The sequence below is a fragment of the Lampetra fluviatilis genome, chromosome 1 (assembly GCF_964198595.1).
Source record: "Lampetra fluviatilis chromosome 1, kcLamFluv1.1, whole genome shotgun sequence".
Lineage (NCBI taxonomy): Eukaryota > Metazoa > Chordata > Hyperoartia > Petromyzontiformes > Petromyzontidae > Lampetra > Lampetra fluviatilis.
The window spans coordinates 38355146-38642007 of NC_136275.1; the positions used below are offsets into that span (position 1 = coordinate 38355146).

Here is a 286862-nt window from a genome sequence, read left to right on the forward strand (position 1 = left end):
GTCACTCACCCCGCAGAGGCAGCGTCGGCGGAGTGCGCGGAGGTGGTCAGCGGCGGCGAGAACATGCACTGCTCCTAAGTACACGTTTCCTACTCCGTCACCACCCCCCCGCCGCCCCCAATGTTAGTCCCATTATCCTGCGAGCATGAAGCCAAGAGATGAATCCATTCGTAAATGTTGCAGAGCAGTGTGCGCGCTGCGTGCTACGAGAACAGCCAGAGGACCCCCCCTGCCACCTCCTTCCCCCCCTCCCTTTCCCAGCCCCCCTTTACCCCATTAGGTTAGTTATCTTTCCTCCCATTCTTCCCTCCCCGAATAAGCTTTCTTGTTCTCGCATGAGGTCCCCACCTGGGTGGGGCACAGAGCCCCAATGTCCCCTTTCGCTTTGCACTGGGCTCGTGCTGATTCCCAACACAACATAAAATACAAACAGAGAACAGCCAGAGATCCCTCTAAGCGACCTGGGCGCTGCGGTGGCGAGATGTTAACTCCCTCGCTTGGTATACAGGAGGTCGTGGGGTCGATTCTCTACCATACCGTCTGCATATTTGGCGTGTTCTCCCCGTGGTCGCGTCGATTTTTCTCCGGGCCCTCCAGTTTTTCCCTCCACATTTAGAAGCAACGGCACACGTTTAGAGTATTTGGCTGCTGTACGTTTCCACGTGGACAGCAGGTTGCTAATGAAAAAGAGCTACAAAGCTCAGTGAGCCGTACCTGATAATACAAATTAAAAGTCATCAACAAATGTATTGAGCTTTAATTAATTGTTTTGGGGGGGGGGGGGGCACTGCCGAGGCAGTAAAAAAACCCAGCGTTTAATTCGAGTCATCCCGACTCGGCAGGCTTCTTCGCTCCCCCTGAAGCGTTCGCCAGAAGAGGCGCAGCGCCGCCGTGGTGCCGAGTGCACGCGGCGCGAATCGTTCTCGGTGTGGCTTCTCGCCTCTCGGCTTGGCCACCGGGCACGGCCTCCGTCCCGTCGCCGCCGCCGTCATCGCCGTCCACGGAGCTCTCAGCCGACGACTCGTCCTCGCTGTCCTCGATGGTCTTCGCGCGCGACCTGCGGCTGCACGAAGCGCACGCAAGGGCGCGATCGGATCGTGCGGGATGACACGGGAGGGGGGGGGAGGACACCGTTCACAGAGGCACGTGTGCTGGACAAACACACACAAATGTACAACTTGTTTCGCATCGTACGTAGCCATCCGTGCATACATGCAAACACCCAGGCTGCGAACAGCAAACACAAGTCACACACGCAAACAGCACACACGCACACGTGCACTGCACTCAGCACGAGCAAAGACTCCCCCTTGTGACCATGTTGCTGTCCGTCAGCACGGCACACGAGGGGATGGTGTGGCCACAACCATGGCCGGCACGCAGCCTTCCGCCCCCGCCGCTGATGCGTACACACCGCACCAGGTGCCCATTTAGGGCTGAGTCCACCTGGGGGAGTTCTAGGGACCACTTCTGGCGGTGGTCGGCTTCGCAGTTGCAGCGCCCTCGCCACTATGCCGCCGCTCGCCAGCAGACAAACACTCGGCCACACGCAGCACGTGGACGACGCGCGTCACACGTCACGTGACCGAGGGGAGGACAATGGTGCTCAGAGTGGCGACGTACCGGCGATCCAAATCCTGCGCTGCTCTTCCGCGCTCGCACTCCTCCTTGCCGAGCTTCGACAAGTTCAGCTTTGTCTCCAGAGTCATCTCGAAGGAGCCACTGTAGCTCACGTCCAGCTCCACCCACAGTCCTGGGCGACGGTGAAAGAAAAAGTTATATTTAAAAAAAGTTTTTTTAAACACGCTTTTATGAAATGTACCGTACTCGTAATGGCAGAACTCCACGACTCCAGGAAGTGGCCCCGAAGCTTGCAATAACGTAAGGAACCGTGGCCAATTACAGCCAACGTCAGTTGACCGTGGACAATTAGACCCAAGCCGAAACATAACATAAAAAAAAGAATGTAAAAAAATATATTTTTTTATGATAGAATATAGTATTGTCATCAGCATAACATAAGTATACCGAGTTTGCAGTCGATACCACATTGGGAAGTGGGTTAAAATTGAGTTACAAGATTTGAGGATGCAACAACGACAACAACGACAACAACAACAGCCAGAGTGAGTTAAATGAAAACGTGTAATAATACAAAGAGGGCAGAGCCGTGTTCGTTTTTGGAGGAGAGGGTTGGGGCGTCGCACATCCGACTGTTCACCATGGTAATCATTTCGACCGGTCACGTGCCGCAGAGAGAGAGAGAACGACTTGGAGGCACGAGGAACTGGGGAGGCAGCAGAGGTCGCAACCGAGTACCCGATACCCGTGCCCTACCCGATACCACCCGTACCCGACCGGGTACGGGTAGCCGTTTGCTACCCTGGTGCGGCCGGGTACGGGTACGGGTAGGCCGTGAGTCACTGGTGAGTAACTGTTTGTCACTCATTTCCCAACATCTTGTCTCTTCTCACAATTCAAGTTCCTAGAATCAACCCACCCACGCCTGCAACATGGCTTCATCCCAGAGGTCGCAATCAGGTACCCGATACCCGTACCCTACCCGTACCCGGCCGGGTACGGGTAGGGTACGGGTACGGCCGGGTACGGGTACCCGTTTGCGACCCTGGTGCGGCCGGGTACGGGTAAGGAATCAAAACCCGTTTGCGACCTCTGGGAGGCAGCAGCCAGGCGGTGAGCTGGCGCCAAACTCCCACCTCAAAGCTCTGCGATCCTCTATATATGAAGGTGTTATTCGGAAATTTACGAGTGTTTACACGTGAGAGGAAACCGGATCACCAAAATGAAACCCACACGTGCAAGGGGGAAACACTGTATCCCTTACAGATGAAAGCAGTGGAGTTGCACATTTGCTGGACCCCATTCTCCTGGAAAGCCAGGGTATGGCACCCTGACGTCCATTGTGATGGGAGATTGCTCCCTTCCATGGGAAGGGAAGGGAGCGATCCACCGGCCCTCACTGCCTCCACAGTGCTGGATTATAGGCATACGTAGCCACCAGCTGGTGTTGTTGCTGCTGCTGTTGCTGCTGCTGCTTTTGCCACCTTGCGAGTCGAGTGTGGGTGGGAAGGCGCGCAGGATCCGCAGCGCGTCCTTGCCCATGTCCAGCTCCGTGAGCTCCAGCGCGTCCAGAAACGGCGGTAGCTGCAGACGCGCACACGTTCAGAATCACAATCTTCATTTAAACTGCAGGAGGAAGCCGGTGAGCTATGAAGCTCTTGCTTTTTTTTTTTTACAGATATCCAGCACGGGGTGGGTGGCGGGTGTAGGTGCTCTCTCCACACCCGGATTTTGCCGAGTTTCTGCTGGATCTTGGAGGAGATGAGCTGTGCCCATTGCTCGCTGGTCAGCGCGTCCCACAGGATCCTCCCGATGAGCGCGTTGATACATGCCACCTCGCTGCCCACCTGGTGGTGGTGGGTGGTGGGGGGGGGGAGACGACAGCAGGTAAAAATGAACAGGGTGACCGGGAGCAAAGCTCGCGTTATGCTCAACTAAACTTTTGTTTGACTATATTTTAACAGGTATGACGGTTTAAAGCTTTCGTGACTGCAGGGATTCATCTTCTTGGTTCTTTCGGTAAAGTCACGTAGAAGGGAAATAATAAAATAATAAAAATAAATAAAAATAAAACATAATAAAATAATTATCACGACGTTTCGGCCACAACGCAAGCAGCCGTCTTCAGGTGGAGAACAGGTCTGTCGAGGACTATGTGACTTTACCGAAAGAACCAAGAAGAGGTATGACGGTGACGATGACGCGGCGTGCGATCGCACCTGGCTCGCGCAGGCCGGGCTGCCGCACGCTGCGTGGGGGATACTGGGGCCGTTCACGGGGATGAAGCTCTTCATGTATCGCTCGTAGTTGAGTGGGGCACGTGGCCCAGCGGCGTCTTTGCCGTGGTCGTTGCTCCAACAAGGCCCTGTCAACGCCACTGCCATGTCATTGTTTACACCCGTGTCGAATTTTCAGTCTTACGTACAATACAGTTATGTTTAATCATAATAAAGTTTTTTTTTTGGCGGGGGGTTAGATCGCATGAGTGCAAATGTGTCGTTAAACCCGCCACCGCCCAACAGCCAATTAGCAAGGTTTGTCACGTAAACATAACGTGCCGATTAGTTACTGCTCCAGCACGCCGGTCGGTTGGAGAGATCTAACTCCCCCTGGATAGTATTGGTCGCAAAAGAACGCAATGATAAAATGCATTATAAGATGTCATTAGCACAGGAAAACAGGAAGGTCTCGACCCAGTAAACGTTGGACCAACGTTGGGTCAACATTGGTCCAACGGTTCCAACCACGTCCCAACGTCGCCCCAACGTTAGCATGTTTACTGGGGATCCTGGACTTGAACAGGGGCAAGGAGGCTGGGAGAATATAATTCCAGACTGCAGCAGAGGATAAGGAGCGACCTTATGTCGTCTCATCCCATCATCTCATTATCTCGCCATCTAATCTGTGGTAAAGTGCGCCACGGATTGTCGACCCACTTTGATAACACCATTGTAAGCGGCGGGGTCGGGGAAGGATTTCAATTTGCGGTGATAACTGCCAACGGGCGAAAATGTTAAATTGATTTTCTCCTCCGAATGCAGCATCAAATGGTCAACCCCCTGACCTCCCAATCTCTTTGTATGTACAGTATGTTGAACTTCGTAGCCAACCGTGCTAATAGGTAGCCAACCTGTGCTCTTTGCTCCTCTCTGCAGAAGTGATACCTAAGATAACTATTTGTTTTCCCCCCTCTCAGGAATGTAGAGGCCGTAGCTCTTCTGACCGTGTGACTCCACGTGATCCCCATCCGCTCCTTGCGACGCGTGGAGGAACCTCTGGAACCACTCCTCCTTCTCGCGCCCGGTACGTCCAAACAGAAAGAATGCCGCGCCTCCCTCCGACCCCGCGACCCGGACAGCGCCGCTCCGCACGCCCTCAGCACCGGCGCTCGCTGCGCCTCTCAGCGCCAGCACGATGGGGTACTTCTTGCTCCACGTTCGTTTCTCAGCCAGGCGGGTGGGCGCCAGCGACAGCTGCGGAGAAACGAGCATCCGAAATCGCTACTCGGAAGAAAATAAAACACGTTTCCATTCAAAACCACACCTGCGGCGTGCACTCTCTACATATATGCGTTGAACTTCTATTGCACCTTACGTAGCCAACCGTGCTAATCGGAGGTGCGGGGGAAGGAAAGCAAACTAAACACAAAAAAGCAGTTCTAAAGAAATTCGTTTTCAATCTAGATTATTTAAAAGTGCATAGCGCCAGTGGCTTCCTAATATCGGAAGGAAGAGCGTTCCAGAGGGCTGCAGAAGTGAGGATGACCGGAGTTCGCGTGATGGTTTATGCTCCTTGACGAGATCGGCAAGGTATTGTGGTTCATTTGTGGAAAGCACTTTGTGTGTAAATGAATGCGACCTTTTAACGTATTCGTTCGGCAACCAGAAGCCAACGCAGCTGAGCGAGCACCGAACGAGCACGGCCGGATCGTGCAGTACCCGTCTCGACACGTGCCAAAGAATGTTGTACACGCTGCAGCTCGGTAACGTTTCTTGGCAGACGTCCCGTAGAGTAGCGAGTTGCAATAAACCTCAGAGGCATAGTAAGCTCTCCAGTGTGCAGGTGGCGCAGCCACTGGGCCACGAAGCGAAGGGTAGGCGGACAGGGGGCCCCATTTCATTGCTGGCACCAGGGGGACCCCACGCCAACCCAGATGACGCCAAAATTTCGAGCGTACGAGGCGGCAATACTTTCGAACGTAACGCACCGTATACCCGGCGATGTCGAGCAGCCTCGTTCTGCTGCTCGAGCCACCGGAGCCACAGGGCTCTTGGTCCTTGGTGCCAGGCGCGGTGCGCGACAGGCACAGCGTGGCTCCGCGCAGCTCCACACGCACCCCGCGCAGCGCCGAGCTGTGGAACGTCTCCGGGTCGTAGGCGTCCACCTCGTTCATCCAGCCCTGGCACCGCACACGTGGGGTCGTCATCGTCATCACCATGGCTGTATCGACATTCTTACCATCATCGTCATGACCATCAGCATGTCATTCTTTTATCAACTTAGTCGTCGTCACTGACTTCATTTAAAAAAAAATCCATCATCGTGATCATCCTTATGACCATCATCACAGTATCAATTTTATCAACATACCATCAATATTACCACCGTCTTCATCACTGTGATCGCCATCGTGTCATCTACTATATATTTATTCTTACCATAGCCTATATCATAAATCTTACCACCATCATCATCAACATTCATACCAATAACCACATCATTATTGTTCTTACCATCATTACGATACTTACTTGCACTATTCTTACCACCGTCATTACATGACCATCCACTCTACCATAATTTATACCATCATCCCTGCTAATAATAACAGCATAATATTTACCGTCATCATCATCATCACCACCATAACCATCAAACCATCCACTATAGCGTAAATATTCCATCATCACTCTTGCCAATTATCGTCACCATCATTACCCTTATCATCAGCATCATGGCATCACACTCACACGTGTCGGCAGATTTGACCTCCCACAGTGGGCTGCACAAGGTCAACGCTTTGTAAGCGTAGCATCCGTAATGGGATCGTGTTAATCCAGGCAAGGCTTATCCCGTCTGAGTGAAGGCTGTAGGTTTTCTGTGTCACGCCTGCTACCCCGGGTCACTGCCAACCCGCTAAGAGCGCAGCGGCACTCGCCAGGTACCGGCACTCACGACATGCCGGTACTTATGGGGACATTGGTATTTAACGAATACTGGTACTCGGAGGGGAGACCGGTACGGAGGCATGCGTGTGTGTAGGTTGAACTTATTCCGCACCCCAAGTATCCAAGCGTGCTAATCCGAGGTGCGGGGAAGGACAATAAACTAAACACGAAAAGCAGTTTTCAATCTAGATTATAAATATGTATGTACAGGCAACAGCTGTACTTAAAGAAATACGATTGATGAAGGACAATATAAATAAGCAACGTCTCCTTCACATATCCGTCTGTCCACATACAATAACATAAGTATTTACACATCCCGTCAGCCGCCACGGCCTTCTGGTGGTGCATAATTTCAGCAGCATTCATTGAAGATGAGCAAAAAACTCTGGGCCGGTTTCGACACACAGTGTCTCATCAGCAGAATCAGGCTTGGCTTGAATCAACGCTGGTCCTTGCCTGTAAGATTGGCAGTTCACCAGCAATGCTTCAAGCCAGCCTGACTCTGCTGCTGGTGAGACACTGTACTGAATCAACGCTGCTGCAATTATACACTCCCAGAAGGCATTGCGGTTGATGGGTTGTGGAGAGACAGATATGTGAAAATTAATTGTCTGCTGATTTATTAGTTGTTCATATTCTCCACAACGACGCTAATTATTAACATGAGTTATGTGTTCATGAAGAAGCACTCGTGCCTAAGAATTACCAGAATGCTACTGACAGCACACTCATAGCTAAGAGATGCCTATCATGCGGGGACTCTAGTACTCGACGTATTGAGTGGACCCCAGTACTTAATAGATACTGCTCAAGAGAGGACACTGGCACCTGTGATATTCCAGAATTGAAGAGACAACAATACTTCGGGGGACCGCTGGCAATGAAGGGGTTGAGAGCCAAGACCTTGAGACATAAACATCACGGCTCCTACAGCTATACCATCATGCCTGGTGGACCCATATTGTGTTCTGTTGAGCGAGGCCACAGTGGTACCTCTGGCGAACCGTCTACATGGTTGGCCTCATTTTACGTGGCCCACACATTCTGCCCGTGACCCTCTAAGCCAGCTAAGGGGCCAATGCTGCTGGGTGACGCACCTGGTGCACGGGAGGTCCTGCCGGGGTCTTTACATTCCCCCGTCCTCGAAGCCCGTGCCCCATGCGGCTGGAGGCTCTGCCAGGAGCCCTGGGGCCCCCCGCTGTCCCTGCCTGGAGCCACATGGAGCCCATCGCTGCTGCGAAGCCCCAGGCAGCCCCGAGGAGGAGACCCGAAGGTAGCGGGGGAAGAGGGAAGATGAGCCACGTGTAGGCCAGCAGGGACAGGAGGCACAGGGCCTCCAAGGGGACTCGGTCTCCACGCCTGGTCCCGGGGCCTGGGGTGGTGGTGGGGTCCTCTTCCTCCTTTTCGGAGGGCCCGGGATCAGTGTCGACCCTGCGTGGATGATGATGACGAGGTGGCGGTGTGGAGGGTCCGCGCTGCGGGGTGCATTCGTGCGCGAAGGTCGAGGACTTTTTGAGGAGAGGTCCTCCTCCTGGGAGGTCCTGAAGCTCCAGGTGGAGACCCTGTCTCGTGTCTCTCCTCCCCGTGGACGCCTTGAAGATGCAGTCGAGAGAGTCGCTCTTGGCCGCGTCCTCCGTGGCACGTTTCCTCACCGTGCCACCACTGCCGCCGCCCATCACCTCCACCATCGCCTCCTCCACTTCACTCTCCCCTCCGTCACTGTCGTGGCCGCTCATGATCTTCGTGAGCTCCGTGAGGCTGATGGACAGCTTCCTCGCGCCGCGCCCACTCTCCTCCCCAGCCACGAATTTGCTGAGCGCCACTGAGAGGCGGCGCCGCGCGCCCTCCACGCGCATCTCCACCTCCTCGGGGACACGCAAGTACGACGAGCCCCGGGGCGCGTCTCCCGAATTTTGGCGCACCGGCGACCCCGGAGCCGTGGTGGCGGCGGCCTTCCTCACCTTGCCCGGACACCTCCCACTGGGGAGCTCGGCATCGACGAAACTCGACTCGGCTGCCGGAAACCGACTGAGGGAGCCGAGCAGCAGCGTGCACGGCGGGGAGACGGGGCGCGCCTTGGCATCGCGCAAGCCCAGCTCGGGGAAGCGCATGGAGCCATGGAGAGGAGTCGGGGAGCAGGGCAGCTGGGACCAGGTGGAGCCCAGGGGGACACCCTGCTCTAAGCCCTGTGCCTGGGGCAGCGAGGGCAGAGACGAGTAGGGGTGCTCCAGGCGGGTGCGCGGCGGAAGGTCCTCGTAGAAGACGGCTTCGTCAAAGCAAGGGTTGCTCTCGTCCAGATCCTGCGCGTCCATCAGGAGCAGATCGGACCCATCTCTCGAGCTGCGCTGCAGGTGGAGGGACGGACCTTCCTGGGACCCCATGGGATCCGAGCTCCCATATCTCGGTTCTCCGTGCTCCGGCTCCATGGAGGCCGTCTTGGCTGGAGTCCCCGGCTCCAGGCGGCCACGCGAGATCGGACGTTCCAGGTCTGCGAGACGCGGACAGCACGCGGCGAGACCCGGCGGCGTCTCCTGCTAAGGGGTCCGTTTCTAACGGCTTAGCGTGCGCTGAAAACAAAAATGAAACAAACAAAAAACTCTCCGTGGAAGAGACGATTTTTGCTTTTAAATAAAAAACAACAATAATCCGATGCGCAATTGCCCTCTCGCGGAAAGGAGCAGGGTAATCCGCTCACGAATGTTCATGAAGTCCTCTTAGGGAGACCATGCCGTCAGCCCAATGCGTATTCTTCCCTAGCCATGGAAGTGAAATAATCAATCACTCGTCTCTTTTTTTATATCTACGAATTTTTCTTCTTCACTGGAATTGCTTCCACTCAGGGCCGCGGCAGGGCGTCTCGATGCATGGAAATGCGCGGCGTCTTCACGCAGCCTCATGACCAGGAGACTGCGCATCGGCAGCTACGCACACCTTCAGGATGGACACCACCACCACTCACCCGACCCCCTCACCCCGACTCCACCTCACTCGCCCACAGCCGGAGACCGCTCACCCGGGCCGGCATGGCACCGGGCTGTCGGCACTCGCAGCGTGCGCCCCTCCTCCACCACCAACTCCCATCCGATCCGTTGACCTGCGTGTGCCTCCTCAAGACAAGGATGTTGAGGGGACGTCTCCCCACGGATCGCATCAACTCCGCGCGGATCACCTTTTCATCTAGAGCGTGGGGTTAGTTAATCGATTGATTCCTTCGATTGATCTAGGGACGTCAGTGGTAGCTATCCGCCAATCTCCACCGGCTCAAGTGACCGGAAGGGGTGACCCTGCGTTCACTTTGCCATCACCGAGCTTGGGAGGCGGCAGGAGGCTCGTTGCAGGTGGCTCGCGGGGTCTCCTGGAAGAGTCTGGATGAGCCCCCCCCCCCCATCGCGTGTCGCATTAAGGAGCCCGTGTGGGATTAGGCGCCGCGTCACGGCTTAGCTCGGGGTCGTAAGCTCGGGGCTGTGGCCGCTTCCCCGCCGGGCTGTGCCCACGCCGCCGACTCTCGCTCGCTGGCCTGGAGGAGCGGGCACGATGATGACCGGGCGCTTTCCCGCAGTCCCGCGCGTTCACGCGAATCGCTTTGAGGGTTCACGCCGATGAACGAAATCACGGCGGAGCGCGCCCGATCTCGTCAGATCTCGGAAGCTAAGCGGGGTTGAGCCTGGATAGCGCGTGGATGGGTGATCACCATGCATGACAGGTGCTATCGGCTGCTGCCGGTCTACGTCGTCAGCAGAGGACAATGAAGCAAAATACATTGTAATGGACGTTGCTCCAAAGGCTATGATGCGCACATTCACCAACCCGCATTCCATAAATATTGGAACGTTGGGCCAATGTTGGTCCAACAACATGACAACTTTGTGTCAACTTTGCATGTTTACTGGGATCTGACCAACGTGACGAAGTATGGTCAAACGATCTTTATGACCCGCACGGAGTGCAGTTAAAAAATCGCCGTCTAAATGTAAGGTGTGAGCTTAACCACCCAGCTTAGGCTGGCTCTTAAGGAAGACGATGGGTCTGTTATCAGGGAACGCTTGATAGTCTCAATATAACTTGCAATTCCACCTAAAAGTAAGCCAGTGGACGGATAGACAGGTGAGCCAGTGGACAGGTAGAGAGGTGAGTCAGTAGACGCGCGAGCTCGTGGGCAGGTAGGCAAATTAGCCAGTGGACAGAGAGGAGAGGTAGTGGAAAGGTGTGTGACCATTTGGACAGGTAAGCCCGTGAATATGTATTTATACTGGAGGAATCCGATTAGCTATAAAGCTCTTTTTCACAGATGTCCAGGAGCTCAGTTGTGCATCTGAGTGTGTGGACAGTGACCTGTGAAATTGATACACACACTTGTTTATTGTTTTACCAGTTAAGGCCCACTGAGCCACATATATATTTTTCAGAAGCGATCTGGCCACAACTGACAGCTCAACGAAGTCGCTTATCGTTTGGAAATGTATAGCAGCCAAATACTCTAAACGCACGTTGATTCTAAATGTGGAGGGGAAAACCCAGGAAGAAGATGCAAACTCCAAATATACTGCAGGCGTCAGGGTCTGGATCGAACCCACGCACTCCTGTATACATGGCGAGGTAGTTAACATCTCGCCACCCGAGAGACTTCATATGCCAGGCCTCTCGCGGTTTGTCACCCAGAGCTACATGACCCGGGGTCAAACCCAGCACCATTACAAGCTCAGCTGACCATATTATCGCTCACTGACAAAAGCCGCGCAAGCAGAAGCCGTTGTGTTCAGGTACAACAACACCGGTCCGTCAGCCGACGCCGACAGAAGCTGTGGTGCACAGCCACCCCCGCTCGAGTCAGCTGACTCGGAAAAAAACAGCTTCTGTCCCCGAGTCAGCTGACTCGGAAAAGCAGCTGACCCGGACACAGAAGCCTCTGTTTTCTCGAGGCCACTCCCAGTGCTGTGGGGAGTCCCCGTGTTGTTATAAACAGAAGCTGTTGTGCACGGCCCAACTCGCGCACGTGACTCGGCTTGGCCCAATCGCGAGGCGAGTTTTGCCGGGCGCGAGCGAGGCAGCGCTCTCGGCCAATCGCGTGCGGCGGTGGGCGCTTTCGCGCATGCGCAGTGCCGGGGTCCTCGCGCGGCCTGTGAGGAGAGGACAAAGGCGGGAGCTGGGAAACGACGGTCGAGGCGCAGCGATCCGCGTTACTTTTACAGCGTTACACGTTACTTTCACGGCGTTACATTCACCCTCCACGCGTTACTTTATCCGCGTTACACTCACCCACCGCGCTACACATACATTACACTAAAATCACCCCCCGCGTTACTTTTCAGACGTTACATTCACACTGACCGCGTTACATTTCACGGCGTTACACTCCCCCACAGCGTTACATTCACCTTACCGTTTCAACAGAGCCAACCGCGTTACGTGAACGTCACCACCGTGCCAGCAGTTAAAACTAAAACCGGGCCCTCTTGCGTTAGCAGTGTCGGAACGGCGTTACTTTTTGTTTAATCACCAATCGCCCGCGGGATCGATTTTGGTGGTAAACGCCACTCGTAAAGTCAACGAGGGAGCTGCTGTTGCAGCTCAACTCTCGCCGAGAGAAGTGTGAAGAAGAGCCATACGACGAACAGCGACTGCATTCGGGGGGCTTTGTTCGTTCTGCCGCTGCCATGACGGAGGACAAGAAGAAGCTGATCAATGTCCTCATCTTGGGCTTCGCCTTCATGTTCGTGTTCACCGCGTTCCAGACGTGCGGGAACGTGGAGGTGAGGCAGTCGGGGTGACTGACACGGCGAGGGAAGGCCGGCAATGTGGCACACGAGGGGGGAGGGGTGGTTAGAATCACACCCGGGGCCGCCTTTGTCTCCCAAGTGGCGATGTTTACACACCCCTACAAAGGTACGAATTTTGAGGCTGATACAACCTAGGGGAGGCTCAGGACCGGTTCAGATTATCGTCACTGGTGTTGGCCGTGAGCGGGAATCGTCCACTAACGCGGGTGATACAGGCAGAGATGTAGCAGAAGCTCTATCGATACAACCGGTGGAACTAAAGCTTGTTTTTATTTCACCAGCTTTTTTTCTCAGAAGCGACCTGGCTACAACTGATAGCTCAACGAAGTGGATTGTTATCGTGTGTAAATGTATAGTAGCCAAATACTCTAAACGCGTGATGTTTATTCTAAATGCGGAAGGGAAAACCGGATGACCCGGAGAAAAATCCACGCGACCACGGTGAGATCATGCAAACTCCAAATGTACAGGTGTCAGGGTCGGGATCGAACCCACGACCTCCTGTATACCAGGCGAGGTAGTTAACATCTTACCACTTCGGGCACCAGGCGAGGTAGTTAACATCTCACCACTGTGGCACGCATGGAGTTAAATTTAGGCAGAAAGAGGAACACGTGGAATGTAGAACATATGCAAATGAAAGCTGTAATTTGGCTGATGGGGGCTTGGCAGAGGTCGCAAACGGGTTTTGATTCCTTACCCGTACCCGGCCGCACCAGGGTCGCAAATGGGTACCCGTTCCCTACCCGTACCCTACCCGAAATGAGTGACAAACGGTTACTCACCAGTGACTCACGGCCTACCCGTACCCGGCCGCACCAGGGTCGCAAACGGCTACCCGTACCCGGCCGGGTACGGGTAGCCGGGTATCGGGTAGGGTACGGGTATCGGGTACCCGGTTGCGACCTCTGGGGCTTGGGCTGGACACTGCCTGGACACTTTGCCAGAAGAGATCACGGCCGATGGTCGAGACTAACAATGGAGTGACAGGCAGTGGCGGGAAGCGTGCCCGAGAGGAATGTCCACCGTGAAGTCGAGATTGATGAAATCATCCCGTGTTCAGGTGCCAGATGGATTGCTGCATCGCAGGACCGTGAGAGAGGGTTGATGGCTTGGGGAGGCATTCATCAAGCAGCGGATTGATTACGGACGCTGATGATGACATGAATATGTAATATGGTATATACAGTATTACATGTCACACCATTTCAAACTTCACTGCTTAGTGATACCAATTATGAAATACGAGTACAAATTAAATTTATGTGTGTGTGCGCACAAAAGCTGTGTGTGTGTAGGAGGCTGGGTGCCAGGTCATGGCATTGAACCTGGGGAAGTGCGGTGCTGTTCGGTTGTGGCCATGATTCGGCGGTATCCATTTCAGGGCTAAGGAAATTGTGCAAGATAAACATGCACGCAACACACAGATGTACACACAGGGATATGTACACAATCCTGTGTGAGTGGTGTGCAGTCTGGGCATCAGTTCACCTCATTACTGCAACACACCCTTGCGTCGCGATAGGGGAGGGCACTGCAGATGCGGAAGAATCATTGTGAGCGTTTATTGTTATGCGAGTCAATCAATACCGAGCTCCTAAAAACTGTCAAAAGTGGCAGAGGGTGGAGATGGGGATAGAATTGACGGTCAAAAGCCTTTGGTCACGTTGTGCTGTCATTTATGAAACGTAAAGGCAGATCAACCTCGGTTTAGAATCTTACAGGGCAGTGTTTCTCAAACTTTTTTGGCTCGCGGAGCCACTCAGCCGATGGAAACATTTCCGCGGACCACCCAGACCCTCCACCCCTGGTGACAAAATGCATTCGCTTGTCTTTCTAAATACCAGTCGTACAAAATGATTCATATTACATAAAAACAGAGTTTTTAATGCAGCTATGAGTTTTTTCGGGTGGCATTTAGATGTTACGGTTAAAGTGGTTTAATCAGAGTAGTTTACCATCATTTTCAAATTAAACACAATTAAGATATTAATGTCCGAGACAAAACATGGTCATTATTTTCGGATCAACCTGCATTTGGAACGCAGTCCACCGACCACTTGGAGGACCGTCACGGACCACTGGTGGTCTGGGTACAGGGGACCACACTGCAAGTATAGGGCGCATGTAACTACTCTTGTCGATATAGCCACAGCGTATGTCGTGGCAAACCTACTGATAGTCGAGACTAACGGCGGGCGTTAGCAGCCAGAGGAGGGAACATGCCCAAGAGGACTTCCACTGCACGGATGGAGCGATGAAATCGACTTGTGTACAGTTACTTCAATTGAGTGGTACATCACAGGGCCATGGGAAATGGTGAGGCCTTCATTCCAGCAGTGCATTGATTATGGCTGATGATGACGGTGGTGGTGTAGTAAACTGCATTCGTGGTTAATGATGGTTGATTTTATTGTACAGCGTTTCATGCGGGCTCTGATGTGGACTTCTTTTGCAGCAAACGGTCATCAATAACCTAAGCACAAACTTCAGTGGGAGTGGCTACACGAGGTGAGTTCTCTGAACCCAAGTACAATTACAGTGATTGGTCACAATGTAAATCACAGATACCTAATTCAGGCGATGACTGGCATTGCTCTTTCCAAGCTTCGGAATTACACGCATTCGCTAAGAAATCTCTGGAACCCTTGCGCATTACTTGTAACGTGCTCTTTTTATTGGCTTATCCTTTTGACACACTCGGTGGTTTGTGTTCTCCCTTGCAGCCTTGCCATCATATATGGCGTGTTCTCAGCCTCCAACATCCTCGCCCCGTCCGTTGTGGCCGTGCTGGGGCCTCGCTGGTCCATGGTGCTGGGAGGCATCGTCTACAGGTCAGGAGTTCACGGGAATTGGGTCGTGGGCACTCACATGGCTGCTTCTGCTAACTGCCATTCTCATCCCAGCTGATATGTAATTGAAATCGACTAGCCATGTTACTGCAAACGATTACCCAGGTGACCCTGGCCAGCTGCAGAGAATACCACAGAGCGTATGGTCCCTATTTACAGCCTTTGTCAATTCACAGCTGGATGAGGGCCTCCCCGTGCCGTCTCGATTGTGGGGATTGTTTGATCGTACTTCATACAGGACAGTGTGGGTTGGTGAAAGTAGGTACCAGGATCTGTTCAGATGTCACTTGTCAGAAACTGAACTCAGGAAACCAAGTTAATAGCGCAGTGTGCTAGCCACAAAAAAAATTTGCAATTGGTGACCATAACCAAAAGTGTATGTTGAGTCACGTGATGCATTTGTTTGCGAGAAAAACCTCTCGAGTCCTTGAGACTTTGTGTTTGAACCTTGAAACCCTCGTGTGAGTGACTTCCAGGCTACTCGTGAAGATGCAGGTTGAATGATTGTTTTCACAAAACACCAGTTGATCTTTACCTGGGAAATACTGTGTGTATGTTCCGAGAAAGTAAAATTCTAAAGCAACATTTGTACGCAATGTCAAGCAATCGTGACACTTTATGTCAATGGTTAAAAACCCCATTGCACAGAAAAGTGCATGCAGGCTCGAAACAAATAGTAACACACGCAGCAGGGGATTTGTAGATGTCAAAAGAGGCATGGTTGTGACCATTTAAGAACGGTCCTCCCATCCTGCCTCGAGTGTCGCCTGATGTCACCATACCGCACGTGTAAATGAACGCAGCCTGGAGTTATGCTACCAACTCAGAGCATCGCGTCCTCTGTCTGTGTTTGCAGTGCCTACATTGCCACGTTCATCAAGCCGATGGCGTGGTCGTTCTACACTGCATCGGTGCTCATAGGGATTGCCGCGGCAGGTGAAGGCTTCTGCCTATAAACGTTGCCATTTTTGCCTAATATTTTTACACGTTCCAACCAAGGTTGAAGTGGTTTCCACATTAGCGCTGTCCGTCAGTTCATCTAATAACGTGAGAGGATGTGCATTAGATTTCTGGAAATTATCATCCAATGAAAGATAATCTGATTCACCTCATTGAAAGAGGGCCAAATTGATCGGAGGACTTCCAAAAACCTGGAGATAAAAAGCAGAGCAGAAAATTACGATTTGCAAATCAGCAAATTGGTTTTGCCTTTGGAAGTTGCTCATGGGCTTGTGCATACTGCTCATGAAATGCTTTCAAAGAAAAACATGTTGACAAGTGATACAGAAACCAGAAATGTGCACGGTTTTTTTGTTGTTGTTCCCAAACTTGTTTGAGAAAAAAAAGGCGTAAAGAAAACTGACATACTCTCACCGTTGCGTCGATGGTGCACACGTGCGATTGGTTGATTGCGTGCGGCGTGCAGTGCTGTGGACGGCCCAGGGCACCTGTCTCACGGTCAACTCTGACGCCACCACCATGGCCAGGAATAGCGGCATCTTCTGGGCTCTGCTGCAGTTCAGGTCAGTCCCCCCACCCCCCTCTCGCTGTCACACAGTTGGTGCATTTGCGCCGGTCATAGTGAATCCCTGTCAAAGCAACACACAATTGTGTGCAGATTGAAAGCAACCACAGAGGTTAACGTTGTCGCAATATTATAATGTTCTGTCGTTTCAGCATGGTGTTTGGGAACCTGTATATTTACGTGAGTTGGAAAGGAAAGACACACATCTCCGGTGAGACCCTAATACTGAGTGTTTCTGTGGCATGAGCAGCTTATGTTGCCAGTGTGAACATTTTTTCCGGCATAGCATACTCTTTACCAACTACAAAATCACCTGGAATGCACCTGCAAAAATCTTGAAAGCTAAGCGTGGTGTTAGAGGCTATAGAATGCAGGGCTGTACGTTGAACTTCTTTGGTACCGTACGTAGCTAATAGGAGGTGAAAAGGCAGCACGGTTGATAGTAGAGAACAGTGGCACACAAGTGCTGTAATTCTATACTCTATGCTCATAGCCTTCACTAACCCACACTGACCAGCGCGGTGATGTTTGGTCTAATAACCCCCACAACTGGAAATTAATTGAGAGGCCCTCATTCAGCAGTCATTTGGAAATAGTGGATGTACATGTATGCCCATAGCTGTGGAGAGGGAACTCTTTGCCGTGTTCTCCGCAGATAAGGATCGTCGCGTGCTGTTCACGGCCCTCACCGTCATCAGCCTGGTGGGGACACTGGTGCTTGTGCTGGTGCGGAAATCTGGCACCCAGGACTCGGCACTCAGCGACGCGGGCGATACAGACGAGCCCTGCGACCAAAACGAGACGACCCCGTAAGTGATGTCTTGCTCGGCCACGATTCCAGATCCCCGCGCCCAGCCTCGGATCTTCCAGCCTCGGAAACATCAATGTATTTTTACCCCAGGAGACTATTTGGTGATACTACAATGGCAGCGGTGCACCAGCACAAATAACAAAGATCTAAACATGTTCAGCAGTAAGAAGGCAGTGTTAATAAGGTAGCGTTATTGACGAACGCATTTAGTGTTTTTCGTTATTTACTTGGACAGTTTACTGTTCACTGGACTTGCTGAAATGTATTACCATTTTTTTTACGAGTTAGGAAAATTTGTGCATTCCCATGATTATGTTGTGGTGGTTTCGGAATAGGAGCCTGTGCTCCTATTCCATGAGTTTTTTCCTCATTTACAGATTTAACGATAGTTCTCGTAGAGATGATCCAACATTAGCCAACTTGTGAGTATAACATTGCGTTGCTCTTAAGGACATTTCCGATTTAAAAAAGGTTTGCCCAAAACTTGGAGACACAAGCCAATTGGCAATATGCAAATTAATGTTTTGCCCCGACTACTAACACGCTGCAAATTAAATATGAGACAAACACGCTCTCGTGTGAAACATACGAGAGCGATAGTACCTCCTCCGTCCCCTGCTATGAATCGATGGACACTAAGGAGTAACGCGTTCAAGGTGGAGATTAATAAAAACAATAATAGTAATCTATCCTGCTTTTGGCCACGTTAGAAAGGCATACAGCTACACATCACGAGTTTAATTCATCACCCGTTCAGCCCATACTGTGGAATCGTCTACAGACATCGTAACTATGTGTCGGTACATCCGCACACCACCAAGGCTGCCGTACAGAAATTATTTGTTTAAGCGAATCAGACATTTTCTTTGTAGTCATTCACATAAGCACAGTTTCCTTTACAACGAATGATTTTTGTTGCTGTTAAATGGTGTATGTGTGTGTGTTTAGGCAAAGAGAAACTCCACATGGCCCATTACAAGCTCTAAGTAAGAAACATTAACACTCACAAGTTTATACGATTTAACCGCATACATTTCACACATGTTGGCGATATGTTAACTTCCTCACCTGGTATGAAGGAGGTCGTGGGTTCGATCCCGATCCTTACGCCTGTATATTTGGAGTTGAATTCTCCCTGTGGTCACGTATATTTTTCTCCGGGTCCTCTGGTTTTTCCCTCCATATTTAGAATCAACGTGCATTTCGAGTATTTGGCTGCTATAAATTTCCACGTGATAAGCCACTTCGTTGAGCTTTCATTTGTGACAAGGTCGCTTCTGAAAAAGAGCTTTATAGCTCAGTGGGCCATACCTGGTAAAATAACAATAGTTTAGTTTAGGCTATTTGAATTGAGACGCAAATCCAATGAATGTAATCCCTTGTCTTGTGCTCATCTTGCAGAGAATTCCGTGAAGCTTTTCTTCACCAGGAACATGCTGCTGCTGAGCGTGTGCATGGCCTACACGGGTGAGTGAGGCCACACGGCGCACGACCCCAGACACGAGTGTCGGCTACTGAAAGAACTCCCTACCCACGCGGTCTAAATCTCATACAAAGTACGGAAATCATTTGTCATGCAGTGGATGTTCAAGTGTGGCCTCCCGGGTTTGGCACCATGTTGAGCATTGAAGATGCCCAAAGCGCCACACATGGTTGGTGAAAGCTTGAGAGAATAAATTGTCAAAAAGCCGCACAGCAGTGAAGACTACACTTGTATTATGAGTGGCCGTGAAAACCTAGTTGCCGTGGAGTGGATGTGTTTGTGGATATTGAACGATGCTGTTGGGGTACCTCTGAGCATGCGTCCGTTATATCTGTGCGAGGAGCGGTAGTGTAGTGGTTAGCACGTTGTGCTGCGAACCTGGCAGCAGAGTTCGATTCCCGCTCGAGACCAACACCAGTGACGATTATCTGAACCAGTCCTGGGCCTCCTTTAGGTCGACTCAGCCTCAAATGAGTACCTGGTGCAGTGTGTAAGTATGTCACTATGGAGACAAAGGCAGTCGGGCGTGGTGCTGGCCATCCACCCACCCCCTCGTGTGCCATACCGGCCTTCATCGGTGCTCGCGAACAGCACTTGTCCCTACAGTCTGTTCAGGCTACTATACGTGGGATCTTTGTCTTTGTTATACATGTAACTGTACGTGACCATGCTTCTGATGCCAGGGCTGGAGCTGACCTTCTTCAGCGGTGTGTACGGCACCTGCATCGGTGCCACCAACCGCTTCGTGGCGGACGCCAAGGGCCTCATCGGCCTCTCGGGCATCTTCATTGGTGTTGGCGAGATCACAGGTCCGATCGATCAGACCTCATGGCTCAGACATCTTTATCACTACAGACAAATACAAATGAGCATATAGCCCCCACATTGTGAGATCGGGGCTAGAGAGCACACTACCCCTGCAATATTTAACTCCCCGCAGCCATCCATGCTATTGACTCCCTGCCTCCCTAGTTCAGGATAAACTCCTTCCTCTTCACTTAAGTCTCTAATTTAGAATGCGTATACGGGCAGTCCCTCGGACTTATGACTGGGTTACGTTTCCGAAACCCGTTCGCAAGTCAATTTGTTTGTATCTCGGAACTCAACTCAGGAACCAGAGTTCGATTCTCGCTCACGACCAACACCAGTGACGATTATCTGAAGCAGTCCTGGGCCTTCCCTAGGTCGACTCGGCCTCAATTGAGTACCTGGTGCAGTGTGTAAGCATGCCACTAGGGAGACAAAGGCAGACGGGCGTGGTGCTGGCCATCCACCCCCTCGTGTGCCGCACCGGCCTTCATCGGTGCTCGCGAACAGCACCTGTCCTTACAGTCTGTTAAGGCTGTACGTGGCATCTTTGTTATACATGTGACCGTACGTGACCATGCGTTGATGCATTGTCCAACTCATAAATAAGAAATATTTGCATGTAATACTGGAATAAATACTGGACAGTAAATCCAACAAAATAAAATAACATGAAAAGAAGAAGAGAAAATCCGTTTTATTTTCACTTACCTTGAGTTCTGATGCCGGCTTGCTTGCCGGAAGGAGCCTAATGAGTCCCAAGACGTAATGAGTCCCAGCGGAGGATCGCTCCGCCAAACAAAATAGTTATACGGTTCGGTTTGTAAGCACGACCGAACGTTCGCAAGTCGGATGGATAAAAATAATAACATTTTATGGGGGTTCATTCATAAGTGCGGGTGTTTGAAATTTTGACGTTCGTATTTTGGGGACCGCCCTCTGCTGTAAATGTTATCAACATAATGCAAATGTAAAATGTAATACCGTGACATGACATACAGTTGTATTTAGGTACTATTTATATACAAATAGTATTGTGTGTTTAACCTGGATGCTGTATTTTATTGTGTCCACTCACGGTCACACGTAGGCGGAGGTTTATTCGGGCTGCTCAACAGGAATAACCGCTTTGGGAGGAACCCTGTGGTGCTGTTGGGCATGGTCGCTCACATCATCGCCTTCTTCCTCATCTTCCTCAACATTCCGGATGATGCTCCCGTCGTCGGAGAGGCCGGCTCCAACAAAATCGGCTTCATGAATCCCAGGTGCAGGCCCCCGCTTGTCCATAGGGGACAACACGCCATCACGGCTGATTTAACCAGTTCACGTGTTTTTACTCGTCGGCGTGTTTTGTCATCAATCACAAACTTGAGATTTGGCCGCGCTCACCCTGGTGGGCTTCCTCCCCTGCCGTAGTGTCGAGGTGGCGATGCTGTGCAGCTTCCTGCTGGGCTTCGGAGACAGCTGCTTCAACACGCAACTGTACAGCGTGCTAGGCTACATGTATGCCGACGACAGCGCGCCCGCATTCGCGGTCTTCAAATTCGTCCAGGTGGCGCTCTCACTGCACGCGATCCACATCCCGTACACGCTGCAGCTAGACACGAGAATGCTTCCAGTCTGCGGGCTGTACCCGGACCTCGATGTGTTTTTTTTTTTCCGCCCCGTGAACACCAGGAAAACGCAAGTGCTTGGCAAGCACCTTGGCTAGACTGTTGGCCACAAACGGGCCACCGTGCCCACTTTCTTTGTCAACAACTTTAAGCCTCTCGAAAATGTGTCGTCGTTGTTTTAACATCACGTTTTGCCAAGTTGCCACGTGACCCTCAGCCCACAGGGAGCCAGGAGATTTCTGATTCAATGTACACCTGACGAGAGTTGCAAACCTTTGCTCTGCATTTTATGTGCAGGGTGCAGAATTTTTTTTCATAAAAACTATTAAAAGTAAAAAAAAAGAGCTATGGTTGTGCCCCCAGTGTCTCCTGCCACCCTACCCTTGCACACAATGCTTCATTTTTCCCAGTCCTCAACACCACGAACCGTACACTGACGCTGCTCCCCCACCACCTCTCCTCCCTCCCCGCCCAGTCTATCACGGCCGCGATCGCCTTCTTCTACAGCAACTACCTGCACCTGACGTGGCAGCTGCTGGTGCTGGTGGTGACCACGCTGCTGGGCACGGGCTCCTTCATGGTGGCGGAGTGGCAGGCGAGCGTGCCGTCGCACGTGGGATACGGGCGCATATGACCCCGCCGCGGGCTCGCGGATGCCGACACGAGAGTAAACCCGATGGGCCGCACCTTGGAAGTCGATTTTCAATTCCACGCTTTGTAAACGTCGGGAGGACTTTTCACACAGCACGCGTTTTCGTGATCGTCGAGGGTACTTGGGAAGGCCGAGAGAGCCGATTGGGCATGCCTTTTGTTGTTTCAGGGTGAAGTTAATGAAAACTGTGGCCAAGTGATTTGGTTTCCAACAACACTTTAAAAAATCTCAACACCAGTTCCCAAAAGAAGCCTTTTTTTACATAAGGGAATTATATCTTTAATTTGTTTGTCTATTTTAATTATGTTGTTGCTATCTAGTTAAAGGGAGGAATTTTATCTTAAAAAAATCGTGACTGTTGCACTGCTGATGTAGCCTTGCTGTGTATAGCGCGCGGTTAGCACCTCTGAGGTAGAGCCATGACCGGTGGAATCCGGGAATTGTACACTGCTGTCGCTTCGCACCCCTGGAGCTATCGGGCGCCTCGGACGAGGCCCACTGTAACGAGAGTGGATATCAGGCAAGGAAGGTTCCCCGCGGGTCACCTCGGCCTCGATAGAGAGCGCCCCCCTCCGGCCGCGGTTCCGGTGAGACGCGGTGCAGGACACCCACAACCCCGCTCCACATTTTGCGATTTTATGCCAATTCCCTCCCCCCACCTCCCCCAAGTGCTTCCAGGCCAGGCTGCGATGGCAGCGAGCGAATCCTGAATAGGGAGACAGTTTCGTCTGCGTGGTGGACAAGTCTCCCACAATCGGAACCTGACTGGCTGTGGTTACAGTGTATAAGAGTATTCGGTGAACGGGCATTTTATCTAAAGTATAAATAGAATGGGGAAATGTTTGTCAATGTAGTATTCTACAGGGGCTCTCCAGAGCTCCCAATGGTTTAAGCCCTTCTGCCATCCGTGGTGTGTGAAAAATGTTTTGCAGGCCTGCACCTTTAACCTTTACTCTTGGGAAGAAAAAATATTGCCTTCTGCGAAACATTTAACTGGGTGTGCCACTGATGCCTGGTTCGGGGGTGTACATTGGGCAGATAAGTCTTCCCCCAAGTCACTCGCATCACACTGCAGGGCTCTCCCGACAATTTCGTTGCACACCAAACGTTTTCCTCAACCCGGCGAGAAAACCTGGCGCCGCTACAAGGCAGAGGTCAGAGCCAGATTCACTCCAGAATATTAAGCCAAAGCACTCCGCCTTAGAGAGTCTCGTGCAGTTGGGGCAGGTGTCAGGGTTGGAGGCTAAGGCTGTATTGCCGCTGAACCCAGGGCTTCTGTGATCTGGATAATTCATTATACGGCACACTACATCCAGTGTAACCTCCCCCCCCCCCACTATGGCTACTACGAGTCGCATGCCACTCCAGTCTGGCGGAGATATTTAACCCCCCACCCACTGTGTCATTCCCCGTGCTTTATAAAGTTTGTGTCTTAGAAGGAAGAAATCTGCTGGCGCGAAGTGAGGGGGGCACGTCTTGGGCGGCGTAACCGCGAGAGCCCTGCGGCCCGTATGGGCCACGTTTACCCAATGCTGTCGCTCCACCGCACGAGCCGTTACCATGGTGCGGTACGGCATGGCGGCGCGATTTATGTTGTACATTTTTGTTGTATTTTTAGTATTACTACTACGGTGATGAGTAGTAAAATAGTAAAATCATGGGTGGACACGGCACGTGCCGATAAGCTGAGCGATGCACTATTTTAATCTCCGGAGCCAGCACACACACACACAGGGACAGGTGGTGACAGCAGCTGCTGGTTGGTAGAAATATTTGCGAGTTTTTTGTTTAATTTTAGTCAACGATGACTTGGGTGGATGAAAATCATCAAGCATGTGACAATGACTACGACTACTCGCCGAAGACTGCGACGGGACCAAATTAGCGAGGCAATGAAGACGCAGATGTAAGATTATTTAGAAACATGTATAAGCATCATTAATTGGCTGAAAACATCTGAATACATAGAGAACTGCAGAGCTTTGGAAACTGTTGGTGCCAGTTCACCACCTGGCTGCTGCCTTTCCGCTCATATGTGGCTTTTCAGCGATTGCGCGATGCAATTTGCGTGAACGACGAAGATACCTATATTAAAATTAAACGAGATCCAACCGATACTTTAGAACGCAAGACTTCTGCAATTACAGTGGTACCCCGGAGATCGAACTTAATTCGTTCCGGAAGGCCATTCGAACAACGATTTGTTCGAACACCGAATACATTTTCCTCATAAGAATTAATGTAAATTACATTAATTGGTTCCAGACACAAGAAATCTCTCATTATAAAGCATTTTTACACGAAGTTTACAGTAATTACATGTATAAATCATACAAAAAAACAATAAATAAATGAATAAATATATGGAATAAATGAACATTGTTCTTCACTTTACCTGTAGTAAGGAGAGTTGATGGCTTGAGTGGAAGGTGGTGAGAAGGAGGAGGTGGTAAAACCTTTGTCTGGGCAAGCGTCATGCACGCTGGCTATACGCATCTCAGCCGTACAGGTTCTTTCAAGTCGCGATTGGCCGTTCGACCTCCGAATTTCGTTCGATTTCCGGGGCAAAAAATGTTGGGAAATATCGTTCTAACACCGATTTATTTAAGTTCTAGTGCGTTCGATCTCCGAGGTTCTACTGTAATCCCCAAGACTGAGCAATACTAAATTAAGCCACGGCCTCAAAACCACCAAGATTGTATGGGCTACCAAAGGTTCATAAAATCGGTATCCCAATACGACCCAAAGTAAGTACAATAGGCTCTGCCACATACACATTAACAAAATATGTAACTAAACAAATATAGCCCGACATCGGTAGGACATCTTCATTTATAATAAATTCAGAACATCTTGTGAATGTGATTACAGATATTAAACGTAACCCTAATGATATTCTGGTGAGTTGATGTAATTTCTCTATTCACTAAGGTTCCAGTTAACGAGTCACTTAAATTACTTGATACACTAGTAAAGAAGACAGGTTTACCAGAAGATATTCCAAAACTAACTGACCATTGTCTAAATATCACTTATTTCTTATGGAGAGGTAACTTCTTTAAACAAAAGGAAGGAGCAGCAATGGGCTCTCCTTTGTCTCCTGATATAGCAAATCTGAACATGGAAAACTTTGAAACAAGGGCACTTGCCTCAAGTACATTAAAACCATCTTTTTGTTTTAGAAATGTCGATGACACTTTGGTTGTCTGGCTACATGGTAAAGATAGACTTAATGAATTTTAAAACCATCCATCTCAGTGCACAAAACCCAGCCATCCAGTTCACCATGGAAATGGAGGTGAACAACACTCCCCATCCTGGATATTTTGCTTGGACGTGGGCACAATGGTTAAAATAACACAGCGTCGACCGAAAGGGAACGCACACTGATGCCTATCTGAATGCAGATTCTCATCATCACCCACCACAAATCTTTTCTCATCAAGACGCTCATACATTGGGCAACAACAGTGTCAGATGGTGAAAGTCTAAGGAGAGAGATTAAACATGTTCAAGAAGCACTACGACTGAATGGCTACAATCATGCTCAAATTAACAGCATTGAATGCCAAACCAAGACCAAGCAATATTGCTGAAAGTGATCAAAATACCATATATCTCGGAAGTTATTGACAAATTAGCCTGTATTTTGCAAAAGCAAAACATTAAAGTGAGGCTTGGTACGTTACACAAACTTAAAAAACTAGTGTCTTGTACTAAGATGAATTGCCGAAGTTGTCAACAGAAGGTGTATATCGGATCAATTGCTTATGCGGTAAATGCTATATTGGACAGACGGGACGTAGCATACGACTAAAATAATATCAAAGGAACATTTAATTATCTCAAACAGCTGTCAGCAGTGGCAGAGCATGCTTTGCTAACAAGGACATTCAATTGATTTTGATAACGAAGTGTTATGCAAAACTAATTACTGGCCAAGACTAATTAGAGAATTAATCGAAATTGATAAAAAATAATTTCAACCGCTGTGATAGCTACAGACTGGAAGCATATTAAGTAATACACAACACATTGCAATTCCTTATCGAGGAGTCGCATACTAAGTGGCTGATTACTGATCTATTATATAATTGCAATACCCCCCCCCACCTCCGCCTCTGATTTCGAAACCTGATGGATAGTGCGGTTTATCCCGCACTATTTAAGACCGGAAGCAGGTGGATGGCTTCACTTCTGGCAAATCGCCTGAAGATGTTGGATGTAATTATCAGCGAAACATTCAAATTCCAAATATTGTGGATTCACTCTTTAAACACACCGTGGGCTGAAGAAGCAACTAATTGGCGTTTTGTTAACGTGACACATTTTTTACTGATTGGCCGTGTCGGGTGGTGGAGGGTTGCGACACATACGCGATCTAACACAAAAAACATTATTATGAATAATACTGGTTGCGAAAGCCTACGTGTTAAAATGACGATTGCTTCTATAAAACTAAACTGATTATACTGCGGTGAGACGGAGGAAGATCAGAACTGGTCATTGGTTGTATATGTATAAGAATATTGACAGTACCAATTTGACCGATTGGCTGATCTGGGGTGATATTGTCGGGGAAAAAATGTTACCTTCACATAACATTTATATGTATCTTGAACTTCTTTTGCACCGTACGTAGCCAGCCGTGCTAACCAAGGGTGGCCGAAACGTGTTCTGGCTCGGGTCACCTCAAGTTGACCCCGCTGGTCCCGCCGTGATGCTTGGCGTTATCTTTCCGTCAATGATAGTTTTGAATAGTTTCCGCTAGTTACGTGGGCACATCACGAGCCACCAAGGGCAGTGTCTTCCCGCGGCACGGCACAAGCCGCCACGCCAACTGCGCGCCTTTGCACGTTGGCTTATCAAATGTCCACGCTGCATTTGCGCGATGGTTTACTACGATAATGAGCCAAGAATGTCTGCGTGTCCTGCGCGTGACGTCACTCCGCGTCGGCCAGCCCACCTCATTAATACTCATGAGCAGGTGACGTCTTCCAAATGGACACCCCCCCCCCCCCATCATGGGACCTCCTTTGCCAGTATCAAAATATAAGAATAGGTTTTCCACCTTTCTGGCAGGGAATCATGTCTGCATTAACCACATATTTGTGGTGAAAATACAAAAAAAACATGGCCTGACAGTATATGCATTGTCTTTGAAACTGATTGGTCCACACCAGAGACAGCTTAATAATAACTCGCTTTTTTGCCCGTCCAAGGACTGGTGTATATTGCAGTAAATCTGAAATATTCGATAGAAAAATTGTTCAGCTCATGATTGTTAATGAGGGGAGGGGTTGCCCCATGTGGAGTGACGTCACCCGCTAATGGTTATTGTGTAGGGGTGCGGCATGTGGAGTGACGTCACCCCCTCATGGTTATTGTGTAGGGGTGCGGCATGTGGAGTGACGTCATCCGCTCATGATTATTAATGAGGGGGAGGGGTGCGGCATGTGGAAGTGCGTTCGTGCAAATTTTAACGCGGACATGAATATTAATGAAGAAAGGGGGGCTCTTTTGCAGTGACGTCACGCACAGATGTAGCAGTGTGCTGCGTAGATTGTTTTTTCACCGTCACTTTCTGTAAAGAAACGTCATATTTGAAGCGACTTTGCGTAATAAATTATTGAATTCAGCTCGACCTGCGTTAGTGTTAAAATCCACCCACTCATGAATATTAATGAGGGGGGGTGGGTGGGCCTCATGTGGAGTGACGTCACGTGGGGTGTGTGCCTCATGAAGTGACGTCACGCGCGGGACGGACAGACATTTCTGGGTGATTATAGGGTAAATTGGCGGGTGACGTCACTCCACATGGGGGGGCGAGGCGCCTCCTCCCCCTTCCTCGGCGTCAACTTCACTACAAAGGCAGAGCCCTCACGTCACGCGATCTCCGTTACGCTGTTGAGACATCGAAGTAAAAAGGATGTCATGATGAACAAGGGATTATAACCTTGAAATGAAATAGGTCTGTGTGACCGCGCCCTTACAAATTGCACACGAATTGATGCAATGCATATCACGTCGCGGTCTGATTTTCGCTCGCAAGTTTCAGTGATGGGGTGGGGGGGTCTCAAGCGCGCACTCGTGGTAATTAAACGATTATGACCGTGAGAATTTAAGCGTGTTTGTCTGATTGAACGTGTGGGTGGCGGCGGTGTGTATGATTGTGGCTCTGTACGCCCGTGACCCAGCGCCTTGGAGGCAAGGGCCGATGGGTCGCGTGGAAGTTTGTGAAATTCTCAAGCGCGCTGGCCTTCAAGGCGGTCTGGAGATAGCAGGGCAGTAAGGGGGGTTTAAACCCCCACGTATGTGTAAGTGGGCCTTCTCCTGGTACGGCTTGTGTTTCTTCCCACACAAAGATCCAAGCGCCCGTTAAATAGAACTATGTACGTATCTTTCGCACGGTACGTAGCCAAGGACGACAAGCTACACACACGCAAAAGTTGTAAAGAAAATTAGTTTTCAGTCTGGAATTGGCAAAGCTTGCCAGCACAGGATGCTCCCGAAAACCCGAGCGAGCGACGTCGGCATCAGAACCATCGGCAGCAGGTTGGAGATCGGGCGGGAGCAGTGAAGCTCACTTGGTGCTCGGCAGAGCCGCCGCGTCTCCACTTGATTTGCAGGGAGCTTCCAGCCTCCGTCAACATCACCTGACGACACGTGCGCACTCACCTGCACGTGTCACACCTCGTGACTTATCGTCAGTCGTATGATTCACAGCCAACGCGCGGCATTGTTGAGGCCCTAATTGAGGGTCTGGACCGCGTGCGTCTGGTTCGGTACGGCACGTTGTTTCCAGACCATCGCCTAACTCGTCGCAAGGTTGCGTGACACAGGACAAGTCGACGATCATCTTCACACATTGCTTCCATCGAGATCATCGTCCAAATAAATATTGCCACCAGTCAAATCCATCCTAATCGGATACATCCGATGAACAGCATCCTCATCTAAACCATTATCGTCGCCCAATCCATCATCACCATCACGTGCGCGCGTTTGCGTTGTATTTGAGGCATTAACGGAAGGAATTAAACCTCATTTAGAGAAGCCACAAGACGCAGACACAACATAATATCATAACCATAGCGATGTTTTTCATTATCAATACAACCACTCGATACAGTATCTACACGTGCACACCACTGTTCACGTTACAGGACCAGGGATGGGGGGGGGATACTGCACACCACTTCATTTCTTCATACCACCCATGACCAGTGCCGGATTATCCTTGTAGCAAAAGTAGCTACACATGTAGCTACGGGCCCCGCACTTTCAAGGGCCCCGCGCTAAATGCTTTCAAGCTATCAATTCTCAAGCTATGAATTCCGGCTCAGTGATTCTGCACTTGCTCTATTGCTATAGTACTATACTGCCTTCAACTTTTATGCACGACTGGGTATTTAAGGTTAGCGATTTGTTGTCGTATTATCTGTCTGTATAGCAAATGAAAAAATACAATTACTTTACTATGCAAGTAAAAAATGTGTTTTAATATGTACGTGTTTTTATTTTATTTAGGGCTCCTTTATAACCAATGGTACAGGTCCCGCACTAGCTTAATCCGGCACTACCCACGGCCACGTTGACGCCTACCACCACTTCCAAACAGCTCCCAAACAATCTTCGGCGACTGTCCGCGTTTTGGATGCACCAATCGGGGGTGGTGGGGGGACGCGGGGGGGGGATCTTCAGTCGGGGAGGTAGTAGAAGCAGAATGAGGCGCAGAGGCTGTTGAGGAAGCACAGGTCCAGGCAGAAGTACATGGTGCGCCACGTGGCCATCTCTAAATGGGGAACAGAGAGCACGCGTCGCACGGCCATGCAGGGTGAGCGGGAAGTCCCTGTACCACAAGGCCGTATTTATTATATATATATTGGGGGGGGGCACATCCCCCCCCCCCAATATTCAAATATGTTCAAAATGTCCCCCCCCCCCAATATATTGCTATAAAAAAATAATTGCTATGCTATGGAAATAAAAACAACAATTTGCTGTACCTTGGTCACAATATCTGGACTTGTCTTCATATAAATCAATGCATAGATTTCTGTTTATATGATTGTAGTTATGGTTGTACTTTATTAATCCCTAATCTCTGCCATTACATACAATGAAACAAGAAATGGTAAAAAAGTAAAAACAGAGCAATGTAATACAATACACTATTCGAAATTTTGGTTTAAAAAAAAGTCCATCCCATGCGTTAGTGAATTTTTTTTTATATTCTAGGCAGGAAATTAGTTTTCAAATTTAGATATTTTTCTGGGTTGGGACGCCCTGGAAGATTTGGTCCCCCCCAATGTTGACTCCATGGCTACGGCCTTGCTGTACCATCACCTGCTGCGCCACTAATGGTGGGTGTGAATGCTGGGGGATAGGGATTTTTCGCCCAGCCTACGCAGGGTGCTAAACCATACACGCATTCGTCAAATAAAACGACCCTAAAAGGGAATAAATGCGTGTGTATAATAAGCGACGTTTTGGATAATCGCCCCTTTTCATAGCGCATATACAGACTTTAATGTTATCACGTTTAGCGAGTAATGATGATGATGGCTTGTTTAAACCATGATGATCTTCACAATGGTGATGACGATTGATCCGTGATAATGATGCTGCTGATGATGCTAATGATGTTTAACCCATTGTGAGAATAATGGCGATTGACCTGTGAGATTGATTTACCCCTGTTGTTGATGATGATGATGATGATAATAAATTTTTGTTTCATATTGCGTCGTTCATGGTGATGCTGCTGATGATGACCATGCTGCTGCTGTTGCTGATGATGCTGATTGTTGACCTGCGGATCTCGCCGCCCACAGCACGGGCGTGGAGTGGCAGAGCGCGGGCACGGCTGCGTGCCCCGGGAGGGGCGTGGGTCGCGAGGAGCGGATGAGCAGAATCTCGCGGGGGAAGCGCGTGGCGTTCCGGGAGATCTTCACCTGGGGGACACGGGGCCGCGACACGTTCACCGTGACCATACGTGACTTTACCGAAAGAACCAAAGAGTATGGGCCCTAGCAGTCACGAAAACTTCAAATCTAGAATTCACCGTGACCGTTTGATATTTTTTTAAAATAATAAACCTTGTTGGACATCTGTCGAAAAAGAGCTTCATAGCTCATCGGATTCATCCAGTCCAAATAAAGATTCTGATGCTGATATTACGTTGGTTATATGCAGTAACCCGGCCCAGTAACCACGGTGCATCAACTCCACTGATTAACCTGTGACCCGTGAAGTCGCCAAGCGGCCGTGGGGTCACGACGCTGTCCGTTTAGCGTGGCATCAAAATCAAATCCCTTTCCCTCCCGGCTCAGGGGTCAGGTTTGGGGTTCGGGGTCAGGGGTCAGGGGTTGGGGGGTTCAGCGCAGCGCCGCACCTGACCACCGCGGCCGGCCCCGCGCAGCACGGACGCCACGTGGCGCTTCTCGGGGCGGCTCATGCGCCTGAGTAGACAGACGCGACGTGAGGCCGGACGCACCCACACGAGACCCTGTCCCACGGGGAACACGGAGACAGACACGTGAGACCAGCCGCTCAGAATCAAAGAAAAAGATCCCCCCCCCGCCCACCCCGTATAGCCTTGACAGACTGTTAGCGAGCACGGCACACGAGGGGATGGGTGGTCAGCACCACGCCCGATCGCTTTTCTCTTCCCAGTGGCGATGTTTGCACACCGCACCAGGTACTCATTTGAGGCTTAGTCGACCTAGGGGAGGCCCAAGACCTGTGCAGGTAATCGTCACTGGCGTTGGCCATGAGCGAGAATCGAACTCGGGTCGCCAGGTTCGTAGCGCAGCGCGCTGACCGCTACACAACCGCTCCACAACGCTTAAAGACACGAACGGACATGCACCTGGGGGGCAGGTGCATGTCCGGCTCGCGATGGAGCTGAGCCGCTCGGCCTGAGACTCGGGGCTGAAGGAAGGGGGGTGGGGGTCACCGTCCCAGAGACCCTGCTGAGGTCCCAGGGGGGGGGGGTCTCCAGTGTTCCGAGACTCCCCAGCCCCTCCGTGCGTGGTGGAGTCGATGTAACCAATTTGTCGGAGCGTGTGGAACGGGACTCGTGGTGCGGGTCGATGCGAGCCGTTCCCACAGTGGCTCGGCCCGGCTCGAGTTTCGCGTTGCTACGGGGAAGCGGGAGGTTGAGGGCCGGTGGGTAGTGGGTGGGTGGGGGGGGGTAATCCTACCCCCACGCTCCCCGCTGCAGGAACGCGAGATGGTGACAGTGGCGTCGCCTCGCAGCGAATGCGCGGCCCTATTTGTGCGGCTGTCACTTAGGGGAAAGGGAATATTCAGCCTCACTCAGTGCGCGACACGCGCGGACGAGCACAGACACCCGGCCGGGTCTAAACCCCCCCCCCCACTCAGGGGAGGTGCGGGGGGAGGGACGCTCATCTCATCCAGCCCCCCCCACTCCACATCCCATGAATAATTGCGTTGTAATAGAATGATGACATTTGCTGACCAAGAAAGGCGTAAAGGCCTTTTTCCACGAGGTTTCGGTCTGCATTGGGATGTTTGGTGAGTCGGGACATGTTCATGAGTTTTTGTTGTTGTTCGATTTGTCGTTATTATAATTATTATAGGTCATGAGCAATCCACTGCTGGATGGGACATGACCGAGCCGTTAGCGCATTTGCCGCGTGGCACAGAGGTTCGTGGTGCGAGAGCGACGGCCGCCCTGGTTAATCGTGCGAGAGTGTGTGAGCTGTGACTGCTTCGCGTCTTCTGCTTTCCCAGTGGACGTGAAAGGTCCCGGTCAGAATTCCAGGAGCCAAAGGGGTTTTGTGGTCTAAATTCTTCACAAGTGGAAAGACCACCCTCAACTTTCTTGCTTTATTGATTTGGAGAACACGTGGCGATCATAGACACCCCCCCCCCCCCCTACTGCAAAGAAGTGAAACACAGCGCCTTCCTGATAGCCTTTGTGCAAAAATAACGAGTGCGGATTCCACATATACTCATGATTCATAGATGAAATTTCTTCATGAAGGCTGCCCAAAATGCATTAATTGGTGGGGGGGGGGGGGGAGTGCGGTGTGGGGGGGAGGCAAAGCCCCCCACTTGCCCCGTTGCGTGGCGTGAGCTCACGTTGTGGTAGTCGTAGAGCGCGCAGTGAGACTGCTCGGCGGACCCGAGCGTGTGGAAGGTGACGACCTCCTCGTCCCTCCTGACCACGATCGTCTCGTTCACGTCCCGGCCCCGCGTGTCCTCAAACACCAGGAAGAGCGCCACCTGCGGGGGAGACGGCTGGACATCTGTGACATCGACTGGAGATCTGTGACATCTACTGGAGATCTGTGACATCGACTGGAGATCTGTGACATCTACTGGAGATTTGTGACATCGACCGGAGATCTGTGACATCGACTGGAGATCTCTGACATCTACTGGAGGTCTGTGACATCGACTGGAGATCTGTGACATCTACTGGAGATCTGCGACATCGACTGGAGATCTGTGACATCTACTGGAGGTCTGTGACATCTACTGGAGATCTGTGACATCTACTGGAGATTTGCGACATCTCCTGGAGATTTGTGAGTCCTCCGGTTTACCCCCCCCCCCTACATTTAGAATGAATATCACGCGTTTAGAGTATTTGGCTGATATAAATGTCCACACAATAACTATCATTTGTGATAGCCAGGTAGCTTTTTTAAACAAAGCAGCTATATAGCTCAGTGGGCCTTACCTGGTAAAATAATAACATAGTTTCGGGGTTGAATATTTACTGTTTACATTATCCCTCCAATTGGCTCCGACCACCAGCCCCTCGTGGACAGAAATTATGAGCAAAGGGCGAAGGCCGCGTTCTTCATTGCAAAGGCCGTGTGCCACTGGCAGCCCCTGGTGGCCTTTAGAGCGGCCCCTGACGTCCGGCCCCCGATAAGACACAAATGTGAAAACACCACCACCATCACCACCATCATCATCGTGCTGCTGTCAACCCCCCAATGGTTTCAAATGTTTGGGCTGCCCTAACACTGATGACATCTTATCAGCGAAATTGCCCCCCCCCCCCAACCTCTGAAAATTAGTGAAGAACACTGGGCTAACATCTAATGTTTCACTCAAAGTCAAAGGTGGTGGGCGCGTGGGGGGGGTAATATCCCACGCGCGCTCACCTCCACGGGCTCCCCGCGTCGCGGCCCGAGTAGCGTCAGGAGTCCGAGACACGCCGCGAGGAGGAGGAGGAGGCCAAGGGCAGCCGCCCCACCGAGCGCGTGGAGGCCACACCGGGAACTCCCGCAGCGAGCAGGCAGCCCCCCCAGGGAGGCCCCCACTCCACAGCAGCGCGAGCAAAGGGGGTCTGTGCCCTACCGGGGCAAGCGACCGGAGCAATATCAGCAGCAGCAGGATCGTCATCAGCAGCAGCGGCGGCAGCATCGATCATTGCGATTACACAATGTAACACAATTTTTTTTCCTGGGTACTAAGTGTTATTTTTAATTGTGTATGCCTAAAAAGTTTTTTAAAAAATGGCTATTATTCCCCACAAACTTTGTTTTTGTGACCAGGACTTTATGTGAACGAAAGACACAAATGCACACGTTTTCTCATTGAAAATAGGTACATTTCAAAATATCACTGTCCTGGTCACAAACGCAAAGTTTGTGCGGAATAAGAGTTATTTTCTGTACTTTTGAGGCATAAGCAATTAGGAAATAACACTTACTACCCAGGAACATTTTTTTTGTTACACAGTGTTATCAGCGATAATTTGTCATCACCATCATCATCATCAGCAGCGGCAGCACCCATCATCATCATCAGCAGCACCCATCATCACCATTATCAGTGACAATTTGTCATCATCATTAGCAGCGGTAGCAGCGGCATCATCAGTGACGATCAGTCTCGTTCATCATCTTCACCATCACCAGCGGCAACATGATTTAACTCATCATCGTCATGCTCAAGAGGAGCACCAGCAGCGGAATGATCAGCAATAACAATCACTGTCAATGTTCATCGTTACTATCAAATACATCACGTGCAGCACTGTAAGTACGTGTTGAACTTCTTTTGCACCGTACGTAGCCAACCGGGATAATCGGAGATGCGGGGGAAGGACAACAGACTAAACACAAAAAGCAGTTCTTAAAAAATGAGTTTTAAATCTAGATGATTTAAAAGTGCATAGCTCCAGTGGCTTCCTAATATCGCAAGGAAGAGCGTTCCAGACGGCCGCAGAAGCGCATCTGAAAGTTCGCGATGCGGTGACCACCGCCTTTGTTCGATGGTCAGCCAAAAGCCGCTGCGGCTGCGATGATGACCGGAGTTACGTGATGGTTCATCCTCCTTGACGAGATCAGCAAGGTAATGTGGCGACATCATGAGCATGATCACTGTCACGTTGTCATCAGTCACTGTTATCAACAGCAGCAGCTTACACTATGGGAACCTCATTTGCCAGTAAAAATATGATAATTGGTTCTTTACCCTTCTATCTGGCAACAAAACTGACACCTTTTTACAACGAGTCATGTTTGCATAGACCGCAATACCTGCAGTCATAATACAAACAAAAGAACATAACTCTGATAATCAACTTTAAGGACAGTGCACATTATCAGAGTTATGTTCTTTTGTTTGTATTATGACTGCAGGTATTGCGGTCTATGCAAACATGACTCCTTGTAAAAAGGTGTCAGTTTTGTTGCCAGATAGAAGGGTAAAGAACCAATTAGCAGCAGCTTAATCTATATTATCGTGAGAATCATCATCATCATCATCAAAGTCAACTGCGGATGCAGTTACATCCTCCCTCTAGCCCCGCGACAATTCGCGCACGTGAATCGGCGCTCTGTGTGAGTAGTAGTTTGGTGAACACGGAGAGCGCGCGACACGAGAACAAATAACAACAGCTGAACGCATTTTCCAAGAAGACCGCCTTTAGGGTAACTTATATATAACAGGCGACGTTTCGGGCAATTGCCCTTCTTAATTTTCGGATCATAATCTACGAAAAACGGACCATGTGCATTTGCACATGTGCGCCATTGCCACCGCAGTATCGCAGAACAAATGTTTAACATTTTTCAGGACCTAGAAGATTTGCAAGCGTCGACAATTTGCAGCACGACAAGAAGTTTGTTAAAGACGACGAGGATCTCTCACGGGCGCCGCGGGGTCTCTCCGCATCTCTGGCCGCGCGTCCAACATCGCTCCTGGGATGAATCCTGGCCGCTCAGCGCTCTTCATCCTCCCATGCCCCGCGGGGGGGCGGGGGGGGGGGGCTGGGTGGGGGACAATCGCTGCCCTCCGCTGCTGCTGCTGCTGCCCTCCTGCTGCCCACGGAGCGTCCCGCAGTCTCGGATCGGCACGGAATGAGCTCGGGTCGTGAGCGCAGCGACCCCTGCGTCACGTGGTGTCACCGCGTCTCGTGCGCAGTCCCAGCTCTGGGCACGGGACTGCGGGAATCATTGCGCACACGTGGACACGACCCCCCCCCCCCCCAGCAGCAGCAGCAGCGCCTTCTACCGTCCGAGGGGCGATCGCTGTTCCATCTCCCCGTGGGAGGTCCCCCCCCCCTCTAACCCCCCACCACGTCCGTGCCCCCCCCCCCCCACCACGCCATCGCCTCCGCACTCCTGCTGACTGCCTAGAGCCAGGCACATTGAGAGGTGTAGCTGGCGCTGAGCCCAGGGTGATCACACACAAGGGGGAGTAGGGGAGGGGGGGCAGACGTGGCTATTGTCTCCAACAACAATTTGCAAATCGGGGTGCGGTGGGGGGCTTACTATACTCTCTCTCGCCCCTCTCCCTCTGCCCCACCACGAATTTCATCTCGACAAGTCGGAGCCACTTTCCTTCACTTGAACTAAACAAAAAAGCTGTGGACTGTAGTCATCATGATCACCCACGATCGAGCCACTGCTGAACGAGGTCTCCTCGGCCCAGTGCCATCTCTTCTCGTGATCGCAAGATGAAACCATCCATCTAGCACCTGAAGACGAGATGATTGCTCGGTCTCACAGACGATATCATTGCTCGGTCTCACTCCTGTGTTATCCTTTGCCCGCTATTCTGTCACAACCAGCGACCATCATCGCTTCCAGCCGCCGTGTCCTGCCCCGACTGAGTTCTCTGATCAATGTGTGCGCCACTGTCTCTCGCTGCTGTTCCATGCAACTCCGCATGGATGAGGGCCATCCCGTGCCAATCAGGTAGTCGGGGTTATTTTAACCATATTTCACCACGCTGCCCGGTGCGGGTTGAAGACAGGGAGCATAGAGACCTCGAAGCATCGCGCATCGCAACGGCTGCTGCTGCTGCTGCATTGCCCTCTGCTGGGAACACAGCCTGCACCAGCCTACAACACCTTCTGTGTACGGCGGCCAGACCATGCTAAGCACCAAACCAGGCTCAACATGCCGCTTTTAACTTCCCAGCTCTGACAAAAAAATCGGACGCGTTCCATGGCGATTCGTCCGAAGGGAACGACGCAGCGCCGTGGCGACCGCAGCGGCTGCGCGTGCCGTTTACGGCTTAGGTGACATCCATTTCAACAACGGGTGTTGTCCACGGCTCATCCCAGGAACCATTACCCCCCCACCCCTCTCTCTCTCGGCAGCACCGGCAGTCTGCAATTACCGTCTGTCAGCGCCGTGGCCCCTGCGTACCCGCTCACGACACAGGGCCCCCCATTGTGCGAGACGGGCGCAGGGCGACCGGCGGAGTCCTCTCCGCCCGTCACAATGACACTCATTTGTGCATTATTTTTTTTTGTTGGCGAGCCATGTGATTTCATGCCTCTCCCCGCACCCCCCCCCCCCCCCGCTTGCCGCTAAAAGGGCGCTCCCCGGGTTTGAATTCCACCGCGGCAATGGGAGGCCGTTCACCCGAGTCCGGTTTCCGACCGAGAAGAAATGCGGGCACTGTAGCCGCTCCGCTTGCAGCGTGCAGGTTCGCTCGCTCGCGTGACCCAAGTGCCCGTTCCAGCTGTCCATGGATCGAGTAAACCCAACACGCAATCCTTGTCGTTCAAGAACTCCATTGCACACATTGTACGTGGAACTCGCCCGACGCTCAGTCTGGGACTCGTCACATCACCATCAGACAGTTCTGCAGTACTCGAGGCGTTCTGTAAAGATCACAAAGGCACAAGCACAGCGGCCATACAATAGCCTATGCGTTGCAACAAGTACGCGAACATCAACTTATTATGATGAAGAGGCCTCAGTTATTATGATGACTAACGTGTGCCCTTCTTGCGTAACCGGGTGGCAACCGCTAAATCAGCGGTGTAGAGAGAGAGGGGAGGGGCCCCCCCGAGACCATCGGCGAATCGGCTCGGGGCTTGTCGCTGGACACATCCACCGAGAGGGCTGTGGCCACGTTGGCTCCAGGTGCGGTGGTTGGCTGCACACGGACCCTGGACGGAAGGGAACCTGCTGGGCAGGGACCGTGACCTACATGGCAGGTCAAATCCAGGAAGATAAACGGTGGGGTTGATCATGAGTGATGGGTCGTATGATGCAAAGATTTATCGACGAAGCTATCGATTCTTAAGCTCACAGTAACCGTTCCGATCTTCACGGCTGCTCATCTTCATTACGTAATTTTTGTTGTAATATAAAAATCGTGACGTCTGCGACATTTAGTCGCAATGGTGAGGGCGCCAGGATTTTAAGAGAAATCTTACGATAAGCAGCACATCGTCAAGACGGCAACGCAGACCGCGTTTAGGGCATGGGGTGGCCAACCTGTCACAGACCAAAGGTCAAAAAGTACCCACGAGTTGTGAAAAGAACCAAGCGCATATGTAAGTGTGTGTATATTGATAGTTTTCAGCACAGCATGGAAGAAATTCATTAATCTTTGCTACTGTGAAAGTACGTTCTTACGTTATGCCCCTTTGATAGAGCAGCATGTGGTGGATTAAAGAGCCGCATGCAGCTTGGGAAACGCCGGTTGGCCACCGCTGGTTCAGGGTGTAACGATGAATCAATTGATTCTCAAGCTCACGATACATGAATCGAATTGTGTAAGAATTAACGTTTCAAATAATATACGTGATGTGCAATGGGGTCACATGAATCCTGTAGGCGCTAGAGGCGCTACCGCGTACCACACTAAATAGTAGCAGCAGCACAACTATCCCAGACACCAAGCAGCATGGTACTATGTTCGTGCAAAAGCCACGTGACAAATGACACTGTAAAATTCGTTTTTATTTTCGAGGTTCATTTTTTGCAAAGCGGTAATGTTTTCATATGCGATGTTTTTAAATGACCTTGTGCTCATCAACATTGCCGTTCTGCCGGATGACGCACAACTATTCGTGAGCTAAATAGGAACCACTGTTGGACGTAACAACTGTTCAAAACACTCGCTGTGCAACAGGGGGAGGCATCACGCTATTAGCAGCTCATACATGGGACCACAGCGCCTCTGAAATATTGCGCATCCACCCCTTGGAGTAGAAGTTCGTTCGATCGTCCAGGAGCAGATCCTCATAACCTCCTGCGGGAACTCCTGCAGGACCTGCCAGCTGAGCCCTGCGCTGCCGTCGAACGATCCGTCGTTTAGCTTTGGAGTCACGCCCTGGTTCAGAGTCCGACCGTGAACGTTCCGCCCGTGAACGATCCGCCAGCTCGTCCGCATTTCGAGTCGGTGCTCCGCCAGGCTGGGATTTTGTGCTCGCAGCTCCGCCACCGCGGACGTCTCCAGCAGCGGCGGAGGGGGGCGGCCGTGCTGCAGAGGGGCAGCCTCGCGCCAGGTGCCACTCGTTGGCGGTGCGGTTGATGAGCAGCAGGTAAAGGTGAAACGCCGTGAAGCCCCCAAGCAGCACGGAGATGATGATCAGGAAGCCGAGGGTGAAGACCAGCCTTGGAAAGCTGAGGAACAGCAACTGTACAGAAACAGGGTTCCCAAATAATACATCTGGATTGCCATGTGACAAGAGTTCTTTGCAGAGCATATAAACCACGTGTCCATAGTGTGAGTAAAGAGGCCCACTGAATATTGGCTCAGGGTGCTGAGCTGGTACCATTAAAATGCTGGGTTCGAGTCCAAAGAGCCTCACAGCTGCCCAAGCATACTATCAGTAGCAGGGCAGGTGGGAAAGTGCTGCCCTCAACTGTGTGGTCCACAAAGGTTATCAAAGGTAGTTCTCTAGAATACGCATATGTGGTGCCATTTTTTTTAGAACAGAGGTGGCACTGCTTCTCAACAGATTCTAATGGATTCTTCATCCCATGACATGACACCGATGGCACAATGGGGATTACATTGGGCACAAGGACAAACAACGTAAAATGAGGAACTATGGGGATGCTGCGAGCGCACCTGAACGATGTCGGTGATCGGCAGCGACGGCATCTCGCCGTGTAGGCCCCCGACGGAGCCTTCCTGGACGAGGCCAGAGAGCACGGCGGCCCGGTGCAGCGCGGCCACCATCACCGCCGCCATGCAGGAGGCCGCCGCCGTCAGCGACAGGAGGTAGCCGAGGAAGAGGGGCAGGTTCCCCGCGCCCACGCAGCCATTCACCCACACGCAGTGGTGGTCAAAGCGGTGCACGCAGCGGTCACAGACACCTGCGGGTGGGAGGGGAAGGACAGCGAAGATATCTGGGAGGGCAGCGGAGGGTCTTGCGTTGGTGTGGCTTTGTGTCCCAAAGATGCGATTAAAGTTCAGCGTTTACACATGCACCAGCCCTTTGGTCGATCTTACCGCTGGATGAGTGCCTCTACATGCCGCACGGGTTGTGGGGGTTATCTGACCACACTTCGGTAATGTGGTCAGTGAGTGTTGGTGAAGGGGAGAGAGCGAATGACACGGTTTAGATGTTACTTACCACTGATGTTAAAAGTGGACGAGAATTGAACTCAAGGAGTTGATTGCAAAGTGTGCCATCCACTACAGAGCAGTACAAAAATGAGGAACATTTTCAAATTTTAAATAGTTACAAAAAAGAAATGGTCTAAGTTGCAAAAACTAATTTACGTGTTCACTAATTAGCACTGCAGTGGAAGTGGTGGTGCAGTGGTGAGATCACTGGCCTATAAACCTACAAATCTGACATCAATTCCCAGTCACCACTAACATCTGTGGTGAGTGATAACTGAGCCGGTCAAGAGCCCCCGCTTCTTCACTGACCCACGCTGAACCGCCTGGCGATGTTATGGTCTCACAACCCCCGCGGGAAGGTCTTCACCCAGCAGCAGTAGATTGACAGGAGGCTGGTGAGATGCGGTCGCCTACTCACGGCAGTGCTTGGATCGCGCCGGCTTTTCAAAATGACAAGTGCGGCAGACGCGGCCGTGAAGAAAGAGCCTTCCATCGTACGGGTAAACGGCTCTCAGCTTGGCGTGGTTGTGTTGAGTGATTGTGCCTGGAGAAGCAATGACGCCAATTACACACACAAAGCAACAAACTGTGAACCGGCATGCACATCTAATCGTTACATGCCACACTGGAGTACACAGTGACTGATGCATCAGGGCAGGGTTCCTCAACCACATTTTCCAAGTAGGCTGCATAATAAAACCGGTGTGCGCTGGCGGATCATTTTATATCATATGCCACTGGTACAGACGCTATGACGTCACACGGTGTCGTGACGTCATGACATCCGTACACGTGAACACTAATGTGTACCTTGTCTCCAGGTTTCTCACCTCCCGTTTAAGCTCACCTTCATCTCACTAATCTGTATTTCTTGTCCACAGCTCTCTCTCATCTCAAACCTCACAGGAGGGCATTGCAGCAAAAGCGTGGCGAATTACGGTCAAAATACCCTCATCACCTGCATGGCCTGGGGAGGCCCTCATCCAGCAGTGGACAAAAGGGGTGAACATGTGCATATATTAGGAAGCCGCTAGAGCTATGCACTTTTAAATTTAGATTTACATTTTTTTCTTTAAAACTGCTTTTTGTGTTTAGTTTGTCATTCCCCCACACCTCCGATAAGCACGCTTGGCTACGTTTGGTGCGAAATAAGTTTAACATACACACATACACCACCACTTGTTTATGTTTCTTCCCACTAATCTGTATCCCTCAGTGGGCCACTCCAAGAGCCTTTCATTGGCCAGATGTGGCCTGTGGGACACCAGATGAACAGCCTTGCTCTGTGTATAACTGTCCAGTTTCCCATGAGATTGTCAATAACCGAGTGATACGATCAATGCTACCGTGCTTGATACGAGAGGGCCAGGACCGTCGAAGCTCAGTATTGTTAAAGGTCATCGCAAGCAATTAAAGAACCCCCGCGTCGGCGAAACCGACGTGGCACACGGATGCGTACACGGACCCGGGTCGCGAGTGCAGCACAGGTAGAAGAAGCAGGCGTGGAGGCCGAGAAGTGCGTAGGGGGCAGCGATGGCACCGGAGGGCAGCGCCAGCTGGTGGCACAGCCCTGCCACCTCCAGCCAGTACTCGAGACCCACGGCCGCCTCCAAGGCCGCATGCAACCACACGAAGAACCGCGACCTGCGCTCGCCTCCATCCACATGGGCAGCAGATCAAGCACACGGCCAGTTCCACCACGGCTTCACAAGCATGCAGCGTTTCACGTACCTCGTACAGCCCTTATGTCAATTCACTGCTGGATAAGGGCCTCCCCACGCTACCGTACGGCTCGTAGGGGCTGCATGGTAACAGTCCAACACGCTGGCCCGTGTCGGTTTGTGAAGCTTTGCGAAAAATTCCATGTACCGTACAGAACATTGGCTTTTGCTGCACTGCCCTCTCCTGCCCAACACGTGTACCCACTGTCCAGTGACACCACTTGCACTTGATGGTCACCCGTCCAAGCACTCACCAGCCAGGCACAACTCTGCTAGCTTCTGAGATATACGAGATCGGCAGCATCCCGGGTTATTTGATCATGGGGGCTGTCTAAAAAAGGCCGTACACTTTTATTCTTGTCAATGCCTCATATTGCCCAATGACACGGGAGGAAAAGTCAAATGGTTACCTGTGTAGGGGTCTTACGGAGGAGATATGTGTAGAGGTGATATGTATGGGATCGTATGAGAAACTAGCACAGTGGGCGGGGCTTCGTGAGCACACGGGAGGGTGCTCGCAACGACGTCCGCACAGGGCCCACCCCAGCGGGGAGGGGTTCAAGATATAAGGGGATGAGCCGGAGGGCTCGGGGCAGAATGTGTTGGTAACTCTTGAAGATTGAAGACTGCCTAGTGAGAGCCCTGGTCTCCCCTGGAACGCCGCCCTTGTAAGGGCCGCGCAGGACCGAGCCAGCGGCGGGGCCCCGTGAATCAGAGCTAGGACTCTGGGACTCCGGGTGCCGTAGCCCGACTCACCAGTGTCGGGCCAGACAGCCTCCCCTAGCCCAGTGATTGGAGGATTAAGAGGCAGGTTAGGGTAGATAGCCGTGTGTTCCCAGCTATCCGGGTGAGGGGGCCGTTACCCCCTCCAGTATTACGTGTCCCCTGTGCTTATTGTAAATAAACATCAGTGTGCCTCAACCCCGGGTGTCGATCTGTATTCGACGGTACTACACCTGCGTAAGGACTGCGCCAGTGTTGGTGGTAACGATAACGGTGGATGATTTGTGGGGAGCGGCAGCGGTTAGCGCTACGACACTTGTGACACGGGTTCGATTCCCGCTTACAGTCAACACCAGTGACGATTATCTGAACCGGTCCTGGACCTCCCCTAGGTCGATCCAGCCTCAAATGAGTACCTGGTGCGATGTGTAAACATTATCGCCAGGGAAATAAAGGCGGTCGGGCGTGGTGTTGGCCACCCCCCCCCCCCCCTCGTGCGCCTTCCCGGCCTTTATAGGTGCTCGCTAACAGCAGCACTTGCCCCAAAAATCTGCTAAGGCTGCACGGAGGGATCTGTGTCTTAGGTGGGTGATTGACTCTCCACATCTCCACACACCACAACTGCCTTCTCCTTTCACCGACCCCTGCGATGGCCATCGCGGTTACCTGCGGTTGAAGAGGTGGTCGATGACCTTTGTCACCGCGGAGTGCAGAGGCGCGGGGACGCATCGAGACGCCTGCAAAACAGAACGCGGGAAGATCTCACCCAGACATGCCAATACATGTAAATTTTTTCATGTCATTTATTTGGTTTAGCCCTGTGAGCCATTTGGCTCTTGAATCGGGTGCAACCGCAACAAACAAAAAACAAAAACATAAACGAGAAAACATCTTAAAGTGACTGTGTGCAAACAGAAAATCCAGGAAAAGACAGCAAAATATTCTAGATAAAGCACCGTACACCAACGCTGTGTGCAAAAATCCCAGTGGGATGCAAGTCAAACAACAACAGCAACCACAAGACAACTTAGATTAAGGCCATCAGTCTAACTCCGTACCGTACCAAACAAACATGGCCAAACCAAAAAACTTTTCGAAATTACCAAAATAAAGCCATAAAAGCAATGTAACAGTGATTATAGGAACTTACTCTTAGGTTTTTTCGGAAAAGTCACTGATTTCACTCACTCACCTTTTAATTCACCCGGCACACTTGTTCATTCCCCTAGTCGTTTATAATCTCAGTCTAAATCATTCACCAACTCACCTGAGTCATTAATTCACTCGCCACTCATTCGCCCATCCAACAATGATCTCGATTGGCCTACGTGACTTTACCGAAAAAAAACCTAAGAGTATGAATCCTTGCAGTCACGAAAGCTTCAAATCTAGAATCATAGGAACTGTGACCGAAATTTCACAATAAACGTCATAATCCGATAGAACACATTGCCAGGCGCGAGAATGGAACTGTAAATCGGCAAGGTGGCTCAGCACGGCTTCTCATCACTCGCTGCCCACCACCCCGCGCGCTTCTGTGGCCGTCTGGAACGCTCTTCCTTCCGATACGAGAAAAAGCCACCGGAGCTGTTATGCACTTTTAAGTCGTCTAGATTGAAACCTCGGCTTCGTTCGAACTGCTCTTTGTGCTCAGGTTGATGTCCTTCCCCCGCGCCTCCGATTAGCGTGGCAAGGCTACGTACGGCGCGAAAGAAGTTATACATGCGGCACGCACAGACGATGGACATTTAACGCGTGGGCGGTTGGATCGTGAGGTGGTGTGGGGATGTCAAGTAGAGATTGTTGGAGACTCAACACGGGGGCCAATGTCAAGCAACTGCGAGTAACCCGCAGGCTTTGAAACTACTGAATTAGTATCGGAGGTCGCGGTTGGGGTGGTGTGATAGTGGTGTCTAGCGGTGGTGGGTTGTATCGATCTGGTCGCGGTTGTTATTGTTGACAGCCATTGACGTGATCAATGGCTTTTCGTCGCTGTGCTTCGATTGAATGGGAACGACTTTGAAATCCGAGGGGGTGCATCGTGGCGGTCACCCCACATATCGCGTTTGGTGGACAGCCACAGAGCTCGTCGACCTTTCCAAATAGCTGCTTGTAGAGTCGAGGCAGCTATGGCCAACCCCAAAGCATCTGCCGGGACATTGAAGAGGGGGTGGGGGGACGTGGGTGGCGATGCCTCCTGTGGTCCCCACTCACCGCGTCCAGCCAGCCCCGGCCTCGTCCGCTCAGCACGAGCAGAACGAGCAGGAAGCAGCCCCCCGAGTAGACCCCCAGCAGGGTCAGCGCGTCCATGGACTTGACCCCGGGTCGAGCCGAGGGGGTCGAACCGAGGGGGTCAACTCCGGCCGGCAGGGAGAGGTCCCGCCTCGCTGCCTCCCTCTCTCACCGCCAGGCCGGTCTGTCTGGGGTCCGTGTGGGGTCCGTGTACCTCCTGGAATCTCGCTCTCTTCCTCACCTCCTCCTCACCTCGTTGACCATCCCCTTAAGTGATCCTGTGATGCCCCCCCCCTTCTTCGTCTAACCCCTCTCGTCTCTCTTCTTGGAAGCCGTCCACCCACCCCGCTCGCGTTTCCCGATCAGCCGTTCCCCTCTCAATTCAGAATATTTCTCGTGGAGGAATCCGATGAGCTATGAAGCTCTTCTCCCCCCCCCCCACAAATGTTCAGTCAACGTCCAATTCCTCCCCTCTCCTCCTTCTCCTCGTCACCGCAGCCGTCTTGTTAATATTAATAACTAGCGGTAAGTACCTAATACATAACGCTGTGGATGTTGTTGTTTGTTGTTGTTGTTGTGTAACCTCGCCTCCGTGTTGTGATTCCGCCGTCACGTGTTGCGCGTATCCCCCCCACGCCCCCCCCCCCCCGTCTGAACGGAAGTGCTGACCCCTGACCCCTCCCCCCCGCGGGCGCGCGCAAGAAACCGGATGCCCCCTGCAAGGCAAAGCCACGTGTCGCGACGCGGACCGTGCGTGCCCCCCCCTTTCCTCACTCACTCACCCACTCACCCATTCATTTAGTCACCCACTCATTCACTCAACCATTCATTCTGTCTTCTGTCATCCATTCATTCACTCACCCAGTCATTCACTCACCCATTTATTATGTCATCCATTCAATCAGTCACCCAGTCATTCAGTCACCCAGTCATTCAGTCACCCACTCATTCACTCACCCATTCATTCACTCACCCAGTTATTCACTCACCCATTCATTCAGTCACCCACTCATTCAGTCACCCACTCATTCACTCACCCAGTCATTCAGTCACCCAGTCATCACTCACCCATTCATTCAGTCACCCACTCATTCACTCACCCACTCATTCACTCACCCAGTCATTCACTCACCCATTCATTTAGTCACTCATTCAGTCACCCATTAATTCACTCACCCATTCAGTCATTCACTCACCAATTTATTCTGTCATCCATTCATTCAATCATCCAGTCATTCACTCACCCAGTCATTCACTCACCGATGTATTCTCTAATTCAGTCATTCACTCACCAACTCATTCAGTCACCCAGTCATTCACTCACCCAATTTATTCAGTCACCCACTCATTAACTCACCCATGTATGCATTCACCAACTCATTCAGTCACCCACTCATTCACTCACCCATTCATTCACTCACCCAATCATTCAGCCACGCATTAATTCACCCACTCATTCTCCCACCCATTAATTCATTCACCCACTCATTTACTCACCCATTCGCTCACCCACTCATTCCGCCGTGCATTCGTTCACCTTACCTACACGCTCATTCACGCACAGTCATTTGGGTCACGGAATGTATGTCCTTCCCATTGACTTCACCCACTCACTGCATGCAACTCTCTCTCGTTCTGCGCGGTGGTAACGCGGTCCAGCCGTAGCGCGTTCGCCGCTTGTTACAGAGTTTCACGTTTCGAATGCGACAGGCCGCCCTGATTAATACTGCGGGTGTATTGACCATACATGATACCTGTCAATCTATACGGTTTACCCGTATTCTTGAACAGGGAAATTGAGTTTTCAGGTTCATACGGTGTACCATAGGTGGGACAAAGTCATTGTTATGCAAGTCCAAGTCGAGTCGCAAGTCATCAAATTCATGACTCGAGTCTGACTCGAGTCCAAGTCACATGACTCGAGTCCACATCTCATAGGTGGGACAAAGTCATTGTTATGCAAGTCCAAGTCGAGTCGCAAGTCATCAAATTCATGACTCGAGTCCAAGTCACATGACTCGAGTCCACACCTCTGCGGTGTACTGCCGTTGAAATAGGGGCAAAATGTTTTTGTCTATTTGTGTTTCTCCCTTGTGATGGGACTGTGTATGATGAACGTTGAGATTTATAAGGTATGATATACATCTGCTTAACAGTGGACGTTCGAAATGGAGACGGCTGTCATCGTCTTCAATGAGACTTCCCTGGCTAAACAAGTGTCTAAACAAGTGTAATAGAATCACAAGTCACCCGAAGGCTCACTCGCCCACTCAATTCCACGCATCGCCCATAGTGACAATTTCACTTATTCACACACTAAGTCACTCGTTCATGTATCCACTCGCCAAGCAATTAATTAATACATCTATTCGATCAGCCCCACCCTGGCCGATTTCATTCACTCACCTTTGAATTCACCCGGCACATGTGTTCATTCCCCCAGTCGTTTTTAATCTCAGTCTAAATCATTCACCAACTCACCTTAAGTCATTAATTCACTCGCCACTCATTCGCCCATCCAACAATGATCTCGATTGGTCTACTCATTATCCCACACGTGTTGTCACTGATTGCCCCCATCCACCATTCATTGACAAATTCAATAACTCATTAAGTCCGATCCACGCAGCAATTGCTGTGGAGGCGTTTCACCGCCCTGCCACTGGATGATTCTAAAAGCATCGGGCACACTCATCAGCTTTGTTTAGTTTTCTTTTGTCGGTGTGTTACTTTCTGAATCCTATGCCATAGCAGGTTTTATACACGGATTACAGAATTAGTTTTTTGTTTAGGCGCATATGTTCCTCATTCATTATTAGATTCAGTTTGGGAGGGCTGTCATCTGAGTATGATGAAGGGCACTCACTGTCCATGACGGGTGGGTATCATCACCAACTGTTATTGACAAGCGTGGTGAAGTATGGTTACATTCTCCCCCCCGCCCCCAAAATTATATTGTAGCCTCAAACACGGTCTTTCGAGTATCTTGCAATTCGCGACTTTATTAAACATGTACGGCCTTCCTGTATATCCACGCCACTGGGATCATGCACTTTTAAATCTAGATTGAGAACGTTTTCTTACATTTCTGCGTTAAGTTTGTTGTCCTTACCCCGCACGCTTGGCCACGTACGGTGCAAAAGAAGTTCAACGTACATGTGCGAAGTGGAGATTAATTGACCATACCTCACCCCGCTGGTCAGTGCAGGTTGGTGGAAGATAGGTGGAGCATAGGCAATGCAGTGCAGTATAGTAATGGATTTAGCTGCAAAATCGTCTGCTGAAAACGACGTGGTTACGTGCGATCCGGCAGTTAATGACATTATTCGAATCGGCAAAGGCCTCTTGCGAACATTCGTGTGATTACGGGCAGCATCAAAGTGTTCACGTCAAAAGGCAGTGGCCAGAAACACATTTTCAGTCATGGCATGGGGGCCCATCATCATCCAGCAGTGAATTCACAAAGCGGTGTCATTTATTTTAATAGTGGATCATAAAGCTTTCAGATTTTGCCACTCAAGCAACTTTTGCCTGTCTTCGCCAGGCAAAAGTTTTCAATAAATATAATAATTGACCTGATATGATTCTTTATTATTTTTATCTACGATAAAAAAACACGCATTGTTGACGACTTGATTCAACTTATATTTAAAGAATTCCTAATCGGAAACCGCTATTTTTAAAGGTTTCGTTTTTATTTATTAGGAAGAACAAAAATGTATGAACTAAATACCATATGAAGGGAAGCTCCTATCTTTTACCGTTTTCGAATTATTCTAATTTGAACGTAAAATGCGACTTTATTTTAAAACCGCTAGAATCCGACATATCTCTAACACAATAAAAGATAGAACCAATGGTTCTCGCTTTTATTTTATTTGCTGTTTAACGCTCTATCAAACGAAAACAAACGCAATCTTATATTTTGAAGGATTTCTGAATGACATACCCAAACATGTTCATGGGGCACTTAAAATCGGGATTTGGGGGCCTTAAAATGAAAAATATCGGATTTCCAGATGTTTCCTGTTGTTTGCGTCCTAAAAGCGATCTGTGTACCAAATTGCAGATTTCCAACTTGTCGGGAAGTACCCTAGAGATTTTTGAGACGTACAGATTAAGCTCTTTATTTATATAGATTATTCAATCGCACGCCAAGCCTGTTTAAAACTATTAGGCAGTGGTAGAAATTCCACATTTCTATGGCGGGAGCCAGTGGCTGCATAGGGGAACGTCTGGTGACAGCATACAAGCTGCACGTCACTACACGGGCCCACAACCGCCCTGTGTTGTTTCAAATGGTGTTTCATTGTATTGATTTGTGTTGAAGGAGTGGTGGCGCCATGGCTAGCGTGCTGCACTATGAACCCCTGACGACTTTAGCTCGATTGCCTGCCACGGCTAACATCAGTGATGACATCTCAACCGGTCCTGACCCCCCCCCACCCAACCCACCTCCCCGCTTCATAAATCTGTACCGACTAGCGTGGTGAAGTATGGTCAAACAACCCGACCCATGACTGATAGGGCATGGGGAGGAGGACTTCATCCGGAGTGGATATGACAAAGTAATGTACACGGTGGTCCAGATGTCTTCTGACTCTCATTCAATTCTCTAAAACTTAATATTTTTGTATACCAATGGGTGTGATAGCAGAAACGAATACGCAAAGGGAAAAACAATTTTAGGGGTCAATTATTTGAGGGGTCACAAGACATCTGGACCACCTTGTACAGTCGGTGCTAATAACAGTCATTTATACTGCTTAGGTCGTGTTCTTAACCTGGTGGCCCTCGATAACACTGGTCAACAAAAACAAACAAATTTCTGGCCTGGAATTTTGCAGCTGTTTTAGACTAATTTCAGGGTGCTGATTCCAAATCTGATCTCAGATTTGCTCTATCACATCTCATTTGTATGCTATCGGCATACCCCATTTTCATTGATTTTACCCGAAATTAACTCTGTCACTTATGATTGCAAGTTGTTGCGAGTCAGTGACTGCTTTAGTGTTAAAATATGGTGCTGTATTTTTAGGATAGTGTGTTTATAATATCATTTTATGTAGATATCCACATTTATTTAATATTTTTCTTCTGCAGTTTTTATTGAAAATGCAATATTTGATATCTCAATAACCTGATGTGATAGACAAAAAACTGATGCCAGATTTGGAATCAGCACCCCAAAATTACCTTCATACCGTTGGAATACCTTATGCCAGAATAAGTGTGTTGATCAGTGTAATGAGACTGTCAATGGACCAGGTCTCTTGAAAAGTTCAATGAGCTCTCACCTGCCTTTAACTGAAGGTCCGTGTACTGCTTTGCTACTTCTTCAGTACCAGAGGCCGTCTGGCTCAGATTTATCATCCGATACTGGTCATGGTAATTAGACCTCCAGGCATGAATGAGCTGAACTGGGTTTGGGGTCTGCGTCAAGGGTTGCAAACTCTTACATGTTCAGTAAAAACATTCCATAACGTTCTTTTTCTAAAAATACACACTAATCATTGGCGATGTTTTTTTTTAGTTTTCACTCCTTTTATTTAATCGTCGCATTTATTTGTTAATTTCTTCGTTTTATTGTTCATTGTAAGCCCCCCCCCCCCAGAGAACATTGTGATCAAGAGAGATGATGTCTGCGACCACTGGGGCCAGAGCCATCTTGGGTCGTCGGGCTGTGTGGCTGCCTGGGTCGGACTTTGTGCTTCGGTGAAGACCGAGAGATAACATGCAGATGAGATTAGAGGAGCAGATAAGGGGACGGAGATGTACGTTGAACTTCCTTCGCGCCGTACGTAGCCAACCGCGCTCGTCAGAGGTGCGGGGAAAGGATAACAAACTTAACACAAAAATCCGTTTTAAATGAAAACTTTTAAATGACCCCAGTAGCGTGGATTTACAAGAAGGCCATACATGTTTGATAAAGTCGCGAATTGCAAGAGGCTCAAAGGACCGTGTTTGAGGCTACAATATCATTTTTGGGGGGGGGGGAGGATGTGACCATACTTCACCACGCTGGTCAATACGAGTTGGTGATGATACCCACCCGTCATGGACAGTGAGTGCCCTTCATCATACTCAGATGACAGCCCTCCCAAACTGAATCTAATAATGAATGAGGAACATATGCGCCTTAACAAGCAAAAATTATCTGTAATCCGTGTATACAACCTGCTATGGCATAGGATTCAAAAAGCAGCTAAATTATTATTTTTCAATTTAAAAGTGCATAGCTCCGACATTTGGAAGCTAGTGGCTTCCTAATGTCGGAAGGAAGAGCGTTCCAGATGGCTGCAGAAGTGCATCTGTGAAAGCGGGATGCGGTGACCGTGATGAGAGATGAAAGAACATAATATATGATAGACATATAGAGACGAGAGAAGATGAGCGGAGAAGATGAGAGTTGAGCCGATTGACCTTTGACACCTCGCACCCCCCCCCCTCCCCACAGTCAGGACCATTGCCCTGGGGTCGAGGTTTATTCTCTTGCCTCCCTTATTCCGTGACCAGCTTCATCAAAACCCAAATCACAAACATTCCAGTGCGACCAAAGGTTGCCGCCGTTTTGAATGTCGTACACGAGTGCGTGCTGCAGGCATAAACTAGGATCCAATAAAGAATGCTGTGGTATAATTTCACATCATACATATGCATGAGAGAGGTGGGGGTGGGGGGATGGAGGCCAGGATAAATGATTTATTTACACTTTACTCTTTAACCCTGGTTCCAGCGCGAGCGGGTGGCCGGGCACTGCACCACCGCCTCTCGATGTCGTGCGACCAGAGTGGTGACCGCACTCTCTGCTGGCTCCCAGCAACTGCAGCTGCTCCAGCTCCTTCAGTAGCTCCGGCGCAGCACAAGCGAACTCCGATGTGAACGAGGCGACGAGGCACCTTGAGCCCCCAGGAGCTCAATCCCACTCCCTCCACCGCTGCCTCCGCTGCGGCCACCGCCGCCGCTGAGATTCAAGGGGTGCAGGTCGCCATGGAGGTGCCGGGCCGAGCGGCCACGTCTCCCCGGCCGGGCCCCACCGTCGGCGTGCTGGCCACCGTGGGGGTCCTCGGGTCCCGGGGCCTCACGGGCGTGGACATAGCGGTGCTGGTGCTGTACTTCGTGTTCGTGCTGGCCGTGGGGCTGTGGGTGAGTGACGGCCACCGCGTCGAGCACGGCACCCTTGCGTCGTTTTCATCACATTTCATTTTCTCGTAAAACGGAGTTGAGTCGCGTGTTCTTGTGTTGAGGGTTAGGAGGCATTCGTAGCGGGTGCAGTTTCCATAAATGGATTGTTCCCCATGTCCACCAGCACGTCAGATTAGCATGGTTGGCTACGTACGGTGCGAAAGAAGTTAAAAATATGTACATACCAGCGCTCACGGGGCCTTGATTTATGTTGAGTGTTTACTGGTCACGCAATTCTTGATAAAGTTGTGCCGTAAAAAAATGTAATTGTTCACACGCGGCTTATCAGCACAAGTTAGGAAAAAGCGTGGACGCGCATTTATTATTAAGTAACCTTTTTCAACACGTGGTAGTTCTCAGATGTATTTAATTGGCGGATGCGGAAGCTGATGGGTAAACAATATTTTAACAAAATATATTTTACAATTAGTTCTCGTTACTCTTGTGTGCGTTTCCAAGTTTCGGCACGGTGCGTTTTAAATCCCTGCTGTGGTCACCTCACTTGAATGTACGGGGGATTATAGATAGGGCCTGTGAATCTCCAGACGGTAAGTTAAAGTTCTCCAAAGTTAAACGCCGCCGGGTGACTAATTATTCACATCCCTGTCGTGAGCTCAGCACTTTGTCGGCGGGGTTTAATTTCCGCCGGATAACATTCACTCAGCCACGGAAACTTACCGAATGAGCAATTATTACTTAATGAGTGAGCGGAGCAAAACTGAGTGATTGTTAACTTCTTTTATTTAATCGCCAAACTCTCCGTCCACTCTGTATGCACGCGGCATGGCAAGATGAGAGGACCATTTTGACTTAAAACTTTTGTGACTGCAGGAATTAATATTCTTGGTTCTTTCGGTAAAGTCACGTAGAAAAACATATAAGAATAAAATAAAATCAATTTTTATACAATTTTTTTTGAAAATAATAAAAGCAAAAAAAAAAACTATGAAAAAAGTAAAAGAAAGTAAAAAATAAATTTTGTGTTTTTTTGCTTTTATTATTTACAATGTAGAATGTTTTGTTTATCGAGTGACATAGAGATTCAGTGAGTTGCATAGAGGTACATAGAGATCCATAGAGTTGCATAGAGACTCATAGGCATACACTTTATTGTTCTTATCATTTCAGCTGCGACGGCCCCATTGATCTCAGCAGCTCTGTTACAAGGACGAACCGCAGCCTAAGATGGTCGGCAGTGGTGGCACTTACAGCGCATCGGAGGGTGGGAAAGTGCAAAATGTCAAGAGCAACAACAACAACAAATTACTAGAAACCCGCAAACAGTATAAACAGCAGTAAATAATGCTCGCATACAAATAAAACACAGCGCCCAAAACTCTTGAGCGGATGCTTGTAAATAGACCGCATATACAGCCTCGGACAGAACGGAGCGTGGTTATAGCATTCGTAGCAAGAGCGGCAGAGGTGATGGGGCAGCATGGCCCTAAAGCTCAAGAAGGCGGCGATACAAATGTTCGCGAGCGATGCAGTGGAATGTAAGCGCTCGCTGTTCTCCTGTGATGTATGCCGTTTGTCCGTGCGCGTGTGTTCATGTGCGTGCGTGTTTATGTGCGTGTGTTCGTGTGTGTTCGTGTGTGCACGTGCGCAAATTTACATGGGCATGTGTGTACTCTATGTTCGTTAGTGTTCATGTGCGTGTGTGTTTATGTGCGCATGTGTTCGTGTGTGCGCGTGTGCATGTGCGCAAGCGTACGCGTGTGTGTGTACTATATGTGCGTGTCTGTTCACGTGCCTGTGTTTTCATGTGCGTGCGTGTGTGTGTTCATGTGCGTGTGTGCGGCCGATTCCTCATCTCCACGCACAGTCCATGTGGAGGACCAAGCGGGGAACGGTGACCGGATACTTCTTGGCCGGGAAGAAGATGGTTTGGTGGACGGTGAGTTCCTACCGAACAAGTGACGTGGGTTGCCTCCTGCCCTGGGTTTGTCTGGGGTCATCCTCTTCTTTGAGGAGGTCGCTACCGTTCTGGGAAATCTCTCAGTCTTTCTCAGGATATTAAAAGTGCTTGTCATTTGCATTATACTACTACGAATTATTATAATAGACCACTTAAAACGATGCCTTTACATCCAGTTCTGCCCTCCTCTGATATTGTGAGATGTTCTCTTTCCCGTGACATGTACTGGTTGTTTGTTGTTGTTACACCTCATAGGTGGCAACCATAGACACGTTAGGGCATGCGAACGAACGTGCGACATCTGTTGTCGGGCTCAGAGCTTAATTCCAGTCGGGTTGTATCCGTGTCGGTGACCCAGAAAAATATCTCCTTCACTGCATCGAGTATCCCCTCGCCACGCGGCTGCAGCTACTGCCGGTCACTTGCGGCGCACACTCCGGTTTTACCAGCGACACGGAAAATGTCGAGGGGGAAACTAATCGACCGGGTCGTGCCAGATTTTCGACGGTTGAGCGAGTGACGCCGTACCGGACGATTCTAGGCCACGCGCTGCCTCGTTCATCGCAGTCGAGTCGTCGATGATCGTTAACTTGACCCGCGACTGCGATCATGACGGTGGAGACGGCATGGAAGAAGTAGGGAGGGTGGCCGGTGTGCAATTAGAAGCCTGGCGAGATTAGCAATGTTATGGTATAAATGTAAATAATTCACAGCCCGAGTCAATCCCCTGCTGGGTGAAGGCCTCCCCCGCTGTGCCAGACAACCGAGTTGTTTACAGACAGCCAAGTTGTTTACGCTTCTTCACCACGGCTTGCATCGGTGCGAGTGATACCTGACACAGCCTTGAGTGCCCTCTTCACCGATCCGCGTCGAGCAGCACGGTGAAGTACGGTCAATCAGCTCCGACGACGACCGACGCTGCGTTGGGGAGGCCTTCAGCTAGCAGTGGATTCATGGGATCATGGCCGATGGATGAGGCTGGTGACAGAATGGCAGTCAAGGGACGGAACAGCTCCAGGAGGACGGCCGCCGTGGAGACGGAGCGACGAGACGGGCGCCCGCGCAGCAGTGAGATGGACGGTAGCAGCACGGGGACCTTGAGTGATGGCGACAGCGTGGGGGGGGGGGGGGGCGGGGGTGCGGCCTTCATCCAGCAGTGGATAGACAATGGCTGATGATAGCTTATCTTACATCCAGTTCGCCAAACGTGCATGTGACGAGAGCGGTGGGATTTTCTCTGTGGCTGGAGATGAGCGTTGGAAACGGCGGCGGGCGGGGGGGGGGGGGGAGATGCGACCGATGCCGCGTGAGAGTCCCCCGAGCTGCCGGTGGGTTTGTGGTGTTCCCGTGCGTGCCGCGTGCAGGTCGGGGCCTCTCTCTTCGCCAGCAACGTGGGCAGCGGCCACTTCATGGGGCTCGCGGGCAGCGCCGCCGCCTCCGGCATCGCCGTGGCCGCCTACGAATTCAACGTCCGTTCCTCTCGGCACCCCCCCCCCCCCCCCGCTGATCCCGTTTTGCCAGCAGCGTAGGACGCGGTAGTGCAGCGTTGTTGGGGTGAAGTGACGCTGCCCCGACAGTTTTTGCCACCGGCGCTCTGAACAGATGTTTACGTTTGCCCGTGCCTAAAGCCGGCACCACCAGGGCCCCCAGCCAACCACCAGCATTGGCCTCCGCCTACCCCCCCCCCTCCCTCTTCGTAGCCCAACGCCTGGTGCCCTCTGGCCCACGGTCTCCGGTGCAGTTGCACTCCCTGTACACTCGAATGCTACACCATTGAGATTGGCCTGATGCAACACGGGCTGTTCGTGTGCACCTAATGTGTACTGTATTACAAAGACAAATACATCTCCCCCCCATATATAGCCCATAATAGACTGTTGGGGCGAGTGCCATGTACACACAAAGTACACATACACCCAAACGCAATTAGCACACATCATTATTAGTGTTGTGAATGCAACACACGCCCGCACGCATTGCGTCCACTTGTCTCACGTGACTATTGTGAGTGGTACTTGACTGGTACGTATGATGCGGAAAACTCACAGTTGGGGTGGTGGCTCATGCAAGGTGCTGGGCAGGGCGCCGTACAGGGCACTGCAGGTTGTCATGCAGGGAGCCATGCAGGGTTCTGTGCAGGGTGTTGTGCAAGGTGTTGTGTGCAGGGTGTTGTGTGCAGGGTGCCGTCCAGGGCCTCACTCTCCACGTGTCTCCCTACAGGGCATGTTCGTGGTGCTTCTGCTCGCCTGGGTCTTCCTGCCTATTTACATCGCATCCGGGGTAAGGCTCGTCACACTTGTAACCGACGGTTTTTGTTCGTGTTATTATTATTGTTGTTGCACACTCATCCTGCTGGGCCAGGGGACAGCCGCTTCATCAGCAGCGGCGTAGTGGGAAGGAGGGCCCCGAGTCTACCGACGAGTACCGGTCAGACGCCACTCGTCGACAATGCGCGATGGCACGGCCCGTCGCTGAGCACCTCCACCGAGTGGGCTGTGGTCGCGTTGGCTCCAGGTGTGGACGGGGTGGGGGGGGGACAGCTGCCCACGGGCCCTGGCCGGTACAGAGCCTCTTGAGCGGCAGGCCCCCGTGACGGCCGTCATGGCAGCCCGAAGCCGGGAAGACGAAGCGGTGGTGGGATGGCGGTGAGGAAGTGGTTCTCTGTGTCTTGGGTCGTCCTGTTCCTCACGCCATCACCGGGGCGAGTCCCAGTGTGGGACGTTGGTCCACACGGTGTGTCTCGACGACGAGCGGGCCCGTGGGATTAATAGACGCGCAGAGCTGTGCTAGGAATCCGTAGCTTCACGCCGTGCGTTATATCGATTTGCAGACCGCAGCCTGAGCGGTGACGGCATCTGCGGTGGGCATAGCCGAGCGGAGACAGAGTCACTGCTGCCATCTTTCTAATCGTGTCATCCCCCGCTGGGCAGGTGACCACGATGCCCGAATACCTGCAGAGGAGGTTTGGGAGCAAACGCATCCGCATTTACATCGCCGTCCTCTACCTCTTCATCTACATCTTCACCAAGATATCGGTAACAGCTCGTGGGCTCAACTGTGCACGCCATCCCTCCCGGCGCGCACCGACCTCCGGTCTCCTCGTCCCCATGGCGACACGGATGAGCGGCGAGCCGCCATCGAGAAGCGCTTCATAGCTCATCGGATTCTTTCGGCATGAATAAATATTCTGATTCTGCTTTCCCCCACTTCGCCAGGTGGACATGTACGCCGGCGCCGTATTCATCCAGCAGGCGCTAAACTGGAACCTCTACGTAGCGGTGGCGCTGCTCCTGGCCATCACGGCGCTCTACACCATCGGAGGTTCGTCGCGCGTTTCCACGACCCCCCCCCCCCACCCTCCTCCCCCAGCCCCAGCATAGACGTTGGCACTGTGTTGTGCTGGGGGGGCCCTGCGTTGTTCTGTCGGTTCACCGACCGTGACCTCCGTGCGATCCCCTCCCAGGTGGCCTGGCCGCCGTCATCTACACCGACACGCTGCAGACGCTGATCATGTTCATCGGAGCGCTCATTCTCATGGGATACAGTGAGTGGCAGTTTGTTTCCAAAGTCAAAGATAACCTGAACTCCTGACGCGGTGAACAACGTAGCGCATCCCCGCAGATGCCCCCCGTCAAGCCAGCTTGCATAGAGGTCAGCCTGTCAAACACTCTCCAGGCTCAGCCCTTAACTAGGCCTCCGAGACATGTTGCCAGCGAGCCGGCCGTGACGGGCGTTGCCCAATCCTTCCCGTCAGGTTTCTGGAACATCGGCGGCTATGAGAACCTGTACGAGCGCTACTTCCTGGCGATCCCCACGCGGCGGGACCCCAACTCGACGTGCGGGATCCCGCGCGAGGATGCCTTCCACATGTTCCGCGACCCCGTGACCTCCGACCTGCCGTGGCCCGCCGTCATCGTCGGCATGAGCATCCCGTCCATCTGGTACTGGTGCACCGACCAGGTACGGTGGCGGCGGCCTCCAGATGGGCGGTGGCGTCGGGTGACTTCAGAACGTAGTTTCGTTCAGCTTGGGCGCTGGTGACGCACATGAGCTGCCTGTGGTCCGGCACTGCGGAGGTGGCAGCGGTGGGTCGGTGGATCACCGCACGAATGTTGTGAAACTCCCTTCCCGTGGGAGTTGAGGAGGAAGCCGTACCCTGGCTCGCCAGAAGAAGGCGGTACGGCAAATGTGGAGTCCACTTGTTTCATCTGCATGGGATACAGAGTGCTTCGCCCACGGGCGTGTGGGTTTTCTCCGGATGCTCCAGTTTCCTCCAACATCAATTGGCTGATATACATCTTAATATATAGAGGACCGCAGAGCTTGGGAAATTGTTGGTGCCGGCTCACCGTGTGGCTGCCTTCTCGCTCGTCTGTGGTTCCCCCCCTCACGGCTCTGAGTCGTTCTCTCTTCGATGACCGTGCGCGTGAAAAATGTAAATGATTACCAAATCGGTAGTTCATGAGGTAACGGTTTGTAAAATATTTATGTTTATAAACAGGCTGAATAATACGTTTGTTAAAGGGCAGTTCACACAACGTTGCAATCATCACTCATGAGTCGGCAAATTTATTTCACATCCAAATTTATTTGAAAATAACCTTTCCCGTTCGCCACCTGACAGTGTCGTTTGAATTCCTCTGACACTCTCCCATAGTCGGAAAGCTTGACGTAGAGTAGCGGAATAGTGTTTTCAACTGTTTCCAGGAACTAAAAAAAAGTAGCTTTTAAAAGCTTCTGGTGGCCGTGAGCTTGAGAGAGTGATTATACTCTCCTTCATTATTTTGATGTTGCCGTGCATCAGTGACTTAAAAGAAATGCCATCCATTTGAAAATGCGTCTCGAGCATTGCCCTGAGACATGGACGGCACGGAAGGAGATTGCGGCGCTCACGAGCTGGTGGCGCGAGGTGTAAAGCAAACCGAGAAAAAGCTCAGGACTCCAAGTGGCTCAAAGGGCCACGGATTCATGAAATGCATAGGGGTGTACCAAATACTCAAATCAGCTCAAACTCATATCCTTAATAAACATCTCGTACATCTAATTACATGAATTGTAATTTGTTTATTAACTGAAAAACGTTGCAGGTAACTGCGACTTCTGGTACACAGTATAACGTTTGTCGGCACGTGATGCCCCCATCCCCCCACCGATTGGCTCGCGCCGCCACCGGTGGTGCTGCTGGGCGCGGAACAATTTCCGTTGTCACGTGGTGAGCCTCCACGTGCGGCGAGTGTCCACGTGCGGCACGGACACGGCGAGCCTTGCCCTCCACTCTCCGGCAGGTCATAGTTCAGAGGTCGCTGTCCGCCAAGAACCTCTCGCACGCCAAGGGCGCCTCCCTCTTTGCCTCCTCAATGAAGGTGCTGCCCCTCTTCATGATGGTCTTCCCGGGAATGATCAGCCGCGTGCTCTTCACCGGTGAGTTGCGCCACGGGCAGTGACTGTGAGCGATGTGGGGGGCTGCTTTACAGTCTGTGCTGGAAATAAAACTAAAAAACTATTTTTATTTTTCCAGGTAAGGCCTACTGAGCTATGTAGCTCTTTTCTCAGAAGCGACTTGGCCACAAATTATAGCTCAACGAAGTGGCATATGGCGTGGAAATTTATAGCAGCCAAATACTCTTAAACGTATGTTTCTAAATGTGGAGAGAGTGGTCAGCGCACTGCCCTATGAACCTGGAGTCCTTATTTCGATCCCTGCTTACGGCCAACATGAGTGACGATTATCTGAATAAGTTCTGGGCCTCCTCTAGGTCGAATGAGTCCCTGGTACGGTGTGTAATAAACAAGACGACTCGGGAGACAAAGGCGGCCAGGCGTGGTGCTGGCCACCCACACCCTCGCACGCCGTGCGGGCCTTCATTGGTGCTCGCTAACAGCACTTGCCCCAACAGTCTGTTAAGGCTACACGGGGGATCTTTGTCTCTTGTCCAGAGGAGGTGGCGTGCGTGGACCCCGAGGTGTGCGAGGCCGTGTGCCAGAACCGCGTGAGCTGCACCGACATTGCCTACCCCAAGCTCGTCATGGAGCTGCTGCCGGAGGGTGAGCGCTGCCCAGCGATTCAAGCGCTTTAATTTACGGTCATACACTACGTGTATTGCAGTACATTGTACAACTTCGTGAGTTCCTGTGGTACACGACCTCGCAGCGTCCCCGTGTCCCCCTCACCGTGTGCCCCACTTCAGGGCTCCGCGGGCTGATGATGTCGGTGATGATCGCCGCGCTCATGTCCTCGCTCACCTCCATCTTCAACTCCTCCAGCACCATCTTCACCATGGACCTGTGGCGTTACATCCGCCCGCGCGCCTCCGAGCGCGAGCTCATGATCGTCGGCAGGTCTCCACGCTTGGCGCGCACCCACACCTCGCGCCGTCGTGTGCCTCTCTTCCTGGGTTTTCTGGACGAGCGCCACCCTGGCCCCCGCCCCACCGATCATTTACTTGTCCGTTAATTTTTTTTTAAACAACGGGGCCCTTGCCAGCTTGTTTCCTGCAAGGTCACGCGAGTGGAAAGTACTTTTCGTTGCCCAGAAGAAACAAAACATCTCCGTAAGTGCTGCCGATATCGTCGGATATCGAAAGCTAAGCAGATTTGAGGTCGGTTAATGTTTGGATTGGTGACCAAAAGGGCTTGCCCAGGTGTTGTCGTCACGTGGCTTTGAAAGTCTTGCCAAAAGATGACAATGTTAAGTGCCCCCCCCCCAAAACACTCTAATCGCTGCATCGTGCGCTTCCAGATGTGCTTCTGCAGCCATCTGGAACACTCTTCCTTCCGATATTAGGAAGCCACTGGACCTATGCACTTAAATCTATTCGAAAACTAATTTTTTTCGAAATGCTTTTTGTGTTTAGTTTGTTGTCCTTCCCCCGCACCTCCGATTAGCACGATTGGCTACGTACGGTACGTAAGAAGTTCAACGTACATACAGCACAACAATCTCAGGCTCTCCTGAATTAGCCTCTACTGGGTAAATAATTAGCATTTCATTACACATTCGCATTTCATTACACATTCGTTTAAACTAATTTACATTTAAATCAGCGGCTTTTTCCGCGTGTGAGTCTGCTAAGCTTCCAAACATCCCGGTTTGGTCTGGACAGTCCCAGTTTCAGAAAGACTGTCCCGGTGTCCAAAGCACAGCGTGCCTATGCATTTGCCGCAGGGTGTTTGTGCGTGTGCTGCAGGGTGTTTGTGCGTGTGCCGCAGGGTGTTTGTGCGTGTGCTGCAGGGTGTTTGTGCGTGTGCTGCAGGGTGTTTGTGCTGGTGCTCGTCGTGGTGTCCATCGTCTGGATCCCCGTGGTCCAGGCCAGCCAGGGCGGGCAGCTCTTCTTCTACATCCAGGCCATCAGCTCCTACCTGCAGCCGCCCGTCGCCATCGCGTTCATGCTGGCCTGCGCCTGGAGGCGGGCCAACGAGACCGTACGCACAACGCACGTACACACACACAAAGACAAAGACAAAGATCCCCCCCAAACCCCGTATAGCCTTAACAGACTGTTGGGGCAAGTGCTATTTGCGAGCACCTATGAAGGCCGGCGCGGCACACGAGGGGGTTGGTGGCCAGGATCACGCCCGACCGCCTTTCTCTTCCGAATGACAATATTTTACACACTGCATCAGGTACTCATTTGAGGCTGAGTCAACCTAAAAGAGGCCCGCGACCGGTTTGAATATTTGTCACTGAGGTTTGCTTTGAGCAGGAATCGAACTCAGATTGCCGGGTTTATCGCACGGTGTGGTAACCACTGCACCACCGCTCTCAACGGTAGACAGACCCACACTCGGACACACACCCACCAAGATCCGCCGTATAGCCTCTAACATACATAACAACAACAACCGCCATTCGCTAAGTGCCAGTGACGTCACCCCGGCGCCTGTGCCAGGCGAAGTGTCGAAGTGGATTTTTGCTGTTTCTGGAGGAACCCTGAGGGGTTCATATTTTTTGGTTCTTTCGGTAAAGTCACGTAGATAGAAAATAAATAAAAAATAAAAGTTACATTTCATCCTTTTCTCTCCGCCCGATGAAGACTGCTTGTGTTGCGATCGAAACGTCGTGGGTTTTTTTTGCTTTTTTTTTTATTTTTATTTTATTGAATTTCATTTTCTATCTACGTGAATTTACCAAAAGAACCCGAGGGGTTCCTCCAGAAACAGTTCTGCCAGACAGACGTACACATGCACGCACAAATATATCGACACACATTGACCCAGACACATGCAAACATGCTCACATACGCACACACATGCAAAACGCACAAAATACAAAGACGTAAATACACACAAGTGCAAGCAACATCTGCGATGGCTCACTGCTTACGAATCCACGACTCGACAAACGTATCATGGGACCTCTTTGCCAGTACCAAAATACAAGAATAGGTTTTTCCCCTTTTTTCTGGCAACAAAACTGAAACGCATTCGAGCCTAGAGTTGGTGACTGCGAGTACCGCAGAACATACGCGCGCACGCACGTACGTATCTTTAACTTCTGTCGCACCGTACGAAAGCCCGGACTAGGCCATAGGAAAGCAGTCCGTAGGGCAATTGCCCAATGGGGTGGTCCATTCCGAGGGCCAGTGAGCCGGTCAGTGTAGAGAAATTGCAAAAATGTGTCCGCTTCATTGCTCATTTGCGCCCTCAGTTGGCATTAAGTTCCCAAAGATTCCGCCTCACCGACCCATTTGTTTTTTGGGTCCAGTCCAAATGGGCCAATGAGATCGCACGGCAAAATCACGCTAATACGTCACATTGCAAATCTAGCTACTAGTACTACAACAGCTTATTGCACAACAACGATAAAACAAATATAATTGTCCAAAGCCCGAATTTGGCCTTGCGTGCTAATCGGAGAACGGCCGCAAACCGCGGTTCCGACACGTGCCGAGCGCAGGGCACGTTCTGGGGCCTCATGGTGGGCCTTGCGGTCGGCCTCACGCGCATGGTCCTCGACTTCGTGTACCCCGAGCCGGGCTGCGGCGAAGAGGACACGCGCCCGTCCGTCACGCGCTACGTGCACTACCTCTACTTCTCCATGCTCCTCTCCTTCATCACCCTCGTGGTCATCGTGGCCGTCAGCCTCGCCACCGACGCGCCCACGCCCGAGCAGGTGACAGGACCGTTGCAGGGGGCGGCGTGCGCGAGTGCGGTTGGCCCGTACGTTCCTGAGATTTCCATGAGGCTTCCGCATTGTTTAAAGGCCCCCCCCCCCCCAGTAATGTACGTTGTACATTGGTTGGTACAGGTGGCCATAGTAAACTAAAACGAAACTATTTTTACTTTGGTAATAGGTTTTTACCCTTTCAACTGGTACAAAAACTGACACCTTTATACAAGGCATCGTGTTTGCAATAACCACAACACAAGCAGTCAAAAGGCAAACAAAAATAAACAACTCTGATGATGATAACGATATGCACTGTCCTTGAAGTTGATTGGTCCACACCCGAGACAGCTTTTCTTAGAGCCTAGTCTCCATTGGTGTTGGACCAGATGACGCCAAAAGCGTACAACTCAAAGACAGCGCACTATCAGAGTATTGAGAGCTCGGGGTAAGCATTTACACTATGAGACCTCCTTTACCAGTGGCAAAATATAGTAATAGGTTTTTACCAGTTAAAAGGGTAAAAACCTATTACTATATTTTGCCACTGGTAAAGGAGGTCTCATAGTGTAAATATGTTTACTTAACCAGGTAAGGGCCATTGAGCTGAATAGCTCTTTTTCAGAAGCGACCTGCCACAAATGATAGCTCAACGAAGTGGCTTATCATCTGGAAATGTATAGCAGCCAAACTCTCTAAACGCGTGATGTTGATTCGAAATGTGGAGAGAAAAACCGCAGGACCTGGAGAAAAATCCACGCGACCACGGTGATAACATGCAAACTCTAAATATACAGGCATCAGGGTTGGGAACGAACCCATGACCACCTGTATACCAGGCGAGGTAGTTAACATTTTGCCACCGTGGGGCCATGTACAGCACAATAACAATGGATTTTTCTGCACGACCCTCTTCCAGTCACATTGCTGCAAACCAGAATCCTTTGAAATAATTATCGAATGCCCGTATAAAGCGTTTCTCTGTTACGAAAGAGAGCATCAAAACAGTGCATGTCTTAATGCGCTGGCCAGTGATAAGCACGCATAGCACAGCATAAATTTACTTTTTTAAAAGTAAGGTTTATTTAAAAAACAGAAATGAATATGGCAAAGGAACTAAAATGTTCTGGGCCAATTAGTTAAAGGGGGGGGGGAGTCACAAGACATCTGGCCACCCTGCCATTTGCTGCACTGCCTCCCATCCAAGGGCCCCCTCCAGGCTCAAACGCCTGCTTAGCTTCCCGGGATGTGGCGAGAGCGGTCGCACCGTTGCGGGGCGGTCGGTTCGTAGGCCGCCAGTAACGCCGGGGGGGGGGGGTGTCGCTGCATCCGCGCCGTGTGCCGACAGCTGGTGCGGCTCACGTGGTTCACGCGGAACGACAAGCCCCTCGCGCCGGCGGAGGACCGGAATGGCAACGACGCCCGCGTCATCGCCGCCGACGCAGACGCCGCCGGGGGGACCGAGAAAGTGTCGTTTCGCGACGACGCGTCCATCGCGCAGGGCGACTCGGAGCCCACGCGAGACGGAGGTGAGTCGCGGTGGAGTCGCCACGGTGGAGTCGCTGGAGTAGCATGGGGGAGAGGTTTGAAAAATGTGCGGTTTCAATGTGAATCCCGTAAGAAACTCAGAACACACTATAACGCTTTTAATCCTAAAGAAAAATCCTACAAAGCGCTATAACCCTTTAATCGCAAGTAATACTCCTGTTAGACGATATAAAGCTTTTTATCCAAAATACAAATTCTATAACGCACTCCAACACTTTTAATCTCAAATAAAAATCCTATAAAGCGCTACAACACTTTTTTGACGGCAAAACCAAAGCATTTAGCCACACCATTTGCAAATGTGTTGCGAGAGTTAATCCGACGACCACTGGTTTGGGGAACTTTGCATTAACGCCCCGTCGTCAGTCGAGGTGACTCACTCAGCCACCACCACCGTGCCCCCCCCCCCGCTCCCCCCCCCACCGTGCGCGCAGCTTCCGACGGCAGCTTGCCCCGGCGCCGGCCACTGTGGAAGCGGGCGCTGCTGTGGTTCTGCGGCTTGGACGGGCCGTCGAGCTCGGGCGTCGGCACGGAGCAGCGGGGCTACGAGGCGCCGCTGCCACCCGTGGGGGACGTCGAGGCCGCCCTGTACGAGGGTCCCAGGGCGAGGCGCCTCATGAACTCGTGCCTCCTCGTCTGGATGTCCGCCGGCATCTTCCTCTGGGCCTACTTCGGCTGACGGCACCTCCCCGTCGTCCCGGCGCAGAGGGGGGGGGAGTTACACTAACGAGGATGGATTAGCGGCGTCGGCGCCGTGGCCCTCTGCTGACGTTGAGTGAAAAAAAAACAATTTTTTTTATTTACCAGGTAAGGCCCTCTGAGCTATTGAGCCCTTTTTCAAAAGAAACCTGGCCACACAAATGTTAGCTCACCGAAGTGGCTTATCATCATGTGGAATGTCATAGCAGCCAAATACTCTAAACGCGTGATGTTGATTCAAAATGTGGAGGGAAAAAACCAGAAGGCACGGAGAAAAATCCACACGACCATGGGGAGAGAAAACACGCAAACTCCAAATGTACAGCAGCAGGCGTCAGGGTCGGGATCGAACCCACGACCTCCTGTACACCCGGCGAGGTAGTTAACATCTCGCCACCCTGGCGACCATCCTTTGGGACAGCGTTGCCGGCTCGGCGATTTTGTCGCTAGATCGTGCGACTTTTTGGGGGTTTCCCTAGAGATGACATTTTGTCGAAGTGATTAGCGACAAAATCCAGCGACTTTCTGGGGCGAGGGACATGATGCGGACTTGGGAGCGATTCCAGGCGAGTGTGAAGGATCATGTATCGATTCACAGTTTGTAACGCTCGGGAGATTGTTTTGTGACACTTCATGAGGCCTCTCCAGCGACATTAATGACTCCTTTTGTAAATTATATTTGTGATATTTTTACGATGCAAAACGTGCCTTCGTTTGTGTTCTAAAAGTCGGCGGCCGTTTTAGCAGCTGTGCGATCGTACCGTTGTGAAGTGTACAACAATGACGTACAAGTCGTCTGTGTGCGTGAGCGTGCGGTGCTCTGTTGTGGGTAGTGTAGCGGTTTGCACGCTACGCTTCGAACCCAGCCACCCGAGTTCGATTCCCGCTCGCAGCCAACATCAGTCACGATTATCTGAACCGGTCCTGGGCCTCCCCGAGGTCGTCCCAGCCTCAAATGATTACCTGGTGTGGTGTGTAAACATCGCCATTCGGGAAACAAAGGTGGCCGGGCGTTGTGCTGGCCACCCACCCCCACACGCGCTGTACCGGCCTTCATAGGTGCTCACTAACAGCACTTGCCCGAGTCGTCTGTTTCTATATGGCGGATATTTGTTTTTGTTTGTGGTGCTGTATACCCATGTCACACCTGGGTAAGTTGTAACTAATTGCTGCGTTGTGGTTCGGAATCGAGCACAGCTGGGTTGCAGGAGCGATGAGACCCAGCGTGAGTCCAGGAAAGGGCTCCAATTTGTGCGTTTTATTGTTTGTGACCTTTTGAGCCAGTTGGCCAGATGCGGGCTAGGCCTTAGCCCACTTTCACCCGGGTAACCAGAGAGCATCGACCTACATATTCCCTGACTTATCACTAAAATAGCTACAAATACATTTAAAGATGCAATAAAAAAAAATAAGAATGAATCACCATGTTTTAAAAACCTTAAATAACTTCTCATACTTTCTGGGACACTATTCCGATATCAAACAACCAGGCTATGTAAAAGACCAATGCTGCGCACATAACGCAGCATTCGCTCGACCTGCATTTGCGTGCCCTCTGTTGCAGCTCGGAAGCACTGAGACACGCTTCAGCCTGCGGACAGTGGCACGCATTCGGAGCAGATCCACTGGACGACTTGGCAGTGGCTATTATGTACTTCACGTTTGTCAGGTGGTGTATTTTTGCCAGCTCTTCAAATCTGGTCGTGGACTTCATTTGTCTAAATTACATCTGAGAATTAATACGGTTTGTCTTATCATGAATTGAAAAATAAATTACTGTCTACGAGAAGTGGCGGTGGCAGAGTTGGCACCGCTGAGATCCTGGGTTCGAATCCAGGCAGCCAACTGTGGGTTAAACCGGGTTCCCAAGTACGGTATTATGGCGAGTTGATGGCCACCAACGACTACACTTTGGATACATTCCAGCTGTCATTTAAATTATTGGTTTGACTGCCGTGCGACACAAATATTACTACTGTCTGCGGTGCTGTCCCCTACGTACGGTGTGGACCCCAGAGGTCACTGGAAGAGATCTCTCTCTCTCACTTCTGTGATGTCCACTTCCGCGAGGCCTTCTCTCACACGAAAGGTCGCACGGCTCTGCGAGAGATCCGAACGGATGCTCCATCTCTTGGCAACACGTAGATTCAAAATCTGCTTAACATTAAAAAGGGAGTCTCAACAACTGATTGAGTCCTTTTTCGTTTAGCCTCATGTGGTAACTGTGTACAGAGAGAGAGAGCCAGGTTCTTATGCTGATGAAATGGCTTAGAAGCATTGCCATGGTGATTTGCCGCACCCTTCGTGACGGAGACATGGGTTTCATTGGGATGAAAACGAACACTCGAACGGTGCATTAAGCCGTCGCGTGGCGCGGAGCCGAGTCCTGTGCCCAGGGAGGAGGGAACATCTCTGATATTTTAACGAATGCACCTATCCACGCTACAAATAAACATTAATGAGTCAATAACGTGTCGATTCCAACATAAACACACGTACAGTATACAAGCGCACAAAGACACTGACATCACTGCGCCCTGGCATCAGCAAAGCGCACGATCACAACACCCGGAGTCGCCACGATAGCCCAGGGGCCGCGCATTGGAGAACCAGAGACTCAAGCTCAGGAGCCAACAACGGAGGTCTCCCAGACTCTGAGAATCTCCCAGACTCTGAGAATCTCCCAGACTCTGGAAATTTCCCAGACTCTGAGAATCTCCCAGACTCTGAGAATCTCCCAGACTCTGAGAATCTCCCAGACTCTGAGAATCTCCCAGAATCTGAGAATCTCCCAGACTCTGAGAATCTCCCAGACTCTGAGAATCTCTGACACGGCTCGGAAACTCCTGGACCCTGGCGCCCCGAACAATCGAGACCTCCAAGACGCGGAACCCTACAGCCTTGACTTCGGTATCCTCAGACCACGAGATCAAAGCCCTCCCCAACTCGCGAGACCAAGGACCAGGGGACTCTACCAGCTGACCGCAGAACTCCTGGATGCTGGACCCCCCCGCCTCCTGCGGGATTCCGGCAGAGGCAGGGCCCCCCACTACTCAGCGGGGCCCCCCTGGCGGTCTCCCTGGGCCCCGTCGGGTTGGGCCCCTGCCCCTCAGCGGACCGGGTGGAGGAGGAGGGCGTGGGGTCCTGGGATGCGGCTCCAGGCCCCGCCTGATGATGGGGGGTCCCCGCGATCCCTGAGGAGGAGACCCCCTGACCGGGACTCGAACATCGCCGCGTCGCTCTGGGGTCGCCTCCGCGTGGGCGCCGCTGTCCATGGTTCGCGAGCAGCGAATGCACGGCCTCGCTTCCTCCACTCTGACGAGGTCAACAACATCGACCTCGGAGACTTTAACACATTCCTGCGGAGGGAGCTGGTAGGAACGTTGGGTTGCTCGGTCAATGACCAGGGTCAACGGCGGCGTGGTGTATTCCGCAAATATGCCCGACTGTGAGGGTGGGCACAAGCCGGCGTGAGTAGGTTAAACGTTGAGTTTTATAAGAGCACCACGGAGTGACCAGCCCCTCCCCACCCAGCCCCACCTCTCCCACCCCCCACCCAGCCCCACCCTCCCCACCCAGCCCCTCCCCACCCTCCCCACCCAGCCCCACCCCTCCCATTTTTGGATGCACGACGGACAGACGGACATAATAATCCCCTGTGGGCTGGTGTAACTAGGAGGTTCCTACCAGTAACAGAGAGGCTTCTCCCGCTACCTATCTCGCCGTGTCTCACTCGCCCTGTCTCACTCAACATTGTCTCCATTACCCTGTCACTCATCCTCTGTCACTCACCGTCTCTGGCTACCTGTCCTCATCCTATCTTCCGCACCTTGTCTCGATTACCCGCCTCTCCCTCACCGTGTCTCACTCGCCACGTCTTCGCATCACCCCGTAAAATGCTAATGCCGAATCGCAGCATTGACCTCATCTCCCCGACTGCGCGTTCCGCCTGTCTTCTGCTTTTCTCACGTCGCACGTGAACGATCGGAGGTGTCCCCACGGCTCCTGCTATCTTCCACGTCATTGTCTGTGTCCAGGCAACTCCGGTCAGCCCAGGGTCACGGGGGAGCGGGAAACCTGGGTGTCAGGCAGTGGCACAGGCATAACGTGGTTGGCACGGGCCCAGGGTCTTACAGGGTGTCAGCCAGTGGCCCTGGCGTAGCGTGGTTGGCACAGACCCTAGTGCAAGGATTTCATTATTGGGGGCCCCTCGTACATTGCCCCCCTGTTGGTAGCCGAGTTCCTGGCTCCGTTTTCCCGTGGGCACCGGTGCCGTTGCACCGCCCGCACGCTCGATCGCCACGCGCCGCTGGTTCTCGACACACACCGCGCGCGCTCTGCACACGGCACGTAAACTAAGCAGGTATGTAAAACATGCAACCATGCAAAGCACACGGCCCACTGCCTGCGGTACACAACAACAGACCGTTTATTTTACATAGTTTACTTTTTGGAGTGCTCTTTTTTTGTTTGTTTCCAACCGCAAACCACGGACGCACACGGATGCAACACAAGTACCTTCATGGATATCCTCGTGACTGACGAACGCTATAAGCTTGAAGAATACTGCACACGGGTTTATTTACATCGCCAAGATTTACAATACAGCACACGGCACAGCGAGCTAACTGGCACTCATCTTCTCTGGAGTAACGTTCAATTCTGCCGCTCGAAAATACTTGTGTTTTTAATATATACTGCATCTACAATACATGGACATCAAAGATGACTAAATACTCACTGCTATTCGCAGTACAATCAATGGATATTATTATAATTTTTCTCATTTGTTATTTTTTTCCTTCTCTTTCCTGCGCGAAAAAAAAAAAACACAATCAAGTTCTATATTTGGCAAATCAAAGATGCTTTTGTCCAAAAAAACAAAAACAGAGATAGAGGCAAAGACATGCATTGGATATGGCAGTTGTTGGACCCGGTCACACCGCACGGCAACCGCGAGATAAACACCCCCACACCCCCTCATCCTCGGCAAGCACACATCTCGCAACAGCAGCAGCGTCAGCGTCGTTCGCGAAAGGCGAGCGGCGCTCGTTCTTGTTGCCGGCAAAAAAACACACACAAGGCAAAACGGGGCGGTGTAAACAAGGGGGAAGGAAGTGGTCCTCGATTGAGCCGGCTGAGGTCATTATCCCACCACGACGACGACGACAAAAGACGACGACAGAAACACGCACACCGCACGGGCATAATCCATGGAAAGTTTGATAATACTTCGTAAGATTGCGATGCAAACGGAGCGTTCCTTATTTACAACAAAAAAAACCTGGAGACGGACAGAGGAGTGGAGAGTGGGGCAGAGGTTTTGGGGGGGTGGGTTGTTTGGCGAGTGGTCGGGCCCGGCGCCGCTTGGTGAAGGCCGGGCAGCCCTCAGAATGCGGTGCTCTCCGCGTCAAAGTGCTTGGCGTGCCCGTTGCTGGGCTGGGTGCATGGCGTCGCCTCCAGGCACCTCTGCCCGTCCTGCCCGTCCGCCGCCACCGCACCGTGCGCCGTCGGCTGGCGCGCGCCTTCAGAGTTCGCGGGCGAAGGGAATGGATACAATTACAGTCGTGTTATCGCTTTTGTATTTCGTTGGTGGCGAGGTGAAATAAACCCGACGCAAAAACGTTGGCGGTGCGTTTGTTTTTAGTGTAGGTATTTTTTACTTATTTCGCACCGTACGTAGCCAACCGTGCTAATCGGAGGTGTGGGGAAAGGACAACAACCTGAACACAAAAAGCAGTTCTAAAGAAATCAGTTTTTCAATCTAGATGTAAAAGTGCATAGCTCCTGTGGCTTCCTCATAAAATGCAGATGAATTCGGTGTTTTATTCCCCCACCGGGAGCTCCTTCAGGAATTCAGCTCCAGAAGAAACTCCCAGCGATGCGGATCGAAACGTGTGTGATGTCGCGCCGCACGGAAAGGCAGTGCAACACAAAAACACGCCGGAGCACGACGCAGCAGCAGCAGCACAACCGCGACGAACCCTACGGAGCAGCGCGCGTGCGTTTACTCAGGGCAGCGATGATTCGGATGCGGTTAGGTTGTTGTGAGGGAAGCTTCACGCGCGAGCTACGCTCACGTGAGGCTCAGCAGTGGGAGGCAGATGAGCTCAACAACTCTGAAACTGTGGCTTACAATCGCCAGTGTTACATGCACAGCACCGGCGCACATCACTCAGCTGCGCATTAAACTCAACCTGGATTTCAAAAGTTGACAAGGGCTTATATTTTGACGGAATGTATATATATTTTTAAGTATTTAAAACATGCAAATAAAAAGCGATAAGCTCCCGATTTTAACCCCCCCCCGCAAATTGACAAACTGGGCCGAGGTTGAAGTTCAAGGCAACGTCAGCGCTATTCTGAATTCGGAAAAGTGTTCAAAGAAAGTCCATCTTACCCACGGCATCCTCGTACAACCAGAGCTCCCCCAATCAGACAGCTGCCAGACAGCAAGCGGGGGGGGGGGGGGGGGTATTGCAACGGTGAGAAAAGACAGCCGTCACCAAACCCAGCAAGCACAGAAGGGAGGCCCAGCTCATGGAGGCCCCCCCCCCCCCCCTTGGCGGGTGTGCCCTCGGCCCTCGGCCCTCGGAGCCAACGAAGCAATAGGTTATTGTGACGACAGCACAGCGGCGGTTTTACTTTGGCAGACATGAAAGGAGGAGAGGCGACACCGGCGAGGCGGCCTTTGTTAGGTTTTGCGCGATTCTGGGAAATTGGCAAATTAGCCTTTCGTTAATAATATTCCCTCTGTTTTCCCCACCTTTATCCCGATTGTACCATTGGAGTCACGGTCATGAGGTATATATGCTGAACCTCTTTCGCACTGTATGTAGCCAACCGTGCTAATTGGAAGTTAAGTATCTGTTTGAATGTCTCGCAGAACAGGAGTGTGACCCTCTATGTTAGAGAGTGGCCCACGGAAGGGGATATGGCAGAGCTACGTCCGAGATACTCTCTCGAGCAACCCTCTGGTCTGCAACGTAGAGGGCAGCTTTGTGCCACCCACTCTCCCACTGGGAGCAACGTTTGCCGCGTGATAATTAAAAGGATAGTTTAACTCTCAGAGCTGGAATTGAGCCAGTTATTGGTGGCAGAGGCCGAGTCCATGGACTCACTAAACTTATTGTCCTTCCCCCGCACCTCCGATTAGCACGGTTGGCTCCGTACGGTGCGAAAGAAGTTCAACGTGCTTTCATACCCCCAGTGTTAACCCAGCTGCTTGCCAGGATTCAAACCCAGGAGTCGCAGCGTTGGCAGCTCAACGTTCACACGCTTTTGTGCAGCCGATCGCAAGCTCCGCGATGAATTGCCATGCGCACAAACCGCGACGGAAGGGAAATTTCAAGGCATCCACCGTCGAGATGAGAGCTGACGGTCGACGACGAGAGGGGGGGTGGGGCATGTTGGAAAGTTGCACGGGGAAAAATGAGCTCGTGCATGGCCAAAGGTTGGAGATGAAACGAGCCTTCGCAAGATCCAGCAGGCGGCCATGGGGAATCAGCGCAGTAGTTTGTAAGCCCGCACGGCGCCCGCATGTACACGGCGCAACCTTGTGGCGAGACGCGTCATCACCACCGGCACATGCGGGCCCCGCAGTGCTCAGAGCACGGCCTGCACACGGTCAGCTCTGGTGGTAGTGCAGATGGCTGTGTGTATGGGTGGTAGTGCAGGTGGCTGTGTGTATGTGTGGGAGGGAGTGCAAATGGCAACGTTTGCTTGTGGTAGGAAAAATGGTAACTGTGCATGGGTAGCTGTTGGGGTTGCCACCTCCAAAAATACAAACAACTGAGACATATGACGGGAAGAAGAACAATATCTCACAATACTGGAAGAGGAGAGTGCTACATGTGTCTTGAGCCGTGCAGTGTTAAGCAACTGACAAAACCCGGGACCTTTAATGTCCCGGGAAGATTTACAAATCTTCCAGCACAAATATAAAAAAAACCCAGAGGATCCTGAGAAAAGCAGCATCGGTGGCAACCCCAGAAGTAAGTGCTGAGAAGGCTACGAACACTCGGTAGTGCAGACACTTCTCTGTGGTCGGCTGGTAGCGAACATCTGGCGGTAGTGCTGAGACAGCTGACGTGTACGGCAGGTAGTGCCCTCGAGGCAAAGCGGAGACTACGGCGTACACAGGCGGTCGTGCGGAGGTGCCGCCACTCACTGGTGGACATGCTGGGCCTGTGGTTGAGGATGGGCTGCTCGGAGCCCGGCGTCGTCGGGCTCTTAAAGTCCTGCGGCGCCGTGGTCGAGCCGGGGTGCAGGCCCGGGGGCTGCGGGGGCGGTGGCACGGAGGGCCGCTGGCGGGGTCGCGGGGTCGGGCGGCTCAGGGTCATCCGCCCGGAGCTCTCCCCGTCGGGGTCGGCGGGGGACAGCGGCGGCGGTTTCTGCCGACGCGAAGGGAACGCACGAGAGAACGAGTTGGCGCATCAAAATATAAGAATTGGTTTTACCCCTTTCTGGCAATAAAACAGGAGGTGTTAAGATGTTAAAACACCAAATTTAAACCTTTTGTAAGGAATCCTGTCTGCATTAACAACACGTACTTTTGCAGTAATTTTTTTATTACTTTAGTATAAATACATGTTAATTTTCATTCATATGTCGTTTGTTTCAGACTTTATGTGAACGAAAAGACACAAATTTGCCCGTTTTCTCATTGAAAATAGGTAAATTTCAAAACATCACTGTCCTGGTCACAAAAACAAAGTTTGTGGGGAATAATAGCCATCTTCTGTACTTTTTAGGCATAAGCAATTACGAAATAACACTTAATACCCAGGAACAAAAATTGTGTTACATACAATTTTTTTTGCATGTTCACCACAAGTACGTGTGGTTACTATAGATAGGATTCATTCCAAAAAGTGTTTTTTTGGAGTTTTAACATCTTAACACAACTGTTTTAGTGCCAGAACGGCTAAAACCTATTCTTATATTATTAACAAAACAATTTTCATTTTACCAGGTAAGGCTCTTTTTCAGAAGCGACCTGGGCACAAATGATAGCTCAACGAAGTGGCTCATCACGTGGACATTTATGGCAGCCAAATACTCTGAACGAGTGATGGTGATTCTAAACGGAAAAATCCACACGACCACGGGGAGAGAGACATGCAAACTCCCAATATACAGCAGGCGTCAGGGTTGGGATCAAAGCCACGACCATCTCTGCATAGCAGGCGATGCAGTTAACATCTCCTAGCCACCGTCGCCACGGGGCTCGCACTGCGCCACACGTCAAGACCGTTCTGTCCACTCTCAAATCCCTCGCAGGGTCATCCCGGGTTCAGCCTCCACGTCGCGTGAAGCCCCAATCCTCCGCACCCCGCACCACCCCCTACCCCCCCCCGCGGGCGCGACGTACGGGGGGCGTGGGGTGCGCCGCCTTGGTGGGGGGCGTGCTGGGCGGCGTGGACGAGCGGCTCGTCGACCCGGACGAGGAGGGCGGCTCGCTGCCCGGCTCCGCCGCCGGCAGACAGGGCGGCTTGACGGGCGGCTTCGGTGGCGGCGGCGCCGGCTTCTTGCTGGCTGCGGCGGCAGGGCGCAACACGGCACGGTCGGCACACGCGGGGGATACAAACGCGCGCCGGCCACACGTGGCGCGCGCGGCGACACGTGGCGCAGGCGTGTGCAGCGTGTGGCCATTTATGAAACTGCTATTTAAAAAAAAAATATTTTTTCATTAAACAAGAGCCCGGGTCAAAGCGCGAGCGACTCGGAGAGAGGGGGGGCGGGGAGCTACAGTTGTTCCGCGGACGACAAGCAGCGGAAATGGAAGGTGTATGGTCTCACTGCCCTATTACTCCTTTAGGGGGCAACGTTCGGGAACGTGGAATTTTTAGGCGATTGGAAGATGAGAGAAGGGGGGCATTAAAACTATTTTTTAAACGATTAAAGTATTTTTATTTTATCAGGCAAGGTCCACTGAGCTATGTAGCTCTTTTTCAGAAGCGACCTGGCCACCAAATGATAGCCCAATGAAGTGAGTTATCATCAAGTGGAAATGTATAGAATCTAAATACTCTAAACGCATGGTGATGTTGATTCTAAACGTGGAGGGAAAAACTGGAGGACCCGGAGAAAAATCCACACAAACACAGACAGGAACATGCAAACTCCAAATATACAACATGTGTTAAGGGTCGAGATCGAACCCACGACCTCCTGTATACCAGGCGAGTTAGTTAACATCTCGCCACCGTGGCGCCCCAAGTCTTCCCCATCCCCTTTCAATCGGTCTTTGGCGTTTATTCGTTTCACCACCCATGACCACCGCGCATCGCTTCCGCACCTGGGGGCTGGTGGTGCTGTCCCTTCACCATCTCATGGCCCTGAGTGGGGGGCCTACCTATGGGCTGAATGCGACCGCCACCACGAGAGAGGCCTATCGCGTCTAAATGCGCCACAAACGACATTTGTCCGTGACCGCAAGCAAGCATCTTAGCTGTACTAATCGGCTACCAGAGGGGTATACGTTAGCCCTGACAACCCCGTACTTTAATCAACGCGTGCTCATTCACAGCTGCCACGGCAAAGGCCTCGCAGTGAAAGAGGCGATCGACCTTCGGTGGGCTCAAGGTTTTGGATCGCTGCGTGAAACCCGTCGTCCGTCGCGCGAGTCCGCCCATGGGGGGCAGAGGCCGTACCTCTGCGGCCGAGGCCGGGACTGGGGCCCGACAGCGTCTGGTTGGCGCCGATGCTGAGCTGGGCGAGGCCGGACCCCGCGTGCGCTGGCAGCGTGCAGCTCTTCTGCATGGCGCTGTCCTTGCCCGAGCTCCTCAGTGTGCTGAAGGGAACAGCGGCCTCCGCTTAGAGAGGGCGGACAAACTACGAGCGGCAAGCACACGTACAGGTGTAGTACAGGTGCAGTACAGGGGGGTTTCAGCCGCAGGCGCCGCTGCAATGGTAGCGACGGCCATCGTGAGGCCGTGAGCTCAGAAGGTGAAGGTCAGAGATGGGAGATGGCGAAGTTAGTACACAGAGATGAACGCACGCACACGCACACACGCGCGTGCGTGCGCGCATATGGGTCCGGAGGACACAAAGGCAGGATGGGATGGAAGAAGCAGGCGAGTTAATCCGCTGGGCCGGGACGCCGTCAAACTCCGCTCATCCATCGGGGAGCGGCTGCCGCATGCGGGAATGGACCAGCAATGTCCCCGGAGCACGGTGGCCACGCACCGACGGCCCGGCGAGCCGCACCCTGGATGCGTTCTGTCCGCGATGCTTGGGCCGCGAGCGAGCGCTGGCGAGAGAGATGGCTCCAGGGGCATGCGGAGGAGGAGGCAGCGATGACGGTGATGCTATCCCGGCGCGACGCTACGCTCCGGCATGCACGGAGGGGGTTAGCGCCATGCAGGGTCGCACACGCATGGACAGGGTTCGGGCTCAGGACGACGGAGGACAGAATTTGGGTCGTCGCGCCGGGAGGATCCTCGCTCGCAACGGGAGGCACGGGGGAGACGCGACGCGGCACCGGGAAGGCGCCGCGGCGGTTTTACCAGGGCGATGGGGCTCTCGGGCGTGCCGTCGTTACCTATACAGACCAGGCCTGGCCTCTCGGGCGCAGCCACAGCCGACGGTGCGGCCGGAGGAGGAGCCGCCCCCCGTGGGCCCCAGCGTCCCCGTCGTCTGCCCGCCCAGGGTGGCGCGCTTGGTGAGCAGCAGCGGCGTCTTCATGTAAACGGGCGGCGCCGTGCCGGGCTCCGGCACGTGAGTGTCCGACGGGGACGGCTGCTTGGGAATCGCGATGTAGGTGGGCCGAGGGTTGTAGTTTATGTCATAGTGCTGCTGTTGATGCAGCTGCTGCTGCTGTTGTTGCTGCTGCTGCAGCTGGAGAGGGTGATGTTGTAGATGATGCTGAAGGGGGTGATGGTGCTGCTGATGCGGCTGCTGCTGATGCGGCTGCTGCGGATGCTGGTGGTGGTGGATCTGGAGCGTCGGTGGGGCACAGTGGCCCAGCGCCGCCCGTTTCTGCGGCGAAGTGGGCAGCGTGCTGGAGCCCCCGAACAGCCCGTCGGCCACGGGGGGCTTCGTTGGGTGGAATGAGCTCGTGGTGGGCGGGGGCCGCTCCTCCAGGGAGGAAGAGGAGAAGGAGGAAGAGGAGGAGGAAGGGGGGCAGTGGAAAGCCAGCCGCCTGGACTGGAGCCAGTGCTCGCTGTTAAGACACAACAAGGGAGGAGACAGGGCAGTGAGCCAGTGCTCACTCTTAGACACAACAAGGGAGGAGACAAGGCAGTGAGCCAGTGCTCACTCTTAGACACAACAAGGGAGGAGACAGGGCAGTGAGCCAGTGCTCACTCTTAGACACAACAAGGGAGGAGACAAGGCAGTGAGTCAGTGCTCACTCTTAGACACAACAAGGGAGGAGACAAGGCAGTGAGTCAGTGCTCACTCTTAGACACAACAAGGGAGGAGACAGGGCAGTGAGCCATTGCTCACTCTTAGACACAACAAGGGAGGAGACAAGGCAGTGAGTCAGTGCTCACTCTTAGACACAACAAGGGAGGAGACAAGGCAGTGAGTCAGTGCTCACTGTGAGACACAACAAGGGAAGAGACAGGGCAGTAAGCCATTGCTCACTCTTAGACACAACAAGGGAGGAGACAAGGCAGTGAGTCAGTGCTCACTCTTAGACACAACAAGGGAGGAGACAAGGCAGTGAGTCAGTGCTCACTGTGAGACACAACAAGGGAAGAGACAGGGCAGTGAGCCATTGCTCACTCTTAGACACAACAAGGGAGGAGACAAGGCAGTGAGTCAGTGCTCACTCTTAGACACAACAAGGGAGGAGACAAGGCAGTGAGTCAGTGCTCACTGTGAGACACAACAAGGGAAGAGACAGGGCAGTAAGCCATTGCTCACTCTTAGACACAACAAGGGAGGAGACAAGGCAGTGAGTCAGTGCTCACTGTGAGACACAACAAGGGAGGAGACAGGGCAGTGAGCACCTGCGAAACGAGTGGGCTGACAGGCGGGCATGGCCAGACACGGGCCGGAACCGTGAACACCTTGGACGCAACGGCCCGCGATTGACTGCGTGAGCACGGCAAACGCAAAAGCGGTGCGAGCAATTTCACCGCGCCGATCGGTGAAGATTCCCCCCCCCGTCAACATTAACGCCCTCGGTTCAAGATGACGTCACGTGAAAATGCGGTCCACCATTGTCGCCCAACGTTTTTGCCGCCCCTCCCATTCAGTACATCTGGAGGCACCCTGCAGCAGGGCAACCCCGGTGGCAGCTGCCCCTGCGTGTCACAAGGTGAACAGAGCAACGCCCTGCAAGCGGGCATCAGTCTACCAGTAGGGGGACATTTTGCTACGCGGCTTCCAGATTTAGTCAATTTGTAAGTAGATTCTCAGATTCGGCAAAAAGTGGATTGCGAAGACTTAGAACGGCTGGACTGGACGCTGCGGGTGCCGCCCGGGTGCCCCCCCCCCCCATCCCACCACCCCCCACACGTTCCCCTCCCCGGCACGACGTCATGCACTCACTCACCCGGCCTCCTCCACGTGGTGCCGCGGGACGACCGGCGGCGTCGGGGCCGAGGGCGCGGCGGGGGCGACCGTGGCGGCGGAGGGGGTCGCCACCACGGGTGCGACCGGAGGAGTGCTGGGGGGCACGGGAGGGACGGGCGGCAGTGGGGGCGCGGGGGGCGCGGGGGGCGCGGCGCCGGCGGTGGCGGCGGCAGGGGGGAGCGGCGGCCCGGGGCTGAGCGGCGATTCCAGCGGGGTGGCGTCGGCGCCGGGCGACTGCTCCCCGCCGGACGTGGACGCCGCACGGCGCACGCTGCCCGAGAAGCCGGGGGGCCCCGCGCCCCCCCCGCACAGCGAGCTCCCCGAGCCCATGGGGCCCCCACGGCGCGCCATCCAGTCCGTGTCCATGACGCGCACGCCCATGCTGCGGGGGTGGGGGTGAGGAGGAGGCAGATCAACACGGAAGTGCCCCGCCACAGCCACCGCGGTCGCTTGAGAGCGAGCGAGCACGCCGGCCACAGAGTCAACTCGCTCGCGGGCGCCCCATTTAGAGACCGGCCCACACCGCGGAAATTAAGCGCATCCGAGGTGACGAGATGTTAACTACCTCGCCTGGTATACAGGAGGTTGTGGGTTCAATCCCGACCCTGACGCCTGCTGCTGTATATTTGGAGTTTGTTCTCTCTCTCCCCGCGGTCGTATGCATGTTTCTCCGGGTTCTCCGGTTTTTCACACCATATTTAGAATATACAAGCGTTTAGAGTATTCGGCTGCTATACATTTGCACATAAGCCGCTTAGTTGAGCTATCATTTGCGCCCAGGTCACTTCTGAAAAAGAGCTATAAAGCTCAGTGGGCCTTGCCTGGTAAAATAAAAAAAAGTTTCAAATGTGGCATTTCCATCCCTGGCTGTGCGCCACCAATGCAGGGGAGCACTTCCGTATTGCTCATTGAAAAGAGGACGGAACCCAAACGCTGCAGAGAGTTCTTATTTAGTCGGTGTGCACAACAGTGACATCACGGCCGCTGGTGTTGCAATCATAACAAGAGTAATAAAAGGGGATAATTGTAACCGAGCACGTTTGGTGTTTGTGCCGTTCTTACATTGCACGGCTCTCATTAATAAAGTCTGCAGTCAGCTCACAGTAAGGAGCAATTGTTGCTCCGCGTGTCATCCCAACCGATGAAGTTGTTGGGGATACATTTTTCGAATTTGCCAAATTTGGAGCCCGATTCCAACGCGCAGTGCCCCACCGATCTTGAACGGCGCCAGGGGATCCTTTCAACGTCCCCTGTGATGCTGACAGCTCCTAGTAACTCACAGCCCCATTACAACCGCGGACCGACTGCAACGAGCGGTGAACGTGGCTACGGCTGGGCCCTAACCGCAACGTCGCGCCCCAATGCAACGGGGCCATCGCGCGGGACGCTTTTACAACAAAAAGTGACGCCGCATTCAAACTCGAAGGCGTGCGGAGAGAGGCCGATCAGGCGGCGCGAAGCAATCGGCCAAGGAAGGAATCTACGAAGATGTCTACGATCGTGCGCTGCATCCTCCCCACCCCACCACCCCCCCATTAGCAGGGAGAAGCGCGACTCTCTGTCTTCATAGCGGCCACACCGTGTGATTAGCGCTCGTCTGAATGGCACTACCCTGCAATGGATTTCTTTCGCGACCGTACGTAGCCAACCACGATAATCAGACATACAGGGGGAGGGGGGGGAAGGACAATACGTTTAGCGAGTCGATAGACTCAGCCTCTAACTCTCAGAGCTGGAATTTATCCAGTTATCGATGGCAAACTATCCTTTTAATTATCACGCGACAAACGTTGCTCCCGGTGGGAGAGTGGGTGGCACAAAGCTGCCCTCTACGTTGCAGACCAGAGGGTTGCTCGAGAGAGTGCCTCGGAGGTAGCTCTGCCATATCCCCTTCCGTGGGCCACTCTATAACACGGAGGGTCACACGACTGTTCTGCGAGACATCCCAACAGATGCTTCACTTCCGATCAGCACGGTTGGCTATGTACAGCAAGAAAATATCCCAACACATACGCCAATGTACGGTATACATGTTGAACTTCTTTCGCAACCGTACTTAGCCAACCGCGCTAATCAGACGTGCGGGGGGGGGGACAACAACAAAAGAAGCAGTTCCAAAGAAATTAGTTTCCAATCGAGACTTAAAAGCGCACAGCGCTCCAGTGGCTTACGAATAACATTTGCAACAGCGATTCGAAAGTAGGTCGTGCCAGACACCTCGTGGTCGCGGGAACGCTCGGGACGTCCACCCGTGGGCTTGGCCTCCGTTCACGCGGACTGGCGGCGCGCTAAATCTGTCCGCCCAGCGTACCAGCTGGATGCGGTCACTCCTTATTTTTATTTTGTTTTCTGCTAAACATTTCACGTTTCATTTCCCCCGGCGGGGGAGGGGGGTGGGTGTGGTGGTGGGGGGGGAAATTATCAACAGCCCTCCTGCCGCCGCGTTACCGAGTGTCAGGCAGCGGAGGGTTAAGGTGTCTTGTAGTACCTTTGGATTTTCCGAAGGCTGAGGCAGCATTGAAGGGGTTAAAGAGACACCGTAAGGTTGTTAGTACGGACACACGCGCAGCAGCGACTGCGACGACCACGACAACAACAGCCGCCAGTCGCCACAATGCAACGGTGAGGACACCACCGTGCCGGTGCCAGGTTAGGTGCACTCCGAGGCGCCGTGATATGTTAAAGCTCACCGGCATACGAGGTCATGGGATAGACCCAGGTGTTACGGGTTAACGGACAGAGATGACCGACAGACGCCGCCACCTGCGCTCCCACGGTGCCACTGTTCCACACACATGCACAGCAGGACGCGCGTAGACTATGTAGTCTACAACGACGTCCTGGGGGAAGTGGTGTTAGCGAGCGCCTATTAAGAGCGGCACGGTGCATGAGCCAGTTGGTGCAGCCAGACGCACGCTCGACCACTTTTATCTCCCCAGTGCTGATGTTTGCACTGCACCGGGTGCTCATTTTAGGCTGGGTCTACCTAGGAGAGTCTCAGAACAGGTGATATGAATTGCATCCAGAAGTCCATCCATGTGAAATCCATTTAGGGTTTGATTTGTATTTCTAACCCTGAGCAGTGAGCTCCACTGAGAACCCTGTGTGGTTGCTGAGTAAGGCTGACTATTTAAGCCTGCAGCTCTGTGCGAGCCTATGGGTCTCACTGCAAGTCTAAGGCTGTCTGTGCGAGTCTAAGGCTTTCTGTGTACGAGTCTGTGGCTCTCTGTGCGAGTGAGTCAATGGCTCTCTGTACGAGTGAGTCTGTGGCTCTCTGTGCGAGTGAGTCCATGGCTCTCTTTGCGAGTGAGTCTATGGCTCTCTGTGCGAGTGAGTCTATGGCTCTCTGTGCGAGTGAGTCTGTGGCTCTCTGTGCGAGTGAGTCCATGGCTCTCTGTGCGAGTAAGTCTATGGCTCTCTGTGCGAGTGAGTCTATAGCTCTCTGTGCGAGTGAGTCTATGGCTCTCTGTGCGAGTGAGTCTATGGCTCTCTGTGCGAGTAAGTCTATGGCTCTCTGTGTAAGTCTATGGGTGTCTGTGTGATTCTATGGGTCTCTGTGCGAGTGAGTCCATGGCTCTCTGTGTGAGTCTATGGGTGTCTGTGTGAGTCTATGGCTCTCTGTGCAAGTGAGTCCATGGCTCTCTGTGTGAGTCTATGGGTGTCTGTGTGAGTCTACGGCTCTCTGTGCTCACCCGTCCTTGCGGAACTCCATGGACACGTTGTCGGTGGCGATGCTGTGAGGCCTCGGCTCCTTGAGCTCGGTCTCGGGGGAACCCCCCCCGGGGCCCCCTCCTCCCTCTGGAGGTCCCCCGGAGCCCACGGAGCCCACGGAGCCCATGGACCCCACGGAGCCCACGGAGCCCACGACTGGGGTGGTAGCCCCAGCGATGGTGGCCGGAATCTCGTGGTTGGCATTGTGGTTCGTCTGGGTGGGGCTGGACGCACCGCTATTGGCCGTCACCCCAAAATCCAGTTCTGGAATCAATAACAACAACAACCAAACAATCATATACGATACTAAACATTTTTTTTTATTTTACCAGGCAAGGCCCATATAGATCGTTTTTCCAGAAGCGACCTGGCTATCACAACTGATAGGTCAACAAAGTGGCTTACCGTGTGGAAATGTATAGCAGCCAAATACTCGAAACGCGTGATGTTGATTATAAATGTGGAGGGAATAAACCAGATGACCCGGAGAAGAATCCACGCGACCGTGGGGAGAGAGACACACGCACACAACTCCAAATATACAGCAGGCGTCAGGGCTGGGATCGAACCCACGACCTCCTCCATAGCAGGCGAGGCAGATAACATCTCCTAGCCACCATTCAGGAAGGCCACTGACCTCCAGGGAAGAACCAGTTGGCGTTCTGGATGATGGGCTCGATGATGCCGCCCGTGTGCAGCGACACCGTCGTCATCATGTCCGTCATGCTCCTGCACACGGGGGAGGGGGGGGGGTCACATGACCACAAGCTCACGTCGTACGGCTACAGAGGGTGGAGGGTTCGCGCGGCCGGTAAGGGGAGGGTCACATTGCCACGTGGAGGAGGTCACGTGACCGCATATCACAGGATGTTGTTCCAGGGTGGCGGCTCTCGCCGCTGTTGCGCACGCTCCGTGTTTGGCTTCTCCCAGGCCACGTCATGACCGGGGTTTCTTTGTTAATTTCGCACGCTCTCTCGATCGGTTTCTCTCTAACATTTGAATGCCCGGCTCTCCGATGTGTTGTCAGGTTGTGCCGCGTGTTGCTCGCCACAACGATTAGCGTTTGGCTCCATGTGCTGGGAGCGCCTTGAAAGCATCAGAGAGCTGTACAGCACTTCCGTAAAAACCCACGCAGTCATGTTTGACGATTCGAATGCGTCGTTCATCACGCGCAACTACAAGTTATTTTAGCGTGTTTCTTTTATCACGCTAAAATAATTGTTTTTCCTTCACAATTCCTGAGCTTTTACCTGACCCTCGAATTCCAAACATCATAGATAACCACCGCTCACCTGCTACTGCCAACATAATCATATACGGTGGCAATAACATTGGAAAATCACAGGAAGCACCTGACTAGCGTCGCGCAACTAAGGTGTCCATTGCTGCCAGGTGACGACCGCTGCTAGGCGATGACCGCCGAACGAATACATTAAAAGGTCACACTAATTACACACAAAGTGCTTGAGACAGATGAACCACAATACCTTGCTGATCTCGTCCAGGAGCGTAAACCATCACCACGCGAACTCCGGTCATCCTCGCAGGAGCGGCTTTTGGCTAGCTATCGAACAAAGACGGTGACCGCATTACACGGCGCTTTCCGATCCGCTTCTGCGGCCGTCTGGAACGCTCTTCCCTGCGATATTAGAAAGCCACTTCAGCTGTGCACTTGTAAATCATCTAGATCAACAAACACATTTTTTTCGAGCTGCTTTTGTGTTTAGTTTGTTGTTGTCCCTTCCCCGCACCTCCAATGAGCACGATTGGCTATGTACGGTGCGAAAGAAGTTCAACATAAATCTTGGGTCTTTCGGTAAAGTCACGTACTTATCCACGTGACTTTACCGAAAGACACAAGAAAATGAAGTTCAACACGGATACATACATCACCGACGTCACCGTCTCCCCTCCTACCGCTGCCCACGTGGAACTGGGTAAGTGGCAGCCCTCACCCCGGGGCCCGTGAGTTCGCGCCGGACGCTGCCGTTTCCGCGTCTGCCACTCACGCTTCGTTGGGCGACCACAGCATGTTGGGCCCCAGCACGATGGCCATGTTGCTCGCCGTCATCTTGTTCTCGTCCTGGTGCTCCGAGAGTTTGGAGAAGAACTTCACCAGGTACCTTGCGCACCGCCCGCCCGCACGACAGGGGGGGGGGGGGGGGGGGGGGGCGGCCGCGTTAACGAGCGCTCGGGGTGCTGCTTGCAGACGCCGAGACGAAGAGACGCTCGACGCGGGTCGGTCACGTGCTCCACGGCGGAGGTTTGCACGACCGCGCGAGCGCTCGGCGCCTACGCGTGACTCCCCGTGTGACCCCCCCCCCTAGGATGCGGTGGCATTAGCGGGAGGCAATTTCCGCTGAAATATATAGATTTTTGTTTTGTTTTTAAAAATGTAACAAAGAATTAGAGAGCCTAGATTTGAAGCTTTCGTGACTGCAAGGAATCATCTTCTTAGGTTTTTTTGGTAAAGTCACGTAGAAAGTAAAATAAAATAAAAACAAAAATCACGACGTTTCGGAGGCAACACAAGTCTCCGTCATCAGGTGGGACCGTCACAGCCAGATTAGCTGTATCAAGCTAATCTGGCTGTGACGGTCCCACCTGATGACGGAGACTTGTGTTGCCTCCGAAACGTCGTGATTTTTGTTTTTATTTTATTTTACTTTCTACGTGACTTTACCGAAAAAAACCTAAGAAGAAAATTAGAGAGCCTCCTCCGTCACGACGACCTAATTTTTTGCATTTTGCATGTCCCTCAGCAGTTACTTAGCAAATTAAAGTGCATTACCGCGTCCATTCCATCTACCGCAAGAAGTTGTTGTCGGGGCAGTTCAGGTCACCACGGGAGGAGGAGGAGGGGCGCAGTGACCCCTCATGCCGGCCGGTACGTTCCTCCACCACATCCCGGGCAACGGAGGCGCAGCGGACAGCCATGTCAGCGTTTACATTATTTAGATTAATTTGGCTGCTAGAAATTTCCACGTGATCAGCCACTTCGTTGAGCTATCATTTGCGGTCAGGTTGCCTCTGAAAAATAAGCTACATAGCTCAGTGGGCTTTGCCTGGTAACATAAAAATGGTTTAGCTGTATTTGTATATTTTTTAAGTGATTTTATTACCGGTCCTATACTTTGCGCTCCTATCGTGTTTTTTGTATTGTTAAGTTGTTGGAATGTTCTGACCCGCCCCTACTGGACATCTGTAGAAAAAGAGCTTCATAGCTCATCGGATTCTTCCAGCATAAATTAAAGAATCTGATGCCGAGAGGCATTTAGACTTAGACGCTGCATAAACACACAACGTCTTGCGTAGACTTACGCGGAGACCCACACACTCTCACAGAGGTCCATTAACTCGCACGGGCCTACAATTGACGGCCTCTCTCTGGAAAAAAAAATATTATCGCCGTGCGGGTGTTGTTTTTTTTGTAAACTTTTTTTTTTCATCGTCATGCAAGAAACTGGAATTGAACAGGCCGGGCGTAATGCACCCTCAAGATTAGGGATCGATCGAGGGATCATCGGGCCTCCGTGCCCTACCGTGGTCGGGGTAACGATCCGCACGATGTAAATCCACGCATTGATTGTGTCCCCACGACGTGAATCCACTAAGTGATTTTGTACCGTTTGCAACAAAGTTACGAATAAAATACATTTTACAAAAGAACCGTGGCCATGAATCGTGTTGATTCGTGGGCTCGCCGGTTACTTGGGCCGTCGTGGCGATCGTGGTGGTGGTGGTTGTTGGTGGTACGGACGAACTGGGCCACTGCTGGATGCCTCTCACCTCAAGTTGTCGTAGTTGGGCTTGGGCAACTGATTGCAGACGTTCTTCAGGGCCTGCAGACGTTTGTCCGGGTCCTGGAAGCTGTCGAGATGGAGAGACGGCGGCTCTTGTTCAGGAAGCGAACACAAACTAGTTATGAGTTGCCATGGAGCATTGTGGGTAAACGTAGATACACAAAAATACTCTGTTCTGTGTGAACTGCCTCGCCTGGTAAACAGGAGGAGTGGATTCAATCCCGACCCTTGATCCCTGTATGTTTGTAGTTTGCATGTCTCCCCGTGGTCGTGTGGATTCTTCGCCAGGTCCTCTGGTTTTTCCCTCCAGATTTATAATCGTGTGTTGAGAGTATTTGGCTGCTATAAATTTCCACACGATAAGCCACTTTGGTGAACTATCATTTGTGGCCAGGTCACTCCTGAAAAAAGCAATATAGTTCAGTGTGCCTTACCTGGTAAAATAAAAAATAGTTTAGTTTTAGTTTAGTTTTAGATTAGTTTGTGATGAGATAAACGGTGACGATTAGCGATGCGTTAATGCGTGCAGAGTGCATGTATTGTTGTTTGAGTGTGTGTGCGGGCGTGGTGTTGACAACCCACCCACTCGTGTGCCGTGCCGGCCGTCATAGGTGCTCGCTAACACCACTTGCCCCAACAGTCTGTTAAGGTTATACGAAGGATCTTTGTGTGCACGCATGCAGGAAATTTGGCGACATTTCCACGCTCAACGAGCGAGCGCGTGCCCGCGTGTTTCAACCAAAGCACTCGTCGTTGCCGTTGTTGTCGTTGTTGTTTCAACTGCTCGTGCCGCATGGCACCGCTCGCTTGTGTAACCCGTAGAGAGCGAGTGAACTCTGAAGTGATAATTGTTTTTTTACCCTTTTATTAGGCAACAAAACGAGCACCTTTCTTTACAAGGAGTCATGTTTGCATAGACGACAATACCTGCAGTCATAATGCAAACAAAAAACATAACATTATGACTGCAGGTATTGTGGTCTATGCAAACATGACTCCTTGTAAAAAAAGGTGTCAGTTTTGTTGCCAAATAAAAGGGTAAAAAAAACAATTATCATATTTTTTCTTCTGGCAAATGAGGTTCCAATGGTGTAAATGAACTCTGAAGTCTTACTTAGATGCCTGAATCCACTCTTCGTAAAGGCTGAAGGTCATCAAGGGCTCCGGCAGCTCCCTCAGATAAGACTTCAGGGCCCCTGCACAGGACACAGCAATACACAGGGTGACCGTTGGCCCAACGTTGTATGTGTGCAGAGAAGACATCAACTAAAAACTATTTTTTGTTATTTTACCAAGTAAGGCCCACTGAGCTATGTAGCTCTTTTTCAGAATCGATCTGGCCACAAATGACAGCTCAAGCAAGTGGCCAATCACGTGGAAATGTATCTCAGACAAATTCTCTAAATACACGTCGATTCTAAAATGCGGAGAGAAAAACCAGAGGGCCCGGACAAAAATCCACGCGACCACGGGGAGAACACGCAAACTCCAAATACACAGCAGGCGTCAGGGTCACGATCGAACCCACAATCTCCCGCATACCAGGCGAGGCAGTTAACATCTCAAATATAGCTCAGTGGGCCTTACCTGTTTGCATTATGACTGCAGGTATTGTGGTCTATGCAAACATGACTCCTTGTAAAAAAGGTGTCAGTTTTGTTGCCAGATAGAAGGGTAAGAAAACAATTATCAAGACAAAAATCGTTTAGCTCAGCAAGCTTACCGGCGGTGGCGTGCGGGTCCGACGCGTACTCCTGCGTTTCCACGGCGCCGCAGTCCAGCGCCGCCTTCAGTTTCTTGAGCCTCGAGGCGGCCGGCGCAATCCGGAAGAGGCCCTGGCGGGAAGAGGGCGACGCACGGCAGATCGAGGGCAACGCTCGATGTGCAAGCGCCGGCCTCGTTTTTTTTTGTTCGCGTTGAAATGTCGCCACACCCCCCCCCGCCCGCCCGCCCCAAAATTGCATCCCGATTGTGGCATCGGTACCCAAGCCACGGGATGGATTGAGGGGTTGCTCAGGAATATTGCGATCCGATTTTTTTTTTATATATGTAATGAAATTAACCCACGTGTGGGTTTTTTTTTTTCGGATCCTCCGGATTGCTCCACGTGTATAAATAGCTCGTTATTTGAGTAAAAGCAGCTCAACATATCGAGGACCGCAGGGATTGGTCAAGTGTTGGTGGCACCAAGCTCAATGCCTGGCCCGCCGCATTTCCAGCTTTGTCTGTGGTTTCTCAGCGATTGTGAGATGCTGTTTTCATGAAACGACGCAAACATTTAAGACAAAACGTTAAAACAACATTAACATTATGCCTCCATCACCATCAATGGGGCAAATCACCGAGGCAATGGCTCTTGGCCATTTCATGAACACGAGGACGTGGCTCTCTCTGTGCACAATTACCATGTGAAGGACAAATATAAAAAGACTCAATATCAGTTGTTGACGCTGCCTTTTTAATTGTGTTGCCACACAGAATCCTCTCGGGGACTCTTGGCCCAAAAGAATGGAAATCACAGAGCTACCTCCGAGGGGATTGGGGTTGGGGGGGGGGGGTCTCGTGCAGTCCTGGCGACACTGTGGGCCCGAGGGGAGCGGTTCAATCGGGTTACTCAGCAACGGATCCCACGTCCTTTTGAAGGTCTGCCTCCTTTTGAGTGTCGTCGTTACGAAGAGCCGCCGACGACGACAAAGACGACGACAAAGACGACGACAAAGACGACGACAACCACTGTGACCCACCTCCTCCTGCATGCCGCTCTCCAGCAGCATGGTGACGCAGCACTCGATGGGGAAGGCGATCTCGCGGCACGACACCTGCAGGTGCTCCTCCAGCGCCACCCCGAACGACGGCTTCTCCGTCCACTTGTCTGCAAGCGCACGACGAGACAGCGCGGCGAGCGCTTCCGTATCAACCCCCGGTGCTTCAACCCCTTTCTCGTTGCGATGACGTACGTGTACGTCATCAGTTTTTATCGTTTTAGTGTTTTGCTGTACATGTATGTTGAACTTCTTTCACGCCGTATGTAGCCAACCGTGACAATCAGAGGTGCGGGGGAAGGACAACAAACTAAACATAAAAAGCAGTTCGAAAGAAATTAGTTTTGAATCTAGATTTAAAAGTGGAAATCTCCAGTGGGCTTCCTAATATCGGAAGGAAGAGCATTCCAGACGGCCGCAGAAGTGCATTTGAAAGCGCGATATAGTACTTCCGATGTTTGGAATGACATCGGAAGTACTATATCGGTACCGAGGCTCCCACAAGGCCATGCGGGAGGGCGTGTGGCAGAGTTTGGCGCCAGCTATCAGAGTGCGGTTGTGTTGCTACGGTTCTCTGCGGTGAGTACAATGTCTTTAAAAACAACGGTGCTGCTACGCCTCTCTCAATAAAATGAACACTGAGCCGCATCCACGTTCTGACATTTAGCGGTGAGAATGGGACAGCCACCCTGCAACTTGCAGACGTCTCAGAATGGGAAAAGCAACGACGTGACCATATTTTGCCCTGTGGCCAATATTATGGTCGTGAACCTAATATTGTACGATGTGCCGTGGTATCATCGCCACATCGCAGCAAACACCCAAGTTCCAATTCACCCCGGCAGCAGCCCATGTTAGGCCGAGGCAGGCTCCAGAAGAAACCTACCCACGTTCCCCCTGCCATCTTGCTGTGGTAATTAACGATCGCCGGCCCCCGCGGTGAAGCTAATTGCCTTTTGTAATCGCGCGGTGCAGTCCTGGGTTCACTCCCCGTCACATCCATCATCGTGCGGCTTCAGAGTCTCGCGAGCAGCGGCTGCCCTCATAACTCAGGGGACTCGAGATGCGACGCTTCCCTCCCCCCCCGACCCCGCCACTGCAATGTCGACTTTCGTGAGCGTCAACTACGGGCAGCTAGCCGGGCGGCACGGACGTCACAGCGCCGAGAACCTGGGTTGCAATCCGGATTTCAGACGCCAGTGAAGAACCAGATGCTCATGTGTGGCGAGTCGATGGGTCTCAGCCCGGGTCACCAATGAGTGCACAAAAAAAACCCACTACATTCAATTGAGTTGCCCACTTAATTTGACAATTGAAACTATTGGTTTGACGGTCACGTGACGGACATTAGCCTCTCTGTGAGAGGCGACAGAGAACCGAGAGGTCAGAGTGCTGAGCGAACACCGCTTCCCGGGTTGGGATCCGGGGTTCCAGCCGCCAGTGATCAAACAGGATTTTCAAGTGTCGGGAGTCGATGGGTCTCAGCCCCGTTATTATTTTATTATTTCATTCTATTATTTTATTTCTATTATTATTTCGATAAATTTTAATTTTATTTTTTACCTACGTGACTTGACCGAAAAAACCTAAGAGTAGGTCTCAGCCCCTGACTGCACCGAAATCAAACTCGATCCCTCACCGTACCGACTGTGTGATCCACGACCCGACGCAAAAGGGGGCGCGCGCGTGTGCGTCGCGAGCGTCGTGCGGGTAGCGATCGTTCACCCCCGGCGAAAACAAACATCGCAAGGGGAACACAAAGCCCCTCGAGCGGGAACGTGTGCCGCGGGTAGCGGAGCGCGCCGTGCGAGCTGGCGCGGCGCTGGCTGGCGCGGCGCTGCTCACCTTGCTGGATCTTGAGCGCCGGCAGGATCTTCTCGAGGGCGCTCAACGACTTGCGGTGATACTCGGCCTGCGCCTCGATCAACTGCACGGGGGATGACAGATTGACGCGTGTTTCTCTCGTGTCGTCGTATTTGACCCCCGGAGGGTACAATGCAACCCGCCTACCTAATTCTGACTCCGGAATGAGAGGGTGGAGGGTGTTGGGTGCAGAGAAGAGCCAGACTGCTATTGTATCTTGGGGTCTAAATAATATTCAGTATTTAGATCCCGGGTGTCACTTTTCCATGGGGGTTGTCATATTACTGCGACAGATGCTGTACCCCGGCGGTTGAATTAATATCTAGTACAGGGGTCGGCAATCTGCGGCTCTGGAGCTGCATGCGGCTCTTCAAGGACAGCTTCGTGACCGCTATTCATCAAGGACCCACCGTCTCGTATTCACCACGTGGCATTGGGGCTCTTGAAATATGAAAAATATTGACAGAATTTGTTCTTTTGGTTGCCGACACCTGGTCAAGGACCTCACTTCACGCAGCTTCGGTTTGTGCGATTTCGCGTACATGCGGCTAACCTATTTCTACCTAAAATTCGCAGTATCATGCTTTGTGTACTGTGTGTGTGTATGTGCTGTGTGTGTACTGTGTGGGTGCACTGTTTGCACTGTTTGTGCACACTGTGTGTTCTGTGTATGTGCACTGTGTGTACTGCGTGTGAACTGTACGCGCTACTCGGCAGGCAGCCGTCTGCTCGTGCGGTTACGCTTCGCGCGCCCCTCTTCTTGGAAAGCATCTACTACTATTACTACCTCTAATACCACCACTACTACTATTACTACCACTACTATTACTACTACTACTACCACCACTACTATTACTACCACTACCACTACTACCACCACTACTATTACTACCACTACCACTACTACCACCACTACTATTACTGCCTCTACTACCACCACTACTACTACCACCACTACTATTACTACCACCACTACCACCACTACTACCACCACCACTACTATTACGACCACTACAACCACCACTACTACTACCACCACTACCACTACTGCCACCACTACTATTACTGCCTCTACTACCACCACTACTACTACCACCACTACTATTACTACTACTACTACCACCACTACTATTACTACTACTACTACCACCACTACTACCACCACTACTACTATTACTACCACTACTACCACCACTACTACTACCACAACTACTACCACCACTACGACCGCGCAGAGCGAGGAACAACCTGCGTTGAGAGTCCGGAGTCGAAATTCAACGGGGGGTGAAAAACAATGCACGACACAGCACGACGCCGGCACGACGCAGCACGACGCAGCACGACGCAGCAGCTCCAACTAGCGGGCGACTTCCAGGATCGTCGCGTGAGAGCAAACTTTCCCCCGAGCGACAACCCACCGCAGCAAAGAACTTTGCGTATTCCCCTTCCTTGGCCATGAAGTTGTAGAGGTCGGTCGCCAGCTGGTCCTGCATGTGCACGCACACACACAACGAGGTGCCACGATGCAAACTGCTGCCGCCACCGCCGCCGCCACCACCGTCCCGGCGTTGGCAGCGGTGCACAACCACAATTCACAGCAACAAAGACTCACCACACTCAGCAACGACGCTGCCTCAAGGGAAAATACATGAAATCGTCGACGTTTCGGGGAATGGTCCTTCTTCATAGAACATAAACAGGGAGGTCAGAGAGAGAGAGAGTTAATAGGGGTTTGGGCCGAATTGGATTAAATTAAATAAAATTCTGATGACTGGAATAGTTTCTTAAAGTAGCTCTTGACAAACCCTTCAAAGATAACAAAAAAAGTACCGTATTACTGTAATAAATAAACTCATTTATTTTTGCAAGTAAAATTATCAAATGTCGCTGGCACAATGCATTGTGGGAAGGTTTGTTCTTGTGAAGACAAGCAAGTTTCACCCCCGCCCCCCCCCCCCCCCATAGATATTTTGATATTTCTAGTGATCTGTTTACCTTTCCTATACTTTGCGCTCCTATCGTGTTTTCGTATTGTTTGCTGTTGTAACGTTTTGACCCCGTGCCCCTACGGGGCATCTGTCAAAAAGAGCTTCATAGCTCATCGGATTCCTCCTGCAGTCTAAATAAAATATCCCGATTCTGACCACGACGCCGCACGTGCCGGAATTCCAACCGCGTCGTGGGTCGGCCATAGCGGAGCCCAATGCCCTCGCCACCGTCGAGAACTGCTCACGTGACCTCTGGTCATCCGCACAGGAGAGGGCAGCACTTCACCACCGCACTCTGCATGTGAGAGTCAATGTTCTCACAGCGGTAACGTGAAGCTAAATCGAGTGCACAACTTAAACTGATCAACAAAATAGTACATTCGGGTTAGCTGCGTGGGAATTTGTTCAATAAGCCCAGCCGCCACCTGGTGCAAACGTTTACCGCTTGCGTGACTGAAAGCCAATTTATCCAGCTGGAACGGACAGAGTTCATTGCGTTCCACTGTGCACACTGGCCAGTGGAACGCAATCCAATTGCATCTCCCGGGGAGTCATTCTTCTGAATTCCTCACCACCACCACCACCACCACCTCCATCGTTGTCAAATCATCATCAAAAGGTAATAAAAAAAAACAACATCCTTCTTTAAAATATATGTATTTAATTACTGTGGTTATTGTTTAAGGTAAGTAAAAAAAGATCGTTTGTTATAATTTATTTATTATTCATTGCTATAATTGTTATCAAACATTTACCACCCCCCCCCTCCCCCCCCCCCGTTGGGACAAAGTTTCTGCATTCGCGAATTCTGCGTTCGTTAGGTGTTCTCAAGAACGTAACGCCCCGCGGACAGACAAAGGGTTGACTCTGACCTCATGGTCACGCCGGCCCCCGCCGGTCCGGGTTTAACTTCCAGAAGCGACCTGGTCACAAATGATAGCTCAACGAAGTTGGGCTCATCACGTGGAAAATGTACAGCAGCCAAATACTCTAAATGCGTGACTTGATTCTAAATGTGGAGGGAAAAACCGGAGGACCCGGATAAAAATCCACGCGACCACGGGGAGAGAGAGAGACACGCAAACTCCAAATATACAGCAGCAGGCGTCAGGTTCGGGATCGAACCCACGACCTTCTGCAAACCAGGCGAGGGAGTTAACATCTCGCCACCGTGACCGGGGGGGGGGGGGGGAACTCACCTTGCACATCTCGACCTTGTTGATGGCTTCCTCCATCTCCTCGCGCAGGGAGTCGGCTTTGGCGGCGAGGGTCTGGAGGTTCGTGCCAGGGGCTCCAGATTTGGTGGCCTGCTGCCACCTGCGGGAGGCACACATCCAGAGAGAGCTTCAACAACATCGGAATAAGTTTGTTTTACTGGAGGAATCCAATGAGTTGTACGGCTCTTTTTCACCGATGTCCAGTAGGGGCACGGGCTCAGAACGTCACAGCAACTAAGAATGCAAAACACGATTGGAGTGCGAAGTGTAGGAGAGGTAAGCAAATCCTTTTTTAAAATTAACAAAACTATCTTCTTGTCTCCCCGACAGACCTGGTCTTCACCTGAGGACGGCTGCTTGTGTTGTGGCCGAAACGTCGCGAGAATTATTTTATTATGTTTAATTTTTATTATGTTATTATTTCCCTTCTACGTGACTTTACCGAAAGAACCAAGAAGATGAATCCCTGCAGTCACGAAAGTTTTAAATCGAAATTTAACAAAACGAAACAATTTTTATTTTACCAGGTAAAGCCCACTGAGCTATTAGCTTCTTTTTCAGAAGCGACCTGGGGCACAAATGAAGGCTCAACAAAGTGGCTCATCGCATGGACATTTATAGCAGCCAAATAATCTAAATAATCATCATGATCATCATCAGGGCGGGCCATGCGGCCCGGTGATAGAGCGTTGACCGCTTGTTGCAGGGGTTCGCGGTACAAATCCTGTGGCCACCCTCGTCATTACTGCCAGTTTATTGACAATACGCGAGCTGCAGGCTTCACATTTGAAAGACCATGCCATTGTGTGCCAGTGTCATGGTTAAAAAAAAAACTCAAATAATGCAATTGGAGTCTACATTGCAATCATTATCCCCAACTGTGGAAACTAGGCAGGACCCTCCTGAAAAAGAATCGTGACATTTGGTGATGCTTTCCTGGGTAAACGAGAACAATCATAATCACTGTCATCATCATCGTGAACATAACCCGTCATCTTTATCATCATTGTGAACATTATCACTGTGGTCATTATCATCATTGTCAACATTATAATTGGAGACATCATCGCTTGCCACCGCCACCATCATCATTGTGAACATCATCACTATCATCATTATCAACATTATAATTGGAGACATCACCACTTGCCACCGCCACCATCACCATTGTGAACATCACCACTGCGGTCATCATCTGCGTCACCTTGCTCGAGCCGAGTCCATGTCCAGCACGAGCTTGGCCAGGTGCTTCCTCTGCTTCTGGATGTTTGGGATCTCCACCTGCGCAGATGCAGACACACACACAAAGACAATGATCCCCCGTCCCATACAACCTTTACCAGACGGTTGGGGCAAGCGCTGTTAGCGAGTAGCACCGAGATAAAAGCCGACACGCCGCACGAGGGGGTGGGTGACCCAGCACCACGCCCAGCCGCCTTTGTCTCCCTCGTGGCGAATTTTACACATCACACCATTTCAGGCTGAGTTGACCTAGGGAAAGCCCAGGACCGTTTCATATATCCGCCACTGTTATTGGTCATGGGCGGTGGTGGGGGGGGGTATTCGAACTCGGGTCGCCGGTTTTGCCGCGCAGTGTGTCAACCAATGTGCCACTGATCCCGGCTCACAAAGGCAGACGCTTCCCCACGTAGCCTGTTGTAGGAATGCTGTTGGCATCACTCCGATCGCGCTCGCAACTCACATCGCTCTCGCAAACGGGAATCTATCCTCGTCTTATTGTCCACGGAGTTCTCACAACTAAATATACTTGAAACTGAACCAACATAGCCTTGGGATGAGCGCCGTTGGCAAGCGCCTATTATAAGGCTGGCACTGCTCGGTGGTGTGCGAGAGGGGCGTTGGAGCAAGCGCCGTGCCCGGCCGCCTTTGTCTCCCCAGTGGTGTGTATGTGTGTGTGTGTGTATGGGGAGCGGTAGTGTAGCGGTGAGCGCATTGCGCTACGAAACCGGTGACCCAAGTTCGATTCCCGGCTCACGGCCAACACCAGTGACGATTATCTGAACCGTTCCTGGGCCTCCCCTAGGTCGACTCAGCCTCAAATAAGTACCTGGGGTGGTGTGTAAACATCGCCACTGGGGAGACAAAGGTGGCTAGGCGTGGCGTTGGCCAGCCACCCCCTCGTGCGCCGTGCCGGCCTTCATAGGTGCTCGCATAAAGCACTTGCCTCAACAGTCTGTTGAGGCTGTAGGGGGGGGGGATCTTTATCTTTGTTATTTTTTTATGTGTGCGCTGTGTTTATGAATTGTGTATAACACGTCAACAGTAGGCACCAGGGGCGGAGGAAAGGGGGATGAATTGACAAAACAAACCAATATTTAAACACAAGCTCTCGTTACTTCAGTCTCCATGAACCGTGGTCCAACCAAGCTGAAGCGGCGTTGTCCAGCAGCAGCAGCAGCAACATCATCATCATCTAAATCAATCGCCGTTATCCTGCGAGACACCTACTCAACACCACGCGACTTCCCTGTAAAATGCGAGAACTTAAACTAGGGAGCGTGAATTCGCACAAACACGACTGCGGATGAAAGCCGCGAGAAGCAGATGCCGCACCTTCCCCCCCCGCGATTCCAAACGGCCTCCGTTCTCTCTCCGCGTTTGTAATAATAATAATCCAATTTGCACGACAAGGAAATGTGGTGGCCGGTGTCATACCGGTCACCACACCTCTGATTTCCCACGCCTCTGATTAGCACGGGTGGCCAAGTACGGCGCGAAAGAAGTTCAACGTACGCAAATCCAACTATCGTACGGATAATAATACATCAAATAGCAGTGTCGTTTATTTATGAAACACGAATTAATTGGCTGAAAATATATAGAGGACCGCAGAGCTTGGGGAATTGCTCGCTCGCCGCCTCGGCTGCCGCCATCCAGCTCGCGTGTGGTTCCCCGGGGATTGTCAGATGCAATGTGCACGAATGACGACGCTAAATAGAACGCCAAACATTATTATTTATGCAGCAAAAACCTCAAAGAGTCTCAGTGTTCCTGTTTTTTTTGTTCAGCAAGGATCTCCACCGGGGTTGTTTGCCAGTTCCATTTTAAGGAGCTCCGTGCGGCGACAGGGAACCGGATGCACCCAGGCAACACCGGTGCGTACGAGGGAACATCTGTCCGACGGCTTCACGCCTCGTCGTGCCCAACGTTACTGCGGTTGCGGGTTCACGAACCCACTCGCTGTCCTGCAATATCCGGGCCTCCATGCAGCCCAGCAGTTTTGGGCGCTTTCATCAAATACAAATACGCATGCACACACGTGAGGCCGTGCCTCTGCAACTTTGTTCGACCTCTCGTCGGCAATGCTGCTGGCGCGTGTGTTGGCGGCGAACCGGGCAGCGGCTTCATCGCTCGCAGACCGAGGCGTCGTACTGGGACCGTGCCCGCGACAGCTCAGTTGGCGGACACGGTCTTCGACGATGCGCGTCGTCTTGCCTTGCACCAACGGCTACTTGCCGCTGGTCAACTCGGATCTTTCGAATCGAATTTAAAACACAACGACAAACATCCCCCCCCCGTACAGCCTCAACAGACTGTCGGGGGCGAGTGTTGTTAGTGAGCACCTACGAAGGTCGGCACGGCACACATTTGTCTCCCCAGCGGCGATGTTTACACACCGCACCAGATATCCATTTGGGGCTGAGTCAACCTAGGGGAAGTCCAGGACCGGTTTAGATAACCGTCACTGGGGTTGGCCATGAGCGAGAATCGAACTCGGGTCACCGGATTCGTAGCGCAATGCGCTCACCGTTACACTACCGCTCCCCATATATATATTTTTTAAACACACACGTGCACTCACACACACACGTTTGTTTCAGCTTCCACAGGACCCATTGCCCCAAGGAGGGGACAATGCCCGACGGACGAGACTGGCGACAGAATGGCAGAGATCCGCGTCACTGTGGAGACGGAGCGATGAGACCGGCTCACTTGGCGTGGAGCGATGAGACCGGCAGCAACAGCACGGGGAACCGTGAGAGATGGCGACGGCTCGGGGGGAGGCTTCCGTCAAGCGGTGGATTGGACATGGCGTGACTCAAATGTGAACTGGCCCTTCCGGAGGGGAGGGAAAGCACTATGCACATCCCATCGAAAAATAATACCTTCATTTTATATGGCGTCATTCATGCTAATAGCATGTATGTATGTATGTTGCACTTCTAATCGGAGGTGCATCCCACAACGCTGTGCATTAATCATCTATAAGGACCATAGCGACTACAAAGCAAAATAAAAAAAATTGAATTAACTACTGAAGAAATGGCACCAAAAACAGAAAGCATCTCAAAACATCTGAAGGGCCACTCCCCGGTGGCAGCTGTCTCTGTGCGGCACAAGGTGACCGAGCACCGGTCCCGCAGGCGGGCATTTTGTCTGCCAGTAGCGGTCAACGATAACGAGTCGTAATCAATCGCGCGGCCACGTTGATGAGCGAGATCCGTCAACCCTCCTCGCCCTCCCAAAGCGCTGGCTCGTAGGCGAGCCTCGCCGCAAGGCCTGGAGGTCATCAACGTTGCCCGCCAGCAGACGTCGAGCGCAACAGAGACCATTCCTTTCCAAAAGCAGCAGCCGCAGCAGAGCCCAGGCGCCCCTGCGAGCGCTCGTTCGCTTCGCAGTAGCGGCGGTGGCCACGTCTATTCTTACACGCGGTTCCCACGTGGATCGACCCCATTATTGTGGAGCTGGCGCCCGCGTCGGGAGCGCGAGCGTCCGCCGCGGTGCTTTATAAGGCTCCGCGCGCTCGGGGCGTCGCGAGTCCAAGGAGAGGTGAATGGCGTCTGCGTTTGAGCGGGCGCCGTCAGCGCGCGCGCCGCGGTGCGCCGTGTTTAGAAGCTGCGGCGCTCTTTAAGGGTGGGTCCCTCGGTGGCCTCCCTCCTCTGCCGTCCGCGCTCTCGCACTCGACTCTCACGAATTGTGGGCTCCGTAGTTGGGAGACGTCACGCTGACCGTTCAGAGAAGTGACCGCCCGGCTGGCTGAGCGGTAGAGAGAGCGGCTCGCGGTCGGAAGATTGCCAGTTTAAATCCTGGTTTGGGGGTTGACTCAAGCCCATCATACCTCCGGGGTGATAATACGATCACTGTTTTGCGATGAAGTCAACAGTGGTTGCTGTGTGAAAAGATTCGCCCGTGCCAAAGGGAAGAAGATTTTCCACCACTGGTTCAGCGCTGTAAACAAGGATATGGGCGCCGTCTCAAAGCTCATTGGAGCAGGAAATAACAACAAAATACTCCAACACACTCGCCAATAACACCGCAGGCCTTTGAAGAAAAAAATGATATAAATCGATATATATGCTATAAAGAAGGGCCATCACCTGAAACGTTGCCCATAATAGATTTTTCCTTTGAAGGCCGTGGTTTTACTGTTGTGTAGATGCCATCTCGACCGTAGTTTGTATGTGGATCGCACCGTACGTGCACTCATCGCGCACCGCCCAGCATGACGCGCATCGCGCAGAACGACTTCACGGTGGCGAAAGTCAGAAAGCTCGTTAAGGCAAGTGAGGTTTATTTTGTTTAACCAGGAGGGAGTTCAAAGAGACCAGGATAGTTCAATAAGCACTCAGACCTGAATGATTAATGATTACTATTATCCCGCTTGTTTACACACGAAAAAGCCTCGCTCAGTCTCAAGACGTTCTGAGTAAAGTACAGCGAACACTTTCAGCATTGGGATGTTTGGTCGACGCCAGTTGCATCGCAAGTTCTTTCGCCTATGGAAGGAAAGCAGAGAGAACTCGGAGGAAACTCGTGCAGAACACGGGGGGAGGGGCATGCAAACCGCACACAGAGAGGCACCAGGGTTGGGGATTCAAACGCAGGCCTTTCGTGCAGCGAGGGGCGCACATGTTATCATTTGCACCACCCCTGCCTCCCTAAATTCCCGCGACAAAGAGTGAAGTACGACCTTCGCCAGGGACGTCCTCCCACCGGTTTAGAGTCACGCGGACTGCACGGAGGGTTGCCGCTTCAAGGGCGTCCCACCAGCCCACCCTGCTTGCTAACAGCCGCGTCCCAGCTGTGTCTCTGCCCACGGTCTCTCTCTCCGCGCCCCTTTAACCCGTCGCGTGACAGCATCATTAGCAGCAGTAGCAGCAGCAGCAGCAGCTCTGCGTGTGCTCTTGCAGACCGAACATTTCTCGGTCAAGAAATCTGAAAAAGTCTCGATTTGCTATGAAGGGGCCGTTGCGCGAAACATCGGCTGTTATCCAGGAAGCATCGAAGGTTGTTGGGCCACCGTTGTATGTGTGCATAAAATATATCAATTAAAAACTATTATTTGTAATTTTACCAGGTAAGGCCCACTGAGCTATATAGCTCTTTTTCAGAAGCAACCTAGCTCCAACTGATAGCTCAACGAAGTGGCTTTTCACATGGAAATTTATAGCAGCCAAATACTCCAAAACGCATGTTCCTAAAAGTGCAAGGAAAAACTGAAGGACCCGGTAAAAAATCCACACAACCACGGGGAGAGAGACACCGTAAACTCCATAAATACAGCAGCCCATTACCTCCTGTATACCAGGCGAGGTAGTAAACATCTCACCACCGCGGCGCCCAGCAGCAGCAGAGGGGCAGCAACAGCAGGGCAAGGTAACTGATGATTGCGTTGAGGCTCTGGAATCGCAGGTCACTTGCCCGGATTTGAAGCCCAGGATAGTCAGCGGCGCTGGCACGGGGCTCTCAGGCAGGTTCTAGTGACGCAACGAATTAAAACCATTTGTTTTCATATTTCGTGTCGCGTTGTTGCGCGACGGGACCAAACTTTCCAGAAATAGCGCCGACGCGTCAAGCGGGCTTTGCGATGGCAACGATAAAGGAGAAAGAAAAATAATAAATGAACGAAAAACCCACCACACGGAGCAGCAATTGTCCTGCCCCGCTTGCAATTTTAAACCGTCGGCATCTCACAAGGCCGAGTGTGCAAGGGCAATCTGATGAAACCCTCCGAACAGGACTCGGCCAGATTTCGCCAGATCACGGCAGACGTTGCCGTGTCAGACGCCAGAGCCGTTGAGGTGGAAGCGATGCCCCCCGCGACGAGGCCGCCCCCCCCCTCCTCCATGCCCCCGCCCACCCCACTCCCTTGTTGCGTGACGTTGTGAGAGAGGGCGCGGCGGGAATGCAGGCAGCAATATGAGATTGAGCAGGAAGGCAACTCGAAGAAGAATAATAACAACAGACATGCAGTTTCATCTTCTTGGTTCTTTCGGTAAAGTCACATAGAAGGGAAATAATAAAATAATAAAAATACAACATCATAATATAATAACATAAAATAATATAATAAAATAATATAGTAATATAATATTATATTTCGATGTAAAGCTTTCGTGACTGCAGGGATTCATCTTCTTGGTTCTTTCGGTAAAGTCACGTAGAAGGGAAATAATAAAAAAAGAAAAATTAAACATGATAAAATACAATTCTCACGACGTTTTGGCCACAACGCAAGCAGCCGTTCAGACGCTGTCTTTCCGACAGACCTGTTCTTCACCTGAGGATGGCTGCTTGCGTTGTGGCCAAAACGTCGTGAGAATTGTATTTCATTATGTTTTATTTTTATTATTTGTATTATTTCCCTTCTACGTGACTTTACCGAAAGAACCAAGAAGATGATTCCCTGCAGTCACGAAAGCTTTAAATCAAAAATTAAACATGCAGTTCATTCATCCAGGAGAATCTCACCGAGTCTTAAGCCTCTTTTTTCAGGAGGATCCTGCATTGGGATGTTTGGCCACTTGCATCAAGGAACATTTAACATGTGGGGCAGGGGGGGGATTGAAGGAATACAAAAACCCATTTGATACAGCAAGCGTGCTGTGACGGTTCCACCTGAAGACGGAAGCTTGTGTTGCCTCCGAAACGACGTGATTTTTATTAAATTTTTTATTTTACTTTTATTAATTGTATTTTTTATTTTTTACCTACGTGACTTTACCGGAAAAACCCAAGAATATGAATCCTTGCAGTCACGAAAGCTTCAAATCTAGAAATAAAAACCCAAGCATACGAGGGGAGAACACTCAAACATTCCGCGGAGAGGTTCACCAACCGCACCGAGCAATGTAGATCTTTTTTTCAGAAGTGACCCGGCCACAAATGATAGCTCAACGAAGATGCTTATCGCGTGGAAATTTATTGCAGCCAAATACTCGAAACGCACGTTGTTGATTCTGAATGTGGAGGGAACAAACGGAGAACCCGGAGAAAAAGCCACGCGACCACAGGGAGAGAGAGACGCAAACTCCAAATATACAAGCTTCGGTATCAGGATCGAACCCACGACCTCCTGCATACCAGGCAAAGGAGTAAATATCTCGCCACTGTGGTGCCCCATCAACCGAATAAGGAAAATCGACCAAATCGCCGCCTATTGCGCGAGTCGTGCGATTGCCAGACGCGTCGAGTGCTGGGGTCAATTGGCCGGGAGGCCCCTCACCTCGGCCAGGTTGAAGAGCGGCTCCAGCACCTCGCGCTCCACCTGCATCTCGTGCACCGTGAGCTCCACGGCGAGGCGGTTCTCGGCGTCGCCGCACAGTTCCAGCATCTTCCTGCAGCCACAGGAAAAACAACGGCATCAGCATCATCAGCAGCAGCGGTGGCATCAGCATCATCAGCAGCAGCGGTGGCATCAGCATCATCAGCAGCAACAAAAGTTGTGGCAGCAACAGCAGCACCATCAGCAGCAGCGGAGGCATCAGCATCATCAGCAGCAACAAAAGCAGCGAAAGCAGCGGTAGCAGCATCAGCTGCGGCAGCGACAGGAAAAACAACGGCATCAGCATCATCAGCAGCAACAAAAGCAGCGGCAGCAACAGCAGCATCAGCTGCGGCAGCCACAGGAAAAACAACGGCATCAGCATCATCAGCAGCAACAAAAGCAGCGGCAGCAACAGCAGCACCATCAGCAGCAGCGGTGGCATCAGCAGCAGCAGCAACAACAAAAGTAGCGAAAGCGGCGGCAGCATCAGCTGCGGCAGCAACAGCATGAGCAACAGCATCAGCATAGCAGCGGCGACATCAGCGGCTGCGGTGGCAACAACGGCAGCAGCAGCAGCGGCATCAGCAGGATCAGCAGCAGCAGTAGTGGCGGCAGTGGCTGCAGCAACGCCATCGGGAGCAGCAGGGGCTCAGGGTCAGAGTCAAGAGGCGGAGGTGAGGGAGGGACTGGGATCCGGCGTGACGAGGGCAGCGCGAGGGTAAAGAGGTGGAGAAGAGGTCTCAGCGCCACGTGGGCGAAGCAGTTTCGTCGGTGTGGACATGTACGCCGCTCGTAAAATTGTCGGAAATTTTGCGCAGTGAAGTAGGGGGCAGTGGAAAGTAACGTGGCAGAGGCGGGCACATGTTGCCCGCCCCCAAAAGCGGCCTCTGCGTCACGTCCCGTGACCCTACTACCGGGAATTGCTAATCGTCAAGATGAACTCAGTGACCGGTGGATGGCGGCACGGACGTAGAGAAAACAAGGGAGAGGTGCGTGCTCGGAATTACACCGAGAGGCAGGCAGGGGAATTCTCGGATTAGAGAACGTACGCAAGTCAGAGAGAGACGTCGTATCGACCGCAAACGAAAGTGAGTGGGCATGGGGGGGCAGGACGAGTCGTCGCTGTAAGGAACGGCGATGGCCGGCGGCCGAGACTAACGACAGAACGGCAGCCAAAGGAGGGAAACGCGTCTGCGAGGATGCCCACCGCAGAGGTGAGGCGGTAAAACCAGCCCAAGTGCAGGAGGCAGACGAATTATCGCATCGTAGGACTGTGGGAGATGCCGACGGCTTGAGGGGCCTTCATCCAGCAGTGAACTGATCACGGCCGACAGTTGATTGTCTTGAGTGCAGTAAACCCTCGCTATACGCGAGTTCTGGATTCGTGAGTTTCGATTAGAGAGTTACTAAATGCACATTAATTTCATCCTCCATCATCATCAAATGATCATCATCTTGTAGTCATTGTTTTTAAAACATTTCTAATTTACCCCCCAATGTTCACCCGTACCAGGAGCGCGACCCCATTTCCCCCCCCCCCCCCCCCCCCCCCCGTTGAACAACGTTTCTGCATTCGCGAGCTCTGCACTCGCGAGGTGTTGCCAAGAATGTAACCCTCGCGAATAGACAAAGGGTTCACCGTGCTGCGTAGGAGCTGAGACTAGAGGGGCTCGTGAACATGCCCGGTGGTGGTGGAGAGGCACGGTCCCTGGCCCAGTGACCCAGGAACTCGGCCCCGTGCCGTGGCACCGTCGCCACCCCCCCCCCCCGCCCGGCGCTGGACTGACAATCGTCTGCAAAAGGCTTTTTCGAAAAAAGGTCGCCCGTTTAAACGCAGCAGAAACCGACGAGTAATTACAGCGTCGCTTTGCCGTCGCCGTTTCAAACTCCGCACTTAATAGTACCGAACTGATCACGATCGACCGCCGTGTAAACGACGGCGCTAATATAATGAGCCCAGAGGAGCCGGGCTTCAGATTACATCGCGCGCGCGCACCGGCGATGTAGACGTCAGGGAGCTTTCCCTTCCACCGAATATCCGCGACATCGCTCCCTCAACCCACTCATTCGCCGCGGTGTGACCCGGCTATTCTGGCAGTGATGTGGGTTCAAATACCGCAGTGAGGTGATGTGATGGGGGTGGCTCAACGCACCGAACCGGGCACCGCTGGCTCCGATGTAGATTTCGGACACCCCGAGATTGAACCGGGAGCTCACGGTGTGGGGGAGTTGACAAGTGGTCGGTTTGGGGCTCAGAGATCCCTGTGCTGAGCTGAGCGCATAGATTCGAATCCAGGTGGTGACATCTGATGAAACGCACGAAATGTTAGCAGAGTGGGTGCTGTCACCTGGTGTGTGGATCAGAGGTCATATGAACGGTTCTCAGATGTAGCTCTGTGGTATCCGCTTCCATGGGCCATTCTCTAAACCGAAGGGTTGCAGTGCTCTGCATGTGTCGATATGGATACTTTCATTTTATGATGTGACACCGATGGGAAAATTGGGATAGAATTGGGAAAGCCTCGACAGTGAAGTTTGATCTGGCTAAACTGGGAATGCAGATGGAAATGCCACAGTCAGTTAGGCTTTATCCGGATGCACTGAGAAACTGTGACCCCTCCAGCATCTAGAGGTCAAAACATTCGTGACAATTTTAAACAAAGAAACGATTCTTGAATTGAAGCGTGACCTCGAAAGGGTGAGGTGGGTGGATGCGTTAATCGTTAGGAGGCCCAGCCGATACACAAAGAGAGATTGGTGGGAGGGAGAGAGGGAGGGGAGGGAGGAAGGGCAGGGAGAGCAGGAGGGAGGGCAGGGAGGGAGGGAGGGGAGGGAGGGAGGGAGGGAGGGGGAGGGAGGGAGGGAGGGGAGGGGAGGGAGGGAGGGGAGGGAGGTAAGGCAGGGAGGGAGAGAGGGAGAGAGGGGAGGGAGGGGAGGAGGGAGGGGAGGGATGGGAGGGAGGGGAGGGGCAGGAGGGAGGGGAGGGACGGGAGGGCGAGAGGTAGGAAGGGCAGGGAGAGCAGGAGGGAGGGCAGGGAGGGAGGGGAGGAGGGAGGGGAGGGAGGGAGGGCAGGGAGGGGAGGGAGGGAGGGAGGAAGGGCAGGGCGGGAGGGAGGGGAGGGACGGGAGGGAGGGGAGGGAGTACCCGAGCAGGGAGTCATCTCCAAGCGTGGCGGCTCCCTCGATGAGACACTGACTCAGAGCGGACTGCGGAAGCTTCCTCTGAAACACAGCCGAGAGAGAAAGCGAGTGAGAGAGAGAGAGTGAGCATAGCGGCTCGAAGCCCATGGGCTCCGCACGCCACAGCCAACACCCGGCGAATACTAATGCGAGCGCCGAGTGCGGAGCGACACTGACGGGCGCGCAACACGACGCGCTACATCTCGCACGGGCAGCCTGGTTCCCGACCGGATATTGCCAAGAGCGCCTGGCTACAGGATGCATGGGTGATGATGACGACGACGACGACGCTGATAACCGTGGTTAATTCTGCAATTCTATAACACGTATGGATAAGGATGGTGGTGAAGATGATGATCACGATGTTAAACATTACGGACAACTTGCTGAAATCTGTTGTGTTAATCCTGTAATTATATATTTATTGATGACGACGATGATAATAATGATGATGACGACCAATATACGATGATGACCAATGCTATTTAACAACTTGATGGCATCTGTTTGCATCACATCTGCGATTCTGCACCACATTTACAACCAATACAGAGGAGAGGGGATATCGGAATAGAATGCACACAGCATGGAGACTACAGCCCTGCAAATCCGCACAACACAAGTGTAAATTGTATTCGTCCATCCGACAACACCCACCTCTCCATAAAACATTACCGACGCAGCGCACATTGACTGCAGATATAACACAGACATTACGCTTGGTGTAATTAAATACCGTGAAAACGTTACCAGAATGAAGTTCTCCATTAATTCGTCCACACTATCCATCACGGCGGCCGGAGCGGTACGCGTGCGCCTCGGAGACACTTACATATAAATTGCACACACGTGCGCACGTGTGTGTGTGCACGTGTGTGTGTGTGCACGTGTGTGTAATACTCCGTGCTAACACCTCTCAGTGTCCCCAGTCTGCACCACGCACTCTCTATCGCACGCTGCGTCGCGGGCGACGCTGCCTGGAGCCGGCGATTGCCCACGCGGCGCTATCGAAGCGACGGCACGGTGCGGAATGTTTGGAATCGATCGAAATTCCGCCAATGCCGTTCGGATGTACGACGTCGCGCAACTCACGAAGGAGGCTGTCGCCGCCGGGCAGGAAAGTCGGTGTTACGGCATGCGGTTTATCGACGACCAATCTCCACCGCGACAATCTCGAAACACTCTCACTGCAAATGCGCAGCGGCGGCCTGCCGGGCGCGACGACGGCGTCATGCTGCGCAGGCAACTCGGCGAGATGAATCATTGCGAGCGTTTACACGGACGCCGAACGCGCGAGCGAGCGAGCGAGGAGGGGAGAGGCCGCACTCACAATGCGCTTCTCGTAGTCGCCCTGCACCTGGCCCTGCAGGCATGCCAGCAGCTTCTTGTGGGTGCTGTGGGACACGGCCTTCACCTGGTCCAGGCGCTTCTCCACCTGCGGTAATGGCAACGGGGTCAACGCCACGCACACCGCCGCACCGACCGTACCGCGGCACACCGCATCGCGGGCGCCGCGCGGTCCGCGCGTCGTCATACGCTGGCCACCACGTACCCCACGCGCGGTATGCCGCTGCGAGCCCACGCACCTCCTCAGGTTGAGCCGCCGCCCCGTGCGGACTTAACCCAGAAGCCCCTGCGAATTTACTCTGCCCTCTCGTCTTCGCCGGACGAGAGACTCCATTACGCCAACGACGCGCGCCCACACACCGCGCCGCCTCGTGCTGCGCGGGATGCGAGCGCGGTGTCTCTTCTCGTTTTGCTGAGCGATTCAGCGAACAAGCCGCTCGCAATTTGGACATCGCTCTGTGCTGCGCCGGCCTAATAGTGTTCCCCCTTGCGGCACGGGGAGGTCCATTAACGCGCCGTTTATTCGTAACCCGAGTGGCCCGTTCCCGGCTTTTATCCACTGCAAAACATGTCGCGCGCATCGCTTTCCCGCTAATTAAAAGCGAGTTTTCATTTCTAACAGCGCCGTCCGCGAATAGAACAACAGCACAGGCGCGCACGAGCTTGACCTGCGAAATCAAAGGGTGACCTGGGAAAGCATCAACATCCGACGGGCAACTGCAGAGCGTCGGCGACCACGAGCGGTGCAAGCGGTGGGGTGGAGGTCACCGCACCGCGCCACCGCTGCACCCGAGGATTATTCCACCGCTCTCTTCGGTGCCACTCGGTGAACGCATTCCGTGCACTGCCTTAAGGAACCAGCCACCCGGGTTCGATTGCCAGCCACGTAGATCAGGGGACAAGTGACATTTAAAGGACTCCTCGGTGCTCCCTTCACCATCGTGTACTGCTCGGCATGGTGAGGCACGGTAACCTCCCCCTCCCCCCCCCATGATGACAAGGGGTAAGGAGGCCTTCGTCTGTTCAGTGTTTTGGCAAAGGGCTGCAAGCGCTGTTCAATGTATCGGCTGTGAACCCCGACTTGAGTAATGGGAGGGGTTGAATGTCTCGGGGTGCTTTGCTCAGGTGCACCACGAGGGATGGCATTGGTCCGAGACCGGCACACACAAAAGGGGCCTTCAAAAGGCTCCTCCCCAGTCTTTGCACCACCGACTGCTTGGGCAAATTATCGGAAAGAACCTCACTGCTCACAAGCTAGGACAGACGATCCAGCCACCACCCCCCTTCTCCTGCAATCCCCTCTGCGTTGGTCACGGCGCAGTAGGGCAGCAGGCAGCTGTCAGTCCCCACCCCCGGCCCTCCCAACTCACTCGGTCAAGCTTGCACAGTTGGGCAACCACGCACGAAGACACATGCAGAGACACGGAGACACATGCAGAGACACGGAGACACATGCAGAGACATGGCGGCACGTGCAGAGACACACACAAACAGACAGAAATATAAAGACACACACAGACACGGAAACACATGCAGAGACACGGAGACACATGCAGAGACATGGCGGCATGTGCAGAGACACACACAAACAGACAGAAATATAAAGACACACACAGACACGGAAACACATGCAGAGACACGGAGACACATGCAGAGACATGGCGGCACGTGCAGAGACACACACACAGACAGAAATATAAAGACACATTCAGACACGGAAACACATGCGGAGACACGCAGACATATGCACAGAGAGACACAAACTCACAAATACAGAGGCACACAGAAATACACAGACACGTAGACACTCGCACAGAGAGAGAGACATGGACACACACAGACAGAAACATTGAGACACACGCAGAACACATAGAGGATACACAGAGACACTCGCACGGACCCGGAGACACAAACACAAATTCTCGTCGCGAATTTTGGCACCACTCCATGTCCTTGTTCTCGATAATATAAGTCTAGGCATAGGATTGTGAATTTTCTGTCAGCTGCAACGCATTCCCACCCACCCACTCAAACCCATCCACCCACAGTGGCTTTCTGGTTGGGTGTGGCCAAGAAGATGGAGCCATCTCGAAAGCGAGTGCCGTGGGATGAAAGAGGTTTGGAGCAGCACTGACTGTGGAGGGTGGAGAGTCACCTGTAAGAGATCCTCGCTGAGGACTTCAGTTTTCTCAGCTCTGCAAAGAAACGCACAGAATCCCAACTGATTACAGGGCGGAATGCGATCATTAGGCGCGCGCCGGCAGCGACGGCGCGAGCAACGAAACAACACTCCCCCCCCCCGACACGTACGTAATGCCCCCCACCACCGCGTGCGATTTGCATCCCTCGCTCTCCCCGAACGCGAGGCGCTTGCGGCGGCAGTGGAGGCGCGCAAGTGGGCGCCCGGCCGCGTGCGGGGCGAGCTCTCCGCGTGCATTTCCATCGGCCGCCGATTCGCAACACAAGCGAGGCAGAAAATCACTTCGCAGAGGAGAGGGGTGCAGGTGTGTGTGTGTATGTGTGTGCTCACACATACTACATACACAGTGCCGTGCGGTAGTTTAGCGGTGAGCGTGCTGCCCTATTAATCCGGCGACCCGAGTTTGATTCCCGCTTGCGGCCAACACCAGTGACGATTATCTGAACCGGTCATGGGTCTCCACTAGGTCGACTGAGCCTCAAATGCGTACCTCGTGTGGTGTGTAAACATCACCATTGGTGTTGGCCACCCCACCCTCTTCTGTGCCGTGCCGGCCTTCATACGTGCTCGCTAACAGCACTTGTCCCAACAGTCTGTTACAGGCTATACAGGGGATCTTTGTATTTGTCACAACTTCACGTGGCTACAACATTTGTCTCTCTGTGTCTCTCGGTGTCTCTGTTTGTTGAGCGGAGGTGGAGTGGTTAGCGCACTGTGCTACTCAACCGGCGACCCAAGTTCGATTCCAGCTCACGATCAATAACTGCAGCAAATATGTGAACTGGTCCTGTACCCGGTTCAGTGTGCAAAGGCAGAGAGACAAAGGCAGCCAGGTGTAGTATTGGCCACCCACCCCCTCGTGTGCTGTGCCAGCCTTCAGAGGTTACGGCCGGCACTTGCCCGAACAGTCTGTTCGAGGCCATGCAGGGAATCGTTGTCTTTGTGTGTTCACAACCAGCGGACAACACTTGCGAGACACGTGACATAAGTTCTCAGCTCGTGCAGACCTAGACACCGCAACCAGCTGTCGCACAGACCCATGCAGAGCCAACACACCGTCGTCGCTAGCCGACCCGCACACAACGACCACCAAGTGTGAGTGGTGTCCCCCGAGGTGCTCGTGCCAGGCCAGGTAAACATTGTGGCCCAAGGCTCTCCGACGACGCTCTGATGAAAAGTGCGCACGAATATAAATCCGCTGTCAGCACGCAGCTGACGTAGCCCTGCATGCCTATACCTAACGTACAGAACCACACTGTCAGCACGTAGCAATTGTACGTACCCGCACAGCCGAACACGCATACAGGCAGAGACACACACACAGTCAGCAAACCAGCTTGCATACAGACCCTCACGCAGCCAGCGGCCAGCATACAGCTCACATTCAATACACGGTCAGCAAATAGCAGTCATACAGAACCAACCTATCTGGTAAACAGACCCTCAACACAGCCAGCAAACCAGCTCACAAACCCACAAACAGTCAGCACATAGCAATCATACGTATCCACACAACCCTCACGTACAGACTTTGCACGCAGCTCGTACAAATGCAGAAATAACAAACGGGCAACGATTCCTCGGCAGCAACTTTAGTTTGTTTTCTCTATATCGGCGTTCGGGGAGGAACTGCATGAAACATCCCCAGGCCTGGAGTGACTGGTCAACGAGCACAGCTGCAAGGAGGCGTTGGAACGCGGAAGGACGATGGGTGCTTGAACCTCGACTGTCTTCCTCTTCTGCCGTTTCCCGGTTGCCTTCCCCTTATGTAACGCTCTGACCCGCCCCGACTGGGCATTTCTGAAAAATCGCTTGATAGCTCATCAGATTCCTCCAGCACAAATAAATATTCCAACTCCGATACTCACATCCCGTCCCAACCACCTGGTCGTTACGCACGACGGCCGTGCGAGACAAGAGACGCGCGTCACAACGGGCGCAAGGCGACGCGTGCGATCGCGTGCCAATTCGCGAAACGGCACCGGGTCGCGAGCGCTCAACGTGCGGGGGGACGCGCCGTTGAGCGCGCCTGCCGTTGTTCGCCACGCGGGCCAGTCGACGGCGGCTTCCGCAACGACCGAGGGGCGACCCCGACGCTCGGCCCCAGCAGCAAAGCGTTTGTGATGAGGGCCGTCGGCTTCGTGGCCGCGCGGGTCGAATGGAACGACGCGAAGCGACCGTGTGACGGGGCTCCTCCGTGGATGGCGGAGGAGCCCGTTTGTAAATAGGTTGCGTCACTTGCGGTTTAGGCCGCAGACAGATTCCTTCGCAGCCCCTGATGCTTTGTGCCACCGCCTGAAGGTGTCCCCGGGGCTGCCATGCACGCACAGCCCTCTGTCAATGCCACTGCCTCTCCACGCCGCGCAAATAATTTGGGTTGTTTAAACCATACTTCGCCACGCTGGCCGGTGTGGGTTATCGAAGCGCGGGCGAGCGCAGATGTGGAAGCATCGAAGTGCAACGCAGCAGCCGGTTGTGCTGCGCCGCCCTCTGCCGCCTCAGAAGCGTGTGAGGTTGGCTACTTGGTAAACGACCTTAAGATTAAAGCCGGGGCCTGTTCGTCACGACTTGCCCCGCGGTACACACGATGCGCCTGCCTTTTAGCAGGAAGTGTGAGCTGGCTTATTTGACGGCGCGTTTCCAAGCGTTTCAAAGCTTTCACGCGTCACGAAGGCACGCACTGCTCTACGGCCGCGCTTCAAGGCCTGCGGCTACAGAAAGACTAAATCGCTAATTCGAAACAAAATTGATTTCACGGTCAACCGACTTGGCTGCATTATTTATGGAAGACGCTACGGTCTTGTATTCAGCAGTGCCAAAACAATTACAAGCCTTCACGTCTATTTGGATGTTCTAACAGTGCAAAAAAAAACCCAGATATATTTATATATATCTTTGCAGGATCGTGGGAAAGCCAGTCCTGATGTGCCAGTCCGTGAGCTGCGGGGCTAGGCGCTGCCACCAGCACGTGGTGCCAGCGCACAGCGAAGCGCGCTGCTGGGTATCACGGTGAGCGCTACCCGAGGCAACCGGTGCGGAAAGCATGGCCCCGGCCTCTCACGGGGGAGGTCGCGGCTGCCAGTCGGGCAGTCGGGGTCGGGAGCCATTGCAGTGGCGTCTATGCAAGGCGAATCGCAGCACCCGACAGAATCGCGTCAAAGCGAGTCCCACGCAGCGACTGGCCGTACGTATCGCGCGTTGCTTCGGGCACGATGTCCGACGTTTCGCTCCACGTGCCAGGGGGGGGGGGGGGGGAGACGTTCAGGCACGATTGCTCGGCGTTGTCCTGCACGTGCCGGGAGCAACTTCTTCTTCACGAACCCAATTAGGAACTGAACGGTTCCCAAAGCAGCTGCCAGCACGTGCAACGAAACGTTGGACGTCGTGCCGAACGGCACGCAGCAGGAGCGCGACAACACATCGGGGGGTTGTGATGTGCGTCCCTTCATGCATGCTACGACAATTATTCGACGGGTAATATTTATCTACGCAGCATTACTAATACACACACAAAGTGCTCGCCACAAATCAACCACAAAACCTCGCACATCTCGTCAAGGAGCATGAACCATCATGCGAACTCCGGTTATTCTCACAGCGGCTTTTGGCAAACCGTCGAACAAAGACGGTCACCACAACGCGCTTTCAGAAGCACTTCTGCGGCCAATTTGAACGCTCTTCCTTTCGATATTAAGAAGCCATTGGAGCGATGCACTTTTAAACCTAAATTGAAAACTAATTTCCTTAGAACTGCTTTTGGGTGTTAGTTTGTTGTCCTTCACCCGCACCTCCGATTAGCACAGTTGGCTACGTACGGTGCGAAAGAAGTTCAACACACATACGTATTATGTACTTGGAACAGAACAAAGTGCAATACGTGCCAAGATGAAATGAACTCGAGCTGCAAGCCACCATGGGAGAGGCCCAAGATGATTTGCATGATTTCTGCTGGCACGTGTGCGCACAGCAGCCAGTTGTGTTGCACCACATTGTACTCTCGTCATAGAGGACACCGTATTGATCGCCACATACACTGCACTGTGCAGATACTGATGACCAATCAACGGTCTAATGCGTGACCCCGAGACCATGGAGGGGTGCTGGTGCTGCCGTTGACGTATTGTGCTACGAGCCCGCAGTGCCGGATTATACGAGCAGCAAAAGTAGCTACATATGTAGTAGCTACGGGCCCCGCAGTTTCAAGGGCCCCGCGCTAAATGCTTTCAAGCTATCAATTCCGGTTTAGTGATTCTGCACTTGCTCTATTGTTATAGTACTATACTGCCTTCAACTTTTATGAACGACTGGGTGTTTAAGGTGAGTGATTTGTCGTATTATCTGGCTGTACAGCAAATTAAAAGATGCAATTACCTTACTATGAAAGTAAACAAATTTGCGTTTTAATATTTGTGCATTTTTATTTTATTTAGGGCCCCTTTATAACATATGCTACAGGCCCCACACTAGCTTAATCCGGCACTGGGGCCAGGTGACCTGATTTGATTCCCTGCGATGGCTTGGCTAATGAGTGATATCTGCACTGAGGTTCTGGAGACTTACCCACCCTGCCCCCACTTCACCAACCAGCACTGACCAGCGTGGTGAAGTATGGTCGGAATAACCTCCAACACACAAATGGCATTGGAAAGCCGTCATCCAGGAGTGGATTTGAAAACGGCTGTACCATTACACACCGCTCTGTAGTTTCGTCAAACAACAATGATGGTACTGCACTGGTGGCGGGGTACAGGCACAAATCACACCTCACACATTCGCCAACAGGGCATAGCACACGCACTGCAACGGGCGACGTTTTGGACCATGGGCCCTCTTCAGAGCGGATGCTGCCCCCTTTCAAGAGCGCATCCTGGCCCACGCTCTCGGCTCTTCTCGCCCGTCATGTGACAACGACGCCAAGCAAACAACAGCCTCGTCCCCAGCGACGTGCACCCCCCTCCCCTACCCCTACAAGGGGCTAGTAATGAAACGTAAACACTTCATGCTTTGCCAACATTTCTCATTGTTTTCGTCCGAGCGGCGGCGGGGGAGGAGACGGCTTTCCCACAGCGCGGGCCGCTTGGGTTACAGAGCGGGGCCCGCGTCCCTCTAGCCCAGTGTCCTTCGTTCATTTTCAGGGGGTCACTTCCGCCGATAAGACATCGGTGCGTGACGGCCGCCACACATTCGACGATTGGGGGTGTTTTCACATTTGCGTATTGTCTGTCAGGGGTGGCGCTAAAGGCCGCCAGGGGCTCGTCAGTGGCCCGCGGGCCTTGCAATAAAGAAGTCCGGCGCGGCGAATTTACGCTCCGAATCCCCACCGAACGTGACAGTGCCGTGTGTTGCTGGCCCGCTTGCCATTTTGGGCCCCCCCCCCCCCTCCAGGCAGAGCTGCCCGTGCCTGTCGACTGTGACGACAGAGACAGAGAGGGATGACGTGTTTCTTGTGGCGAGAGCCGTAGGGGGCATTCGGCGCAAAGGTCCGCACCGTGCCGAACGCGAGCGCGGGGCCTGCTGCATTTCGCCAACGCGGTGCGGCGCAGGTGCAGGATGAACGTTGCGTTGTCATGCAACGTTAATCCAGCACCTGCACGCGAGTCGATCTCATCCGGACGTCACCTGGGGCGTGGTCACCTCCGTTGGCTGCAGCCCGGCTCGTCTCTTATTTCGAGAGACGTCTGTTAACAATCCACGTTTAACCGGATCATTTGGTGAAGCATACCAAGGATGCATTTCATATATTTACATAATTTGAAAAAATTGCGTATCTGGTGCCCCAACTGTGTAAAAGTCACGTGTAAAAGCATTCGCTGAAGACGATTTGGTGAAACTGCTGCTGCTGCTGCTGCGTTGGCAGTGGTGCACAGTTACCAAGAAATTAAATAAACTCAAACGCGTCCATCAATAAAACTGTTGTCTCAAAAGACAATTTTTTTTTCAAGGCAAAATTTCGGTCAATGGCCCTTTCTTCATAGCACATGGTACACATCGAATGCTCTTCCTAGATCCATCATTTATGTGCTATGGGGCCGTCCATAAATGACATCACGCGATTTTGGACGATTTTTGACACCCCCCCCATCGTCACACGGCGCCACAAAACGTCAGACCCCCCCTCCTCAAATGTGACGTCACAAAGCTTTGCCCCCCATCAAAAAAATAAAACATGCTTCAAATCGCTTTAAACTATTGTCATTGTAGTGCGTACTTAATGTGCCGCTGCACTCTGATGTTGTAGGAGAAAATATTTATTAAAAAGTCGATTTAATTATGTAGAACGTGTTGCCTATATTTATTTAAAGTTGCGCATTTTGACGTGACGTCACATTTGTCAACCCCCCCCCCATCGTCACACATCGTCACAAATGTATGACCCCCCCCCATAGGTGCGTGACGTAATTTATGGACGGCCCCTATGAGGAAGGGCTTGAGCCAAAAACACAGCCCATTACATATACTGCATACATTTTTTGTCTTTTAAGGCCAGGATGTTGTTGACGAATGCGTGGGGCTTTTGGTTTTCACATCGAACCGGGTTAAGACTCCACAGAGACGGCGAGTAACGCGAAGCACCGAGGAGCGAAACCACACGACCTCACTTCCCACCTCCACTCGTGCCACGCATAGGGAGGCTCCCTCCTCCTGGATCCAACGAGTGACCCATACTTCTTCCCCTGTGCCGTGGGGGCCTCCTGTCCTCACAAGAACACCGCCCACTCACCCCTCCTCACCCTTCCCAACCATTCCCCACCTCGCTTGCCCAGGCCGAGTGCGTGAGCGCAGGCGAGACCGCGTCCAAATATTTAGGTCCAAAGAACTCCTCCTGTGAAGCTGCTCGGCTGATTTAATTTTGTTTTGAGTCTCGCTCCACTCCACTGTACACAGAATGTGGAAGGCGCACAAGACTACGAGAGAGCCTTGGGACAGTCACCATCACCGCCACCGCGGAACAGGGAACGGCTCTTCGCCGGTGGAAATATTCCAAATGTTTTACGAACAACGACTTCGACTGCGACGCACATTTGTGACGGCCGCTTTGCCAAGGCCCCGTGCACGCGGGACACTCGCTCTGGTGGGGCCCGACGAACGCAGCGGCCCTCAGTGGAAATCTCGGCCACGACCTCGCGTGCTCACACACACACACACAAAGACAAAGATCCCCCGTATAACCTTAACAGACTGTAGGGGCAAGTGCTGTTAGCGAGCACCTATGAAGGCCAAAACGGCACACGAGGGGGTGGGTGGCCAGCACCACGCCCGGCCGCCTTTGCCTCCCCGGTGGCGATGTTTACGCACCGCACAAGGTACTCATTTTGAGGCCGAGTCGACCTAGTGGAGGCCCGGGAACAGTTCAGATAATCGTCAATGGTGTTGGCCGTGAGCGTGAATTGAACCCGGGTCGCCGGGTTTATAGCGCAGCGCGATAACCACTACACTACCGCTACACTACCGCTACACAAACACAAACGTGCTTTTTGTTGTCCCCACTTGCACAACGCAGCTTCCCTGGGGCGGGGGGGGGGGCCGTGCCGAACCAGCTCAGCGCCGCTCGGGAGGCACCAGTTTGTTTTTTTTTCGCCGCAAGAACCCAAAGCACAACGAGCGGCTCTCGACTGACGCCATGATAATGAAGATTGACCTCCATCCCGGGAGCCCCGCTTGGCCACCGCCCCCCCCCACCGCCGAGTTGAATTTCCATGTCTTGCGAGGTCAGCGCGTCACAGTTTGGTTCTGGCTTCGCTCGACAAATAGTCAGTGGCAGGGGTCATCGAGGAGAGGAGCAGCGGGGACAGACCAGAGGTCGGGTCCCCCCCCCACCTCCCCCCCGTCGTGCCCCCGGCTTGAGATGGCACGCTGGACCCCGCTGGCCACATTGAGGTACCCGTGGCCTTGACCCCTGCCGCTGATAACGTCCACTGCCCCGGCGGCTCGCAAAGTCCAAGGGCCTCCCGAAGGCTCCTTGTGGTAGCGAGGCTCAGCAAGCCGGTGGCGGCGATGGCGGCGGCGTGTTTAATGTCCCTTTCGAATGACCACAGAGTCACTAGACCAGCACCCAGGGGGGGGGGGCGAGCATCACGAGGCGGGGTTCTTGTCAATTGCGCGTCGTTCTAGCCCCCGTCTCCACACTCATCTCCGCAGTCGTGCGGGAAAGACTCGCGGAGTTTTTTTTCTTCCAGACTTTTTTTAGGAGAGCCCCCGCAGAAGGGACTTTTTTTTTTGCCAATGCCATTAATGAGCGTTCGAGTGTTTGGCTTCGCGTGGTGGGAGGAAACCCGAGAGCTCGGAGAAATCCAAAGCACGGGGGGGGAAGGTGGTGGCGGTGGTGACTCGACACGAACATTCTCCACCCGGGTTTGAGGCTTTCGTGACTGCAAGGATTCATACTCTTAGGTTTTTTTCGGTAAAGTCACGTAGGTAAAAAATAAAATTAATGAAAGTAATAATAGAAATAAAATAAAATAATAAATCACGACGTTTCGGAGGCAACACAAGTATCCGTCATCAGGTGGGACCGTCACAGCTGGATTTACTGTATCAAGATTTTATTTTAATTCAATTTTTCATAAATTTTAATTTTATTTCTTACCTACGTGACTTTACCGAAAAAACCTAAGAGTATTCTCCACCCGGCAAAACTCACAGCCGCGCAAACAAAGCTCGCCCCGATCCATCCCAGGTGCATTGTGCACTTGCGCGATGAGTTTGTAGATTAGAAACAGGGATTAAACGGAGCGCTCCGCGCAGAGGGATTTCAAAATCCACTGCAGAACCGCCATGTCCTCGTCACCTCGCAGCCCAAGCACGAAGTTTTCCAAGGCAATCAAAACATCAAAGTGCTAACCAGGCTCAAAATCTATTTTTATTCATCTTCTTGGTTCTTTCGGTAAAGTCACGTAACTTTACCGAAAGAACCGAGAAGATGAATCCCTGCAGTCACGAAAGCTTTAAATCGAAATCTATTTTTATTCATTTCGTAATGTATTACCAGGTACGGCCCACTGAGCTATATCGTTCGTTTTTCAAAAGGGACCTAGCCACAAATGACGGCTCAACCAAGCGCCTTATCACGTGGAAATGTAGAGCAGCCAAACACTCTAAACGCACGTTTCTAAAACGGGGATGGAAAACCCGGAAACAAATCCACGCGACCACGGGAAGAACGTGCAAACTCCAAATATACAGCAGCAGGCGTCGGGATTGAATCCACGCCCTCCTGTATACCCCAGGCGAGGTAGTTAACATCTCGCCACCGTGGCAAACCTGCTGCGCTTCCTAGGATGTAATCAGACGGGTCACAACCAAAATAAGACTTGTACTTTTGACCTCTTACAACAGCTCCTCAGGTATGCCGATGTGTCACGCTGTTCCGGGGGGAGGGGAGCTTATGCCCGCCGTTTTTTTAAAAACACGACATGTCTCTTGGATTACAGGCGCTGCAGACACACACGTGTCACCTGCCAATAAACAATACCGTCACTCTTTGCCTCTTTGCGCTCGCGCGTGTACAGCCCCCATGTCAATCCGACACTGGATGAGAACCTTCCCGTGACGTGCGGGTCGTTGGGGCTTATTTGACCATACTTCACCACGCTGGTCAGCATGGGTTGCTAAAGGCGTAGAGCAGAGAGGTAGGGGCATACAGATGCGGATAAAGATGGATCTTGCTTCACTGCCCTCTGCTGCCCACCACAGCAGCCTGTAATACCCTGCTGTCTCCAGACTCATGGCTGCTTAGCTTCCGCAATGGGCGGAGGCCGGCCGTATTCTTGTCGATTTGGTCATGAGGCCGAAGTGATTAGCGTCGTCATATTTTCTTAAAATATACCAATCCGATGGGGGAAGGGAAGGGGATGGAGGCAGGGCCCACAAATGATACACGACCACCAGCAGGGGTTTCAAAGGGACCTGAAGCGGCCGATGGAAGTCCGTGGCACTGGCTGGGCCAAGACGTAATGGCCCCACGGCTCTACTCTCCTCTCGCTCCCATTGTCGAGATTTGTTTTCCCATGAAGACGAAGACAGCTGGCGCGGCTCCGAAGACAGCGGGACGAGGAACGAAGGCGCGCCCGTGTAATCACGCTATTCGCGCGGTCTATTCGTGGCCGAGCTGCGTGCACCGCGAGAGCGAGTATTTTTACTTGCCGTGCCGCCCGGCAAAAAAAACCCTTGGGAGGAGGAGGGGGGGGGCCGGGTCGGATCACAGAGTTCGAGCCGCAAGCCTCTCGCAAGGGCATTGCCACTTCACGCACGTGTGCCAGTCTCCGCCGGCCGCTGGCCCTGCCGTGTGCCAGCGTGCCACGCCACTGAAGTCACCAAGTCACTAATTGCTAGGCAGGGTGAAGCGGTGGTGTAGTGGTTTTGCGCGTCCGTGCGACAAACCCGGCGCGTTTCGGTTTGCGGCAATTGTCTGGACCGGTCCCGAGCGTCACCCTTTCGCCAACTGGCCTGCCCACCGCGGGGAAGTACGGTCAAACCGCCACCACGACTCACGCGGCGTGTGGGGGAGACCTTCATCCAGCAGTAGATTAACAAAAGTGCTCCGAATTGGTCACCGATAAACTGCCACCCACAGCGGCGGTTTGACGAACTATCCCGGTTCAGGGGGGAGGGGGGGGGGGGCGCAATTCGATTGGAAAATCAACTCTCGTCTAGTTGGATTGTTCCTCGCATGTTCCATCTCATTTGCAGAGTTTTTTTTTACATTAGCCTGAATGTAACCAAAATGCATGGACGCACTGTGCGCTATCGATTCTCTCGAGAATAATCGATTACGTTCGATTAGTCCGTGCGCACTTACCGGCCTAACGATTGCAGGCAGGGGTCATCCGGGCGTGGCGATGGCACACGAACGTGCCAACGCTGGCAGTCGCCAGATAACGCCACCTGCACCTGGACGCTGCTCTTTCGGACTCCGCTTTCATTTCGTAAAAAACGTTCCAATCATTCAATGGGGTTTTTTTTACTTTTCGTTTACCACACGAGTCAACCGACACAAAATGTTGCCGGGGCACACCTCGACACGGGCGACGCCGCACGCCGCACAGGGTCTGCGGGCTTGCTGCGAGGCATTGGCATGGCTACTTCCTGACCCCACGTGACTTTACCGAAAGAACCAAGAAGATGAATCCCTGCAGTCACGAAAGAAGCTTTACATCGAAAAATACTTCCTGACCGTTTCGCTACGGATTGGAGCGGCCGAGGTGGCGGCCGCGGTGGTGGTGGTGGTGTTGACGGCGGGGGCAGATGGGTGTGGGGGGGTTAAGGGAGGAGGCCGTTTCTACAATTGTGCACCCAACAATGCAAAGGGAAAAAAAATCCTCTGCAACTTATGCCAGATTCAATAATGCATCCTGTTTACCAGGAAGGGCCACTGGCAGTTTTCCCTTTGTACACCCGGAACAAAAAAAAGCAGCATTAATCATCAACACTGACGTATTACGATGCGAAGTATGCGAAGTAGTAAACCGTCGTTTCAGGCAATGGTCCTTATCCAGGGCTGAGAGAGGAGCTCCTCCCTCAGGGCCCATCCCCAAGGCCAGAAAAAATCCCGTTCGCAGATCAAGGCTCTCTTTGCTCTGAAAATAGGAGGAATCAATTGTCCAGAAACGTCAGCGTGCCACTCCATTTTCTGGCCGCGAGGCAGAGTTGACGACGAATGTTGCCGGTGTCGTTCAGAGGCATGGCTGCTCATCATCGCTGCCACCGACACACTCTTTGATCCATCTCGCCCAGCGTCCCGGGTAGCCGGGCGAAGAGGTTACCCATCCCGCGTGAACTCTGCGTCGCAAACTGCGGTTGTCGTAGACGCACAGCGACCGCCCCGGCACGTGGGAAGAGGACTTCTGCCTGCCCTGGGAGCAGGCAGCATCCACGTGGGCGGGTGAGTAAATGTAAATGTGCCGTGAACCCACCACCGCCCAACACAGACCATTAGTAGGGTTTGTCACGTAAACAGAACGTGCCAAGTAGCTACCACTTCAGCACTCCGGTGTGTTGGAAAGTAAACCCACAGCATTGACAATTCGAGTCCGACGTTTCGCTGGCAATTGCAACCGGCTCCATCAGGCGATTTTTGCCAGAAAACCTTCATTTACGAACAATACCGGTCGCGAAAGCCCACGCGTTACATACGCGTGGGCGGGTGTCCGCCCTCCACCACCGCTTCCGCCACCGCCGACACGCCGGGCCCGTGCCCAAAACACAGCCAACGTGAAGAGGCGCCACTGCGTCTGCAGTCACGTGGTGCAGCATCGATGTGCGCTGCAGCATCGATGTGAGCTCAAGACCTTTTCCCTCCATCCTCTGCCCACGGGCGACTGCCACGGGTCTCTGTTCAAGCATCCCGAGACGCCGTCTACACGTGGAGGGCCTTATTGTGAATCGACCACTTAATGAGGATCTCTCCATGCCTTGAGGGCTGGCGGGGGTTAATTGACCATACTTCACCGTGTGGGCTGGTGATGGTGAGTGGGGGGGGGTGAGCAGGACGATGGATTGTTGCTTCACTGCTCTCTCCTGTGAAGCGCTCTCCAGGATCAAACCTGCTTAGCTTCCTAGGTCAGATGGCATCGGGAATATTCCGGATGATTTGGGTCATAGGCCTAGACACTGTAGAGGGTGGCCCAAAGTCAGGACACACAAAGTGATTTGAATAGTTTATTCTGATAGTTAACTTTGTATCTATTATCATTTTTTTCATTTTTTCTCCTTCCTTGTCAGATGACGATTTAAAAAAAAACTCTCCCCAAGAACCCTGAATGAATCGAGACAAAAAAATATTGATGAGTGTTCAAAGATTACACCTATAATCTTTAAAAAAAAGTCAGCCAATTCATGAACATTCTCCACCCGGCATTTGTTCACATAAATGAAATAACCCTATGTGATATGTAAAAATCACATAGAAGTTCGGTGCGAAAAGAAGTTCAACATACCTATGTACATACATGAAATAAATATAATCATCTTCTGTCTTCTTAGTTCTTTCGGTAAAGTCACGTAGAATGGAAATAATAAAATAATAAAATAAAACATTATAAAATAATTATCACGACGTTTCGGCCACAACGCAAGCAGCTGTCCTCAGACCTGGTCTTCACCTGAGGACGGCTGCTTGCGTTGTGGCCGAAATGTCGTGAGAATTATTTTATTATGTTTTATTTTATTATTTTATTATTTCCATTCTACGTGACTTTACCGAAAGAACCAAGAAGATGAATCCCTGCAGTCACGAAAGCTTTAAATCGAAATCATCTTCTGTGTTCTGACTTTTGTGCCACCCTAACCGTACTGTGCTGTGATTGGTCACTTCCAGGCTGAGCTGGTCCAGGAATGGCCCAGACACGGGGATTTCCATGGGCCACTTTTCCATGACCACTCGCAGAACCGGGCTGTGTTGGTCCAGGTATAGCCCAGTTATGGTCCCATCACGGTCCGGGCGCCCAGGGACTGTGCTCCCACAGTCGAGCAACGAGGCCCCCTCAGCTCCATTGTCGTCTTCCCTTCAAGACTCTTCGTGACCAGCGCCGAGGTTTGAAAAACGATGAAATAAGAAGTAAAAAGTTGGCGAGTGTTTTTATTTTATTTTCCCTGTTCGTGCCAACGCAGGGCTTAATTAGTTTAATGTTATCTTTCAAACGTTGTTTTTCAACAAACTTTCATGAAGGCATGGGTAAGATTAGATTAATTCGGATTAAGCAAGTTTAATGTAGGCATGGGAGAGATTAGAGGAGTCGAGCTCCGTTTTAATCTCTCGAATCAGTTCAAATCAATTGTTTTTGTAATTTTCCACCATGTGCTTCAAACAAAAACACAGCCAGGAAGTTGAACCCAGCGAGTGACATCACGGAGCGTGTATCACGCGTCTCCATTGACCCCTCTCATCTCACTTTACTCCCCTTCACGCACTCTCCTACCTCTCCCCTCTCATCTCACTCTTTCCCCCTCTTCACGCACTCTCCTCTCTCTCCCCTCTCTACCCCCCTCCTCCCCCATGCATTCTCTGCTCCAGAAGCCAAGGCTTTATGTCAAAGACCCCAGTCAAACCTTCACTCAGGGGAAGGTCACTCATTCTCCTCTGCTGCCCACAGTCTGGAACTCCCTGCCTCTGGCCATCCGTGCTGTCAACTAAAGTCCAGTCTCAACACCTCCCCTTTTGCCTCTATCTCTCTCTATTAAGTAGTCCGTCCATTGTTTCCATACAGCATCTTCAGATGTGGTCCCATTTAGACGCTAGATACATTCACATTGTACTCGTCTTGGGGTCGGCCTGGCTCTAAGCTTGGAGCGCGGGTCAACACGTGAACCTGGAAGCCAGCTCTGGGACTCCACCGTGGGTTTGGTCAAGTCGGGCTGTGGTGAGTGAGAACACAGACTCTTGTACGTGCGTGTGCATGTATGTTGATCTTGTTTCGCATCGTACGTAGCCAAGCGTGCTAATCGGAGGTGCGGGGGAAGGACGACAAACTAAACAGAAAAAATACTTTGGCCAGACTCTGCATCCCACTTTTAAGTCTGATCATTTACAAAAAACATGATCATTTGTTTACAGATTCTTCGGTGGCAGCACGGAGCCGGCACTGTTCCCATGGCCGTGGAAACAACACCGGTGGCAACCAGCCTCGAGCGGACTCGCCCTTCGCTACCGGGGAAAAAAAAAAACAGATGGCCTCTCGGTTCATTGTTTCATACCGATCGGCGGCGTTGTCTAAAGTTGGGCTGGCCATCGTGAGATGCGGCGGGCAAGCTCGAAAGCATTCCAGTGCGCCGGTGCCAAGGTTTAATTTTTGTCTCTCTGCGTCACCGCTTCCCGTGCAGAGGCAGGCGGCGGTGGCAGCGGCAGCAAAATACCGGGCCACAACGACAACCGGACCCCGCGGGAAGTCATGGAGTGGCGCGACCGCACAGGCCGCTCCCGAAGGCCGGCGACAAACCCTCCCGACGGGCTCGCGAGAGACGCCGCGGCTCACTCGCCAGGAGGGCCTCCGATAGTTTAGCGCCGTGGAGAATGACAACGTTCATGAGAGAACGAGAGGAGGTGGGTGGGGGGGGGGGCATCGGCGTGCAGGGCGTCGTTCCTGAGAGCCAGGCGGTGGATCGGCTGCCCCAGGGGGAGGGGGCCGGCCCCCGTGCCGCACCCGGCACCGCCACAATGCCGCCCTTGTGTCGCTGCGCCGGCCGTGGCGCTCCACACGTCCGGGCCAACGCCGCGCAGCGGTCCCCTCGGCATTGGCCCGGCAGTGCCGGGCGGCTCTTAATTTGGCATCTCTAATTAGTTTGTGGGCACGCGGGCGTGTGTGTGTGTGCTTGCGTGTGTCCCGTGTCTGCTTTCAGAAACACTTCACGCACAACCGCATTTTCTCCTCTTCCTCCATCCCCATCTCCCTCGCTCACCGGAAACGCAACTGCCTCACCCCAACACCGCACACCCCACAAGCCCCACTCGCACATCCTGACAACCCTAACAACCCACACCCCCAACCAGCCCCCATAGCAACACCATCCCCCCCCAGCCAGGCATCCCACACCTACCCCCCCAAGCTGTGCCGCAACACCCCACATTTCAACAATAACCCCACAGCTTAAACATCCCCCCCATCACATCAATCCCCGTTATTCCCAAACCACACACACGTTCCCCCCCTACACCGCACACACCTATTCCCCAACTCGGCCCATGCACTCACATTCTAATGACAAAGATCACCCGTGTAGCCTTAACAATGTTGGAGAAAGTGCTGTTCGCGAGCACCTACGAAGGCCGAGGGGAGTGGGTGGCCAGCACCACGCCCGGCCGCCTTTGTCTCCCAAGTGACGATGTTAACACACCGCACCAGGTACTCATTCGAGGCCGAGTCGACCTAGGGGAGGACTGGTTCAGATAATCGTCACTGTTGTTGGCCCCGAGTGGGAATCGAGCTCGGGTCGCTGGGTTTGTAGCGCAGCGTAACGCTAACCGCTCCCCACCACACGAGCACACTGGACGACGCACATCCAAAGTTGACCCCTATAGGTCAGCCCCCACCCCAGGATCTGCTCCCCCTACAGCCTTCTCTCTCATAACTCACCCCCGCACGAGCTGGCTACACAAATTGCCAAATCGCCTCCCCCCCCCCACCGCCACCACCTAAACAACAGAACACAACACAGAGCTAAGGAGCGGAGCAGGCTTCTTCACTCCAGATCCATGCCAAAGAATCCGGTTTCACACTCTGGATCCACACTCAACGGTTTGGTTCTATTCTTGGGGTGCACACTCCTAGAGCCACACTCCAGGATCAATACGACGCACTCCGCATCCACACGGCATCGTCTTATTCCACGCTCCGGATCCAAACTCCACGCTCTGATCCCATACCCCATGCGTCACGTTCCAAATTCTTGAGACGCATTCCAGGATCCACACTCCAATTTCTGGTTGCACACTCCACGCTTCGGTTCCATATTCCAGTTCCGCAATACACATTCCACACCACAGATCCATACTTTGGATCCATAATCCGGTGACGCCGTCCTGTTTCACACTCCAGATTCTGGTTTTACACCTCTGGATGGATCCACACTCCGGTTCCACACTCCAGATCCGCTCTGTTTCCGCACACTCCACACACAGCCAGGGCCGCGATGAGGCCGGAGTCAAAGTGGTTGCACTTCCTCTGCCTCCAGCTGGTCCCCATTACCGCTCGCTCCCAGCCACCCCACCTTCCCCCGCCTCCACACCCACCACGTGGCTGCAGCGAGCCCCCCCCCACCTCACACTCAGTCTCACTTGGACCCCCCCCCCCTCACAAGGCATCGCCTGAAAAATGCAGTGTTGCCAATTTAGAGACTTTGTCACTAGCTCGAGGAACTTTTTGGGTTTCTCTAAGCAACGGCATTTTGCCAAAGTGGTAAATTCCGCAGATACATATACAGTATTCCAGATTCCAGGTGTGTGTGTGTGTGTGTTTTAAGGAGTCCTCTATCATATTCTTTGTTCTTTCGGTAAAGTCACGTAGAAGGAAAATAAAAAAGTAATATTAATATAAAACAGTACATTTTATTTCTTGTTTTATATTAATATTATTTTATTATCTCCCTTCTACGTGACTTTACCGAAAGAACCAAGAATATGAATCCCTGCAGTCACGAAAGCTTTAAATCAAAATTTAAATTCCTGTATCAGTTTATTCCGCTTAACATTTGGTGGATTGTCTCGTCACGACATCTTTCCAGGTACGAAGCGTATAAAGGTTTATTCCGTGCAATACCTGCTAAATTGTCTGCAGGGGGATGGGGGAGGGGTGCATCTTCGATAACGCTCATCGGGCCTATCGAACGACACCGAGTGACTTTTCTAGGTTCGTCTGACGACCTTATCTGCTTTAAGAAGTTGGCAACGCTGCACCGCAACTGGGGCGCCTGGAAACGCGAGATGCACAGCCTGTAAGGATGACCTTGTTTAAAACTGTGGGCGGCGGGGGGGGACAACCCAGTCAAAATGTTGCACAAACATCTTTCGGCTCGACTGAGAAGATAGAAGGGAGGCTTGCTGAGCGTTTTACTCCAGCTGTGCCGGCAACCATGGGAGCTGGCAGTGGTGACAACGAGAGCTGGGAGACAACACCGCCTGGCACCAAGAAGGGTTGATCCTCGTCCTCACATTTGTTATGGTGGCGTGAATTACATTGTTTTTTTTACTAAATAATTCCCCCCCCGGCTTCCCCCTCCTCGACGAGCCATCCGCCCCGTGGCGGAATAACCCTCGCGGTGCCCGGTTAACCTCGCCCGGTTAACCCTGGCTTAACCAAACCTCGCTCGCCGCTCAAACCGCACGGCCACAGGAAATGCCGGCCACACAAACGTCCCCCGTCGTCCCCCGTCTGCCCCCGGCGCCCACACGGCAATGTGGGGGGTGCGAGCGTGGGGAACCTCGCTCCAGGGGAGACGGCGTTGACGCTCCTGCGCGACTCCACAGTCTGACCACGTTAGACGCGTTGCTCCGATTAGAGCGGTTGGCTTACGTGTGGTGCGAAAGAAGTTCAATGCACGTACAAGAGTCTGTGTTCTCACTCACCGCGGCCTGGCGTGACCAAACCCGCAGTGGAGTCCGAGACTTGACCTCCAGGCTCACGTCTTGAACTGTACTGCAAAGCTTAGTCGAGCCAGGCCGACGCCAGAACGAGTCACACAATTGGAGAACACGACCACAAGCTGGAGGGGCATGCGGAGGGGTATGTGCAGAGGTATCTGAAAAGGCAAGCGAGTTGGGCTGCTAGTATGTACGTGCGTATGCAGATCTTCTTTCGCTACCGTACGTAGCCAACCGTGCATATCAGACGAGCCAAGTGGGGGGCAGGTAAAAGGGCAGGTGGGGGGCTTAGGTGAAAGGAAATGAAAGAGGGCAGCTGGGGCCACAGCACATTGGACTACAGCAGGGTCAGCAGGCACAGAGAGAACGCACAGGTCCTGTAGAACACAGGCCCGTTATAGTCGCACTGCAGCCCGTTCCAGTACAAAGACAAAGATGCCCCCGTGTAGCCTACACAGGGTGCTGGGGCAAGTTCCGTTAGCGAGCGCCTATGAAGGCAGACGCGGCGCACGTAGGAGTCGGTGTGGCCAGAACCACGCCCGGCCGCCTTTGTCTCCCCCAGTGCTGATACGTTTACATACCACAACATGTACTCGTTTAAAGGCTGAGTTATTTCTATAGTGGAGGCCGAGAGGGGGGTCGTGAGTGTGAAACGAATTCGGGTCGCCGGGTTCGCAGCGCAGTGAGCTAACCGCCAGGCCCCTGTTTCCAGCACACTCACACGCACACACGTGCTCCATACACCGAGTGAATAAAACACGCTGCACTCCCACAGCAGTGACAATGCAAATGCATACTTGAGTAACACAACACCACAGAAAAATAGGGCATTGATACAATGCGAATATCCCTGCTATAGCCTACGCAGGCTATTGGGCAGAGTTCTGTGAGCCAGCACCTATGAAGGCAAAAGCGGCACACAAAGGGGTGGTATGGCTTAACACCATGCATAGCCACCTTTGCCTTCCCAGCTCTAATGTTTTGCACACAGCACCAGGTACTCCCTTTAGGCCGAGCTGACCTGTGGGGGGGAGGCCCAGGACCGGTTCAGATATTCACCACTGTTGTTCACCGTGAGTGGGAATCGAACTCGGGGTCACCGTGTGCGTGGCCCGTTCACACACACGCACTTCGGTATTCACCCTGAACCGTTCGTGTCAGACAGAGGGGTTTGCCCCGTGTCTTAACAGCACATCGCTCACGAGACGAACATTCCAAAGCAAGGGAGCACTCGGCATCCCACACGCACGGCCGACCTTCCACTTCCGCTCCTAACTCGCCGCCATCGGCACGGGCAGCAAAGCGAGCGGCCGTGCACGCGAGGGAGGGCGGCGGGAGGCTGGGGTCCCGAGGTGGACGTCCCCTCTCGCCGTCAGCCGCGCTTAGAGTCCACGTCCGCCGGCGTCACGCGCGCCGCCGAGTTCCCAAACTCCCAAAGGACTCATATTCTTAGGTGATTTTTATTTTATTTTTATTTTACTTTCATTAATTTTAAGTGATTTTTATTTTATTTTTATTTTACTTTTATTAATTTTAAGTGATTTTTATTTATTTTTATTTTACTTTTATAAATTTTAAGTGATTTTTATTTTACTTTTATTAATTTTAAGTGATTTTTATTTTACTTTTATTAATTTTAAGTTATTTTTATTTCATTTTTATTTTACTTTTATTAATTTTAAGTGATTTTTATTTTATTTTCATTTTACTTTTTTTTATTTTTATTTTTTACCTACGTGACTTTACCGAAAAAAACTGAAGAATATGAATCCTTGCAGTCACGAAAGCTTCAAATCCCAAAGGACTGCTGCGCCCCTCGCGCAACGACGGCTCATCCCGTGGTTCCTTGGCCACACGACGAGGGCTGCCCCGAGACTCCCCTTGACCTTTTGCACAAGCACATTTAAGCCGAGCCAGCCGTGGTAGCCTCATGATATGGGTGGCTCTGAACTGGCTCCTTGCCATGCCAAGCGTAACTATAACAGACTAAAATGTATTTTACCAGGTAAAGCCCACTGAGCTATATGGCTCTTTTTCAGAAGCGACCTTGCGATCACAAATGAGAGCCCAATGAAGTGGCTTATCGTGTGGAAATTGATAGCAGCCAAATATTGTGAACGCACGTTTCTAAATGTGGAGGGAAAACCGGAGGACCTGGATAAAAATCCACGCCATCACGGGGAGAACATGCAAACTCCAAATATACAGCAGGCGTCAGGGTCGGGATCGAACCCACGACCTCCTGTATACCAGGCGAGGTGGTTAATATCTCACTACCGGGGCACCCCAAAAACTAAACCATGACACGCGGTTCTCGCAAGACATCCGAATCTGGCTTGGGGTCAAGCAGGGCCAGGGGTGGGGGGCTAACGGCGCGTTCATTTGACATGTCATCGCCGCATCACCGCCTAGAATCTCGACCGATTTGTTGCGCCGCGTGACGTCGGCGGCCGGCACGGTTTGGCTCCTGCAGTGGAAAAGGAGGAGACCTTGCGCTTCCTGTGCCCAGATCGGCAAGGCAACCGGCGCAGCTTGGTACGTACAGCGGAGAACAGTGATCAAGAAATCCCCGGACCAGAGAATGACCAAAACGGGCAACCGAAGACTGGCAGGCTCTCCCTGAGAAAGAGTGCGTTAATATTACCGACGCAGCGCGATTGGAGACCAGACGGCTTTTGTTTTCCAAGACAATTCCGGCAATTTCAGGGCTGGTTGTGGAAAGCGATGCAACGATTTTACAAGGCAATGATGGAAGCTTGGGTCATGCCCCCCCACGACATTGCAATGCCCGAGCCCCAGTGTTGGGGCAAAGGGTGGGGAGGGGGCGGGAGCTGTCTCGTCACTCACCGGTGCCAATTAGCGATACATGCTGGTTAAAAAAAATATATATATATCGCTGCTGCCGTGGCAACTGCATTACGTGCTTGATAATAACACCGACGAGGAGAGTCAATGTCTTGCTCCGATCGGGGAAAAAATAACTAGGGGTTGTTTTGGCTGACCGCCGCTCAACTCTCCCGGGCGTGAAGGAGGTCTCGAGCCGAGCCTGCCAAGTCAGATGTCACTGCCGTCATTCACTCAACGGAGATTTGTGTCGAGGGCATAGCGCTGCCTATCTCCGATAACAACAAAAATCGCCAGAGTTGAGCTCTTCACAAAGATGCCCCGTATAGCCTAAACAGACCGTTGGGGCAAGTGCTGTTAGCGAGTAGCACCTATGAAGGCCGGCACGACACAAGAGGGGGTGGGTGGCCAGCACCACGCCCGGCCGCCTTTGTCTCCCCAGTGGAGATGTTTGCACACCACACCAGGTACTCATTTGAGGCCGAGTCGACCTAGGGGAGGCCCAGGACCGGTTCAGATCATCGTCACTGGTGTTGGCCGTGAACAGGAATCGAACCTGGGTACCCAGGTCTGTAGCGCAGTGCGCTACCCACAACATTACCGCTCCCCACTGAGCTCTTCACATACACACAGACACACACTTACAACAAGACCGCCAAAGATGCAAGCACAACACATGCATTCGGTAACAATACGACGAGAATGATGACGACGGGAGAAAATGTCTATCCTGTACGATGGGGAACATGCCGTGATGTAACGATTTGGCGGAGGTCACCGGTTCGATCTGCCGGCGCGGCAGTTGAAACAATGTTGCAAGTTTCTTAAACACCTCCAGCTATGCCCACCAGGCCAGGTGGAATGCGGTGGGGTGAAATGTGTGGGTACTCCCACTTCTTCCAAGACATCTTTTTGAGTGTTTAGTTTGCTGTCCTTCCCCCGCACCTCCAATTGGCACGGTTGGCTACGTACGGTGCGAAAGAAGTTCAACATACATACAAAGGGTTAGGGTGGAAGAGTAGGCCAAAATAACCTCTACAGCAGCTGTCCAGAGGTATCTCTAGTAGAGGCCCTTCCGCCGGCAATGGCGTGAGCGAGTAATTTCAGGGATGAACCTTGGTCTGGTTCAACGGCACAGAGAGTGACCATTGTCCAAAATGGTCACTCCAGCACAAACAACAACAATAACAAAAATCCGATTCAAAATCCAATTATATTACCCTCATTTCCTTTCATTTTTTTACATCCGAGCAGTTGGTAAATCAGCAATAACATATTTTAAAAAATCGAATTGAAAGCTGTAAAAAAGTGAGCCCTACAACCCCGCTGACAGTTCGTCTGCGCTGTCCCCTGCAGTGAATTCGGCAGAGGCGGTGCGGGAATGTCACGGTGAGGGTACGCGCGCCGCGATAACGGCCCGGCCGCTGGCATCCCCAGCCCCACACGCCCCACCAATTCCCCGCATCACAACGCCGCTCGGGTTTAGCGGTCAGCAGAGGTGGGGAGGTGGGGGAGGCTGCGTGGAGGAACGGGCTGCGAGTCCCGATACTGATCTCCGGATGGTTATTTCCTTGCGGCGACGTCGACATTGCAGGGAGACGACCGTCGGCCAAGTCGAGCCGAGCTCCACCAAAGTCGTCATTGCATTGCCGTGGAGCATTGTGGGTAAAAGCAGACATGAGCAGAACTCCGTTCTGTGTCTGCACAGAACATGCTCATCTCTCACATTAACATAGCAACCTTGGCGCACTCGCCGTGGAGGATGCTCGGCAATCTTACATTGACATGCTAATTTTTACCTGGCAGCCCTGTGATTGGTGGAAAACCCACTATCGCCGCAATCGCTGCCCACCACTTACATTAACATTGGCTGCTGACATTTGGGCTATGCCCATTTCAAACCTTTATAAACAGTTTGTCTGTAGAAGCTAACCCCCCTTTTCCTGATGACGACCGCTTGTGTTGCGATCAAAACGTCGTAGTTTTTGTTACTTTGTTATTTTCTTTGAACCTATCTACGTGACTTTACCGAAAGACCCAAAAGAAGAAATATTCTTGCCTCTGACATTTTCATAATTAACAGGATCAGATGCGCATTTTTGTTCGACTGCAAAGCGCCTTGGGCGAGACTTGTTGTTTAAAGTGCTGCCCGAGTTTATTATCCTCGTAAAGCACACGGAGTGCAGACTGTGTCGAGAGGCCGTTCTGCGTTCGTGTTCTTCGCGCGCTGTGGTGCCAGCGTTGCCGACAAATCCTCCCGGCGAAAAAATCACAAAAGGGACCTCAAAATCTCGCTCGATATTCACGTTTCAGTGTTAGACTAGAAGACGCCAAAAGGCGAACAGCACAAAGACAATGCCACGATCAGGACATTGAGAGCTCGGGGTGGGGGGGGGCAGCTACATCATGGGACCCTCCCCTTGCGTCCTCTGGTCTAATACTGAAACTAGGCTCTAAAGAAAGCTGTCTGGTGTGGACCAATCGGATTCAAAGACAATGCATTTACTACCAGAGCACGTGTATTTTTAATTGCATGTTCACCAGAAGTGCATGTGGTTAATGCGGACATGATTCCTTGCAAAAGGTTTCAGTTTGGTGCTTTAACATCTTGAAACATGTTTTATTGCCAGAAAGGCTGAAACCTATTCTTATATTTTGACACTGGCAAGGGAGGTCCCATGAAACGTCGGCCATTTTCACGAGAAATCTTACCAGGTAAAAAAAACACAGCACACCAGGTTACAGCATTCTCAATGCACACCTGGACCAACTTGTTGAATGCACGTCATTCCGTCATTGCATACAGTCGACATTGTGTCACTTTCACAAAACACCCTTGCTCGGGGCAACCCAAACGGTTGCTGCCACCCGTGACAGAATCGGCCGAGTTCATTAAAAAACCTGAACAGTCGCGGCGGCAGCGGCGGCGGCGGTGCTTGAGGACCCAATCGTGCCGCGAAAGCGGGGAACGTGGCAGCCGCAACCTCTCCCGCGTGTCTCCCCTCCCCGCCACACCGCACTGTACCGACCCTGGCAGTCGTGCATTTGGGCGGCGGCGATTTCTGCCGCCGCCACCACCACCGCCGCGGTAAATCAACAACACCACGTGAGGCTGCGCCGTGCCCCCCCCCTCGCCGCTCGCTGCAGCCAAGGAAATGTGAAAATGCGCAGGGGCATTTGAGGTGCGGAGGTTTTGCCGGGGCCCCATTATCCCCCGGCGGCTCACGGGGTTGAGAGCTGCATTGCGGGTCGTCGTGCTCACTGCCGAGGCAGATCGGCAACGACCTCCTCTTTTAAAGCCCCCAACGCCCAAGGGCTTTACAACTTTGGAGGCTGCAAAACGCTACGCGTTTACTGCGTCAAGGCGCCTCGTATTGGTGGATATATTTTATTTTTTACATTTTTTTTTTTACACTTTTGCTGACATATACGTGTGAGATGGTAACTGATAAACCGTGGTAAAATATACTGGGTTTGCAGTTCAGTCTTTGGCTTGAATACACATAGTTTGTTCGAGCACAAACAGGTTTGGAAATTGAATTTATTAAAACATATATATAACCCGCTTAATACCATAACGTTTACACTTCCTTGATATTCATCTTCACTTCCCCATTTCTGTTATTCATTTGGGAAACGTTGAACGAGAAAAAAATAGAGAAGTAAATATATTTCATATCACGCGAGTAAAACTGGAGTAATTTCTCCAGTTTTTTCCCAAACACGTTTGAAATAGAAGACACAAATAACCAAGAACGGGCATGAGGAGCCACACGATCGCAGTGGAGCATTGCTCAGCCTCACGGTGGAGTTCCTGGGACACCTGTAGGCATGCACGTTGAACTTCTTTCCCACCGTACGTAGCCAACCGGAGGTGCGGGACAACGATCTCCAGCCTCCTTCCCTGCCACTCCTCACGTAAGATCGGCCAGGGCTTCGCAACATACTTTCGTAACCCGGCACACAACATCCGGTAAACCTCTCGCTATGACTGCGGGTTAGTGGTCGCGCACCGCCAACTCCAACCCACCAGTGACCTGGAAAATATTCGGCGAGGTTTTGAGCCCTGACAACGACAAAGCGACACACGAGAGGGGGGTGTGAACCCACCGAGAGAGAATATAGCAGCATCATGAAGGGGCCACGCGAATCCACAATGGGGACAAGTTGGCTCACAAAGGGGACACGCGGATAACTCAAAGAGGGCACGTGTCGTCGTGCCCCCCCCCAACCCCCCACCCTCCACTTGTGCGTTGAACAATAGCGGTGCGAACTGCACTGCGCGAGACAATGGCCAATTCTCTGCGTGCCAGCCAGCCGGGCGCGTGCATACATTATTCATCAGACGGCTGCTGCGGGCAGGGGAGGGCAGTCGCAGCCGGTCGTAGGGTAAACAGGGAGCCGCCGACGACGACGAACGCGTCCCGGTTCACGATTCTTCTTCGCTCCGAACGAAAGGCGGCGAGACGTCACGGCCGTCGTCCGCGAACCGAGGGCCCTGGGAGTGGGCCCCGCGCAAGTGAGGCCCACCGTCGATCAGCGCCGCGCGGACAAAGGGAGGCGCAAACGCCAAAAACATCTGCAAAATTACAGAACCGTTCGGGTTTCCGTTTTGCAAACAAAAAAAACACGCCTAAATACCCCCCCCCCGGCACGTGACTAGCTCCCACACAGCGGCTTTTCAGTATTACAGGGAACTTCAGGGAAAACGTGAAAAACGGCCGTCGGTGTTTAGAAGCCCCTAACCACAACACAACATCTTCCAGCTTTAAGCCCGGTCTCTTCTCCTTAACTCCTAACTAATAACGTCACTCATGACCACTGTTAGAAATAATAGCCCACGGCCAATGAACCCACAGTATTCGGATGGCTGCAATGCACAAGCCACGTGCTGTATAAGGCTGCAGCTGCGGGGGTTTCATGCAGCAAAATCCATTGTGCTGTGCCATTCTCATAGGTCTACGCTCCCCGCCTTAACCGACACACACTGACCAGCAATGGTGAAGTATGGTCAAACAGCTCCCACGACCTGCACGGCGATCGAGGCCCTCATCCCGCAGCGGATTGACAACAAAAGGGCTGAACAACCACCGTCCCAACATCTTGAAATAGAACTCTCTGCCATCTAAACTTAACCACACTGCCCAAAACTGCGTCAATTCTCAATCGTCACCAACTGAAAGCCCATAAATCATCCTCTTGACCAACATCTAAATCGACACCCGACCACTGCATTACTCAGCAAGCACAAATTCAGGTGACAAAACTTGGTCACCGCTGGTTGCAGCAGGGCAGACGTAACAAACACAAAGCCTTAACAAACTGTTGGGGGCGAGTTCCGTTAGCGAGCACCTAGACGTAACAGCACAGGCATCAAAGAGCCGAAGAACGAAAGCACGTGGGGGGGGGGGCACGATGGGGAGCAGCAACGAGCATCACCATCCACCCACGAGCCACTCAATGATTTTCTCAACAAATTTCCGATTCGTGGAAGAAAAAAACCCACCACGGACGAGGATCTGGAAGGCGTAATTGCGCCCGGCATCCACCAAAGCTCCTGAACCGAGCACTCGAAATAGCCGCGCGGGTGAAGAAACAACTCGGCGCGTATCCAACGCGGCGTTGAAAGGAGCCGTCAAGAGCAACAACGCGGTTCAACAGCTGCCGCCACCGCCACCGCCGCTGCAGACAACACGATTAGGACAGGAGGATTATGCAGCCGCCATGGGGGGGAGGGCTGACACCCTGAGCTCTGGCTGCCCGGACCTACACAGAAGCAACCCATAATTCCCACAGAGACGAGGCCTCCGAGTAGGCGTCCGTCTGGGACGGGTAGCAGAGAGAGAGGACTTCGCTTGCAAACAAGGCACGATGCCGAGGAAGGGCCAGGAGAGGCGTTTCCGAGGGAAACTTCGGGAGGGGATGGGAGGTCAATTAAGTGCGGCAAAAAAAATCTGAAAATTTTCAACTGTGTCGGCTAAAAACAAAAAGGGAAACGCAATAAATAAAAACGCCGTCATGAGAATACGCGCAGCTAATTTAGATTGCAAGACGCACACGGCATGCCCTTTCGTCAACCTGCTGCTGGATGATAGACTGCCTGCGCACAGTCAAATCCAGGCTCAACGTCTTACTTTTTTCCCCCCCTCTAGCTCTAACCGGATACCTCTTCTCTCTCTCTATAAATAAGCGCCGTCACCGTTTCTTTAGAGAGCCTTGAGATGCGGTTGCATTCAGGAGCTATGTAAAGCCAGACTGTATTGTGACAGGGGTGGTAGGGTTTTTCGTGTGTACTTTCTATACCCATTTGCATCATTGTAAATTTCATCGAGTTGATTGACTGCATACTCAGTGGCCCTTTTCACAGGCACGAAAATAAGCTGGGATAGTTTAGCCAATTTTACGAAGCATGTTTACGTAAAAACCAGGTTACAATGATTTCTTTCTCACGCCGTTATGCACGATAACTCATCTCAAGCAGGTTGTTGTTATTATTTCTAATGTTATTGTCAAAAAGGTTGCATTACATTTATTTAACTAGGAAGAGTAAAAGGTGCGGCCCTGCAATTGCTTCCTTACACCAGTGCTGGCGGAAGGGCCTCCGCGAGGGCAGACTCTAGACAGTACTTGGTCTACTCTTCCACATTTAACGTATGCGATGGAAGAGGTGGGCGCGTACCCACAGTTTACCCCACCACACCTATTTATTATGCTGGCTGGTGAGGATTTAAGAAACCTAAAGAAACCTAAACACATTTTCCCCGTTGTTTGGAGAGATGGATTCGAACCGCGTGCTAATCATTAAAGGGCAGTTACACCTCTACTAGCCTCTCAAAAAATATAAACGACAGTACTAAAATAACAATAAACGTATCGCATAGAGCATAAAAGCCTGGGATGCAGGAGGTCGTGGGTTCGATCCCGACCCTGACGCCTGCATATTTGGAGTTTTCATGTTCTCCCCGTGGTCACGTGGATTTTTTTCCGGGTCCTCTGGTTTTTCCCTCCACATTTAGAATCAACATGCATTTAGAGTATTTTACTGATATACATTTACACGTGATAAGCCACTTCGTTGAACTATCATCTGTGATAGCCAGGGTGCTTCTGAGAAATAGCCTACACAGTTCAGTGGAGGCCTTACCTGGTCAAGTAAAAAAAAACAGCTTAACAGTTTCAGTTGAGACTTTTGACCATCTGAAGCGTCGCCGTTGCTCTTGGGCGCGAGTTTCGTTTGGGTATCGACCAGAGGTCGCAAGCGGGTACCCGATACCCGTACCCTACCCGATACCCGGCTACCCGTACCCGGCCGGGTACGGGTACGGGTACCCGTTTGCGACCCTGGTGCGGCCGGGTACGGGTAGACCGTGAGTCACTGGTGAGTAACTGTTTGTCACTCATTTCCCAACGTCTTGTCTCTTCTCACAATTCAAGATCCTAGAATCAACCCACCCGCGCCTGCAACATGGCTTCATCCCAGAGGTCGCAATCAGGTACCCGATACCCGTACCCTACCCGTACCCGGAGGGGGGCTTCGTTTCTACCCGTACCCGGCCGGGTACGGGTAGGGTACGGGTACGGCCGGGTACGGGTACGGGTACCCGTTTGCGACCCTGGTGCGGCCGGGTACAGATACGGGTAAGGAATCAAAACCCGTTTGCGACCTCTGGTATCGACCTCGGCGGTGGAGACAGGGCCCATCGGACTCCAGAGTCCACGAAGACACGGACCGCGTGCACATTGACGCGTATGCTCACCACGGCCGCCCGTGCTTGTTGACTCAGCGTTCTGAGAAGAGATGAGCTTGCGAAGCCCTCAGTGCGTTTTTTATTTCTTTCCTGGGGGGAGGGGGGCTTCGTTTCTCACTCAATGTTTTCCAGGTTCACCGGTAGGGCTGGCTGACCTGCGTGGGTGGCACGTGACCAGTAGCTACAGCAGCTGCGAGAGCTATACTGGATGTGGTGTGATCGGGTGAGGAAATACATATTTATATGATTAAACCACACTTTGTGGCATTTACTGCTGAACAAATAGGCAACAGGTCAAGCCTCAAGGAAGCAAGTTCCATCTCCGGCACCGATCCAAGCTCAGATTTCGCGAGACTAGGGGATAATGAGCGGACCAATCCTAGTGGTCAGCTCGCAGCTCGCTCGATCACCAGGCTTGCCAGCTCTGAGTCACAAAAACGGGACATGTAAATGGGAATAAGAATGTCTTACAATTCCAGGAGAAGGGAGAACTGCATGCACATGCATCATCTTGAGAAGTGCATTTTTATTATTCGACTGACAAATTTCCCAGGACGGCAGCGACCCCAACACGGGGACAATTTTCTGTGGAAAGCAGGAGAGTTGGCAACCCAATCGACGGGCGATGAAAGAGTTTACATGGCACGGCAAACCGAGCCGATGTGGCCGCACCAAATTCCGCTTGGAGTGCACAGCGCCTTGATAACCACGCGGCCAGGACGTTGCGGTTGCGTCGTTGCGGCTGGTGCAAGCGGTTGTGCCGCTGCCAAGTTGCAAGTAAAACCACCTTGCGACGAGTTTCCTCGTCGTGACGGACAACACCAACGCTTACTCCCCCCCCCTCTCTCCAAACAACCCCCCCACCCACCCTCCCCACCACCCCGTGTCACGGTCTTGCATCTGTGTGATACAAAGTAAAAAGTATTTTATCGAAGAAAAAATAAACCCCATCGTATAAGTGACCCTAACATTTCATGGTTTAGCATTTGCAAGAGATAACCCGGATACTTCAATCACAGTAAAAAAAAAACTTTATTTTTTGCTCGTATTGTTGGTATTTTTTTTGCGCAAAAGAAGATCCTTGCCAATGACCAAGTCACCCGGAATGCGCCCAATCTCGTCAGATATCAGAAGCTGAGCAGGTTTGAGCCTGGATAGCGCTTGCATGGGTGACCTCTGTGCAAAAAACAGGTGCTATAGGCTGTGGTTGCGGAGCTACGTTTCGAGCGGCAGAGGGAAAAGTGCGTAAAAAAGATTCATCGTTGTATTGTCCCCACGTCTATACTTCTCTCCTCCACCGACCCGGGCTGACCAGCGTGGTGAAGTATGATCAAATAACCCACATGACCCGAATGGGCGTGGGGAGGATCTCATCCAGCGGCGGATTGACAAAACGACTGTACACGTACATAACGATCCTTGGCCGTGAGGATCGTTGTGTGCGCTCCACACCCAGGAAGCCTGCAACCTTGGGCCACCCGTTGGCGCGTGGTTGAAACCGTCGGACACAACGATGGCCAAACGTCGACCTCGAACGTTCACACTTTTACTGGGAAGCCGTGCGCCTTCCGTCTGCCCGAGTCGGCGCCAAGTCGCAGGCCGTTGGCGACGGCCGTGGGGCGGGTGGCGAGTTTGCCTCCCGTACAGGAGGGCGGCCGCAACAGTGGACGCGGCTCCTGACTGCGCCGCAGGGATGCACTGCGCAAGAGAGTCAATCAATTCGCAGCGTCCGCCCCAGCTCGAGCGAACTATTAAAGCAATTAACTCTTTTCTATTTTACCAGATAAAGCCCCACTGAGCTATAGAGCTCTTTCTCAGAAGCAACCTGGCCGTCACAAATAATAGCTCAACCAAGTGGCTTTTCGCGTGGACATTTATAGCGGCCGCATACTCGAGGCGCACGTTGATTTAAAATGTGGAGAGAAAAACCGGAGGCCCCCGGAGAAAATTCCACGCGACCACGGGGGAGAACATGCAAACTCCAAATATAAAGGCGTCAGGTTCGGGATCGAACCCACGACCTCCCGCATACCAGGTAAAGTATGTAACATCTGGCCACCGTGAGCAGCAATGCACACCTGTCTTTGTGACCCTGAGAGCCAGCAGTGGAAAATTCTACATCGTTATGATGGCGGTGGCCAAAAATCTATCATCGTAAGAGATGGCAACCGCTTTGAGAAGCCTTCATCCAGCAGTGGATTGTTTATGGCTGATGATGATGATGATGGTGTGTGGTGGCTAGTCTATTCTCTCGTTAACCTAGTCTATAAAGTTTCCCTGAGCAGAACTCTGTTCTGTGTCTCCACATATAAATACAATTATTTTGTTGTCCATCGGCCTATTGGATTTACAGACCAACATCATCCAGTAGCATTTCCATAAAGTGCTGCGAATTCTATTGACCCAGGGAGGGGATCATCTGCAGTGACTGTAAAACGGGATTCGAACTTGCAACCGATTCAGTCCAGTGGTTCGGACCATGACCTTACACAGTCGGACACTGTATCAGCTTCACCCAGTTGGAGCAAATAAATGGTTCCTAGAGGCAAAATGTTCATGATGACAACGACGTTAAACTGCACAAGTCAAAGCCGTGGGTCACAGAAACTGCTCTCGGTTAAAACATTCCTTCCATTGCAATGATTAGCCAAGCCGGTGAGTGCCAGAACACAGCTGTAATGTCACGACAAGGTCAAGATTACACAAAAACAAAGCGACGACACATGCAGCCCTGAGCGCAGTTTTTCGGTATGAAATAAACTAAAGCAATTCACACCCGCTGAGTGCAACATTTGCCATTACAAAAAGCTGACATTTGGCACGCGCGCCCGCGCGCACACACACTTGTATCTGGGGATACAAATGCGGGTCGGGAAGCCGTCATTTTTGTCGAGTAGCGGTCGCTGCACCTGGCAGGAAGAGGCACAGAGGGTGAGAAGGTTGCCGGGGGGGGGGTGCTTGCAAAAGGGGAAGAAGGTGACGGGGGGGGAATGGTGCAAGTTTCAGGCAGGGCACGCCGGGGATGGACCATGACGTTCGAGTGACTGGTGATGCAATGAGGAGGAGGCGGAAAGGATGCGGTGAAATGCAGAAGCGCGCCGCGTAATGTAGCGAAGGCTGCCCAGTCAACGTGGGAAAAAAAACATCGTGAAATTACAAGGCAACGGGAAACATTTAAAGCATGCCATTTCAGCCACCGGAGCTATCACAACAGTAACACGGAGTCTAATTCGCCATTATCATTAACTTGTCTCGTGACAAAAGGCGTGGTGACAGGATGCTGGGCGAGTGGGCCAATGCTCGCCGGGAGGGGGTCTTGGAAGAGATGAATGCACTCGTGAAGTGCGTTCAGACTCTGAACGCACTTCGGGAGTTGCCAGCGCACAGGCTACAGCGAGCACATCCCCACTGCTCACACTCGGTAGATGACAATGCACGTGTGCATGTAGAACCACTTTCACACCGTACGTAGCCAACCGTGCTAATTGGATGTGCGGGGGGGGGGGGGGGAAGGACAACAAACGCAACATAAATTAGTTTCAATCTAGATGATGATTTAAAAGTGCATTGCTCCGATGGCTTCTTAATATCGAGAGGAAGAGCGTTCCAGACGGCCGCAGAAGCGCGACTGAAACCGCGCGATGCGGTTAAATCGCAACGGCACCCATGAAACGCACCGCAGTGACGATTTAATTTCCGAACAATTTTGACAGAAACACCTCAGCCCCGTTTCATAGAGCCTTTTCGGATGTTTTAATACGAACATTTATCGTTCTAAACGTCTCTCGTGTCGTGCTTTGGTAGCGTCGTGAGAATGCACAAATTGGCCAATTAGGATGGAGCCTCGGAACCAGAACTCGCTCCGTGTCATCATTCTGTAGTGGCAGAATGATGACACGTTTTTAAAACTTAAAACATATATATTTGTGGAGGTGGCTGGGTGGCGCCGCTGTGATCCTGGGTTCGAATAGAAGTTTGAAGCCGCTTGTGATTAAAATCGAGTACTCACATGGCGTGAGTTGATGGGTCTCAGCCCGGTCACCAATGATCACACACACAAAAAACACCAAACACGTTAAATTGCGAATTTCAACTTCATTTGGATAAAGTATAGTTCTGAGAACTGAAAATATCGGTTTAACTGTCATGCGAAAACCCATTAATGTCATGTGGAGGTCAGGTGGGAGATTGCTTCCCCTTTTAACGTGTGTACCAGAGGTCACTTGGAAGGGGATCTCAGATATAGCTGTGTGATATGACCTTATGTGGGCCATTATCGAACGTGAAGGATCTCTCACTGCTCTGCGCACGGGTTTTCTGCATGCTTATTTAGTCTCGTGACGTACCACCGGTAGTGTAATCGGCATATAACGAGGGAGGTGGGGTAGTTAAAACATTTTTGCAGCTTGCAGGTAGAACGCTCAGCTGACCCAGCTGCTTGCCGGGTGACGGACACCCGGGTGTTGTAAAGAAACCATTTCGTTTTATGCATCAATGCGTGCGGCCCATCGCCCCCCTCGGCACGGAATTGCACGAAAAAACGCCACCCAGCTCGGCAACAATGATCGCACTCTTTTTCAGCCGAGAACACAAACAGCTGGCCGCAGCCGGCACAGTGCCCCGCTACTCCGGCACAGGTGGGATGCAGCCGTGGACGAGGGGTGGTGTTTGGGGGGCGGCAGCGGGCCGACGGAAAGGCTGACGGCACAGCAATTAAAACAAACGCCACTGATGGGAGACCGGTCGGAGAGCCAGACGGTCACCGGGGCGTGGTGGAGTGACGCCCCGTGGCAGCGCCGCACGCGAACCACATCCGATTTTCAGAGATGATGGCTCGAGTGTAAAACTGCTGACACGTACAGGTCGCGTCTGCATAATAAAGGATTTTGTTTGGGTTAGATCGCGTAAATATCAATGTGTCACTAAACCCGCCACCACCCGACACAGCAAATTAGTAAAGTTTGTCACCGAAACAAAACGTCCCAATTAGTTACTGCTTCAGCACACCGGTGTGTTGGAGAGTAAACCCACGACATTTACTATTTGAGTATCGTGACGTTTCTTGTTGCTTCTACGCCAAAGATACAGTCAGCTCCACAGCTGATGGTCACATCGACAACTGCCTCGTCATTATCGCCACCGGGCATGATCTATCCACTGCTGTATCAAGGCCTCCGTACGCCAATATGACTGTCCATCTCGCTCCTGCACGTGGCATGATCTCGTCGCTCCATCTCCAAGATGGTTATTCCTTTGGTGGTCACTGTGTCACGGGTCTTGTTTACCGGGCCCGTCATTCCTTCTGGCTCCGTAATGCGTCCGGCCAAATCCCGCTTACTTTTCTTCGATCCATGCCATGTCTTTAAAAATATTTTTGTTCTCCGCTTCAATGGCGTACTCAATCAATCAATGAAATCGGTGATCCCTTAGCTAACCGAAAGAAACAAAAATCCCGCGAGCATCTGGGTCAATGTAATAAGGGTTACGAGCACTTTCCACCGTGTCACACTCGCACCACAATTGTGGATTCTATTTGCCCGCCGCACATCAATGCAGACAAGGGCACGTGACCGTCGGAGGCACAAGCGCCGCTGCCGCTCGCCGAAGTGGGCCTCTCTCTCTTCCGAGGGTTAGCGGTGACATCACCCGCCCGCAGGCAGCGTCTCGCTACACCTTTACCGATCACTGTCAGGTGTCGGGTTTATTTGTGTCTGGAGCAGGGAGTATTAGCGGTTGCCCGGAGGTACATTCATCAAAACACAAGTGGCACTTACCCAGGGTCTAATTTCTCATTAAATTTGTTCCAGGCCGCTGGTAGGCTGGAGTCGGTGACGTGTGACGAGCAGTCACAGCCAAAACAAGACGTGTACGAGATATGGAAGTGTGCCTGGTGGCAAAACATTTTCTGGATCGCAGACCCAGACAGACCCAGCTGAAATGAACCCCCTGGATGAGGGGCCTTCCCCGCACTCCGTGGGTCACGGGGGTTATTTCACCGTATTTCACCATGCCGGTGGGTGCCGGTTGGTGGCGGGAACGCGGTGGGGGCCTACGTTCATCAAATTACAGGTGACCCCCCCACCCAGCCCGTGTTCTTACCTCATTTGAATAACGGAACAGACTCGGAAGGATGAGGGCAAAAAGAAAACTGTCCTCTGTGAACTCTTGATGAGCGAGACAAGATAGCAAAAGGTAATCTCTCGACGGACAGCCATGCACGGCGCTGCTGTTGGCACCTCGTTCGGAGCGTGGTTCTCCGCACTGGAGGAGCGCGGTGTGGGCGCGCCGTTGCCCGCTCCGGGACCACGCGGTGCGGTGCATGCCGACAGCCGTCAGCATTCACCACCGTCAGCCACGCTCTATCTATGCTGACCGAAGGCCTCCCCTACCCCCCCCCCACCAAAGCCGTCGCCATCTCACACGGCCCTGTGTCTACCACACAATCCGTCTACCTCCTGCGCGCGAGCCGAGGCCACCGCTCCCTACTGGTGAATGCCCATTTACGCTTATTGTAACAATGATTATTTCTGGGAATTTCAGTCGTCAGGGTCTGTCGCCGCCACCGACGGTCGTATTGTGACCTTCACGTATTCTTCCACCGAGTATTGCGATACCTGCTGTCGTGATCCATATCCCCATCAGAAGAGGGTTTGGGTCTACATGGGCTCTCACTCCGCGTTATACAGAATGATTACTGCAGTACAGCACTTACTCATCGGTGTATCTGACCTGCTTCGACACATGGATCAGGAGCATTGACATCAACGAAGAGAATGAAGAAAGATCTGCTGATAAAGTGTGGGAAACAAACAGGGAGGAGAGGTGCGTGTCTTGAATTTCAACCGACAGACGGCTGGAGGAACACAGACGAGAGAACACGTGTAATTCAGAGGAACTTTAGTGACTGCAGAAAAAAAGTAAGCTGGCGTGGGCAGGACACGTCCCGGCTAGATGGTGATTTAAGCCCAACGACAGAGTATCGAGTGGCCAGACGAGGCAGCGAACGCGTCCGAGCGGATGTCCAGCGCGCAGATAGACGGATCGCTGGATCGCGTGACCGCGAGAGACGGTGACAACTTTGCGAAGGTGGCTTTCGTCGGGCTGGGAAGAGCGATCGCGGCTAAACGACAAATAACGCCGAGGTAAAGAAACGAAGCTAAAAATAGCTGCCTGAGAGCGGCGCGAATTAAAAATGGGGCAGAAGGTAACGTTGACACTGTCCAAACATGAAAGCGAGACGTATTCTGTGTGTGCGCGTGTGTGCTGCTGTTTACACGCGCGTGGGTTTAGGTGTCCGGTGAACACAACATGTTCGATTGGTCGCACCCGTACGAGGGAGGCTCCTGTTATGGTGGTGGCCGTGGTTGTGGTGATGATGATGATAATTCAGCCAGTTCTCCACTTGACTCCATCATTTATTTTCGTGGCTTCAGCCTGACAACGATTCGAGTGACTGGATCCGTACAGTTCGTGTGAATTTATACTCAGTGGAACCCTCGATTTAAAGCTTTCGTGACTGCAGGGATTCATCTTCTTGGTTCTTTCGGTAAAGTCACGTAGAATGGAAATAATAAAAATAAAACGTCGTGAGATTTATTTAATTATGTTTTATTTTTATTATTTTATTATTTCCATTCTACGTGACTTTACCGAAAGAACCAAGAAGATCAGTGAAAACCTGTCAAAAATAACTTTGGAGGGGTCACGAACGGTGATGTATCATTCTGAACATAGGGGGGGGGGGGGCTGTCTCAATATATTAAAATTTGTATTCATTCACAATTAATTTTTTTGGGTAGTATCGCGTGAGTAAAATGCCAACGGACATTGTACACCACCCTCCACCCGGCACGGCTAATTCAATAAAGTTGTCGCGTGACAACTTCATTTTATTTGGTCAAAAACATCAATTATGAATCATAATATTGGTTTCGAAATCCTAAGCGTTAAGTTTCCGAGAAAAATTTTTTGTTCAAACGAGGCCACGGTTTCAAACCTCTGGTGAAATAACGGGGACGTATATCTACGGGACCAAGGAGTAGACACACACATTTATGTTTTACAGGGAATGCAGTGACAGGGAAGGCTACCATGGGCCGCGAAGGGCCACAGTGTTATGGCAAGTTGTGACCGAAGACATCGGAGAAGAAAGACTCAGTCAGTCAGAGGCAGAGTAGAAGAGAAATCGAGATGGATTCCAGGAGGAGTGACTTCCCACCTTGACGGAATGGATAATGAGGAGTCCATGCCAAGCTCACGCATGCACCCGGCACCTACCTAGCAGGGTGTGAGACCTATGGAGGGCGGGCAGTACCACAGGCAGCACCGACCACAATGCAGATTTCTATTTATACAGCGGGGTCAAAATGCATCTCAAGACGTTTTAAACACGTGAAACACAACCCTACGGTAGGAGGCAAGTTGGGGAGTGATTCACAACATAAGAGAGAGAGAGAAAGCAGTGCCACACACTTCTACATCAACGACAAAGGTAAAATTCCCCCATATAGCCATAACAGACTGTTTGGGGAAAGTGCTGCTAGCGAGCACCTATGAAGGCCGGCACGGTACACAAGGGGGTGGGTGGCCAACACCACGCCCGACCGCCTTCGTCTCCTTAGTGGCGATATTTACACGCCGCACCAGGTACTCAGGAGGCCGAGTCGACCTAGGAGAGGCCCAGTACCGGTTAAAAAATCATCACCGGTGTTGGCCACGAGCGTAAATAGAACTCGGGTCACCGCATTCGTAGCGCAGCGCGCTAACCACACGACACTACCACTCACCCCCTTTCTACACCGCACAAATTCACACACCCTGCCTCGTCACAGACTCGGGTGCCGAATCGCGCACTCCTTTATCAAACCAGTTCATTAGAACGTTCGGAAATCGTGCCCTTCTGCATAGCGCAAGCCGATGATCACGCCGACGCTGCGCACCGCAGACGGCGCACGGTAGATGCCCCAGCAGCAGGGGAGGGCAACCGCAAGCGAGAGAGAGAGAGAGCTGCAAAATCCCAAACATTTTTATGGCGAAACATTAACGAGGCGAGCTCCGTGCGAGAGTATGCGCGCGAGGGGGGGGGGCAATGCTGCGTAACACGCGGGGTGGGCCTTGCCGCGGTAATTGCCGCCATCTCCCAGACTCCGAGTTGTTTGCCAAGCTCAAGAGCCACATTTCTCCTTGAACTCACACCTGCGTATCACGAGGGTTAGTGCTCCAGCACGCACCGCATGGGCGCTCGATCCATTACAGACGGCCGCGTCGCAGGAAAGCAGACGGCACGGGGACTCCCTCCCGCCCTCAACATTTTGAGTTCACAACTGCGAGGCGTCAATCACTCTTGCACGCTCCCTTTCCAAGAATCTATCTCCGTCGCGACGGACAAATATTTTTTCCACCTCCCCCCCCCCCCTCGCGTATTGTTCAGCCGAACGAATAACGCGACCCCGCTCCGCTGGCGCGTCCAAAGCACGGCGGGCGCGATCCTTCCAGACCGCTTGCCGCGTGTGTCCGACAAAGCGCCCTGGGGAGCGGTGGGGGGGGGAAGACCGCGGAACGATTAGCAGCACGAGGGGGGAATGGAACGTTTGTCTACACGGGTGATGTCACCCATGGCGTGCGGGTTACAAAGAAAAACCGGCCGGTGCCAGGTGTGGACCGCAGAGACAGGGGCGAGGAGTGCGACGCGGGAGGGACACGGGGCTGCGGCGGGAGTCGGGGCGACGCAACGACGGTGCTTGATCCTCCGGCTGCCATCCAACACGGCCCTCCTCCCCCTGCCACACGCGTCGGTATCAAAGCGGCGAGTAGGTCTGCGATAAGCTGTGACACAAATCCCGATGACATTAGCAGGCTAAGGCCGGGAAGGGCACGAATCCCCCGCAGAAACTCCCTCCCCCCCTCATCCACCGCAACCCCCAGCGCACAGCTGTCTCGGCTGGCAGAGCCACGGTGCACCCAGCATCGTGGTGGCACCGCAGGGGCTTGGACACAATCTGCGCTGCTGGTTGAGGCGTCGAACACAGCCACATGGAAAAATGTTGTTCCTGCTGTCGACTTTATACTTTTTTTTCTTTCTTCCTGTAACGCACAGTTTTATGAAAAAAATGTGGCGGCAGACCTTATTTACAAGCAAAAGTCGGAGCGTCTCCCCCGCTTCCCAACAAGTGCGGCGCTAGGCGGGCTCTGTGCTGGAAATTACACATTCCTGAGGGCCTAGAGCAGTCGCTACATGGGACAACCACCGGTGACTCCCCACAAACTGGAATGCATTTGAATTGACCTCAATTCAAATGCATGGGCTGGGTGGACTCCTGACCAGGACCGTGACATATTTAGTCATATTCAGAATCAGAATCTTTATTTAGACTATGAAGAAAGTTAAGCAAGTGTCTACATATGAACAAATTTTACTTCTTCTACGTCTCTGAAGCTGCCATAAGTGTACACAGTTCATGTAATGTCAGGTACGTAAATGTGGGGTGTGTGGGGGGGGTATTCCCACCTCTTCCAAGACGTCTGGCCAGTGTGAACGAGCAGGACAAATACCATCAAGAGGGGCTCTCTCAGGAGCTTCCTCTGGCTAAGGCCCCTTCTGCCAGCAGTGGCCTGAACAAGCAATTGCAGGGCTGCACCTTTAGCCCTCCACACAGCATGAGCGGAAGGGCAGTCCAGGATGCTGCCAGCTCTTCCTTTACAGTGCGGTGCTGGAACCACGGAATGTCCACGCCAAAAAGAGAGACCTTGCACGGATACAATGTCCAATCATCTTCACACTTGGGGAATCTTCTTCCGTTGTCATTTTTTCACAGAACAGAAACTGGTACCGTTTCCCGATTTCTGTAACCGTTTGGCCAGTGGCCAACACTTCCCCGCACATACTACCCACCAGCATGTGTAATTTCCCAACGAGGAGCATCCACCACCACCACCACGCAAACTCTGGTCATCCTTGCAACGGCGGCTTTTGGCGAGCCATCGAACAAAGACGGTCACCGTATAAGAATATGTTTGACCCTTTCTGGCAATAAAAGGAAGGAATAATTTCTGCATTAACCACTTCTACTTGTGGTGAACATGCAAACAAAAATGCTCTGGTAGTATATGATGCACTGTCTTTGAAACTGATTGGTCCACACCAGAGACAGCTTTCTTTAGAGCCTAGTCTTAAAGTGTTAGACCACAGGACGCAAAAAGGCGAACAGCACAAAGACAATGCCACTATCGGGAGATTGAAAGCTCAGGGCGAGCAGCTACACCGTGGGACCTCCCTTGCCAGTATCAAAATATAATAATAGGTTTTACCCTATCTGGCAATAACACACTTTTGCTTGTAAATACGGTGGTTGTCCCGTGGAACGACTGCTCTAGGCCCACAGGAATGTGTAATTTCCAGCACAAAGCCCCGCCTAGCGCCGCACTTATTGGGAAGTGGGGGAGACGCTCCGACTTTTGCTTGTAAATACGTTCTGCCACACTTGAAAATCAAACTGTGCGTTATAGGAAAAGAGAAAAAAGTCCACAGCAGGAACAACATTTTTCCATGTCGCTGTGGTCGACGCCTCAACCAGCAGCACAGATTGTGTCCAAGCCCCTGCGGTGCCACCACGATGCTGGATGCACCGTGGCTCTGCCAGCCGGGACAGCTGTGTGCTGGGGGTGGGAGTGGATGGGGGGGGTGGAGTTTCTGCGGGGCATTCGTGCCCTTCCCGGCCTTAGCCTGCTAATTTCATCGGGATTTGTGTCACAGCTTATCGCAGACCTACTCGCCACTTTGATACCGACGCGTGTGGTAGGGGACGGGGGAGGAGGGCCGTGTTGGATGGCAGTCGGAGGATCAAGCACGGTCGTTGCATCGCCCTGACTCTCGCCACGGCCCCGCACTCCTCCTCTCCCCTGTCTCTGCGGTCCACACCTGGCACCGGCCACAAATATTCACTCAAAAGATGACAATAGTCGACTCGGGAGAAGACTAGTACAGCAGGATGCACGGTCCAATCCCCCAGTTCGTTGCGTGGATTCCTAGAATTTCATTTCTCTTTAGGGGGACCCGACCAGGCTGCCCACTGTTTGTACTGTTGCAACTTGGTTGGGAAATGCAATGAAATGCTTCTGGAAAAAAAAAAGTTAGTTACATTCAGTGTCATAGAGGGGCATCGTAGATGTATAAAAGTTTAAAACGTTGAGAGCATTCGATCAGTGCTTCCCACTCGCACAGCTACATTACCCTATCATCCATGAGCTATTACACGATTAAATAGTCCGAACTGCCAAGTGCAATGTAACACATGGTATGTCGTTTTACCACCCGTGCAAGGTCCGTGAACGACTCGGAAATATTAACGCGCTAATGCAACACGGGAAAAATGCAGAAAGGGGCTCGGTAGTCATCTCATTACGGAAGCGATCGCTATTTCATTTGCCTCCGATGTTGCCCACATGCAGGTGGTGAACTCTCCTGTCAGCCTGTGCCGTTGCAGGCAGCGGCATTTCCTCCTGCTTTGCATAGCTCTCGAGTCTCTTCTTATTTCGAACGGGTATCCACCGGTTTGGCCAGGCTGTGCGGGGGGGAGAAAAAAAAACCCAAACCTTGCGCGAGCAGGAAAATGACTCCGGCTACCATTCAAGCCGCAGCGCTCGTAATCCGCCTCGGTGTAAAAAAATCCTCCCCGCTCTCAACCAGGGGGGGACGGGACAGACACAAACCTCACTTTGTGGTGCACAAATCCACAAGCTCACGACACCGCGTCCTGCGACGGCAGGCACACCTTCGGTGGATTTATTTTTTGAAGGCGCGCGCGCGAGGCACTACGTCACTCAGCGGGACACGTCAACGGCCAGTGCGTGGGTGAGACCAGACAGCCCCCTGGCCGTCCACTCGTTATGCACAAGAGGGCTTCAAGTTTGAGACCGAGTTTATTGTTGTGATTTTGTCGCACGGACGATGGTCCCGTTCGGCCAGCTGCCCGGCCATTTTACAAGGGGGGTCCGTGGTGCGTGACCACAGCGACAACAAATTCAAGACAAGAAAACAAAAGCCGGCAGTGTTTACCCAATTAAGGCGCTGTCATATTTAACAATGACATTTTACGGGAAAAGGAGGCTGATAAAATAATAATATTATGATAATCATCATCATCATCATCATCGCTTATCTAGCCAGGAAAGCCACTCGGCATTCAGGAGGGTCCTGCATCGGGACGTTAGACCAACACCGATCGGCATGCATGTGGTGTTTATCTACGAGAGGAAACTGGAGAACACGGCGAAAACCCATGTCCAACAGGCGGAGAGACACACGTGTTACCACTGCCGCCACAATAACCACAACAGATGTGTGGATGTAATAAACAAAAAAAGTCGTAACGCAGAGAGAACATCAGCAACTCCCTTCGCGATGAACAATTACAGCACCCACAATGGACTGTATCTTCACCGCCTCCAGCACTTGTCCACCGCACCTGTGTGTGTGTGTGCGCGCGCCCCCGTGTACAAACAACGCTGCTCTAAGTCTCACGAGTGGGAACGCTGCTGCTGCTGCTGGGCAAACAACCCCTCGTCTGGCTGAAGCCAGCGAGGGGAAGAGTGAAATGAAACGAGTCGGGAGGGGAAGAGGAAGCGTTGTAGCCAGCTCGGCAATCCCGAGCGTCGGCATAGCTGCGTCGCTCGAAAACAATAACTGCTGCCTTGCAGGAAACACCCAGTGTGCAGTATTTCAATTAAAAGACGCTACACTAACATACCGCAGAGGAGAGGCATGAGAGAGAGAGATCGGCTATCGAGTGGCACCCAGAGGTCGGCGAACAAGACATCTCTCGCCTGGTATACATGAGGTCGTGGGTTCCATCCTGACCCTGATGCCTGCTGTATCAAGATTGTATATTTAGAGTTTGCGTTTTCTCTCCGTGGTGGCGTGGACTTTTCTCCGAGTCCTCCGATTTTCCCTCCACATTTCGAAATGCGCGTTTACAGCAGAGTTCTTCACTAATTTCCAGAATGGGGGCCACTTTCGCCGATAAGACATCAGTGTGAGGGCCGCCACACATTTGAAACCATTGGCTTTGACAGCATGGTGGGGGTGTTTTCACATTTAACCATTTCCATACTTCTGGGGCCGCACTCAAGGCCACCAGGGGCCTCCAATGGCCCACGGGCGTTGCAATGAAGAGCACTGTTTACATTATCTTGGCGCTATGGCAGGGAATCGGAGACATCCGTGCAGGATTGACCAACCTGGTTGGTTTGTGAAGGGAAACTCTATTCTGGGAGACTCGGTCAGGGTGGATCAATGGAACACGTGGGCGTCACCTCCAGAATATCCCTTCCTCTGCAATTGTTCATCCAATTCAATAATTCTAATTCAGTACATTTTTCAGCAATTGGATATTTGGTCAATATTAGGTACATTGTATGGTGTTTTTGTTTGCTATGGGAGGAAATTGGAGAGCTCGGAGAATACCCATGCAGAACCGAGGGGAGAATTCCCACGGGATAAGCCAGTTTACCGAGCTGTTATTTATGGCCAGATCGCTTCTGAAAACGAGCTGATGGCGTGACACCGGAGGAAGATTTGAGGACCGGTGTCAACGGTGCAACAGCAGCTGACGGACCGCACACAAGGAAGCAGGGGGTGGCGGTGTGGTCGCATTGATGGCCATGATGACACCTTGATTCTCCCACAAGCGCTAATTATTGTTGTTTAGTACGGGGGATTATTACACCGATACCGCTCGGTTAATGCATTCGCGCAGTGCGCTATGAACCCAGCCACCCGAGTTAGATTCACAGCCACGGCTAACGAAAGTGGTGAGTAATATCTTAACCGGTCCGGGGCTTCCCCTTAACCAGGCCGCACTGACCAGCATGGTGAAGTATGGTCAAGCAGCCTCCGCTACTTGCACGGTGTGCCAACTCATCCAGCAGCGGATTGGCAAAGGCTGAATCTTGTACTCTGCATCGGTGATATTATACCGAACGCCCGTGTTGAGTGTACAAAGGACATGGGCGCACCATCACCCGGTGTTACGCAAGGCACATGCATTCACCGCAGCAGCGATCTCGATGCAAAAATCGACCCCAAGGCCGTGTGGCCCCACTCAGCCAACAGCATCACACGTGCACTCCACGCTCAGCCATTACAGACGAGAGAGATAGAGGTGGGGGGGGGGGTCATCTCCTCTCCAAGGATCATGCAATGTCCTCTTCCTGGGGAGACCCCCATCATGAACGCCACAACAAATGTCACCGTGTCTGGTCTGAAAGACCCAGGGAACGAAAAAAAAACCCCTTAAACCCCCACAAGCTCAATGGTGTCGGGAATAGAGTGCCCCTGAAACGGTGTGACATCATTACCTCGTCGTGAATCACCATGGACGTAAAAATCTAATGACTGTGGTGGTGCAGTGTGTGAGCGCGTGTGTGTGTGCGGTGCGCGCGCGCGTGTGTGTGTGTTGTGGTGCGCAGAGCGCGTCATTGACAGCGGGGATGGGGGACGTTGTGGGGATGGGGGGACGTGGTGGGGATGGAGGATGTGGTGGGGATGGAAGCCGCCTGTGCCCATCAGCAGGCAGGCGCGTTAATTCACATCGCTGCTCGGAAATGACCGCGCGGGCGCACACGCACCTCGCCGCCACCGCCGCCGCGGGAAGCGGTTAAACCCCCCAATGGTTACCGTACTAATGCCCTGAGCCACCGATACAAAGAGGGAGCCTCATGCTTACGATGCATTTACAATGTATTAATCACGCGACACCCGGCATGAACCCAGCCACCGCGCAACGCGCGCCGTGCCATTATGGAGCGGAGCGCGCAGCCGCAGATAAAACAGCCCGTCCGCTGCTCTCTGAAGAGCAGGGTGCTGCCAAACTGCTACATCAAATGACACCGACAAATCTGCACATGCATCACATTTCCATGCTCATCCCATCACGTCCCTACTTTGTTGCATATTTTCGATTGCATTAACAACCCCGATACAACCATCTTATTATCACCATATGCTTGTACGTTCATTACATCCCATGAACATCCCTGCACACTCCCCATTCCATTACATATACAGCTCTCTATAATCCAGCTCATCCCATGCACATCCATGTACATCCTTCTCATGACACACACATTTCTATACATCTATTCCATCATCACATTCCTGTACAAAGACAAGACAAAGACCCCCCCCCCCGTGTAGCCTTGAAAGAATATTGGGGCAAGTGCTGTTAGCGAGCGCCTATGAAGGCCGGCACGTCACACGAGGGAGTGGGTGACCAGCACCACGCCCGACCGCTTTTGTCTCCCCAGTAGCGATGTTTTACACACCGCATCAGGTATTCAATTGAGGCTGAGTCGACCTAGGGGAGGCCGAGGACCGGTTCAGATAATCTTCACCGGTGTTAGCCGTGAGCGGGAATCGAACTCGGGTCACTGGGTTCGTAGCAGAGCGCGCTAACCACTACACTCCTGCTCCCTGTACGTCCCACACCATCACATACATCAATGCCAATGCACTCACGTAACTATAAATCAACCCAATCGCAATGAAATCCATAAACAATCCTCACATCCTACACACATCCCAACGCTCGTCCCATCGGACCCACGTCTGTGTTACACCAATCCCATGACATTAAACATTCCTATACAACCAGAACATCATCCCCATGCCCTCCGTGCATCAACTCCATACACATCCCTACTCTCCCATCCCATCATCACGTCCCACCCCGACCGCGAATCGAGCTGTCTGGGGCCCTGTCCAGCCACCACCGTGCACCACGCATTAATACACAACTCATCAATCCCAACCTTCCCAGTGGCACCCACCACACCCCCGCAGTACAATGCCAGAGGGATCACTGGGGGAGAGGGTGGGGTGGGATATGACCAGGTTTTACTCATCACAAGGATGTAATCAACAGCTGTGGGGAGGGGGGGTGTAATCACACACAGCCGGTCAACACAGGCCACACCACGGGCCAAGACGGGGCCTCGAGCAGAGCCAGGACCTGAACCTGAACCATACCCCAAACGCTCGGGACTTCCTCTGTGCCATACAAATCCGATTCGTCTCGATCGGATCCATCTCCATATCCTCAAAAATCCACCCGACTCCATCCTGACCCGAAATCTGATCCGACCTATCCAGGTTCTAAAAAACACAAGATCCCACTTGTTCCATACGGACCCGGACCCAGCAATTCCACACAGACCAGATGAGACCTCACTCCAACTCGATTGCACCCAATCTCATGGAATCCGTATAGACCAGATCGGAGCTCACTCCATCTCTACTGGATCCGGTATTACACATTCCATACAGATCAGAATTCACTCCATCTCCACTGGATCCGATATTACACATTTCATTCAGACCAGATCTGAGCTCAATCGATCTCTCCTGGACCCGATATCACAACATTCCATTCAGACCAGATCAGAGCTCACTCCATCTCCACTCGTCCCAATAACACAACATTCCACTCGGACCAGATCAGAGCTCAATCGATCTCTCCTGGACCCGATATCACAACATTCCATTCAGACCAGATCAGAGCTCACTCCATCTCCACTCGTCCCAATAACACAACATTCCATTCAGACCAGATCAGAGCTCAATCGATCTCTCCTGGACCAAATATCACAACATTCCATTAAGACCAGATCAGAGCTCACTCCATCTCCACTTGCCCCAATATCACAACATTCCATTCAGACTAGAGCTCACTCCATCTACACTTGCCCCAATATCACAACATTCCATTCAGACCAGATCACAGCTCCACTGATCCACCCCGACCGCACCGAACGCCGGCTGTGTTCACCAAAACCCGGCCACGACCGCACCGCCCAAGCCACCGAGTCACTCGCCTTCCGACAGTCTGGCTCGCCAGTTGTCGCATGCGGTTGAATTGCTTCTTCATGTTTCCCCGCCGCCCGTGGCCGATGCCCTGAGAAGCGATGATTCCTCCGGGGATGGAGCCGGGCTCAGAGCCCAGCCACCGCTCCGTCAAACTGCCCGTGCACGGCCCCGGACTCGAACCGGCATAATCCCCCGTTCCACGTCGTGGACGGGATCGCTTGGCTGCTTCCACGGCCGTCCACGCGGCTGAAATCCTTTTCCCCTCTCTCCTCTTCACTGCTTCAACTCCTCCTCCTCTTCGCAGCCCCCACTCCTCCTCTTCCTCTTCCCACCCAGCCTCTCAACACTCTACCTCCTCTTCACAATAACCTTCTCATTCTCGGTACAGCCTCCACTCCTCCTCCACCTCCTTCTTCGCGGTCCTTGCAGCACGCACGCACAACCACGACTACTACCCCTCTGCCTGTGCTGCAGAGTGAGCGAGGAGGAGGAGGATGGGGGTGGGGTAGGAGGGAGGCTTAGCCTCGCTTCCCTATGGCGGAGTGAGAGAGAGGGGGCATCACGCAGCCACCTCTACTGCTGATGCTGTGTTTTGTGCGGTTACCACCCTCCGTTGCTTCTCGATTTGCTGTAATCGCCGGTTTTTTTTATTTTGTGTAAATTGTTTCGCTGCTGCTGTAGGTTAGCTCTGGCAGCCCTGTTTGTGTGTTTTTATTGTGATGATTTTTGTATGTTAATGTCGCTGCCGGCTTTCATGAAGGGCAACCACGTTCAGAATGTATCTTCACCATTGTTTGTGGGGATTCAGTGATACACCTTCATCTGAAGATTGTGAAATATGGCGACCTGGTTCGGGGGAAGCCCTTTATTCAGCAGTGGATTGACCGTGGCTGATACTGCTCATGGTGGTAGCTGCAACGTAGGAGGAGGAGCGAATCGTGGGTGATGGATTGTGGCTCTCTGGCTCATACCCTGGGCTGGGTAGGGAAGTGCCCTTTTGTTTTCATTGCTCACATGGTGCCGTATTTATTTACGTCCTCGGCCACATCATATAACCTGACTCACGAAGCACAATTTTTTTAATCACAAAAAAGAGAAATATCAGCTTTATCTGGAAAATACCGACCAACAACATCTGCGCTCATCCAAAAGTGGTGAGTCACTAGCAGCTGTGAGCTCTCGCTCTCTCTTGTGTAATGTAGTGGTCAGTAGAATCACTACAACAAGAAACCTGCGGCTCTTAGCGGATATAGAGACGTGTACAGTGTATAAAGAACTGGCGTGTCAAGGGCTTTTTTTTACGTTCACGTATTTGTTATGGTTTTGTTTGATGTCACATACCGCCCCAACTCAACCCCTTGAGAGACATGCATTTTACGAGCGTGACATGTTTGCATGCCCTGACCTTAGCTTATTGTTTGCATATCGTAATGTGATGCTTTTGTAAAGTTACCAGTCTAAATTTAAGGTTTATGAATGCCACGTGCACGGCCGTTGTGAGAAGCCCAGACAAGAATAACTTGATTTGTGAATTTCCCGCACAAAGGCATTTGTTTAATCCTGCAGTGAACATTTATCTTCATCTGTCACTTGATGGAGACATGTACTTTCTACAAGTCGGTCCAGCACTGGCCTTGATAGACCCCCCCATCCTCACACACGACTTTAACCTTGGTAACTAGCAGTTATATTTAGGGCTACTCGTTGCTTTGTCGCTGACCCCCAAACCCGACAAAGGCAAACACGGGCCAACATTAGGGCCGTTTGCCCTCACCTTGTGTTTGACTCCAGCCTAACCGAATTTTGCCCTGCCCTCGACGCAATGCATTTACCTGGGTCATTGTTATACATTGGGTCATGCCCTAATCTGACCCGAGTGACGCAATGTTAACCCCACTTCATGGCTATGCACTATGAAATGAAAGTTAAGTAAAACTATATTTTATTTTACCAGGTAAGACCCACTAAGCTATATAGAACTTTTTCAGAAGCGACCTGGCCACAAATAATAGCTCGAGGAAGTGGAATATGGTGTGGAAATTTAAAGCGGCCAAATACTCTCAACGCACGTTGACTCTAAATGTGGAGGGGAAAACCGGAGGACCCGGATAGAAATCCACGCGACCACGGAAAAACCATGCCAACCCCAAATATACAAGCGTGAGGATCGGGATCGAACCCACACCCTCCTGTATACCAGGCGAGGTAGTTAACATTTTGCCACTGTGGCGCCCCTAACATGCACTAACATAGCCCTTAACCTTACACACAAGGTGAACCTCAGTATTTGCTTGACGCTAGCTCAGGCGGTTATCCCAGGTCACGGTTACGCCCAAGGTTATGCGGTCAGTTGCATAAAACGCAAATTGCTCTATTCCTTAGACCCTGCCACAGGAGATGTTTGCTAACGGCGTTGAATGCAATCGGCCACTTGCCAGCACAAGGATGACTCGAACCATTTCTCGGTCTAGCCCAAGGGTCGTCAACCAAAACAACAAGAGCCATTTTATTCGAATTCGGTAAAATAAAAACCCTCAACATGACATGTGAATATGAGGGGGCCCTTGATAAATAACGCCACGAAGCAGTCCTTAAAGAGCCGCAGATGGATGCTCTAACCCTCACCCTAAAAGGCATTGGCCCTCACCATCGTTCATGCGGCCAACCGAGATTGCTATGAATGGGTCCGGATCGAACCCATCACCTCTGCATACCAGGTGAGGGGAGTTAACATCTCGCCACCCTGACCACAGCCCAACACGTGGGCTCACCTGGTTTAACGTTATTTGGGGGGGGGGGGGGGGAATGCTCTGACCATGACCCTAATTGGGGTCACTCAGCTTTGAATGTCGTCTTGTGTCCCCTTTGGGAACGTGCCACCGGCCCGCGTGACAATCTGACACGTGCTTCCCGCGTGCCCTCGTGCCGGGCTCAATTCCTGCGGATCCCACCCCCAGTCGTCCCATCTCAGCCTAGGGGGGCTCACGCAGCCCCCCACCAGCAGTCCACTTTAGCAGGAAAAAACAAGTGCCCAATACCAATACCCCGCCACACGCCACTTAAAAGTGTCGGTCACTGTCACCACGGCGCCTGTGCCAGGCCAGGTGCACTTTGAGGCCACGTGAAGTGTCGAAGGCTCGCTGCTGACAGGAGGAGATCTCGGGACAGACCCAGCAGGTGCCCATGGGTTGGCTGACTGAGATGAGCTGTAGATGCACCACCAGCTGTACCCCCTGCTGTGCCAACTAGTGCCCACCACCCATGGATGATCGCTGCAAAGTATGATCTGTGTTTTGATTTAGCGTGCTGATCTTAAAGGTGCATTGAAACATGTTGATTCTCCGACTGATGCTCCTGCTGTTGTGGAGTGACTCATGCAGCCAGCTATGGCTGCAGAGTTTGGTGGTACATGTTGTTTATGTCGTTTATTGTGAAAATTCGGTCACAGTTCCTATGATCACTGTTTCATTGCTTTTATGGCTTTATTTTGGTGATTTTCGAAAAGTTTTTTGGTTTGGCCATGTTTGTTTGTTGTAGTACAGAGTTAGACTGATGGCCTTAATCTAAGTTGTCTTGTGGTTGTTGTTGTTTGACTTGCATCCCACTGGGATTTTTGCACACAGTGTTGGTGTACGGTGCTTTTCCTGCAATATTTTGCTGTCTTTTCTTGGATTTTCTGTTTGCACAGTCACTTTAAGATATTTTCTTGTTCATGTTTTTAGTTTGTTGCGGTTGCACCCGATTCAAGAGCCGAATGGCTCACAGGGCTAAACCTAATAAATGAAACTTGGAAACTTGAAATCGGCACCAACCTCCACGCAGAACCCAACCACATTGCCAAGCTCGTGACAAGCGCGTTGTTGTCATGGCAATCCCTCCAGCTGAAGAAGGCGACGCACGTGATCTGATCGCGCCAATCAAATTCGCGCTTTTTTTTCCGTAGCACGCACCACCAGCCAATCACCACGCGAAGCTGCCCCCCCCTCCTCCGCCCGTTGTGACGTAATGAACGAGTCGTCCATCTTGGTCAGGGGAAAGCCGCCAGTGTCCCCCCTCCCAGAGGAAATGTTGGTGACGTCATCACAATAAAATGTTCCGTGTGCTCTGTGAGTTTCTCTGCCCAGCCCCACCGCCCCACTGTGAGGCAATGGGTGAGTCGTCCATCTTGGTCAGGGGAAAGCTGCCCGAGTTCTCCCTCCACCCCCCGAGAATAAATGTTGGTGACGTCATCATACGACAACGTCCTTTGTGCTCTGTGAGCTCTGCCCCCACCCCCCCGCTGTGACGCAGTGGGCTAGTCGTCCATCTTGGTCAGGGGAAATGTTGGTGACGTCGTCACAATACGACGTCGCTTGGGCTCTGTGAGCACCCCCACCCCTTACGTAAGATGGCCGCCGATTTCGAGGCGTTGTGCACAGAAGCCCCGATCCGCGCCTCGCGATTACAAACTCGGCGTCGAATCATCTACGAATCGGTTCAGGAATCGATTTTATTTGTTTTGGTAGTTTCTGTGTTAATGTCTTCTACTTTCTATTGCTTTACCACATTTGGCCCGCCTGTACTCTCATTTGTTCTACCTGTAGTATCAATTACACTATCAGTGTCAACCATACGGTATATACTGACTCATTTACTGTGCGCTTGTTGCACTGTTTAAACTGTCAGTCTAATTTGCAGGGTCTTTAGTTACATCCATCATTCGTACAATTTTACTAAAGTAATAAAAAAAACAAATTCACGTGACAATTTTTGGGTTTTTCGGTAAGGTCACGGAGATAGCTTCAAAGAAAATAACAAAAAAATAACAAAAAAACACGATGTTTCGATCGCAACACAACAACATGAATTCCTGCAGTCACGAAAGCTTCAAGTCAAGATTTAACCACGTGACATTGACCATTGAATCGTAAATGTTTGCATTGTTACCCCTAACGCATCAACAGGAATCGATGCGGTTTCGAATCGCTTACAGATGCGACGCGAATCGACGAATCGATTCCTGACTGTCAAGCCCCGGCGTGTTTTTGTCTCGAACCGCCCCGCTCCCCTCAGAGTCACCGTCACTCTACGTCGCCCTCTCCCCTGCCAGCGCCATGAGCGTCCCGATCCGGCGTAGGGGCCCGGCCACCGATGGGGACGAAGGGGACGAGGCGGTGCGGTCCACGTGCGATGACGCCACCGCCTGCAAGAGGTCCCAACCGCGCTCACTCCTGCTCCCCTCCTCCGCAGCTTTCCCCCGTTGCTCGCCAGCCCCCCACTTCTTGAACTCCGTCGATGTTCATATTTCGGGGGGGTCGGTGGGTGGTAGTGGGGGGTCCAACGTGCGGCCCCGTGGATCAAATTCGACCCACGACTTCATCTCGCAATGCCCCCCCCCGGCTATTTTATTTCACGTGGCTCAAGGGCCCTTCCGTGAGGTCAGATCGTGGCTGCTGCTGCTGCGTCCCCTCACCGCATGCGTCTTCAGCCGCACTCATTGGGTACTAGAGAGAGGGGGGTGGGTGGGGGATATCTTTGTTTAATGTCGACCTGGCAGCAGCACTGTGTTTATAATCCTAACGCTTGTCTTCTTGCGGTGACACAAATGGCTGAGTTGTGAATGTTGCTACATGCAAATATGGGATTTAAATTCGATTGTCATGCATTGCCATCCCCCCACCCCCATTGTTCGTCTCACGCCACCTGATTCGCAACATTTAACTCATCTCAAACCCCGAGAGAGCAGGGAGCGATTTAGCTGCAATTGTATCTCACCGGGTGGTGCAGTGGTTAATGCCGCGTCTGGCATTGGCGAGTGACATCTCAACCACCCTTGGACCCCCCCCACCCCCAACCTTCACGGGCTCACACCACAATTGTGATGGGTATATGGCCAAACAAACCCCTTGACCGTCCAGCAGTGGACAGACAAAATGATTTAGATGATTATTTATAAGCTGTCCGTGGCTTTATCTCACCGGCAGAACCCCCCCCTCCCCCCCATTGTGTATTTACAAGAATTGCTGTATGATGTTGCCTGCTAATTTCCCATGGGAAGGGCATCTGTGCATTTCCGTCATGGTATGGACATGTGTGAAAAAGAGCTTCATGGCTCGTTGGATTCCTTCGGTATTAAAAAAAAGATTCTGATTCTGACGAAAGAAAGGAATAATTTGGTACGTGTCATCTTTTGTATATAAATCTGACATGACAGCTTAATTTCTCACATAATATGTTCAAATTCACTGGTAGACTTTATGCACTTGACTAAGTAGCCGCCCTTAAACAGTGGTTTACTGGATGTGGTGTGCTGGGTGCGGATATGGTTTCTATGTCTCGGATGTGGTCAGAGACCCATTTATAAATTAAGCCTTCATTATACAGGTATTCCCCGTCATACGATGGAGATGCGTTACGACGACCCCATCGTAAGTCGAAAATGGCCTCGCCTACCCAGGAGTCTTAAAGAATGGTGATAATTTAGCAAAACAGAGCAATTTACAGTACCGTACTGTATAAACTATATGCGTACAGTACATCCCGGCAGCGTCCCAACGTACAGTATCGTACCTAGTCGCTGCTGCGTTTGCCTGTCGCGCGAAATGTAAGATATTTTACAATTTTGTCATATCGCTATCGCCATCTTAAGATCGAAATATCGTAAGTCGGGGACTACCTGTACTGACGAGTGATGTGCCTGTTGGGTTGATGTGCGTGCTGGGGATAGTTGACACTAATGGGGTCTATATGTTTACCTCCCACAGATTTGCAGTGAACCTGGGCTACTGGGTGGACCCCTACATCCAGCACATGGTACGGCAGAAGTCGGAAAGGAAGGCTCCTGAAATCAATAGAGGTAAAATGTCCAATTTAAATTACAGTTAGAAGTTGGATATAATTATGCCTTATATAAACACAGTTCTGAAATAATCAACACGTGCTTACATTACACTGGTGGGGGGGGGGATGGGCAGCTTCTGATACAAGCACACTACTTGGGATAAAGCACACATGGCCTCCATCTGAAGGGTGTGCTTTTATCCAACTTCTGTTCTATTGTCTGCTTTTTGGACATGGTCTTGTGTTTGATACCGGCTTGTGTTTGCTGCTTCTTGGTCTTGTATTTGATAGGTGCTTTGTGTTTTCTATATTCTTGGTTTTAGGTTTAGGATATTGTATTTTATATTTCGTAGTCTGCTGTTAAACCATGGTCTTGTTGTGTCTTGGGTTTGTGTTTCATAGGGCCTTGTGTTTATTCGTCTTGTGTTGAACATCGTCTTGTTTTTGCTCATTCACGCGTTGCTAACTGGATGTTGGAACTTGTAACACAGTGGAAGGACGAATGTTTTCCTTTCCGGTGTTGGCAGGTTATTACGCCAGGGTGCACGGCGTGTGGGGACTACTGGAGAGCTTCATGAAGAAGACGGAGTGCCAGTGCCAGGTGATTGGCATCGGTGCTGGGTTAGACACGACGTTTTGGAGACTGAAGGTGTGTGTCGCTCCACGGGCATCTTTGAGGTCATTTGCTGGACATTTAGTTTCCTTGTTCAGGAGTTTGTGTTTTAGATTCACTCCAATTAAATGTCACATACCTGTGATCATATCACACAGAATGTGCCTGATCCCATCAGATCTCGGAAACTAAGCAGGATATAGCCTGATAGTTTTTTGTGTGGGTGACTGCCATCTATAACCGGTGTCATAGGTTGCAGGGCTACATGGTGGGCACCAAAGTGGAGTGCAGATATATCCATTGTTCTTCTGTGCCCTCGTGCTTCTGTGCCCTCATGCTTACCACCTTCATCAACTCACAATAATTAACGTGGTGATAACCTCACGCTCGATACAGCATCCGGAGGTCCTCATCCAGCTGTGAATTAACAGAAAGGTTGTACATTTATGCTCGTACAATGTGAAGCTTTGTTTAATATCTTGTGTTTGGGGTTGACTTATTTAATAGAATAGACCTGCCAGTGTAGCCTGTAGTTTAATGTTGTGCAGACGGGGGAGGGATAATGTACAATCACTGAAGCTTGTATAAACACTGCTTTGTTCTAGAGTAATATTTAAACGGTGCAGTACAGTGTAAAGAATGTTTTTTGTGAGTTGATTTGTGCCTTCTCATGCTAAAGTCATGTTTATTTTCACAGGACGCTAACCTTCTGCCGAGGAAATATTTTGAGCTCGACTTCCCTGCAATCACGTCCAGGAAAATACACATCATCAAGTGAGCGCATAATACGCAGTGCGCGCTGCTGTGTGTGCAAACACCTTTGTGACTGAGCGTGAAGCTGAAACCGAGCAAGTAGCGTCTATAATTTCCCATCTAAGTTGTACAATAAATGTATTTGTCTTGGCTCAACTTTGTCATGAATAGAGATGGGTTATGCAATTATAGACGTAATCGGTTGCTCTACAAATTATAGGATCGATTATTCAATTATAATTGGGAAACACGAAAATAGTTGGTGGGGGGGGGAGGAAATGTATCACCTCTGTTCCCATGTGTGTCGCTGGATTTGAGGTGCTGGGCGGAAACTTTGTGATGTAATAAGCATTATTTGTCTGCATCATGCTGGGTGTGGCTAGGCGGGGGTTTCCCACCTTCCTGAGGCCGGTTGGTGGGGTGAACCACTATTTTCAAAAGGGGGCCTTAGTAATTAACCACAAAAGAAGTAGTCAATGGCAATTTATAGTCAATTAGTCGACTGAATCTCCTTATTATCCCGGCCGTGTGGTGGCCAGGTAACTTATATTGTTTAGACATACGGTTTCGCAAAGTAAACACGTGTCTCCTTGAAAATTATCCAAGCCAGCAAACATGTGAGCCCTTTGATGACTGCACATTTCCTAAGGTTTTTCCGATGAACGGCAGTCGGCTGCTGCGTGAGTGTGGCGGTGCACGTAAACAATCTCCACGGCTACCGCGTGTTTTCCCCGTTTTGGGCACTCGCCTCCCCGTGTTTTTCCACTGCGTTTCAGCAGGAGTCATTCCCAGGGAGGGGGGTGCTCAAACTTGGCCAACGCAAATAATGCCCTGCTCGCCATTGGCGCGCAGATCTACCCACGTGAGACTGAAGGATTTTCGTGGAGCACTGACGGACGCTTTTAGGACACCACGGCCATGTTCCGAAAATCAGAAGCAGCAATAAGCAACTTAACGGTCATAATGCGCTCATATTTTTTTTACAAAAACGTCTCAGAACACTTTGTGACCGCTTTTCAAAGCGTCCAGTTTGTAAGTTTTTCAAGGGTTTTATTTAACTTGTTGTTGAGTGAGGGTCACAGAAGGCAGACACATCCACACCGTTGCTTAAGGTTCACAATCTTCATCAGAATTTTTATTTAGACTGGAAGAATCTGATGAGCTATGAAGCTCTTTTTCACAGATGTCCAGTAGAGGCGGGTCAACACATTCATCAGTAGCACTGCCTGAATAGCAAAAGTATATAAGGTGACGTTTTGGGCGACCCTTCTTCTTAAGATGTAAAACATCAATGTATGTGTATTTAGTCGTATATTTAGTAAAAAAAAAAGGCATGCTTTAAATATAGTAGAAAGCTTACGTATAGCTTGCATCCCCTCATTAATAGCTCAGTTACATAGAATATTGTCTAACGGACCTACAGGTCATTATGTAAGCAAAAGGAAACCACTTTAATCACCCTCCAGAGCATTTCAAAATAAAAGTGCAGCTGTCCCAACCCCCTGCATGGAAAACTTAGGAACAATGCATTGTGACTCCGCATCGGCCAGTAGAGCAACGTTAGTGAAGCGTACGCATTTACTCTGCTCGTGTTCTGCATTTGACATGTCTCCCTGTGCCTAAATCCAATCAAGAGCGAGCTGTTACACTGGCAGAGAGTTCTAAGCCTGGGTGGAACCATTCTGTCTGTCTCTATAATTGCTAGTGTTATGAAACTCGACCATATAGGCCATTTGGAAGTTGCAAATGAGACTTTGTGCACAGTTATACTTGTGGAAGGAAATAGAAGTAGGGGAAGATGGGAAAAAAATCTCATGGATAGATGAAGTCGTAAAAGATATAGAAGGAAAATGATGGAGATTGAACAGCGCAGTAATGCTGGCGACAGAAAGAGAACCATGGCCAGAAATATGTTCGGGCCCCACCGAGCGATGAGTTACGAATTTGATCTCAATGACAATGGAAACAAACATACCTCCGCGGTACTCTAATGTTTTGTATGCTCCAACTCCTACGCTACAGTAAATCACGTGACTTTTGTCTTGGGAATTTCGGCAGCTGCCCTTGTCACCATCCCTGTCTGAAAATGCATTTACTGTGGCCATGTGCCAGGCGTTAGAACTGGGGTTATGGGAATGCCTGGCTTGGAACATTGCCAAACTCTTTTTCCAGTGTCTATGCGTGTATGGAAGGAAACGAACTTTTTTTTCGCATTTTAGTTTTGAGTGGAACAATTTTAAACCGATGAACAAATACTCATTCACGTGTCCTGATCTTGCCTCTGTTATGATGTGCTTTACAAACGTTAAACAGAATTTCAATGATGAAGATGACAAGCATGTTAAGCTTGGTGTCACGTGCGATGTAAAAGAAACTTCACTTTTCAAGACAAGCTGTGGTGTATTGGCCAGATTTCCCTTCAGTTGTGACCACAAGAGGGCGACTAGCGATACGGCTGCACAAGCGGTTGAACTTAGAATATTTGAGCTCTTTAGGAAATAATAGATGAATGCATCCTGGTGCCTGTTACTATCAGACTGAGTCATGTGTTACTAACTTTTTGGATCGTCAAAAATTGCAAAGCTCATCTTCAAACGTCGTTTCTCAGTGTTTGGAGAACAAAGGCCGTAGTTGTCTTATAAATTTACTTCAAAGAGTTATTTTATTTTTTTCCTGGAAGCTTCTAGGATCGAGAGGAAATGTCTGAAAGCAGCAGGGCACACGTGGTGCCAATCCCAACCTTGAGATCCAAGCCCCGCTGTGTCTGTGTAGCCAAGCACACTGATGTACGACTACATGGTGTGTCCCAGGCACGACAATGATGATGACAATCGAAAATATTTATTCTTAAATATTTTCTTTGTTTACATTTCCGACTGCATGGCACATTCCTAAAAATAAACATACGGTCCAGTGTTACAGGTCCGTGTGCATCCTTATTTACAGAGCTGATTGTTGGGATTTCATAGGGTTGGCTAAACTTTTCTTAGTATAAACACACAAGGGGTGGGAAAAGAGGCGGTGGGGGTGCGGCAGAATCGAACAGACTGTGAACTGGCATTGTCACAGAACAGCTGTCATTGTAAAAGGCTAACAATGCTTTCCTATAGGAGGTGGCAATGTACACGCGCAGCCTTTTGCCAGTCCGTAGCTGGGCAAGAGCCTCCCCATGCCGTGAAAGTCGTCGTGGGGGTTATTTGACAATGTTTCACCACACTGTTCAGTTCGAGTTGGTGCAAGGTGAGGAGCACAGACGTGAGAGCGTAGCATGGTACAACAATGGATCTTGCTGAAACGCGTTTTGTGTTGAGTTTGTTGTCCTTCCTCCGCACCTCCAATTGGCACGGCTTGCCGATGAACGGTGTGAAATAAGTTCAACATACATACATCCACTGCCCTCTGCTGTCCACCACGCGGCAAAATGGTGTTTGTTAACTGCTTTTGACAATATGCTAACTGGGTTCTGGAGTGAAAGTATCCTCTGCTGTGGTCTGAATGAAACTTGAAGACTGGTACTGTCCTTAATATATGAGCATTTTTAAATGTGTAAGCTTTACATAGATGCAGCTAATCGAAAGTTAGCTTGTACGACTTAATCATGATGGCTCCAAATAAGGGAAGAAGCCTTGTGGCGTTGTGTTCAGATGCTTGCGCTTGTTTCTTGTTGGACTGATTTCAGGACAAAAGCACCACTGTCCAAAGCTGTATTGGAGACGCATTCCTCTGACAGCTTGGCCCTGGGTAATAATATTACTTTCTTTCAAACTGAATTTTAAGTATTTTAGAAAGAAAAAAGATTCAATTATTTCAGTAAAAAGAATACATCCATCTGAATTATGGACATTATGCTCACTTGTCGTTTGTGATTTGACAACTGTTTGTCGATTTTAAAACCGTAGTTCATCCTTTATTGCAGATGGCGCCAATCTGAACTCGGATCGTTTTGCGATCCTGGGAGTGGATCTCCGGGACTTGGCCACCGTGCAGCAGAAGCTGCGAGACGCTGGGCTTGACCCACAGTGAGCGCAAACGTACAGCACCAACAAAGCGTGCCCACACTGCTGCTGTGCACACACACGTGTGCACACACGTGTTACATGTAAAGCCCCTTTGATCAGGCCACTGCTGCATGAGAAACTCCCCCACGCCATGAGGGTTGTGGAGTTTATTTTTGCCGCACGTCACCACGATAGTAATAGTCAGTGCGAGTTCGTGAAGGCGGGGAGCGTAGACGTGGGTGCGTAGTCGGGGCTTCATTTCAGCCGATATTGTCTAGGCCAGGGGTTGCATGCGGCTCATTAAGGATTGTAGTGCAGCTCTTGAAATTTGGGAAAAAAAATGGCTCTTGTTATTTTGGTTGCCGACCCCTGACCATGGAAGTCCGGTTTACCATGGGGAGGGGTCAGCAACCTGCGGCTCCGGAGCTGCATGTGACTCATTAAGAGCTGTTTCGTGACGATGTTTATTAAGGACCGTCTCGTGTTCACATGCATTTCGGTTCTTGAAATGTTTTTTTTTTCTTCCCAAATTCTAAAATAATTATTGTTGTTTTGGTTGACAGACCCCTGTTGTAGGCCAATGTTTCTGCATCTTTCAATATCACCACATCGTTTTATATCTCTGTTTACATGACTGTTGCTGCTAGTCCCATACCATCTCTAGTCTATCAGCAACCAAGAAAATATTCAGTGGTATATTAAGCCCTGAACATAATACATTACAACAATGGTGTTTGCTGCACTGCTCTCTGCTGCTGCATCAGAGATCCTCTGTATAGCCTTTAGTAGACTGTCGGGGCAAGTGCTGTTAGCGAGCACCCATGAAGGCCGGTACTGCACACAAGGAGGTGGGTGTGGAACATCACGCCCGGCTGCCTTTGCCTCCCAGTGCTGTTGTTTACACACTGCGCCGGGTACTAATTCAAGGGTGAGTCCACCTACTGGAACCCCAGGACCAGTTCAAATATTCGCCACCGTTATTCGCTGTGAGTGGCATCCATCAAACCTGGGTCACCAGGTTCATAGCTTAGTGCACTAACCACTGCACTACCCACAACATACACATGCGCACTCCCCAAGCGTGTCAGCTCGCACGTGTCCGTGCGCATGTACCCGGGCCAGGCTCCCTACGGTGCTGGTGGCTGAGTGCGTGCTGGTGTACATGACGCTGGAGCACTCGTCTCGTCTCGTGCGCTGGGCAGCGGACACCTTCCCCACTGCCCTGTTCATTAACTACGAGCAGGTGTGCGATTCCAGCTCACGCCTCTAGCCACGGGCAACGCGCGGTGATTTTTGACAAAGCTTCTGTAGTTTCACTGCAAATGATTATACTTGTTTACCCAGGAAAGCCTCTCTTAGTTTTCGGACTCGTTTTCAGTAGTGTCCTGCCAAGTTTTTTTTACAGTAGGGGATGACGTTGCTGCTATGTATGATCCCCAGTGAGTAATTTCCAGGTAATCTTTCAGCATTTCAATGTTTGCCCATCAATACCTGCAGTTACATTGTACGTCAGTGTTCTTCACTAATTGTCAGATGGGAGGGAGGCGGGCACTTTCACCAATAAGGCATCAGTGTGAGAGCCACCACACATTTGAAACTATTGGGTTTGACAGCACTATGGGGTGTTTTTCAGAAGTTGCGTAGTGTCGGGGGCCGCACGTCAGGGGCCGCACTAAAGGCCACCAGGGGCCTCCAATGGCCCACGGACCTTGCAATGAAGAGCACTGTTTACATTATCTTGGCGCTATGCCAAGGAATCGGAGACATCCGTGCAGGATTGACCAACCTGGTTGGTTTGTGAAGGGAAACTCTATTCTGGGAGACTCGGGTCAGGGTGGATCAATGGAACACGTGGACGTCACCTCTAGAATATCCCTTCCTCTGCAATTCATCCAAATCAATAATCCAACTTCAGTGCATTTTTCAGCAATTTGATGTTTGGTCAGTATTAGGTACATTGTATGGTGTTTTTTGCTATGGGAGGAAACTGGAGAACTCGGAGAATACCCATGCAGGACCGAGGGAAAATATAGAAACTCTAAACAGAATGGCGCCCGAGTTGAGAATCAAAAATCCCAGGTCCTTTTTGCTTTGAGGCAAAGGTGTTACCACTGCGCCACCCTGTCACCCTGATAATGTCTCACTGAATGAGCAATGCCTTTAGGAAGGTCACACTGGCTAAATTCCAGCGCGGAGAATTACAGATATACGTTTGATGATCATGCACCGAACGTCGCTCTCCATCGCAGGAGGTGGGAAAGTGTTGCTACCCCCCACCCCTACTTTGTGGACGAGGTCACTTGAAGGGATCTCATATGTAACTCTCTCGTGTCTGCTTCTGTGGGCCATTCTCTTCACACGAAGGGTCACACTCTTCTTTGACAGATCAGAATGGATACTTCTTCATATTTTGGAGAAAAAAACATTTAATGGAAAGTCATATTCTAGTGCAAATTGTTGTCCTACCTTGGATGTCACAGTAAATACATACACGGTGAAATGCAATATATAAATACAAGACAATGTTGTACCTAACACCATGATGCGTTCCAGAAATTAAAGGGTAATTTTCAAAGACCGTCCAAAATATGGCCAAGGAAAACTAAATGTACCAAAAACATTAGCAGTAAAATATAGTTGGCATGTATTACATTAAAACTTTACAAAATAAAATATGAATACAAATAACATTATTCGTTATAGTACCGACTTTCAAAGTAAACGGAACACGTGATATTGTTTACCGAGAACAACGCAAAACTTTTTCAAATACACGAGTATTTGTATAAAATGTGAATTTGCAGATGCATGTAAAATACCCCACACTGTACCTTATCAGAATAAGCAAAACCTTATCAGTTGTTTGTGCTCTGTCTACACCGTGGCCAAGAATTTACATAACTCATACTTGTATGAAAAATAAATGGCTGGTATTTTTCAGACAAGCCCTCTTGTCATAAAATACTGCCGTGTTTTTAAAGACCTCGCTCTAAATGTGTCCGTTAAGTCATGTTCACAAGTGAACATTGCTCACACCAACCCGAGATAGGTGGTCATCAGGGGCAGTTGAGGAAATTTGTTGGGAGGTGAGAACCACCCAGGGTGTGGTTTGCGCAGAGTAGCGAGCGGGCAAGTTGGTTGTTGATGCCAGATGGAGCTGCTTCCACCAGTGATTGGATGTCAGCTGTTGTATGAGATCATTATTCTCCATGAATGTTAAATCAAAGAATCGCCTATCTTGACTGTGGCAAAACCCAAACCATCAAAATCACGTCACCGCGCACACCCTGACGGTATCGCTGCAATCCATACAGCGCATACTGCCGCTTTGGATTGGTTGAAGGAGCTTAACATTCAGCGATGACATCTATACAAACTGTTGCTTTCGCCTTATCCCCCCCATGCCATACAATAGAAGAAGCTTATCCTCCACCATGCTTCACAACAATATATGAAGTCCACTCATAAGACACCCTTGGAAAACTCATGTCAGTCCCCTGCTGGATGAGGGCCTCTCCGCACTGTGTGGGTTGTGGGGGCTATTTGATCATACTTAGCCACCCTGGTCCCTGGTGCACCTGTGAGGGTAGAAGGCAGGTAGCATGGACATGGGAGCATCGAGTCAAGTACATCAGTGAATTTTCCTGCACTGCTCACTGCGGTCTACCACATAGCCTACGGACTATAACACATGCTTGTGCATGGTGGTCACCCTTCAAAGCACTATCCAGGCTTAACCCTGCTTTGGCTCCTGAGATCTTATGGGATCAGGCTCATTCTGGATGATTAGGTTTTAGGCCTCGTGACAAATGTCTTTAATTGAAGAAAATGAATGTAATTTCTAATCATGAGTGAAATTACCCTGCAACCTTAACATCCATATTGCGGTGGACAAATTTGAGCCCATACGTGTGTGCAGGTACTTATTGCTTTGTTACATTTCCGGACTGTGAGAGATGGTGAGGGCCTGGGGAGGCATTCATCCAGCTGGGGTTGATCATGGCGGATGATGATGGTACGTGTGTTATGGCAGGTGAACATGGAGGACCGGTTTGGGCAGGTGATGATTGAGAACCTGCAGCACAGGCAGTGTTCTCTGGCTGGTGTGACTGCCTGCCGGAGTCTACAGACGCAGGCAAGTACAAAACCAAACACCTTTTGCTGTCTTTGAGATGTGCCTTTCACGTTCGGCGCATCTGTCAGGTTGTCTGCAGAGGATGATGTAAAATGCCTCTGCAAGTTTGTCTTGTAAGGGAAACTCTGGTCAAACCTGCCTTTTCTGCTTAGCAAGTGAGATTTAAATCTTTAGAACAAATAAACACTTCCCGATGTTGACGATTGTCCTGCATTTGTTTTCTTGCCTAGTTTGCATAATACTTCTTCATTTTTATTATGGTAAGTCCTTTTCTGTACAGGCAGCCCCCAACATACGAACGGGTTCCGTTCCTGAGACCCGTTCGCAAGTCGATTTGTTCGTACCTCTAGAACTCATTATTTATTGTATGTAGTGTACATACTGTACACAAAATATATTATTGTTCTACAAAAAAAGGAAGCATTGTTAGACTCATAAATAAGAAGAAATATTGAACATTTGCATGGAATACTGTAATATTATATAGTAAATAAAATAAAAAAGTAGCATAAAATGAAAAAAACACGTTTTATTTTCACTTACCTTGAGTCATGATGCTGGCTTGCTTGTCAGACGGGGCCTAATGAGTCCCCACAATTGCACACGCACACATGGAGGCACGCGCGCATACCCACGCACACACGCACACACAGACGCACACACAGACGCACACACAGACGCACAACAATGACAACGGTCCCCCGTATACCCTTAACAGACTTGGGGCAAGTGTGGTTAACGAATGCCTATAAAGGCCGGCACGACACACAAGGGGGTGGACCGCCAACACCACACCCGGCCGCCTTTGTCTCTCAACTGGCAATGTTTACACACCGCACCAAGTCCTCATTTGAAGCTTAGTCGACCTAGGGGTGGCCCAAGACCCTTTCATATAATCGTCACTGTTATTGGTCGTGAGCGGTAATTGAACTCAGGTAGCCGGGTTCATAGCACACTACTGCTCCACACACGATTCGGTTCTCAAGCACAAGCGAACTTTCGCAAGTCGGATAGTTAAAAAAAATATATATCTTATAGCGGTTCGTTCCTAAGTGCAGATTTTCGAAAGTCGGGGATTGTTGTTTTATAGAGAGAACTGAAAATCCAAGCTTCAGTTGCACACAAGTTCTATTGCCTTCAGTATGTGCTTCCATATGGCAACCACCTGACAATTGCACATTGCGACATTTGACTTGGCAGTTTCAGCCCATGCTGCAGTGCATCCAATGACATGTGGTTTGTCTACGTTTGAAGACACTGGCGACTGGGGGTTGCCGCATGTAAACTGGTGTTTCTGTGCAGATGGCGCGGTTTTCTGACAACGGCTGGGAGAAGGCAGATGCCCTGAACATGATGACGGTCTATAACTGCCTACCACACACCGACAGGAGAAGGTAGCTCAGCTTCACGGCCGTGACACAACCACTGAGACCTAATCACTGGCACGGCATTTTAATTGTAGAACGCTGTCGTTAACTCGCTGCTGGATGAGGGCATTCCCCGTATTGTGCGGGTTGCGGAAGTTGTTTGACCGCACATCACTGCGCTGGTCATCGTAGGTTGAGTAAGGCAGGGGGCATAGATGCAGGAGCATGGTACAGTATGACAATGTATTTTGCTGCACTGCCCTCTGTTGACAATGTAGCCCCACAGCAGTATACAAATCCCGATGCTATGCTGGTGTTTGCCTATATAAGCACTATCCAGATTCAACAATGTTTAGATTTTAAGTTTTGATGAGATCAAGCACATCCCAGTGATATAGTAATAGGTCAGCATGGGATTACCATACGGATGGCTTGCATATTATCATTTAGATATACATTAGCACCTGGACAGACTATTTAAAGTATGCATTACCTTCACTTAAAGCTTTCGTGACTGCAGGAATCCATATTTTTTGGGTCTTTCGGTAAAGCCACGTAGATAGAAAAAATAATAAAAATATCACGACGTTTCGATCACAACACAAGCAATCGTCATCACCTGATGACGAAACGTCGTGATATTTGTATTATTTTTTCTATCTACGTAGCTTTACCGAAAGACCCAAAGAATATTCATTACCTATTTGGTAGATTTGCAATGTTTAAATATCAGATGCGAGTAATGACAATATGCTAGGTAAACCTCATTTGTACAGCCAAGATTGATAAAATAGTGAACACTGCTTTGCGTCTGGAATTTTTGGACAGGATGGAGAAAATTGAGTTTCTGGATGAGGGAGAGTTGCTGCAGCAGCTGCTGCAGCACTACGGCCTGATCTGGGCCGTCAAGGATGCAAGAGAGCTGGGTAAGAGCTTCCATGAAGCACTATCGCAGTGGCGACACGTTAACTACATCACCTGGTATGCAGGAGGATGTGGATTCGATCCCGACCCTGACGCGTGCTGTATATTTGGAGTTTGCATGTTCTCCCCGTGGTCGCATGGATTTTTCTCCAGGTCCTCTGATTTTTCCCTCCACATTTAGAAACATGAGTTTTAGAGTATTTGGCTGATATACATTTCCAAATAAGCCATTTCGTTGAGTTATCATTTGTAGCCAGGTCGCTTCTGAAAAATATATAATAGCTCAGTGGGTTTTACCTGGTTAAATAAAACGTTAAATAGTTATTTAAGTGTAATCAATGGCCATGACTCTCTTCTTAGTTTTATGGAAACTGTACAATGGTCAGTGTCTCTTCAACAATGACCTATCAAACATGAATGATATATTATAGTTGTTCATAGTTGGTATTGAGTTAAAAAATGTTGTACTCCCATGGTATTCACTGTTTTCAATTAGGATTTGCATTTATTTTGAGCTGATGTCCAAACAGTATTTCACAAGCACTTTCCGTACTCATCCTAGAAATACAATTTCACTGGGCGAAGAAAAGGAAATATACAGAAAGGAAGACAGACATTAAAGAACAGCGCCAATAGGACAACACAAAGCACACGGTCGAAGGCAATAAAAATGAGACATGCAAACAAACATGTGGGACACGGATAGTGGTACGAAAGAAGGTGTTGGTGAATGTCCTTGGAATATCGAGAAACAAGACTGGAAATTTCCGGCCAGTCGTTTCAGCCCACAATCCGAGCATAGCATCCAACCAACCATCCATCCCAAGCCAACACCCCCTCATCACATCCAATTTGACAAAACCTCCACCAAGAAGAAATGTTCGGCTCCTCACATCAGACAACTGCCTTCCAGAGGACAGTCGCAATCTCACACTTTGTGCATTTCATTGTAATGGTTTGCTTGCTGTCACCTGTGTTCATTTCTCTTTTGCAGGGTTGTTTACGATTGGATTTTCTTCCTGAATAACTAGCATGAGGTGGACTGTTGGACTCGCACCGCAAGCACACCGCATCGACCTTAGCACACACCAGAGCACACACCGTAACGTGGTCATGAACCACTTCACAGGCTTCCAGCAGAGCCAGCAGAACTCTGTAAACATGTAAAAAAAATTTACAACTTGTGAAAGGCTCCAGTAAGAGTTTATTTTCATATCCCATGGTGGATTATATTACTGCCAGAAGATATAAATGAGGACTGTCATGTGATGAAATGAGATTGACAGTTTAATGCGCAAATTAAGAACCTTCAATTTTAAGTGCTGTACTCATTCAAAGTGAATTTCATGATGTATATGTTTCATTTCTAAATTAAAGTAAGTGTATTTTAGTTACCCCATTATGTGTAAATGATCAATTGCATTCAAGATCAAGATAAGCAATGTGATATGCAGTATGTATAAACTGCGTGGAATGTATAGATTTGTACAGAATTAAAACTAATTTATGGAAACCCTCCACAGTAATATAATAACACTTAGGTTTTCATTGCCAATATGATGCATAATTGATGTGTACATGTGACAATTGCATTTTTCCGTTTCGAGTTGGAGGATTTGGTGATGCATTTGGTCAATTCATTACGTGGCCGAAAGCAAAAATTAAGTCCTTAACATTAGTCTGCACCTTGTCTTTCCACAGGTCTACTTTGCATAAGAGATATATTTAATTTAGTCCTCTTCTGACGCAATAAATAAATTTAATGAAAACTGGCGCGGTGGACACCCACCATCTACAGCCCCGGGTTAACTAATAAACCAACAGCCAAGGTTAAATTCTAGATTTGAAGCTTTCGTGACTGCAAGGATTCATATTCTTAGGTTTTTTCGGTAAAGTCACGTAGGTAAAAAATTAATAAAAGTAAAATAAAATAAAAATCACGACGTTTCGGAGGCAACACAAGCTTCCGTCTTCAGGTGGAACCGTCACAGCACGCTTGCTGTATCAAGTAAAAAAAAATCGTGCTGTGACGGTTCCACCTGAAGACGGAAGCTTGTGTTGCCTCCGAAACGTGTTTGGTTGAATATGGTATGGTTAACATTCAATAAAACTCAACAAACTTTTAATTTTACCAAGTAAGGCCAACTGAGCTATTTAGCTTATTTTCAGAAGAGACCCTGGCCACAAATTATAGCTCAACGAAGTGGCTATCCACGTGGAAATGTATCACATCAAAATACTGTACTCTAAAAGCACGTTTCTAAATGTAGAGGGAAAAATCTGAGAACCCGCAGAACAATCCATGCTACCACGGGGAGATCATGCAAACTTAAAATATACAGCTCTTTCATATCATGTGTGTACCTGAATAATAAAACACTTGGGGGCAAAAAAACCTCAAAATATACAACAGGTGTCAGGGTCTGGATCAAACCTGTCGGCCTCCTGTATATCAGGCGAGGTAGTTAACATCTCGCCATTATTGTCTGAGTTGACTTGAGTCTTCAATATGGGTGGAGGAATCGACGAGGGAAGCTCATGGTAACAGTAACCAAAGAAGTTCAACATACAACCATGGTAAGAGCAATCAGGTGTGTGTTATGCCACGTAGCCCGTGTAAGTAATTACACATTTTGAGTGTCGGTGATCGGGGGTCATAGGGCACTGCAAAGGGGGACATTTCTGATGAACGTGTCCAGACTCTGGAATCTACACACATCCATCATTTATTTCACAAATAGCGCCTTTGATGTAAACAATTTTAGTGGCGGGTACTGCTCTTGCCTTCCGCAGTCAATGATCAATGAAACGGGGGTTAATGTGTCGCGTAGACAATGAACAGATCTGGTGCAAAACAAGCCGTGTCAGTTATCCACAAGCCGGATTGTGCAGGTCCTTATATCCTTTGTTCAGAGTCTATACGTAATAAGGGTTTATGAACAAACAGCCCTCAATTTCACTTCATCCGGCCCACGACTTAATTGAATCCGGTCGACCACTTCGAAACCTGGCCCACAAATGATATCCGTCGCTGTAATCTTAGCCGCACTCATCGGACACGTGGCAGCGGTGTTTCTCGTTTTCGCTCGGTCTCGTCTTGCAGCGACAGAGCTGACGGTGACGCGTGTCAGTTAATGCGTCGATGACACCAAAGGTATTTTTAAATCCTTTATATTAAGTTCGCTTGCTTGCTTGCGTGCTTGCTTGCTTGCTTACGACCGTGCAAATCTTTCGGTCGTTTTTTAACCCACTTCCCGTGATCCAATCGAGCTGACATTTTCCACACAGACTCGTTGTGCCAGACAATTAATGTTCGTGAAAAAAATTCCCAAAATTTTACACTTTTTAGGCAAAAAAAAAATATTTTACATATATTCAAATAGAACTTTGGCTGAACGTCACAGTATAAGAGCCCAGAGCGTAACCCCTCCACAGGCCGTGGCGAAGTAGCGCAGTTGGTAACGCCCTCGCTTCCCATGCCAAAGGTCGCGAGATCGATCCCCACGTCCTCCACAGGCGAATATATTTTAAATCCTTTATATTAAGTTCGCTTGCTTAGGACCGTGCAAATATTTCGCTCATTTTTTAACCCACTTCCCGTGATCCAATCGAGCTGACATTTTCCACACAGACTCGTTGTGTGTGACAATTAATTTTCGTGAAATTTTTTTCCCAAAATGTTACACTGTTTAGGGAAAACAAATTAAATATTTAATTACCAATTGCTTAATACTGGCAGACAATCATCTGACCCATAGATTGCAGCCATCTCAAGCCAGAGGACGAGAGGACTCTAGCCGCCACGCATATAAAGGATTTAGAGTGAAAAACTTTGTTTTTACGGGTTTACTTGTTAAATCCTTTATATTAAGTTCGCTTGCTTGCTTAGGACCGTGCAAATCTTTCGGTCGTTTTTTAACCCACTTCCCGTGATCCAATCGAGCTGACATTTTCCACACAGACTCGTTGTGCGAGACAATTAATGTTCGTGAAAAAAAATTCAAAAATTTTACTTTTTAGGACAAAAATATTATATTTTATTAACAATTGCTTAATGGTGCAATACAATCATCTGACCCATAGGTGGCAGCCATCTCAAGCCAGAGGACGAGAGGACTCTAGCCGCCACGCATATAAAGGATTTATAGTGAAAAGCTTTGTTTTTACGGGTTAATTTTTTATGAGGGTTATGTTCAGCCACACACCTGCGCGATACGACACTCAAGTTGGTTTAAAATAGAAGTACCGTATCCGTCAACATTCGCGTCATTTGGGGAGATTTAAAAACGAAACTACGCAAAGTCGTTATTCGGCGTCGCGAGCAGTTACGTGATTGAACATGCCACGCATCTATTAAGGTTTAAAGCCACGTTATATTTTGATGAAACATGCCTTTACTAAAGCTATAATTCCTTAATTTGGGGGGCTTAATTTCTCACTTAATATTTTCAGAGTCGCTGTTAAAAGACTAAAGTAGTAGGTGGTACGTGACCAGGAGTGGCCTTAGCCAGAGCGCGAAAGTATACTGGATGCGGTGTGCCGGGCGCGGAATTTCCAGGAACAAACACATTCCTGCGGAGGGAGCTGGTAGGAACGTTGGGTTGCTCGGTCAATGGCCAGGGTTAACGGCGGCGTGGTGTATTCCGCAAATATGTCCGACTGTGAGGGCGGGCACAAGCCGGCGTGAGTAGGTTAAACGTTGAGTTTAATAAGGGCACCACGGGGTGACTAGCCCCTCCCCACCCAGCTCCACTCCTCCCACCCCCCACCCAGCCCCACCCTCCCCACCCAGCCCCTCCCCACCCTCCCCTCTCCACCCAGCCCCACTCCTCCCATTTTTGGATGCACGACGGACGGACACAACAATCCCCTGTGTGCTGGTGGAACCAGGTGGTTCCTACCAGTAAAACATGTGTCTGTGTTTCTCCCTTGTGATGGGACTTTGTAGGATGAACGTTGAGATTTATAAGGGCACGGGGTGACCAATAAGGTCTGATTTGGTCTGTAATAAGGCACTGGTAAGGTGTTGACAGGTTTGCGTTGGCCAAATCACGAAACCGGTGGATCTCAGGGCTCAAGCCAAGCAGGGTTTTTTGCCTGAATTGTGGTTGAATTGGTGACCGCCGTTGCAAGCAGTGTCACACAATCCGTTGTGCTGTCCTGTTCATCTATGAGCCCCTTCACCCACCACCAACCCGCATTGACCAGTGTGGTTGGTGGGGGCTGCTCATAATCCGCAGTGGTAAAATGTTAACTACTTCGCCCGGTATACAGAAAGTCGTGGGCTCGATCTTGACCCTGACGCCTGCTGTATATTTGGAATTTGCGTGTTTCTCTCCCCGTGGTCGCGTGGATTTTTCTCCGGGTCCTCCGGGTTTTCCCTCCACATTTAAAATCAACATCACGCGTCTAGAGTATTTGGCTGCTATAAATTTCCACGTGGTGATGATAAGTCGCTCCATTGAGCTATCATTTGTGGCCAGGTCGCTTCTGAACCAGATCTACATAGATCAGTGGGCCCTACCTGGTGGAATTTAAAATAGTTTAGTTTTAATAGTTGAACATACGTTGCGAACAATACAACACAACCCGTTGTGTTGTCCTGTACATCTATGCGCCCACCCTCCCACCCACCTTCACCAACCCGCATTGACCAGCGTGGTGAAGTATGGTCAAACAACCTCCTACATTATATAGGAGTGGATTGACACCAACGCATAGTTGTTAACCCCTTATCAGTGCCCTACCTTATTACTACAGATCAATTCAGACCTTATTGGTCACCCCGTGCCCTTTATAAATCTCAACGTTCATCCCACAAAGTCCCATCGCAAGTGGAGAAACACAAACAAATCGACAAACATATTTTTATATTGCCGTATCGAAACGGCTGCACGCCGTATGGATCTGAAAACGAAATGTCCCTGTACAAGCATACAGGATAAAGCGTATGGGTTGACAGGTATGTAACTATACACTACACTATACACTACATTCCTATCAACTCCTTATCAGTACCTATCTTATAACATACCAATTCAGAGCGTGTTGGTCACCCCGTGCCCTTATTAATATCAACGTTCATCAAGTCTCATCACAAGGGAGAAACACAAACAAAGAGACAAACATTTTTATTTTGCCGTATCGAAACGGCTGTACGCCGTATGGACCTGAAAACTAAATTTACCTGTACAAAAAAGCGTATGGGTTGATGCTACGATACACTATACACTACATTCCTGTCAACTCCTTATCAGTACCTATCTTATCACATACAGATTCAGAGCGTGTTGGTCACCCCGTGTCCTTATTAATCTGAACGTTCATCAAGTCTCATCACAAGGGAGAAACACAAACAAGAATACTGGGACACAAACAAGAATACGGGGTCCATACTCTTTGTTTTTTTCGGTAAAGTCACGTAGGTAAAAAAAAGAAAGAAAAATAAATGTATTTTTATTTTCTTAAAAAAATAATTTTTTCTTAAAAAAAAATACTATTATTTTAATTTTCTTTTCTTATTTTCTTCTTCCTTTTTTTTACCTACGTGACTACCGAAAAAACCAAAGAGTATGGGACCCTTGCAGTCACGAAAGCTTCAAATCTGGAAAGAATACTGGGGTCACAAACCGCGTGCGTTGACACGGCATGCCCCCCCCCCACATCCCCCACGTGTGAAGCTGCCCGCTGCTGCTCTCCCCTCATTGAACCCGGGGAGGCGCTCGACCATCGCTTTGGACAAACACGGCAGAGTAGGTGGGGGGGGGCAGACATCGCCGTGACGCGACATCATAATCAACATCGTCATCAGCAACATCACCACCACCCACCCACCAACCACCATCATCGTCAACCACCACCAACACGACATCACAGATCCTCCATCACGGGCGGAACCACGACGTTGTTATCGGCGGTTCTAAGTCCAGCGGAGACGACGACAACAACGAGGACGAGGAGAAGCAGAAGACGATAAAAGAGACGAGGAGGAGGAGAAGGGTGCGGTTACCGCGGGTTTCATCTTCAAACTTACCAGTGGCATCGCCTGTAACGAAGGGAAACGAGAAGGACGTGGTGGAGAAAGAGGAGAGGAACGGGAGGGGGAGAGGAACCGGTGGAGGAGGTGGAGGAGGAGGAGGCCGCTCCTCTGTTGTCGCGCCCCGCGGGACATGCGTGTGCGCGGGTAATGAGCAACAGAGCTGCGAGCATTCGCGGCAGCAAGCGACAGCAGCCGCAGCGCTGGAATGAGTGGGAGCCCAGGTGAGTGTTGGACGCTTCGTTGTTCCACGTTTCCCCATCTTCCCACACCCCCCCCCACCCCCGGGACGCAACGCGAGCGAGGCCGAAGCCTCGACCTCGCCTGCCGTGCTCGGCCGAGCTCGCACGGTTACGCGGCTAGGCGAGGCCGTGGTTCTGGGCCTAACCCTTTCGGCGCTTTTTCGAGTCGTATTTCGTGGCTTCTGTAGAGGGCGGTGCTGTTCTTTTTTAATTAAATAAAATACTTCTTGTCATCGGTAAAGTATTCTGGTATTTTAGTGTGAGAGAACTCCGTGCAATTAGCAGTGTGCGACTAAGGGCTGTTGGCGGGACTTGGCGCACCAACCGCGTGGAGCTCCGACTCACGTTAACGAGGCATTGATTGCTTTTATCTTTTAACGTTTTAAAAAATAACGTGTGCGAGTAATGACGCTGTGAACTCATAATAATGTACGGCCTTTGTGATTCTAATGCTGAATTAAGGTCTCCCCCCCACGCCGTGTCGGTGGTAAGGGGTTGTTGATTTCTCATTACTTAACTCCACTTTGTTCAGTGGGGGTTTGTGAAGGGAGAGGATTTCTCACTCCTCATGTATCTTTGCCGTGACCGAGAATCGAACTCGAGTTTGCCGGCTTCTTATTAGCGCAGTAGCTAAACAACCACAACATTTTGTTCTTCCAAGAGGGTCCTGCCACGTTGGGATATCATGCGAGAGGATAATCCGTCAGCGTCTGGACACACGGATTCATGAACCCACTTGGTGTACTTCCATCTCCTGGCCACTGCAATCCAAATGGGGTTGGGAATTTCAAATATAATTTGTGATCCATCAACCCTTGCTTTCAAAGTAGAGGATTACAGCCTTGTGCCACCACAATTTTCTTCGTATACATACATAGCAATCCCTTACCAGTGCCTCACTTATTACAGACCAATTCAGACCTTATTAGTCACCCCGCGCCCTAATACATCTCGACGTTCGTCCTACAAAGTCCCATCACAAGTGTAGAAACGCAAACAAATAGACAGACATTCTTTTGCCCGTATTCAAACGGCTGTACGCCGTATGGACCTGAAAAATCTATTTCCCTGTACAAGCATACTGTACTGGTAAACCCCTATGGGGTGAAAGGTTTGCGTATATGATATTTGTATACTCTTCTTGCCGATGTCAGCAATTTGTTCAGGAGCTAAACTAAATATCAATGTCGAGGTCTGTTTGCCACGAGATGGCTTCAGGAGAGAGTTCGTATATTTTTTATTCCTCTGTATGAAGGAGTGCAGACTATTGTGGTTTACTAATATGGTCCATAGTTTGTGTTGCATGGCGCACCGTATTATGATGACACCATATGCTATGTCCTATGAATGGTGCAGTGTTCGAGTTGATACTTATCTTGCGGTAAAATTAACGGCACTTTTCGAGTGTGTGAAGGACTACATTACAACCATAATCGTTGTCTGTGGACAGGGACAGGGAGCGAGGAAGCAGTGGAACTTCTACGCCACAATTCTCTGGCGAATCCCACCAGGCGTGGAAGAAGCATGAGTCCGGCCGAGGCCACTTTGAGTCGCGCAGTCACGACAGAGGTGACGTTTCAGCCACACAGCGCTCTACCCATCGCTGCCTCTCAAGCGATGGGGCCAAGATGTTCCTGTGTTGTACAGGGTGGACAGGAAGACCCTTTCTACACACTTTTATTTAACTCACTGTCTGTTATCATTGTTGTATCCTCATATCTTGTAACTCAATTTTTACCCACTTCCCAATGTGGTATCAACTGCAAACTTGGTATACTTATGTCATACTGATGACAATACTATATTCTATCATAAAAAATATAAAACATATTTTAAAACATTATTTTTTATATGTTATGTTTCGGCTTGGGTCTAATTGTCTACGCTCAACTGTAGTTGGCTGTAAATCACCACAGTTCCTTACGTTATGGCAAGCCTCGGGGCCACTTCCTGGAGTCGTGGAGTTCTTCCATTACTAGTAGGGTACATTTAATTAAAGCGTGTTTTTAAACAAGTTTTTTAAAATATTACTTATTACCCCCTATCCATGGTCCTTTGAAATCTTTGGGACCTTAATTCTTAATTCGGGCTCCCTCGTATATAATGTGGGCTTTGGGCCCCCATCCGTTCCCAGTCACTGTATTTATATTGGAATAATCAGTCTTGTATTCACTATAAATCACGTACATTTGTTCTCGGTTTATACTTGGCTTGTTTTCATTAGTTGCAATAATACATTTTGAAACCAATTTCATGAAATACTGGTGTCTCATTTACTTCCCAAATGATCGTGCATTTTTTGGAGATCCCCTGGACTTGGGGTCCCCTATACAGTCACGTAACTATTTACTCCCCTCATAAAACTATAAAACAACTATAAAATGTTTTTATTTTTTTAGCAGGTAAGGCATACTGAGCTAAAATAGCACTTTTTGAGGAGCGACCTGGCCACGAATGATAGCTCAATGAAGTGGCTTATGTGGAAATTTATAGCGGCCAAATACACTAAACGCATGATTCTAAATCAGGTCTGCCCCAATTCAAAAATCTGCCTGCAATCAAGCCATTGAACTCATTGGGATAGAGGGGATTCCTAACCCCACCCTGTTGTGACTCGTATGCTTTTCTTGAACTCTTTGTTCAATGATGTATAGTGAGATCATATATAGTGGACAATACATGTTTCAGTTATTTATGAAATTACCGTAATATATAGCTGGCATTTTTTATTTTTCCTTCTCATTCGTGATGAAGGCGTCGGCATGTTTTTTTCTCTCAAAATTGGGCATAAGAAACGTTCACCAAAATGTGACTTAGGGTTTGTGCAGTCAGAAGATATCACAGGCCTAATTCATGTGTTGGTGGAGAAGACGTTTCCACCAAATTGCAACAGGAAGTCATTAAATGTTTTCCCACCTAGCAAAGGTGGACACTTCTTTTTCTGCAAACACAAGCTCTTCTAAATGCTCTGAAGAGATTTCACGTGTTTTCTGCGTGGTTTGTGCGTCCTGTGTTTGACGTGCTGGACAGGAGGGAGGTATGAGGTTAATGGGGGCCCAGGAGAGAGCTCCTACCAGAGGAGGGCGGCGAGGCAAGAGCTGAGGGGTGTGGATGTGAACGCCGAGGGATCCACAACCGTACAGCATGGCAACCGTGCCTCTGCTTCCAAAGAAATGAGGAAACCACTAGGTGAGATGGATCGGCCTCTGACATCACGGTGTGGTCCGCGCACCAGTGGGCTCCAACTTTTTGTGCAACACTCGACACAGACTGATCATCCGGTTCCTATATTATAATATAATTATATTATAATAATTATCAGAAATACCATGCTACAGAATGTTCACGGTCTGTAATTATATAAACACTGTCTACTTAAAAAAACAAGCATCACCTGTTTTTGTATAACTCTGCATATCACTGCCAACACTCCCTTAATGTTTTATTCAAATAGATGCACTCGGTTGCATGTTAATGTTTTAGTATAGTAAGAATATACTCAGGGTTGAGTTGCATCTGATTCGGTTGTACAAGGGAAATAAACTGTCGTGAGAGTGCAGTATAGAAAATACGTGGGCCCCTCCACGCCATGAATTAATTTGTGCTTCTTATCCTGCTTGGCCTCAGAGCGTCAGTCCTACTCTGAGGACTCTCGATTGTCTCATCTCCTGCGGAGAGTGTCTCGGGAAGATGACAGGGAACGTCGTCTCAACACAGCCCGGCAGCTGAGAGAATTCATCCAGCAGCCAGACAATAGGCTGGTGAGTCATAAACCCTAGATTTGAAGCTTTTGTGACTGCAAGGATTCATACTCTTAGGTTTTTTCGGTAAAGTCACGTAGGTAAAAATAAAGAAAAAATAAAATATTATAGAAATAATAATAGAAATAAAATAATAAATCACGACGTTTCGGGCGCAACACAAGCATCCGTCATCAGGTGGGACAACCACAGCAACTCGCTTCAGCATTTGTTTCTTGCTGTGGTTGTCCCACCTGATGACGGACGCTTGTGTTGCGCCCAAAACGTCGTGATTTATTATTTTATTTATATTATTATTTCTATTATTTATTGTTTATTTTTACCTACGTGACTTTACCGAAAAAACCTAAGAGTAGTCATAAACCCGTCTGTGTGTTGAAGTGGCTCAATCTCAATGAAGTGCCATTCGTAAAGCCAACAAATACCTCCCTGGTTTACATGATTAATTGTCTGTTTTATTTCAGGTTCTTTTTAAACAGCTGGACAATGTTTTGGCAGTCCTTGAGGATGTCGTTAATGAGAGGTATGTACTGGAGCTCAAGTCACTTTGTCACAATTTAATGACCTTTGATCATCAGTAGCTGGCCAGGTGCTGAGGCGTCCAAATATTTCCCCTTGACCCTTGCAGCAGTAAACTGCTGCTGGAACTGCGCCAAGAAGCTGCTGCCTGCCTCGGGCTGCTCTGCTGCACCCTGGGCTACGATGCTGAGAAGGTCTTTACATGGATCTTTGGCAAGTTTGACTTGTCCAGCAAAGACGATGTGAAAATGCTGTACCTGTGCGCTGTGCACCGGGGCCTGGAGGCTGCCGGCGACAGCAAGACTTTCACCAGCGTCATGCCGGTCAGTGTCCTTTCCCCTACATTGGTGGCATATAGCCTCATTGTATTTAAAATATTGATTCGACAACGTCACTTTACACACGAGTTAATAGCCATTTAAGTATAAGTTCATTTCATATTTTAATAGGTTTTCTATCGCAAAGGAAATTAAGTTATCGAAGCATTGGTCGACATTTATGAAGTTGTTTATTTCCAGTACATATCCGTGTGATTTATATTTAACATTTTATTAATTGTGTAAGTTCACCGAATTTTTTACTTTATACCTTGTATATTTGTTTTGAAATGTGTATAAATGTTTAATAACAGTTGCATCAAAAGCATTTCCCTTGGTATACCTTGTGTGATTTGTGTTTTCAGTCTGTAATGAGCAGCTTACAGTCCATCCTGGAGAATGTGGACCCCCCTGATTTGCTCTGCCACTGCGTGCATTGCATCCTCCTGTTGGCACGCAGCTACCCGCACGTCTTCAGCACTAATTTCAGGGTGCGTTCTCTTATCCCCTGTGCCTTCAAGATGAATACACAATCAATTATTCAGCACCCCCTCCATTATCCTCAGTTAGATGCCTTCACCTCCCTCTTTTCCCTCCACTGGCTTCCAGTCACAAGCGGTGTCAGATACAAGATCACCTACCTGTACCACCACGCCTCTTCTTTCGGTCATCTATTGTATATTTCTTCAATCCTGTTACCCTACACTACAACTCGGGGTAGAGCTCTCCGTGGCGTGACTCACGTCCTCTCTGTATACCATGAACCAGGACCGTCACTCAATAGCAGCCCCCCCGCCGTCTTGAACGCCGTTCCGTCTGCTCGTTCCCATCATCGAACCACGTCCTTGAATGACCTGAATATGCATCATCAATAGTCAACCCAGCATGGTGTTGATCCTCACCTGTTTTGTTGTTTTTCGCTTCCCTCTGCCGCACTTTTAGGACACGGTGGATATTTTGGTGGGATGGCACATAGACCACACGCAGACCAGCAGCCTCACACAGAAGGTTTCTGGTAAGAGTGACTTTAAGACTAATCTATTAAGCATGTTATTTGATAAATTTGTATCTTCGATTTGTTTAGTTTTGGTTTTCATTATACCTATGACCAAATCACCCAGAATGTGATCGAATAAGATCTTTTATTAAAAGCACGGCTAAGTCCACATTGTGCTTGGGCGGGTGGCCATCGTGCACTGATAAGTTGTCATAGGGCAGTGTGGCTATATGGCAGGCAATGAAGTGCATTAAAATCCATTGTACTGTCATTCTATACTTCCACACCTATGCTCCTTCTCGCCTTCAACCTGCAGTGACTAGCGTGGTGAAGTATGGTCAAAAACCCCCCACGACCCACGCGGCGTAGGGAGTCCCTCATCCAACAGTGGATTGATAAAAGGGCAGCACATGTACACGATGTGTCTCTGAAACAAGTGGTTGCTATGTTTAAATTAAGTGCTTCGTGACCACCGTGTGTGTGTGTGGCTAATGTCTGTGTTGTGCTGTCAGGCTGGTTGCAGTGTCTGGAACAGTTCTGGGTGGCCGACCTCGCCTTCTCCATCACCCTCCTTGGGCAGTTCCTCGAGGACATGGAGGCCTATGCAGAGGTAGACGATCAAAAGTCTTGGGTGGTGGTGGCATTCGTAACGTTGGTTTATTGTTCACACTGACTGCTGTTCACTAGAGTCCAAGTTTAACATTTTATATAAATGATGAGAAAACCCATCGCAACATGCAGATATGTGCAGGCTGTAAACACGTAGAATTAATGGCCACATTATTCAGCTTCAAGGCTGGTGGCTTAGACAAGGCTGAGATCATTGTTCGTGTAATGTGGTGGTCACTTCATATGCATGAATGGCACGGTGGGAGTGGTTGGTGCCTTCCTGCTGTTTGGAGCACCCCTTTGTCATGTCAACAAGATGCAAACCTGCCGACCTGAGTTCGATCAACGACCACGGCGAACATTAGTGGGCAAATTATGTTTGAACCTGTTCTGGGTACACCCGTTCACCAACCTGGACTTTCTAGTATAGGGAAGTATGGCCAAACAACCCCCACATGGTGTAAGTAGGCCTTCATCCAGCAGTGCATTGGCAAAGGGCTGTACATTATGAATAATGGAACATTGCCATACGCAAGAATATACATTATTAATAAGGTGTTCATATAATTAATATGAATCACTTTCTCCTTTGGCAGGCCACTTATTTACGCGCATTGATAATTAATAATAGAGTGTTGCATTGCTTCAATGTGGCGTACTAATTTTAGAAATGTATTCTGGTGTCAGGATTTGAGGCATGTTGTGAGCGGGGACTCGATGGACGAGGAGGTTCCTCCGCCGTCTGTGTCGCTGCCTAAACTGGCAGCGCTGCTCCGAGTGTTCAGCACCGTGGTACGCAGCATTGGGGAGCGATTCAACCCCATCAAGGGCCCTCCCATCACAGAGGCCTACGTCACAGAGGTGCGTCAACAGCGAGAATTTCTTTGCTTTGGTGTTTATAACTGTCTTTTCATATTTAAAATTCCTTTTATCCCAGTTGTGGTATCGTCGTGTAATGAGACAATCCATTCGGATTTGTCTCAGAGCTGTGCAACCATTTGTCGGAGAACAGCCAACAGAAGCGGATATTACAGAGCGACCTCTGAGATCCCTAAGTAACCTCTGGTCCACACAACATTTTCTCCCAGCTCTGCCACTGAAAATAATGTTCGTTGCATGGCAGCCAAACCAATGTTTTTAATGATCAGTGCTGGCATTTAGGCAACTTAACTGCTTGACCATATTAATGTAATTTCTTTGTGCGGTGCGGTGAAGAACTCTATTTAGTCATATTCGGCTTCCTGGATTCAAATCCAGGCAACCTGAGGTCTTTGCGATTTTTCAAGTCGGTGTTTTCACCGTTTAACGAGCGGTTTCCGTTTTCCTTGCCCCCTCTCTCCACCCTTGGCCACGCTGCAGATCCTGCAGCGCGTGGTGATATGCGTGAGCGTGGCAAAGCAGGCCTACTTCTCGGAGGCGGTGATGACGGCGGGGAACGAGTGTGTGTGCGTGCTGCTCGGCAGCCTGGAACCCGAGCTCGCGTGCACGGTGGAAGGCCCCGTGGAGTTCGGCCTGAGCCAGCTGGAGCAGCCTGACACCTACGCTATCGGATACACCGTGTCCATCCTCAACCTCATAGCCCTAGTGAGGGAGAAAGCCCCCCCCCCCCCCCGATGCCACACAGCGGCAGGAGCGTCATCGCTCGTGTTATTTTTTTTTGTGTTATCGATAATCTCTTACTCTTCCGTCTAAATCGCAATTTGATGCTAAACTGTCGATGCTGTACGATAAACTTCACTTGCAATAGTCACCCCCATTCCATTTTAATGTATATTCTACTTAAATTTACTTGGAACAGGTTTTTAAAAGTAATTTGTCCAAGCTCTATTTCATTGCAGGAAATGTATTTTAATTTATGTTGATATATGTTCATGCAGTGTTTTCGATTTTTTTTTTTCTTCCAGTAATGCTAGTTCACAAGAGCACTGTTGTCTTTTTATTCTGCTTGAATGTCTTATGTACAACATTCTGAAGTCAACTTTAAGTGTAGTAGATTACCATTCATCATGGGTAAAGTCTAATATATTCACCGAGCATGAATCCCAATGCTATTTCTCTGTTTTTCTGTGTAGATCGTGGAACAGTTTGGTAGTAAGCTTCCCTCTTCGTTTGTGGAGAAGCTGTTTTCTCGTGACTCAAATCTACTTAAGCTACGACTGCACAGAGACAACCAGGTAACGTTAACAGCAATGCTGCTGCAATCACGGATGAGACTTGAAACTGCTAGCACACACACTTGCTTGGGAAGCACTTGGGAGTGTTGTGTTCAAAGCACATGACTTGCTTGGGAAACACTCGGAGGACAGTCTTGAAGTTCAACTTTCAATTCTATCTTGTTTTACTAGGCGAGAACTCCAGAGATCAGGATAGTCTCATTTTGCAAGAGTGATCTGCGTCACCAAAAATGACTTAAGCAAAACCAACAAATAGGTAGTAGGATACATTTTGTGCCACATACTCATCTGCCTTTTGTTTTATAATGCTGATAAGAAGGTGCATTAAAATTTGCTTGAAAACATTTATTTGTTTTGCCATTGATACCTGCAAGAAGGCAAGTGGTACACAAGTCTTAATTACTGTGTACTTATTGTCTTGTTGAACAATGTAACTATACAGTTATTAATATATTCTTATGCTCGTAATACATTAATAAAATTGTGCGTGTAAGAATTGTTTCTTTTCAATTAGTTTATGTAACGGGTTCATGTGAACCATACAGCCTGTAGAGGTGCTATATTCACTAGCATGTAAAAAAAAAAATGAATGTTGAATTGATTTCCAACGAAAAATAGCGACAGTTTCTTCAAGAATTATATCCCTTGAGGACCAGAAAGGAGTCGTGTCGCTTTATTGCTGGTCCTGCTGCTGCTGCCGCCAGGTGGTGAAGGCAGCCCTCTCCGTATACCAATCCGTGCTTGGCCTCAAGAACATCCCGGTGCTGGAGAGCGCCTACCGGCTGATCCTGGGCGAGGTGGCGTGCGCCGTCAACAGCCTGCTGGCGTCACTCGGGGCGGAAGACACAGACTCCGTTTGCGTCGACCTCCTCCACCCCTCGTTCGCTGGCACTGTGCTCAGTGCCGACATGGCGGAGGCAGCGCTGGTCTTCAACCTGTGTGCTCTCACCACCATCGGCAACGCCAAAAATTCCATCATTGGCGTGAGTCCTATTGCCGCCTATGTGACCCGTTCGCTTTTTATCGAGATCGTCACCAGTGAGGGCGCCCTTACTGTTCAGACGCTTCTCGTCGAATAGGTTAACGAAGCTAAAGAATGAGGGGTCTATGTGGTGGGGATGGCTGCAGGGGACTATGGTCTTCGGACTATTGATTGTGCGTGTTCCACATTTGAAAATTAGAACATTTTGGTTTGGTCAGTGTGCAATGAACACTGTTCGTGGGCATACCCTGTGAGGTTTCGGAAATTATATCTTTGTCGCGACACGAATGGTACTGTTGGAATATAATTGCAAATTAAGCAAAATAACATTGTGTGCAACTGAACTGGTAAGTGCATAGCGGCAGATTGGTGTGCTCACCTCTATCATGTCTCGCGTATTTTTTCAGATGTGGGCACTGTCTCCGACCGTGTTTGCGCTGCTGAGCGAGAACCTCACGGTCGTGCATTTGAACATCGCGCTGCACTTCCCCGCGGTGCAGTACGCTGTACTCTACACGCTGTACTCCCACTGCACCCGGTGAGTTCTCCCTGCTTCTCACCCTGCCAATCTTGGGTGTGTTAACTGCATGCCTGCGTGTTGACCGCCCTCTGTGTGTGTTAATTGGAGAAACCCACCGCACACAAACTTAAGCGTCTTGAAGGCACGGCACACTCAGAAAATGCATTCAACACCTGGATATATATTTTCTGTTTCTATCTACCCCTTGGTCTTCACAACCTTGGTGCTAAATCTTTTCCTGCTCTCATTTCCTCGGTATGTTGCTGCATCTCGAGTTGTTTTTCTGTTTTATGTTTCCATCCCTGCTTTGTTTCCATTTCTTGGTCCATTCTTAGACATTGCTTGCCCAGCTGATAAACGGTCTGTCATGTCCTCTTGAGCCTTTAAATATTATTTGTCAATACAGTGGCTTGTTATTGTAAAGCGGTAATGCTTGTGCGTGTGTTTCTGGGCGAAGCAGTTGTGTAGTGGTTAGCGCACTACGCTACGGACTCGGTGACCCGAGTTCGATTCCCATTCACGACCAATATTTGAACCGGTGCTGGGCCTCCCCTAGGTCGACTCAGCCTTAAATTAGTACCTGATATGGTGTGTAAATATCAGCATTGGGGACACAAAAGGCAGCCGGGCAAGGTGTTGGCCACCTACCCCTCGTGTGCCGTGCCGGCCCTGATATGTGCTTGCTAACAACAATACTTGTCCCATACATTCGTGAAGGCTATACGGAGAATCTTTGTCTTTGTTTTCAGCCACGAGCACTTCATCTCGAGCAGCCTCAGCTCACTGTCGCCGTCTCTCTTTGACGGCGCCGTCATCAGCACGGTGACCATGGCAACGAAGAGGCACTTCAGCACCATCATCAACCTGCTGGGGTCCCTGCTGTGCAGCGACAAGCTGGCCCCCGACAGCAGGTCCACATGCGAGCGAGCCGCGACACGTTGCTTCCTCCTGAACTCGCGGGCACCGTTGGGGAGTGCGTTTTGGTTTTTAACGCTTTCCAACTCAGGTTGAAAGCGTTAAGGCATCAGCTCTGTTCGTCTGTCTAGTGGCGGGGCGGGGGGTTCACGGTAATTCTCGTAAAGGTGCTCCAATATAAATAAGATTTGAATGTATTGTTGTGTTTCTATTTGGATCGAAGGGCTGCTGAAAACTTGGTGATAAAATCTTGTGATAATGGATAATCCCTTTTGGCCATGGCCATGATGTTACACGCTTTACCATGGCCGCGTTAAATGTGCTGCTCCTAAGGTTACGTTTCTGCCAATTAAATCATTTTGAGGAAAAACTCGCATTGGGACGTGTTATAGAATCCATGCGAATACAGTTTTTGTTGTATTGTTTCAGGAGGTGTATGGTGTGTCTGTGCATTCACCGCCTCAATTATCTTTTATTTTCGTGTTGTGCAGGCAGATGCTGTTGACCTGGGCCCAGGAGATTGCAGTGCTCATGAAAAAGTCCGATACTTACAGCCCCTTGTTCTCCTGTTCGGCTTTCCACACTTTTGTCAAAGGACTTCTAGTCACTGGTAAGTGCCTCAGTGGGTTCATGACAACTTGTATTCGTGCATGTAAAGGGAAGGCAGCATGCCTGAATAATTGTGTCCTTTGTATGAAGAGTATTTATTTGTATTTTTTTGACAGCGATGCACGAGGAGCCATCGTTTTGCTTGCAGAGCTGCAGCAGCCTCCAGATCCTCGCCTCATCCCTTCCCCATGACGAAATGCAACGGTGAGAATTGGGGACATTTGAACACGGAGGTGGCTGGGTGGTGTTAGATGTCAAGGGCCACAGAGCTGCGTTGCTGACATCCTATGATTGAATCCAGGTTTCGGCGAACCTGTAGTTAAACCCGATGTTTGAAGTGTAGGGCGTTCTCAGCCCGGTCATGAATGACGACGCAAAATAAATCCATCGCATTAAATGTGGTTATGCAGGGCTAATTGCAGCTTTGAAAATTAAATACTGAGGTTTAACTCTCGTTTCCAAAAAACATACCTTCTGTGGCAGTAGTGGTGGGAACTAGTTGTGCCCCCTTCCCTAACATATCAAACTGAGGCTGCTTAAGAGATCTAAAAAATTGTTCCCTGGTATCTGCCTCCAATGGGGCCATTCTCGAACTTGAAAGTGGTCACTTCTCTGTGAGAGTTCCAGGTTGATTACAGTAAAACCTTGGATTGCGAGTAACTTGTTTTGCAAGACGAGCAATTTTTTAAAATAAATATTAAATTGATAAACGAGCGAGGTCTTGCAATACGAGTAGTACGTGTATACGCTTTGTCTGCCGAGCGTCAAGTGATCACGACTGATATACGAGTGGTTTGATATACGAGTGCTTTGGATTACAAACACGTTTCCGGAACGAATTATGCTCGCAAGCCAAGGTTTTACTGTATTTGTTTTGTGACTTGGCACCAATTGCATCATCGGAATGAAATGGGGCAAAGCTATAAAAACGACATCTCGACACACTTGTTTTGTCACCCGTGCAAAATAGGTTATTGTAATTCCACTCACTGATGAGGGTGCCGCTTGGTATGTGGTTAATGCGCTGTTGGTTGCTGCTGCCTTCTCCTTGCTGGGCGACTCCCACCTGCAGGTGTGCCGGGGTTTGCCAGGTGCAGCTCTTCCACACAGCCGGCCGTGTCAAGCAGGCCTTTGGGAAACTTCTCAAAGCTCTCCCCGTCGACATCGTGCTTTGGTGAGAGAAGGGGGGGTGTCTACGATCAATCCTGAGATGAAAAACCAGGGATGGCGATTCCTGATCATCAGGTCTATTGCTCAGTGGAGAATTTGTGTATGTTCAGCCCTTTCCCCCATCTACTACTGGACGGGGGCCTTCCTATGCAGGTCGAGGGGGTTATTTGGTCATACTTCACTGCGCTGGTCAGTGTGGGTTGGCAAATGCAGGGAGATTTCGATTTAAAGCTTTTGTGACTGCATGGATTCATGTTCTTGGTTCTTTCGGTAAAGTCACGTAGAAGGGAAATTATAAAATAATAAAAATAACCATAAGATAAAATTTAGGACGTCCTAATTTAGGACGCTGTCTTTCCGACAGCCCTGTTCTTCACCTGATGATGATTGCTTGTGTTGCAATCGAAACGTCGTGATAATTTTATCTTATTGTTTTCTTTTTTTTCTTTTATTATTTCCGTTCTACGTGACTTTACCGAAAGAACCAAGAATATAAATGCAGGGAGCTTAGACATTGGAGCAAAGCCCAGTACAAGAAGTGATTTTTCTGGGTTGCCTCTGCTGCCTCTGCATCCAACCACTATCCAGGCACAGATCTGCTTGACATCTGGTATCTCATGAGATCGGGTGCATTTCAGGAAATTTGGTCATCGGCGGAGAAGCAATAGTTCTAACTTATTCTCAAATGTACCCTTCAAAAGGAATATGACGGGAGGAGGGACATGAGTAATACAATGACATAAGTCAGATATGTTTGGCCAGTGAACCTTTGGAGCATAAACAGCATGTTTGACAGATACAATTTACAATTATGCTTTCCTATAGATTTTTACTTTTTGCAACTTTTAAACACGGGTTTGTGAACGGATCGTGGCATGTGCCGTGGGTTGTCTGGGCATAGCATCAACGACGGCGGCTGCAGGGGTGAGGTGCAGAGCGTGTCCCTCGGGCTGCGCGCACACATGGCTCGCCCCGCCAGCGGCACCTTCCACCCCCACGACTTCTCCGACATCCTCGCCTTCATCCTCTACGGCACGCTCAACCGCTCCGGGTGCGTCCGCACGAAACGGCGACCAAGCCTCCTGTCACCCGCCACGAACGCCGTAGACGTCCACCACTTTTGGGCTGTGCGCGCTGCAGCCCCACGGGGCCAAATGCGGCTCGCCGACGCGTTTAATCCGGCTTGCGGCATAACTCTCAACTTATTTATAAAAATGAAACCAATAATCTTTGCCGAAATTATTTCACCCGAAATGTGAAGTGATGCGGTTCACCCTCCAGGCTTTAATAATATTCCGCAGGGACGTGGAGGTTGGTGTGGGTGCATGTGTCTGGGGAGCGTGGACTGCAGCGTGCTGTACACATTGGTTTTATTGTATAGTACAAACTAGATTTAAGCACAGTTCTTATATAAACAACATTTATTTGCATTACACACACTTGGGATATAAGTGAACTGACTCTCAAGCTGTGTGCTCATATCCAGCTTGTACTGTTTCTCAATCTTTCCCACGTTTCTTCCCCTTGCGCGTGGACTGTCGGCTCCAGGAAGGACCCGTGGCTCGAGCGGTTGTATCACAGCTGCCAGCGGCAGGACAAGGTGGAGGTGCGTGCCGGCGTGACGCAGCAGCAGCGGCTGCTGCGCTGCGAGGCGGCTCTGTGGCTGTGGGCCGTGTGGGAGGCAGCGCAGTTCACAGTTCTCTCCAAGCTGCGCACACCTCTTGGACGCGCGCAGGACACGTTCCAGACCATCGAAGGTCAGCGCACGTTCCACAAGTGGTCCCGTGGCGCATCGCCGGTTCTTTTTAAATCGTTTTTCAAAAGTGTTTTGTTTAATCAGGTGAAAACTCGAGAGGCCAGGAAAGTATCTTGAAAACTTATATCTTTAGAAATGTTTTTTGTGCGTTTAGTTTGTCCTTCCCCCCGCACCTCTGATTAGCGCGGTTAGTGACGTACGGTATGAAAGAAGTTCAATATACATCTTTTGCAAGAGTGACCTGGGGCATTGGTCTGCCAGTAGGGGGTGGTGATTGCTTTGTATAGTGCCAATTGATAATTTTCTGGGTGATTTTGGAATATGGCAAATTTGAACCCTGACGCCAGCAGACAAATGGCCTTCTCTTTCGAATGACTTCAGACTATCTTTAACGTCCACCGTGAAGCAAACTAATTATTATTATTGTGGTTATTACACCCGCAATATTAATCAGGGCGGCCGCTGGATTCCCCCCGTGAATTTCTGCAACAAGCTGTGGAACCGGCTGCTACGAGGCCACGTTACTGCCCCGATTATATTGATTATTACTTATAGTAGACTTGTATTTCAGTGTGCTTTTCATTTACTGCAGACCTCAGTCGGTTTTTTTCTTTCCGCTGGTATCTTTTTAATGCTTTCCACCTCGGGTAGAACATATTTATGCACCATCCCTGTCCATCTGTCAGGAAAGTGGAGTCACGATTACTCGTAAAGATGATCCACCATGAATGAAAATTTAGTATAAAGTGTTGCTGTTATGGAATTCCCCTATGCAAAACCGGTGAAATTGACGAGATGGTTGTCCAAAACGTGGCAATAACAACCAGCTAAGAGGATTATATTTGGAAGTCAAGGCGATAGCGTCATTACGCATACCGTAATCGCGCAGTTCTTGACGAGTCATCTTGCAACATCACACACGCAAGTCTTTGGGTGTCTACTTAAGTGTTTAGGTTTGTTACGGCTATGTATGTTGAACTTCTTTCTCACTGCACGTAGCCAACCGTGCTAATTGGAGATGAAAAGTTGAACATCAACACTTACAAAATATATCTTGCTCCCCTTCTTGATTTTATTACCCACTGTCCCAGTGAAATTAATCCAGCACATTTATAATCGATACCTTCACCATCACCTTGGTCAGCATAATAACCGTCAATATCACTATTATCATCATCATCATCAACCCCACGACTATAATCGTCATTGATCACCTTGACTGTAAGATAGCCAGTGTATCACTATACATACTATAATTCCCACCGTTACCACTTCGATCAGCACAATCGTCGTCGTAAATGTGTATGTGCGGCGTCTGGGTGATGCGGTAGCGTTGAGACGTTCCGTAATCCCACATGGTTAACGATGAATCGTGGGGGGGCTGCAGGAGCTGTGCGGAGCCTCGCCGGAGTGGCTCTGAACCCCGAGGGCGACGGGGGCGGCTCGTGGACGCACGCCGAGGCCGACGAAGGCCACAGCAACTCGCAGCTGCGGCTCACGTTGCTGCTGCACTACCTTGAGGCCCTGGAGAAGCTGATGTACAACGCCTACGAGGGCTGTGCCTCCGCCCTCATGCCCCCGCCTAAGGTAACACTTGCATTCTGTGTGCAGCAGAGAAACATGTAATCGAGCGATACACCGGTTATCTAATTACTCCGCTAATTGTACAACGGGACAATAGGTGGGGGAAAAATAAATCCCGCTCCACGTGTGTGATGGGCTGGCATTTGTGACATCACTGGTATCGTGCTTTTAGTTGATAAGCAGGGTTGAGAATGGATAGTCCTTCAATGGGCGACCACCATGCACTGGTGGTTGTGGAGGGTACATTGTGAGCAGCAGAGGGCAGTGGAACACATCTGTTATGGTACTCTACCTCTATGCACCCACTTCTATGATGCCCACTTTCACCATCGAGCACTGGCCAGCACGGTGAAGTATGGTCATATATCCCCCATGTCTCACACGGCATGGGAAACCGGTGGCTTCAGAAAAGGAGTGTGCATGTTTATGTACAGTTTTATCAACAAATCTGGTCTTTTGCTCTAAGTTTTTGAGCTGCAACTCTACGGAAAGGCATGCTTTCCGCTGGCCCCACACATTCACCACGTTGGACACTTCTGCCGCGTGCGTGCAGGCCATCCGGACGTTCTTCTTCACGAACCGGCAGACTTGCCAGGACTGGCTGACACGGATCCGGCTGGCGGCAATGCGCGTGGGGCTGCTGGCGGGACAGCCGGCCGTCACGGTGCGGCATGGCTACCACCTGCTGGCTGAGATGAAGGCCGGCGGCACCACACAGGTGATGCGACACCGGGGGCATGAGGGAACTTGTACGCTGCTCCGTAGTTGGCTACGTGTTAGCGCTTGGTAAGCGATTTCCCTATGTGAGTCTTGATAATAGTGAAACTCATTTGTTAACTAGCTTCCCCTCCTGGATGTTTATGCGATTAGCTATGTATGAAGCTTTTTCACAGATGCTCAGTGTGGGGGCGGGTGAGCAAGTTACAACAAACAATACAGGAAACGAATAGATAAATAACTATATTTAATACTGAAATATATTCATATTTTAAATAAGTGGACTTTGGGCCAGACATGTCATGAAAAGGAATAATGGCGAGTGGTCCAAATTAACGACAGCGGCAGATAAAGGAGAGCTCGTGCCCGGGAGGTTCGTTCACCACAGAGATGGAGCGATGAAAACGGATCGTGTGATTCTTGCACCGCCGGAGCACGAGGCCTGGCGATGGCTTGGAGAGACTCTAATCCAGCAGTGGATAGATTACGGCTGAAGATGATGGTGATGAAGTAAATATTTAAGTTGAGGACAGGGTTCGTGTCATGGTTATAAGTGACAAGTGACGCTAATGCTGAGCTGCTGTGTTTGTACATCGTTGTGGCCCTGGTTGTGCGACGTTCGCAGGGAGGCGAGTTTGAGTCGGCGGTGATGATGGTTGTGGAGGCCCTGCGGGACCTGCGTTGCCCTGACGCTATCACGGGAATGGCGGTGTGGTGCACTGGCCTCGCTGCCAAGAACCTACAGTGGATCGGCACGGTGGCGCTGCATGCAGAGGGCCGGTGAGGATGCCACCACCCCCCCCACACTGGGCCTGACATTTACACTCCATGGTTCCTTTTGAGTCGAATGGCCCTGAGAAGGGGCCGTTTTGGCATAGCTGTTTGGCCAGTCTTTGGTACCTCAAAGAAATGGCAACAGAATTTGGTGAACACCAACATATCAATGGGTACAGCAAAGAAATCCGGCCTTGTCCGTCGAGTGCTCGTCGAGCTTGCATTGGCTTCCAGTTGCTGAGCTAAAACATTATAAGCTCGCACTCATTACACACAAAGTGCTTGCCACAAATGAACCACTATACATTGCCGTCCTCGTCAAGGAACATAAACCATCACGCAAACTCCGGTCATCCTGGCCAGCGGCTTTTGGCTAGTTATCGAACAAAGATGGTCACTGCATCGCGCGCTTTCAGATGCGCTTCTGTGGCCATCTGGAAAGCTCTTTCGTCCGATATTAGGTATCTACTGGAGCTATGCACTTTTAAATCTAGATTTGAAAACTATTTTCTATAAAACTGCTTTTTGTGTTTAGTTGGTTGTCCTTCCCCCGCACCTCCGATTAACACAGTTGGCTACGTAAGGTACGAAATAAGTTTAACGTAAATGAAAGTGGAAATTCAAATAAAGCCTGGCGTGTGATTACATAAACACTTTGCAGACCTGTGCAAGAGAGTCTGATTTTGTCAATTGAAGAGTGAGTGTAAGAATAACGCTATATAATTTGTGCGTTTAGCTTTGAGAAGGCAGCGATGGACTACCAGGAGCAGGTGTGCCTGCTCACCGGGGTGGACTGCAGCATCCGGGGCCTGGACAAGGCTGTGCTACGGCTGGCCAATCCAAGCACCAGCACGACGAGCCCTAAGCACACGACCAATGGTACTTCAGCACTAGCACCAACAAATGAACGCTGTGCAATCATTACACGTGTACACACGCATATATTACACGTGTGTATGTTAACTCTCGATTTTGCGTGAGTGGATTATACGGGTTTCGGATTAACCGTGCTTGTGAAAAATTAACAAATTATGATTACATATGCGCTGTTATTAGCTGTTCACCACTTATCGAGGGTCTGTGATTCAGTGCCCACGTGACCGCAAACGTGTTGGATCGTAAGTAAACGGATCACTTTAAGTAACAAAATACAAGAGACATCGCATTCGACATCTTCATCCCATTCTGCGTAGGAAAACAATAAAAACTGTTATCGCCTAATTTAAATTTGTGTGCATTATCTGTTGTTTGGGCCACTTCCCACATTATCCTGGATAATCATGAGTTGACAGGACTTGTTATTAGAGTGCCATGAAACTTGGTGGCCATAGGGAATGTAAACAGATCAAGTTAAGTAACAAACATTAATATTCTTGGTTCTTTCGGTAAAGTCACGTAGAAGGGGAATAAAAAAAAACATTACAATTCTCACGACGTTTCGATTGCAACACAAGCAATCATCATCAGGTGTGAAAACCACAGCAAGAAAATTTGAAAAAAGTGGCGGTTTTATTATTACTTTATTATTTCCCTTCTACGTGACTTTCCCGAAAGAACCAAGAATATGAATCCCTGCAGTCACGAAAGCTTTAAATTGAAACAAATATTAAGATAAAGCTCACTGTGTTTACGCTTGCTCATCTATCTACGTATTTTTATGTTTAGTTTGTCGTCCTTCCCCCGCACCTCCGATTAGAACAGTTGGATACGTACGGTGCAAAAGAAGTTCAACATACATATCAACTTGGTAATCGAAAAGCCAAAGAGAATTCGTTTGTTTAAGCCTTCACTGTGTGGCTGCTGCTGCTCTAGGCATGCGCATTGCCGTTTCAGGCGAAGGCAAGAAGACCGTGCTGACTAAACCGAGCGAGCCGCCGTGGGAGATGGTCGGGTACCTGGCGAGCAGGACGGCAGAGTGCTACGTGGCGCTGTCCGACTGGCAAGCCGTGCAGGAGTGGCAAACCAGCGCGGCCGCCCTCAAGCCCAGCACTGCAGCTGCCCTGGCCCTCAAAGTGGACATGAACTACATTCGGTACAACGCCGTCTTTTTAGCGTGGGGATACTGGCGAGGAGTGGTGGGGGGTGCGTCAGTTTGCCGGGTTATGGATGCTGCTGTTATAGCCGATGCGGTAATTCCTCGTTTAACGCGGTAGACGCGTTCCGGAAAAGTGCCGTGTGAAGCGAAAATGCGCTAAGCGAAGGAATTAAGATACAAACATTCCGGTGCATAAATAAAAACTATGCAAAATGTAATCACATTTGGTTTATATAATCAATCTTCAGTTCATCTAATTGCGGGGCAAAGAACTGAGATGAGGGTACGCTGCGTATTATGTAATTTCACGCGGATACCATTCCCACACTGTTTTGCTGCACAGCTCAAGAAAGTAGTTGGTCATTGACCGCTCATCGCGTTCCCGGTGGTTGTGCCAAAGTGTTCCCTAATAGAGAAAAAAAAGTGTTTATAGCGATAACGCCGTGCTGTGAAAAATGTGCCGAGCGAGAACTTGCCGTTTATCGTGTCCCCAAGCTGAGAACGTAAGCAGATATTTCGCGTTATGCATATCGTGACCGTTCTTTTGGAGTGGAACCCTAAATATTGGAAAAAATTTGTAACAATTCATAATAAAGGTTTTTTGGTTAGATCGCGTAGGTATAAATGTGTCGTAACCCTCCACCACCCGACACAGCCAGTGAGGTTTGTCTTGTAAACAAAACGTAGGTTCACGCTTTTAGTTATTTTAGAACTTGCGGTTGTGTATGGACCGCACAGTGCCCTGAGCCGTTTTGAAGACGGGGACTTCACCGGATGTCGGGAGCAACTGGATCTTCTGCCCGGAGAAGGACTGAGCATCACGCCCAAAACCGTCAAGGAAAAGATGGGTACGGGCACATTAGTTGCCCTTCCCCCGCACCTCCGATTTGCACGGTTGGCTACGTATGGTGTGGAAGAAGTTCAACGTACATATACACATGAAAGCATTAAAATGGCACCACTGAATTTGTACAAATCAGGGTAGTGCCAGATTGAGTTTTAGAAAAATTTATAAAAGTTAAGTGTGTGGGGTTGAGTGGGTGTGGTGGCTCAGAGTGCAGAGCTTGCATCGCTGAGAACCTGGGCTCGATTGCAGCCCGTGGTTAAACCAGGTTTTCTCGAGCAGTGCGTTGATGGTCTCAACCCGGTCACCAATAACTGCAAAAAGAACAAGTTAAATGTGCTTCTGTACTTAATTGGTCTAAATTCCAGCTGTGAAAATATCGGTTTCACGCATGTGGAAACGTGTAAAACATGAAACTTTGTGGCAGGGTAGGTGAGAAAGTACTGCCCCTTACAGAGGTAACTTTGTGATGTCCGCTTTTGTGGACCATTGTCTAAAGCACGAGAGACCCTAACGAATGCTTTGACACGTAGTAAACGGCACACTGTGGAAAAAATCGAGGAAAATTTCCTAAAAATGTCGTGTGCGTGCACAGACTTCAAGAAGTTGCTGCCGAGCGTGTTGAGTCCGGACCCGACGGAGCTGCATAAGGCGGTGGAGACGCAGCTGATGCGCGCGGCCACGTGCTACATGGGTGCCGCGCGGTCCGATGGCGCGGAGCAGGAGGGCCACCTCGCGGCTGTCACAGAGTGAGTCTGCGACGCGACACTCGCAGGGTGGGCCCACGCGGAGACCACGATCCATGCCGTGGAACGCCGAGCCCTAAACCCTGCCGCTTCTCTGCCGCCGCAGGCAAGTGTCCAAGTACCTGAAGCAGACGGCCAAGCTCACGGTGACGCCGCTGCGACTGTCGTTGCTGAGCCTGCGCCCCTGGCTGCCGGCGCTCCCCACTCTGCAGCTTTACTCCACAAGCAGCCTGCAGAACACCATCGCCAATCAGATGGGCACCAAGGTGGGGTGTCCACTTTGTTTCTACCCTTTTGACACTTTTTACAAAAAAAACTCTTCAATTATAAATTATTTTTATTTTGCCAGGTAAGGCCCACTGAGCTATTTGGTTATTCGAAAGTGACCTGGCCCAAAATGATAGCTCAACAAAGAGAATATTCATCATCGTGTGGAAATGCATAGCAGCCAAATTTTCTAATTGTGGAGGGATAAACTGGAGGACCCAGATAAATGCAAGCTCCAAATATACCGGCGTCAGGGTTGGGATAAAACCCACGTCCTGTATAAGAGTCGAGGTAGTTAACATCTCGCCACTGTAAATGATTACACGCAAAATGTGGAATACCTTACAATGCTCAGTTGACTCTTCACCGGCCTGTTTTACTTTCATTGCGTCTCGCTGACTCTGCTTTATACCCAGCTGTTCGTTTGTGCAGCGTTGTAACTAGTTTAACTCGAGGCCTATCTTAATTGTTCGTGACAACCAACATTTATCAGTGTTAAATCTACAAATGGTCAGTAATGTAGGAATGATAACTATAGCAGCACTGTGTCCAAATTTGTAGCTCTTTTGTAACTGTTGCTCTGTACACTATAACACTATGCCCGATACTTACACGACAGATGGTGAGTGTTAACATGTCCTTACAATAGCCCTGGTATAACTGCGGTGTGTGCGCCTGTGCAGGAGTGCCTGGTGCCTGTGAGCGAGCGCGTGCGCAAGTCCTGCAAGCAGCAGGACGTGCGGCCGTGGCTGCAGGCCCTGCGTTACGCTTCCTTTCAGCAGGCGCTGGCGCCCAACCTCACACTCACAGGTCAGACGGAGCTCCACGTCCCTGCTGCTAACGGCTCGGCGTGGCATGATGTCGCATCGTGATGGGCTGCCTGCAGCTGTTGATGGAGTAACAGAAGGGTGAAATGTAGAAGCTTGGCTGCTTTCCGGATGATTTTTATGGTGAATTACTCGGAACTCTTAAAAACATGGTGGTCGCCCTCATACCTGTAACTGTTGCTCTGTACCCAGGGTCTAGGTAAGGAGAGAATGATCACTGAGACCTCCAGTGGAAAAATATAGTAATAGGTTTTTACCCATTCAACTGGTACAAAAACTGACACCTTTATACGAGGCATCATGTTTGCAATAACCACAACACAAGCAGTCAAAATGCAAACAAAAGAAACAACTCAGGACAGTGCATATCATTATCATCATCAGAGTTGTTTCTTTTTGTTTGCATTTTGACTGCTTGTGTTGTGGTTATTGCAAACATGATGCCTTCTATAAAGGTGTCAGTTTTTTTGTACCAGTTGAAAGGGTGAAAACCTATTACTATGAGAGAGTGATCGTCGTTCTATTCTACTCGCTCTGCAGGCCCCACCATCCCGGTGGACCTCCACGTCACGGGGCTGCGTCTCACCGCCGCTAAGTTCGCGCGCAAGCGCGGCAACGTGGCGCTGGCGACGCGGCTGCTGACCCAGGCTGCCGGATCGTCAAATAACACCGCAGGGAAGGATGCTGGTGTGGCCGGAGAGGTCATCGCTGCCGGCACTCAGGACCTGGCCGATCTCCTGTCCGGACTCACTTTGAAGCAGGATCACGGGGGCATGGAGAAATGGGTGGCCGAGCTGGACATTGAGAAGGCCAAACTCCTGTACTGCATGGGTCAGTTTCGGCAACTTCTTACAGCGTAAAGTCGCCAAACGAGCCTCAATAACTTGTCAGGTGTTGCTAGCTAGACCCAAACCTATAAAAAGTGTAAATATACCATTTACCAAGTGTTACACATAAACTGGAAGCACTCTTAATATATTCCGGTAATCTATCCTAATTCTGCATTGTGTTCTCATTATAGAAAATTGCTCTTTGTCGTATATCGCTTTGACAAAAATGTTGCTGCTTGGGAAACCCAAAAGTTGCTCGATCTAGCGACCAAATGGCTTAGGTTAACAACACTGGCACGGGTGTGTGTCCTATGACGTAGCTCCCTCGCGGTTAGTTTTTCGTGATTGTCGCGATAATTTCAGAGCTTTTTACTCGGTCTACTTAAAGGAAAGGCGCTGAGTGCTCGCTGTGGCTCCGCATGTGTGCTGTGCAGGCCAAACGACTCGCGCCATGGAAATGCTGAGCTTGTGCGCGCTGTCGCACTGCTCCGGGCCTGCGAGCCAGGCCTGCGCCCGCTCCCTGCTCACCCTCACCAAGTGGCTCTACGGCGACTGGAAGGAGGCCTCGGTCCACCTGCGCCAGGTCTTCCGGGCTCAGCTGGAGGTGCCCTCACCAACATATATAAAAACCTCTTTATTTAAGTCGTAGCTCTTGGAGTAATATTGTTGTAAAATGCTTAAAATTTGTATTTGCAACTATCGCAGCCAAGCAGTCCACCTTATACAGGTAGTCCCCGACTTACTATGGTTCGACTTACGATATTTCGATCTTACGATGGCGATAGTGATATGACAAAATTGTAAGATATTTTACATTTCGCGCGGCAGGCAAATGCAGCAGCGTACGAGGTACGATACTGTACGTTGGGACGCTGCCGGGATGTACTGTACGCATATAGTTTATACAGTATGCATATAGTTTATACAGTACGGTACTGTAAATTGTTCTGTTTTGCTAAATTATCGCCATTCTTTAAGACTCCTGGGTAGGCTAGGCTAGGCCATTTTCAACTTACTGGGCAGGGTGACACAAGCTCTCGGTGGCGAGATATTAACTATCTTGCCTGGTAGGTCGTGGGTTCGATCTCGACCCTGACGCCTCAATATTTGGAGTTTGCACGACTCGCTCAATGGAAGTACTGAGCCCCTGTGCGCTGTCTCACTGCTCCGGGCCAGTGAGCCAGGCCTGCGGTTCCTCCAGTTTTTCCCTCCACATTTAGAAACATGCGTTTAGAGTATTTGGCTGATATAAATTTCCACACGATGATGCTCCACTTCGTTGAGCTATCATTTGTGGGCAGGTCGCTCCTGAAAAAGAGCTGTATAACTCAGTGGGCCTTACCTGGTAAAATAAAAATAGATTATAGTTTTGTTTCTCGTGTGTGTTGGTAAAGGCGGCTGGCGGAGCGCTCTCCCCGCTCGGCACCAACATCTCCGCGCTGGCGGAGGCGAGTCGCGCGGTACCGCCCACAGAAGACCGTGCGCCGTCCTGCCCTCGCCTCACGCCCGAGACATCAGGTGACGGCACTCTCAATTCACCTCGACGTGGCCGGAGATACGGAACGCTGTTCAATTTACACCTGAGTGTGGCGAGTTTCATCGGGTTGTTTTTTTTGCAGTGAGCGTGGGCGTGGGGGAGTCGGACGTGATCATGGGGCAGCTCTATCAACTGACGGCAATGCGCGCCCCTGAATCGGCTAAAGCCTGGGCCTCCCTGGGCAGCTGGGCCTATCGCTGGGGACGAAAAGTCGTCGACAACTCCAGGTGCCGACACAGTCAAGTGAACACTCTTCTCTCCCTTCCAGCTGTTACGGAGGCAGCCCGGTCCATGGGCCCACAAGCAGCAGAGTCTTTCGTCTGTATTTGTCATCGACGAGCTGGCCCTGGTTGTTGGTGCTGGTCGGAGTGTGTGCACCACAGTGAGCGTGTGTGATTGTCTTGCAGCCAAGGGGCGAGCATCCCGCTGCTCGGCACGGAGAAGGCGGAGGTGGAGACGCTGCTGCCGGCGTGCATCCCAGAGGAGGAGAGGGCGCTTGTCTACAGCATTCTGGGTCAGGCCGTCTGCCGGGCCACCGGCCTGCAGGTGACCGTCCCACACGCGCATTACCATCACCAGCAGCAGTGTTGATTCGTCTTATACAGTGGTACCCCGGAGATGGAACTTAATTCGTTCCAGAAGGCCATTGGAACACCGATTTGTTCGAACACCGAATTAATTTTCCCCGTAAGAATGAATGTAAATGACATTAATTGGTTCCAGACACAATAAATCTCTCAAAAGCATTTTTACACGAAGTTTACAGTAATTACATGCATAAAATCATACAAAAAAACAAGAAACAATAAATAAATGGAATAAATGAATACATATATGGAATAAATGAAATAAATGAACATTGAACTTCACTTTACCTGTCGTATGGAGAGTTGATGGCTTGAGTGGAAGGTGGTCTGGGCAAGCGTCATGCACGCTGGCCATACGCGTCTCAGCCGTACAGGTTCTTTCAAGTCGCGATTGCCCGTTCGACCTCCGAATTTCGTTCGGTTTCCGGGGCAAAAAATGTTCGGAAATATCGTTCGAACACCGATTTGTTCGAGTTCTGGTGCGTTAGATCTCCGAGGTTCTACTGTAATTGTGCATCGCTTGGGCTCATGAAGGCAGTGGTCTCTGGCCAACTTGTTTGGTCTCTCCTTAAATCTCTAACTTGCTGACCCTCCCCTACTCGACATCTGTGAAAAAGAGCTCCATAGCTCCAAAGCCTGAATCTGATAAAACAAGTGTGATCTTTCGTGATAGACCACGTGCTGAGGATCTCTCCTAGAGATGCCCGCAACAGTGCGAGGTTTGCTCAGCAGGTGAGCTAACCTGTTAAACCACACTCGGATAACGAGCGGCTTTATCAGCCTTCGTGTCAGACTGTCCTCGTAAAGGCGGCTTTGCCTCCGCACCTCTCGCTGGCGGCTTCGCATTCACTGCCACTGCCACCCCACTGCACAGGATGAGGAGCTATCGGTGCAGACTCCCGAGAGTGATGAGGGAGGTGGCGCAGAGGCTGTGGAGGGCGCCGCGGAAGGGGAGGGCGAGGGGGCCGTGCGGCGCCGTTTACTGGCTGCATGTCCAGCCCTGGCCGACGAGGACCCCGAACCGGCGCTCGACGGACTCCTGTCCGTGTGGCGCGCCGTCGCAGGCCGCATCTTCGGCCTCTACAAGCTCTCCTGCCGTGCCTACTTCATCTTCCTGAGGCTCAACGCTGGGCAGGTTCGCGGTGATCCACATCTCATATGGGTTGGCGTCAGGGTTGCCATCTCCTGAAAGCGGGAATTTGCCAAACTAACTTCAAAAAGTGGCTACATAGACTTTCTACAGTCATCAAAAATGTCTCGAGACCATTTGTCATTTGTTGACCGGATATAAACTGATGCATGATCCTGGGCGCATAGAAGATGAGTACAACAACAGCATTTTCTGGTCTGTGCTTTGCTACCCACAATGTAATCTTGCTGCCTGTAACACGTGCTGTGCATGTTGGTCACCCATCCAAGCACTATCCAGGATCAAACCTGCTGAGCTCCCAGGATCAATCTGCATTCTGGGTGATTAGTTTTACGTAACCAGGAGTGTTCGTGTCACGCTTCATAAAGTTTCTCCCCTTGAGTCATCGCGGGCGCCTGCCTCACCTTTCCTGTGCCGTGGGCAATATCGCAGCACGACATAATGGCGTGCCCGTGTGGAACACAGGTGGGGGCCAATGGAGAGGATCTTTCCAAGACACCTACGGCCGCTCCGGACAACCGACAGCAGAGTGGAGATGACCTCATCGTTATGGCGACGCTGCGGTTGCTGCGGCTGCTGGTAAAGCACGCGGCGGAGCTGCGGGAGGAGCTGGAGCACGGACTCGCCAGCACGCCCACGTCTCCCTGGCGCGGTGAGCCTCTCGTTCGCGTCCAATGCCACCCATATCCTGACTGCTCATCCCAGCCCAACCGGTCGCACGACTGGGTGATTGCGCGTTTGCCGTGCGTTGCCGATGTCCTGTTGTTCGGGACGAGCGGCCTCCCTGTTTTAAGACCTCGAATGCGTTGACCATAAATGTCTTAAACTGCTCGTTATAGAATCGCAAAGAAAACGCGTGTAAATTTACCATGGAAGGTGTTGCAAGTGCATTTACCACATCGCCAATTAGCGTTTGATCTATCGCCAAGTACGTTAGCTCCATTTTAGGGCTGCGTTGTGGGTAGCCGAGGGCAGGTCGGCAAAATCCATAATTTTTCTACGTCTATGTTCGTGCATCTCCGCTCGCAGCCTTCACAAACCCTCACTGACCAGCGTGGCAAAATATGGTCATATAAACCCCACGACCCGCGCAGCGTGCTAAGGCCTGATTCAGCAGCAGGGGTGCTCAAAAGGGCAGTAAAATGCTCACTTAATAACACGTTCCTTCGGAGTGGGCAGGTAGGAACTTGGTTGGCCAGCGCATTAGTGTGATACGTGTCACGCGGTGCAAGCTGCGTGGGGCGGCGCGTCACGTGGTGCTGAGCTCGTCCAAAGCGCTCTATGAAATACAAATCGAGGGCGTAGCTATGCACGACAGACAGACAGACAAATAATCCCTGGTGGGCAGTGTGGAACTGCTGTTCCTTCCTGTATAAGCAAACGTATGCATGTTCTGTCCTGTGGATCGTGTCAGTTTGTGATGCGTCGTGGTTCCCTCGGTGCTGCCCGCCCCATTCCCCCACCCTCTGCAGGCATCATCCCTCAGCTGTTCTCACGGCTCAACCACCCCGAGGCGTACGTGAGGCAGAGCATCTGCAACCTGCTGTGCCGCGTGGCACAGGACTCTCCGCACCTCGTGCTCTACCCTGCCATCGTGGGCTCCGTCTCGCTCACCGGTGACGCGCCTGGCTCGGGTAGGCTTCCCCCCGAGCCGACATTCAACCATCGGTTTCATTATTGATGCTTTAGATCCGTGTGTGTGTGTGTTCATCTGTAACATGGGCCCACGATAAACTCTCGTGAAGATCCAATACAAAGAAAAAAATGTTGAGACTTTCCCAAGATAAAAAATGGCCAATTGATGAAAGGGCTGTCTAAAATGTGGCTATGAACAAACAGAACAACACCATTATATATGGATAAGCCTTTTTGGCCGAGGTGTTGATGTCACCCCCTATCGCGATGTTGCACGTCATGGTGCGCCTCTCGTAAGGGAACATATTCATCATTCGGTAAATACTTTCAAGGACAAATGCATGTTTAGAAAGCATGACAGAATCCATGCACGTGCATGCTGCTTGTTTCTTGTTTGAGTAATCACCGAACAAGTGTGTCGCACCCTCTGCTGTATACTCTGCCCGGCCGCCTTTGTCTCCCAAGTGGCAATGTTTACACATTGCACTAGGTACGCATTTGAGGCTGAGTCTACCTAGAGGAGGCCCAGGACTAGTTCAGATAATTGTCGCCGGTGTTGCCGTGAGCGGGAATCAAATTCGGGACGCCGGGTTCGTAATGCAGCTACTGCTCTCCACCCACCTCCTCGTGTGTCGTTCTGGCCTTCATAGGTGCTCGCTTACAGCACTTGCCCCAACAGTCTGTTAAAGGCTATGCGGGGGATCTCTTTGTCTTTGCATACCCTGCGCTAATGAATGACGAACATTCTCTCCCCGTGTGTTCGCAGTGGGCGGTCGCATGTCGGCGCTGCCGTCTCTCCTGGGCAGCCTGAACGAGCGCGAGGGCGGCCTCTCGGGACCCGAGGGGGCAGCGAGCTGCCCCTCGCAGGCAGACGGGGAGGGCACGGAGGCGCTTCCCCCGCTGGTGGGAGCATCCAGTCAGGACCAGGCCATGATGCAAGACTGCTACAGCAAGATTGTGGACAAGCTGATGGCCAGCAGCCCCACCATGGTCTCACAGGTTCCGTGCAGCACCATGTCCAGACACAAACATTGGGGAGTGGGGAGAGGTGTTCGCGATTAAACAAAGGCGCAGCCCATTGAACAAATTGCTTTCTTTCTCACAAAAGAAGCTCCAAATTCTTGTGGGACAAACTGGAACGCATACCCTAGCCGTGTATCTACAACCACTGTTAGTTTGTGTGACTAACCTCTTCTGCAAATACATTTTACCTCACAGGAATTAGATGTTTATCATGGTTTAATGGTTAGTGCACCGGTCTTTGCAATCCGGAGGTCACCAGTTCAATCTTGCAGTGTGGCGGTTGAAACAATGGTGCAAGTTTTTGTAAATCCCCACCCCTCCAGCCTGTCCCCACCCAGCAGTGTAAATGTGTACACCACAGTTGATCAGAAGGTCACTTTGCAGTGGAGTTGTGTGTGGGCACTGCTTTCTTTTCCAAGATGCCAGTGTGGAAGAGTAGGCCAAAGTACAGTCTTTAGAGGGCGCTCCCTCGAGCTTCCTCGAGTGCAGGGATTGACAACCTGCGGCTGTTTCAGGACTGCAATGCGGCTATTGAAATATTGAGGCTTTTTTTTACTGAATTCCCCAAAAATGGCACTTGTTATTTTGGTTGCCCCGACCCCTGTTCTCGTGAGAGGCCCTTCCATCACAGTGCCCCTGAGCAATCGTTGCCTTGTCCTTTTCATTACCATTTACCAGTAGTTGCCCGGTGGGTGCCGTTGTTGGGGCCGCTGCGTTGAAGCCGCCGCTGCGCTTGTCTTGTGTGTTCAGGTGCAGCTGCTGGTGTCGGAGCTGCGCCGGATCACGGTGCTGTGGGACGAGCTGTGGCTCGGGGTGCTGCTGCAGCAGCAGATGATGGCGCTGCGACGGGTGCAGCAGCTGGAAGACGAGGGCAAGCGCGTGCAGGCCAACGTCACGCTGCGCAAGTATGGCCACCTCTCATGACTCGCGCGCCTTCTCTGATATCGTCAGTATCGTGTGGTGTCTGCTTCATCATTATTAATGCCTTTGTACTATTTGTCGATCCATAACGGGGTGACGGTCGGGAGGTTGGGGGGGACGGCACTTTTGTAAAGATGATTCAGCGCGAACCAACCTGTAGAATAAAGTTGTTGTTAGGCACTGGTCAAGTTGATCAGAGGGTTTTTGCCTGAAACTTAAAGAACATTGCAGATGTGCATGTCCTGACAGCTACCCATCAGCTTCCGTACTGTTGATGAAATGTATCCACAGACAAATGCATGGTGGAAAGTTTTTCGTGCATTTTAACGTGATTTTTATGAACTAATTTTTTGTTATCTCGTGCTTGGCCCCGGTTGCTCGTGTGAACAGGGAAGAAAAGCTGGCCATAATGCGAGAGAAGCACACGGCGCTGATGAAGCCGGTGGTGTTTGCGCTTGAACACGCGCACAGCATCACGTCGGCTCCACCGGAGACTCCGCACGAGCGCTGGTTCCAGGACACGTACGGAGCCTCCATCTCCGCCGCCCTGGAGCGCCTCAAGAACCCGCCCAACCCCGCCAGCCCCGGCGCCAGCTGGGCTCCGTTCCGACAGGCACGGCGAGGACACGTTGCACCCTGCTCGCCCGGCGCATGCCTCGCTCGCGTTACCACACCCCCTACTTGGACACCTGTGAAAAGGAACTTTATCGCTCATCGGATACCTCCAGTATAAATAACAACAGGGATTGAGGGGAGGCTTTTCCTGCACCTATCAAATGAAGTCATGGGGCTGTAGAGCCCCCATCCCTGGTCTGAAGAAATGACAAACGTTACCCAAATTGTGGGGACCCCGTTGAAAAGGTGTCTTGCTGAGTCCAGGTTCTCTCAATCTTTTTCATTTGTAAGAACTGGTGTTTGTGAAGTGGCTGGTTCGTTCTGGGGGTTAATGCTATGTAAGGAGCATTGTTGTGCCCGTACTGCTGAGATTGTTGGATCAAATCTGGGTCTCATCCTCCTGAGGTTAACTGAGTTGATGATCTCCGTGGGCTGATAACTGCACAAAAACGTAATTAAACCCAGTTTGTCACTTAAGTCTGCTTATTCCTGCACTAATAATTTAAAAAGTTTAGTTAGGTGTTGGTGACCATTTGTTTTGTGACATCTTGCTGGGCTATCTCATACAAGGTAATGCATTTCTTACTGTGTGAGTATTTTAAACATAAATGTATCCACACGTTTACGTAACACTGACACAGTTGGAAAATAATTGGAACAAAAAGCTCAAGCATGCTTCACTGTGTACACACATTAATACGGAGACTGCTGACGCTACGCACATTTTCACAGCCGCTTATTGAATTCAGCTCCTTGAAGACTTTCGCAGCAGCGCGTGGCAACCTTGAAGGGAATACACAGCCCAACCCGAAAAACTCGCATTTAAATTGAATCTATTCGCTCTCTTGTGTTTCCCTGCAGCTGCTGCAGAGCCTGCAGCAGCGCGCACAGAAGCGCACCAGCTACCTGTTGCGTCTGGCGGAGATGAGCCCTCGGCTGAGTGCCCTAGCGGGCACGGAAATGGCGCTGCCTGGGGAGAGTCACGCGCGCGAGGCCGTGTGCATCCACTCGCTGGCGCCCAGTGTCTCCATCCTGCCCACCAAAACAAAGCCCAAGAAGCTGTCCTTCCTCGCCTCTGACGGAAATACCTACACCTACCTCTTCAAAGGTAACTGCTGCTGCTACTAGTGCTGCTGCTACTAGTGCTGGTGCTGCCTGCCCAGCACTATGTAGTGTGGTGTTTGGGTCCCCCAGTGGGTGTCGTGTTGAGTGGGAATGCTAGTTGAAGATGTAATTGCGTAGTGTGGATATCGGTGCATCGCGCGCTTTCAGATGCGCTTTTGCAGCCGTTTGGAATGCACTTTCTGATATTAGGAAGCCACTGGAGCAATGCACTTGTACACCATGTAGATTGAAAACGAATTTCTTTAGAACTGCTTTTTGTGTTAAGTTTGTCCTTCCCCCGCACCTCCGATTAGCACAGTTGGCTATGCACGGTGCGAAATAAGTTCAACATACATAGTGGCAGCTGTGGTCTCAAATGCTGGGTGCGTGTCTCTCGTATTCCGCAGGTCTGGAGGATCTGCACTTGGATGAGCGCATCATGCAATTTCTCTCCATCGTCAACAACATGTTCGTGAAGGGGAACGGGCGGGAGTGGCACCGCTTCCACGCGCGCCACTACTCGGTGACGCCGCTGGGCTCGCGCTCAGGCCTCATCCAGTGGGTGGACGGCGCCACGCCGCTCTTCGGCCTCTACAAGCGCTGGCAGCAGCGCGAGACACTCAACGCTGGCCACAAGGTAGAGCTCGTGCCATGCAGCCGGATCCGGCTTGCGGATCCTCGGAAACAAATTAAGGCAGATGGTGACATTTCTAGAATTTGAGACGCTTGAGAGAATGGCGCGGTGAGCTCCTTCAAAAGCGTTCGTGTAACTCGTGGATTAAAAAAACAACATCGCAATGTAAAATGTAAATAGAATGGGGCAATGCTGTTGTTCGTTTCCCCTGTGTTGGCACGGCAGACACCGGGCGGTGAAGTGCTGCCCCCGACCGGCGTGGCCGTGCCCCGGCCCAGCGACCTCTTCTACGGAAAGATGACACCGGCGCTACGTGCGGCGGGCCTGAACAGCGAGGTGGCACGGCGCGAGTGGCCGCTGTCCACCATGCGCTCAGTCCTGCTGGAGCTGATGGACGAGACGCCGCCCGACCTGCTGGCACGCGAGCTGTGGTGCTCCAGCGCCAGCCCTGACGAGTGGTGGAGAGTGACGCAGGTTCGCTGTGACCCGCACGGCCTGCCTCCGTAACACACGCGTTCAGAAAACTCCACCGCCCCCCCCTCGTCATGCTTGATAGCGATACAGGTGTGCAATGGTGCCTCGCATGCTGCCCGTTTGACCCACCGCGTGTGTGTGCTTGCTCCAGATGTACTGCAGGTCGACGGCCGTGATGTCAATGGTGGGCTACATCATCGGACTGGGCGACCGGCACTTGGACAACGTGCTGATTGACATGACCACTGGCGAGGTCGTGCACATTGACTACAATGTCTGCTTTGAGAAAGGTGAGTCACATCGCACTGCTCTTGACCACTGAATTTGGGGAGGCATATTCACATTGTAAAACCACCCTGTTCCGTATAGAAACCCTTCTACTCCCCATTCATTACTTGAAAACTGCTTTGACATTGTAGTGGGATTGGTTAAACGGCCAATTATGCATCGTTTGTTAAATGCTTGCATGTGACAGCAGTTTGTTTGAGCACGTGGTCGCTGTTCTTCCTGCAGGCAAGAGCCTTCGAGTTCCGGAAAAAGTTCCATTCCGGATGACGCAGAACATCGAGAGAGCTCTGGGAGTCACGGGCGTGGAGGGAATATTCCGGCTGTCCTGCGAGCAGGTACCCGCACTTCCTGCCAAAGACGAAGCCCAATCGTGAACACCAAGTAGTACATTGTCTTACTCGCTGCGATGTTATCGTGGCAAGGATCAGTCTGCCTAGGCAGCGAGTGAGAAATTTGAGATTCGGTGTGGGGAGCTTTTGTAACGGGGATCGCGCGCGCGGGGCAGATTCTGCAGATCATGCGGCGCGGGCGAGAGACGCTGCTCACGCTGCTGGAGGCCTTCGTGTACGACCCGCTCGTGGACTGGACGGCCGGCGGGGAGGCCGGGTTCGCCGGCGCCGTGTACGGGGGTGGCGGCGGGCAGCAGCCAGACAGCAAGCAGAGCAAGCGGGACATGGAGCGCGACATCACGCGCAGCCTCTTCTCGTCACGCGTCGCTGAGATCAAGGTGAGTGTCGTGGGGCCCCCGCACGGACGAGGGGGGGGGGGGTCGGGAGGGTGGGCACTCCGCGTGGCGTGAGCGCCGATGTGGTGGGGCTACCCCTGCTACCCCTGCTACCGCAGTGATCTTAAAACTATATTAAAATGACCGAAGCAGATGTAAATTACCTATTTACCATGTAATTTAGATACCAATCACAAATGCAATGCCTACTTTTTCATGTTACATGTAATTAGACTTATGATAAGAAGGATTGAGCAGTGATAGCGTGTTTAGGTCGAGTAGTGCACTGACCGGGAACGTTTGCGAGTTCATATCCGCACGAGCGCGTTTCCATCGTGTTGCCCCCTGCAGGTGTCGTGGTTCAGGAATCGTGACGAGATGCTGGCAGTGTTGCCTCGGCTGAAGTCCGGTCTGGAGGCCTATGTGTGCCTGCAAGACACGCTGACCACCGGACAGTGCCTGCAGGACAAGCTTTTGGAGCAGCTGGAGTATGTGGAGAAGGCCAGCCGCGATGCTAAGCACCCCGCGCACTCCCTGCACAACAGGTACACGGCCGCCGCGGGGCGGTGGACACTGGTGGATCGGGAGCGGGTGATGGGGAATGTCATAGAGCAGCAACTGCTCTTGGGAATTTTAGGGAGGTCACACGAGGTCACACGTGCCTTGAGGGTGACTTAACCCTCCCGTGCGTCGTGTCTACTGTGGTGGACTACCGTGATTATTTGGCTTTTCAAACACTTTCTTGGCGCGTTTGCCTCTTGTTACAGAGATTCACTTTCGCCCAGTGGCCACCCTGGTTAATACTGCTGGTTTACTACCAAGAATGTTTACTATCCCATGCAGTTATTCGAAAAATGTTCCAAATATGTGAGATTTGATAAATTGCTTAATTGCGAAACCACATAGCAACACCTACTACGATTGACCAATGCCGACTTGCTGGTCTGTGCAATGTTCACCTTGTGCCTCACAGGGACAGCTGCCACTGGGCATTCACTGCCGCAGGGTATCTCGAGATGTAGTGCGTGGGAGGCGAGGTCTAAATGTTGAGTGTTAATGACGACAACGATGATGGACACGGCACCGCTGTGCCGCTGGCCACGCCCATGCCCTCTGTGTGCCGCAGGTATGAGGAGTACGCGCGCCTGGAGACTCAGCAGCAGGCGGTGCACGAGGCGGTGACGCTCAAGCTGAGCGAGTGCGAGGCCTGGAGCACACAGTACATGCAGGCGAGCAGCGGAATGGAGGCCGCCCGTCTGGGAGCTCTGCTGGACGACATTGCTACGCCCATCGACCTGGGTAACGTCTTCTTTAGCGCCGACGTGTGCTCTTGGGGAGGGGAGCAGGGGCAGTCTGGGGGACGGTTTTTCGCCACTTAACGACGTTAAATGGAACCTCCATTCAACCAGTTCAAACACTTGCTGTGAATAATGAGGAAGTGACCATTGAGATGTACACTGCACGGGCGCTGCAGTGTACATCATAAATCATCCTCGCAGCGGCTTTTGGCTAGCCATCGAACAAAGACGGTCACTGCATCGCGTGCTTTCAGATGCACTTTTCCTTCCTTCCAATATTAGGAAGCCACTGGAGCTATACACTTTTACATGTAGATTGCAAACTCGTTTTTTTAGAACTGCTTTTGGTGTTTAGTTTGTTGTCCTTCCCCCGCATCTCCTGTTAGCACGGTTGGCTACGTATGGCGTGAAATAATTTCAACATATGTACATACAAATCATGATGATGATGACGGTAGAAGCTGCTTTCTCATTGGTCTGTGTGTTGCTGTTCTCGCGCAGGCCCCCCCAGCTACGTGCCGGCCACCGGCTTCCTGCAGAGCGCGGGGCAGGCGCAGGTGATTGCGCAGAGCGAGGCGGCCGAGTGCGAGCTGGTGACGGCGCTGCAGCAGCGGCGAGGCATCCTGCGAGGCTGCCTCGAGGCGCTGCACAACTACGCGGCCGTGGGGCTGCACTACCCGCGCGCCGCCTTCAACACGCACCGCGCGCACCGCTGGGCTTGCTGGCTGCAGGCGCTTCTGTGCGAGGGGGCGCCCACGCGCTGCCAGGAGATCTACGCAAGGTGACAGCGCCGCAACAAAAATGTTTGAAACAAATTTTTTGGTGTTTATTTTTTCCAAATTTTAACACAATTTTTGCTATCGGCTTCACGCCATGATACCAAGTACCCATTCGGAACCGTCCCAGAACAGTGCATCATTTGTTTTAAACTGCCCATAAAAGCTGATATTACAGAGCTACCTCAGATCCCTTCAAATTGACTTCAAGTCTATACAAAATAGACAAGACAATGTCTCCTTCCTATATCTGTCTCTCCGAAGAGAAAAAAAACAAACTTCTGCTTGCGTTCACAGCTACGAGGACGCCTACCTGCCCCAGCCGGGCTCTGCGCGTGCCCAGTGGGTCTTTGGGATGGAGGCGGCGCTCCAGCTGGCGCTTACCGAGCTCAACGGGCGCCTGCTGCGGCAGTGCGAGCGGCTGAAGCAGGAGGGGGCAGTGCCGGCCGCCTGTGAGGAGCACACCAAGGAGGTGGAGCGCTGCATTCAAGTCTTCCTCGATGAGGACAGGGGCTGCGGATCCACCAGCCTCGCCAGCGTCATCGTCGGGGCGCTCAGCACCCTCACCAGGTGAGCGCTTTCACTCTCGAGTCCTACCGAGCCTACTGAGCCCCACTGACCCCACCGTACCCATGCACGCCATCATCCCCACCAACCCCACCGAGCACACATAACCCACCGACCTCACCAATTTCACTGGACCATTAACCTCCACTGCACACATTGGCCCCCATGATTCCACGAATTCCACGAATTCCAATGACCCCACCAAACCCTCAATGCAGCCCCACCAACCCCACCCACACACACTGACCCCACCATCGGCTCTGAAACACCCACACACATAGAATCACACGGACGTGTGCTGTGTGAACACGGCTAACACGTGACTGTGGCCACCATGCCAGGCGGTCCCTCCACATGGAGCGCGCGGCCTCGGGAGCCGGGGACCAGCTGGCCGACCTGACGTCGCGTGACGGCGACTGGTTCCTGGAGGAGCTGTGCAGCATGAGCGGGAACGTTGCCAGCCTGGTGCAGCTGCTAGCGCAGTGCAAGCTGCGTGCCCTGCGCGACCTCGACACGCCTCTCCTGCACCTCGAGGCCACGACCGCCGTCTTCCTGGCACACAGCGTATACACCTCCCTGCAGGTGAGCGCACGCATGAGTCACAAATGCAAAGGCAATGTTAATGAGGCGACAGATCGCATGCCGAATACTCCTAGAAGGCCGAGTTGGCCAACACAATTCTGCGGAGGGAGCTGGTTGGAACGTTGGGTTGCTCGGTCAATGGCCAGGGTCAATGGCGGCGTGGTGTATTCCGCAAATATGCCTGACTGTGAGGGCAGGCACAAGCCGGCGTGAGTAGGTTAAACGTTGAGTTTTATAAGGGCACCACGGGGTGACCAGCCCCTCCCCACCCAGCCCCACCCCTCCCACCCCCCACCCAGCCCCTCCCTCCCCACCCAGCCCCTCCCTGCACGAGGGACGGACACAATAAGCTCCTGTGGGCTGGTGTAACCAGGAGGTTCCTACCAGTAAAAGAGGCCTAGTACTGGTTTATAAAGCACTTGCAACTGGTGTTATTCATGGCTGCAAAGCAAATCCAAGTCAATGAGATTGTAGCACATTGTGCTCACCATTACTCCATCACTCCTCCAGCATACACACATGTACGCACGCATGCATGCAGCCTGTGGGATATAGATATTTTACAGCCGACCTCGTGCTCTCACAATGTGGCTCTCTACCCCTCCACTGGCAGGAGTTGAACACAAACTTCCGGCAGATAATATTTCCCGAGGCTCTGCGCTGCCTGCTGCGCGAGGAGGAGAGCCTGGAGGGCCTCCTGGCAGAGCTAGGGTCCCTGGTGGAGCAGGCCACCGACGGAGCTCCGCTGCAGACCCTGATTGACGGCCTCCACGGCCACCTCCGCAACAAGGCCATGGGCATCGAGGACGAGGCCGGCACACACCTCGTCAGCATCGTCAGGTGAGCACAGCCGAGAGACCCACCGCTCTCGAGCAGTTGGTGGCTTCAGCTGGTGGCGTGAGGCTCGCGTGCCTGTGCTGTGTTTCAGTAAATGTGTAATGAGAGAGCACACCGACGGGCGTCGGAGGACTGCATAGGCACTGCTGTACCTGATGAGTTAAATGATGACGTCACCCCGCTGCTGCTGCTCTATTTAAGACCGGGAGCAAGAGCCAGAGCCTCACCATTCTGGCGAATTGCCCGATGATGCTGGATGCAATTTCCAGCGAAACGTCGTACTCAAAAATTGTAAATGTTGTGGTTTCACGCTTCAACAAACCGGTGGGCTCAAGCAGTGAACTATTTGTCTTTTGTTAACGTGACACTTTTTTGCTGATCGGCCATGTCGGGTGGTGGAGGCTTACGACACATTTATAAATAACGCGATCTAACCCAAAAACTTGATTATGAAAAACGTTAGGCTGTAAAGATGCATTTGTTTACCGCCATAAAATGGGAGTGGAGATGTAGAATTGACCATACGTGTTTCATTGATGCGTTTGTGGTCACGTGGGCACTGAGTTAATGACCCACACCAAGTAAGGAGATGTTACTCAGACATGGCATATGTAAAGATTTTTTTTCACAAGCATGGTTGTCTGTATGCATGTTGAACTTCTTTTGCACCGTTCGTAGCCAACCACGTCAATCTGTTAATCCGCAACATGAATAATAAACCCATGTAGGTGTGACAGTTTGGCTGTATGAACTCTGCCACTTGTTGTTTTAATGCCATGGCGGTTCACCGCTTTCCTTGCGAGCCAGGGAGCTTCGCGCGCAGTACGGTGATTTCATCCAACCGCGGGGTCACGATGGCGGTGTGGAGGACCCCCCCAAAATGTCAGCGGGACAAATGCTGCTCATGGCCTTTGATGGGATGTTTGCTCAAGTGGACAGCTCCTTTACACAGCTCACAGAGCAGGTGAGCGCCCCCCACGCCACTCTCCAGCACCACACCCATGCAGCGCTGAAATTCAGCGCTGTGTGTGTCTTATGCAGGTCTTCATTTCTAATGGAATATATTATGGGTGGCTCGTAGATGAGAGTAGGCACATTACTAATAGCCACAGCCAGCGGTATACTACTGCATGTGATGCGAGTCGTGGGGACCTTTGAGATGGACAGATCTGAAAGAACAGGTCTAATTCAAAGAACCTCACGATGCTGCCTTGCTGTGACTGGTCCTGATGGTTCATGTGACCAAATGTGTTGGTGTTGTTTGTGGGCCACAAGCGTTATGTTTGCCGCCATTTTGTGGCAAAATATGTTACAGAAAAGTGTTGCACATATTGACCTAAATCACGCCCCGTTCATTTTGTTTGCCAAATAGAAATCCGACCAGGTTTACAGAATTAATGTTTAAACGTGGCTGGCTGCGGGGTGACGTAGAATTGAAATATGCACGGCTGTGAAAAGAGTGAAGAAGCGCAGCATGCACCAAGTGAATGGCAGGCAGCGTTTGGCAAAGAGACTCATGGCCCCCGTGCACCATTGCCCAACAGCTGGTCCAACTTGAGGTGCCAGCAGCGTGGCGCAAGGTGGACGTTCTGCGCGAGGCGCGGGCGCTGCAGGCGCACATCATCGACCTGGAGCTCAACCGCCGCTTCATGCAGGACGTGTTCTTCCTCAAGCGGCTGCAGACCATCCAGGAGTTCTTCACGCAATGCCGGGCCTACGCGCAGACCCTCGCAGGTGTGGACACCCGGGCGCACGCGTCTCCCGCGTGGACGCAGCCGTTCGGACTGGACACGGTGTCTATCATTGGGCCGGTTGAGTAATCGTGCTGGGTGACGTATGACGCCAATACAGTGTCCAGGTCATATATATATAGAACGAAGTGAAGGACTTTGGTGTTATATGTTTTGGTCTGCTAAGTTGCTCAACGCTAGTATGTGTAAGTTTGTGTGTCCCCCAACGTACTTTTAGCCTGGCCGGAAGCAGTCGATCCAGCAGCCAACCTAGCCGAGGCTCTCAGCCGTATGTTGCTTATGATGCCAATGACCTTAGCCACACTGACCACTCATCTGTGACGAAGAGCGGTCCTGGCGTGGGCTGTGTGGGTGGTCAAGGTCAGGGTAATTTAAAAGGCCACTTCGACGTTATTAAAAACGACTTCAGCCAATGTCGCCCAGCTTTATTGCGTGAACCCCACGCTTTTGTTGCGGCTTCAGATTCTGACTGTATGCTGCGGCATCGTGGGTGTTGTGTCAGGCATTCGGAGCATGGAGGAGGGCGGCGGTAGCATCATCGCCGGGTCCTTCAACGGGCCTTCTTTATCCGCTACCAGCAAAGTGGCGCTGGTCGCCCTGCGCCCCACCTGCCTCGGTGAGGAGCAGCTGGCGCGTCCCGTGAAGGCGTTCACCGCCGACTTTGTGCGCATGCTGCTGGTGGGGCTGCCCACGCAGGCCTTGGGCCTCACGGTCTGCAGCTACCTGGGCGTGCTCGGCTTGGACGTCACGGCACAGGTGAGGGCGTCCATGGTGGTGGTGTAGGGCTGTGGCTTCCCGGAAAAAACATTCTCAAACGTAGTTATCACGTAGCTACACGCGTAGGCCTTTGTGCCTTTGACTGTCCCACGCAAGATTTATGTTTCCTAAGTCATAAAATACTGAAATTGTATTTCCGGTGCGACTGCCTCGGCGCATTGGTGATTCCGTTGCGTTGACCTTATCGAACGAATGGGAGCGATGTCAATAGCGGGCTTAAAACTACGTGCTTTAACCTAACTTTGAAGTCTTATATCTTGTTGATAAAGCGTCAGACTTGTGTTGGACAATCCACAACATACACACAATGTAAGTACATATCTACAGAGCTATGTTGTTTATTGTGAACACGCAAGCATGTGTTCTTGAAGGAGTGAGGAGCAGTGGCAAAGTGGTTAGCGCACTGCGCATCAAATCCAGAATTCCCCAAGTTCATGTTGTGGCTTTAAGGGTTGTGGATGGCTAGCACGGCTCCAATCATTCTGATGAGCTATGAAGCTCATCGGATTCCTCCAGTATAAATACATTTTCAGATTTCCCGTTGGCTTAACGTGTCTGCGCTGTGCTAGTGAAGAGAATTGTTTCAAGGGCATTGCCCCCTCCTCACCCCTCCCCGTCCTTTTAAACAATCGCAGGTGGAGGCTCGCGACTTTGGCGCAGAGAGCAAGGTGTCCGTGGACGAGTTGTGCAAGAAGGTGGCGGAGCTGAGCCTGCAGCAGGGCCGCTTCTCCACCCCGGACGCGAACCGCGCGGCCGTGCTGGCCGCCTCGTTCGACGCCGCGTGGAAGCGGCAAGACCTGGCGCGACGCCTCGACGGGGGCATCGCCTCCAGCAAGGACGGCCTGCAGCGCCTGCAGATTCACGTCGCCATGTTCCAGGTGCCCGCACGCTGAAAAAGCACGCCAAAGAGAGGAAACAATGTGCGTGGATAGAGAGAGAGAAGGGTGAATGCTTGAAAGGGGAAAGACGAGTACGTTGACCGGGGAACACGCGCAAATCGGAGACGTCATTATTGACTGGAGAAAACGAAATGAGCTTTGGCAGGACACTTTGCTGGACGGGGATGATGGCCGATGGGCCAAGAGTGTAGTGGCAGTGGCGATCGTGCAATGGAACGCGTCCTTGAGGAAGTCCATCGGAGAGGTGGAGCTACTATGGAATCAGAATCAGAATCTTTATTTGGACTGCAGGAGGAATCTGATGAGCTATGAGAAGCTTTTTTCACGTGAATAGTACGGGCGGGTCAGAAAGTTACAACGGCAGACAATACAAACAACTATAGAAGTGCAAAATATAGAAAAAGGTAAGCGAGTCACAAAATATAAAGAAATAAAAAATGAATGTATTATATAAGTCTGCAACCACCTTGTGGTGCCAGTTCTAAGTAGATTGTTACATTGCGTAACCGTGTGCAATGTAGATGGCTTGTGGAGGCCTTCATCCAGCAGTGGATAGATCGTAGCTGATGATGAACATGACGTTGCAGGTGCCTCACCACAACGGCAGGCAAAAAGGGCCACGTTTTAGAAAGTGTCTGGCGCCTGTGCTTGATTTGATGCCGTGTGCATCTACGTCACCCTGCTTAACACGCTCGCCGCTCTCGCCCCCCCGTCACAGTGGCTGCACGAGGATGTGCTGATGAGCCGGGGCCAGCCCATGGTGCCCGTGGGCCTCCCCCGTACCGGCGTGCTGGCCAACATGAAGAAGAAACTGCACGCATTGACCCAGATGGAGACCTCCATTGCGGCGCTGCAGGTGGGCAAGGGGCTGCAGCAGCAGGAGGCCGTTGTTGGAATATTCTTCGTGCCGCAGTGCTTTTTGGACTTCTCCCCAGATGTCTGTGCAGAGCCTTGCAGCAACTCCCAAGTGTCAATTTCACTTGCTACGAGAAAGCCGCAGTGAAAATTTTGCGTCCTGAATAGAACCGCTCGTTTCGCATAAAACACTAAAAACACTCAAAGTACTCAATTGGGAAGATGCAGAGTAATCATTGACCCCTATTGGTAGACTAATGACCACTTGCAGGCCGTTGCTATTTTCTCCTTGTGGCCGCAACGGGACAAGCTTCCATTTGGGGTGGGGGGTCCACTAGGATAAGCAACTGCATTCTGGGGCATGTTGGTACTTGATTCAATCGAGTGATAAAATTGGATGGGATTATTCCTTACAATTCGAAGGTTGCGCACAAACGAACGCAGTTGCAGCACCGTGACGGTGGGGGGGGGGGACGGTAGTGAGAAGGCGTGGTAATGTAATTTACAGGAGCGCGTCGCCGTGCTGGAGGGCAGCATTGAGCAGAGGCTGAAGTGGGCCGGCGGGGCCAACCCCGCTCTGGCTCCCGTTCTGCAAGACTTCGAGGCGACCATCTGCCAGCGCCGCGGCACCCTGCTGACCGAGAAGGAGCGCGTGTCCAAGGTATGGCCTCCACCTGTCCCAACTGCTCTTGCACTCGCACTTTCACTCGCGCACTCAGAATCTGAATCTTGATTTAAGACTGGAGGAATCCGATGAGCTATAAAGCTCTTTTTCACACCTTGTGGACCTTTGAAGCAAGTGCTATTTGTGAAAACTGATTATTATTTAATCCAAATTTAGTGAGCAACCTACTGTTTTAACCCTATACAGTTGTTCCTTTAAAGCGTCTAAATTTTATCCAAGTATTAAGGCGTTATGTACAACTATTCATTTTTATTAAGGTCGTAAACAGTTCGTGTGGCTGTAAGGGCCAAGCGCCCTTCGAGAGAACCTATGAAGGCCAGTATGGCACACGAGGGTGTGGGAGGCCAGCACTACTACGCTCAATTACTGCTGTTCCCCCAGTGCTGATGTGTACACACCGCACCAGGTACTCGGTTAGAAGGGTGGACCTCGCAGAGGCCCAAGGCCGGTTCGGATCCCACTCGCCACTGATGTCAGCTGTGACTGGGAATCAAACCGTGGTCGCTGAGTTTGTAGCGCTAACCACTGTACCACCACTCCTTCCTAAAAAAAGACAAAGCACACATTCAAACCCGAAGATCAAGAAAGGACTAATGGCCATTGGCAACCACTTATTCAAGCTGATTCAACCTAAAGGGCACAGGACAAAGTCACAAATTCGACGTGGATGACCATGGCAGGGAATTGAACTCAATTCGATGAGTTCATAGCAACCCCATACTCGGTCGCAAAAACAGCACATTAACGTCAACATTTTATCCACTCGCAGTAACACAGGCAGAACCGTAGACATTCACAGAGTTGTCATGTAAACCGGCCGGTTAGCTCACCGGTAGCGTGAGCGGCTCGCAATCGGAAGGTTCCGAGTTCAAGTCCTGGTTGGGGTATTGACTCATTCCCATCATCCTTCTGGGATCGATAAAGTTTGCAGAAGTCAACAATGGTGGTCTTATCGGGTAGACTCACTCATGCAATAGGAATGCAGAATTTCCACCACTGGCCTCAGGGCTGTACACAGGAGATGAGCACCGCCTCAATCGGGCCCAGCTCCAGCTTCTCTCGGAAGGGATGGGCCAGTAGACTTAATGTGCGGACCACCATGACAGTGGTTTATCACTTTCGTGAATGAATTTCGGTGGTTCTTAAAGGGACATTTGGTGGTGCAGGGCCTACACCAGCACCACCCTAGCACCGGCCCTGGCCGCAATGTCCGTTAGGGCAAGAAATAACTTGGACCGTTGTCATGTAAACGTATATTGAGTCATGGGCCCCTTATTGCGCATGTGCAATGTGTGTGTATTAGGTGACGATGCTGTGCGGAGCGGTGCTGCACTTTGAGAGTCTGCGCACACGCACGCCCGAGTCGAGTGTGCTGGACAAGGCGTGCCTGGAGCTGCTGCAGCGCTGCCAGGGATTGAGCTCCTACGTGGCGCAGTGCAGCAACAGCGTCTCCCCCCTCGAACTGCAGCTGCTGCGTTGCCTGGTAACGCGACCAAGACCCCCCTCCCACCCCCCAGAGCTGGGCAGGCCCATTGCACAAGCAAATGTGGCCCACAGGCCCATCGGTTGAAAAACCCTGCCTTTCGCAGTTACCCATGATGAACACGTTTTATAAATGCAAAGGGGAAAGGTTACGCAAATACATTGTTCATAACCAAACTGAAAAGGTCACGTGTTCAAAATCTTTCCAGGCTTTGAGGTCCCGTGTAGTCTTGTGTGGACTGGTTCTCCAGCAGACCGCTTGGAGGATCTCACAGATCGGGAGGGAGGGGGGGGGGCGTGGGGTGGGGGGGATGTTTCCAGAGTTGTATTAGCCAGGCAGACCCAGGGTCAAATATAATTACAGTTACAAAAACAATGTTAACTACAAATTACAATTACATTGTGATTGCAATTTATTACAAATAATAGTCACACTTGGTATGCATCCCAGGTCATCTGCCAGGGCCAGGCACTGCTGGCCATTGTGATGTCCACGAGACTAGCACGGCTTACCTGAATAAAGGTGTTCACCGTAGCCCTGATTTCAGCCTTAGCCCTGCCCTACTACTGTGTTTGACCATTCTCTCTAGCCCTAATAAAAGTTTTAGCCCCTAACCTCAGCATTAACCGTCTTCTAATGGACCTTCATCCAGCAGTGGATTTGACTGATTCTGATTATCATGACAATGGCGAGCATGATGTGCCCTCGGGTCTCGATGTGGGCATGCCTCTATCTCAGATCCCAGCTGTTTTTGACGCAATCTTTTACTTCGATTCTTAAAATGTTTCAAAGCATCTTTGCTGCAGTGTGCGTGTTTAGCCCTTGGGCCCTGTCCTCAATGAGCCTCCTGATTGCCGTGCATCCCTCACTAGATGATGTCGAGCCCCCCCCAGCCCGTGGGCTCAGGGGAGTGGCTCTTAGCCGCACACCGGCAGCTGTCGGCGGATCTGGCGGCGTTGAGGACGGCGCAGGCAGACAAGGAGCAGGAGGCGGACGCAGCACTTGATGGCCTGCAGGAGCTCGTGGACTTGGTGAAGATGGTGCTCACGGGCCACAACAAACTTCTGTCCGACGTCAAGTACTTGCTCAAGACCATGGCTAAGGTAAGGCGAGTTCCGCTGGGGTTGAGGTGTGAAGAATCGGTGTCGAGATGTGTGAACTGTTCAAAGAGGATCCCCTGCTGTGTGAATGTAAAATATCGCTCGCAATTTTTTTTTATTCAAGAAAGCCCCATGGAGATTTAAGGATAAATTTTTCACACGTGTGTAGTGCCATGGGATATTTGGCCAATTCGTTTTTGAAGAGTGTGTTTCTTCACTGGTTTTCAGTTGTGTTTCCTGCTTTGCACTTTCACCCTAGTCTTGGCTACTCCATGAGCTCTGTTGAGCGCCAGAATAGGCAGTAGTTAGTCCTCAAGAAGGAGCTTTTAACCATACAGGGCTTGACCCCTGACCCCCCCCTTCTCCCCCCTTCCCCCATGTAAGGACGAGGAAGCTGCCCTGGCTGAGGGCGAGGCGAGCCCGTACGAGGGCAGCGTGCGGGAGTTTTTGGCGCAGCACCGCGCGTGGCAGGAGAACATGCAGACCGTGCTGTTCACCGTACTGCAGGCGTGCGATCAGGCACAGGGACGCGAACATGTCGAGATGCTGCAGAGCATCGCGCCCAGCCTCGAGGAGCTTGCAGCACAGAGCCAGGGGTACGCACGCACGGTGCTTGTGTTTCGTGCGTTGTTTCCGAATCAAATGCTGTCACATTCGTGAAGTTATTATTGAGGCATTCTGTGTTTTTTTTTAAATGATGTTAGTCTTTTAAGCGCCAGAAGCAGTTGCGTTATAATTTGAACTTGTGATTTGTTATAGATCGCCTATGTATGTTGAACTTCTTTCGCACCGTACGTGGCCAACTGTGGTAATCAAGGCGTGGGGGAAGGGCAACAAACTAAACACAAACACCCCCCTCCACCCGACAGCCAATCATTAACGTTGTCACGTCAATAATTGTGACATGATATGATGTAACATAACATGGAGGATTTTTAAGATGGTGAATCTGAGATATCGAAATTGATCCAGAACTGGTTTGGGGGCCAGGATTGGACTATGAAGACAATGTCTGGGTGTGGGTAAGATATCCATCAGCAGTCCTATATAGAACCACCTTTTCTTGGCGGAGTTGTTTTTTGGCACTGCTTGCACACTACACAATATGGCCTTCTCCAGAAACCTGGAAAACCTGTTTTGTGCTCTCATAATAATTGGGTGCATCTTAACCCTATCCCCTTGCAAGACATATGCAAATTGCAGGGTGGGTTCTGTTCACTAAATTTGCGAAGGCGCAAGTAGTTCGTGTTAATTTTATTTAGAGAGACATAGCGCCTTGTACTCACCGCAGAGAACTGTAGCGACACGACCTCAATCTATAATAGCTGGCACTAAACTGTGCCACACACCCTCCCGCATGGCCTTGGGATCCTCGGTATATCTTCCAACTGGAAGACGTACCGATCAAGATAATTTATTATAGTTTTTTTTCTTTAGATTCTATTCTGGTAACGTACACGTAAGTCATTGGAATGGGAAAAAGATTACGGCACTCCAAACGTGCCTCGCTCACTGTGTGCCCTCCACTGCAGGGTCTACCACGGCCTGGTGAGTTTCGCATCCCCGTTGGTAACGGACAGAGCCACGGAGTGTGCCAGCCCCACTCCAGCGCCAGCCCTCCCACCAAACATCTTGGCAGGTGAGATGGTCACACGATGTAGCATCCCAGCGTCTTGCAAAGAATTTTCTTCTAAGAAACCAGTTGATGTGCTCACCTGAGCAGTCGGTTAGGTAATGGCGCAGTTAATGAACCTGCTGCAGGAGGTGAATCGCAGTGGCGGTGATGCTATTGCGATCTCGTTGTCAGTGGTTCGTAGCAGCTCTGCACCTGTGCAGAAGACCCCATCCGAGGGGCTGTCGCCCTCCGCCAAACGCGGCTCTCACAAGGGCGGAGCTGCTTCCGGAAACAGCCCCCCCGGCTCCAAGCTACCAGCCGGAACCAGCCCACGCAAGACTGCACGGGACCCCAAAACCGGGAAAGGTCCGTACGAGCGCGTAACCTTTTCAGTTTTTCTTTTTAACGACTGTATTCGCATAACCTTTTCATTGGCATTAATTAAACGTGTTCATCGTTGAGAACTGCCAAGAGCAGGGTTCTTCAACTGACGGGGCCGTGTGCTGCATTTGCTTATGGAATGGCCTGCCCAGCTATGGCCCATTGAGCGATATGGCTCACGGAGATGTAAAGAGATACAGATGAGTGAAATTAAAGAAATAGTGATGACAACTGCAGGCAAGAGGTAAAATTGTGCTCGAGGTAAGATGAGCAAGAGGGAGGGAAAAGAACTGTTAGACAAGAGGTGCACTTTAATGGTGACTCCAGGCATTCTGAAACTAAATGACAGTGTATATATGTGACGTGATGTCATGTGGCCCACTAACATGAAAATGTAGCCACTACAACATACTCTTACCGAACCTATTATCCCAGATAAGAATTGCATTCGGCATTTTGACCTTCTAGGTGTCTCATGCCCACTCTTGTGACTTGTCGCTACAGCGGTGCAAGAGCGTAACTCGTACGCGGTGAGCGTGTGGAAGCGCGTGAAGGCCAAGCTCGAAGGTCGGGATGTGGACCCCAGTCGGAGGATGACGGTGACGGAGCAGGTACAGGACAGCGCAGCTCCCACCATGGCACCGAACCCAACGGAACGCCACTTGTGGCCACGCAGCATTGCAGCGGGAGGCTTGGCCCTAATAACCCCTGCGTGTCACGTGTTTGGCTCCTGTGTCTCTGTGTTTACAGGTTGACTATGTCATCAAAGAGGCAACCAGCCTGGATAACTTGGCCCAGCTGTATGAGGGCTGGACAGCGTGGGTGTGAATCAACGTGGAGAACGAAAATCTGTCGGTTCAGAAGTCGGTCGGTCGGCCGTGTGGCCCGCGCTGACCCCACACCCGGCCTCCACAGCGCCCGAGGCCCAGGCTCCTCGGAAGGGGAGGGCGGCGGAGAGCAAACGCAGCCCCCTCTCCCGCCAAGTCGCAGGGAGGTTGGAGGAAAGAAGCACCAGGCTGGTGCGGCCTGCTCGTCACGCCGAAGGCAAAACCCCAGAACGCCGAGTTTAGGAAAGCTACGTCTACGAGAGAGGAGTGGAGGAGGCAAAATTGCGATGGGATCGTCGTCGACACGGCAACACGTCCGCTCCCCCCTCCACGTTGCACCCTCTCGCCGTCACCCAGACAGGGGTAGTCCTGCTCAGCCTGAGGTCTTTCTTGGTGCGAAAACTCATTCTGTGATGAGGGGGTGTCCAAGTCATCAAAGACGACTTGCAAAAACCACAAGTGGGAAAACCATGAAAACACCTGCTCAAACAGGGTATATAAAAAGTTATTGCCCTGAAGTGTGTGTGTGGGGGGACGGCAGGCACAGTGGAACAGCAGATCGTAACAAAAAAACTTTGCTTTAAACAGGAACCCGTTCACACAGCCCGGTGTGAAACTGGTCGCAGTAGCTGCTGGTTGTGAAGTGGTCTTGTTGAGTTGGTCTGTCCGTGAGTGCAAAAGTAAACCATCCTGTGCTGGGAGTACATCTTGTGGCAGTGATAAAAAAAGGTGGTGCCTGCCGTGTGAGGAGGCAAAAGCTATTAACGTTTATATAAATAAAAACAACAAAAATATTCGTAGACATTGTGTTTGTATGCGGTACAATGGTGGCAAAATTCTGATTTTATGTGGTCTCATAGCTTCTTGATGTTAGTGATTGGTAACAGAATGTAACTCGAGCTGTTTGTTGATCTTCGTTTAACTCGCACCCAACCCCTCCTGAATCTTGACACTTGGCATATGGAGCACCGTTATCTCCGCGTGATGGTCATGTGGTTGTTACAGCAAGAGGCCACCATGTCACCAGCCTTCGTAACAACAGACATTGGCCAAATGCGTTGGAGTGTTGCTGGAATATGTACTGCAGCCTCAACGCTTTATCGGTTGTTATTTAATTCCGAGTTCATTCAACAGCTTCTAACAACACTGTTATAAAAGTTCAAATTGAAATGTATTAAATGTCTCCTAATTTTTTTTATTTTAACGCCCCAGTGCAGATGGCAAGAGCTACTAATTAATTCAAGCGCATACACATAGCAGACAATTTATTTACGGATTCATTTTGGTTAAGTTTGAATGATTTTCAAAACAATTACTCGCATTTTCTGGATTTGAGTGTGTCTGGAAGAGCTTAGGCCAATGCTGCATGTCAATTCGTTTTACATCATCCGTGACTGCCTTTGCTGGTCTTGGTTGTAAGTGGATAACACGTGGGATTTTGTGTAAGCGCCTGTCTGTGCTGCGGTCGCCTAAAATGCGCGTGTATATGTTCATGGCTTTAATTACGCTTAAATCTGTTTTACATGTTCAATAAAGGATAATCACATGTACCGACGCGCCAGCTTACTGGTCTCTTGTGATTACAGTATTGATGCCTTGTGGGGAATTGGGCAAACAGAATGCATCACTTGGTCTCCGTCCTGTGACTAAATTAAAACAATGAACTACTATCTTCTTGGTTCTTTCGGTAAAGTCACGTAGAAGGGAAATAATACAAATAAAATACAATTCTCACGACGTTTCGGCCACAACGCAAGCAGCCGTCAGGTGAAGAACAGGTCTGTCGGAAAGACCTGTTCTTGTGTTGTGGCCGAAACGTCGTGAGAATTGTATTTTATTATGTTTTATTATTTCCCTTCTACGTGGCTTTACCGAAAGAACCAAGAAGATGAATCCCTGCAGTCACGAAAGCTTTAAATCGAAAAATGAACAACTACATGTGAAGGCAAGGCTTTATAACGGGGAATTGGAGGTTTACACCACGTCAAGATTGACTACCACCCAATGCCGGGCCACATTTACCTGGGGGGATAATTCCCACCCTGCGGTAGATGCAGCATGGACTGCTCCACCCCCTGCGGCCAATGTTTCCAGATGAGACTGTACCACTCGCAGTGCTAGCCGGGGGGGTGCTACGTTCTTGGACTTTACCACTCACGGGAGGGTGGGGGGTGTACTGAGCCGTTGGACTCGTGACGTCACTCCGCCGCTCTGTGATTGGCTGCGCGGCGGGGGCTCTGAAAGCGCAGTTGGGGTATAGGCGCGGAGGTCTTGGCCGAGGCGTTTTTGTGCTTCTCCCTTCACATCTCCGTTTGTTCGTCTGCCGCGTTGCACTTTGGCACTTTGAGACGCAACAACGATGGCAACGGCCGGCATGGAGGTCAGCAAGGAGAACCTGCTGGTGAGCGAGCGCCGCGGGGCCGCGTTTAAGACCGAGAGGGTGGGGTGGGTGGGGGAAGCGGGCCGAAGCCACAGGGTTTTCCTGGTCGCCCCGCCCAGGAGAGGCGCAGTTTTTCGGGCAGCGTGGGAATGCCAACCTGGGTGGGGCGGCGGTCGATTCTGGCTCTCAAATTAAAAAGACGCGGCCCAAATAAGATCCTCTTATTTTGTTGGGTAGAACGCGTCTTGAGGCGAGTGTCGTTGCCCGTCGTACACGAGTGAAGGTCGCTGTGAGAATGTGTGCAATCTTTTTTTTCTGAAGCTATTTTACAGACGTCATTGCGGGTGTTACTCCCCGTGGTTTATATATATTTTTTAAAAACCAAGTCACCGCAGTTTGTGCCTCTGGCGTTATTCCCGCCTGGGGGGGGGGGGGGGTAAACATTAATTTTGTTTCCAGTTGTGGGTGTGTAGCTACCCGGGCGCGGTAGCTACAAGGTGACTTTATATTTTTGTGTTTTTCTGGGTCGCCAACGAACGCGTACGGGACACGGGCCTTGAGCTGCAGACGGCGGAGATTTTCGGTTCCCGTTACGTCTCGCAAGGGGCGCGCGATTTGCAGCGATTTGCAGAATCGCAACAGCTGTGGGTTATTTTTACTGCATTAATCATTCCAATCCCTATCGTATTAAATGCTCATTATGTACGCAAAAAAAACCAAGCGGGGATACCTCGCGGTGTTGTGGTTAATTATATTCATCCGTGGTTGACTAGAGTGTATAGTTGTTTTTAGCGTGGTGTGTGCTTTACAATAAGAATTGACCGCATTTTGTGTGGTTGATGCCAGTGTCGTGCGGTGAGGTCAATGCCTGGGGAGGCACTTGTTCGTGAGAGCCAGATTCACACACTGGGGGGCGTGGCCTCACGGATGGGGGGCGTGTCTTCACTGAGGGGGGCGTGTTAGACACGTCACCCTCAGTGAGGCAGATGTGATAGCTGCCTCCCCTGGTGCTTTTTCTTTTTTTCATTGCAGTTTCATGACGAGACCAGCGAGCCTAAATATCGTTATACACATACGTGATATAAGTTAGCTGGAGTATGGAAGGCGAGGACATGAAATGAAGGGGTCTACAAACATTGCATTGGTGACATACTGAGATAGTAACAGGCATGCACTTATTGCCCACGCTCCATCCAGTTACTGAGGGGTTGCGCAATCAGAGGGGAGGCTGAGCTCGTCACTGCCTCACCTCTCGTCTCTTCCTGTATTTGCAGTGGAGCTCTGCAAATGTGGCGATTTTGACTAGAAAAAATTATTGGAATCGTACAGAAATTACATTTATAACACAGATCAGTGGAAAAATCTTAATATTTATTTGATTTGATTATTCTTTGTTTTACTTTTCGTAACAGCTATTTCCATTGGAGTATGACAGGTGAGGCTCTGCCTCCCCTGACCGCACGTCCCTGGTTGATACCGATTGACCGTGGTGTATGTGGTCGACAGTGGGTTGACCGTGGTGGTGCACTACGACGGTGTGTATTGTGTGTGGTCGACAAAGATTAACCAGCGATGTCCGTGTTTGCCCTCTGGAGGTGGTCGAGACGGCGCGGCTGGAGGAGCAGCTGCAGCGCTGGGGGGATGTGCTGGTGGCGGCAGAGCGAGCCCTGCGCTGGGAGAAGCCCGTCTACCCCGTGGCCATTGCTGGGGCCGTCTCCCTGCTTTTCCTGTACGACCTTTGAGCACCCACTCCTTGAGCCATGCTGTAGTAATCGGCGTAATGTCATTAAACTGTATCCCCTCCCCTACCAACAAGTAGGGAATTGTAGAAAAATCTGTTGTTTCGTGTGCTTTATGCTTCCACGTATCTGCGTCCAGCTTTAAACCGGCATTGACCAGCGTGAATATGGTCACGTTACCGCTACGACCCACACTGCCATGTGTGGGCAGGACTTCATCCAGCAATGTTTTGACAAAGGGGCTGTTGTACATGTCTTTGTTATTTATCTAGACGTTTTTTATTGCATTTATTATGTGTCTGCATTGGGCTGTTTGGCAAAATTTATTTTATTAATTGAACATAACCTACTTCTAAATGTAATGCGTATAGCTATAGTATTCGAAGTTTAAAGAGCACCAGTGTGGTATATCGCAAAGTGCATGCACAGCACAATTTCGTTTGTTGTTCTTGCTCCGCACCTCCGATTAGCACGCTTGGCTACGTACGAAAGAAGTTCAACATACATACAATGCAACTGTGCTGCAGCGGTTGTTGACTAATGCTTCATGTAATTTTCACAGGGTGATTTACTGGCTGGATCCATCGCTCCTCACTGGGGTCTCCACCTTTGTGATGACGCTGTGCGTTGTGGATTTCTTGCTGCCCACCCTCACCTCCAAGTTCCTCAGCCCAAACCATTGGTGAGCTCATTGTTCCCCACTTAGGTCAATTCAAGTGTTGACACAACAGTCTACACAGCAATTGAATGGGTTGTGGTCATTACTGCTCTTCCACCTTGTCTGGAACTCTCTCTCCGTGGTTGTCCACACGCCAATTCCCTGTTTAAGTATTCAAATCTAGACTCAAGACACCTTTGTAGAAGTATTCAAAGTTCTATGTTCTTACTACATAACACCAATACCTGTTCATCTTCTCTGCCCTGTAATGCCTTATCCCCTTCAACCAAACATCAATTATTAGCCTAGTGTGCTTGCTCCACCTCTGTGCAGTATCCTGAGATATGGCTGCATTCAGACACTTCATAAATCCACATTCCAATTGTAATTTACATTCGGTATCATTTGCATGATTTTGAGGATTTTCCGCTGATGCAGAACTGAAACTTAGTTTGTGCTTTTGCCCCTCCCCAGGACCACGGACAAGCAGCAGCACTTCAATGATGTGTGCAAGCAGCTGGCAAACCTGCGACGCAGGCTGTATGGCTGGGGACTCCGGCTGCAAGACCTGCGCGAAGAGAAACCCCTCGTGGTAAACACAACTGTTTCCTCGGCGTACAAACGTCTGGAGTTGTGTACTTGCGTATGAAGCAAATGCTGAGAACAGTTCACTCATAAAGATAACAACTTACATTCGTAATGCAGTCTTAACGTAACAACGTGAAGGAGGAAATGGGAAGGGCCAAGCGAGGGAAGGAGAGAAGACAAGGAATTAAGATGGGTGTGAAAGCACGGTTCAAGAGGAAAGTTTGGAGGAGAGACTTGCATGCAGACAGAGGACCAGCCAGTTTCCTTGAGAGAGAGTTCAAGAGGTTAGGGAGGGGGGTGGGGGGCATAGTGGCTAAAAGACCATCCACCAATGGTGGAGCAGCGGATTTTGGAAGCAAGGAGGGCATTGAGTTGTGTGCGGGCGAATGTATGAATGATGCACGTCTGCAGAAGCCTCATTAAACACATCCATTGTGCGAGATTTCACGTGATATCTGACCGTTCGTATAACATACTGAAGTAAGATGCATTGCTTTACCTCTTGTTCATTGGTGTTCAGTACCTGGCCACTGTGACCGTGGGCCTGCTTGTCTTGGCGTGGATCGGGGAGCAATTCCATAATCTCCTCCTGACCTACATGCTGGGTGAGTGGTTGTGTACAATACTTGCCTCGGGTATTTACAGTGACTTTGAAGTTGCTATAATGACAGTGCACCTGTATATAATTAAATATATAGATACTGCTGGGTTAGCGGGTCATCCAGGATCTTCCCATCAGAGCCGTGATCAAACCAGTATTGTATAAATACCTCCCCAAGCCATCATCATCTCCCGTGATCCTCCCATGTTATGGAGTTTCACGTAGAACTTCATTTGGTATACGTACATAAAATAAATGACATTTCACCAAGTGATTACTGCCTGCTGACTTTACGTGTGTTATAGACAAGTCTCATGCTCTCCCTTTCTGGTTTGTGCTGTAGTCATGTCCTTGCTGCTGCTGCCTGGCCTTAACCGCCACGGCGTGCTCAGCAAGTACGTGGGCATGGCACGTGACAGGATAAACACACTGCTGAAACGCAAGGATGTCAAGCGTGAGTAAAGAACACCGGCCAAGGACTCCTGCCCAGCCTCCCCCACCCAGCTTCTGCAGCTTATTTTCATGTTAAGCCATTATCAACATTCAGCACCAGTCATCGCCACGCATAACATTTGACAAGAAACGGGACATCCCAGTGTCTGATAAGAAAGCCTTGTGACCCATAGCTTAGACCTTGCTAGAAAGTTTTTTTGAATGGTGTGTGTGCAGTTTAATTTGTGTTTACCAAAGATGTATGGTGGATGCTAATTGTGAGTAGTAAAACGTAGCACGTGTAACTCTTCAGGTAGGTTTTGGCTGTTTTGTATTTTCTGGAGCTGAATTTGCCCTGAGGAATTGTTTATCATCCAACATTTCAAGCCAGTTGTCACACAACAGATGGAATAAAGTCAGACAAAAAGCCATCCAATCTGAAATGCATTGAATTTGTATTAATTACAGTCATGTCATACTACTCAGTGCTAATATACTGTATGTGGTGATGTAATTTAATTTGCTTTCGCGAGTGTCCACATTGCCGCACCACTTTTGCAGTGCTGCTCACGCGATACGAAATTCTTTAGCTTTTTTTTTTAATCGCACAACAGTTTTACTATTAATATTGCAGAAATCAAGTGAGCTTGTTAAATCATTTATCAAAAAGCATGGTTGTTAAAGGTTTTTTTTTATTAAGCATTTATCGCATCACATTAAACGTTTCGTGAATGTTACATTGTCTACGTCCTCCTGTCTCAAAATGTGGTATTGGCAAGCAGCTCTTGGATTTTTCAATAAAGGTATAAAGTGCAAGTGCCATAGGCATGGCTGAGCGTTCCTCAGCTGTCTTGCTGGCCTAGGCCATTAGGACTGGTTGCCAGACGGCTCCTGCCTTGTGTGCAGCCTCTGCTGTTGCAGGATGATGTTGCCCGACACCCTCTGCGTCTGCCGGGTGGGTTTCCCAGAAACCACCTCTCCTGCAGGGCAAGAGATGACGTCACGTGTGTGCTTGCACAACAGAGGGAGCTGCTTAAATAGTCAAATTGGTTTTGTTACTTTTGATTGATATTTATTCCTCTGCTTATGACTGACTGTCTCTGTAATATAAACGAGATGCAGTCACAGGGGCTATATGAATCAATATTATTTTTTAAATTGTATTTCATAAACATGAGATATATCTCTAGGGCTGTCCTGGGTTAAACATATACAGTTAAAACAGCATGAGTAACAACAATTTGAACAATGAAAAGTAATTAAAACAAATAACTTGGGTGAAGCAGCACAGTTTGAATGTTTTCCAACGAAGGTTGAAAGGTAATGCATACATTTTATACATCTCTATAGAACATGGGGTCGCGATATCCTTTATAAAGATCATATAAATACATTTTGAATATAATGTGAAGTTCCTTTGAAGGATATAGAACACCGGCCCATTTATAAGGGGATTGCCCAATAAAAAGGCAACCATGTCAAATTTCGTACTTCATGTGACATCTCATGCAGCTCGGAACGTAAAGATCTTGCTGTTCGTAGGACAAAAGCATGTCTACGTGTGATTTTTCTTCATAAATATCTGCTGACGCACAACTTTCAAAGTGGAAGACACGTACAGGAAAGCCTTAAGCGTGAGCCTTGACATGCTGGCAATGGTCGCGCAGTGTTAGCCTCACCCGTGAGGATGTTGTGCTGGTGCCGTGGGAGAGGAAGGCCTGCGCTTGTCATGCGAACCGGCGTGTCGCCGTGGCTGTGCATCACCGTGTAGGTGGTGCGGTACGGAGGTGCCCACCGCTGTGGGGTGGTCACCGTCCACATGTCCACGCCGGTCGTGTTGTGCTGCCAGTTTTTGATGCCAGCTCGCCGAAGCACGTGGTACTAGGGTAGCACATTTTGAAGTTGGAAAGAAAGTTGACAAACGCGAGGTTTTAGAGTTGTTTTCAGTGTCATGTCATGAGGCAAACTATCCATTCACATCACTCGAAGCAGTGCAACCTTCCGTATGAGAGAATGTTCCAAAGAACTGCTGTCATCCCTGATATCCATTAAAATGACGTGGTATCCCCACAGCAGAGGAGCACTTTATCATCTGCCCGATGCAGAATGTTCATGAAATTACACTCAAACTGATGCATTGATTCTCCTAGCTGAAATTGAGACATTAACTGCAGAACAAATTTTGACCTGATGGGTTTTTTTTCTGCTTGAGAACCTTATTTAATCACAGATGGCTGAAACAGAGATTCAAACCCAGGATCTCAACGGTACCAGCTTAGCACTCTGACCTCTTGAGATAATGGGTTTCAGAATCCCACGTGCGTATGCCAATGCTTTACCGCACACCAATGTGAGCTGCTTGGGCCTGAACTCATCCCAGTTGTGGGTGCGTGGAGGGTGGTCGGGTAGCCCGGCCGACAGCTGAACGGTGGAGTGGTGGTGCAGAGATGGAAACATTCCCTGCCGTGGCTGGGCCGGCAAAGGACGCTCATCCCAGCTTCTCCCGGAGAAGAACTGCATACCAGACACAAGTTGACATGACAACTCGTATAAAGTCGCACTGCACGAGAGCTTGGGTTCCAGGTGTGTGACCACGCACCCACAGGCTGGCACATGAGGATTTTGGTGTTGGGAGACCAATGCAGAAACATGCGTTAAGATGAGATTATTTGGCTCCTATACATTTACACATGATAAACTGCTTCGTTGAGCTATCATTTGTTGAAAGGTCGCTTCTGAAAAATAAGCTAGTAGCTCACTGGGCTTTATTTGGTATAAAAAATAGTTTAGTTGTGTTTATTATATATTAAAAGTGAATTGCTTATCTTACCCATACTATGCACTCCTATCGTGCTTTTGTATTGTTGTAAAGTTCTGACCTGTCTTTATTGGACATCTGTGAAAAAGAGCTTCATATCTCATCGGATTCCTCCAGTTTAAATAAATATTCTGATTCTGGTCTCATGACTTTCGGCCTCGACCTTGCACTCCTGGGTCCTGGCCGTGAATGCATGACTGCCCACACTTGTGCCCGCATGTGCCCACAACCACGAGACAAAACAGGGCACCCACATGGCGATGGCTGGTACGGAACTCTTCTCCAAGCGACGAGCCCCCAAGCGAGAGGGTGGAAGCGTGCATGGGCCGCGCTCCCCGCCGCTTCCCCTTGCCGTCCGCAAGCCCCGGAGGTCCGCGCGACCGGTTCGACTCCGCATCCTCCAGCAGCAGGAGCCAGGAGCCCGAGTCCGTGAGCGCCGCGCGGGTGCTGCTGCCCAGCCCGGCGGCGCAACGCGGCCTCACGGCCCCACCGCGGCCTCCCTGCTGCTGCTGCTGCTGCAGCGGCACCGACAGCAGCGGCACAGCGGGATTGAGGATGAGGTTGGGGTCACTGCTCACTGCGACTATGGATGTTGAACTTCTTTCGCACCGTATGTAGCCAACCGCGCGAAACACAAAGAGCAGTTCTCAAGAAATTAGTTTTCAATCCTGATTTAAATAGAGCCATAGCTCAAGTGGCTGCATAATATCGGAAGGAAGAGCGTTCCAGACGGCCGCAGAAGCGCATCTGAAAGCAGCCAGGACAGCGCCGCGCGGGTTCCATCACGTGCCACATCTCGTCCAGGAGATGTGGCACGTGACTGCAGTAGTCCCTCGGTTAACGTTTTTAATCAGTTCCACGACAACTACCGTCGACCGAAACAACTATTATTCATCGAATTAGACGGAAGGAAAAAAAACTTTTATGGAAAATACGAAATAGTTTGAACAAACTCAACTGTTATAGTAGTGTTCGCCTTTTGGCGTTCTCTGGTCTGACACTGCTGATACTCTGCCCAAAAGAAGACTGTCTCTGGTGTTGACCAATGAGTCTCAAAGCCAATCATTATTACCCGAACATGTTTTTGCTTGCATGTTCACGCCAAATACGTGTGGTTAATGCATACATGATTCCTTACAAAAAAGGTTTCTATTTTGTGTTTAAAAATCTTAACACCTGTTTTATCGCCAGAAAGGGTAAAACCTATTCTTAGGAATTACATGAGTCTGCACGAGAGCTGTTTCCACTGCCAAATCCGAAGAAAAAACCCACGATGGAAATAAACAAAGCCAGTCGTGGTCTGAAACGGCTCGCGAATGGGCGTCGTGAATTGGCCGAGCGCATTGCTCAGCCCCTGCTGAACGAGTGCTCTCGGCTTGGCCGTAATTGGCGCCCGCGTGCATAAGGGGCCGTCCATAAATGACGTCACGCACCTAGGGCGGGGGGTCAGACATTTGTGACGATGTGTGACGAGGGGGAGGGGGGTTTGAGAAATGTGACGTCACATGAAAATGCGCAACTTTAAATAAATATAGACAACACGTTCTACTTCATTAAATAGACTTTTTAAATAAATGTTTTCTCCTACAACATCAGAGTGCAGCGCCACATTAAATACGCACTACAATGACAATAGTTTAAAGCGATTTTAAGCATGTTTTATTTTTTTGGGGGGAGGGCAGAGCTTTGTGACGTCATGTTTGAGGGGGGGGGGTCTGACTTTTGTGACGCCGTGTGACGAGGGGGGGGGGGTCAAAAATCGTCCAAAATCACGTGACGTTATTTATGGACGGCCCCTAACGTAAACACGGTGCCGTCACATCAACATTTCAACGTTCGTCGAACCCCATGGGGGTTCCTATGGGAGGCGGAACGTTAACCGAAAAAAAACCGTTAGCCGTTGTCACTGTTAACCCAGGGACTGTGGTAGACAGTCATAGCGAGAGGCACGTCTATGATGTGGTGTGCCGGGTCAGGGAATCATTTACCGGGACACTTAGGGGCCGTCCATAAATGACGTCACGCGATTTTTGACGATTTTTGACCCCCCCCCCCCTCGTCACACGGCGTCACAAAAAGTCAGACCCCCCCTCAAATATGACGTCATGAAGATCTGCCGCCCCCCCAAAACAATATTTCCAATTTGAAAATAAAACATGCTTCAAATCGTTTTAAACTATTGTCATTGTAGTGCGTATTTAATGTGGCGCTGCAATCTGATGTTGTAGAAGACAACATTTATTTAAAAGTATATTTAAGTAAGTAGAACGTGTTGCCTATATTTATTTAAAGTTGCGCGTTTTGATGTGACGTCACATTTCTCAAACACCCCCTCCCCCTCGTCACAAATGTCTGACCCCCCCCCCAGGTGCGTGACGTCATTTATGGACGGCCCCTTTACCCCTTCCCGATTCGGCCTCGTCCCCCTCTCTCCAGCTCTTCCCTCTTTCCGCACCCCGCGCCTTTCCTTTCTAGGCTCCACCCCTTATAAATTAGGCCCCGCCCCGTTCTGCTTAGACTCCGCCCATTACCCCCCACGAACACACGTGGGTGGGGGCCCTGCCCTGGGGAGCCTTACCTTGAATGCCCTTCCGTCGTCCCTTCCCAGCTCCCCCGTGTCCATGTCTCCTCCCTCTGATCCCTGGCTCTCCTGCTTCCCCTCTCCTCCCCCCACCTCCTCTCCCTGGTGTCCCTACACTCCCTGGGACCTTGTGATCTGTCCCTGGTCTTGCGTCCTACCATTAACACCAGAAACCCCACTGCTCCTTGATCCGAGACCCTGGTCCCCGTCTCTTTCTCCCTCTTTCTCTCTCTCTCTCTGATCGCTTCTCTGTCCTCTCTCCCGTGTCCCCCCTCTCTTTTTTTTCACGATCAGAGGAAACAAGAAGATGCTCGGGGTAGTCGGCACTTTGCTTCGTTCATCATTTAGTTTTTTTTCAATGCTTTGTTTTAAGTGCCCACCCCCCCCCCCCCTGTTTAAATGAAATATTTTACGAAATATTTCAAGCTCTGCTCTCCTTCATCTTGCCCCCCCTCTACCCCCTTTCTCTCTACCCCCTCTCTCTCTACCCTCTCTCCCTACTCTATGTCTATGTTCCCCCTGTTTTCTATGTTTGTTTTACTACGACAAGTACTGCATCTGCACCCAGCCCTCCTCGCAGTCCAACTCTCTTTTGCTCTTCACCTCCCCTCTCTCTATACCGTCCCCCTTCCCTGTCTACCGTTTCTCTCCCCTCGCCCTGTCCTCCCTCCCTCCCCGCCTCTTCACTCACCTCTTCCCCTCTGTCCTAGATCCCCTATGCCCCACTGTCTCTCTCTCTCCCGTACTCTCTCGCTGCTCCACTCATCCACTCTCCTCTGCCGATCTCCCCCTTCTCTGCTCCGTCTGTTGTCGCTGTTGTCAGGGAAACCGGACGCGCACCCCGCCCCTCCCCTTCACCCCCCACAATCTATAAATTAATCGATGAATGAACACTTCGTGGGAGGGAGGGGGAGCGCTAACTCACAGCCCTTGTCAATCTACTGCTGGATGATGGGCAGTAAGTGGCGGATTGTGAAACATTAATTGGGAATTTCGATTTAAAGCTTCATTTGTGACTGCAGGGATTCATCTTCTTGGTTCCTTCGGTAAAGTCACGTAGAATGTAAATCATAAAATAATGAAAATAAACATAATAAAATAATTCTCACGACGTTTCGGCCACAACGCAAGCAGCCGTCCTCAGGTGTCTTCTCGACAGACCTGTTCTTCACCTGAGGACGGCTGCTTGCGTTGTGGCCGAAACGTCGTGATAATTATTTTATTATGTTTTATTTTTCTTATTTTATTATTTCCATTCTCCGTGACTTTACCGAAAGAACCAAGAAGATTAACTGGGAACTTCCCACGCCGTGTTTGATGGGGGGGGGGGGGGGGGGTCATTTGACCATACTTCCCCGCGCGGGTCAATGCAAGTCGGTGAAGTGGGGTTGGCGGGACGCAGCACCAAGTTCGAGTGTCGCTCGCCACTGATGTTCGCCGTGCTCCGGGAATGAAACTAACAGCCGGATTCAGTGCGCTCACCACAGCGCCACCGCTCCCCTCTGAATAGGCAATTTACGATTAATCGATTAATACGATTTTTCCGGTCACGATTTCAAATCGTGCGTGTTGGCGATAACTTTGTCTGCGTGCAGCTGTGCCGGTTATCACGCGACAATTCCTTTAAGGCAGCATCCACGCTCACCCCCAGCTCAGCCCGCAAAAAACTTGTAATCGATTATGCAATCGAATAATTATAGGAATCGCTATAAATCGATACGATCCGAATCGATAGCGGGCGTGCTCGTGACGTCACGGGGTCGGTGACCGCCCCCCCTCCCTTCCCCTCCCTCCCGTGATGCTTCGCGCGCCCCTCGGCCTCTCTTTCCGCCATCGCTGAGGCGCGGTGAGTACCGCGGTCGCCATCCGCTTCGCATCGCGGCCATCCCGGCGTCAGCGTCGCCTCCCGCGCGCCCTCTCGCTCCCCAACACCTCGGCGCGGCGTCCGCGCGGCGAATGGGCGGCCCGATGAGAGCGCGGAGAGCGAACGACGAGCCGAGAGCGGCGGGCGGTGGGGGGAGGGGTGGCTGCCGAGTTGCCGGCGCGGGGCCGCTTGAGATGGCGGCGATGAATGCGCGGGGTGGTGGTGGTGGTGGTCGCGGCTCCAACACTTGTCTCCTTCCCTGCCGCACTAATCGCACCTCCTCGCTCGTTGCTCCCCGTCCGTTCTCGTCTCTGTCGCCACCCGCCTCCGCCACTCGGGGCTTGATTTTACTCACTCGGGTTATCCCTCCCGGCTCGCTTCGGTCGGCTGGAGTTAGGCCGCACGTGAGCCATCGGCCACAGCGATGGGGGAGGCCTTGGTCGTGCCGTGCTACTGGATGTGTGGTCATGCCGGGAGTGGACGGGGCTAGTCACTGGGGGTCGACCACCCGGAAAGTGACCACAGCTGCAATGAAGAAGGCCTTGGCGCGCCGCACGTGTTCGCTTCCCTATCGCCCTGCTGCTGCTGGTGGTGGTCGCCACTTGTAGTTTCGTGTCGCTTACGAATTTTCTCCGCTCAGACATTTCGTTTGCGTGCTAGTGCCCCGCTTTTCGTGCGAGTTGAGCCGCTACGATCTGCGTGTCTTTGAAGTGAAACTCGTGCGCCCCCCCTTCACCCCCACACCGTTCGGCTCTTACGTATTGGCAGCAATATGTCCATGGGCTTAATTCTAATGTCCGAGGTCTGCTGGCCACGAGAGGGGCTTCGGGAGAACCTTTGTGCGAGTTCGCTGTTCGTCTTCTGTTGACGGAGCGCAGACTACCGTTGCTTGCGACATTGTCTATAGTTTGGGTTGTATGGACGCAGTCGCATTGCGCACTGGCCTGCCCTTTAATTGATCTCTTGAATCTATGTACCTCAGTTTCTGGGCCTCGACTTTGAGTCTCTGTGTGAGTATCTCTGGATGGGTTCGCTCAATAGGTCCGCTCGGCCTCAAATGAGTACCTGGTGCGGTGTGTAAACACCGCCACTAGGTGACAAAGGCGGCCGGGCGTGTTGCTGGCCACCCACCCTCTCGTGTGCTCTACTGGCCCTCATAGGTGCTCGCTAAGGGACTTTCCCTTACAGTCTTAGGGCGATGCGGGGGTACGGGGGGCTGTTAACTGTGGGCCATGGTTGGGATTGGATGGCCACAATCGCACGACTGTAGCTCGACTTTAATTCCCGTTGATGAAGATGTGGTTCAGCATCCACCTCTTGATGTCCTAATGCGGTTAATTGTGACACGAGTGTTTGAGAGGAATGTCAAAGCCAGGAGATGCGATATTTGTCTCGAATTCGTTTTTGTTAAAACCTGGAGATGCAAACATCGCACCTCCAATTAAAATGCATGGTACTGCGGGTCACGGGGGTGCCTTGTTTTTGAACACGTGTCTCCCTCCTACCCTGGTGTGTGTGCAGCCCCCTGCAGGCAATATGGTGCGCATGAACGTTCTGGCCGATGCGCTCAAGAGCATCAACAATGCCGAGAAGCGTGGCAAGCGGCAGGTGCTCATCCGGCCCTGCTCCAAAGTCATCGTCAAGTTCCTCACCGTCATGATGAAGCACGGTGAGAGCCCCCCCCCATGTCTACATTGGTAATCAACAGAGGTGTGGACTCGAGTCATGTGACTTGGACTCGAGTCAGACTCGAGTCATGAATTTGATGACTTGCGACTCGACTTGGACTTGCATAACAATGACTTTGTCCCACCTCTGGTAATCAATACACTGATAAATGAGGGAGCGGTTTGGGACAGGGGTGCCAGATATCGCAAACACGCAATGATGAGACATAATCTGCGTTCTTCGCTGATTTCTGATGACCTCATATGCTTCTGAGCGTGGTCACCTATAGTTTGTGCGGATGTATATTTTTTTCAGTTGTATAGCGTCGCGTGTGATAGCTTTTGTAAGTTTGTGGCGAATGGTTGCAAATGTAGGTACATTCTGCTCAACGTGAAATTTATTTGGTTTCCTCTGCCACGTTGATGACTGGAATTATTGGCTGTAAATAATTTTACAGCTAATAATTTAAAAGTAATTATCTTGCAGTGTCAATGATATGTACATTACAGCTCTGTGTCATTCTATTATTTAATTTAATTTATTATTTTATCTTTAGACGTGACTTAACCGAAAGAACCAAATAATAATAGCTCTGTGTCAGGCCACTGCTGGATGAGGCCCTTCCCCCATGCAGTTGCAGGTCGTGGAGGTTATTTGATCATACTTCACGCTAGTCAGGTATGGGTTAAAGGCAGGGGGCTGCATAAGATGTGGGATCAGAGATGTACTGCACAATTACTGATTTTCCTGCCCTGACCACTGCTGGCCTCTACACAGCTCCACAGCCTGTAACAACGAGGCATTCATCGTGGTCACCCACACAAGCACTAGGCAGGCTCAAGCCGCTTTGCTTCTGAGATCGGGCATACTCCAGTTGAATTGTCATAGGCCATGAAACACGAGGGTATTTTTGGCACCAATCGCATTTACTGTGGCAACTTGTGTCGACGTGTATAGCCAATGACGAGGTTTCCTTCGAACAGTGGTCTACAAGAGCACACGAACTTGTGACCTGACTTTGATCTGATTGGAAGTTGTCCACCCAGTGGTCAAATTGGTCCGGATGTATTTACTTATATTTTTTTACAACAGACGACAATGTGGCCACTATTGCAAGTGAAATTGCCAGTAGTAATCTCCCAAGTGTATCGCTGCCTTAAACACCATGGGAAATAGTGTAAACTGAAGGGGGGTCTGTGGGTTTGCCATTTACCATCGAATGTGGATTTATATCTAAGCAGGCCTGCATAACAAGTTGCTGTACATTAAGTCAATTTGTTGATAATCGTGAGCAGACGAAAACCTGAATTCTCTTGAGACTACACCTAAATGGGCAGGGAGTTGACAGCACAGATAACTGGGGGAAGGGAGTTCTATCTCACGGAAGCAGCACTGTAGTGTACTTTGATTCGTAAAACAATGTTCTCTTATTTCTGCAATGGCTTTTGCACGAAACACATCTCGTTAATATTTCAATGTGTTAATTGATATAAAGAGGCTCCAGAGACTTGCGCTTATTGATGTCTCTGCTCAACCAGGTTACATCGGAGAATTTGAGATCATTGACGATCACAGAGCAGGGAAGATTGTCGTCAACCTCACCGGCAGGCTCAACAAGGTGAGAGGTGGACTTTGGTTGCATTACAACTACAACCACGTTTTAATAAAGTAACAATTTACAGCTCCGTCAATGCAACTGGATAAAAGCCTGCTGTCAGCCACGGGTGGGGTTTGGATTTTACTTCACGCTGGTCAGTGTGTTGGTGAAGCCAAGCCCAGGACCGGTTTGGATATAACACCCCACTGGTGTTTGCCATCGCTGGGAATCTTAAGCCATGTCACCAGCTTCATAGTGCAGTGTGCTAACAACTATGCCACAACTCCACATTTTAGAATATGCAATGTTTTTTTACGCTCTTAAATTACTCGGAGTGGGAATATTTTCTCATGAGACACACAACGTCAAAATCGGTCTAGAGTTTATTTGCTGATAGAAATGCTGATGAATGTTGGTCTGGAAAGGCAGAAGGCCAATGGGGTAAAATGTAGCGTTTTTTAAATTTACCTAGATACACTGAACGGCATTCTGCTTAATTACGATTTTACCCATAATTCTCCCAAGATAATGCTTTGCAAGTTGTTGTGCAGCCACACAGTAGTAGTACGGGTGTAACCAATGGTGACGGTGTGTTTCCTTTAATACAGTGTGGAGTCATCAGCCCCAGGTTCGATGTCCAGATCAAGGACCTGGAGAAGTGGCAAAACAACCTCCTGCCCTCCAGACAGTTTGGGTGAGTTGGGACTGCTTTTGGCACGGTTGGCTAAGTGCGATGCGAAATAAGTTCTATATACATACATTGCTTGACTTGCTTTAGTATCTTAAGCACGTGGCCTGCTGGCCCAGTGTCCCTTGAGCACGTAGGATTTCTGGCCACATTGTGAGGGTATCTTCTTGGTTCTTTCGGTAAAGTCGCGTAGAGGGGAAATAATAAAATGATAAAAATAAAACATAATAAAATACAATTCCCACGACGTTTCGGCCACAACGGAAGGGATCCGTCCTTGCGTTGTGGCCGAAACGTCGTGAGAATTGTATTTTATTATGTTTTATTATTTTATTATTTCCCTTCTACGTGACTTTACCGAAAGAACCAAGAAGATGAATCCCTGCAGTCACGAAAGCTTTAAATTGAAAAATTGTGAGGGTAATTTGCTTTGTTGTCGCAGAAGTATAGTTGTAGACTGACTAACCTAGTTACTAGTTTAATTGCGTGGTTTTAAAGTTTTTATGGAGGCTACTATTTATGCACAGGGTCCCTTGGTTTTAAGATGGGTGTATTAAACAAAGTTTGAGCAATCTTTATTCTGCGATATCATCCTACAAGTCAAACATCGATGTACAGCATTGATTAAATCTTGTTAGACCAATGTGATGGTGATGCAGCTGCAATATTTGTGTGGGGTGTTACAACAGCACGTTTAGATTGAGGAGCAATTTGAAGAGACACGCAATGATGAGACATAATCTGCGTTCTTCGCTGATTTCTGATGACCTCATGTTTTTCTGAGCGTGGTCACCTTCAGTTCCTGTGCAGATATTATTTTGCTCGTTGTACATCTGTTTGTGGTGAATGGTTGCACATTTAGGTACATTGTGCTCAACTTGAACTTGATTATTCTCCTATTCTATATTTATTTTTGTGCCATTTCAAACTTATTTTGGGGATTATTGAAACACGTTCCTTCGGAGTGGGCAGGTAGGAACTTGGTTGGACAGCGCATTCGTGCGATCCGTGTCACGCGGCGCAAGCTGCGTGGGGCGGCGCGTCACGTGGTGCTGAGCCCGCCCGAAGCGCTCTATGAAATACAAATCGAGGGCGTGGCTATGCACGACAGACATACATACAAATAATCCCTGGTGGACAGTGTGGAACTGTTGTTCCTACCTGTATTAACTAAATTATTTCACTGTTGCACAATCTAAAAAGCTATTCTACTGGCAGTGTTCATTATGTGCACATCGCAGCCCCTTCATCAAGCCACATTGCTGGATGAGGGCCTGCCCATGCTCTGGGTCTTGTAGCTTATTTGACCATACGTCACCATGCTGGTAGTTCCAGTTGGTGAAAGCAGACATTGGAGCAGAGAAATCTACAGTTTAACTTCATATGTATGTTGAACTTTCACATATGCAGCCAAATGAGACCAATTGATTTTAATGCTGCCCACTACATTTAACAATGTTTGTGCATGGTGGCCACCCATCTAAGCACTATCCAGGCTCAACCTGCTTAGCTTCCAATATAAAAGCTTAGGTGTATTTTGGGTTATTTGGTTATAGGCAGAATTGTTCACGGTCATTGTCTTGACCTGGTTTTTGCTCTTCAGGGTCCGTGTTACCCTCTGCTTGTTCCCGACTCTGACCACTTCTCTCTCTCCGACAGCTACATTGTGCTGACCACGTCTGCTGGCATCATGGACCATGAGGAGGCGAGGCGCAAACACACAGGAGGCAAAATCCTGGGCTTCTTCTTCTGAGCCGTCCGTGCACTGTGTGGAACAGAATAAACGTCACCATTTACAACTCTCCTGTCTCGTGCGTGCGTTTTAACTTATACTGGCTACTGTTGTAATGCTCGAGCATGAACCATCGGGTCAACTCTGGTCATCCTAGAAGTGGCTTTTGGCTAGCCACCGAACAAAAACAGTCACTGCATCGCTGCATGTTTTCAGATGTGCTTTCTGCAGCAGTCTGGAATGTTCTTTCGATATTAGGGAGCCACTGGAGTTTTGCTAAATTCATCCAAACAAATTTTTTTAAAGCTGCTTTTTGTGTTTAGTTTGTTGTCCTTCCCCTGCACCTCCGATTAGCACGGTTGGCTACGGACAGTACAAAGAAGTTCAATAAATAAAACTAATAAAGTACAATTTCAATGTATTTCGAGATGATAACTACCTCACCTGGTATGCGGAAGATTTCGATCCCAGCCCTGAAGTTTATATTTGGAGTTCTCCCTGTGGTTGCATGGATTTTTCTCCAGGTCTTCCAGTTTTTTCCTCTCCATTTAGAATGAACATGTGTTTAGAGTAGTAATAGGTTTTCTAACCCTTTTATCTGGCAACAAAACTGACACCACAATACTGATAATGTATGCATTTCAAGGACAATGCATACATTACCAGAGGTTTTTTTTTGCATTTTTACCGCAAGTATTGTGGTTGATGCAAACATGATTCCTTGTAAAAAGGTGTCGGTTTTGTCACCAGATGAAAGGGTAATAAACCTATTGCTATATCTTGCTACTGGCAAATGAGGTCTCGTTAGAGTATTTGGCTGCTATATCTTTCCATATCATAAGCCACTTTGAGCTATAATTTATGGCCAGGTAGCTTCTGAATAAAAGCTATAGAGATCAGTGGGCCTTGCCTGTTAAAATAAATAGTTTAGTATTTCAGGGGGTATACACAGCTAAAATTAATAAGCTATTGTAAACATTGCAAATCCAGATTACGGAAATTTGGGAACGCAAGCAATCCTTGGGAGTGAAGCGACCCAGTGAGTAATATAGGCACTTGGAATGTTTCCACCTAAACACAAGTAATGACACTTTCTACAAAACTATTTTGGGGTACATGCAATAACAGCATTCTTGTGGAGAAGTTCGGCTATTGAACAAAGTAAAAAGAGACGGCTCAAATCATGTCTGCGCAGTTTCACAAGCAATACAAGCTAACCGAGATTCATGAGAGACCCTAACTTGAAGGAGCTGTTGCAACCTGAAAATACAATGCAGAATACAAACATGCACAGTTCACGTACTAACACATTCCAACAATTATGCTTTGTATACGAAGCGACCACCATGAGATCACATTCAATAACCCATACCACATGATCGTGACCCTTACGTCAACTGACTTCACAGCGTTTGCAGGGACATATCTGCTCCAACATCTCTAAACCAGCACATCCCCTGTTGAAATATCTCATCACCCACACTGCCTACCTCTTGACTCAATGCTCGGCTAGTAGGCACCTGTTCCTTTACCGAGCTGTGGGCTCATGACCAATGTATCCAAGTCTTGATTCTAACGCGAGCCTCGAAACAGGGCCGCTTGTTACTTTGATACACAGGTCATCTTCCTTGACCCCCGTCTAGACTGCTGTGTTCATAAGTGTCCCAGATCAATGCTCCCTTTACAATACCCACCACTCAACATTTGTACCCTTAGCAACTGCTGCCTTTTCGCTTTAAAGCAAGTGCAGAGCAGGGGACGATCCCCACATTTACAGAGCGCACGTGTACTCCCAACGTTGTGCTGACGTTCGTCCGACGATTGCAACCACATGCCACCCGTTGGCCCAATGCTGCGTGCCTTGTGGGTTCAGTGTAAGTGTCGTGCTGCCACGCAATAATTCCGTGGCATGTATTGATCGACCGGTGGATCACAACACGAATTCTATTCACAATAATGGCCTCGTTTTGTGTCCGACCCATTTGTGTTGAGAAAAAAAGAAAATGTGGAAAAAACCACTGGGCCATTTTTGACAGAAACGACATGCTAAGAATACAGCATTCGCTTGCCATCGGAGATGGAGAACGACTCGGGGGGAGGTGTGGGGAGGAGGAGCCACCACAGACGGGCGGGAAGGCAGCCCAGCGGTGAGACGACACGACCAGCAATCGTCCAGGCTCTGTCCTCAATATACGAGGATGTTTTCAGCCAATGAATGAGCTTCAAATCAAGTTTTAATTAATGAGCGCTTATACATGTGGGAGAAACCCCCACCCGTACAAGGGGGTAACGCTCTCCCACACAGGTGGCGGCACCACGGTGACAGGATGTTAGCTACCTCGCCTTGCATACAGAAGGTCGTGGGTTCGATCCCAACCCTGACGCCTGTATATTTGCAGTTTGCATGTCCCTTTTCCGTGGTCGTGTGGATTTGTCTCCAGGTCCTCCTGTTTTATCGCTCCACGTTTAAGAATCAACGTGCGTTTGCTATAAATGTCCGCGTGATAAGCCACTTCGTTGAGTTGACCATTTGGTTAGCTCTGGAAAATAGCTACTAAGTTCAGTGGGGACTTACCTGGGTATGGGACATCGACGCCCATGGGACGGGAGTTTCACAACAGTTGTGCGATCCACCACTGCTGCGTTATAGGCATGGGCCATCGCCACTTTACTAACGAATGAAGAAGGGCAGATGCCCAAAACATTACATGTTTTATATATATATTCCTTTTAAGGCCACAGTGTTATTGACGAACTTGTTGAGTTTTGCAACAACAAGACACATTTTTCAAATATACACATTCCTTCGGAGTGGGCAGGTAGGAACTTGGTTGGACAGCGCATTCGTGCACGACAGACAAATATGCACGACAGACAGACATAATCCCTGGTGGGCAGTGTGGAATCTGTTGTTCCTACCTGTAATATTTAGTGTACATGGCTATATATGAACTAACGTAGCAAATCCTGCGTGCAGAATTCGTGAAAGTAATATTGTAGAGGATTTCTTTTTTGTAATTGCCTCATTTTTGGTGGCGTCACTGACAGTGGTCAAAATGGGCCAGAATGCCCCGGAACGCCGCGGTCGGAGTGAACATTTGAACCCTGTGACTGCGTTCCTGCACGAATCAAGGATGCATTTATTTATTTGACTCGCAGATAGAACCCTAGATTGGCAGATAACCACAGGCACGCACAGAAACCCACAGACACCCACAGACACGCAGACACGCAGACACGCAGACGCACAGAGGCTGACAGACACAAAGACAAAGATCCCCCGTATAGACTTAACATACTTGTAGCAAGTGCTGTAAGCGAGCACCTATGAAGGCCGGCACGGCACACTAGGGGGTGGGTGGCCAGCACCATGCTCGGCCGCCTTTGTCTCCCTAGTGGCGATATTTACACACCGCACTAGGTACTCATTTGGGGCTGAGTCGACCTAGGGGAGGTCCATAACCAGTTCAGATAATCCTCACTGGGTGTTGGCCGTGGGCGGGAATCGAACTCGGGTCGTCGGGTTCGTAGCACAGCACGCTAACCACTACACTACCGCTCCCCGCGCGCACAGATGCTCACAGACACGCACAGACACGCACAGAGACACACAGACACCCACAGAGACACACAGACACCCACAGAGACCCACACATGGAGCGAAGCTCCTGCCCCCCATCCTCCAGATCTAGTGGGGGTTGGGCGGAAGAACGTATGAGTAACCCCCCCCCCCCGCAGTTATTTCTTCCCATTTCCAGCCCTGGTGTCACAGACGCATTGCTGTGGGTGGGGGGACCCACTCCAGTCCATCTTTGACGTGCAATAATGCAGTACTACAGCGTTCCTGTGTGCGCAAATATCTTCAAACGATCTCGCGTTGCAGAGAACAAATGATGGAAACTCGCGATTGACGAGAACGCGTGGTTAGTGATGGAACGCGTCGCGTCACGCGCGGCTCGCGAGGATTTGCGAACGTTTTAGAAGAAGAAAAAAAAGCAGCCGAGAGCGGTTCTGACATCGCCGATGAATGCAGATATAAGAACCCGTGTCATTTCAGTGAAATATTGGGAAATATAGAGGAGGCATTGTCCTATTGCTGCGTCTTCGAAACCAAAACCAATTATTTGGCGATGCTGCTGCTACTGGCAGCGGTGCACAGGCATAAACAACAACAACAACAACACGCTCGTAAACGAGCAAAACAAATATTTGATTGGTGACTTTTCGGGCCAATGGCCCTTCCAAATTGCACTTTTGTGCGGCATTGTTTTTGCGGTGTCTCGCGTGTTTTTGCCAAGCGCCACTCTGTGGCCCCCGTTTGAGCGGCAGAGGGCGCTAAAGGCTCGGATTCTCAAACCACGCAGCTGTTGTGAGCACGCAAAGACAAAGATCCCCCGCGTAGCTGTAAAGCCAAGGTTGGGGCAAGTGCTTGGAACGCCGACAAAGCACACCAGTGGGTGGGTGGGCCGGCCAGCGCCACGCCCGGCCTCCCCTCGTCTCCCTAACGGTGATGTTTTGTTCGCCGCACCAACTACCACAGGGATAGACCCAGGACCGGTTCAGATATTGGTGTTTAGCCGTGAGCGGGAATCGAACTCGGGTGGCCAGGTTCGTACTAACCGCTGCACGACCGGACCTCTGTAATCACGCGCGGGTTATAGCCGCACACGAGTTAAAGCCACACAGCTGTTATGCTCGAACCGATAACCGAATAACAAGCAATGCGCCCGATCGAGTAAGCTAAGCAGGAAGCAACTGGAGATATGGACTTTTAAATCTCGATTAAACACTCGTTCATTTAGAACGGCGTCTTGTGTTTAGCTTATTGTCCTTCCCCCGCACGCCTGATTAGCACGGTGGGCTACATGCGGTGCGAAAGAAGTTCAACATACAAAGTTGGGCCAAAGGTTTCCTGGGATGGACCTGATCACCCGAGTTCCATTCCCGGCCACGGCTCCCATCAGCGACAGACGAGTGGTGGCTGAACCAGCTACGGCCCTCAACTTCACCAACAACCCGCACCGAACCGGCGTGGTGAAGTATGGGAAAACAACAACAACAACAAAAATCCCGTGGCCGACGTAGCGTGGAGAGGCCCTCATCCAGCGGCGGATTGAGAAAGGGCGCCGAGTGACGGTGGAGAGGAGCGCGATGTGCGGTTTGCGTTGCCCGGTGATCGCATTAATATTAATGTGACACTTTGAATTGCGCCGGGGGGGGGGGGGGGTGCACAGGAAAGCGAGGCCAGGTATAGAGGGGGAGGGGGGGGCTGCAGCCCCAGACCCCCCGAGGAGGGTGACCTCTGCACCCCCCCCCCCCAGACGTGCCCCTCCACCACGCGCTAATTCATGAGAACACGAAGACAGCCCCTCCCCCCCCACCGCCAGTACGTACGGAGAACATCACCGCCTCCACAGTTTGTGTGTGTGTATGTTGAACTTATTTGGCACCGTACGTGGCCAGCGGTGCTCATTGGAGGTGCGGGGAAAGGACAACAAACTAACACACACAAAAATAAGTTGCCATAGCTTCAGTGGCTTCCTAATATCGGAATGAAGAGCGTTCCAGACGGCCGCAGAAGCGCATCTGAATGCCGTGGCCGTCTTTGTTCGATGGCACATCCGCTCATTTAATCGTTCCATCTCCCCGGTTTCAGGCGCGTTACATTTCTTGGCTGCGACTTCAGTATTGAACAAATGTGTTTTTTTATTTTACCAGCAAAGACCCACTGAGCTATGTAGCTATTTTTTAGCAGCGACCTGATCACAAATTAAATAATTTGTTCATCACGTGGGAATGTATAGCAGCCAAATGCTCTAAACGCGTGATGTTCATTCTACACGTGGATGGGAAAACCGGAGGGCCCGGAGAAAAATCAACGCCGCCACGGGAGACAGACACGCAAACTCCAAATATACAGCAGGCGTCAGGGTCGGGATCGAACCCAGGACCACCTGCACACCAGGCAAGGGAATTACCATCTCGCCACCATCCTCACGACGTGTCATGCCCATGCCGACTTAACAGTAAATTTGTCGCCTCGGATGTGCGTATCTTCTCTAATCCAGGTGATCCAGTCTACTCTGCATCAATCCAAGCATGCACCTCTACATGCTTCGGTGTGTCCACGTGTCTCTCGGTGTGTCGTTAACAACGAGAAATCTCACCTACAGCCTTTAATAGACTGTTGGGGCAAATTCTGGTAGAAAGCGCCGATGAAAACATGGTACCGCACACGATGGGGTGGTGGGTGGCCAACACCACGCCCGGCCGCCTTTGTCTCCCTAGTGGTGATAATTACAGACTACACGAGTTAATAACCATCTGGTAAGGCTGAGTCGACCGAGTGGATGTTCAGTGGAGACTCAGGAAGTCAACAATGGAGGCGCAGAAACGGCCACCGCATTCGATGTGTGGCCGCGATCGGTAACCAAACTCGCGCCACCACTGCGCCACCATTCCCCATTCACGCAACAAAGACAAATATCCACCGTATAGTCTTTAACAGACTGTTGGGGTAAGTGCTGTTAGCGAGCACCTATGAAGGCCGGCACGGCACACGAGGGGGTGGGTAGCCAGCACCACGCCCGACCGTCTTTGTCTCCCTCGTGGTCATGTTTACACCCCGTACCAGGTACTCATTTGACGCTGAGTCGACCTAGGGGAGGCCCAGGACCGGTTCAGATAATCGTCACCTGTGTTGGCCGTGAGCGGGAATCGATCTCTGGACGCCGGGTTCGTAGCGCAGCGCGCTAACCGCTACACTACCGCTCCCCAGTTCACACACGCACACCTGCGTATGCACACACACGCACACGTGCGTATGGCACACACACACGCACACCTGCGTATGGCGCACACACACGCACACACACGCGTGCGCGCTGTGTGCGCATTGGTAATAGATTCACGGCGCAAATGAGTGTCGCTGTAAAGGTCGGCACGTATACATCCGCATTAACCTTTTAGACAAACAAAGCCCGCGGCGCCGGCATGAATATGGATCTCGCCTCTTAACATCACCGACTCGCGGCTCCAGCGGGGCCATCACCGCACAACTTCGCATTTCACTCCGGACGTGGCTTGCTTGACTTGGAGGTGCGGGGTGGGGGCTCCATTGGTGTGTGTGGGAGGGGGGGGGTCTGGTACACGGAGCTGGAGGGAGACGTCTCGTAGAGGGCAAAGGGGACCCACCACCACCGACCTCATCAACAGGGGCCGCGCAACACCCACACAGTACGAGCCTTGTCTGCGTGATCGTGACTGACAGGGCTGTCTGTTGCAATGCCTCCTCTCCGTCTGATCCCCAGTTATGATAATATTCGTTACAATGCCTCCATATTCACGCTTGCTGTAACACGTCTCTGTCATAGCGAGGGGTTCATTTCACCCGGTTCTGTCTGGGTCGGAGACCCACCGAGAGCCACGTGGACACACTGACAGAGACAGGGACGCAACGGGGAAACACGGGAACAGGTTGACACTGTGACACAGAGATGCAGGGTCACTCTGGGAGACACGTGGATACAGTGTGATACACGTGGACACACTGAGAGACACCTACAGAGACTGGGAAACACGGTAACAGATTGACTGAGACGTGGACACAGCGTGAGACACGTGGGCACACTGAGAAACGCGAACATATTGACACCGGGACACAGAGATGCGGGGCCACATTGTGAGAGACACGGTGAGACAGTGTGAGGCACGTGGACACACTGAGAGAGACACGGGGACAGATTGACTGAGACGGGCACTCAGTGTGAGACACGGGCGTGGTGGTGATGGGCTTATAAACTGGGCGTTGCGAGCACTGCTGTCACTGATCAAGTGAGCGGCATTGCAGTGACATTGCAAGACCCTAAACATTGATTTTTTTTGGAGACAACCCTCACACATTCGCGTACACAACGGGAGACACAGACACACACATACACGGGGGGGAGGTTGTTTTTGTTCACACAACCTTCACGTCCGCCCAGGTCGCCGCTGTATGTCACCCTCCCCTCTCTCTCCCCCGTGGGCCAACCCTGAACCTGGGCTAAAGACCCTCGGACCTACTGCAGCAACTGCGCGGCACGACTTCGACTCTCGGGGAAATGTCACGCAGCCTCCATCTCATTTCCTCTCGTGGATGCGAGGGGGAGGGGGGTAAGAAAAAAGAACACCTCGACCCATTGTGGCGACGGCGGTGGTGGTGGTTGTTGTGACTGTGTCTCGGGGCATTTAGGCTGCCGGAGTCTGGCCCCGACAAATCGAATGCAAATTTATTTTAATATTTTCCTACCTTTTGGTTCTTTCGGTAAAGTCACGTAGGTAGAAAAATGAAAAAAAATAATTATAGATCACGACGTTTCGATCGCAACACAAGCGGTCGTCCTCAGGCGGAAAAAAATATCGAGCTGGATATATTATTTTTTGTTTTATTTCATTTTTATACCTACGTGACTTTACCGAAAGAACCAAAGAGTATGGGATTCCTGCATTCACGAAAGCTTCAAATCAAGATTAATATCCTACCCTTCGTTAAAAAATGTTAATATCGTAGAGCCGGGGCATTGTCAATCTACTGGCGAATTAAGACAGCCCTATCGGTCTCTCATGGCGGGGGCGCTGTTTGACCATACTTCACCACGCTGGTCAGTGCGCCGTGCTGGCGGCATGTGTGTAAAGTATAGAGCAACGATGGGATTCGCTGCACTGCCCCCCGCTGTTCTGCCCACGCGTGAATGCGTTGATAGTCACCCACTCAAGCACTGCCCAGGCTCACATTTGTTTATCTTTCCTATATTTTGCACTGCTGTCGCGATTTTGTTCCGTTTGTTGTCGTAACGTTCTGGCCCAGTACCCCTTACTGGACATCTGCGCTTTATAGCTCATCGGATTCCACCTGATTTGGTCATGAACGAGACAAATTTAATAATAATAAAAAGCTTAGATTCTTCAAACGTGGGTCTCTCCACTCCACCCACACTTCAACTTTCCTAGACAAAGTAGTGGATTTTTTTTGTTACATTACCTAACATAATTTGTATTCTGAAGCGTTTGAAGGGAGCTGAAACGAAATCTAAAATGAGATTTTCTGATAAATCAATGTTCTGCTACTCCATGGCAGGAAGAGGGTGATGCTCACGCCGATAGACTGCGGCTGCAAACCACTCCCTGCGAATCATCAGACATGATCCATCCACTGCTGGATGAAGGCATCACCACGCCGCCGTCGCAAAAGCACCTGCACGCGAGCTGATTTGATCGCTCCATCTCTTCAGAGGTCACGCTCTTGGACACGTTCCGTTCCTTGCGTGCCACTCCGTTACTATGCGTGTTGAACTTCTTTCGCACCGTACGTAGCCAACCGTGATACTCAGAGGTGTGGTGTTGAGTCTATGGGCGGTGTCAATGGTAGTTATACTGGTAGGAACCTCCTGGTTACACCAGCCCACAGGGGATTATTGTGTCCGTCCGTCGTGCAGGGAGGGGCTGGGTGGGGAAGGAGGGGCTGGGTGGGGAGGGGAGGGTGGGGCTGGATGGGGAGGGGAGGGTGGTGGGGGCTGGGTGGGGAGAGGCTGGGTGGGGTTGGGCTGGGTGGGGGGTGGGAGGGGTGGGGCTGGGCGGGGAGGGGCTGGTCACCCCGTGGTGCCCTTATAAAACTCAACGTTTAACCTACTCACGCCGGCTTGTGCCCGCCCTCACAGTCGGGCATATTTGCGGAATACACCACGCCGCCGTTGAGCCTGGCCATTGATCGAGCAACCCAACGTTCCTACCAGCTCCCTCCGCAGGAATGTGTTTAGTCTATAGGCAAGTATGCGTGTTGAACTTCCTTCGCACCGTACGTAGCCAACCGTGCTAATCGGAGGTGCGGGTTGTTGACCATCGGCCAATCGTCCCTTCGCAGCCGTGACGCGGCCTGCCCAAGTCCCACTCACGTGCTCTGAGCAGTTTGAATGATGCAATGAAGCCGCCGATGTTGTCGAATGCACGCGTCTCCCCCTCTCTCTCTGTCTCAGTGTCAGCTCAATCGAGCATCTCTCCTCCGGACTTCTTCGTGTGCTTTGCAGTTGTTCCGTTTTCGTAGTTTTTTGTTGTTGTTGTTGTTACAATCTTCCCACGCCACTGGCTTCGTAATGAATGTTCAATGTTCACCTCTTGCCGAGGCGTCTTGGCACGCGTGGAAGAGGCCAAGATACCTTCCGCCAACAGCGGCGTGAGCGAGCAATTGCAGGGCTGCGCCTTTGCCTTCCGCCCAAATGGATTGTGAAGAATGAAGAGCTGAGTGCGCGTCTTTGTGTCTGGCTGCCCGGGGCTGCAGTGGTGCGCTCCGAACCCCGACGACCCCAAATTCGATGACCCCCCCACGGCCAACGTCGTTGACAAATGTCTAAACTTTGGCCTCCGCTGGGTCGACTCGGCCTTAAAATTTGCACACGGCACTGCTGTGCGTATTAAACGACGACACTGGGGAAACAAAGGCGGCCGGGGGGCGGTGCTGGCCACCGCCCTCCCCCAACCCTACCTTGCCGTGCGCGCTGCCGGCCTGTCAATGGGTGCTCGCTCACAGCACTTGCCCGAACAGCGTGGCTAGAGGCGATAGGGGGATGTTTGTTGTTGTGTTGTTGTTGTTGTGTATCTCTGCGTGTGTGCGTCTCGTGGCGGCGCGCGCTGAGTGAGACGGAGCGCGCGCGCGTGTTTGGGGGGGGTGAGTGGGGGTGGGGGGGGATAACTCGCCTCCGCCCTCACAAGGACCCACGTCTCGCCACGTCGCTGTGGCTGAGTCGAGGAGACATTCAGACCACGACACTCCCCGGCCCGGGAGAGCGAGAAGAGGCAGACCGGGCGGGTGGTGGTGGGGGGGGGGTTGCAGTGCAGCCCCCACCTCACTGCGGGAGGTGACGCCGTGGAGCAGGAGGTGGGGGGGGAGGTGACATGGGAGAGCGCGCGGTGGGGGGGGGCCGAGGCACCTGCAGGATGTGTTCATCATCTCCGTGCTGCCACTTGCAGCAGCAGCAGAGGACGAGGATGGGGGCATCAGGGAGGAGGAACAGACGGGGCGGAGGCGGGGGGGTGATGAGAGGGTGGAAGGGCGCTGTACCGTGAAGGGTTTCGCCGCTGTGCGGCTCTCCGGGTGATGCTTTCGGGGTTGTGCCGCGCGTTGTTGTCGTTGAGCGTCACGTCCGACGTTTCGCTGCACGTTCCTGGCGATCAAGACGCGGCACGACGCGCAACGCACACGTTGGCGAGGCGGCGCAGGACGCCTCGCGCGAGACAGCAAGGATGGTGTTAAGCAAATCTCTAAAAGCAGTGCGGCAACAACAACAACAATAATGTCATCACATCGCGACTGCGTAACTGCCGTTGACTTCATTAGAGATCAGCGGTGCGGGGAATCGCTCTTACCCGGCTGCCACGGTCGTGCACCGAGCAGTATCGGATTAAGCGGTGCCTGTAGCATATGATGTTATAAAGGGGCCCTAAATATAAAAAAAAATAAAACACGTAAATATTAAAACACAAATTTTTTTACTTGCACAGTAATGGAATAGTATTTTTTTCATTTGCTATACAGCCAGATAATACGACAAATCGCTGACCGTAATAACCCAGTCGTTCAAGTTGAAGGCAGTATAGTACTATAGTAATAGAGCAAGTGCAGAATTACTGATAGCTTGAAAGCTTTTAGCGCGGGGCCCTTGAAAGTGCGGGGCCCGTAGCTAATACATATGTAGTAGATACTACACATATAGCTACTACACATGTAGTAGCTACCAGAGGTGTGGACTCGAGTCATGTGACTTGGACTCGAGTCAGACTCGAGTCATGAATTTGATGACTTGCGACTCGACTTGGACTTGCATAACAATGACTTTGTCCCACCTCTGGTAGCTACTACACATGTAGTAGCTACTACATATGTAGCTACTTTTGCTACTGGGAGACTCCGGCACCGAGCTTGTTTGAGACACTGAGGTGCAGGAGTCGAGCGTGGAGAGAGGGGGGTGGGGTGGGGGGTCAATTAGCAGTGTCATCTCCGGGGTGCGAGGCGCGCGGGGTACTGCTCCGTGACCTCGCGATGGAGATTTATCGGCTGTGGAGGCGAGGCGCGTGGGGGGGGGCTCACGGCGAACTTCAGGCGCTGTCTCTTACTTTGCATGCTCTGCCGTTCCCGCGATGCTTGGGAGTGCACGGGGTGAAATCTGATGTGATTTAATAGCTCAGTGGGCCATTGGAAAGAATCATTACGGTGATTCATTGTGTCCTTTTAGTGGCGTGACATTCCGTTTGGCTGCGTAGATCAATCGCTATCTGTGTCGCGGGCTCTCAGAATTACCTGCGAGCGAGCAGCCTCCTCTCCACCTCCCACGCCTTCATATGTTCACGGGGGAGGGGGGGATATAATAATGACCAAGCTTACGAATATAAATGTAAAACAAAATTTAAAAAAAATCCAAAAACGCACGTTGTGAATTTACAACGCGCGCCGAAAACCTTTTTTTCCAGATTTCAGCACGAGGAACAGCAGCGTGCGAGAGCTCGCAAACAACGACGACGATGATGACACTGATACGATGCGAAAGACACGTCCAAGAATGCCAACGTTGTTTTGAGAAACCTGAACAAATCCTCCGCCTTCACGAGACCTGAAATATTTTCCCCCAAAACGCGGCGCAGTCCGCGCGGCTCGTAATGCGATGCGACTCTCGCAGCCGCCGCCGGGAGAGCAGAGGTCGCAACCGGGTACCCGATACCCGTACCCTACCCGATACCCGGCTACCCGTACCCGGCTGGGTACGGGTACGGGTAGCCGTTTGCGACCCTGGTGCGGCCGGGTACGGGTAGGCCGTGAGTCACTGCTGAGTAACCGTTTGTCACTCATTTCGGGTAGGGTACGGGTAGGGAACAGGTACCCGTACCCGGCCGGGTACGGGTACCTGTTCCCTACCCGTACCCTACCATTTGCGACCCTGGTGCGGCCGGGTACGGGTACGGGTAAGGAAACAACAACCCGTTTGCGACCTCTGCGGGAGAGCCTCCCGTGCCTCCCGTGAGACGAGGGGGAGCCTGCGAGGCTCCCCCCCAACCACCACCACCCCCCCCCCCCCCCCGCGAGGTTGCAGCCTTCAAGCTCTCCTGGCTCCGGTGTAAACGCCAGTGACGAAACACATCGATCGTTGCGTCTGCACCGATGAGAGCCAGCGAGAACGAAACCGCCCTACAGGTTGCGCGTCTCCGTTGCACGGCTGCCGATTGGGGTGATGGCCGCAGTTTTGTTTCTGTAATAAATCCTGTCCGTGTTGGGGTGGGGGGGACGTCGCTGCTTTCACAAACACGGAATTCGGCCGCTGTATTCCGCGGTCCCGGCAAGGCCGAGGGAGCGTTGTGCGTGCAAAGCAGTGACGGGAGTTGTAGCTCCCTGCCGTTTGTGAGCAGCACGCAGAATGTCGTGTGTCGTTGTGTCTATGAGCAGTATTTACGGTACAATATAATATTGGGCCCATCCCCTATTACTGCGTGTGGCAATAGATCAGCCGCGGTGCAATGACTCGCACACTGGACTTGCTATCCGCAGGTCACCCGCTCGATTTAATCTCCTTTTTGCGCTTCTCGAATCAATTGGCGAATTGTTTGTTTTTAAATCCCCCCCCCCCATCTCTGTCCACTCAACAGTATAAATTGGTGCACCGCAAGTTTCGTTGATCGGCAGGGCACGTGTGGCGGTAGGGTAAAGTGTGGGGGGCACTCCAACCTCTTGAAAGACGTCGGGACAGCGTGGAAGAGTAGGCCAAATCACCCAGTAGAGGGGGCTCCCTAGAGCTCCCACGAGTGTGAAGAAGGCCCCTTCTTCCAGCAGTGGTGTATGCAATGAATTGCAGGGCTGTATGCGTGTTGAGCTTCTTTCGCACCGTATGTAGCCAACCGTGCTAATCGGAGGTGCGGGGGAATGCCAAACTACACCAAAAAAAAACAAGTTCTAAAGAAATTTGTTTTCAAATATAGATGATTTAAAAGTACAAAGTTCCAGTGGCTTCCAAATATCGGAAGGAAGAGTGTTCCAGGCGGCCGCAGAAGTGCATTTGAAAGCGCGCGATGCTGTGACCGTCTTTGTTCGATTGCCAGTCAAAAGCCGCCGCTGCTGCTGTTGTTGCTGCGAGGATGACCAGGGGACGAAGGTTGCCCCACAGATGCGTTGCAGTGCCGAGAGAGAGAGAGATCACATTCGGCAGAATCTAACAATTCCACGACCGTGTCTGCCGTCAACCCACTACAATCATCATCAACGCCGCTACCGCCGCTGCCGCAATTCACAATGTCAAATAATGAAGAGCGCCGAATGGAAGGCTGCTGCTGCTCTGCTTAAGAAGCTGGCAGTGACCGATTGGTTGATGCCAACCCTAGCAATGTATGGGGCACGCAGCGTTGGTGACCAAGGTTGTTCCTGCGTGGTAGTAATATTGGCCTAGATGTGACCGCGTGGCTCGGGGCTTACAGTTGGCACCGCTGAGAACTTGCGTTACAAAGCTGCCTTTCACCCGGCCACGATGTAACGGGGGTCTTAAGCGTGCAAGGCGTGCCTCGCTTAACGAGCGAGATACGGTTCCGCGAAAATTGCTCGGTAGGTAAAAACTCGTTAAAGGATCATTTTTCCCATTGACTCCTCCCCCGTTTAAAGCTGAGCGATGTTTCTGCCCCAACATATTCCACTCGTTAACAAGGTTTTTTTAACGTCAGAAATACAAATTATCATTTCAAAATAAAGTAATAAAACATCAAATGTAACACTGCACATGAAGAACCACAGTGCTTGCAAGGTGCTTGGCATTTATGTTATCTGAATGATATTTGGTCGTGGGTGGAGGGAGCAGCAGGGGCCATGCAGAACATCTGGCTCAAATATCACTCGCCACTAATGTTAGCCGTGGCTAGGAATCAAACCAGGGTTGCTCGGTTCATAGCCACGATACGAGATAGAGGGCGACTTCCTGTCCTCAGTGTCTGCAGTTATTTATCGCCGCCACCCCTCCCTCCATGCCCCCACCCACCCCTCCCCTCCACTGACCCCTCCCGCCATCGACCCTTCCTCCACCCACCCATTACAGTGCCACCACGAGGCACCCCCCCCCCCACGTGACGAAGCACGCGGGCACAGCAATGGAGAGCTGATAAACAAACAGCCACCGTGCCGCCCTCTGCCGCCATGGGACACGTTGGATCGATCGGTCTCCGCTCGCAAAGCGAACATTTTGCTCGTTTTGTGAACAAATGGGTCTGAATTAAAATCGCTCGTTAAAGCGAATACTTGTCGAAAGAACGCTCGTTAAGCGAGACACGCCTGTATTGAGTTGATGGTCTCAACCTGGCAACCACTGCACACACAAGAAAACCCATTACATTAAGTTTGGTTTTTCACTTAATGTAGCTAAATCCCAGGTTTGAGAATCAAAGTGTATACTGTATATATTTGCCTGATATGTAATCAACATTTCTCTGCGGCAGTGTGGGTGGAAAAGTACTGCAACCTCAGTGCGGGGATAAAGAGGGCACTTACAGACATCTCAGAAGTGGTTCTGTGTGATGTCTCCTTCCACAGGCTGTTCTCCAGCACGGGGCAATGCACTTGCTCTGCGAGATTTCCCAATGGGTATTTCTTCAAGTGATTTTACATCTCTCAAATAGTTCCCTACAACTGGAACAACATTGGCAACAACAACAAAACCCTCAAGTAAACGAGTCAATTAAAAACCAATCCCGGGTCTCATGCGTCGCTTGACCCACAGACACGCGAGTACCGGTGACATTGGTGATGGCGTCGGTGACTCCTGGATTTGGGGTCGAGGGTTTGTGTGAGTCAGCGCTGCTGCCACCGCTGCTGCTGCTGGAGTCACGCGGACATCGCCGCCCAATGCCGCCGCGTGAGTCGCGGCCACTGTGGCCAGTGACGGACTGGGGCTACAAATCGGCCCAGGAATTTGTAAACACACCGGCCCAAATTCGGGATATGGGGCAATATATTTTTAAAATGGTTGTTGTCCGACAAACTGTATAGTACGAGTAGCTAGATTTGCGATGTTATGCATTAGCGTGATTTTTCTCTGCGATCTCATTGGCCAATTTGGACTGGCCCAAAAAACAAATGGGTGGCCGGTGAGGAAGAATATTTGGGGCTGCCGAATATGGGAACTTAATGCCAACCGAGAGCGTAAATAAGCCATGAAGCGTTCACATTAAACGCAATTCAATCTATATATATAAAATCGCAAATCTGTCTGTTTGTCTGTGTGTCGCCGGACCATACGCAGTTTCATTGGACGGCGGTTGCCCCTGGCAACGGGTAGCGACGCATTCGCTGCCGGGTGGACGCCATGTATAATTCCCGTTAAAAATATGCGCGCGCATTAACACGCGACTCTCAGGTAAATTCATCAAAGTTTCACGTCCTCTTCACTCCCCCCCCCCCACCACAATGTGTGCAATTAATATTATAGGCTCGGTAGATAATAAAATTAGAGCGATTAGACAGTATTATTGTAGCGCGGGGGGGGGGGGGGACGGCCCCGGTACCCAGCCTCAGCCGGATGGGCAATCTAGGCGAGGACGGAGGCTCTGCACGGTACTAGGCCTCGACACCCCACCACCCTACAGCGGATCGGCGCGCCTCACTAAAACCCTACAACAGATCGGCACGCCTCACACAAACCCTACAACGGATCGGCGCGCCTCACTAAAACCCTACAGCAGATGGGCGCGCCTCACTAAAACCCTACAACGGATCGGCGCGCCTCACTAAAACCCTACAACAGATCGGCACGCCTCACACAAACCCTACAACGGATCGGCGCGCCTCACTAAAACCCTACAGCGGATCGGCGCGCCTTACTAAAACCCTACAACGGATCGGCGCGCCTTACTAAAACCCTACAACGGATCGGCGCGCCTCACACAAATCCTACAACGGATCGGTACGCCTCACACAAATCCTACAACGGATCGGCGCGCCTTACACAAACCCTACAACGGAAGCGTAACGGATTGTAGTGTCGTGGTTAGCGCGCCGCGCTACGAACCCGGCGACCAGAGTTCCATTCCCGCTCACGGCCACCACCGGTGACGATTATTTGAACCGGTCCTGGGCCTCCCCTAGGTCGACTCAGCCTCAAAACGAATAACTGGTGTGGCGTATGAACATCGCCACTGGGGAGACAAAGGCGGCCGGGCGTGGTGGATCCAAGTCCCGGGCGAAGCCGGGTAGTACAGCTAGTGTTAATATATTTAAATTTAAAGCTTTCGTGACTGCGGGGATTCATCTTCTTGGTTCTTTCGGTAAAGTCACGTAGAAGGGAAATAATAAAATAATAAAAATAAAACATAATAAAATACAATTCTCAGCTGTCTTTCCGACAGACATGTTCTTCACCTGAGGACGGCTGCTTGCGTTGTGGCCGAAACGTCGTGAGAATTGTATTTTATTATGTTTAATTTTAATTATTTTATTATTTCCCTTCTACGTGACTTTACCGAAAGAACCAAGAAGATGAATATATATTTACTCTGATCACATTTGAAATTTCCACACACAGACCGGCCCCACCGGCCCTTCGGAATGGACCGGCCCACCGGGGCATTTACCCTACGGACTGCTGCCCTGTGGCCCAGTCCAGGCCTGGCTGTGACCCGCGTGCCGTTGGCGGGGAACAAGGAGAGTCACAAATCAACGAGACACAATGCCCCTGCAGAAGCCCTCTGTTCTGCTGCCGGAGCCTAATGACTCCTGATTATCCTCTTTAATTGCTCGGAAGCAGTTTGGAAACTGCCTTCTTTTTATGTCAAGGGTCTATTCTCGCCAATAACGGCGTTATAATTGCGATGCGCATGCACTTGACGTGACGCGTGGCAGACCGAGGGAGCATCGCAGCCATTAGGGATGGTGATTGACGCAGCCACCGGATCTCATTTAAACATCCAAACTGCTTATAACGCCTCCTTAATTTGTAAAACGACCCCGCAAAAACAAACGGCGCGAGGAACGAGATGCGCGCAGCAAGTCTCTCTCTCGCTCGCCCCGTCTCGATATTCGTGCGGCGGTCGATAACGTAAAGTTCGTATGTACGCACGTTGGATTTCTTTTGCACCGTACGTAGCCAATCATGCTAATCAGAGGTGCAGGAGGAGGACAACAAACTAAACAAACATAACGCAGTTCTAAAGAAATTAGTTTTCAATCAAAAATAATTTAAAAGGGTATACCTCCAGTGGCTTCCTACTGTTGGAAGGGAGAACGTTCCAGACGGCCGCAGGAGCGCATCTGAAAGCGCATGATGCGGTGACCGTCTTTGTTCAGTGGTTAGCCAAAATCCGCTGCGAGGATGACCGGAGTTCGCGTGGTGGTTTATGCTCCTTGACAAGATCAGCGAGGTAGTGGTGGTTCATTTATGGCAAGCGCTTTGTCTGTGTAATTAGTGCGACCTTTTAACAATGTATTCGGTCAACAATCGGAAGCCAATGCAGCTTAGCGAGTGCTGGACGAACACGGTTGGATCTTGCAGTGCCCGTCACTAAACGCGCCAGATCATGTTGTACACAGCTTGGTAATGTTTTCTGTTTCCAGACGTCCCGTACAGTAGTGAGTTGCAACAATCGAGCCTTGTCGATACTATGCTGCAACGCCACCGTGTTGGCTATGTCACGACCTAATAGTGGCCGAATGTGTCGTAGCTGTCCTGATAATAAAAGTCCAGGGACCTGACGATATTTTGCACGTGATTCCGAAAAAAAGCGCTGCTGGGTTTTATTTATTTATTTTGACCTGGATAATTTAGTAGAGCCGTCTCGTGAACGTTGATGACTTTCCGTTGCCGAAATTGCGATGGCATTGCTTGAAGCGGTGAAGGCAAAACGAGGTGAACATCTCTCACATTGTTCACTGTCGCAGCTCCACGGCATCCGCCCGTCACCCCCCCCCCTCTCTAATGTATTTCGGAGAAATATCTTCTGCTAATGACTCGTCCAGTCTGCAGGCACAGCCCGCGCGCGCGCGCGCCGTCATCTTCACGGCTGAGTCTCGAATAAATAAAAAATGTCTTTTGCTATTATTTTGTGCTGCTGCTGCTACTGCAGTTGTAGTGGTGCTCAAGCACAGATAATAACTAAATAAACCCTCAACGCATTCGTCAGCCACACTGCCCTAAGTTCTCCGTGGACTGTGGAGTAAACCGCGGTGGTCTACGCTCCTTCCGCGGTGGAGGAATAGGCGCATGTCCACACCGGCTCTCAATCTGCCGGCACTCTCTGTACGCAAGATCGGAAGTAGGTATGTAATAGGGTGACATTTCGGGCAATGGTCCTTCTTCACGGTACAGAGATGCTAACAAATTTCTTGACAGCACAGAGAAGCCAGAGAAATCTCCTCTCTGTGTGCTCCAGAGAAGGATCATTGCCCGAAACGTCTCCTATTACACTATAAGCTTGTCTTTTTAAGGCCACAAGTAGTTGTTTTCTTGAAATTTCTAACAGTCGCGATTCATTCGGCGAGACAAATGAAGATGGGCAAATATCCCCTCGTCGTCCCCGTCGCCACCCACGCACGCAGTGGTGCCGCTTTCGAGTGCGCAGGCGGTGCAACTGCACAGGGGCAGTGTTTTCCAACATTAGCGATTTTGTCGACGGATGTTTTTTTTTTGGGGGGGTTGGGGCTTCTTTGGCGAAGATTTCACCAGGGGGACCAGCGACTGTCTGGGACGAGGACCTCCTGCAGTTGTGAATGTTGTGGGTTTACTCTCCGACACAACCGGTGTTCTGAACTTTTAACTCATTGCCATGTTTTGCATACGTGACAAACCTTACTAATTGGCTGTGTCGGGTGGTGGAGGGTTTAACGACACATGTATATTTACACGATCTAACCCGAAAAACGTATATTATGAACAACATGTAAATGTCATCGGAGCGGATCCAGATATTTGGAGTTTGCGGTGTCTCTCTCCTCGTGGTCGCGTGGATTTTTCCCCGGCTCCTTCGGTTTTCCCCCTCCACATTTAGAATCAACATCACGCGCTTACTGTAATTGGCTGCTATAAATGCCCACGCGATTATAAGCCACATCGTTCAGCTCTCATTTTTGATGGCCAAATCGCCTCTGAAAAAGAGCTATACAGCTCAGTGCGCCTTACCTGGTAAATATAAAAAATAGTTTCGGTTTGTTCCGCAATGATTCCGCATCATTTGTTGACGAAATGCTATTCGGCACGCTGTCTCGAGACATTGTTGACGCCTTTAGAATGTCTATCTAGCGACGCCTACCCCAAGTAAACGCGCCAAACTTGGCCCAACGTTGCATATTTACTGTGCAGCGACGTTGAGATTGATTTGGCGCCTTTCTGTTGTCAGCAATTGCCAGCACTTCATCGGGACCCACGGGGCGGCAAGGGCCCAATTTGCGAGGCTACGAACAGGCTGGGGAATAGGGGGGGGGGGTGGAGACGGGGGGGGGGGGGTTCGCTGACGGGTGGTTGGCTGGAGGCCCTGGCGGTGCCGGCTGTAGGCAGCGTGGACGTCGGAATTCACCAAGGGCGGTGGCATATGGTTGGGGCGACAGCGTCGTTTGATCCCCTGTTCAAGGGGATCTAGCCCCCCCCGCCCTACAACGACTCTGCTGCTGCGCTGGGGGTGGGGGGGGGAGAGTAGGGGGCGGCGCGGATGGGGCGACACCGGGGACGCGGTGGAGTGACGAGAGCGGCCGCGTCCCCGGGCTCGCCTCGCCACACGCGCGGTGTGGCACCTCCTCCTCGTTGTTGTTGCACGTGGGCAGGTGTGCGCCTCGCTGCGCTATAAACCTGGCGACCCGGGTTCGATTCCCGCTCAAGGCCAACACCAGTGACGATTATCTGAACTGGTCCTGGGCCTCCCCTAGGTCGACTCAGCCTGAAATAAGTACCTGGTGTGGTGTGTAAACATTGCCACTGGGGAGACAAAGGCGGTCGGGCGTGGTGCTGGCCACCCACCCCCTCGTGTACTGTTCCGGCCTTCATAGGTGCTCGCTAACAGCACTTGCCCCTACAGTCTGTTAAGGCTATACGGGGGATCTTTGTCTTTTTTTTGCCTCGCGCGATGGTCGGCGTGGGAGGTGGCCCGTCGAACACAGACGGCGGTCACCTCATCGCGCGGCGCTTCCAGACGCGCTTCTGCGCCCGTCTGGAACGCTCTTCGTCCCTTCGGATATTAGGAAGCCACTGGAGCAATGCGGTTTTAAATCACCTAGATTGAAAACACATTTCTTGAGAACTGCTTTTTGTGTTTAGGTTGTTGTCCTTTCTCCCGCACCTCCGACGAGCACGATCGGTTACGTAAGGTGCGAAAGAAGTTCAACATATTTACCTACATTCTCACCGATGTGTACACGTGCTGATTGTGTTGTTTTCAAGCTGGGTGAGTGCCTCCCCACGTCGCGCGGGTCAGGGGAGTTGTTGAACCGTACGACGCACGCCACGCTGCTCGGTATGGGGTTGGTGAAGGCGGGGAGCGTGGAACGACGTCGGGGGGGGGGGGGCATAGAAGTTCAGTATGATTGGTTCTGCTGCCTACCCCGGGGTCCCGCGGCTACGAGCAACCTGCAGTCGGTGGTGGTCTCTAAATCCAGGCACTATCCTGCCGAGATCTGATCAGATCGACAGAACTTCGGCTATGATTCGGTCATAGGCCGGGTGATTTTAGCAGAGGAAACGTCTTCTTTTTGGCGGCACGATGGCGAGATGTGAACTCCTTCGCCTGGTACACAGGTGGTCGTGGGTTCGATCCCGACCCTGACGCCTGCTGCTGTATATTTTGGAGTTTGCGTGTCTTTCTCTCTCCGTGGTCGCGTGGATTTTTCTCCGGGTCCTCCGGTTCTTTCCCTCCACATTTAGAATCAGCATCACGCGTTTAGAGCATTTGGCTGCTGTGAATGCCCACGAGATAAGCCGCTTCGTTGAGCTATCCATCATTTGTGGCCAGGTGGCTTCCGAAAAAATAGTTTTTTAGCCCAGTGGGCCTTACCTGGTAAGATAAAAAAAAAACATATATAGTTAAGTTTATATAAATATATAAAGCATCCCCCATGCAAGGCCACCGCGGGCAGCCTGCAGAGGGCAGTGGACGCCGCGCGCGTGCGAATTTTGCCGCCGTGAAAAAAGAACCTCTCTCGTTGCAGGTGGCAGAGCGGGAGAGAACACAAACTCCACCGAGGAGCGGTGGATGCGATCAGAGTGGCTCAAGAGCGAACCCCGAGCGGGAGGTGTCGGCGTCTCGCCCCGCTGTGCTCGGCCCGGCAGAGGGGGCCACGCGATGGAGCATTGCGGGCAGCAGGAGCGTGACTTAGCGCGGGGGGGGGGGGGCAGGGAGTGCCTTCTCCTTCATTCTAGATTTGAAGTTTCCGTGACTGCAAGGATCCATACTCTTTGGTTCTTTCGGTAAAGTCACGTAGGTAAAAAATTATTATATAAAAAAAAAACTTTTTTTATTTTTTATTTTTTTTTACCTACGTGACTTTACTGAAAGAACCAAAGAGTAAAGTGCCTTCCCCTCCCACCACTCCCCCCGTGGTGTCCACAGCTACGAGTTGGACCCCCCCCCCCCCCCCAAATCCCCTGACAACCGCCATGGAGAGACAAAGCAAATATTGGAGACCCCACCTGACCGATTGCCGCACCCCACCCCGCCCCCCTGAGCCGATAATGTCGTTGTCACCACGCCGCTGGTGGCCATGTGGTTAAAGTCGTTCTCGCCGACAAGGAGGGGGGGGGGGGTCGGGCCCGCGTATTGCCACACAGAGGGCCCTCTCGCGGAGCCTCCGTTGGCATCACGCAGAGTCCTCCGAGCCGTCTCTGACCGGCGTCTGCCAAGGGTTTAGACAAACAAAACAAAAGAAATGACCCCCCAGGAGCTCTCCCGAAGGCTCCTGCCTCTCCTGCCAACAGAGCAATTCCACAGAAGCAAAGGCGGTGGGCACGGAGTGGAAAGTCAAACTGATCAAAGTGACGCGTAGAAGATTTTTTTTTGGGGGGTGGCGGCACTCGGCCCTAATGAATTTGGCATCAATCGTCGGCACTTGGGTCCCTAATGACAATTAAAGCTTATCGCCAAATTAATTTTAAATGTTAATGAGGCGTGTCCGCCGATACTTAGGTTCAATGGGTGCCCACACACTGCGACTGCGTTGGTACTGCGTGCCTGAGAATTCACTAAAACCGCATCATCAGACGGTGTGTGCTTAATTAAAAATTTGTTGCGTCGTTTTTTTTTTAAATCGACAATCCAATTGCGAATTAAAAAATAATAATTCCATCTCAGAGGGAGGCGAATGATGAAGAGATCACATGCGGATTTGTCTCGAGCTCGAAGCGAGCACTGCTGCTGCTGCTACCACCATCCTCACGTGGTGGGGGGGGGGGGGTAGACACCCACGTGGCTCTCTCACTCATCCTGCATTTTCGTGGCACAGCATCGTCCCGGCGAGGACGCTGCGACGCCCACAGTAGTCCACCCACTGCGTCTTGGCATCGCTCTCTCCCAGCCAGAGATGTCGTGTCCACCGCCCGCTCACCCACCCACCACCACCACCACCTCCTGGAACACGTGTGCGTGAGTTTAAATCCCCCTTTTTAAATGCCTGGCACTGACACTTCGCAGTTTAAGATGTCACACAAATACCGATGTCAAGTCACTCCCCCATCCCGAGAGCTTCCTGCCTTTGTTCGAGAAGAAGCACTTTTAAAGCTCAAAGCCTCTTACCGCCCGATTCCCGGCGCAACAACGGCCATTTGGATTGAGATGCCATGTCAATAATACACAAGGCTCCGTGTGGATGGGACAGCGGAGTCTGCATGGGGAAGCCAGCCGCTGGTTTGCGATGGGTTGCGTACATCGGCAGGGAATTTTACGTCCAACAAGAGGCTCCGTCAGTTGTCGTCATCATCATCATCATTATAATTATTTATTCAAAAACGCCTGAACTCAGTCCCAAGGGGCTTTTTAGAGGAGGTCCCTACCCACTCGCGTGTTTCGCGATTCCTATCGAGGGCGTTCTCAGTGTGGGACGAAAGCAGAGAACCCGGAGAAAACTCGAGCACGTGGGAGGATGACGCGGCCCAGCAGCGCGTTTGGGAGAGTTGTACAGCTCTTTGTGTGATCCTCCAACCCTCGTCTCCAAAGATCTGGATCACAGTGTAGATGCGAGCGCACGCAGTTCACGTCTGAAGGACATGCATCTCACTCATGGTGGCTCGGAAATGTTGTCTCCCTCGCCTGGTATACAGGAGGTCGTGGGTTCGATCCCGACCCTGACGCCTGCTGCTGTATATTTGGAGTTTTCGTGTCTCTCTCATCATCATCATCATCACGGTGGCGAGGAGATGTTAACTACATCGCCTGGTATGCAGGAGGCCGTGGGTTCGATCCCGATTCTGACGCCTGCTGTATATTTGTAGTTTGCGTGTCTCTCTCTCCGTGGTCGCGTGGATTTTTCTCCAGGCCCTCCGATTTTCCCCTCCACATTTAGAATCAACATCACGCGTTTAGAGTATTTGGCTGCTGCTATACATTTCGACGTGATGATGATGATGATAAGCCACTTCGTTGAGCTATCACATGTGGTGGCTTCTGAAAAAAAGCTACATAGCTCAGTTGACCTTACCTGGTAAAAAAATTTTTTTTGAAAATGTGTTCGCACCGACGGCCCCGCTTACACAAACGCGCGCCTCTCGTCTCGCTCACGTCCGCGTCCGCACGAGGGAAGGTTTCATTTCGCTTCAACTCTCACGTCTCGGGGGTAGAGTGGTCGCGCTGCACAGAGGCTTAGGAGTGGCGGGCCGACTGATGGATCAATGGCACCGCGAAGCCGCTGCCTCTGATTAGACCATCAAAGGTGGACATTTCACACACAATGAATTCAGGGTCTCTATAGGGACTCCCCACCCCCCCACCCCCCACCCCGGTGACCCCACGCTGCTGGGGTCCCACGGCCTCGTTACAGCACGGACAGACGGCTGACACCAGAGCCCGGTTCCCAGATCCCAGCAGGAATCTCAGTGGGGCCCTGCGTAGGCCTGTGGAGTGGGGGGGGGTGTTGGTGGGAGGCGATTCCACAGGATTACAGGAAACATGAGTTGAAAGGGATTTTGTGGTGACTGTTGCGTTATTCATTTCACGTGATTTCAACACATACATTATTGAAGAATTCAGTTTTTGTGATGCTTGGGGGGGAGCGGGGGGAGGGGTTGGGTGGTGGGAGGGTAGAAAAATAAAAGCAGCTGATGAACTGCGCATTCTACAAAAATTAGAACCCATTAAGAGTTCAGAGTTGTGGGGCCAAAATGCATTTCGCGTAGGGCGCCCCATTTCGCCTTTCCGTTCGGTTTGCCACCACCGCGGGGGGAAGGGGTGGGGGGTGGGGGGGTCACAGCAAAACAAACCGTGGCTGCGTCTCTCTCCCACCACCACAATGACGGCGACAACGCCTCGTGGCACAATCTAACGAAGCGAACGGCGATTTCTTTATTAGGGGCGTCGGTGGAGGCCTCTCCCTCTCTCTCTCTAATAATAATAAAGATGCAATTTGTAACGCTCGCAAATGTTGCGGACGGAATGGCCGCAACTCAGAGGCGCGGAGCCAAGCTCAGAGTCACTCGAAAGTCAGGTTGTAGAGAGGTGAGTTGTTAAGTGTCTCTTGAAGGAGGCGATGGAGGCGATGCTGCGAATGTGCGGAGGGGATGGGTGGCGTGCCAGACTCTGCGGGGCAGCCACCGAGAAGCGGCGCGTAGCCGTGACCGTCCTGGGTCTTGGTATCGACGAGAGGAGGTCGTGAGTCGCACTGTGAAAGCATCTGCGCCGTGTGCTGTGCTGCAGGTCCGTCAATAGTGAAGGGAGGTCAGGCGGCCCACAGTCGCGCTGCCCCCGCGTTGCTCTTCCACCATTGGCCGTGAGGCGGAGATAAGAGAGGCATCGTCGCCCATCGAGGCGTCGTGAGCATCTCTGGGTGTGTGGGGCTCGCAGTGGCGATAGCATCGCTGTGTCAAATACAGAAACTGCCTGCGGTGGACACTGACCCACCCACGCCCCCACCTGCCCTTGTGAAGCAGTTTGCGTGCACGTCCCCTACTTGGCATCGGGGAGGGGGGAGAGGGAACGACATGGAGATGACGGGGAGTGAAACGAAACCAAGAGGCTCGGAAAGTCGCGCGCCCTTTGTGTTGCCGAACGGCAAAAAAAAATCCGAAATCGCGTCGGCAGGCCCCCCTTTTGTTGTTGATTTGGTCACGTGGCACGGCGCGAGAGTGGCAGCCGTCGGGAGGCGGCTGAAGATTAACGAAGCATCGACAACTGGACGCCTCGTGTCGTCCTCGCGGTCCAAATGCTGCTCACCGATGTCAGCCGTGCCGGGGTGATTGCGTATGATGCGGCCGTTCAAGCCAAAAGAAAACTAAGCCACCCCCCCACCTCTCCCCACTCCAGACCGTGGGCTCCTCAAGGTGAATTGTGTGATGGTGCTCGTTAGTACGCAATGAAGAAACTATCGTTGAACATTAAGGTGCACGCGGCGCGGCGCCGTGAAGGTTAAACCGATTACGAATTCGAAAGTTTGATTTCAGCACTGCACATTCAAACGCGACGCAAGTTTCAAGCTTTAACAAGGAATTATATCTTGAATATCAAATTTTTTTTATATATATATGAAGTGCAAAAAAGTATTCGCCTTGCGTTGGAATGTAAATTAAATTTCAGCCGCGTGGCAAGCGGTTGAAGTCTGCGCAGACTCAGTGTGGCCTTGGGCTCCGATGAGCACGTGGGGGTGGTGGCTCCCACACCCCGGGGCGCGCTGCGCTCCCTCCTGCGAGATCCTCGTGCACCACTCGGGCGGACCCGGGCCCCGGTAGCTCAGAGCATTATCCGTCTGGAGGTCGATAAAATTCAAGGTACCACTTTGTGGGGAAGTCAAACAGTGGTTGTCCTGTGGAGAGATTCTCCCTGCCACAGGGAGTGTCCCTCCACTGCCTATGGCAGAGACTCTCACTGCCACAGGGAGTGTCTCTCCATAGGACAACCACTGTTTGACTGTGGCTCGTCTGAGCAACAAGTGACGTTGACTTTCGTGATGGACACACGAAGCTGACCAAGTGCACGAGTGAACCTCTCCTGATGGACAGAGCGATGCCGCGGGGGGGGGTGTCATAATTAACCTTTATCATAATACGATAAGGCCGACCCGCACAACTTTTGCAGAATGTATAGCAGCCAGACAAAATGAGTCATGGTGGAACATTTTTTTCCGCGGTAATTCAATATTGTCAAACCACCGCGATGGCTATATTGCACAATCTATCATCCGTCTTAACCCCCCCTCTCCCTTCTCCCTCCCCCCCCCCCGACGCACGCGGTGCGGGGAGAACGTCGCCGGCGGTGTCGAGGACGCCGTGGCGCGGTCACTTTCACCCCTCCCCCTCCCCCCTCCCCCCGAGCGGCAGTCGCGAGCCCGGAGAGAGACACCGCGACGATCACAGTCGCCGTGCGTTCGTGACCCGGGGGGGGGGGGGGGGGTCGGGTCATGGTGGGAGGGAGGGGGGAGGGGGGTTGCAGGGGGGCAGTGACCGGTCCGTCGAGAACAATCGAAGCTGTGGGGCCCACCGCTTCTCTCGTGAGAAGCGCCTGTCGGATGGAGGGCCCCCCCCCAGTATGTACTGTGTGTGTACGTTGAACTTCTTTCGCACCGTACGTAGCCAACCGCGCTCATCGGAGGTTGCGGGGGAAGGACAACAAACTGAACACTAAACGCGGTTCTATATGAATGAGTTTTCAATCTAGATGATGATTTAAAGGCGGACGGGCTCCAATTGGCTTCCTAACATCGGAAGGGAAGAGCGTTCCAGACGGCCGCAGAAGCGCATCTGAAAGCGCCGCGCGATGCGGTGGACCTCCGTCTTTGTTCGACGGCCAGCCACAAGCCGCCGCTGCCAGGATGGCCGGAGTCCGCGTGGTTCGTGGTTTATGCGCCTTGACGGGATCAGCAGCAGGGTGCTGTGGTTCATTTGCGACGAGCACCTTGTGGTGTGTGTCATTAGCGCGACCGTGCAACGTATTCGTCCGGCAACCGGGAAGCCAATGCAGATCGACATTGCACGAGGTCGCTCTCTGTAGCGGTGCCATGTCGCGCGTTCGCCATTTGTTGCCGACGATTGCGCGGTTCGGTTCCTACGGGCCGCCCCGGCTCTTGCTACGGGTGCTCTTAGTACCGTATTAACCTTTAAATGATACATGCCGTTTGCTTCACAGCGGACGTTAAAGTCACCCGTGATATAATTCTAAAGGTCAGTCAAAAAGCCGCCGCTGCTGCTGCGAGGATGAGTTGGCGATGGTTTATGAGGCTCCTCGACGAGATGAGCGAGGTCACCGTGGGTTCACGCAGAGCCGCTGCGCGCACCACCCCCGTCGAGACAGTGACTATACTGCGACGGAGAAGTCGACCGTCGTGCGTGGAGGCGCAGGGCCCACCCCACCCAGCACTCCCCTGGCACCCAGCCCTGCGCCTCAATGGGAGGTACAAGGCACGGGGCCATGACACTACAACAACATCAACATCAACAATAAGAAGACGAATAAGATGAATATATTTTCCCCCACAATACCACGAGATGGGAGAGCTCGACGTTAACTGCTTTTGTGTTCCGTTTGTTGTCCTTCCCCCGTACCTACGATTAGCGCGGTTGGCTCTGTACGGTGTGAAAGAAGTTTAACATGCATACCCACGTGAATTGGCGTCTGACTATTATTACGGAACAGGCAAAAAACCCGGGGACTTTTAATTTCCCGGGACGACCGACAGATTTACCAAAAATAAGTGGGGCTTACGTTCTTCACTAATTTTACAAGGCGGGGGGGAGGGGGGGCGGAGCACTTTCGCCGGTAAGACATCATCAGTGTGAGGGCCGCTACACAGCTGGCATCACGATGGGAGTGTTGCCACTCTTCGTGTATCGTCGGGGGCCCGCACTAAAGACCACCAGGGGTCGCCAGTAGCCCGCGGGCCTTGCAATGAAGCACGCCGCTCCACCCCACACCTCGACAGCGCTGGTCGTCAGTGGGGCTTGCTCAAGGCGGTGGAGCGCCGATGTCGAAACGTCGTCCTCCGATGTCCCCATCCACGTAGCTGAATGTCACGGCGGTCACCAACACGACGCGTTAGCCACGGGCTCGTACCCCGCCGCAGCTGCCGAGCTCCGAGCAGATCGGACGATGCATTCCGATGGGGGGGGAGCGATTCAATCATCGCCGCACGAGTGACACGAATTTGGTTGCAAGCTCAAACGTTGCGAATGTTTACTCACGTGTCCACCCTTAGACACACGCGCACGCACGGAGACGGCGTTCGCTGCGGTTTAATAAATTGCATGCATGAGCGCGTTCATCCTGGCTCGGCCCCCACACAGTTCCGAACCATTACAATCAATAACACGGCTCCCCACCGCCCATCGCTCACGCTAACGTCTGGCCAGGGACCGCCGAGAAATATGCTCTGTCCTTTCGTGTCCAATACTGCAGCGAGGGTGGGGAGCGGGGAGGAGGGCTGAGGATCGAGAGGCGAGAGCCAATTCGGCCTCCGATTATAATGCGAATACCAAGAAGCGCGTTTTGGTATTCGCGCCGTTCCCGTAAATCGCTAAATGCCAGAACGTGGCCCCCCACTCGAGTCCACACGGAGACGCGTAGACTAGCACGGAGATGCATGTAGCCTCACGCAGAGACTCAGAGACTCGCGTGGAGATCAATGGTAAGTACACATTGCGTGTTTACGCCGTTATTAATAAAGCACACGGGCGCGCGCGAAGGTGTTTATTTATCGTGTTTTGTCAGCTCTAGGAGAATGTTACCGAACTGACCCTATTACAGAACTCGCTGAGGGTTTAGTGACATTCGCAGGGATAGGAAGTGGGGTTTTACTGGTAGGAACCTCCTGGTTACACCAGCCCCACAGGGGATTATTGTGTCCGTCCGTCCGTCGTGCAGGGAGGGGCTGGGTGGGGAGGGTGGGGAGGGGCTGGGTGGGGAGGGGCTGGTCACCCCGTGGTGCCCTTATAAAGCGTTTAACCTACTCACGCCGGCTTTTGCCCGCCCTCGCAGTCGGGCATATTTGCGGAATACACCACGCCGCCGTTGACCCTGGCCATTGACCGAGCAACCCAACGTGTTCCTACCAGCTCCCTCCGCAGCAGGAATGTGTTCAGGTATACGGGCCTGACACTGCAGAAGTGTACGGGTTAAGTGGGCGGGCGAGTGAGATGGACGCGACACCGCGGAACTGTGGGGGTCATGTCTCCATGTCCGGGTCAGGTCACCGTGTGCTGCCGACCGGAGGTGACAACGAGCGGCAGAGACCGACGCGGCGCAACATCTCAGCACCACGCAAGGACGTCGCAGTTCGCCGTCAATGCGACCGTAGACGGAGCGAGCACGCGGCTTGCGTTTTTGATTCTCCCATGAAACCGGCAGCAATCACGGCTCGTCACAATCCGCGTCGCCGGCGGTGAGCGTCTCGCAACCGTCGTGGCGGCCGCCAGAGCCCTCCGACTCGACTCGAGAGGGGGGGGGGGGGCAAATGTTGTCGTACGCACATGGGCGCAAGCGGCCGCGCTGTCATTTATCTCCATCTGCGGCAAATGGCACCGCGGCTTCGCCCCGCTGTGAGCAAATTACAATTTTCAGTCTCGCGTCTCGGGGACGGCGGCTTTGCCTGCACGAGGCCGCTTGGCTCGTGGGCGCTCGCCTAAATAGATATTATTGCATTAGCGCGACGCGAGAGAGAGGGCGCACACACACACACACGACGCTCTCGGCGGAATCTGTTGCGTTCCGTGCCCACGGTCAGACGTGTGTGGGCACAGAGGGCACCGCTGTGGGTGGGGGCGTGCAAGCGGCGACGGCGGCAGGAAATCCGTGGTAGTGGCCGTGGAGCGAAAGGCCCCCGGGGGAGAGAGGAGGAGGAGGGGGAGGAGGGATCGTAGATTGGCGGCGTCGAGGCCACGTTGTCGCGCACGGCTGTTTAAATTATAAGCTGGCATAACCGATGGCTCGGCGCTTCCCGATAAATCCTGGGAATAGATGTGTCGTCGCCACGTATCGGGCCAGATTTATGAAGTCTCCCCCATCTCATTTATTTTTCTTCACAATCTCATGCCAACTCCCACTTCATGCAAAATGCATGGGGCTCGCCGAGGAATTATGACCGTGGAACTCTTCGCGTGTCAGTCAATAGCGGCGCGGGCAGACGCACGCGCCGCGGACATCACTCACTCCGCGGCTGTCGCGACACTCCCCTCTATAAATAACAATGCTCATAATGCGCTCATTTGTACACTTTAATTGCTTTTATGCCTCCTCCCCGTAATCGGCGCGGGGACGTCCATATTCAGAATCTTATCGAGCGGGAGGGAGGGCTTCGCTCAAGCTATTATCTCGGAGGAGGAGACAAACAGAGCCGCGAAATCGGAGTCGTGGTCGTTTCTTCTCGTCTCGGCATCAATTGCTTCGCCCGTTTGTTTGCCAGCCGCACCACGGCGCCGTGACGATCAAAACACTCTGCCGGTTGCGACTCGTCGTCGATTGTCCCCGTAAACACTTTATAGCTCCCCGTGTCGTCTTCCCCGATGCCCGGACATCTGTGATATACTTGGACATCTGTGAAAAAAGAGCTTCATAGCTCATCGGATTTATGCAGTCTAAATAAAGATTTCAGATGTTGATTCTGTCGCCTTTGGTAACATGAATCTCGACGTGACACAGATCCCTTTAAATCACGTGAATTTCGGTGTAACACGGATCTCTGGTGACACAGATCCCCTTGGTGGCATGAATATCCACGCGTCTACATGTGACATGGGTCCCCTTGGTGGCACAAATCTCCACGCGTCTACATGTGACATGGGTCCTCTTGGTCGCATGAATTTCCACGCGTCTACATGTGACATGGGTCCCCTTGGTGGCACGAATCTCCACGCGTCTACATGTGACATGGGTCCCCTTGGTCACACGAATTTTCGCGACGCAGATCCCCTTGGTGGCATGAATCTCCACGCATATACATGTGACATGGGTCCCCTTGGTGGCACGAATCTCCACGTAAAATCCTCGCGATGATACGGGTCCCAGCGGGTGTGAGAATTAAAACCACGTTGGTTCGAGCTGCCAAAGCTCTTTGCAGAACTTTGTGCAAAAGCGAGCTCCTGTTGGATACACAAAGAGGCTCTTCAGAGTGACTTGGAAAGTAGTTCTGAGTAGTTCTGTGATGTCATCTTCCACGGCCTCTCCCGCAGCACATTGAAAATGCCGCGCGAGTTTGGGATGGAAATATTTTACCTCTCCTGAAACGACGCCAAGATAGTACAGTTCGAAAAAAATTGGGGAGTAAACAAATCCAAAGAATGAGAGAGTCGCCTTGAGCGTCTGTATTAAACACCCGTTAAGATGATTTAGATGAGCAAACTAATCTAAATAATTTAAATAGCCACGTGATACACCACTTCTTTGAGATATCATTGGTGGCCGGGTCCCTTCTAAAAAATAAACTAATAGCTCAGTGGGCTTTTGCTGGTAAGATACAAAAACAGAGTTTAGTTTCATTGTGTATATTTTCTCAAGCGATCTGTTTTCCTTACCAGTTACTTTGCACTCCTATCGTGTTAAAACACTTTTAGATTCCTCCAGCACAAACAAACGTTCTGATGATTCTGAAAGGGACGCAATTGTCTCCGACTTTCAAGTGTTCGTCCGCCGCATCACCCATCACCGCGACGCGCAACGATTGGAACGTAACCCCACCCCCCGCCCCCCCCCCCAGCAAGCTGAGAGAGAGACCCTCGCTGGCGTCAACAGCGGCCACGGTCCTCATCGACCGCTCGTTCTCCCCCTCCCTCCTTCGCCGCGCGTCCTCAACAACATCGCGGACATCATCTCGGGGCCCTCGCCACGGGGACGGGGGGGAGGGGGGGGAACGCCACCGGGGGCCGGGTTCGTTACCGCGCCGATGACAAATAAATAAAGCAACCAACCCGCTCGCGTGGGCCCAAGGGTCAGCGCCTGCGTGCATCGCGACTCGGCGCCGTAATTGCCTCCTAACGTCTTCATTAGTTACCCCGGACAGCACTCGGCTCTCCACTGCTCCGTTGCTGCTCGACGCCGCCGCTGCAGCCGCAGATCCTCCTCCTCCTCGCCGCATGATTGGTCGTCTCTCGCTACCACGGTGGCTTGGAGATGTTGTCTTCCTCGCTCGCTATACAGGAGGTCGTGGGTTCGATCCCGACCCTGACGCCTGCTGTATTTTTGGAGTTTCGGTGTCTCTCTCTTTCATCATTATCACCACGGTGGCTAGGATATGTCTTCCTCGCCTGGTATACAGGAGGTCGTGGGTTCGATCCCGACCCTGACGCCTGTTGTATTTTTGGAGGTTGCGTGTCTCCTCTCTCTTTCATCATTCTCACCACGGTGGCTAGGAGATGTTGTCTTCCTCGCCTGGTATACAGGAGGTCGTGGGTTCGATCCCGACCCTGACGCCTGTTGTATTTTTGGAGGTTGCGTGTCTCTCTCTCTCTATCATCATTATCACCACGGTGGCTAGGAGATGTTGTCTTCCTCGCCTGGTATACAGGAGGTCCTGGGTTCGATCCCGACCCTGACGCCTGCTGCTGTATATTTGGAGGTTGCATGTCTTTCTCTTCTCGTGGACGCGTGGATTATTTTTTCTCCGCGTCTTCCGATTTTTCCCCTCCACATTTAGAAACACGCGTTTAGAGTATTTGGCTGCTGTACATTTCCACACGACGATAAGCCACTTCGTTAGCGCTATAATTTGCGATCGCCAGGTCGCTTCTGAATCAAAGAGCTACATAGCTCAGTGGGGCCTTAACCGGGTAAAATAGAAGGAAATGTTTTTAATAGTTTCATAGATTTTATCACTTGCGTCGCAGGGTGCTGGGCTCCAGCGACCCGGAGCAAACACAAACCCACAACCCGCCGCACCCGGCAGTGGCATGCTTGCCACCGCTTGGCATCGTGAGATTGTAATCGATACCCCCGCCTCACCACCACGATGCCATAGCCGCTCGCGTTGGGTGAATGAGACAAGGGCCGTGGCGCACCGACCTCATTATACGAACAAAACTAATGAATGGAAAACGCAGAAATGGGATGTGGATCTGTCACCCGGATTATGTTAAACCTATTTAAAAACTAAACTTTTAATTTTATTTTAACCAGGTAAGGCCCACTGAGCTGTATGGCTCTTTTTCAGAAGCGACCTGGCCATAAATGATAGCTCAATCAAGTGGCTTATCACGTGGAAATTTATAGCAGCCAAATGCTCTCACCGCGTGTTTATAAATGTGGAGGGACAACCCAGGGGACCGGGAGACAAATCCACACGACCACGGTGAGAGAGACGCGCAAACTCCAAATATACAGCAGCAGGCGTCAGGGTCGGGATCGAACCCATGACCTCCTGCATAGCAGACGAGGTAGTTAACATCTCCTAGCCACCCTGATGATGATGATGATAGAGAGAGAGAGGCACGCAAACTCCAAATATACAGCGGCAGGCGTCAGGGTCGGGATCGAACCCATGACCTCCTGCATAGCAGACGAGGTAGTTAACATTTCCTAGCCACCCTGATGATGATGATAGAGAGATAGACACGCAAACTCCAAATATACAGCGGCAGGCGTCAGGGTCGGGATCGAACCCACGACCTCCTTCATAGCAGGCGAGGTAGTTAACATCTCCTACCCACCGTGGCGCAAGGATGGGGGGTGGGGGAAGCTCAGAGCCGTCTCTCGCACCTCTGCCCGATCGCGTGCGTAACCCCGAGCACGACGATTCGCTTCGCGCGGCCAACGTTACATTTCAATGAAGGGAAAAGTGCCTACTCGGGGTGCGAAATAGCGATGCGGACAGAAAGGAAGGAGCTTTCGCGAGTAAAAAAAACAAAATGCCCCGAGGAGATCGTCTGTAAAAGCCGCGAGGGTGTACAGGCGACACAACAGCCGTTGTTCTATCGGCGAATTTCGAATCGCCCCCGATGGCAGCTTGTAAGGGGCCTCCGAACTAGCGGCGGCGGTCCTGCTGAAAAACATTGCGAGTTCATGGCACATTAAGCAGAGACTGCTATACATGTATGCTATCGTGTATGCTATCGTGTATGCTATCGTGTATGCTATCGTGTATGCTATCGTGTATGCTATCGTGGCGAGCTGGTGATTTGTTGTAATTAGCCACATTAAGGTTACACTTAGGGACGAAACTCATCGACTGGCTTGCGAGGTTGCTGGTGTGATTAGAACTCCTTCTGGGATGCTGGTCGTGGTGTTTGTTGATGGTGGTACAGAGAGGGAGTGGTGCAGTTGGTTATGGGAGTGTGGTTGGTGGTGTGGGGCGAGTGGTGGGGTTGATAGTGGTGGTGGTATAGGGGGAGTGGCAGTGAGGTTTGGGATCGGATTGGTGGTGGTGTAAGGGGAGTGGATTGTGGATTTGGTGGTGGTCAGGGAGTGCGGATGTAGGTGGTATTGGTTATGGGAGTGTGGTTGGTGGTGTGGGGCGAGTGGTGGGGTTGATAGTGGTGGTGGTATAGGGGGAGTGGCAGTGAGGTTTGGGATCGGATTGGTGGTGGTGTAAGGGGAGTGGGTTGTGGATTTGGTGGTGGTCGGGGAGTGCGGGTGTAGGTGGTATTGGGGTGTCGGAGTGGATTCACGGTGTCCTGCCGGTTGCGTTCCGTCATCTCGCACCGTGGATGCCACGGCGTGATTTTACTCCAAACATTATCGGTCTCCCAGACGGAGAAGCGACTGGTGGAGCTCATTGGTATGGGTCCACGGATCTGGGACCGAAGAACGATCTGGGAGGCGATAAATCTTTCAACACATTCTGCCGCTGCTGTAAGTAAAGAGGTTAACCTTGGTATGTAATCGAATACCTTTGATGTTTAACTGTTGCTGGGCTAATCTAATCTGCGCGCTTGTACGACGCTCTCACATCTGAAGGCCTGCCACATTCGTTCAGCCTGGCCCCTATCATCCGAAAATTACGCGCTAAATGTAATTAACATTTCTCTGGAATAACTCGGTCCTGATGGTGTTATTTTTTTTCCGAGCCACGGAGAGATGAACATTCCTTAAGGAAAACCATTACAGGGTTTAGTTTAATTTAGGGCTGCATTATGCATTACTGTCAACAAGAATTATGGGCCCGATGATCAGTGTGCGACCGTGGTGCCCTAATTGGACGCTAAGTTACCTCATTAAGGCTGCTGCTGCTGCTGCCACTGTCGGTGCTGCAGTGGCCCACGCTCACCAGGGCCACAGCGAACTTCACAAACCCTCGACCTTCCCCCGCACTCGGTCGCACTCATCACGCACACAAAGTGCTCGCGCCACAAATAAACCCACAACGCGTCGCTGATCTCGTCCATGAGCATGAACCATCATCACGCCAGCTCCAGTCATCCTCGCCGCAGCGGTGGCGGCTTTTGGCTTAGCAATCGAACAAAGACGGCGGTGGTCACCGCATCGCGCGGTGCTTTCAGATGCGCTGCTGCGGCCGTCTGGAACGCTCTTCCCTTCCGATATTGGGATGCCACAGGAGCTATGAAGACTTTTTTTCAGAACCGCTTTTTGCGTTTGTTGTCCTTCCCCCGCACC

General features: G+C 51.1%; 8 protein-coding genes across 13 annotated transcripts; 6 read left to right on the forward strand and 2 right to left on the reverse strand.

Annotated features, from left to right (window-relative positions):
- Positions 1 to 11834: 11834 nt before the first annotated feature.
- On the forward strand, positions 11835 to 27910 carry MFSD11 (major facilitator superfamily domain containing 11). Its single transcript, XM_078862295.1, has 13 exons — positions 11835 to 12502; positions 14988 to 15040; positions 15256 to 15363; positions 16238 to 16317; positions 16808 to 16904; positions 17059 to 17117; positions 17562 to 17715; positions 18666 to 18703; positions 19119 to 19184; positions 19884 to 20009; positions 21098 to 21272; positions 21424 to 21559; positions 22096 to 27910. Exons 1-13 carry the CDS (start codon positions 12407 to 12409, stop codon positions 22252 to 22254), a joined length of 1347 nt encoding a protein of 448 aa, XP_078718421.1. The 5' UTR covers positions 11835 to 12406; the 3' UTR covers positions 22255 to 27910.
- An 11563-nt stretch (positions 27911 to 39473) lies between these two features.
- ZDHHC4 (zDHHC palmitoyltransferase 4) lies at positions 39474 to 46370 on the reverse strand. The gene is made up of 6 exons (XM_078862306.1): positions 45750 to 46370; positions 44202 to 44272; positions 42557 to 42735; positions 41510 to 41635; positions 40591 to 40838; positions 39474 to 40153 (listed from the first exon to the last, which is right to left on the reverse strand). Exons 1-6 carry the CDS (start codon positions 45843 to 45845, stop codon positions 39671 to 39673), a joined length of 1203 nt encoding a protein of 400 aa, XP_078718432.1. The 5' UTR covers positions 45846 to 46370; the 3' UTR covers positions 39474 to 39670.
- A 6427-nt stretch (positions 46371 to 52797) lies between these two features.
- Positions 52798 to 68658, forward strand: SLC5A11 (solute carrier family 5 member 11). Its single transcript, XM_078862371.1, has 15 exons — positions 52798 to 52913; positions 54778 to 54849; positions 56235 to 56339; positions 57091 to 57150; positions 57801 to 57905; positions 58086 to 58191; positions 58334 to 58414; positions 58625 to 58830; positions 60156 to 60291; positions 60808 to 60915; positions 61059 to 61209; positions 62124 to 62292; positions 63767 to 63982; positions 65325 to 65505; positions 65959 to 68658. Exons 2-15 carry the CDS (start codon positions 54781 to 54783, stop codon positions 66201 to 66203), a joined length of 1938 nt encoding a protein of 645 aa, XP_078718497.1. The 5' UTR covers positions 52798 to 52913; positions 54778 to 54780; the 3' UTR covers positions 66204 to 68658.
- A 1984-nt stretch (positions 68659 to 70642) lies between these two features.
- On the reverse strand, positions 70643 to 157331 carry LOC144935552 (uncharacterized). Of its 5 annotated transcripts, none has more exons than XM_078862319.1 (25): positions 157205 to 157331; positions 156861 to 157140; positions 110286 to 110325; positions 108114 to 108218; positions 106749 to 106825; positions 103562 to 103673; positions 96299 to 96375; positions 95077 to 95194; positions 93502 to 93570; positions 93308 to 93376; positions 91872 to 91953; positions 90009 to 90136; positions 88988 to 89099; positions 88379 to 88460; positions 87251 to 87331; positions 85471 to 85584; positions 84099 to 84190; positions 83443 to 83725; positions 82239 to 82256; positions 79731 to 80132; positions 77769 to 78389; positions 76879 to 77018; positions 75597 to 75760; positions 74394 to 74616; positions 70643 to 71748 (listed from the first exon to the last, which is right to left on the reverse strand). In XM_078862319.1, the coding sequence occupies exons 2-25, from the start codon at positions 156911 to 156913 to the stop codon at positions 71612 to 71614; spliced, it is 3399 nt and encodes a 1132-aa protein (XP_078718445.1). In that variant the 5' UTR covers positions 156914 to 157140; positions 157205 to 157331; the 3' UTR covers positions 70643 to 71611. The 5 variants fall into 5 exon arrangements, with proteins under 5 accessions (XP_078718445.1, XP_078718463.1, XP_078718454.1 ...); XM_078862347.1 differs by adding an exon at positions 72624 to 72665 and having other exon boundaries at positions 71619 to 71748; positions 156861 to 157331; XM_078862337.1 differs by lacking the exon at positions 93502 to 93570 and having other exon boundaries at positions 156861 to 157331.
- A 4478-nt stretch (positions 157332 to 161809) lies between these two features.
- On the forward strand, positions 161810 to 177411 carry LCMT1 (leucine carboxyl methyltransferase 1). Its single transcript, XM_078862383.1, has 11 exons — positions 161810 to 162043; positions 163596 to 163687; positions 164199 to 164320; positions 164982 to 165058; positions 168717 to 168778; positions 168954 to 169056; positions 170158 to 170278; positions 173069 to 173170; positions 174473 to 174564; positions 175366 to 175463; positions 176456 to 177411. Exons 1-11 carry the CDS (start codon positions 161946 to 161948, stop codon positions 176482 to 176484), a joined length of 996 nt encoding a protein of 331 aa, XP_078718509.1. The 5' UTR covers positions 161810 to 161945; the 3' UTR covers positions 176485 to 177411.
- Positions 177412 to 182246: 4835 nt separating this feature from the next.
- On the forward strand, positions 182247 to 232366 carry SMG1 (SMG1 nonsense mediated mRNA decay associated PI3K related kinase). Of its 2 annotated transcripts, none has more exons than XM_078862396.1 (65): positions 182247 to 182721; positions 184190 to 184308; positions 185770 to 185928; positions 186367 to 186500; positions 186965 to 187023; positions 187129 to 187342; positions 187702 to 187827; positions 188279 to 188351; positions 188846 to 188943; positions 189630 to 189803; positions 190302 to 190526; positions 191015 to 191116; positions 191821 to 192099; positions 192506 to 192636; positions 193368 to 193529; positions 194025 to 194143; positions 194259 to 194346; positions 195215 to 195316; positions 196214 to 196363; positions 196861 to 197069; positions 198456 to 198655; positions 199206 to 199370; positions 199995 to 200149; positions 200880 to 201022; positions 201956 to 202175; positions 202917 to 203026; positions 203618 to 203771; positions 203875 to 204034; positions 204719 to 204845; positions 205403 to 205693; positions 206127 to 206296; positions 207087 to 207210; positions 207312 to 207456; positions 207637 to 207775; positions 208691 to 208951; positions 209432 to 209618; positions 210439 to 210600; positions 211368 to 211600; positions 212375 to 212529; positions 212936 to 213158; positions 214022 to 214268; positions 214672 to 214901; positions 215124 to 215372; positions 215524 to 215662; positions 215886 to 215995; positions 216166 to 216387; positions 216736 to 216929; positions 217511 to 217683; positions 218184 to 218463; positions 218756 to 219028; positions 219367 to 219607; positions 220221 to 220447; positions 221252 to 221408; positions 221989 to 222178; positions 222698 to 222951; positions 223608 to 223850; positions 224590 to 224727; positions 225235 to 225387; positions 226715 to 226894; positions 227767 to 227997; positions 228379 to 228590; positions 229527 to 229633; positions 229802 to 229975; positions 230495 to 230601; positions 230741 to 232366. In XM_078862396.1, the coding sequence occupies exons 1-65, from the start codon at positions 182648 to 182650 to the stop codon at positions 230816 to 230818; spliced, it is 11130 nt and encodes a 3709-aa protein (XP_078718522.1). In that variant the 5' UTR covers positions 182247 to 182647; the 3' UTR covers positions 230819 to 232366. The 2 variants fall into 2 exon arrangements, with proteins under 2 accessions (XP_078718522.1, XP_078718531.1); XM_078862405.1 differs by having other exon boundaries at positions 201977 to 202175.
- Positions 232367 to 233034: 668 nt separating this feature from the next.
- On the forward strand, positions 233035 to 238035 carry LOC144935595 (ADP-ribosylation factor-like protein 6-interacting protein 1). The gene is made up of 6 exons (XM_078862419.1): positions 233035 to 233218; positions 234793 to 234926; positions 235499 to 235618; positions 236069 to 236186; positions 236703 to 236787; positions 237127 to 238035. Exons 1-6 carry the CDS (start codon positions 233177 to 233179, stop codon positions 237243 to 237245), a joined length of 618 nt encoding a protein of 205 aa, XP_078718545.1. The 5' UTR covers positions 233035 to 233176; the 3' UTR covers positions 237246 to 238035.
- A 6317-nt stretch (positions 238036 to 244352) lies between these two features.
- On the forward strand, positions 244353 to 250233 carry RPS15A (ribosomal protein S15a). The gene is made up of 5 exons (XM_078862430.1): positions 244353 to 244460; positions 246000 to 246147; positions 247685 to 247764; positions 248352 to 248437; positions 250091 to 250233. The coding sequence occupies exons 2-5, from the start codon at positions 246015 to 246017 to the stop codon at positions 250182 to 250184; spliced, it is 393 nt and encodes a 130-aa protein (XP_078718556.1). The 5' UTR covers positions 244353 to 244460; positions 246000 to 246014; the 3' UTR covers positions 250185 to 250233.
- The last annotated feature ends 36629 nt before the right edge of the window (positions 250234 to 286862 follow it).

What these genes read in the sequence shown, in the direction of transcription:
- MFSD11 (XM_078862295.1), top strand. Translation starts at nt 12,407, where the DNA reads ATGACGGAGGACAAGAAGAAGCTGATCAATGTCCTCATCTTGGGCTTC. An exon ending in GACCAAAACGAGACGACCCC is followed by an intron (nt 17,716 to 18,665) that starts GTAAGTGATGTC and finishes GTGTGTGTTTAG; the next exon opens with GCAAAGAGAAACTCCACATG. An exon ending in CGTGTGCATGGCCTACACGG is followed by an intron (nt 19,185 to 19,883) that starts GTGAGTGAGGCC and finishes TTCTGATGCCAG; the next exon opens with GGCTGGAGCTGACCTTCTTC.
- ZDHHC4 (XM_078862306.1), bottom strand. Translation starts at nt 45,845, where the DNA reads ATGGACGCGCTGACCCTGCTGGGGGTCTACTCGGGGGGCTGCTTCCTG. An exon ending in GTGCTGCACTCGCGACCCGG is followed by an intron (nt 41,636 to 42,556) that starts GTCCGTGTACGC and finishes TTGCTTCTCCAG; the next exon opens with GCACAATCACTCAACACAAC. An exon ending in CGATCACCGACATCGTTCAG is followed by an intron (nt 40,154 to 40,590) that starts GTGCGCTCGCAG and finishes GTTTCTGTACAG; the next exon opens with TTGCTGTTCCTCAGCTTTCC.
- SLC5A11 (XM_078862371.1), top strand. Translation starts at nt 54,781, where the DNA reads ATGTGGAGGACCAAGCGGGGAACGGTGACCGGATACTTCTTGGCCGGG. An exon ending in ACATCTTCACCAAGATATCG is followed by an intron (nt 57,906 to 58,085) that starts GTAACAGCTCGT and finishes CCACTTCGCCAG; the next exon opens with GTGGACATGTACGCCGGCGC. An exon ending in GCTCATTCTCATGGGATACA is followed by an intron (nt 58,415 to 58,624) that starts GTGAGTGGCAGT and finishes CCTTCCCGTCAG; the next exon opens with GTTTCTGGAACATCGGCGGC.
- LOC144935552 (XM_078862319.1), bottom strand. Translation starts at nt 156,913, where the DNA reads ATGAAGAAGCAATTCAACCGCATGCGACAACTGGCGAGCCAGACTGTC. An exon ending in CGCTCTTCAACCTGGCCGAG is followed by an intron (nt 96,376 to 103,561) that starts GTGAGGGGCCTC and finishes GCATCTGCGCAG; the next exon opens with GTGGAGATCCCAAACATCCA. An exon ending in ACGCAAAGTTCTTTGCTGCG is followed by an intron (nt 91,954 to 93,307) that starts GTGGGTTGTCGC and finishes TCCCCCGTGCAG; the next exon opens with TTGATCGAGGCGCAGGCCGA.
- LCMT1 (XM_078862383.1), top strand. Translation starts at nt 161,946, where the DNA reads ATGAGCGTCCCGATCCGGCGTAGGGGCCCGGCCACCGATGGGGACGAA. An exon ending in GGCTCCTGAAATCAATAGAG is followed by an intron (nt 163,688 to 164,198) that starts GTAAAATGTCCA and finishes CGGTGTTGGCAG; the next exon opens with GTTATTACGCCAGGGTGCAC. An exon ending in CTCTGACAGCTTGGCCCTGG is followed by an intron (nt 168,779 to 168,953) that starts GTAATAATATTA and finishes CCTTTATTGCAG; the next exon opens with ATGGCGCCAATCTGAACTCG.
- SMG1 (XM_078862396.1), top strand. Translation starts at nt 182,648, where the DNA reads ATGAGCAACAGAGCTGCGAGCATTCGCGGCAGCAAGCGACAGCAGCCG. An exon ending in CTTTCACCAGCGTCATGCCG is followed by an intron (nt 187,343 to 187,701) that starts GTCAGTGTCCTT and finishes TTGTGTTTTCAG; the next exon opens with TCTGTAATGAGCAGCTTACA. An exon ending in GCGCACTCCCTGCACAACAG is followed by an intron (nt 216,930 to 217,510) that starts GTACACGGCCGC and finishes TGTGTGCCGCAG; the next exon opens with GTATGAGGAGTACGCGCGCC.
- LOC144935595 (XM_078862419.1), top strand. Translation starts at nt 233,177, where the DNA reads ATGGCAACGGCCGGCATGGAGGTCAGCAAGGAGAACCTGCTG. An exon ending in TCAGCAAGGAGAACCTGCTG is followed by an intron (nt 233,219 to 234,792) that starts GTGAGCGAGCGC and finishes TGCCCTCTGGAG; the next exon opens with GTGGTCGAGACGGCGCGGCT. An exon ending in CCTCCTGACCTACATGCTGG is followed by an intron (nt 236,788 to 237,126) that starts GTGAGTGGTTGT and finishes TTTGTGCTGTAG; the next exon opens with TCATGTCCTTGCTGCTGCTG.
- RPS15A (XM_078862430.1), top strand. Translation starts at nt 246,015, where the DNA reads ATGGTGCGCATGAACGTTCTGGCCGATGCGCTCAAGAGCATCAACAAT. An exon ending in CACCGTCATGATGAAGCACG is followed by an intron (nt 246,148 to 247,684) that starts GTGAGAGCCCCC and finishes CTGCTCAACCAG; the next exon opens with GTTACATCGGAGAATTTGAG. An exon ending in CTGCCCTCCAGACAGTTTGG is followed by an intron (nt 248,438 to 250,090) that starts GTGAGTTGGGAC and finishes TCTCTCCGACAG; the next exon opens with CTACATTGTGCTGACCACGT.